Source organism: Topomyia yanbarensis, chromosome 3, assembly GCF_030247195.1.
Source record: "Topomyia yanbarensis strain Yona2022 chromosome 3, ASM3024719v1, whole genome shotgun sequence".
Lineage (NCBI taxonomy): Eukaryota > Metazoa > Arthropoda > Insecta > Diptera > Culicidae > Topomyia > Topomyia yanbarensis.
The window spans coordinates 378720605-379008962 of NC_080672.1; the positions used below are offsets into that span (position 1 = coordinate 378720605).

The following is a 288358-nucleotide window of genomic DNA, read 5'->3' on the forward strand; positions in this document are numbered from 1 at the left end:
GCACTGTTCCATCGGAATCCAATCAGACTAATTGTTATAACTCCAGTTTTAGAGCCAATATTTGCAACTGTTAGTGCTCAAATCAAAATCACATTTAATAGCCTTACTTTTTTGGGAGCAATTCTTGCCTAAACCAAGTTATAGCTGTTTACAAACTTTTTTCCTTTTTTATTTCGACTATGTTAGTCACATTTTCTTTTTTACATTTTAACGACATTCAATTAGCTAGAGATTACTGGGTAGGGAAAGTTATCAAACTTAGAGCCATAGTACTCAAGTGAGAGCAAGGATGTGAAGTAAACAGATCGGAAAACTAGAAGTGGCAGGGTCATTAGAACAGGCTTAATATCGTACAGGCTTAATCTTTGTCTTCTGTTAATGAGGGTCGAGCTTAGGCAGAATAACTACGAATCACCCGAGTGCTGTTTACAAACGTTTTTGTTCATAAACAACATTGGCATGAAGGTGTTAAATAATCATAGCAACCAGTGGATTTATTTTTTGAACACTGTGGTACATCGTGGCACATTGCAGCGCACACTATCACGAACAACTCGATTTATGCTACGCGACTTACTCATTGTTATGTAATATTTTTACTGGCATCTTATTGGAGTACTGACTGATCGAGTTCTTGCTTGTGTAGCATTTATTTCACCAACGGATCATCCTGTTTTAGTCCGTTCTACAAGAAGTGGTACATAGCTTCATTTCAATATTATTTTGTTATATCTGTTTCACAGTTTAGGGAAAGGTAATCTAAATATTCAGCGTGTACCAACAGCAGATAATTCAGAATACCTTTCTCCAAATTGTGAATTAGATAGATTTTGCCAGGAAAGCCGAAGCCGAATGCCTGCCTTGAGTTGTAAAAGTAATACAAAAATTTCCCAAGAATGGGAAGGATTTCGAAGCATACACTTTTAATGGAGGTATTAATTTTGCACATAGTTTATTTCATCATAGCAATTTGCAATTTCCAGCCGTCAACGTTCGCTAATTTTGCAGTTTTTATACAAAATGAGAGCATTCATTGCTAGTTGTTTTAAAATTAGGCTACTAATAATACCTAGTATATACATGAAGAATTATTGTAATATTCCTTGCCACTAAAAAATGATCTTGATTCACGTTACTATTCTCGGTGCCAGAACTTGAAGCCCTGCGAAATACCGGCTTCACTATGTACAATTGTTAACTGTTATACCTAGCCTAAAATGTGCCGTTTTTTTATTACACATACCAGAACGGATTGCCTCCTGACAGAGTGAGTGGCTATTTACACGCTAAGCATAGTTTCACCTTGAATTGAACAATAATTTGCCATTATCTAATTAGTACTTTTGTCTTCCCAGCAATCATGCATTGCTTGCTGTCCGCCTACCATTCCGGAGATCATTTGCTCTTATTTGTTATTGGAACTTATCTAACAGTTCTATCGTAATAATAAATAGGAAACATTTTCACCATCGGGAGCCAGCCGGGCTCCAACTATTACACCATCGTGGTCATGCCCTTGGTAATGTTCTCCAGATGTTCCTTGGCTTTGATGCGCAGGGTGGCAATCGAATTGGTCCGCATGTCGGTCGAATGGTTCACGGTCATATTGAGGGCGGTTCCAGCAGTACCCGGGCCGCCGCTATCTTTCCCTAGCCCAAGCAGCCGCTGCTGTTGTTCGATGGCACTGCCATCCTGAGGACTATCCTGAGGCGGGTGGTTGCCCATTTTTAGGCCCGAGCTCGAAGTAGGCGACGAGGTGGTTGACGAATTTGGGCTAAGTGGGTGGCCAGCGCCAACATTGTTGTTGTTGTTGTTGTTATTGGTGTTGTTGTTGTTGGAGGTACTGCTACTTAAACTTGGCGGCGATCTTAAACCAGGTGGCGTTAGTGATAGATTTTGGGGTGATGATGTTATGGGTATATTTACAGAAGCTAGCTGTGGGGGTTGCGGTGGTGGAGGTTGCCCGCCATGAGCCCCGTGACCACCGAGCGGAGAGTGTCGAGGGGTGAGCGATTGCTGCGGTGCCATTGATAGGTTCTGCGGGGCCATGGCTCCGTTGGGATGGGGCGGGGATAGGCGCATATTGGGGCCACCCATTTGGGACATCGTCGGCATTCCCTGCGAGGACAATCTGAGGTTTTGCGGTCCGTTTGGATGTCCCAGCCCGAGATTTGTCATGCCTAGATTAGACGGATTCAGGCTGAGCGGGGGCGTTAGATAGCTGGGATAGACGCCTTGCGGATGGGAGAGAAAACCTAAAAGCGAAATGATTCAATTAGTTGGAAAGTTTGTAGTTTTATGGAAATGAGTTCAACTTACCGGGAAGCGCCGAGAGGAGGGGTGGCGACAGCCACGGATCGACCGGAAGATTCGCTCCATTGCAGGACAACCGGTGCGGTAGCTGGGAGAAATGTGACAGGCCCAGCCTCAAGCTTTCCGACTTTTCCTGGCGGCGCCATTTTGCGCGTCGATTCTGGAACCAGACCTGTTAATGGTGCAACGAGTGCAGGCGGATGAAAAAAAAAAAAAACAAAACGGTGAAGGAGAAATTAATGACATTATTTTCCATTTATGAACGTTTAATTACATTTCGAAGCCGCCATCAGAACGAGCGGTATAGTGACTGGGGTGGTGTGGGGTGAGGTGGTTGGAGGGCGAGAAAATAATTATGGCGGATCCGTCATCGGATGTGGCAGGCAGCGAAAGCCGATGGAAGTGGAAAGAAAATTTGTCGCCATGCAGAAAATGCAGAGAGCATTTAATTTTATTTTATATTACTTTTAATTAAAAAATGAAGAGCCCTAAAGCAGTTAAATCTCGTAGTAGGCGGGCAGGAGGTTCGAGGCTTTGGCTTGGCAAGATGGAACGAGAGGGATCTTGCTTCGGTGAAATAATTAACGAATGAGAAAAGATTAAAATGCAATTAGCCCTACATTTTGTCAGAATTTTTCTTTTCATCAGTCTCTTTGCGCGTCTGTCTGGTGTAGCTATTTCTCTAGTGAGGGAGGTTGATAAAAATATCATCCGTGTCGTTACTATAGATGGTCAATTAGTCCATTCATTTATATGGTAATCAATTAGCTGAATCAACAACATTCGACAGTAATATAGCTGTGGGTTTGTAGGTTGAATTACAGTAAATGAAAACCAAATGGTCGGTGTCAAGTCAGACCGGACTAAGTCGCAAAACATCAAAAAATGAGAAAATGATAGCACTGAAGCATTTCGTCAGCTACATCCGACTTTTGTCAGATTTTAAATATGTAACAATAAACAAGAATTATGGCAAAAATTCTTTCCTTTAAACTTGTTTTTCTCGAAATCAAGATTTTGTCACTTAGTCCGGTCTGACTTAATACCGACCAAATATCCTTTCGATTTCTTTTGCTTGGCAAGTAGGTGCCAGCAGGTAACCTAAGTAGCCTATATTCTACAGAGCAACCACAAATCCACAACTCTCAGCGCGGTTTGTGTCGTGTCGTTGCCCATCCATCGCCTACTACTATGTAAATTAAAACGCAATCAATTTCTGATTTTAATGTAATCGGTATACTTTTCTTTTAGCTTTAGTGTTTCGTTTCCTTGCGAACACAGAGACGGAATTCTCAGGACCTCGATGTTGTCGTCACTCGACTAGTGCGAGGCTGAGAAGACGAGAAGAATGCGGATATCCGTGGGCGATATTGGGTTTTTTTACTTGTTCTGTAGGAAAATACTTCCAAAGTAAATAAATTTGGTACACTGTTGACAGGTATGAAACCACTCGATTTTCAATTAAAGTTGCGGATAATGAAATTTTCTTCATCTATCGAATTAGGTTGTTGCATTGTGAGCAACTGATGGTATATTTTGTAAAATGGTTTGCGGTCATTGACAGCTCCGAAAGGGTGCGCGACGTTTGGCATAAATACGTTAGGCATAAGTACGTTAGGCATAATGGACGATAGGCATATTTCAAAAAAAATAAAAATAATCGCAAGGCTTTCGTTATTATAGAGATTTTGCTTGTTTTTGTCAGATTGGAAAAAAGGACGCTTTGCTATACCATACCTTCGCATAACTTTTGCGAGACATTTAACCCTTGCAAGTGTAGTTTTTTTCAATTTTTCTGAAGACGAGACGAAGAAAATATCTCTTCATTTAAGTGAACAATTTTGGTACAAGCACATTTCAAGCCTCTTAGATTTATTACTAATACAGTTGCATCCAAATTTAAAAAGGATCAACATTAGGCTACGGATTCTACGTTTGTGACGATACCTTTTTCGTCACAGTACAGGATTAAACTTTCTCTCATATCAAAGAGTTTCCGTAGTTCTATTTGTGATGGCCTCGAGAATACAATCATTATGCATAAGAATATGGGAGACAATCAATATAGAACTAGCAATATTCGTATATTCGTTAAATTAATAATAAAATGCATCATTCTTTCTTTCATGAGCTGTTCTTCAAGGCTATATATTTTCTTCTTGGACAATTTCACCTTGCATGCATGAAAAACTAATCTAAGTTAACCCTTACATGCCCATTTTTTTTTCTAGTGTTCATAGAGTTCAAGAAACACGAAAAAACCCGTTTTGAAAGATACTTCTTTCGCAGTGCTGGAAGCTGCTCAATATTTACCTTCCGGTGCTCAACACAATTCTTATAGAAAATTTCAATATTCTATATGGTAGGAAAGATAGCCGAAGACGGTCTAAATTGATACGTTTTATCGGTTTTCAACAATAATGGAAAATAATGAAGATATATCAAAATTTCATTTATCAACGCAAACTGTAAATATCTCTGGTAGTAATGCTCCAGTTGAGTTATATCAGATTAATAGCAATAACTTTGGTTCTAAGTTCTAATAGTGCCAGTTATTGGTCTTATTTGTTTTTCGAATGAATTCTGCCAAAATCAAAAGTTTTAGCAGTTTCAAAACGTAATTGATTACAAAAATTATGGGCATGAAGGGGTTGATGTGCGTTATTCATGCTTTAATACAAAATAGACCGATTTTAAACTAGAGTATTAAGCCTATTTTAGAGATGTGCAATTTGTTTATTCGTTTATTCGATGTGCATTCGTTCTGCATCTTTTATTTGAGTTAAGCTGTTTTGAGGTATTTACAATAGAATAAAATGTTGATCGAGTTCTACAACATCAAAAAAAATTCAAGCATTTGCGCTCTTACCACCCGAGGCTGTCTCCACCAAAAAGTTATTTTCGTAAAGTATACTTCAACATGATAATTTATGCCTAACGTTCATTATGCCAATCATCCATTATGCCTAACGTATATTATGTCTAACATCCATTATGATAAACGTCTTTATGCCCAAACGTCAATTATGTCTAACGTACGTATGCCAAACGTCCGTATGTCTAACGTATTTATGCCTAATGGGGTACACCCAAGAGGGTGAATGTTTTAACGTTTCTTTGAAAAATGAGTGAAGCCAACATAAGCTGGCTTCCTGGCTCGGATAGTTGTCAAAAATGACAGCGAACGCGCTTTAAGCAACATTCACATTGCTACGAGCTAATGTTGTTAACACGACCGGAAACTTGTCGAATGCAAACACACTTCATTTTGATGTGCTTAACCGGTATTCAGGTGATAAAAACGTACGGATTATGGAGAAGAAGCAATGCAAGAAAAAGCGTGCATTCTCATATATTGTTAATATTTACTTATTCTGAATCCCACTTTCAAACAGAGTTGTACAATTCATGTGAACAGACCTTAAATATTTGAAACGTAGCTAGCGCTACTGGCATTTGGTGGTAGCTTCAAGCAATAAACTGTTTTCATGGGGCTGGGTACACCCGCTCCAAAGATTACATGTTAGAACTTGCACTAAAGTAAACAATATTTTATATTTAAAAAAATAGGTATTTGTTTCAACAGTTCATAAAATTAACTGCCATTAGTTTTTTGCAATAGAAGAAGCAATTGCCGGCCTTGTTTAACCCTTTACGAGTTTGTGATATTGATGATAAGTAGAGGAGACTTAATCCCCGGGGAGACTTGATCCCACCGTCATAGCTCGAAGGCGGAACAGAAAACACTAATCGAATATTCTAGAAAGTTGCGTAGTTTTATCTAAACATAAATTGGTTTCATACAAGAAACATAAATTGGAAACGTGTAGCTAACTTTTTACCGATTTAAAAATAATATTTCAGAACAACTGAAGAAGATTTGTTTTCTAAATTTTCAATTTTTTATAGAAATGTTAAAATCGCCCATTACACACTATATATTTTACATACAGTATTTCAGGAGAATGTCAAGTATATGAACACGTTATGATTGAACTCATTTTTTTGCTGAACTATATTTTTACTAACGTTTACCGAAATAGATGCTATGCACAGTGGGACGAGCCCGGACTAAAGTCCATATATGAATGTTATGCGATATTCTCGCTAGTATTTTTCTCCTATCAGCTGAGCCATCAGAACCATTTTTGCGAGATTTTAAGTGATTTGAATGTAAATTGAATTTTTGGCAGCTTTTTTAAGGGCATTTTTTAGGTGTTTTTGCATAATTTGACCATAGGAACCACATCCGGTTATTTTCGTTTTTCAAAGAAATGGTTGATTTTATGCATTGTATTACTTCACCAAAATTATCCGTGTGATAAAATTCCATCAAAAAATCGCCAAAAATAAGTCACTAGTTGGTTTAGTTAGTGTTTAGATAACTGTTTGTCATAAATTTTCATTGAATTCGAACTTCTAATGCGATAACAACAACGACGCCCGTGAATGCCCGCGATCACACTATACTCATTTGAAAGCTTTTAATTTTCTCTTTAAAATGAGTATATGCTGGTTTTGCGAAAACTTGCGATAAGCAGTCAAAATTTAAAAAAACTGTGAATGGAGACGCATGGTTATTACTGATATTGAATTTGAATAATCAGTTTATAGCTAGAATAATGACACTAATACATGCACAACTGTCAAATAGTATTGAGAGCATGATGAACAAGGGTTTTACTAGTGATCAAGAGTAAGGAGCCGAATGGGAAGTATGTTTTTCAAATGGTGGAGGCATTAAGAATGTTTGAAAATCAGTAAAAAATTTCAACCATCTGAAATAGGTTATAAAAGGTTTCTGGAACTATTTCGTGCTAACTTGCGCAATAACTGTCAAATAGAGTGAATACAGTTGAGCTCTAGTCGTTTGGTGGGAGTATTTTGATCCGAATTTGTATAGCACTGATATAGCTTAAGGGTATGCGATATTATCCAAATAAAATAATACCATTTTTAAATGAACCATGAAGACGAAAAAAGGGTTTTGGTTTTATTTTCATTTAAGATATGAAATAAGCTATCTAAGTAACTTAAAACACACCTACGAAAAAATCGTTGACCATCTTGTTGATTAGTGAATGCAATAAAACCTTCCACTAAGACGCTCAAAATGTTTGTTTTGAAAATGATAGAAAATGTAGCTTTCATATCAAGTAACCCACTAATAAATTAAATGTTCTAAAATTAGTCGAACACATCTTATTTGATCTGTAAAAACAAAATAGTCATTTCAGAAGCCCCATAATGAGATGTCAATTAATTCGTTTCAATATGGAAAATAAATTCCAAAATAACTATTGAAAAAAATCATTATAAAAGACAAAATATTTACTTTTGAACCATTCTAATAAGTAGTAAAGTTAATTTCTATTTTTATAATTAAAATAGAAATTCATCGCACAAAAACTTCTTTAAACAAATTTTTGAACCTTCACAACAAAATAATTTTTTGAGCCACCCTAACGTATGATTTATTTTTTTTTGCATGTGTTAATATCAAAAACGATTTAGCACACGAAAATTAATATACACAAATTTTAAGAACGATTTCGAAAAAAAAAATTTGAGACACCCTAATGATTATTAAACGCTTATTTTTGAAATTTTTTAATATCAAAAACGAATTCAGCGTACCAAAATTACATAAAATCGTCTTATTTGAACCGATACGGCAAAGTTTGGACTTTAGTCCACCTTTTGTTCTAAGTCGTGCCACTGGGTTCACTTGATCCCTCAAAATACGTTAAGACTTGATCCCCTTCGCCATGATTCATACACACCTTTGAACACAACAAAATCCACAACATCACAATCGAGTTCTACAAGATGACGACGCGAATGAACTCATGATGAATTAAGTTCATATTTCTAGAGCGTTTATTCAAAACGACATATCTACAATGAGTGACTCTCTTTGCTTACTTTCTCTTTCGATTATTACGGCCTCACTATAGCACTTTTCACTTATTTTAGAGTAGAGATCGAAAGACGGTGGTTTTTACTAGCATATTACGCAAAGAGTTGAGGGATAAATGTTAAAGTGACTGAATTAATAACAGAAGAGAAAGTAAACAATGAGATTCCCCATTGTAGATCGTCGCTGTTGTGCTATCTTATGACAAGCGCCATTTAGTACATTTCGAGAAAAACTATTTTTAAAGTTTGAGTTTAAATATCTTGAAACTTAAGAGTGGTAGAAACAGTTCAGAGAAGACAAACGAATCTTTTTTTTTAAATGATGCTTCTGTCTTTTCTGTATTAATCTCTCAAATATTACGAAGATCGGTTGACTATATTGCGAGTTTTTACTAAAAATGTAAACAAAAGTCTCACTCACACGTGCCATAGGTGTGTATTGATAACAAAATTTGTATGGCGTGTTATAATAGTGCATGGAAAATTTTCCATGCAAATAAAGCATCAATTATCATCGTTTATTCACATCATTGGCTTCATTTAGTCTATAAACAATCGGTTAGATGCATTTTGAAGGAAATGAGTCAGGGAATCTAGAAAAAATAATGATTTTTAGTTACAGTGTTGCCAAATATGCTATATTTCCAGTTCAAAACTTTGAATTTTTCTCACAATTCGTGTATTTTAATTTTCAAAATGATTAAGCCATTGTGTTTCTCAGACATTCTTAAATAGAAAAAAAAAAACATCTAATACATCAAGATAACTTGAGTCAACCCCCATACATAATTATTTTAATAAAAAATCACAGAATTTCTTAGCATTTTTTCACTATATCTCAGTAACCAAACAGAATGTCAAAATTCTGAATACAGAGATTTCTTAGACCAGTAATGTGGCATATCTAGTACAGTTCACCCCAAAATAGCGCCTTTCATGAGATAGCAGAACAGCGACGAGATTTGTGTTTAAAAAAAGGCTAATATTTGACATCTCTGTAGTTTGTTTACTTTGTCAGTTGCGTGCGTTCGAGTGCAACGGGTTCTCATCTGTTACATTTGAACTCGCGTAACTCCCATGTAAACACACCACCGAGAACTGTCAAACGAAGATCATCCGGCTCATTTTGTGGGATTATGTCGGTTAGTATATTGCGCACTTCCCACCAACCTGGACTCCGCACTTTCAAAGTGCGAGTGATCTGAAAACTGCGAGCTGTCAAAACACATGTATTTCCAGTGATAGAGATGGTACTTTCATAGACAGACCAGTCGAACTAACCAGTCTATGAGAAGAATTTAATGAAAGAGTGGTAAGTGCGCAGTGCGGTTAGAATCCAGTTTTTAGTGCCACAAATAATAAATAACGAACGGATTCCTTTTTATCCAAAAATGTTCGATTCCTTGCAATGAATTTTTGTTCAGTATTTTGAACACCTCAAACATCTATTTTTTGTCAAGCTGGTTTCTTTATTGGAAATTTTTTTGGGCACCGAACTTTTCAAATACATTTTTCTTCGACACTTTTTTTTTACTTTTTTGATTGCAACTTGGTTTGAATGTTAAAACCTGAGCAATAGCTTGACCCATTAAACCTATAGTTGCGCTGGTTCACACTTCCTTGAAAATATAACTAGCTTAATTCTTCGTGGAAGCTGCTTTAGATCGCAGAAATTGACAAGACATTCGTTAATGTCATTTATGTAGAAATTGTAGAGACGGGAACCTAGACATGAACCCTGGGGAAGGCCCATGTAGCTAACTCGTGATGTCAATAAATCACCATGCAAAAAATGCATGCGTTTTATTAGACGAGTTCAGTAGAAAGTTGTTTAAAATCGGTGAAAGACGATGATGGCGCAGCTTTTCAGAAAGAACGTTGATAGAAACAATTAAAAACCTCTCTAATATCCAAGAAAAGTGATGCCATTTGCTCCTTGATAGCAAAGGTCATTTGAATTTCTGTTCTGTTTTTTGAATTTCTGTTGAGAGAAGCGCAAGACAATCGTTCGTCCCTTTGTCTTTGCGGCAGCCAAATTGTGTATCTGACAATAAGCCATTTGTCTCGGCTCAATTGTCGAGGCGAAACAAGATCACTTTCTCGAACAATTTCTGGATACAGGACAGCATCACGATCGGTCGATACGAGTTGTGGTCGGAGGCTGGTTTTCTTACTTTTTTGATGACGATAACCTTCTTCTGTCTTAAGTCATGAGGTACAGTGTTTCCCTCAAGAAACTTGTTAAATAAATTCAGCAAGCGTCTCTTGGCAGAGATTGGTAGATTTTTCAACAAATTGAATTTGATTCTGTCTGGCCCTGTTAAATAGCAAGAGAGCAAGTGATAACTCCATCATTGAAAACGGTGTTTCGTTCGTGCTATCGTGAGGCGACGCGGCGCTGCAGATCTTCTATACCGGGTGATAACCGGGCAAACCTTCTTGACAAAATCAAATACCCAACACTTTGAATATTCCACGTTCTCGTTAGTACTGTTTCGGTTTCGCGCAGGCCGAGCCGTGCCGAAAGAGTGATTATCAATGTTTCTTTCGTTAATTCGTCAACGGCTCGGCGCCAGTAACTACGATTCTTGGCTTTCATCAAATTCATTCGCGTTTCTAACGTCGTATACTGTCGATAACTAACGGGTAAACCATCATCCTGGAAGATCTCATACGTGCATGCCTTCTCCGCGTACACGTCTGAGCACTCTTTCTCCCGCCATAGGTTGGGAAACCGTCAGCGTGAGTTCGCGTCTGGTACGCGTGTAGTCTGAGTTTAAAGTGCAGTGTCGAGAATCAAGCCGACCAGAAACCAGTAGAGTAGAGTGGGGCCAAATAGGTCAGTTTTATTTGGCAAGCTTGTGTGATCGTATTTTTGCACTGATTGTGACAAACAAGCACTCATTGGGAAGGTTAAACATCTGGCAACGTTTTGGCAATAATGATTTTCTGCATGGCTGAATATTTTTCAAGCTAAATCCAATAAGGCGAAGATACTTTTCTCGATGTTTTTAAAAAATGGAGGTACGATAGGTAAATATTCGAGGATAAATAAAACAATGCATGTACCTAGAAAATTGGCGGTTAAACTTTTATTTGAAGAGTACTGCAGATTATTTTAAAAATAATAACACAAAAAAAATGCAATCCAATGATGTCATTCAGGTAAGAAAATGAGGAAGTGTCAAATGATGTAAAAAATCATGAAACCGCGGAAGATAATGTTGAAAAACATTACTTTTTCATCTGCTGTGTCTGGTTTTCTATTTACTAATGATTTCTTCGGAGTCCTCGTCGTTGCTAGAGTGTAGAATTGAAGTTATGCATTCCGGCTGTGCGACGATAACGCTTGTGCTTCGAAGTGTATTTTTTGGATTCCTTTTCCTTCTCTTTTTTGATCTTGGTTTTTTTTCGGTTACAACACTTTAAATTATTATATTGTTAACTCACGCGAAATATCTGACGCGCTTTCATTGCTGACGAGCACTTTCCTTTCACACGAGCACGTAATGTTTCGAAACGGAACCTTGAATTTTTTAGAGGCTGATTTAATTCTGGCGCCATCTTCAACAGATGCAATTGTGTGTTTTATGTCCTCTTCACTTCGTTTTGACGTTTTTCGCACGAAATTACGCACAATTCTCCTTTCAAAATAATTCAAATTTACATTGTAGTAGTAACCTATAGTGCCCCCGAACGGCTGACCTCTCGTTCCCCCGAGCGTATGTTTCATTGATGATGTACTTTTTTAAACAAAAACATCGAAAAACAAACACAATACTCGTGTTCAGCTTTAATTTTTACGTAAGAAAAAACTCACTTGACATTTTTTACATTGATTAAATATGCAGTACTGAGGACGAAAGATAATGCGTTTTTGAAAAAAACAACACCCGAAAATAAAAACGAGGGAGAAGCCTAAATCGCTCAGGTGTGTCGGGGGAACAGGAATCCGTGTCATTTCAGTCGTGTTTAAAATGGTCTTATTGAAGTTGTCGCAAAGTTCGTGAAGTGAGGAATATCGATGTCGATTCCAATAAGAGCAGTTCAAGACCCATGGCACGAACAAGTAGACAAACATTGTCAAAGAGGAGGTAGTTAGTTAGGGTAGAGCGAAGGTCACCCGATAAGAGTTCGAGTTGACATATGACCTCTTTCCTTCAGCTGCGACTGTCACTGACTGCAAACGTTTGCAGTTTAGTATCTTCACTGGCTGAAGCATGGGATCTGTAAAACAGCCAAACCCACATGTCAGAAGATCCGCGCAATTCAAACTTTAATCGAAGATAACTACATCTACTTCAACCCGATTAGCTGGTTCATATACTCTGTACTCCTTCGTAAAAGGCCCGTAGTCAGTAATACCATCTGCCTGCTTCAAAATATTTATCACCACCCGAAGTTTGTCTGGGCGAATTTATGATATTTCACATAAGGCCCGGTTGAGGAGCATAGATTTAGCTTAAGCCGGGGAGTCGATTTTATTTCGACATTCATCTTACTTTGACACTTTAAGGGTGAATAATTTTTAACGGAAGTCATTTCTGCACGGGCCCAGTGAGCATTTTTTTAAAGATTTACTATGAACAAAAACAATGTTGCCAAAAACGGAACTTTTTTGTTGCCAAAATTGGAACATGCCAAAAACGGAATCCTACTGTATGAGAGTCAAGTATGGGGAATGAAACGGTAGGAACTGATTCGAAAATTTCCACCAAATTGTCAAGGTATAGTGGATCACCGTTGTTCAGCTTAATATTGGCTGACAACGTAATATTACCGTATGTGAAAATGCACTATTTTCTATTGGAACGTACGAGAGAAAACCGAGAGCGAAAAAGTGAACTGTTACAGATAAGAGCTACACTGCTATCAATATCCTTATTTTGTCAGCCTGAAATGCTCCAACGGGTTGATAAAGACGAGTCGTCACTAGAGTGATCAATGAAAGTTAGTGCGATACCCAAGTAGCACGCTTTGATACTGTATAGTATTTGTAACTCTCTTGCTAACAACTATGTTATGGAACAAGTGCACTTTGTATGTTGTGCAACATGTTCCTAATTGCAGCAAAATAATGAAAACAATAGCTGTGCCATTTATCGAGCACTGGGTAGTTGGACAGTTCTGTTTTAAGATGAAATTGCAAACAAAGAGGCATTTGCAGCTTGTTAGACTGTTTGTGCAAGTTAGCAAAGTTTCTGATTAGTTTCACAACTGTTATTGATGTTTGCATACTTAACACTATTGGCCAGCTCTATAGTTACATAGTTATACAATCAGTTTAAAAACCCGAGGAAATTCTTTTCAAATATATCCAACAATAAAAAATATTGTGTAGCAGTTGTGCAACATTTAAAACTTTCAACAAGTTGCAATTGCTACTTGGGTAATGTCCCAACCGTATTTTAAAAATATAAGCAAAAACAAGAAACTTAAGCTGTTTATTTGAAAATATTGCCGTTTTCACTGTTTTATTGATTTTACGAAGTTTTATTTCGATAAATTACATAAAAAAGTTATTTTTGAGATTTATTGCATTGAGTTTTATTTATGTAAACTTTTTTATGCTAACTTAGATTGTAATAATCAGCACAGTGTTCAAATAGTGGCAAAAATGGTAATTTTTATGCTCTTTTTTTAAACTTTCATCACAAAAAACGGACACGGTCCGAAAAATAAATTTCCTAACGGCAATACCAATACATTCATATACTCTCTGCGTCACACTCATGTATAATCAATTCTTATAAAATAAATATTACCGCATCAGATTATTTAGAAGTGTGTAGCATCTCGCTTGTCATTGTATTGCGCATCAAGCAAAGTGCACACAATGTGGATAAAGACGAGTTTCGATTTTATTTACACATTTCGTATTTGAAGATCGGCTCACACTCGGCTAGCTTCAACGGACAGTCAGAAAAAACCGGTTCGGAATAGTGGTGGGGCATTTCGGGCAAAAGCAAGGTAATGCCTGTACAAAATATGACCAGTTCTTCCCGTCATGTACGGGAAGCAATACTTATGGTGTGGATCCACGTATCCGAACCGAGTGTCCGGATCCAGACACTTGTCTGGATTTAAGCACCTAGTTTGAGTTGGTCCGGATCCGGGAACTGGTCCGGATCAGAGAAATGGTCCTGTCCAATCTACCAAGTAAAAAATCCGTAATTCCGGCTGTTTTCTTGCAAAATTGGGGCAGATTCCTGCCTGAATTCCGGCAGCAGTCCGCAAGAATTCCAGTTGGATTCACTCGATACTAATACTATCATATAAATCGACCGAATTATGCTACATACAGAGAGAGCGAGAGAAAGAGAGAGAGCCGTGGTTGACACATCTAGCCTAGTCTAGTCTACACATACACAGCCAATACAGCCTGGAAAAATGAGGACGTTCGTCCACAATTTTTCTTGTCATTATTAATGTTTGTGGCACATATTGAATATGACACAAGCATTAAAGCGGCCAGGCTAACTGTGTAGCGTACAAAATAAAGATGATTCAATATTATACGGCAATCAAATTATTCATTCAATGAATAATTTAATCAACGGATTATTTTGAACCTTGAATAAGGAAAAAACATGGAAAACCGTACACAACCGTTTAAATTTGATGGGGGTTTGATAAATCGTTGGGAATGATTTTGCTAAGAGGGTTAATGTCACTCCTTTGGTCCCAGGTTCCTGGGATGGGACAGAAGTATTTAGTATAGAGAGAGCCGAGGTTGACACATACTGAAAAAGTGTTTGGTTGTGTGATGCACATACTTGTACAGCTACCGAAATTCGTCATTCCACCGTTTACTATCTTTGCGGTAATGTGGGTTTAATACCATAATGCGCAATTGCATGGTCTGTTACCAAAAAGACAAAATAATCTTACCCAAAAGTAATCGAAACATACCCGTCGGATACCTATTACCGTATTTTATACAGCAAAACTATCTGAAAACGAGTTACAGTGAATAAAAATTTCTGCAAGAAAAAAATATACAATGAAAAAAACGAAATTCATGTTAAAAATTTAAATTGCCGGGAACCCCATTTTTTACTTTTTATATTTTGTCAACAAAAATTTAAAGATAAAGGAAACATTTTAGATGCGATTGTGTGATGGAGAAGTTGTCAGTAAAAAGTTTTCCTAACGATAACTTTACATACATATTTTTAAATTTCATATAGTAATTGACCGGCAAAACTGTTACTTTATTAAATACAGAAAATAATTCTAAGTGTTATTTCAAGTCAAAATCTTTCTAAATGCGATAGATGTCGAGATATTTATATAATTACATTTCGTTGTTAGTTAGTTGAATTGGTTTCGCGTATTTGTTGAACAATCATGCAAAATATGCACATAACAAAACAGGGCCGTCTTAAGACCACTCGGGAGCCCTGGGCACAACTGAGCTGAGGGGCCCCTATAATTGAACAGGTATAAACTGCTGTAGGATGATCAAAAATAATCCCCAGATTTATTTTTCAAATCAAGTCAAATCATTCAACCATGTGAAAGCATTAAAAATATTGTAGAAAGCAAAATATATTGAGAAAAAAATAGATTTCCATCACTATAAGTGGCATTGTAAATGTCCAGGTACCGTCGAAAAACGGAAGATGATTTTGGTAGATCTTAAAATGATATTAGCATTTCTGACCAACCTGACCGAAAGTGGCAAAGAGCCTAACACACTATATGCGGTTGTGGGAGTCCAAGGTGAGCTGCGTACAGTATAAAGGACTTACCAGCCACGCTATTCACCCAAATCATATAATCTGACCTTAATAATTGTAAGACGCTATTTGAGGCTAAAGAGTGCCACCGTCAATAATTAGGAATGACGGAGTAAGGCGGGTTAAACGTCAACACTACAATGTCGATGATTCATTCAACAATTGTCCTTACACTACAACAATTTGGGAAAAATATTTAGCAATATGCCAACTAAATTCAACTTGTTGAAACATGACGATTACGTGATTTACAAAAGTTTAATTGATTCGTACAATGTTGTTCTCAATTTCTTACTGTTCCTGATGTGATGCAGCTGGAAAGTCAATTGCCAGCTTTACAAAAAAAACCGCATTGTTTTCAATCATAATTCAACTTCATTTACAGATGACAATATTTTGGATATTACAGCCATTGAAATCAATCGATATTATGTCGAATCAAAGTGTGTGATTCTAGGTTCATTCATTCTAGATATTCGCAATTTTCGCTGCAGAAATATAACGATTCTTTGAAATAGTGTCTCTTCATGCACAATTAGTTTGTGAGGCAGTGCATTCTTTTATAGTGAAAGGTTCGGAGAGACGAAGATAGCAAACAAGTACACTATAAGTAATATTAATATGTTTATATTCAACGAATTAGTATCTCAATTACGGCGCCGGTAATTAAGTGGCAAGTCTAAGGTTTCGATGATAGAGTCACCTCTCTGGTATTGGTGATAGGCACTCAGTGCAGCAAGAGACCGAAGGAAAATAAATAAATAATAACAATAATTAGACTTTTCACCTTTCGCAAGTACAGATGTACAAAATCAATACCTTCATTGGTACGTAAACAAATAAACATAGTAAAATATCGAAATTACTCGAATCTAATAAAATGAGCATCCCAATTCATTTAATTCACTACCACAACTATTAGCAGTTGATTCATAATCTGCCACAAACAGAAATGCAACCATCTACCAAAGAAGCTCACCAAAGGCGAAAAGCATATGCAATATCACTTAAACTGGAATATCATACAAAATGTAAACACAAACACAAATGAATTAAAATTTAAGTTAAAAAAATTCATTTCAATACCAGTCAAATAAAACAGTCGAAATAGGAAACCTCGACTATCTACGGGATACGTTCCATTTCAGCGAGTATATTCTGATTCCTGATTCTGACGGCCTAAAATATTTTTTGATAAGGCGGTGTGTCGTACAAATATAACATAATTAGTTCTAAAACTAAAATGGATCTTCGTATAGTGTAAGGATTATAAGCGGCTAGTAGAAGCTTTCAATCCCAATAGTACAGTGAGAGACGAGGTGAGAAAATTGCATTTAAGCAAAACTTCTGTATAAGATGCACATACAAAGTCCAAAAGGCGCCGAATCGCGATAACTGGCAAAAATCTGTAGGGAAACCACATGCGCGAAGCTCTAAACCCAGTTATAGGCGGAACCACATTACTTCGTCATGGATGACAATACAAGATTGGGCAGGCAATTTTCTCATGTGGAAAGTGGAGCGTCCCGTTCGTGACAACCGGAACGGTCAATGGGCAGGTGTACTTAAACGAATACTTCCAAAAGCGTCTACTTCCACTTCTGAGCTCTCACGATGGCCCTACGCTTTTCTGAAGTGGTATAAGGTTTAGGAAGTAAATATGAATATTAACTTTTCGGAAGTCGCGCTAATGCACTGAGAGCACGCTGCTCTGAGAAACTAGCAAAATCGTCTTAGCGGCTGCTCGTTCAGTGGGCCATAAGCGCGACTTCCGGAGGATTAAGCCTCCGAACACGCTGGAAATGCGACATATCAGGAAATACTGGGCCATCATGACGCAGGTATTCCGGAAACATGCTAACGAAGCGAAATGAGAATCAGAAATGAGGAAAAATATATTTTCACAGAATAACAAGTTGGCAGAAACGTTGTACACGACTTTATGAGCAGTGATAAGAAAATTGAATGAAATAAACTCGCTTAGAGTTTAAATACGATAAAATGCATATTTTAGCGCTATTAGGGAGGGTTCCGCACTATTTTATTAATTACGCGGCATACAATCGATGGAATGCATTGGTGTCAGCATATTTGGTTCATTCTCAAGAGCCAGGCCCGCGGAAAGCGTGGGTAGTATGGGTAGTACTACCCACTCGAAAATAACCGAGTGGGTAATTACCCACTCGAAATTTTGAACAATTTCAAAAAAATTAGATGTGCAACGCATGTATCTCGCTATACACACATTTGAAACCATCGATGTACCACAATTGCATTTGCATAAACGAACGTGATTTAATGTGAATGTAATGTAAGCGTGTGCATTGCGAAAAGGGAAAAATCCTTACTAATGGACTATGCTTTCTACCCACTCGGGGGTAAAGTGTTTCGCCGCCCCTGGCCAATACATATAATAAAAAATGACCTGGTAATGTTGGAATACATTTGTTTCAGCGCATAATTTGTTTTGAATACAGTGCTTAGTTGTAAATCGATTATAACGAATATTGCAGATATCAAGAGAGTACAAACTAATATTTCTTCTTACCTACAGTTTCAGAATCATTTGCGTTTGTTTCCTGTATGCCCAGAGCTAAAAAAGACATTAAATCGGTGCGATGCAACAGATCATTACCGAATCCTCAAAGTAACCTACAACACGTCAATTAAGCGTTCAACCGCATGTACTGTAGCAAAACCAACAGTCTGCCAATTAGCAAAACTCTTTCCAGACACCTAAACAGTGGCGACACCTCACAGTTGGAAGTGATCATCTCCAACTGGCTGACAATTAGTGACACTCTTCAACTCACACGAAACAAAGTTATCACGCCAACCCAACTCTCCTGCTCATTAGTACCACCTTAATTGCTCGCCTAATGCAATAATTAATCTAATAATTTGTTGCAATTAGTCGACCCAAAGAAACGTCACGCCACGAAAAATCGATTCACCGCAAAACTCCAGCAAAACAAGATGGTTGCCAGTTTCCCGTCGAGAAAAGTGTACAGTCAAGACTGGCCCTAAACGATCGAATCAGAATCAGTAGGGCTGGAAAAATCCTTACCGAAACGTTCGTTCGAACTACCGATGGTCTGACTGTGTAAATGTCGCCCGGGTAGGCACCATCGTCGTCAGCAAGAAACCTTGACAGAAGATTAAACGTGAATGGAACATGCTGTGTGGTGCTTATTTTCCCTTTCAGACAGCAATCAAAACATTTATTATGAATGTCGTTTGCTTCGACGGTTTTCTGGGGTTGGTATAATGGTGGAGAGGGGGGTATTTGTGAAGCAGAAAAAGGCAAGGATCGCAACAACTTCTTCTCTGCTTTTGTATCCCTTAACGAACGTAGATTGGCGGCAGGTCGGATGGGGAAAACATAATGGACCCCGAAGCAGGCGGACTTTCTTGGCTGGTTGTGACAGTTTCGTTTGAAAAGAAAATTGGCTTGACAGGAATGTTTTCTTGTACGACGGCGTTTGGGGAAAAGCTTCCCTAAATCTTATTTGTTACTTTTTACCTCTCGAAAGAAAGGTGATTGGCATTCTGGTATATTTTAAAGAAGTGCTATTTAGTATGCTAATTTGAACGCCACGCGAGAATACTTTGATTTGCTAATATTCCTAGTCTGTGATTCGTTAGATCAATCCCTTCAAAACAATTTCATTCAAAGGACAATACAAAATCTGAAACTATATTATGCCATGTCGACACAGCCAACAGAAAAAACTCATCATGGCCTATTTCATGCACTCACGTCGGCCGCCATCAGTATGAAAAATCAATTTTCGCGTGGGAAAACCCTGTCATACGGTTGGGGACGTTTCGCGAGATGACAGAAACCATTGCCTCTAGATTCGGCTGCTAAAAACTTCATTTATTGCTTTGTTTCAAACAGAATCCTAGAGCCTTTTTTCATCACTGCTATCACCGGACAATAGGAACTCGTTGAAAAACCCCGCTGACGATTGATGGCCGCGATCATCGTTGTATCGGTGGCCAACGCACGAAAGAACCCCGGATGTGCACGACGAAGAAAATAATAAAATTGAACGAAATTGGAATGGAAAGGTTCTTTACCAGCACTGGCCGATGATGCCGCTGCTGCTGATGCTGCTGCTTGTGCCAATGGTAGAGGACCAGTAATATGAATTCTCGTCGAACGACAAACGGTCCCCTCTAGGGTCCGGGATTTTTTCGACCTCTTCCTACTGAGCTGTGTTGGGAGTTACTCACGGTGGACATGCTTGATGCAATAAACATCAACTGGTCGAAAATTGAGCGAGAGCTAGAGTGGCGCACTCCTGCATGATGACATTTTTGTTACACGAAAAAAAAAACAAATTGTGAATTTTACTTGCTCCTATTTACAGGTTCGTTAATCATATTCTAGTTTGCACCACATACTGACATCTGACGAGATACTAATACTGCACAGATTATCCACGGTTACTGTCCAGATGGAAGAACCAATTCTTTCCGTGTACGAACTGTGCTTGAATAAAGGATGATTTCGAAACAAGCAGAACTCATAAAAAGTGGGACTTTTCCATCATGGCGAAGCAAGTTTTTGTTTCTCAGCACGAAGCGAACACGGAAGCGGATTGACCTGACTTCAACGATAAAAAAAACCTTAATTGAAACCATGGCATGAAATAACTGTTTTAATTGAGTTTGTCCGCAAACCGGCGGGGAATTTCCCTGTTTGAAAAGCCCCATTCGATGGAGATGGTAGGCTACGGTGCATCTCGGAGCATTTTGAAATGAAACAGGCGGATTGGTTTGATTTCATTCACGAGAAAATAAATATTTCTTTGAACATACTTTACATTCATGTATATGACATTACATGATTTCAAACGTGCACATTATTCCAGTACAAAAACATTGGGGATAGACTTCACTGAAACCACATGGAATTTCTAATCTTAATATCTCCAATAAGTTACACAAAAAAACAAGTGTTCTTTCTTTCATTTGTTCTGTAACCCGTTAGAGTAACAATTCAGCACTGCTAGAAAAATTATCTAATTCTACTTATATTCACCCTAGAGTGCCATATTTTATCAAATATCAACATTTTTCGGTGCCCTTTCACATTTGGCTGTAAATGTTTTTTGTTTTCGCTTTTGTTAGAGATTTTGTTGGTGTAAATGAGTGTAGCATTTCGCTCTCAAATCCAAAAACACCATCCACTCTCGCTGTGGAGGATAAGCTGAGTGACGTTTGCTTTTCTCCATTTTCAACAGTTAGAAACCGTAGCGTCGGTTGGGAAGCACACTACGATGTTTTCGTGAATCCATTTCAGGCAGTAAATATTCCGGAGATTCATCCCCGCGATCGCTACACCCTCTTATGTCCGGCATCAACAACAGCAGCAGCACTACGCATTGCGGACAGTAGCGAAACTATCGAAGGTAGAAGAGGCAAACAAGATAGTGGATGAACTGTACTTTTTGTTGACAAGAAGGTTGATGTGCACAAAGAATTTCAACAGATGGTGACTATGATCCGAGGAGCCCTTTGATTGACCATTAAGGAATGGCAAAGAATGGCGTGGAGAGCTGCAACAGTGAAGAAGTAATTGTAGACACTTTGGTGTCTACAATTACTTCTTCTAAGACTGCTTTGGTGGCAGTATAAACTGCAGCACCGAAGAAGGTGAACATCAACAAAGCAGGGAGGGTAATCAGCGAGGTGAATGGCAATTCATAAAGGGTAGTAACCACACCTTACTTCACACAGAAGAGGCCAAAACCTTCGCCGGGAGAAGTAAGACCGAGTGTAGTCCTATTTGTACACATGGCTACACTGGGTCTGGGCCAGGGGTCCCGAAATTTTGGGGGCCCCGCACTGAGGAGGAATATAAATTATTGCGACACATTCAACAGGGCATAACTTTTTTACCATTGGGTAAAAATTAACCAAATTTTGCACACTTTCTCATTGATGTGTATTGTTTACATGCTGTCAAACTCGAAGTCGTGTTTTTCGATTCAACGAAAATGAAGGTGAACCAACGCGAGTCGAGAGAACAAATCCTTTCCAAACACCTGGAATTTCCTGACCTGTCGCACCGGCAGTTGGGAAAAATGTTGAACATTCACCATTCAACCGTCTCCAGAGTGTTGAAGCGGTTCCAGGAGCGGTTGACATTGGACCACGGCAAAGGAGCTGGAAGAAAACCGGGACCGGAGAACAAAAAGACGCAGGGAAAGGTTAAGCGGATGATTAAAGCAAATCCCAACGTCTCAAGCCGTGATTTGGCTAAAAATATCGGCATGTCGCAGAGCTACGTCCGGAATGAAAAGAAGAGAGCTGGACTATATACATACAAGGTACAGAACTTCCCAAACCGCGATGAGCGGCAACAATCGACGGTTAAAACTCGGGCACGGAAGCTCTACGAGAAGATGCTGACAAAATATGGCTGCTGTGTGATGGACGACGAAACGTATATAAAAGCCGATTTTAAGCAAATTCCGGGGTTGGAGTTTTTCACCGGCGAGAGCAAGTTCTATGTGGACGACAAATTTAAGAAGAAGAAAATGTCGAAGTTCGCCTCCAAATATCTCATTTGGCAGGTCATCTGCTCTTGCGGACTGAGGAGTGAGCCTTTCGTGACAAAGGGCACAGTAAATGGCGAGTTCTACAAATCTGAGTGCCTCGAGAAGCGCCTTTTGCCGTTCTTGCAGTAGCACGACGAAGCTCCGCTATTTTGGCCAGATTTGGCATCATGCCACTATTCTAAAAGTGTCCTGGAGTGGTATGGGGCCAATTCTGTCCATTTTGTCCCAAAGGACATGAATCCGCCAAAATGTCTGGAGCTGCGCCCGGTGGAGCAGTACTGGGCAATGATGAAGCAGGAACTTCGGAAGAGCAAGAAGACAGTCAAAGACGAGAAGGACATGTTAAGAAAATGGAAAAAAAAACTGAGAAGCTGGTACCGGATGACACTGTAAAGACTTTGATGAAGGGCATCAAGCGAAAATGCGTTTAATTTTATACTCAAGGCTCCATCGATTAACTTTTCTTTTGATTTTTGAAGTAAATATATGTATAAAACTACCCTGAAATTTTGGTTTGATTTTAAACATAAGAAAATTGGCATGACATTTTCGGTGTCGCAATAATTTCGTGTTCGCCCTTTAAGGTCCACTCCAATACTATAACTCTTCACTACGTTGCTAAAAATGGCAGAAATTTGAATTGAAAGTTGTTTTATAGTTTAAGTTTATACTGGAATTGTTTTATCAATATCCGAATACCTTATATCGATGAAACGGTAGCAGAACCATTCGGAATCGCATAATGATTCGTGTTTCATGTGAGCAAAACATTCAAAAAGCATCTGACAACCATGCTTAGTAATACTAGTGACAGGAAACGCATCGTAGCAATGTCAGAGTGGCATTGAACCAATTCGCACAAACATTTCGATCTAAGATTTAATTTATTTTAAGCAAAACCATGTGATGTGTTTTGGATTACAAGTATAAAAATTTCGGAAGGGTCCGGACCGTAGCAACTAACAAAACACGATTGCGAACAAATCTGTGTCTGGCAAGCGTACTGCGGATGTGGAAAAATGATTCAGGTTTTCATCACATTTAGAACCGGCAACGGACCAAACTACAAAAGTAAACCACTCTAAATTCTGCTCTTCCACTATGCCTGACCCTTTTAAACTAGTCATTAATAATGGTTTGACCTAAAAGAGGGCAAACTTTAAGACCCAAAAGAGGTCAACTTCAGAACATCGCCCTATCGTGCTAAAAACGAGCGGCTCCATTCTTTTTGTTGCTAATAATATTTTTCACCCGATAAAAGAGAAACCTTTTGATCGTGAAATAAAATGATTTCATTTTTACAATGTAGTTTACTATCCATGATCGCAAATCAGTCACATAAAGATCGGATATCCCATAAAAATTTCGTTCTGAAACCCTTACTGAAAAAAAAGCGTCAAAATTTCATGATCATGTGCATAGTTGCATGGACTTAAAAATTGATTAGGGATATGTTCTAATTATCACAAGCACTCACGATTGATTGTGAAACATGGATTAGTTCACGAATCCATGAATAATATTGTATGGTTTTGTGAACTATTTACATGAGTTTCACGAGTACGAATAGTCAGTCGTGACTAATTCACTGGGATTCATGATGCAGGTCACGTATTTTACGATTTTGTAAATTATTTTACGAGCACGTACGATCAGTCGTGACTATTATACTAAGACATGAAAACATGAAAAATATTTCAAGATATTTTGTGAATTATTTCATTGACACGAATGGTACTAATATAATAGGAAGCATGAACCAGTTTACGAATACATGAATGATTTTATGAACTATTTCACGAGTACGAATGGTGAATCGTGACTAGTTCGCTAAGAATCATGAACCAGTTCACGTATATATGAATAATATTTTATGATTTTGTGCACTATTTTACAAGCACAGTTATTGAATCGTGATTAATATATTAGGAGTCAAGATTTAGCTCACGATAAAATATGATCTGATTTTGTGTATTAATTCATAACCACGAAAATCAGATCATGTTCAAGATATAATAAATCATGAATCAGTTTACGTCGTAAGTTGGACCCTGAATAATATTCCTAAATCTATAGATAAAATCACGAGTCAACCTTTTGTTTTCTGAATAATGTCAATAAAGTTGTGAACTAGTTCACGTACAGAGAATCGAGTTTAATAAAAGCGTTATGCAAGCGTTACTGAAGGGAAACTGGTCATAATTGTAAAACACATGCTTTTTGTTCATTGTGCTGTTCTCGTACCGTAAAAACGTGACAGTTCCAGAATTCATGGCACTGTTTAAACGATTTTGGGAACATTTTTTTCCGTGTAGTTAAAATAAGCGGCGAATAGTATGCAGGGGTACTTGTGTGCCATGCGGGAAAAAAGCGGAGCTCAAGGAGTTATGTACAGACCTGCGGAATATTATACACATTAGCAACGGTGAGACGATCCTCGATCTGAAGAAAGACTCGAAAGCTAGTAGCACCTGCTGTAAAGAGATAGAGAAAGTCATGGGCGATGCGATAGAAGTGAGAGCCTTTTATCCGAAAGCGACGCTTCAATGCAAGGATTTTGATGGGTTGTGGCGGTAGCACAAACAAGGGCATGCGATGGGACTATGCCGAGGTTAGGGAAACCTAGAAACGGTCACCGGTCAGCATACAAGTGGAATACGACGATCATCGATCTACGTGTAAGTTGCCTGCGAGCCAGGAGAAGTCAGAGGGCTCGCAATGACACCAAAAGAAAGGAAAAAAAGTGGTGTATAGAGCTGCAATAACCTTACTCAACAAAGCAATCAAGCTAAGAAAGAAAGCCTGTCACAAAGCCAACGCGAATCGTTGGGGAGACGGCTTCGGAGTTGTCATGGCAAAAATAAAAGACCCAGCTGTACCACCTGAAAGGGAACCCAGAGAAGATGAAGGTCATTATCGAAGGGCTTTTCCCGCAGCATGAACCGACGATCTGGACGCTTGGAAATCGGTACTGGGATAGCGGTATGAAGCGATATCGATATAGAAAAATGGTTTACAATTATCACATCTTCTAAAATGATGTTACGATAAGATAAGATTTGCCTGTAATGTACACCCTAAGCTAAAAACTGAAACTGTTATACTCGCCGATAACCGTCAAATCAAACCATCCACTTCAACCGTCAAATCAAAACCCTTGACAGCGAGGGGAAAAAGGCCTTTCGAAAAGCGCCGCCGAAAAAACAGCAGGAAATAGAACGATCGAAACACACTCACACAAGCGAGCACATCTATGCTGCTAGAAACCGCCTCAGTTTTGTTCACTACCGCCAAATGAAAAAAGAACGCCGCTAAAGCCGGCCGAACAATTTTCACTCCGCTTCATTTTTGTGCCCGCAGAAGCACGGATAGTAAATTTCGGGTGCACTGTGATCCAGATTGAGCAGCTTTGAACAGTCTGGTCTCATCAAGCTGGGATTTAGTCTCCCGAGTGACGGAAGAGGTAAGAATGTGCGCACTTGAAAAAAAAACCCACCTAAAGCAGTTCAATTTGCAGCATTCAACTAACGTCAGGTCGAAAAGACGCCGTCGAGATTTCCTCTCCGCCACTTGAAGGGCATTCGAAAGATACCAGGGTGGAAGTGCCCATAGGTAGAGCGACTGGAATTCCGCATTTACCGCGAGAACAAAGACCCCTCATTCAAGGGTGAGTTTGCGGAAGGGAAGCGTAAGGCGGAGGACTAATTGCCGGTGCCCAATAGGATCTTTGTTTTGGCTTATTTGCAGCTCATCTGTCGGGCAGGATCGCCGAATCTTCAGCACGGCGGAAACATATAGCAGTTCATCAATCAGGCAGGATCGCCGAATCTGCAGCCCGGCGGAAACATACCGAAGGTGGATGTCTGCATTGAAACGGTGGTAGCTATCCACATTACGGAGTGCACCAGTCCTACACTCAAGGATCGAGCATGTCCGACAGCAGGCACTGGGAGCTGTCGGCCACTGATTTCAAGTGATGGCGAACGGCGCGGAGAGCGAATAGTGTCAAAGGGGAAGCAGATGAATGACGGTGCAGTAAGTGGTAGGAGTGTAAGAAAAGTGCAGTAGGAAGAAGAGAAAAGGCATGAGAAGAGATTAGAGTGAAAGCATAGAGGAAGAGAAGAAGTGAGAAGAAAGAAGCCATGGTAGTGGCCTAGTAGAAAGGAGAAATGAATAAGAAGAGGATGAAGAGTGGTGATAATGGGAATAATACATGTTTATTGATTTAAGTAACACACGCTTTTGGTAGTTCTGCTCTACCCGCTGCAGGGAACCCGCAACAATGACAAAAGCCGTTTTAGAGGCACTCAGTTTTGCAAGTATCATCGTTTATGGTGCCTTTTATCAAGAATGGTTTTCCACAAGTGAATATGGACTTCGAAGCGAATTTCGAGGGTTTCTTCCATTTGAAGCCGTCATTCGCAGAAAACTTGTCCTTATTCGTAAAATATTCCTGTTCTGGTAACAACTTCGCTTTGACGTAGGTGTCATCGTCAATGACACAGCACCGGTATATATTTTAGAAGAGTCGTGTAGAGATTCCGAGTGCGCGTTTTGGCAACACTTTGATGGCGTTCATCCCCAAATTGGGAAGCTCTGAATCTTGTACGTTTTAAATTCAGATCGTTTTTTTGTTCCTTTGGCCGAAATGTTGCGAAACATCAAGCTTTTTGACTCAAGCCCCACATCGAAATGTTCAGATTCCGGTTGAAATGAGCAATCAGCCCTCTCTTGGTTTTTTGTGCGTTCTTCCCGGATTTCCTCCAGCTCCTAGCTAGTGTTCCACTATAATTTATTCCTGAATCCTTTGGAGGGTCTTTGAGACGGTTAAGCAATATATATTCATTAGTTTTCCCAAAGCGTGTAGGATTTTGCATTTTGCACTGACAACTGTACAACTGAACGAATGTAAACAATCCACTCTAAATAGAAACATGGCAAAAATTTGGTACATTTCTGTCAAATATGAAAAAAGTCACACAAGTTTGATGGTGTCGCAATAATTACCGACTCACTCTTTTGCTGCTGAACCTTCCCAGAGGCGTGACGATTGTCACTTTCGCGGACAGCGTTGCCAATATTCCAGATGTATGTGGAATCTTCCAGATTTTTCCCAAATAAACAGACAGTTCAAGCTAGACATTTTGCCAGATTTTTTAACCCAAGAACGTTGCACTTGCGTTTTCCATCCTAGAACGTTGCACTGGGGTACAAATGTACCACACGCGTTTGATCGCAATTTTCGCAGGTAAAAATGCAAACAAAAGAAATGTATAATACACCATTTTCTTCGTTTTTTAGTGGCAAAAACAGCTGCGTAAGTGAAAGTACGCAATTTATTGAATCAATGATACATAAATTGGTTTGAATAAAATAAAACGTGTAAAAATCGCTGTTTTGGCCTTTTTCACAAAATTACTATAATTTTGCGAATTTTCAACCGATTTGAAAAAAAATCAAATGATTCTAAAAATTGAAAAAAAAAGATCTTGATACGGTATAAAATGGAATTTCGATATTTTTCAAAAACTGCAATGATTTTGAAAATTGAAAGTTTAAAAATCGGGTTTTGTAAAATACCACGAAATGGGGTGGAAATTTAAATGAAAAAAATATTTCTGACCAGTAATACATTTGTAAAACGCAATATTACTATTACAGCTGTTATTGTGCGCAAATTATACTTGCGAGCCCCTGCTTTGAAAAACTAAAAAAAATCACAACAAAACAATAAAAATCAGCAAATATGAGAACGATTTTTGTTCCACTTCAAAATTAAATTAAATTAATTAAATAAACGATTAAAGAATATTATATAATACTAGTTGTTACTACCGTAGTAAAACAACTAGTATTTATACTGGTATTGTCACGAATCACATTTCCACTGACAGCACGAAACCTGACGAAACACTAACGGCAACCGTACACTGGGGTACAAATGTACCCCACGCCAACTTTGACACATGCTTCCACGAAGGCTATAAGCAAACTGGCTATACGATCTTTTTATACTCTTACTAGGCACTCTAAATTGAATTATGGTTAGGGTCTCAGGTCGGTAAATACCGAATTCTTGTTTTTACACGGCCCCAAAGAAGGCGTGGGGTACATTTATACCCCAGTGCAACGTTCTAGGGTTAAATTTTGTCAGATTTTTCCAGATGTTCTGAATTCTACGTTACACCCTAGAGTGAATATCTATCTTGCAAAGCTAGAGAGCTACCAAAAAGAAAAATCTCTCATTCTACCAAATTTTAAAATCATAGAGGTTGTTACACACAAATTTTGGAAATCTGGGTCATATTTTTCCATTCAAAAAACGATTAATGCTCTATGAATATTAAATTATATGCCAAATTTCGATGATTTCGAGGTCGCTGTCAAGTGACAGATTTTGCCAGACATTCTTATTTGAACTGCCAGATTTTATTTGAAAAATAGTGGAAACCGTGTTCGCGGATAATGTGGTGCTCCAAGTAGTCGGGGGGTTACTAGAAGAAGTGCAAGTATTCGCCAGATTCGCAGTAGATTCAGTGCAAGATTGGATGTAGGAATAGAAACTAACGATAGCGAACCAAAGAATAGATGTAGTGTTGATTAGCGGATCGTGCCGGACCATGGAGGAGGATCAGGAGTGCTATAGGAATCAGGGAAGACCGACGAAAAACGCGAACTAACACCATGGAGAAGTGGCAAAAGGAATGGGACAACGCCCGAATAACACCGATTGATCCCGTAAGTGTTGACATGGATGAAAAGGAAGTACCTGCACAGATTTGGGCACGCGGGCTTTCCTCTCTGTCCGCAATGCACAGACGTCGAATTCAAGCTGGAACACATCGTTTTTGACTGATCACGCTTCCGCTTCATACGAAACGTAATGTTTACAACCAGGGCACAGCGGTTATTTTTTTGTCAAAAACGTGTGATGCGTTTAGATCAATCAAGTCTATGTAGAAACTTATGGAAATCATCAGCTCTTTTTCTGGTTCTATGTTATCAGTGGTTAATCCATATATTATTTAATTATCGTCCTACATCTACACTGTCCGTTTTCAACAAAATCCTCGAAAAACTATTAATTGCTAGATTATTAGAATTTTTGAACAAACAGCGTCCTCTATAGATTTCAATATGGGTTTAGACAAGGCTCTAGCACCCAAAATGCTATAATTGAATTAGTTGATCTAATAATGACCGAAGTGGATCGTAAAACATTGTTGGTGCTCTATTCCTAGACCTTAAAAAAGCATTTGACACTTTGGACCACACAATACTGCTGGCCAAGCTTGTATGTTACGGTATCAGGGGCATTGCTCATTCTGTTATTCATAGTTACTTGACGAATAGAAAGCAATTTTTATCTGTGGATGGTGAACGTAGTAGCCTTGCTCCCATTGTAATCGGTGTCCCTCAAGGTAGTAATATAGGACCTTTGTTATTTCTGTTGTATATTAATGACCTAGGAAACTTGAGGCTTACCGGAACTCCTAGACTGTTTGCTGATAACACAGCTCTGTTTTATCCCATCAGTGATGTCAATACTATTATTAACTAGATCGATAACGATCTAGGTGATCTCGTTCAACACTCGTTCAATAGTAACTTGCAACGCATTCGGGCAGACCTTGGCCAAAAGCGGATTCTTTTTATTGGTCCTACCAAATTTAGTGCACTTCCACTTGACATGCAGAGAATCGACAATCATACCATCTTCGAGCCTAGATTGAAACAGTACTTTAAACATAGACTTAACGAAATATTTAATTAACGGTATTGTTTTGTAATTTAATGTAAACATCCGTCAGCAGTATTTAACTTAACTGTAATTTAATTTATAATGTGGGTCCCTTTATTATTCATTTCGTTTATTTGATAGGCACAAATTCGTTAGCTTGGCGGTACCAAATTCTTTTGTTTTTACATTTTGGGTATCTTAAAACTAGGAGGTTACAATGTTGAAATTTTTTTTTATAAAAGAGGAAAAATTTACATTTACTTTATGATTAGAAATAATATTCTATATACAAGAGAGGGGACAAAAGATTTTTTTATGAAAAATTTTAAAACAAGGAATTCAATTTAATATACAAGAGGGGGAACAAATATTTATGAGAAATTTCACAGATGTCTTAAAACTAGGGATACAATTCTATTTACAAGATGAAGGACAGTAGTTTTAAACTTATTCTTGGTCAAGACATTCAGAGGGGAGCTTATTTCCAAAATCGAATGTGGATCCCTTAACAGGAAATCTATTTCCAGTGGGATTCCACCTTAGTTAATTTTCTTATTTTAATTTCACATCAGATAGATATAAATGTCTGTCTCAGCTCAGTTTGTTTTATTTGTTTTGTTTGTTTTTGTTGCAATTGTTCATGGGCTGAGACAAGTTGCGTCCCCCCTGGTAGCCCCCTCTCTTGTATGAGTTCTTTGGTGTGGGGGAGTGTGGTGGGCAATTATTAAAAAAAATCGCCCTAAAAGCGAGATTTAAAAATAATAAATGTAGATATAGCGAGATAATATGTTCAGCAAATATGTGAAACCTGCTTCTGTAAATAAAATGGCCGAGGTTACCAAGTCTCTATCTGCTACATCTTCAAAGTTATGACTCACTTTTTATGGATAAAGCTACGGAAATATGGAAACGCCGGACCGACCCGGGCCCCTACAGGTTGGCTGTTGATTAGGATTCACTGGCGGTGACAGAGCGCTACAAAACTGGAAGCTAAACGGCTCACGGGACGAGTACCGATACTGGGAGAAATTCCGCCTCCGCGGAGCTCTCAGTCAGAGTAAAATCTTAATCTGATCGGGATCTACTCGGATAGTCCCCGGTGGTGAATCTGTTCTATCTCTTACCTGGGAAATAAATGGTTCACGAAAGTTTACCACCAGGAACTAAACCTGGGATAAATGTTTCACGGAAGATTAGCACCAGGAACTATCCGATTGGATATTCGGAGCTAAATGGCTCAAAAAGACAGTGGATCCAAATGGTCTAATGCATGCAGGGAGTTAACTGCGGAAATTTTGCGAGTAAAAGGAAGAGGAGCACAATCAGTCTCCTCACAAAATAATGCCCTTATGTAGTCCCATTGAGAAAAGTGTCTTTAGTGGTTAGACAAGAAAGTGAGTCCCACACAGTGCCAATACATTACAGATCAGGCATTTGAAGCTTTTTAAACCTTACTATAAAACAAAACATACCTACATACATACAAACTAATTGCAGTTTTTTATTTACTTTTGTACTGAGATTGATTCGACATCGTTGCGTTACTGCCGAATGATACGTTGATTGAATCTGTCAACTTTGTTGGCCATCAAATAAAAGACCTCACCCACCTTTCATCTCACTGTACCCATATAGCCCAGCTCCGCAAAATCTGGAGCTGGATCAGACTCGAATAAACTTCCCAACCGACCGCAACATTCGATCCAATCGCTGAGGGTTTGATTTCATTTCCATTTAATTTATTCAACAACATTTCTAAAACGCTCGAACTAAATACAAATCACGTTAATGGAATATCTGCCTTCTCCAGCAGAGTGTCCCGATAGTCGGAGCTTGCAGATCCTACCCGCAGTTTCCAATATCTGGATGTTGTATTTTGATGTGTTGCTGCGTGTGCTCTAGCAAAACAAGTGCTATGTTTTCAGGGTTATATATGAACGGAAAACTAACACCACTACTGTGCCACCCAATGTGGGATCCTCGCCTGCTCCCGGTCCACTGATAAAGGGGAGCGCTGCAATCCTAAAGCACCCGAGCGCTCCGATGATGGCGAATAGACTCGTATAAACTATTATGCAAATGTAATTAAAACTTTTCGATCGGTATTTACACAGAACTTTAATTAAATGAAATCAGAGTTTTCCTGCCTGGTACGGCGGCTGGCTGCTGCTGCTGATGCTGCCGTTGCCAAGCTGCATGGAAGTCTGATCCGGAAACTTGATGGTGCTGATGTGTTTGTGCGGCTGTGTGTGTGTATGTGTTTGGGGAGACTGCTGGTTACGTTTACGTGATTTTGATGTGTTTAGTTTCCGTTCTGAACCGAGCGGGAACTGGGTTTCATCTGACTCATTTAATTGGGAAATCGTTTGCAGAACGACGTCGGCGGCGGTTCACTGATTTGTGAGTAACGCAAAATTCAGTCCGTCAAATTGATCTATGATCAAAATTAGAAAACGCTTTTCATACGCGATATAGTATGTTAAAATTTTAGAGATTTGTTTGCCTAATGAGACAGAAAAAAGATTCTAGCGCATCCATTTTTTCGAGTAGCAAGTAAAAACATTAATTTGCGGTATCTCTCCATAAGGAGAAAATTGATTAAAACTATTATTGATGTTTACTCTTGTTTACAAATACAACTAGTGTTCGTTTTAGTTCATACGTCATAATAGGTTACGTTCTAAACGGAAAAATTCCAGCGTTCTTTCCAATGTATACCTCGATGAAAAGGCAGCGTCGTCCACTGCAACAGCCTGGCAAACAATTCGCCACTCATTTCGCCTCAGTCTTTGCTCCCCCTTCAGCGTCTGATCAGGAAACCGATATCGCATTAGGAACTGTTCCGCAAGATATCGCTGATTTAAGTACCTTTTTGGTTTCACCCGACATGGTAATAGCAGCTGCAAGAAAGCTAAAAAGCTCTTTCTCCCCTGGACCGGATGGAATTCCAGCTGCTGTTTACTGTCGCTGAGCCGTCGCTTTGGCTAAACCTTTGTCTAGCATCTTCAACCAATCATTTGACCAGGCTAAGTTCCCCGACGTTTGGAAGCAATCCTACATGTTCCCGGTGTTCAAAGCCGGAGAAAAGCGAAATATCAAGCAGTACCGCGGAATAACGAATCTTTCAGCTGGATCTAAGTTGCTTGAAATTGTTGTCAATCAATTCATTCTCAGCCGTACAAGAAGTTTCATCTCCCCAGACCAACATGGCTTTATGCCCGGGCGATCCGTTTTAGCAAACCTGCTCGAATTTACGTCAACTTGCATCAATTGCATGGATAAGAAAACACAAGTGGACACTATATACACAGATTTGAAAGCAGCTTTTGACCGAATCGACCATGAAATTCTTCTCAAGAAGTTGTGCAAGTTAGGAGCGTCCGACAAGCTTACATCGTGGCTACGCTCCTATTCTACGCACAGAATGCTTTGTGTGAATTTGGACTCTTGTATATCGGCTCCGTTTACCAATAGATTAGGCGTACCGCAAGGCAGCAATCTGGGCCCACTACTTTTCTCACTGTTTTTAATGATGTAGTAGTAGTGTTAGGTTCCGGCAAGCTATTTGCTTTTGTCATATTTGCTGACGATCTTAAGCTGTACTTAGTCATCCAGTCAGTCGAGGGCTGCCGCCAGCTGCAAGCACTTTTGGATCGCTTTGTGAAGTGATGTCGAATGAATCAGCTTACCGTAAATATTGCCAAATGCTCCGTGATGACGTTCCATAGGAAGAACGATCCGTTAATCTTCGATTGCAGTATCGACGGGGTTGCGCTACAAAGAGTCAATGAAGTCTGTGACCTGGGTGTAATTCTTTGCGTTGCGTTGGGACGATGATTTTGGCGGGTTGCACACTGACTTCATCATGTATGACTGCTGATAACCTAATAAGAGTTGCTTAGGAAGTGGTAAGTTATAATTCATACCAATCCGACCCATATTAAAACCTCAACACATGATAGCCATCATTGCCGGCCACCTCCATCTCCATCGTTCACGGGGAAGGATAAAGGATAAGGTAGACGGGAAGTGTTGATACTCCACCTACTTAACGGAAGGACGACGATTCACCAGACTCTTCCATAGGTGTCGCGGAGTTGGTGGTTTGGAAGGGTATAAGGTCTAGGATTCGCTCCAAGCAAGCGATGCGTATGGTAAAGAATATTTTATTGCAGTTTAGTGAGTCTTCGAGTACACGATCACTCGAAAAAGAAAAGATCTTGTTTAGTTTTTGGTTCTTTTTAAACTCTGGGCAGCCTATGTTTCCTAAACAAAAGCAATTTGAATTCCACACAGCCGACCGTGGGAGTATTGCCTAGAAAAGCTAATCTTATCTGCGTAATGGGCCGGATCACTATCTATTGTAACAGTATTAAGACAGAATTCGCTACCTTCTTTCCTACGGTATATTTATTTGGTTGAAAACTACCGAGTGATAACACGTTATACAGACAAAAAGTTTTGACAGCGCGAGATGTTATAAATCAAGGTATGTATTTCCTATTTTACGTATCGGATGATTTGTAAAATACACGTATACGAGCGATAATAACGACCATTGAAGAGAAATACAAAGAATTCTTAACCTTATACACGGGCTGGTTAGCAATAACTGAACTTGAAATTAGATTCATAAAAATAGGCGCGGTGAATTTTCAATACGTATTGACCCGTGATCATCGATTCTGGTCAGATTAGTCGTATTGAGGCTAATTTCCTAACAAATATTCATTTTTACGGCAATGTTTTCTCTACTAGTTCTGTTCGCACCCTCTCATTCTGCTACTATCGGCAGAAGGCTGATAGCACCCAGTCATCGCCGGTCTAAGGACCAAATGTCATCAATAGACTTAGACTCGCGTGTGTAAGTGGGGGTTTGCCCACTACTCGGGTTCTGGTTTGCCCGGCGAACCCTTCTTTTCAGGGCGGCCTAGGTGCCTCTACAGAATTTCGGATTTTCGTAACAACAAAAAAAAAGTAAACAAACAAATGAATTAAATTTACCGTGTTTATTTCTCTCCTACTCTCCACTGCTGCTGATGCGGAATCCCAATGCTGCTGGTGAAGGGAAGGCGGGCGGTTTCCTTCCGGCAGGCCGGGACAACAACGGCCGCGTACTTGTCCGGGTTCCGTTGGCTGCTCCGGTAGCGGTCCTTTACGGTTAGCTAGGGAGGTGAGCTTGGCTCCTTTGTTGGAACCTCCCTAGCGACGTTGGCGAACTATCGCCGGATCAACTTGTTCGCCGCAAGCTATCCCGGAAGTCACCGCAGTGCACTTCCCAGGGGGAACCTTTGTCCACCCTGCTTCGTTCTCCTTGGCTATTAGCTATAGAGGAGAGCTAGGCTCGTTGACTTATCCTCTATAGCGAGAACGGTCGGTGTTCGGTTCCTTGGGTTTTAGCCGGGGACGCGAGAATGCTCCTTTACGGTTAGCTGTCCCACTTCGGCGAACCAACACCACTCACTTCACTAGTGCCCGAACCACGGGCCGGCACTATTCGACGGTTTTATATCGCCGTCACACGCGCGCACTGAATCCTTCCTTCTAGTGGCGGGGAACTGTCCCGAAAAAGACAAAAATTATCTGGACGTCTGTTTGATGCCGTGGTCCGTCACTTTCTGGCTTTTTCACGATGGCCGCCTTTTCCACTCCACCAAAACAAACACCATCACCACAAAACCGCACCGCATAACTGTCATCTCCTTTGCAGCATAAACAGCAACCAATATAACAGCAAGAGGAGCGCGGTAACCTACCTAAGCCCTATGTTAGTTATTGACAAATGTTTAACAAAAATTATCTAACCTAGCTGCACGAACAAAACCGTTCACATACGCGTAAATGAACAAAATTTACAAGAAAAAGTGAACGGTACCGAACAGCGGTGAGCATAATTACACATGTAAACAAATACACTCTACGGAGTGTATACCCAATAAATGGTATATTTTCACCCAGTGCTAAATTGTTACCCTGACGGGTTACACGTGGAGGTATGAGATAGGAGACTTGTGAGAACTAAAGAGATTAAAAAAACAACATGCTCCGCCCTGAATCCAAACTCTGCTATAAGCTTCTACAGCTGAATTGAAACTCCAAACGGAACATAGTGCCTCCTTGCCATTCCAATCCCTTTAGTGAAGACTATGTTATCTCACCGTTTGACGACCTCTGTGACCTGGGTGTAATTCTTGACCACAAACTGTTCTTCAATTCACATATGACCAACATAATTGCGAAAGCAAATCGGCAGTTGGGATTCATTTCGAAGATTTCACGGGATTTTACGGATCCTTACTGTCTAAAATCCCTATACTGCGCATTGGTTAGACCAGGCCCGTGCGCAGAAAATTCTCAAGGGAGGGGTTTTGATTTTTTAACGTTTATTTTAAAAGAAACATACAGAAACCCTCAAACTTTGAAGATTTTTTCAGAGGCCTGAACCTAGTCTTGTGAACCAAACGACTCTGCTCAACAAATTGGGTAAATGTTTGTTATCGAGAAGGAATCATCAAAAGAAACCGCTGCAAAGTGGTCGGAAACCCCAAAAACGTGAACTTAATTCACTAGAAGGCAAACAATCGAATATATTCACAGGTTATCTTTGGACAAATTGTTCGTAAGAACCCCAAAACCTGATAAAAATCAAAATTAGGCATGGCTTACTGCGATCAAATAAAAAAAAAATTAACTTTTTATGCTGACGAGGTAGAAAGTTGGTGTCTTCGACAAAGTTTTAGAAATGCTCGTAATAAAGAATTTTGTTGAACCAGTTGAACGTGTAGGATTTAATGTTATCGATTTGTAAAGCGTTTTCTATGGCAACACCCCCATATTTAGTTTTTTTTAATATAACTTTTTCCACTGTGACTTTTCGTGCAAACCGTACTCCAGACAAATGTGAAGGCATTAAAACCACATAATATTGTTGAAGACTGTAAGTAAAAATACCCAAGTAAAAAAACATTGCAAAATGAGCTTAAAACCTTCATACTTTTATTATGCGTAGTCCGTACATTGAAAATAGTGCCTTCTGGTCCATTTTGGTTTGCACCTTTCTCTCTTATACGCAATCGAACTTAGTGTAAAAAAATTTAAAATTCTTCAACAACTCTAAAACGAATGAGTATTAGGGGTGTGCGAGAGGTGTGCGCCGCGCCGCCGATTTCAGGTAAATTTTTATATGCAGTATTCAACGATATTTTTACATGCAGTCTTCAACAATAATTTAATTTTTACATGCAGTCTTCAACAATATTATGTGGTTTTAATACCTCAACATTTGTCTGGAACATTGTTTGCACGAAAAGCCACAGCGAAAAAAGCTATGTTAAAAAGCAAAATTTAAGGAGTTTGCCTTAGAAAACGCTTTATAAATCGATAACATTAAGTCCTACAAGCTCAAGTTGTTGAACTTAACATTCTTCATTATGAGCATTCCTAAAACTTTGTCGAAGACACCAACTTTCTACCTTGTCAGTATAAAAAGTTAATTTTTCTAGTTCAATCATAGTAAGCCATGCCTCAATTTAATTTTTATCAGATTGTGGGGAAAATTCTTACGAAAAATTCCTCCGAAGATACCCTATGAATATATTCAATGGTTTGACCTCTAGTGACGTTTTTGGCATTTCCGACCACTGTGCGTTGCCTGCTGGCTCGTGGTGGATTCGGATTGGTTTGTAGTAGTTGTTAAGCCTTGTACCCCGTAATCCTCATCCATCCGGGGCAACCATTAAGTACTGCTTTAGTAAGGATTGTGTTCTTGCTTATTTTGTTTTGTGTTAATCGTCATGTTTTTATCCATAGCTACTTTTCCTTACTTGCTGTCAAATTTTCCTTACTTGCTGTCAAACCTTCGCGATATATCTCACCTGCTCAGGTCTGCTGCAAATATCGTACCCTGTTGGACACGAACCGTTCCGGGGGTGCCATAAGGATTTACATCTGTTTACAACCACCTTCGCCGGGTTTCTTGTCCTTCTTGGTGCTAGTCGTTCCTATTTATCTGCTAGCTGGTGCTGAGAACTTCTTGGCGGCAGTATTTCACCTTATACCGATGCCCATTTTCGCGATCCATTTCGCTGCCACTCTAACGGATTAATCATCGGCGGTAAAATTTCTCTAGACAACGATATACCGATTTTCTCCAATTTCGTGTTTTTCCTCCTTAACTGCCGTTGCTAGCCCACTGACCGACATCTGCTGTATACTCACTACTTTTGCTTATATAGAAGCTTGTCGAAACGTTAACCGATCCTTCAGAGAAGCCGTCCAACTTGACATACATCCCTTTCCAGCCACCCTCGCAAATTTTCGTCCTTGGTCTCTTCATTGACTTGTTTCTAGAGTAACCGAACTCCAATGACATTTTATGTGTCCAAGCGGTTTGCAGTATATTTTTTTCCTGGACAGAAAAATAAATTTTTTTTAAAAGTAATTCAAAACCCTCATGGGGGGGGGGGGTGTTTGAACCCCCGAAACCGCCCCCCCCCCTACCGTGCGCAATCCTCGAGTTCGTCTCACCGGTTTGGAATCCCCATCACCTAACTTGGTGTTTAAAATTGGAAAGAGTACAGAAAAGGTTTATACGCTTAGCTCTTAGGAACTTGCCTTGGCGGGATCCGCAAAATTTACCACCGTATCGTGACCGTTGCCAGCTGCTCAATTTGGAGACTTTAGAATGTCGTCGTAGTATCCAGCAAGCTACTACATTGGTGAAAATCTTAAATGGAGAATGTGATGCGCCTGAACTGCTGTCCCGCTTAGATTTCCGAGTAGCGAGGAGAACACGAGATACATCCTTATTATTGCCGAGGTTCCATCGGACATCTTTTGGATTCCATGAGCCACTGTCTTCAATGGTTCGAACCTTTTCTCGTGCGGACGGTGCCTTTGAGTTTGATGACTCCTCGAAAATATTTGCAAGCAATTTAAGAAGATTGCGTTTACTGTGATTATTATGTGTATTAGTAATAAGAAACCTGACATGTAATATTAGTTGACTTTATACTTTTAACTTTACGAAAAGATAGTGGTTTACACGTCCATTTGAGGGTGGCGCCTAGTAGGAGGAGGCCAACTCAAACGGACTTTTTTCCCACCCGAATCATTTAGACTATAATGCCCGCTGATACATAAATAAATAAATAAATAAATAAATAAATAAATAAATAAATAAATAAATAAATAAATAAATAAATAAATAAATAAATAAATAAATAAACAAATAAATAAATAAATAAATAAATAAATAAATAAATAAATAAATAAATAAATAAATAAATAAATAAATAAATAAATAAATAAATAAATAAATAAGTAAATAAATAAATAAATAAATAAATAAATAATGGTGGTCAAGTCGCTTGCCATATAGACGGCGTTGAATCGTTAATCCTTACCTCATCAAAGCTATATGGGTCATTCCATGCGAAGTGATCAAGGCACGTGTAATCGACCTTCACGGATTTGAACAAAATTTGGAGGAATTGTTCATCTAGGGCCAATATATAAACACCCAAATTTTTGTGACAATTGAACCACCCCTCGGGTCATGGGAGCACCCCCCGTTTTGGCAAATTACCAAAACCCTTGATTTTCTTTTGATCATATCTCCGGTTCTGTTTACTCTAGAATCAAACCACAAGATGGCTTTTGAAGAAAATTGTTCAAGAAATCTAGAAAAAATATTATTTTTTCCGGCAGTGATGCCAACTATGCGACTTTTTCAGTTAAATATTAAAAGTTAATTTTCCTCTCAATACATATACAATACATACATAAAATTCGAAAAAATTAGAAAATATTCAAAAGGTGTATTAAAATATATTCATACTCTATGCTGTTTGCACCACTAAGCTGCCTAAATTCTATTTTTACAACGAGACACGAAAGCCTTTGAAATACTATATGGCTTCGCATAACATCAGATTGCACTAGCTCTTACCATTGTATGGATAGGAGTATTACCTTGAATTAATTTTGATCACTGGCGCCACCATGTGACAGAATTCTGCATTATTCAAATGAGAAAAGACAATATTTTTTGCTACTCTACAACTTGTAGAACATTCAAATGCTCCATCTCTTATCGTTATACAGATAGGAGTATTCCCTTTAAATTGCTTGGCTCACTACCGCCACCTTGCGGAGAAATCCTGAAACTTTCCAGTGAAACCAAAAAGTCCTTTTATTCCTCTACAACTTTGTGGAACATCATAGCTTTCTATCTCTCATCGTTTCAGAGATATATGAGTTTTTCCTAACTTTGTCCCACCTTCACATACATGAGATAAGCGGAGTACGCCCTTTGCGAATGTTAAGCAGCAGTATCCAACTTTAAACGTTAATAACTCTTAAACGGTTGGTTGGATTGTCTTGCAGTCTTCGACAAACTTGTTCAGCACATCAAAAGCTTAACTCCTTCCTAGGTCAGTGATCGGAAGTTTACAGCGACCTCTAGCAGCGATTTTGTGAACTGCGAGTGTTTTTCCATACATTTTGGCCAAAAATCCTATACAAACTTTAAGCTCTTTGGGGGAGGGGTTAGAGTTAACCGATTTCGCTCAAATTTGGACAGTGTCATTTTTTCATGATTTGGAACGACGCTAGGGGGTGTAGATTAGTGATTTCAAAAATGGTCGTTTTATTGTCACCCTAAGCAACATGTATCGGACTAACATTCCTTCCTTTCCCAGAAGATCTGCATTCGGAAGTGGCCGGCGTCGGTCGTGGTTCTGGTCAATAACGGAGTAGCAACTACGGGCGATCTCTTATGCTTATGCTTTCTTCTATCCATTCGCGTGAATTTGTTGCTAAGAAAGTTTTCGTCTCCTTAGCCCGTCATGGAGACGACAACGCAAAGAAAAACCGAAAGCTTTCGCTTCGCGCAACGAAAGCTTAGATTTCTATCATACACGCAAAACACATTCGCCTCAAACAATAAACCCAAGCGAACGGTGTACCGTGCTTGAATCAAAAAGCTGTGCCAGTACATCGTGTCCGTACACGAATGGAAGATACGCACCAAGCAAAATGAGTCAATGCTGGTGATTATGGGTGGAGCGAAAGAACCAACTAGTATCACGACGCTAGCCTCTGCTGCACTGGCTGTGGGAGCATGCAGGGCAGTGCTCAGCTCTGCCTGCTGTCCAAGAGGCAACTGAGCTTGCCCGACCAAATCTGCTCTTTAAATAGTCGATGATGACGTCATTCATAGAAGCGTTGCGCGTTAGGTACATAAATCTGTCGTGTCAGACTAGGGAAGCGCAGCCTTCTGTGTGCAAATGCGTGGTATTTTAACTATGTTGAACATTAGTTAAAAATTTTATGCCTTGATATCAAAAATCTTTGGGTTTATCTATTGGAATCTATTCTTAAAAGTATTTCTGAGCGATATGCGCAAAAAAAAATGAAAATTTACCGTAAGATGACTGAATTATAAGCGTTTAAAATTGGACCACTTTTCGTTACATACCATTTTTGTTGAATTTGCAAAGTGCACCCCCATATCGAAAACAAAGACGTAGTAGTCCTACGTCAAAATTGAACATCAAAAACATGCAAGCCCCATGCGGTCCAACTGTGTACGAGTCAATGCCTCCACTGCCGAAACCCAATAGTAGAGGTGGACGCTTTGTATTTTCGGCAGTGGCGACAATACTTCGCACACAGTTAAACCGTATAAAAATTGCACTCGTTTCCTGCTGTGTGCAGTCTATAGTGCGCTTCCCACTCCGCCGTACGAACCGAAACCCTGCATGTACACAAATGATTGTACTGTCCGGATGATACAGGCATGATGTTGCTCGTTTAGTATTCGAGCGACGAATGATGAAAACGGATACGCGGCACCTCTATTTGTGAGCTACCCGTATTTGATTGAATCTCTTAGGTGCGACTGTGTGCATATTTCAACGTTGCCGAAATTCAAAGTGTCTAGTGTAATAGTTTATGAAATGCCACATTTCATAATAATTTCCAGTTGGGGTTTATGAAATGCCACATTTCATAATAAGTTCCAGTTTCCAGCGAAATGCATAATGTAAAATAAACATCCTGTTACGACAGCAAAAGTTAGGCTTTTTCTTTTTAAAAGTACTCAAAGGTCAAGAATATTTCCGATGTCGCCATCCCGAAGAGATGTTTCAGAACGATTCCAATTTAGCACACGTCAAATAAAACAATAACCGGAACAATTATTCCATCGTTATTGTGAATATCTCGCACTCGCTGCACATTGACTTACAGTCTTCAGTCGTAGTCTTAGAAAGGTAATTTCACCAATTTTATGTACGACCAATGTCACTGGTGACTGCACCCTTCATCTTCAGTTTCACCTTCGGCAATATGCCTCTGCACTTTCAGCTGCTGACTAGATCTGTCCATAACGTCACTAGACCATCATGGGATTTAATGAAGGGTGAAATTCGTTTGGAAGTACACCCTTTTAAATATTTAAGAAAAATTAGTTTAACAGCCACAAAAATGGTTATTTTCTTGCCACAGGAACAATTCCCTTGCCGGGTATTTATTCGCGAAAACAACCTGTTAGTAAATATCGAGCCCCGGGATTTATTTGAAATAAGCTTTTGTATAAGTTTCATAGTCGATTCGGAAACATACATTGAGGTTTGTCAGCACCTTGCCATACAGCTAACGGACTTGCTTCCTTTTTTATTGTTTGGAGCCTTCTCAGTGACGGATTTACCGCACAGTTCAGCGTTCAGTTTTTTTGCCACGGTGGCATAGATCATTGACGAACAAACTAAGTAGCATTTGTCCTAAGTACCTTCCTTGTGTAAAATTTATAGGCAGTTAAGCTAAGATAGAGCCTGAGGTACCAACCCGTTATAGTGTAATCCGGCAGAGTACCAATTTGGCACTGCGAGTGAAAAAATTCCTAAAAGAGACGGTTAAAAGTATTTACTGGCTTTAGATGGTATTTTCGTGCTAAGATATATTCAGCAAAGTTTTATGAAACGTAGTAACGCATCTAAATGAGTTTGAGTCGTCACTTTGATTAAGGAGGAACTTAATTTTTTGGAAACCATTTTTCTATTCAATAATGAAACATGTTTACTTCTACAACATAAAAAAACAGTTAATTTGGAGTAACTTGTGCTGAAGATACTATTTACCTATATATTATTGCGAGTCATACCTATGTGATAGAAATCTTTTGTATGGATAAAATGGCAAAAAAACTGATTTTAAGAGACCCTTACCAGTGTATGGATATGTATCTCCCAAATAAATTAATGCACTAATAGTATTTTCAGCAAAGTTACTCCAAATACACTTTTGTAAGAGGTTTCATAAGAATTTATTTCTATTGTTTAATAAAAAATAGTCTTCTGAAAGTACTCCCTTAAGGAAAATTAAGGTATTAATCGAACGGGGCTCCAGCAGGTATTTCGTAACCCTCTAATCTGATTATTTCAGAAAAACAACAATAAAACGTGCCAAAGGGCTAACACGAAAAAGTTGAAACACCTATTGAGTGTATACAAGCAAATTTTGCGCACTTTTATTTATGAAGTGTATTGTTTACATCCTATGAATTGCGTGTTTTGTTGTGGCCGAGAAGGCCTGGAGTCAATTGGAGACACGTGAACAATTGTGCACTCACATGGGAAACCATTCGTCATATGCCATGCATAATTCGTAGATTTTTACCGCGAAACTTTTTCAAAGGAGATATCCGAATCAATAAGAAAGAAATGTCTAAATGCGCTTAATTTATTGGCAAGAAATCTGCAGCTGTGGATGACATTTCCAAAATAAAAATGCCAAAAAATCACGTGAAAAACGTACCGGATACAAATGTACATGGTATTATTAGGCGAAAATGTCGAGAAATCAACTAAAAACCTCCAATAATTGATCCAATATATGTAAATTGTACTAAATAAATAGGGTGATGTTCCCTGTTGTGGACCGCTTGCCATTTTTGACGTCTGCGTTTTACAAACGCTATGAAACTTTGCCATGCGTCACATCCGGTTCCATTTGTTCTTAAAATTTCCTCTATTTTGTAACAACTAAGTACGAAATTGCCATCACTCTTTGAAATTTAACATCTAAAACGTAAACATGACAAATTTGGCTTGTGAATGAAAAACCATCTCGACATCCCAGGACACCAGAACAATCAGTAAAAATCAGTACTTGTTCTGGAAAACCAGGACACCCTAATCATATTACAAGAGGAAACGAAAAAAAAATCACAAACAAACAGCAAGGACAAAAGGTAGGAGGACGCCATTCAATACTTCCACGCGAGGAGAAAACAATAGTTCCGCACTCCCACATATAATTGTTGATTTGAATCTGACAAAGTGATTTCTACGTACTTGCAATGCTCTTCAAGGCACTTCAACTGAATCAATTTTAAAACATAAAAAATAAAACAGACACCATTTAACGATAACATTTCAATTGGCTGCTTAATCCAGAGTGAAGAAAACAAGCGGGAAAATAAACACTTTTCCTCTATATTTTACAACCCGAAAGAAGCTTCCGAAGGAACTTCATTTCATAGCAGCGCGGCAGCAAAGTTGCACAAGGCCCGGATCGAGCGAAAATCAACAAAACCAAACAGAGCAAAGAAACATTTACCGTTGAAGATTTTTCCTTCTCCTTTTTTGAAGTTTCACACTAATCGGTGCAGCGTCACCCCCTTTGCTGGGTGACATTTTCTTTCCACCAAACTTGCAACCAGTCAGTGGGACATCCCACCCGCAGGCTAAATTGCAGCCGCGTCGCATCCCGTCACGGTGCACACGCGGCACACTTCCCGGCTAGATTTCCACCCCTGAAACAAGTCAATCTTTTGTGTACACACGTGCCAAGTGTTTAATTAACCCTCTAATAACTATTTTACGAATCAACAACATTGTAGTTACGCCGGGCAATATGCTACCGATCGAACCGGTGCCAACCGGAGCGTGCGTGCGTCGTCGTCCAATCTGCAAACAACACGGCAAACATTGTTTCCTTTTGTGTGTGTCTGGCTGCAATCAGACAGATGACAGGATGACGATGCTGATGCCGATGTTAGTTAGCTAGCGGACGATAGACGGCCTAGTTCTGTTGGCCTTTGAATTTCCCAGAATAATTACGGGCTGCTGTGTGACATCGAAGCTAATAAGGACCCTCCGCTGGGAACCAGAGGCTTTCTCGAATACACCGCCAGGGGCTTTCTAATTGCATTGTAGTCCGAGGCAAAGCTTCTGCTGTGATGCGGACACAAAGCGTACCATCGTAGTGCCGGTTGGTACTGTTACATCGCCGCTTTCCCCGTCTCGGGATACGGGATGGGGCTTGAAGGTGGGTTGGAATCGAAACGCATGCGCCTTGTCTGTGAAGATGCTGATTCGGGTGGATCGAGCTTGGTTGTGGTCCCCATTTTGTGGTATAGTCTGGGGATGCTGTGTATAGGGCTAATTGAAGATGTTTTGGTAGAAATTTTTCACGCCATTGTGAATTGAAAGCGACGTAGGGTAGCACAACAGAACCAGAAAAAAGTGAATAATCGGCTGAAAAAAGACCACATTGATTCTATTGGTCCTCATAAATTGTTATTGAAACCCTAGTTCGGGTCTTGGAAACACAGGTTAATAAGTGCGGTAGTATACGGAATCCCCTTATAAATTGGTACCAAATTAACTCAAAGCCCGAAAATAATATTTGAATTCTAGGTCTACATTACTTCGGTAGAAATAATTCAATGGCAAAATTATTCTCACGTCAATTTCTCAAAAGTGATTTAACTCATTTTCGCAAGACAAATCTAAAAATGAAAGCACTATGACTCCTATTGATACTACGATTTGCGGTTACATATGGAATATTAATATAGACAATGAAATAATATAGATTGCCACTAGTGCCTCCTAACCAACAACCAGCACCACCAAAGTCCGATGAAGCCGGATATACAAAAGCGACCCGTAAGAACAACAAACAAAAAAGAACATCCCACCGCTCAGTGGTTCCCCTCCTTAGAAAAGTTGGTAATAACCCAAAAGGTGTACGTAAATGTTTATTTGATAACTTTTTCCATAATTTTGGGTCACTGAATCCATTTCCGTCTTAATCTTTTTCGAGAAATTAATGATTATCATCATACTGAGCGGACAAACAACCGTGCGCACTTTTTATGAAAATAAACATTCAACGCATTTTCAATGTAATAATCGAAACTCTTGCCAGTTAGAAATTTTAATGTCGGCAGTCAATACTGATACGAATTGTTTTGGATTATTAGAGAACAAACTTTCGTAAACATCATTAAAGCACAGTAACAGCTCGATTTTATCAACTATTCGAAAAAAATTTGTTGATCAAATCTCGAGAAACATATGATTACGGCCTAAAAGCCAACTGTCAAAATCCACTTTGAATGGAAATTCCGGACAAACCGTTACACGCCAATCACAGATGTTGGTAGTAAACGAAAGAGAAAAGTTTTCTCTATCATAAACTGTTGTGAACTGTGTTCGACTAGTAACGGTTTGTCTGGAATTTCCATTCAAAGTGGATTTTGACAGTTGGCTTTTAGGCCGTAATCATATGTTTGTCGAGAAATGGAGAAATTGATAAAATCAACAAAATATAATTGATTTTAATATTTCTATCTAACGTTGTTTCAAGCAATCAGGGAAAAGTTTAAAGCTTGTTATTTGTAGAATAAAATTTTATTGATCCCCCATAAGGGCGGACATTTAGGGTTCTACCTTCTACAAATTGTCTAACTATAAATTTTCGCATCGATCTGAAAGTTTCCAAATAGGCTCGTTGTCGAGAGAACGCAATCTAAGAACGAGTTTTAATGGTCAATTTCCCTAAAAGTGAGATTCGAAATTTTTTAATTGATTAAATAGAAATCATAAAAAACTTTGTCAAAGATACTCGATTCTTGAACTATTAACATATTTTAAAGAAAATTCATTCCAGAGTAGAAATCAACACATGACACATTCTTTCGTGACGTTTACAACGATTTGACGCATCTTTCTTCCACAAATATGTTATAACTTTATCAAATGAACACATACATCAAAACTTATATCAGATTCGGAGACAAAATTTCACGAAAGATTCAATCAACATAAACAATAGTGTTTGTAAATGTAAAAAATAACTGAAAGATTTAAAATGTAGTAATTACAAAAATTCAAAATATTATCTAAATCGCGATGAATGGAAAAAGAAAAAAAACAATGGCAAAACTGAATATTGAAAGAATGTACAAAAAACCAAAAATAGCAATATCGACCAAATAAAATAAATTTAATTCAACTGATTAAAAATATGTTTAATCGAGATAAACTAAAACAGAGCATATAAAAAATTAATAAAAGAAAAGAGCAATCAAATTGCAAAGATCAAAGAAGTCGAACATTATTGAACAAATGGTGAAATTAATAAAAAATGGGTAAAGGTAGGAAAATTTGAGAATCAATGAAACTGGAAAAAACTGCTACAAATAAAAAAACGCTTTTAATCCACCTAACAGTGTGATGAGACATTTCTTATAACTCTTATCACTCTCTTCGGATATTATATCGTTTGAGAACATTTAGAGCATGATGCTTCGCGATGTAAGTTTTTGATAACACATACTACATGGGATAGTGGCAGGACTCAGAGAATCGCTCAAATCAGCATAGGACAACATCAGTGCTAGAAATCTCAAACCAAATCAATGGGAAAGCGAAAAAATGGCACATAAAATAGACATACCAACGAATTATTATTAATGCTCTGTTAATAAAATATCTAAATTGTGGTAGGAAAACTGAATTTTCCTAAAGGGGTTATATATTAGCAATGTTATATTTATATTGTTGTCCTTTTTAAAAAATACATATTTTTGTACATCAATAAATGAAAGCCCAATGTTTTCTGCTCTTTAAAAATTAAAAAGATTGTACATCGACACAAATTTAAATTATTTAGCGAATTAGTGTTAGAGTTCAAATAATTGGCAAACATATATGTCCCATTATTTGACAAAAACTTTCAGAATACCCCTTCCCACCATCCCTCTCGGCGGCCCTGATAACGGGCCACTCCCTTAGGGGTTCATATATGTAGCGAAAGATTAGAAATTTTTATTTTTTTTGTTACCAGATTGTAAAATTTTATTAAAGGAATACACCACTGTAAAGCGCGCAAAATAAGTTTTTTTTCGGAAATTTTACTTGACACAATGTAAAGATAAATCCAGATCCCGTAAAATGGAATTTATAATACTAGTTTTTATTTACAAAAAAAGTGTCAACAGTTCAGCTGAGAGAGCTGTATGTGGTAGTCGTGTTTGTCTTCGCTCCCGGTTTAGTTTTCGTTGGTACCCGGGACTTAATACCAATGCCCAATGGTTTCACATATTGTGCATTTTGTGTTTCACATTTTATGAAGTGTAAACAAAGTGCTCTTTACATATTTATTTTGGTGTTAAAATTTGTTCCGTGGTTGGGGAACATTGGGAAAATTCGGTGCATGTATGTGTGTGAAATAGAGCCACATACCGCGTACAAATCCCAACAAATTGATCAAAAAACGTGCAAGTGTTCGCCTGCACAACCGGACATCATGTTCGTACGTTGTATGCGTATACACGGGTTCGTGTCATCCATTTTCTCCTTCATCATCACTGGTGTCGTCTCGCTTTGTTTTGCGTAAAATATTCTTGTGTACGCACTCGGTGTACATACATGGATGTTTAAAATAAATCTGTACCGGATTCTGCACCCAAACAATCATAAGGTTGTTAACAAAAAATCATTTTTAATACATATTTTTCATTTGAGAAATAAAACCAGAAATTCCGACTCGTTTTTTTTTGGCTGGAATTCCGTAAAAAACAGTCTTAATTCCGGATGAGTTTGACTGGGTAATGTCAATATCAGCTCCAGTTCCAATTCTCGACGCCACTCTGTTTGCTACCTACGGTCGCTTACAGAGTGGCGGCGAGAAACTGAGATGGAGCTGGTAATATCAGTAGACTTGTCCAGCTGCGTTGGTATTGTGCCGCTTTGACGTTTAAATTGGGAGGCAAACAAAACTTTTGTACGGCGAATTGGGAGGCAAATAAATCGTTTCTGGGCCTGAGGGGAGGGCGGTAGTATAAAAATGCGAGATCTCAGTGTGCGTATTTTAAACGTCAGATATCTCCATAGGATGCGAGAATCTTGCTTGCAGCAAATCAATTGGAGCATGTCAGAGCAAATGTAGGTACTCCTCAAAGATTCGCTCGGATTTCACTCAGACATCATCCCCTTGACTCGCTGGAAGCAGGTCTCTCGCATATCGCATTCTAATGTCAGCTTCAGTTCAAGCTAAGTCAGTACCAGCTCCACCTCAGAGTCCCCCCGTATAAATAAATACCATTACAGAAATCTTTGGAACCACTTCCAAACTATTCATATAATACTCACCATATTGGGAATACTACTGATATGTTCCACCATTATAATTGAACTGTTATACTACCATACCCATTTTAGTTACCATTTCCAATACCTTACGTGTATCCTATGTTGGAGATTTGTATACTGCATTGCACTTTTGTGCCAGAGATATTGCATATTGCTCTGGTGACCTTTGTTATTCGTATATCTGTTTACCCTGCTCCAAAACACTGTAGTTTAGGATGGTCAAAAATCTTCGTCTTACAATGTAACTGTGATAGCTCGATTGGATAAAGCGCCAGTCCACTTAGTTTCACCGAAGCTTTCTTCAGAAGATGACGTGAACAAAATAATGTTTCATCAATCGATAGAATTGAAATGTGAAGGGGAAGAGATTTTTTTTTCCACCTAATATTTTATCCATCGCTAGACACAAAATATGCATGCCACCATAATCTGTATGGTTCTTGAATGGTATGTTGTCAAAATGTATATGTAAAGCATCACATTTTGGTGTGCTGACTGTTCTTAACAACCCGTTGTTTGTATGGTCGAGTATGATAAAACGACACTGGTTATGTTCAATATTGTACTAGGCAATGGTTAATCTAATGTTGAACGAACCATATTGGAAATGGTTTTGAAACGATTGATGCAATGGTTGGCAAATGGTACACATTTATGCGGGCGATTACAAAAATCTGTAATCTATACCGCACATAATCTGTACCAAAAATCTGTACCTTTCCAGATAAATCTGCACTTGTAGCATCGCTGATCGGATGGGTGTACGTTAGACTGCCCAGAAAAATAATGAATTTATGATAAATGAATTATAATGAAACTCAATCGACCCACCCTTGAGTCGATTCCTAGTCCCACCAGGAGTACTTGCACCAAAGCAAATCGGTCAAGTACAGCAACCGGACCAACGTGCCTGAAGTTTGAATGGGATTTTTGACAATTTATATGGAGAAAACCCACAAGCTCGCATTTTCGCCACTAGATGGCACTGTATGCATCGTACTATCACTGTAAGTGGAATTAAGAAAGATAATTTAATTGTCTACAACTTTATCGAAGACTGCTAGTCAATCTGGCTTTGTTAAAAGAAGTTATATTTTTAACGAAGTGATATCTGAGTCAGTTTTGCGCTTCCAAATAAATTGGGGTTCAATGGGGTAAAGTAAACCCAAATGACACTTTTAAAATAATATTTGTCAACGCCAAGAGGGGCCCTCCTTAACAATTAGGGCCTGCAATCCGAGGATGATGTTTATGAGGACTGGGTGCTGGGCGATTCCTGGTAAGGAAAAGGGCAACGCAAAATTGCAAAATAATCCAATGGATTCTTCCGGGCGAATTCGGATTTACCTGAACGAAGACACGGAATTCGCCTCCAAAAACTGGTGTGGCAATCCTAAGCAGGGTTTTTTTTCTTTCAATAATTACTTTCAATACTAATCCAGCGCTTTCGAAGATTGGAAATTCAATAAATCAAAAAAATCGATTTAAAATTGGCGGAATTTGAAGACAACCTCATGACTTCTAATCAAACTATTTAATTGTTTAACTCTTACAAGTCTGATCATATTTTTGTTTCGATTATAGATATTTCAACCTTAAGGTCATTCGCTTCTTCATTCAGGTTAGGAATTTTCCTATAACAAATCTCTATTCCAGTGTGCGGGGTTGAGATTCGAACCCAGGTGAGCTGCGTTCATTACGATGGTGTAAACATAGTTGATATCATATACTAGTTTAGAATATTCGCCATTCTAGTTACCTCAAGATATTGAATTTTAATTGTATTCTCAAATAAATTTTTGTCGAAAGAGTATATGTCAAAATTTTAGTTTCTGTTAAAAATCCGGGCCCCTTCAAAACTCCGGGCCCGGGGGGAAACACTCTGGTCCACCCCCCCCCCCCCCCCCCTCTCGGCGGCCCTGCCTGTGACCGCATAGAGGGCGCCAACACTAACTTTTCAACAGAAAGAGATAGAAATTAGGTGTCTTTCATAAAGTTGTAGAACAGGCATTTTGCAATAATTTTTTCTGAACTTCTCGATATTCTACAAAAAGCAGAGTACAAAAAGCACAAGTAGGTCAAAAACTTTGACTGTTATTCGAGACTCTTAATTCATGAAACATAATCAAATAGCTCATCAAACTTCCCGTTCCACAGCTGCGAAAAAAGAAAGGAACGATACTATTTGAAATATTCTGTTATTGTTTTTTGGTTGATATTGGTGGTTAATTTCAAACAAATAATATTTTTGACAATACATTTTGACATTCGGTTTATTTGCTAAAACTAAGCTACTAACCAATTGTGAATGATTTCATGGCTTGTCATACGACCATATTTTGAAAATAAAGTAAATATATTTTCATTATTTTATTATTTAGTTATTAGATGGTTATTAGATGGTTAATAAAATTTCCTACTAAATAAAGTCTGCATATTTGAGCTAAGGAAATAAAGCTGTTAGAAGTTTGAAAATCATTTTAAAGATAAATATTTGCTAAAAATATTATATTAACCGTATTATTTATTTGTTGGTTTCATTCATCAAAATTTAATGATTTTAAATTCAAGTTTATGCGTATGCGTATTCTCTCAATCACATTCCTAATCCGGCGGGTATTTTCAACCGAAACAAACGACCTGCCCTTCGATAGGTTACAATCCGGGATCAATTCTTTCTTTAGCACATGCATCAGAGCAAAACCTCGGAAGGGTGATGATCCGATCCCGACCGAGTCAAGGCACAGAAAAAAAACCTATTTCGTCTCGATTTTGTTTGTTTTTATTTCATCAACGACAGGATCAAATTGAAATTTATTCTCTCGGCGCACCACACCGCACCGGTACAGTGTAAATAAAACATCGACGGCGTAGCGTCGTCGTCGTCGTCGTCATCGTCGGTGACCTTAAGCTTCAAAAGTGAGCATCGCGCGCCTCGTCATGGCCTGCTGAAGTTCAAAGCGGTCGCCTCCGGGAGCGAGCTGCCTGCTTCCGTGACGACGATACGACGACGGCGACAGCGGTAAAAAGGTACACGTTGCGGGAAGACTGAAGGCGGAGTGGGCCATGGCCCATGACCAAGCTTTATTGCGTTTAATTTAACGAATAATTTGACAATTATGAGCCACTTTACACGCTCCGGTTGACGTTCATATTAAACCCTGAAGATGGGGCGCACGATTAATATTCCGTTTTGAGATGGGAAGTAATTTTGTCCGGTAAATTTTATTGATCCACGGGATTAGACATGATTTATGCATTTTTCCTCCCGAAAACGTTGATCTTCTGCTATTCAAAAGACAAATTACCAAACAATTAAAGCCATATCAACTCGATTTGGTAGCTCGTTCAAGTGCTGAGCCATAGCGAAGAACGTTTATTCCCCCAAAAACCCGAACCTTTTCGTTACGGCCATCAGAAACAGTATGCGAATTCTCACCGTTCCACATGGATTCCCCTCCAAATATCTTTCCAGAACGAGCACATATTACGAGCAGCAGAAAAAACTGCAGCCTCAGGCCATAGAAAAAAAAGCGAACCATAATCTAGAGGGTCTAACCTAAGTCATTTATTTATAAACATAACCTCTATAAATGGTTCGTAATCGAAGATTGATGGGAAAGGGGACCGACACAATGTGCACACATATACGAAGAGGGGGCAGTTGAATGCGGTGAAATACGAACCGACGAATGTGTCAAAGGTCGGATATCCCGAAGGGATGAATGGCACAAAAGCGTAATACTTACAAATTGAACCCTCGTGCTGGCGGCGGCGGCAACGGCCACGACCAAAAAGGGATCAATCGACATTTGTCATGGCGAATAGATGCTTCACACCTTCTTCCAGCGCCGTCAAGGGCTTTGTTTGTTTAGGATTTGTCAGTGAAAATAATTGAAATTTGAGTTGTTCCAGGTTGTGCCAACGGTCACCACGCGTAGCGCCGCCACAAACGGAGCTGCATCGGAGGACTTTTCAATTGTCCATGGCTATGTGATCTTGCCGCAAGCCGTGAGCATGGTCCATCGGCTCGGACCCGGTGATACCAAGATTTCGTGATAATTGCCGGGTAATTCCGCCGATTATAGGCATCTCGTGTTACTTGCGGTGTACAGTTTCGCCGACAATCAAAGCAAGCGCATGAATGAGGAAGGCCACGCAGATCGTTTCGGTAAGAAGTTCAAAGAGTTTGCTTATTGCACAGACACAGAAACGATGCGTCAAGATTCTAATTAGTTGGCGCACTCTTTTTCTTCTCTGTTGCTGGGTTCTTACTGAGGCCCGCGTCCCGTACCTACCGATACTGGGCATATGGTATTGAGCCTGTTTCCCAAGCACTCTTGAAGTTGAGTTCAAGTACTTTAACACAGCCGTCACTTTTTTTTCGTTCCATGAATGAAGCGAACCCTTCTCATGTTGTTCCGTGTATCACACACACACATAGGAATTACGTTTCGTTTTTTATCCGGCAATATATTTCGGGAAACACTTTTCAAACTCATTGTACCGTAATTACCTCTCAATCGGTAATAATAGACCAAGGCTATATCCTTGTTTTCCTATCAACACGGGTTGATCTGTATTGTTATTCCATTACAAGCTGAGGATCCTTTTATCAGGAGGTGCAGTCCATTAGGGGTTTATATTATTAGACAACATTTAGTTTTTTTTCGTGACCCGGTTTCGGAAAGATACACGCAGAAATAATGCACCTTGAGAGGGATTATGTGTAAAACATCCGGCCGAATGTGACAAATAGTAGCACTCGTTGTTCGTTGCATATCGATATCTAAATTTTCTAGCTGGCGATGCAATGCGAATGTGTAAGTATAGTTCAAAGCACTGAGAAGCCATAGTATTGACAAGGTCCATCATTGAATGTAACAATTAATCAATTGAGCTATTCTTATCAGTTGCATTCTTGAAATGGAACTCTAACTCTGTGCTCCACAACAGAACTCAAATTTTCCTTGGGTTTCAATCCGATCTGAAAGGCCGTAAAGCACTTAGAACTCACACCCCAAATTCTTCAAAAAGCAGATTGCTCTTTTCACCCCCTCGATACAGTAACGCCACAAACACTGTACGCTCAACTTCCTTTCCTTTTTCCGCCATATAGGGGGTAAATGAATCAATCTACAGCACACGACCGCCAACAGATACCTAAACAGGAGTTACAAGTACAATCCAAAGGGGGAGAACAACTGAAATCGTTGCTTTCTATTAACTCTTAATGGAGTTGTATGCGGTACGTTATGACGACTAGTGACCGTGGCCGCAGCCGATACGAAATTGCTAAAATTCCCAAAGGGTTAATTAAAAAACGATTTACGGCAACCGCATTCATATCCTTGCGTCTCGCTGCGGCTGGGGTCGTGGCAACGTCGCGCCGCCGCCGCCGCCGTGCATCAATTTGACAGTTCAAGGTTAATAACTTTTTCTTGTTCAAAAGAAACAAGCAATGCTGAAACAAAAAAAAAACCTCCCGACAGCAAAATCAAAACAGGAAACAGCAGATGGTTCTCTATTTCTCCTAGTGTAATTTTGTCCCACTCGTTGCCGTACCTCGCGTTCAGATCCTCCCCGCACACCCACCGAAGCCCACATCGCGGATGAGTCAGGAAAGGTGTGGTGCGCGCTACGATTCGGCCTGGCTGTAATTAGCAGCAATTTAAAATTAACATAAAACGTGTTCTTTTATCCACGTGTTCGCGCAAAAGTGTTTCCTACACGGGCGAAATGCGCTCGCCGGAGGAAAAGTAGAAATCGATTAAAAAAGATGATAATTTAGAGCTGCGCTGCTCTCGCGAAGGCAACGCCAAGAAGCCAACTTGGGGTAATCAATATAATTTCTGATATGATTTCCTTCGAAACACGACTTAGAGACGAGTAGCTAGACTAGAACGGCTGACCGCGCGCCCCTGCTCGGTCTGACCAGCGCTGCCGGGGCCTGGACCACGAGGCTAAGATTAAAGAGAAACCGCGCGCGTCCGCAACACGCGGATATTTCTCGCAGATGTCGGTGGAGTCTTCAGCAATTCAGCTGATGCGTGTATAGCATATGGGCGAAGCCCTCCGATGCCCCGGGGCCAACCTACGCGCGGAGAGTGCGCTATTAATTTCAACTCCTTTTGTTTTGATTTGTTTTAAACTTCCATTCACTCGCCCATTCATATGCTGATGGAGGCCTGCACTGCCGCATGGTTAACGGATGGCGGCTGTTGTTCCCTTTAAATAACTATACGACCACGCAGGAGGAAATCCCATATTCGCACACACAATACTGGAACAGGAAAGCACAGCACAAAATCGAGCGGTAAATGTCGTTAATTAGGGGGTTCCATGGGTAGTGCCATTGTTGGTTGATTAAAAAATTAGCCCGGTCGCAGAGGGGAGGAAGGGCTGTGTTTGCGGTATTATCCATTGAGAAATCTGGTACGTGCATTGTGTGATGCTGAACACATTTCGCATTTCGTATAACATCCGTAAGTCAAACTGGACGAAAGGAAACTGTCAACAACCGCTGTACAATATTTTGACTTATGCATTGTGAATTGGACGACCGGGACCTCCATTGTGATTTAAGAACGCCGGTTGCAGATAGGTTTTTGGGACCATAACGATTTCTACTTAGAAGATATCAGATTTTGACTAATAAGAATGCGATATTTCAGTTTAGTAAATTCCCAATTTTCCAAAGTTGAACATATCGTAATGGTAATACGTCAGATTCCAGAATTGCGAGTCTCTTGGATAAAAATATCATTGGTTTGTGAAAGATCTGTCTATTTTTCGTTAATATAACAACATGAAAACAAATACACTTCAAGAATAAAGTTACTTTTAAAAAGTTAGGATCAACGATTCGATCTTTCCTCATCAGTTTGTCGACCAACATGACCACCTCATTGACATTGAATCCAAAAAGAACGTAACTTGGGTTCACAAGAAAACTACTGGTCACGGATGATACCCCTTAAGTGAGACGTTACTGATTAGATAATAGCGAAAGTGCAGTACCGTTTTTATGAATGGGCACACAGGGTCAGGGCAAGGGGCCCCGGGCTTTCAGGGGCCCCCAGCTTAGGATGAATATAGAATCATTTTGAAGGCTATGTTCCAAAAAAGCAGCAATCAATTGGTTATAACTCTTTAGCGTGTGGGTAACATTGAATCAGTTGCTCGGATTTGTACATTGGACGTTAGCTCATGTGATGTTTAAAGAGCACCAGACAAGAGATGGGCAAAACAGTTCACTTCGAAGAGCCACTCCCGACTGAACAGTTCTGTAAAAAAAACTAGTTCACATGAACCGTTCTTCCGTTCAGCTGATATTTTATTTGTATCAATCGAATGGTTCTGAAAATATTCGAATCTGGAAGAGGCACCAAAAACTGTTATATCTCTGTATGCTGAACGGATTCACCAAGGGTGGCGAGTTCTTAGTGATGTATAATGACAGAAATAGGGAAGGAGATGGATATTTTCATTTTGCTTGTGTGTCATTCTTCACCTGGTTCTATACTGGAAGAGCACCGAGAGTGGTTTATAGGAAGGCAAGTCAGTTCACTTTGATTCTTTTGCCTAAAAACGTACTCATAATTTTAAAGGTAAAATTCATTTTTTCACTGTAGATCGAAAACTGTTCTACTGTAATTTTTTTGTACCACATTTTCGGATTCAGCACACGATTTTACATTGAAAATGACCACTAGCTTATTTAGTTCAGAAATGCTGTAAACTAGTGTAACGAGTTGGGTAAAGAAAAGGTAGATAATGTCCAGGATATTATCGGGGTGTTGACGTAGGACATTTTTTTGTGTACAAATTTTCTGTATAACGTTAAAAAAAACATGCCACTTTTACTGGTCGTTCGGCAAATTTGCCAAAATCTATACACTCTTATTGACAGATATTTATATACACTTTATGCGGATAACTCGGTAATAAATTTGTTTTACTGAATTGATTGCCATAAGGGGGATTCCACGAAGATCCGTCCGAAAATATTTAAAATCGTGACCGACCATCTTAGATTCCTTTAAAACTTTACACGTTTGATCGGCATGGAAGACTAAACAACAGAGCAGTTTTTTAAAAGGGCGTAAACATTTCTACGTGCATTAATTTCAAAAATTTTTTTGCTCAATTACTGTATTTTATACAGCAAAACTTTCTGACAACGAGTTTTGGAGAATGAATATTACGAAACGAAAAAAATATACACTGAAAAAAATGTTGTGTCACAAAAACAAAAATTTGTATTAAAAATTTAAATTGCAAAAAACAATTTTTTCTAATTTTATATATTTTGTCAACAAGAACCTAAAGTGAAAAGAAACATTTTGAATATAATTGTATGATGGAGAATTTATCGGTAAAAAGTTTTTTTAACAAAAACTTTATACATGTTTTAATATTTCAAACTAATTGACATACAAAACTGTAATTTTATTACTGAATATAATTCTAAGCATCATTTTAAATCAATATGCATTTAACAAAAATCTTCCAAAATGCGATATTTTTCGAGATATTTGGAATTTATTTTCCAGCGAAACAGTTAATTCGTGTGATTATGCCATTTTCAAACCTTATTCGCGTTACCTCATCATAAAATGTCAAAAATCTAATGTTTATCGTTTTAAAGACGTAAAAGAAACTTTTTCAGTGTATTTGGATCATGGAGAAGCTTTCAATAAAAAAGTTTTCTTAGCAACAACTTTTGACACATTTTTATAATTCATACTATTTGCAGTCAAAAATTCAATTTTCTTTTTGAATATGATTCAAAACGCTATTTTAAATCAAAATGCTGATAACAAAAATTTTCTGAAATGTAGTAGTTCTCGAGATATTTCAAATTTTGTTTTAACGACACAATTCTTTTATTTTATTACAACCTTTTCAGAAGGTATTCGAGTTTCTCCATCACCAACAATAAGTTTTTCAAATGGCTCATAACATTTCCTATAACTTTCTCTATGACATCATGGTGATATTGTTAACCATTTGAAAGCTATAAGAAAACAATCAAAATACTATTTAACCATAGTGTCTTATGATTAAACTAAAATAGGTCGATCATATTTTGGTTGTATTCATGTAGCTTTAAAATGGGTTATAATATCGCCTTGATATCAAAAGAAGTTACAAGAAATGTTATGGGCGTTTTGAAAAACCTTTTGCTGCTGATGGAGAAACGTAAAGGTCGTAATAAAACAAAATAATTGTGTTGTTAATACAAAATTTAAAATATCTCGAGAACCACTACATTTCAGAAAATTTTTGTTATGAGCATTTTGATTTGCAATGGCGTTTAGAACCATATTCAAAAAGAAAATTGTGTTTTTGATTGCAAATAGTATAAATTATAAAAATATATCAAAAGTTGTTGTTAAGAAAACTTTTTTTATAGAAAGCTTCTCCATGATCCAAATACACTAAAATAGTTTCTTTTTCGTCTTTAAAACGATAAAAAGTAGATTTTTGACATTTTATGATAGGGTAACGCGAATAACTTTTAAAAAGGGGATAATCATACGAATTAACTGTTTCGCTGGAATAAAATTCCAAATGTCTCGAAAACTATCGAATTTTGATTTAAAATGATACTTAGAATTATATTCAGTAATAAAATTACAGTTTTGTGCGTCAATTAGTTTGAAATTTTAAAACATGTACAAAGTTATTGTTAGAAAAACTGTTTTACTGATAAGTTCTCTATCATACAATTATATTCAAAATATTTTCTCTTTAGGTTTTTGTTGACAAAATATAAAAAATTTAAAAAATGGGTTTTTTTGCAATCAAAATTTTTAACACAAATTTTTGTTTATGTGAAAAATGACACAACATTTTTTTCAGCGTATATTTTTTTCGTACATAAATATTCATTCCCCGAAACTCGTTTTCAGAAAGTTTTGATGTATAAAATACAGTAATAGAACAAAAAAATGAAATTAACGCACGCAATGTTTACGCCCTTTTGTAAAATTGCTCTTGAATCAAATTATTGCTATTGTCAAAATCAAACTTAATGTGTAAATTTAGCCGTTGGAAAAAGATACAAGCAGAATTTTAATATGATACGCCAACGAATAGTCCTACGTCAACACCGCTGTTATGTCCCAGAGATTACACACCCTAGTTGGACTTTTCTGAATCGATTGATATTTAAATACCGCTGATGCATCAACAATGACAGCGCTACAGTCGTTTAAAATTATGCCGCATTTTTGTGTTGCGGATCGAATTTCAAATTACAGTTTTACACCTAGCCCCAATCTTAGTCGAGTAAATCATTTTCAATGCCGTTAGGTGGATCAGGTTTGTTATAACAAATTCGATGCAAATTTTAAAGTTCTATCTTGCTTTCATTTGCACTATATGAAAGCAAGATACAAACTTTAAAATTTGCATCGCATCCGAAATCGGAAATCAAGGATGACCAAATAGTTTAAAAAATGATTTTAAATACAAAACTGATTTCATCTCACCAGTATGATGATTGAGGGGGATGTTAAAAATCTAGTTTGTTGAAGAAGAACTGCAGCTGTTTAATCCATATACCAGAAATACCTTCAACTAACAAATAATAGTGATTAAATTTACTTTTACTGGTTATCAAAAGACCTCCAACTTCCTTAACGAGCTTCCTTAACGTCGCCCACGCTGTCATGGGTAAATTTACGATCCCGTAAGCATCTCACCCCTCGACGCCGGCGGTGCGGGTTGGAGGTAGCAATTGAATGTGATTGTGCGTGAAAATGGATAATAAACGCCGAAACGACCTGCTCATTACTTTGGTCATAGTTTTTGATTACCGGGCTCCGAGTGCCCAGGTCCCGGGACATCGCCGAAAAGCGTTATCTTTATGAATTTCCATATTTATACGTGAATAAATTGGAGATATGATTCGCCGACCTCTGGAGTGGGCGGACGGCACATTCGTTTCACGTTTCACAGAACAATAAAACGAACATAAATTTGATAGATTTATTCAAATTGAAAGGTCCGCGGTGGCACGCACCTTCGTGTACCATATGTGCCATACGTACACTGCAAACATTCGACAAGCGGTAGCGAAACAAAAAGGGCCAATTTATGAATTAGGATTACTATTACTGTACGGTTTCCGCTGTAAGGATAGTTTCTATTTTGTGTGACCTCGCAGTCATGTGCATATCGTAAACCGTCGTCTTTATTCCAATTCTTATTGCAATTGGTTCACATATGATGAATATTGAAACATGATTTTGGCTTCGTTTATTGACGGTAATCGAACGGAATAGGTCGGAGTAGTTGTTTATCGATCCGGAGGACGAGTTATTCCGTTGTTCACTGCAACCTCCTGTTGGGTAAAGTTCCAAATTCAACACAGCAAACCGGCAATTACGCAATTAGCTCAAATCAGTTCGTCAACAGTTTTCGCATGGCCTACTTCCTTTTTCCTCCCGTTTTTTTTGCGAACAGAATCGAGTTTTCGGTGGAACCTTTTCATTACCTCCTTTGTTACTGCGATGCCGGTTTTGTGAGAGTTTGTTGGATCATGCACTAATTTGAATTGTAATTCAATTAAACCCTTCTTTTTCTTGTCCCAAACCAATGCCGGCGGAACATGATTAAAGACGTGCCGAAACCGGTGTGATATACACGTACACCGTAGGAAATTATATGTTATTTGATATTTTTTCCTTGAACAGAGTCGGTTGCCTTGGTGCGGCGGGACTGATTTAAGAAAAAATCACCTTTTGAAGTAGACAGAAGCCGGTCTACAGATAATCTGGTGGCGACGTCGGTGTTTGAGTTATTTGAGTTGATAGTTAAATATGAATAACGATTTTTTGAGGAACTTGATGTCCGGTTCCGTAGCAAGATTCACGAATTCGTTTATTTCCAAATGCTCTGTGGCAATCGGTATAAGTAGTAATTAGATTGCAAGTACAAATGAAAGCTAGGCTACTGTTATATTGACGTATCTACAGGGGCGGATCCAGAAATTTTTTTTGGAGGGGGTCTGAAATTCCGATTTTGAAATATTCAGTGTTCAACCATAATATGTAATAACCTCATTTAATTAAAATCGGTTTTGGTGGTTGAATCTGATTTAAAAGGATTTTGAGTTTAAAACAAATTTAAAATAGAAATTATTTTAACATTTCTCGACAAGTCAAAAAAATTTCAGAGGGGGTCCGGACCCCTAGGACCCTCTCCTTAGATCCGCCACTGCTCGTCCAACTACCTTCAGCCAACCAAAATCAAAACAAAAATAAGTTGTTAGTCAAATTGACACGGCAGGTATTCATGCAACAAAACCGGTCCTTTTCAAAGATTCCAGTCCACCACAACCCAACCGAACAACAAAACTTTCAAATTCATTACGACGTGTCGCGTCGCTTTTGCACTATCAAACTCCATCAGGGAATCAATCCACGGGAAAGGGAAATGAAAAGTAACAAAATAACTTTGGCTGCTTGGTTTTAATTTTATTAGCGACTATCACGGAACCATCTCTTCTTCTTCGGTACGCGGCGGGAGAATTGTCTTTCTAACACCGCACTGCTTGTACTCCCCCGGCTGAGTTCGGTAGTAGACAAAGCTTGTTAAGTGCTAGAATGAAGACGCATTCAGAAGCGGAAATTCCAACGAAAAAACAAATTCGGCCGGTGAGCTCAGTTTGATTAAACCATCAAAAATAAATAGTTTCGTGTCCTGTGTCCCATGCAACCCAAAAAACTAGCCCTATCAGGAACTCTGTGTAGTAGGAACAGTCGCGGAAGCGAAAATCGGGCGCAAGAGGAGGTAATTGAATATCTCACTTTTTGCTAGTTTTACCAGAACGACCAAGTGATAGGACAAGGTGACGAAAAGAGGTGATTGAAGCGCATAGTCACAGTCACAGCAAGGCTTGAATGTTACCCATCCTGCGGATGAGAGGGGCGGAACCGCCCTCCGGGAAACTTGGCCGCCGTGCTGTGAGAGGGGGCAAAAGACGACGGAAAAAAGTTAATTAAAATTGCACAAAAGTTTCAATTTTCGGCTGATGGCGGACGTGTCCCTTTCGGTGTTCCGTAGTTTACGAGAAGTGAAGAAACAAATTAACGGCACAAATGGGAATTAAGTTATAATTGTTGGGTCGATAATAGCCACAATTTCGGCGTTGTTTGGCTTGTTTGGATAAGGGAGAGGTTCTGCGGAAGAATCAAAGTTGCTTACCCAGTCAACAGTAATTACATTTACTTTAATGACATTTTTAAGGCCAACTGACACCAATTTGGTGTTAGTTTGGATATATCGTTAACTGGAAGCAAGTTGCTGCCAGTTACTGACAAGTGAAAGACGAAACATTCGAATCCAACTTCTCTAAGGTAGGTTTTGTACTCTTAAGCGCAAATTGGTAGACCCCTTTTTTCTTTAGGAAAAAAGATTGCATAGGTACTCACAGGCATTTGACTCTAATTCCAAAAGACAAGAGTTCTTTTCACTAAATTCAGCCCCTGTATCCCTGCTTAGGTAAAATAATGAATAGTGCATTTATCATTTCATACCTGCCATATAACTCTTTTCGAACATACACAATTTGATGTTTCTTAATCGTATTCGTGTGTGCTCGCCAAGGTCGTATAGCGAAAGATGTTTTTGCGAAATAATCTGCTGGATAACGCTTTCCATCTGATATTCTTCTTTACGTGAGATGTTCACCAATTTTCGCTTTATCTATTGAAGAAAACCGTGCAAAACAGCGTTATATCCGGAATCTGGAAATGACTTTTCCCAGACTTCCCCCAACAATGCGGGAAGTGAAACAGTTGATCAAGGCGAAAATGGAGCTTGTGTTTATATAAGTGTCACACATACAACTACATCATACGAGACAAGAAGTACTAATAACGTTCAACTCCGTAGCCGAGGCAGAAAGCTTATAGCTTATAGACCTGACGGTAATTTGCCTACACCACTCGGCACCACACACTAGTACGGATTATATTGAAAGATTCGTATCGGAGTATATGGAAGGGGAATCCGTAACAACACTTGGTGAAACTTTTCCCCTGGCATTCTCAACGGCATTTGGATGGCGCGGCTGAACCAACCTATATCGTCTTACTTGACTTGAAGTTTTAATTACATACAAAGAACCCTATGCACATACTCTGAGCAGATACCCACGTGCCAGCACTCTAACCAAACGGTACACTGCGGTAAGGCATGCGCTAAAACAACTAAAGCAAAGTCATTTACTATGACAAACACCATCAAACAGTTTTCGACACCAGCTGATACAGCACGGACAGCCACCCAAAAAATATATGCCGGATAAACAATATTCCACGGTATTTCCAAGTCAATAGTTTACATACCCAGGGAAGTAATAATCTGGAAAGAAGACGACTATACCAGAATCGCACGAAAACACCCAACCATTAACAGTGAAAATCAAAGCTGCTCTAGTGACAACAACATGGACACAAACACAAGCGAGGGAGAAAGCAGACGGAATGATCAGCAAGCGGCAGAGAGTAAATCTGACCATAGCTCACCACCAAGAAATAAAATTAATATAAGAAGGGGAAACCAATGCGACCCGAGTAGAGGACACCAATGATAAGATTTTTTTCTATCATTTTTGATGAATTGTAATTTATTAGTTCCTGAATTGTATATTCTAACAAAAAAATGTGAATGACTTTTGGGATTAAAAGTTTAATAAATTAACAAAAAAACACTGATTTTTTATGAGCCGCAACCCCACCAATGTGGGTATTTTCTGAATGGGCTTGACGAGTAGATGCTTGGTGCCTTTTTGAAAACCAAGATGATAACTTCCGGTTCAGTGGAATTCTCTAAATCCCGTTTAATATGGATAGTTTCGGAACGAGCAAGATGAATGCATGGCAGATGTTGTTGTCTCACGCCAGTTTGAAATCCAAGATGGCCTCGCCATATTTAACAAAATTGTCTATAACAAAATCGATCTGTTTTGGAACGGGCTTGACAACTATGTACTAGTCAAAGATCAATGTATAACGATATTTTAATGGCGACCTTCGATTTTGATCTTACCGAAAATACGTTGGGTATAAAAAATCACCATCCAGTATTTAGGTTTGGTAACTATTCATCATACTTATTCCATATGTTTCCACTTTTTTGTGGTTTGGAAGAATTCCGCTATACCTGAAGTGGTCATCTTGGTTTTCAAAATGGTATCATCATACAGCGATATTTGGCCTCTATTTATCAAGCCCTTTTCGAAAATACTCATATTGATTGGGTTTTAGACAATTCCCCTAAACCGGAAGTCGCCTCTTGGCTTTCAAATTGGCTTCGTACATAAATTTTTGGTATCTTCTCCCCAAACCCGTTTATTCATACTGAGCAAGAGTGGTAAAATGTTAGTATATAAGACAAGTAGTTGATAAAATCAGGAAAAACTTTTAATCAAATGAAATTTTTACCAACCAAAGAATAATTCCTTTAGTTGTTCGTTGTAGAACAAATGAAACCTATTTGGAGAACTAACTGATCAGTCCGAAACTTTCCGATCAGAAGCGTAGTAGAATAAGGCTCATTTTGTAAACGATGTTTGATAGTAAGTCTCCCCAAAGGTGCAAATATTTTTTTGAGTGATTAGTAAGAGAGAGAGTTGATGTCATAAAGTAACAGTTGCAGTGGCGTAGCCAGGGGGGGGGTTTTGGGGGTTAACCCCCCCCCCCCCCAAACCAAAATTAATTGGATTGAAAAAAAATTGATGCTGACGAATTTAATTTAATATTCCACAAAATATTTTTGGAAAAATATTCTCTGATCACTACATTGAGAACTGTGTTTAAAGCGTCATCAGAACTTTTGGAAAATTGTAGGAAGGGGATCTTGTAACTTATCTCTTAGCCAGAATCCCATAGTTGTCAAATTACTTCAATGTTAATTAAAATAACTGTCTGAATTATTATGAGCTCATTTTTGGAAAGATGCTTCAAAATATGGATTAGAGACAATTTTTCGAATGGGAATCTAAATTTGAATAGGTTGATTGCATATAAAACATAAGCTTGTTTACCGAAAACTTACATACATTTCAACATTTGCTGAAAATGTATTTTTTTAGATTGTGTAGAGTTTAGACAACAATTCAATATGGTTAACAACAAGAATAACATTTCAGAAACTAGTTGAAAGCTGATGTAATTTTGTCTCTAGCAGGTCAGGATCGGTTTTATGAGCATTTGATTTTTGTTGTATTATAAACTATATGAATAGCCTCTTAGCAGGATGCAATGAATGGCGTACTAAAATTTTGTGTGCTACGTACTAGTACTGCAAGTTGTGAGGTTGACTAATAAAGAAAAGTAAAATTAATGCTCGATAAATTTTTAACGGTCACGATCACATTCATTCGAAACTGCCAAATTTCGATGTTAAGTAACATTGAAGAATTTCAAAACGTAAAACTGTTCATCTGCTGATAGAATAATTTTGACGGTTAATCCTCCTAGAAGTAATTATAGACAAGAATTACTCTTCAACCAAATTTGGGTCGAGACTTAATGTCTCCAGCAAAGTTTTCGAAAGTGCTATTTCAAACAACTTTGTCAAAGACATAAATATCCCACATATTCAGAGTATCGAAATATAGTAGTAGAAAACCTTTACAACAAGCTATTCTGAAATTACTGTATTTGATAAATCTCTTCTGCGGTAATTAAATAATAAATTCACATTGCGTTCAAGGTGCCTTTGAAGCTTACAAAAAAATAAGGGAACTGGATATAAAACAAATAATTCCCAGATATTAAAAGGACTCAAAAACACAAAGAGTGATTCCATTTTCAGGAGCTAGCATCAATTCGGCGCAAGCTTAGTCCGCCCACCAAGTTAGTGTCGGATTCTGATGAGATGAAGTCGAAACGCAAGTTTCAGTTCCATCCATCCATAATTTAGTTATAGGTTTTGTGTTCTCAACTCGCAATGATTGTTTCAAACAATTTTATCCGTAGCGCAGAAAAAAATAGTTTTCACCTAAATTTTTCTTCACTAAGAAGAAATATAGCAGGCCCAGTCCATTTAAATCCCTATATGTTGAATTCATGTAGCCTTCATATTTTCAACAAAATTGTTTGAAATGACATTATCAAAAACTTTGCTGAAGGCACCATGTCTCTTAATATTTTTGAAAAATTAATTCACCATAATTACCTCTATATAGTTAATCACTAAAATTTCTATATCAAAGCAGGCGCTGTTTTATGTTGATAACTTCCCGAAGTTGTCAAACCTTCAAAGTCAAGGATTATTATATTAGGCGATCTTGAACGTTGAAAATTTTTTAGATCATTTATCCCACTTTAAAAGATCGCAATTTTTGACTTCATTGACATATTATACAAGAAAATAATCTATAGAGGTTTGAAAACTGTTCCATGTTGATCCTTCTTGTTTGTAGACTGTAATGACATCTGTTAGACTACTTATGTTTTTGAGTTTTCAATAATTTATCAAACTCATATTAAATTTTAAAATTTTTTCAAAAAATTTGCGATTTTCATCAAAACCCCCTCCAAACCAAATTTCTGGCTACGCCACTGAACAGTTGAATTTAGGTGATGCAAGATGTCTCGTGCAACGGAAGTCACCTGTATCCAGATTCATCATCTAAGGAATACGATACAACGAACGGATCAAAGAGTGTTTATCCATCGTTTTTGGTGGACGCTTATACTACCAATAACAGATTTTCTACTAAATTTTTTTCTGCTGTTTACAATTTCCAACAACAAATAACACAAACAAAGACAATTCAGCGACACTAAAGTAACCCAATGTAGTTAGGCTTGGTATGCACTCATATTTTAAGTTAGGTAATTTGACACGGTCCAATGCGTCAGCTTGATTGAGCCATGGGTCTTTTTATATGTATAACATATTCAAAATAAGAGGGACTCTACACTTAGGCCTAATAATTTAGATAGTGTAAGGCACCTTTTATGGCAGTAAAGGGCGAACACAAAATTATTGCGACACATTCAACAAGGCATAACTTTTTTACCATTGGGTAAAAATCAACCAAATATTGCACACTTTCTCATTGATGTGTATTGTTTACATGCTGTCAAACTCGAAGTTGTGTTTTTCGATTCAACGAAAATGGAGGTGAACCAACGCGAGTCGAGAGAACAAATTCTTTCCAAACACCTGGAATTTCCTGACCTGTCGCACCGGCAGTTGGGAAAAATGTTGAGCATTCACCATTCAACCGTCTCCAGAGTGTTGAAGCGGTTCCAGGAGCGGTTGACGTTGGACCACGGCAAAGGAGCTGGAAGAAAACCAGGACCGGAGAACAAAAAGACGGAGGGAAAGGTGAAGCGGATGTTTAAAGCAAATCCCAACGTCTCAAGCCGTGATTTGGCTCAAAAGATCGGCATGTCACAGAGCCGACGTCCAGAATGCAAAGAAGAGAGCTGGACTACATACATACAAGGTACAGAACTTCCCAAACCGCGATGAGCGGCAACAATCGACGGCTAAAACTCGAGCACGGGAGCTCTACGAGAAGATGCTGACAAAATATGGCTGCTGTGTGATGGACGACGAAACGTATATAAAAGCCGATTTTAAGCAAATTCCGGGGTTGGAGTTTTTCACCGGCGAGAGCAAGTTCTATGTGGACGACAAATTTAAGAAGAAGAAAATGTCGAAGTTCGCCTCCAAATATCTCATTTGGCAGACCATCTGCTCTTGCGGACTGAGGAGTGAGCCTTTCGTGACAAAGCGCACAGTAAATGGCGAGATCTACAAATCTGAGTGCCTCGAGAAGCGCCTTTTGCCGTTCTTGCAGCAGCACGACGAAGCTCCGCTATTTTGGCCAGATTTGGCATCATGCCACTATTCTATAAGTGTCCTGGAGTGGTATGAGGCCAATTCTGTCCATTTTGTTCCAAAGGACATGAATCCGCCAAACTGTCCGGAACTGCGCCCGGTGGAGCAGTACTGGGCAATGATGAAGCGGGAACTTCGAAAGAGCAAGAACATGGTCAAAGACGAGAAGGACATGTTAAGAAAATGAAGAAAAAAACTGAGAAACTGGTACCGGATGACACTGTAAAGACTTTGATGGAGGGCATCAAGCGAAAATGCGTTCAATTTTACACTCAAGGCTCCATCGATTACCTTTTCTTTTGATTTTTGAAGGAAATATATGTATAAAACTACCCTAAATTTTTGGTTTGGTTTTAAACATTATAAGAAAATTGGCATGACATTTTCGGTGTCGCAATAATTTCGTGTTCGCCCTTTAGAGCCTTTTGTGACACTATTTCGTACATGTGTGCAAGAATAGAAACAAGTTTCATTCTTCATTATTTATGCACACATTTATTCAGAACACTATTGTCTGGCCTTTTTTATTTTGATTATAAATATTTTAACCTTAAGGTCATCCGCCTCTTTTCGGGTTGGAGAATTTTTTTGTGAAAAAATCTCTAACCCTATGTGCGGGGTTGGGAATCGAACCCAGGTGAGCTGTATGCACAAAGTACAACATTTATTTTTATTTATGCTTTAAATAGAGACATCTCTGCTAAATAAGTATGATACAGATACTTAAGAAACAGCATTCAAGGAGTGCCCAAAGCGACTTATGTTGCAACCTGACTAGATGCTATTGGTTGGGCAACCGTTCGGAGTTTAGCTGATTACGTTGAAGGCTATGTGTTAGATTTGATTGTAGATCATTTGTCATGACGGCTTCTGTGTTTTTAGTTTCCGTAGTGTTCCATCTAGTTGAAGAACTGGCACGTGAGACTTTGTTCTTGATAAGTAAATCATGTGATATGAGAGCTGATAACGACTCATATTTGGAATAGATTCAGATGAAAAGGAACATGCCATGTGTTTTGTTTTCTTACAACACGTCATTCAAAAAAACGCAACGGAGTGTACCTCTCAGCATTTCGGCACGATGCTCGCAATTTTTTTATTTATATTTGTTTCCCGTCGACCTCTGTCCGCAATAAGTGCCTATCACCGGCATCAGAGAGGCGACTATACCATCTGAACCCTAGATATCGGCCCATGACCACCTGGGCCGGGATCATCAACTTGGCTTCCCTTCCAAAATAATACATGACCAGAGATTTTTCACCTCGGAAAAGCCCAGTGCTCATGGCTGAGATTAAACTAAAACCCATTGGGGTGAGAGAAAGTACGTTATGGCAGAAAGTGTAGTCGTGGAATGTGTTGCAAGTTGAAATACCAAATAAAACTTCCTTTCTCGATTAAACAGCTGAATGCACTCGGTGCAGAATATCGTATAAAAGGGAACTGTTTATGGCGGATCCAGAGGAAGGGTTCTGGGGGTCCGGGCCCCTCCCAAAAATTCTCAACTTGTTGAGAAATTTTAAATCAGTTTGATTTTCATTTTCTATACTATTCTATTCTAACCCTTACACAGCCAGTATTGAAAAGCATCCAGGAAAACACTGCAGTTATTCTTCAGTGTCTTTCTTGTCAACATTAATATTTGAAGCATATTATAATATGTCGCAAATATTAAAACGGCCAGGCCTACTGTGCAGAGTTGGGTTTGAAGATGTTTCAATATTATACCCTCGATTGAATTATTCGTTTAATGAACAATTCAACCAACGAATCGTTTTGAAACTTGAATGAGGAAGAAACGAGGACAACCGTACCGACCGTTTCAGTTTATATGGGGTTAGAATAAAACGTTGGGAGTGACTTTGCTAAGAAGGTTAATGTCACTCCTTTGGTGCTTTGGGGTGGGACAGAGGTATTTACACCTTGCCCTGGCTCATTAAGCCTAGGTTAACGCGCCTTTACTCGCTCTCCTCCAAACTAGTGCTGACTTCGGTCTTGGATCCGAGTCGCCCGAGGTCCGCTCTAATATTAATTACAGCCGTATGAAAATGACAATACAGAGCGAACCTAGAGCGACTCTGATCCAAAAACGAAATCAGCATTAGCATGCACCTGTGTCACGCGGTGTGCGATTAGTGTTTTATTGTTTACATAACCCCATTATTTAAATCAGTTTGAACTTTATATTCAAATTCAAAGTTTTTAAACCAAATTTGACCAAAAATACTTATTTCATTAAATGAGATTTTTACGAATTACGTATTGCGCAATGTTTATTTTAAATCTGTTCCTGGGGACTGAACTTAAAGTTCCGCAAGTTCAAGTTCAAATTTTACCTCCAAAACTGTTCCGCATCACGAACAGAAGGTCTAGCAAGGCAATATTTAAAATCAATAGCCTGTGTGTAAATCTGGAGTATATTCTCAACATCCCGATCAAACTAACAAACGAACAGACACCGGTGGATGAGTGGTAAGCGTGATAGCTTCTCACCCCTAGCCATGGTCCTTCGGAAGGAAAGTAAACTCGTTTCGTGTGTTGACGTGGCGATATCTAGGGTGAAGAAATCCAACGAGAGAGCAACAGCCTTGCCACATCTGCTCAAAATCCATCACATTATCACTGGCATGTACTCAATGTGGACAGAGCCCGACAGATAATGAATATGAAAAGTAACAGTGCCTTATATTAGAATTAAGAATAGGTTGAATGCAGGCTGGTGCGCATTGTTGTTTGGCACTATTGAAAGATCGCGCGAAAATCAATCGCCAAAATAGCTTCTCGGAAGAGAGTGGGAAACTGGAGCAGGGCCGGCGGAAAGCGTGGGTAGTATGGGTAGTACTACCCACTCAAAAATAACCGAGTGGGTAATTACCCACTCGAAATTTTGAACCATTTCCAAAAATTTAGATGTGCAACGCATGTATCTCGCACTACACACATTTGAAAACATCGATGTACCACAATTCCATTTGCATAAACGAACGTGATTTAACGTGAATGTAATGTAAGCGTGTGCATTGCGAAAAGGGAAAAAATCCTTACTAATGGACCCCTCACCCTATGCTTTCTACCCACTCGGGCGTAAAGTGTTTCGCCGCCCCTGAACTGGAGGCCGATGACATTCTATTCGTAACTCCAGTAATCTCACCAGTAACGTTGTTTTTGCGTAAAGTTTCTATTACGAATATTTTTCTGTCCGATTTTTGTTGTCTTGTTTTTGATTGTATTTGCATTTATTTTATTTGTTTATTTAAATTTGTTTATTCGTATTCATGTATTGATAGCGTGATCAATCTAAATAATGGTGTGAAGTACTTTATCACAAAGCATTTCGTGGTGAAGCCTGAAACTCTTCGTTAGTTTCTGATTGCCGATTACCACGTTCTTTGTGAGGAAACTGCTTTTGAGCGTTCCATTCTATTTACCATCTTTCTCGCTCTCATTTCGTAACAGCTTAATAAAAGCGCCTTAAATTTGCGCATTGTCGATTACGACTATCTTCACTGAAATAAATCAACAGTCTGTCCAATTTATTGATGGAGAAGCGCCGGAAAAAAGTGACAAATTTAAATGGCAATTGAAAAAATCCTTGTCGCGTAGTATTTTTGACCGAAAGACTTCAAATATACCAAGATTTGAGACAAAAATTAACCCTTTCCCGCTCATGGTGCCTGTAGAGCACCATAGCTTTAAACAGCCATAACTTTTGGATTCCACAAGATTATTATCAGCATAACTGAATTTATTGCAATTGAATTGATTGGATGCCGTTGAAGCAGTGCTGCCTAGAACAGTTTAGCTAAAAGTCTAAAATTATTGTTTGGTACAAATTTGTTGTCTTGCAATATTTTTAAAAACTTATAAAACCTATGAATTTAGACTATCTTCGACTATCTTTTTCATTGGAGTACTGTAAATATGTTAGGAAAATGGAGATGTAATGTAAAAATTGAGCAGCTTGTAGCACTGCTAAAGAAGTGCATATTTTGATCAAAACAGGTTTTTTGTATTTCATGACCCCAACAGCTCTTAGGAAAAATAGAATCTCTATATATGATAGAAAGAAGTTGGTCAAGAAAGGGTTGAAGATATTTGAAGTAAAACAAAGGAAGCTTCCCAAATTTGCCGAGAGAAAAGACATGTCCTTCAAAATAAGGACGGTCGGTAACCATAAAAAAAACATCACACTGAATAATCTATTGGTTCCACTCCTTTCGCGCGGAATTTTACAAAATCAATTTCAGGGGAGCTCAAAATGTTTGTATATCACGCGTGGGTAGGATGACCATATCAGGCGAGTAAACACGCAGGACAGCCAAAAGGGGTCCTCTTCCCCGTTACCTCTCTATCGAACGTTCCCCGGAATTTTTTTTTATGACTACCGTCATAAAGCAAAAATCGGCGGACCTCTGCCAGAAATCGATCAACGAACCCTTCTTCGGATTTACACACACACAGTTCTGGCAAAACCACCATTAGTGAAGTATTCAAGCCGTTGTTGGAGGAATCTGAAAAATTTTCTCTTGAGCGTATGAGACGATACCTTTTGAGATTATCTACGAAGGACCGGCTAGAAGTCTTCAGCGCTAAATTCACGTCATTTAAGTAAAGCAGATATATCAACGGTCCCAAGCAACCTGCCTGGGCTATTCCTGACGTAGAAGTAAATACCTGGGAACAAGGGGGAGGAAAATCAGAACAAATTAAGAGTTTTCCTCGACATCCCGGTGCACCATGACAGTCAGCTAACCAGCTGGGAAACCAGGATTATGGTCACCCTACACGTGGAACTACTGCGATCGAATCAGATGTTTAATTTGATCGACGCACATATTAAATATTTATTCATGGGACTGATGTGCGGTCATAGACAGCATAACGAAAATTTCGTTCGTTATGCTGTCTATGACCGCACATCAGTCCCATGAAGATAGGAAATCCCACAGAAAATGGGACAAATATACGATCACGTGCTGTATATATCTCGAAAGACTGGAATAAATTACAAAACGCGATGCAGACGTCAATAATTACATTTTTTTTATTCTCGGTCGAAACTTATCTGCAGAGTGTGGAAATAAAATAAAAAATATATGTTCTAATCATGATAATTACAACAATATTCTGAGCACTAAAAAACAGCGCTTCCAACATCACCACAGAATCCGCACCAACCGAGCACGAATGAACTGAGTGACTACACTCGTGTGAGTGCGACCCTCAGTGAAATAAATCAGCTCACCTCTCGCTCGTTCGCAACCGGAATCGAACGGACGGCGGCCTGAGCGAGGTGGCAGCCATTTTCTTCCGTGCATCTATCCCATCCATCCGCTCAGATACCGGATGGCGGGCTACGTATAGGGAAACACTCGCACACACTTGCCGGGTATCATCCAACTGGCCCAGGGCGACGCGAGAAAAGAAACCACAAAGCAGAGATGATGAGTCGTATTAGGTGCATGTATGTAAACCATCCCACTTTTCTCACCCATGATTAGCTCTTGGTACGACCGGTTTTCCCCAGCGCATTGTCTGAATGTGTTCTTGCTTGGCGTGATTTTTCCGTGCTTCCTTGCAGACGTCTCTCGGCTGGTAATTTTGGTGCCCGTTGAAAGAGTGGGAATTTATTGCATATTAGTGAAGAATTTTGTCTTGTTCTATTCATTCGAGTAACGTATTTTGTAATTCGTTTTCGAAATGTGTTAATTGACCTTTAAATATACCTACTTGGTGAGATCAAGCCCGTTAACTTTGGGTCGAATTCTTAGCACGGACATGGATTTTATTTGTTTGTTTTTGGGTACTTTAACCTTTAAGGTCATTTATTCATCATAGACATGGATCTTCTCCGTTGGAACTTGAGATACAAGATACACGTTCCAATTACAATCAAAGTTGGGTCTTTAAATAAACCGAATTGTAAACACTGTCGCTTTAAACCACGAACTGGCAATCAGATTAATTTGATTTCATTTCGAAATTGGATTATTTCTGTGAATAACCTTCAGGAACAGACACAGCGCCATAATGGGTTGTGGTCTTCGGATACCTATACATGTTTTTTTCCAGAAGCTAACCGGAAAAAATACTATCACATTTTATAACTTTAGCGTAAAATGGATGTAGAAAATTGAAAAATGCGCTTTAATAGCATTATGTTTTTCTTTCTCTTGCTCAGCGTTTCAGTAATGACCTACACACCAGCTTGCGACAACCCACATTCTGGCAACACAAAAACCAGGCACCCAACGATAAGGCGAATAAAAAAACTGCACAATAAATATGATCCTTTTCCATTAATTAGAAGCGACGGTGATTTCTACACGCCATCAGCAAAGAACTCAAAGGTTAAGAGAAAAATACCTATTAGTAAGTAAGTCATATTATTTACACTTTTTAGGTGAACGAAAAAGCGAGCTTTTGTCGGCCGGTCTCACGAACACTAATGCGGTTCCTTGGTTGAAAACAATCCCATTTGCTTTTGCCTCCTTTGTTTATTATGTTTCATCAGGTAGTGATGTAGTATATGTGTCATGTGACGTGTACGTTAGGCTGTCCCAAAAGAAATCGATGTTCGAAAAGTCATGGTGCTCAACCGTATAATGAAAGATAAGCATATTTTAAGCATTTTTGTAGAACAAAGCAAGTTTCTAAAAAATCATCTAGAGGTTCTGCTAATGAGATGTATGGAAAATGGTCATTTTGTAAAATTGTCGTATATAAGTGGGTTTCGCAACTTTTTCGAAGCCCAATTATTTTTAATATATTTTTTCATTTTTCTGTGGACCTTAGAGAATAAATCCCATTTGAAAGTTTTTTTACAAAAAGTCTTTATATTAATTATAGAACCTCTTAATCATGGCGAAAAAAATAATTTTGAAGAAAATCCACACAAAACGAATGTCAATAATTTTTTTTTTTTCAATAAGCCAAAGGCATGTTTTGGAAAGTACTGTTTATTGCAAAAAATTTCGTGAACAAATGTTGTGAAAATTCGGTCGAGGGGCTGAAATATAGCATTTTTAGTAAATGCTTTCAAACCATGGAACTTTGCTACATTTTTTGAATTGTTCAATATCTCAACCGTAACTTGACCAGTGTAGGCATATTGGGTGTCAAATGAAAAGAATTTCTCTCAGTCTTACAAAACATTTTCATATGTGGAATTTACCATCTTATTCTAAGGCAGTTATTGAGAGATTTATGGGATTGTGCATGATAAACAACTTTTTCGAATGAAAAGTGATAACACCAATGATGCTATAACCTATGTAACATTCACGATTGATTAGATTTATTTATTAATGTCTTGTAATAAAACACTCAAAATGAAACCATTTCATATGTTATCGAATAAATATGGCATGATTGAAGTTTTAGAAGTTATTTTGACTCTGCGTATTTTGGGTGATAGTAATAATTCGTTTCTATCAGTGTCATTTTTAGAGCCATCTCGTAGATTTCTCCACATAAAGCTACTGTTCTTTCAGTACGATCATTACTGTCGTTTAAGTTTGAACGGGAAAATACAGGAAAACGAAAATAGCAGTTTATTTCCTCATAGATTTTTGCCAAGAAAATTAGCATATATAGTATTAGTACTACTGATTGAATTTAATGAAGATTTAGCAAACGCAGTAGAGAAAATTGAATAATCTCGTTGTAAATTGGTGTACCATTTTCAGTTTAAGATTTACAAACAAACTTTGACATGCCTGAAACGATTCATTGTAGTCCATGTTGATGGATCCGTGTTAAAGACAAATCCAGTTATATCGAGATATTGGAATATATTTGGGCAACTTAATCTGGTAGCGTACAGAGATTCGAGCTGGTTTACTGTGATCAAGAATTTCCCAGTCTTTTCTTTTTTAAGCTTTTACAAGCAATTTTATCATGGATGTCTGATTAAGCTAAATATTTTGAACAAACGATACCAGATTATTTTATCCAAACTTTACTCCAATATTTCGATACAACTTGTCTTTAAGGTTGGACAGAGAATGCGCAAAATTCGCAAACGAAAAAAGCAGTTTTTTTCCACACCGTATGTCAGATCTTCATAAAAATCAATCAGCGTATGTAGAAGGTTGTTACAGTACTGCTGATTGATTTTTATGAAGATCTGACATACGTTGTGGAAAAAAACTGCTTTTTTCGTTTGCGAATTTTACCCTTTCTCTGTCCAACCTTAACACAGATCAATAAGCACGGACTACCAAGACGTTTTAGGCATGTCAAAGTTTGCTCGGAAATCTTAAGCATGCTCGGAAAATATTTCAGTAATTATCAAACTGTACGATTATTAGCTTCATGTGAAGAATTCAACAAAGATGGCTCAAAGAATGGTATTGATACAAACGAGTTATTACTAACTATCGCCAAAAAACAGAAATAGCCAAAATAAATCTTCTAAAGCTTCAATCAGGCCGTAAGTGTTTGATAACATATCAAATAGTTTCAATTTGACCCAGCCAGCCTTTTTGATGGTATATCCAAGTTGCAACTGAATAATACGTATTTAAATCTCACCAAAAAAGTCACACAAAATGCAGAAAATCGTCATATGCGTACAAAACTGGAGGCGATATACGTACATAGCTATTGAAATTGACGATTTCTGACAATAATATACACGTTAAGCGCGATAATTTCTAGCAAGAAAGCGATTCTAGAGAATGTATTTACAATAGGATATGCGAAACAATCTGCGATATCCATAACTAGTATGCGATTCCGGAACACGATATACGATTAACTCTCATTCGTCGGTAAAGAAGATCAAAAACTAGGAACAGTTAACACATAATCGGTTGTCGGTTATGAACCGGAGCCAAAACCCAACCCATAGAGGTCTCACACCCCTCTCACGTTAAGGTGGGATTCGAACTTACAAGAAATGAGATAAATCGTAAGTAATTTCGCGAAATCGGGTTTCTTATATGTTGTGATATATTAAGTCGTATCTAACTTTTTGAAGTCATTGTGATGTATACCGAAGTCGTAGATATGATTATGTTGCTTATTGACTATTCCTACACATAGGAACGACCACAATGACTTTATTAAGTTTTTAATTCGAAATGTGAGCAAAAATACGATTTTCAATGCTTTAAATATTTGAAACTATATGAATATAAGTTTGCCAGTGCTCCGCAGTCAGCCTGTTTGATGGTATATTCAAGTTTCAACTAAATTATACATGTTTATATACACTGAAACCTCCATTTACGAACAAAACCGGGGGTTCGTAAATTGAATTAGTTCGTAAAAAACTACAAGGGGCAGCCCTATGGGGTTGCACGAACTGTAGACGTAGGACTATACTACTAAATGTAAAATATTTATTTTCTTAGTACTTAGTGTGTGGGGAAAACATCCGGACCGGTGAAGAAAAATCAAATTTTAGACAATATAATCACATCTCATGTATAGAACAAGATTTCTAGTTGCTCTCAAACAGATCCTAAAAGTACCACAGGATTGTAAAATGGTTAATATTACGTCATGAAAATTCAATTCTTCCGTGACAATTTTTTTTTTGCCTGCAAAATGCCCTGTGTGTATGCAAAGCTCATGATTTGTTGGGATATTAGCATTGATCAGAAAATGCTTTCCAACGCTGCGCATTGCATACATAAAGGACATTTTGCAGGTCACCAGAAGCTGTTCATTTTACCATCGCCACATGTTCATTTTACCCACTCGCTATAAACATGTCTCATTTTTGGACATGTTTAGAAATCAAGAATCATGTTTGAAAAAATGTGTTTATGACGAAGTATTTTTACCAGATATGTACAAAACATGTCTAACAAGAAACATAAAGTGATTGTAACATCTCATTCACTTATTAGTTAGAAAAAAATGACTATGCTTAACGTGTTCATTTTACCGCTAGTTCCCCTACCTACCAACACATTCGCCCCAAACATTGAACCCAAGCGTACAATGCAAAATTAGTCAACGCTGATGATGATGGGTAGAGCGAAAGAGACTACTAGTACCACCACGACACTATTAGCGCATATCACCAAAATTCCACGCGGCCTTTTCCGATTGAAACGAACGGCCGCGCTTAGCCCATCTGTCATAATATCGTGATTTTGCATAGCGAAGGGCTGAATGATTTTGTTCCAAAAAACAGCCCTGCGTTATGCAACACTTTGTGCAGGTTGATTATACCAGTTGCAAGTGGGGCCAAATTCACCAAGTTCCGTAAAATTCCTTTTAAATTACAGAATTGATAAAATTGCTTAGATGAGCTAAACTAATTAATCAAATCCTGTTTTAAAAACTGTCCTTGCGTTTAAACCAAAATGGGAAGCTTATTACTACCACTACATTACTTAATTTCAAGCGCAAATAGCAAATACATGTGCTAGTTAAACCAAAAATTTACTGGCAACATAACAGCGGCATTTAGGAAGCAGTTGGAGCGGTCGCCTGTTGGACGACACAGGGTAGCGTCCCTCCACAGCCAGTGTAACGGACTTCTAGCTCAGCTACACTGGTTGTAAAAAACACAGCGCAGTGATCTGCTTCACCAGCCGTTCAACAGGGAACTGAGCGTGTCTGGCCAAGTCCGTTCTTTAAATAGTCGATGATGACGTCATTCATAGAAGCGTTGCGCGCTAGGTACACCAATCCGTCGTACAGGGCTTGGGAAGCGCTATCTTCTGTGTGTTAATGCGCAATATTTTGACAAGGTTGTATATTATTTGATGTTTTAATGCTTTGATATCAAAAATCTTTGGGTTTATCTATTGGAATCTATTCTTAGAAGTATTTCGGTGCGATTTGTGCAAAAAATTTGAAAATTTATCGTGAGATAAATACCATTTTTGTAGAATTTGCAGAGTGCACCCCCATATCGAAAACAAAGACGTAGTCCTACGTCAAAAAGTGTTCGTTATTTGGAATTTAATTCGTAAAAAAAGTTTGCTTCACATTCTTATTAATATTCGTTGGTTGAGCAATATTCTCGATAACCCTGACAATATGGGTATTTTTGGAACGGGCTTGACAAGTAGATGCTGAAAATGGACAATTGGAACCGTTTTGAAATCCAACATGGAGACTTCCGGTTTGGCAATATTCTCGATAATCCTAACAATATGGATACTTTTGGAACGGGCTTGAGAAGTAGATGTAGAAAACGGACAATTGCAACCGTTTTGAAATCCAAGATGGCGACTTCCGGTTGAGCAATATTCTCGATAACCCTAACAATATTGGTATTTTTGGAATGGGCTTGCCAAGTAGATGCTGAAAATGGATAATTGGAAACTTTTCCATGTTCAATATGACGATTGCCGGTTGAGCATTATCCTTGATAACGAACAATATGGGTTCTATTTCCGTTATGTACTCGTCAACCCTATCCCGAAAATACCCATATTGTTGAGGTTATAGATAATTGGATTCCAAAATAGTTCAATACATCGATTTCCGTCATGCACTCGTCAACCCCATTCCTAAAATACCCATATTATTGAGGTTATAGAGAATTTATCTAAACCGGAAATCGTTATCTTGGATTCCAAAATGGCTCAAGACATCGAGTTCCGTCATGCACTCGTCAACCCCATTCCGAAAATATCCAACTTATATTAGTAACAATTAACTAAGAAAATATAAGCATATAACTTCATGCTGTAATATACGAACTTAAACTTTCCAAAAAGAGTTTGTTATTTCGAATTTAGTTCGTAAAAAAAGAGTTCGTTATTTCGAATTTAGTTCGTAAAAAAAGTTACGTAAATCGGATATTACGTAAAAAAGAGTTCGTAAATGGAGGTTTCAGTGTACTACTAAAAAGTCGCACTAAATGCACAAAATCGGCATATGCTATTAAAATAGATGATTTCTGACAACAATATACACGTTAAGCCCGATAATTTCTGGTATGAAAGCGATTCTATATTCTCTATTTACGATTGGATATGCGAAACAATTTCAGGTTATGTACGATATCCTTAACTAGTGTGATTCTGGAACAATATATACGATTAACTCTGATTTGTCGGTAAAGAAGATCAAATGTTGAAAACAGTTGTTAAGCTCATCAATAATAACCAGTATAGCAAAAATAAGTTAAAATGGGCATGGTAAGAGATACGCATCGATATACCAAACCAACCATAGGCACCATTGATATTAAAGATGTGATTCGAACTTACAACGTTTGGATTGTAGAGCAGGACAGACTACTATTATTTTAATAACTACAACAATTTCTTTTTAACTCAAGAAATTACTTTCGGTCGAGAACTTTCAACTTGACGTTGTGTTAGGAGGAAAAAATGTGCTTCGTGAAAAATTAGATTCTAAAAGAATCACAGATATGAGGTCTCCTTTTATAAAATAAATAATCTATTGTATTGTTTTTTACATTCTCCACATAAACACTTACTGAAGATCGAATTTTTTGTTGCAAAATACTCATCTAGCAGGACCGTTCCAAAGTTCAAAAAATCAAAACTGGATAAACTGACTTATCTTATTTTCGGCTTCATAGTTGGAGGGGTAAAAATGACTAATTATTCGATACTTTTTCAGTAGCGTGTCGAAACTACAATTTATAAAGAAAAGTTACGCATAAAATTGAAGCCGAATCCACCTATCAAACGGCCAACGCGTCATCGAATAAAATTAGAAACCACCTCTCGTATGTGGGAGATATTATTATCGTACAATTGCGATAATGCTGAATTTCGGGTGGAATGATTTAGAATATTAGCAATAATAAGGGTTGCTAGAATAAAAAAATATACAAGCCAGTGCTGCCAATCTATCTTTGCGTAACTGTGTGTGTGTATACAATCCATTTCCCGCTCTCCGGCAGTGCTTTTATGAAAGAAACTTGTCTGCATCTATGTAATGATATATTTGTTTTCATCGATAGATGTACACATGTTTGGCCCTGGAAATGAAAGGCGATAGCTCCATTGTACATCCAACGACCCATTTCAAGAATGTCTGTTCCTACACGTACATTCGCCTTCATATACATTAAGCCCCGCGCGAATACATCCACGTATCAGTTGGATATTTGCAATATATTCGCACTTCAAGAATGAAAAATATTTATAATTCTGGCACGTATTTACAAAAAGGAAAATATTTATGTAGACAAGCATTGAAAAATGACATGAAACGATCTCACTAGCTCTGAATAAATAAATTCATGAGATTTCTGGGAACAATTCTCCTCTATCCGTCAAATTGTTGCATCAGCTACTCAGGTCCAGGCGGCGCTGCAGGCACTAAGCGGAACGAACGGGCGTATTTTTTCACGTCTTGCTTCACATACTTCAATGGCAAAGTTGTGACGACAAATTTCTATGCAAAATCACACTTTTCTCGCGATATTTCAACCTACTAACACGTAACTCAACAGGAAAAACTACCTACTAAACGATTAACTTCATTTTCCTGTTGAATATATTGTATATCACTGGAAAACTTTGAAAAATATTGGACGTTAACGACAACACGTCCGGGCGATTCGCCAGTGCTGCCACGACCCTGCCAATCGATCTTTGCGTAACTGTACTAAAAACTAGTCATCTTCTAGGGAGAGATATGACACCATATTAAATCAGCGAAACTGTCAAATTTTTGAGCCACCCGATGCAAACCATTATTTGGTAGCACTGCTAGCTTTTAACAATGGAATCAAAGGTTCCCAATTTGTCTGTTTTTTCTCCGCACAATTCTGACTATGAGGATAACTACCAATAATAAGTATGAAATCAAAACACATAACATCCGGTGACGCGAGGTGAGATCGCTGCTTATTGCAACGCTTGCTGTTTGTTGTTTTTGTTTTCGTTGCCATTGTTGCACATTTCTAATCACGCCACATCACACAGTTTTTGTTCGTTCGTTTTCACTCGGCCCAACTCGCTTTTATCATGATTTATAATTTAATCCTCGCAAATGGCACAATAATTAAATATACATAAACAATAATCAAATAAACCGCCCTTTCATTTGAGCCACTGCTGTCGAGGCGACTCCGCAGGTAGTAGGGGGCGATTGAAAGCCAAGTGTTGCACGAACTAGCTGAGGGGTATCCCAATATGATTTTGATCGTTCCGTTTTGCAATCGCAGTAGTCTATGCTACTCGTTGTATTAAAAATATGATTTTAATGGATCAGAAATACAAGAACAAAAAAAAATATTTGAAAATTGAGCACCCCTCCGCAACCGGTTCCATTAATCGCACATCACACACAGCTGTGGAGAACCAATTATACCCCGAGTCTTGTTAAAACAAAGTTTCACTTCCCAGCCCAGCAAACACTACACACATCGGCTGCTAGTAGGTAGGTAGCATGACTAAATCGCAGCCCAACCGTCATCGTGGTCGAGTTAGTTCCCCTCTCCAACTACTTCACATGCTAAAAAGCAGTTCCTGCGACGAGTTATAATTCACCCAACAATCGGGTGAGCTAGCAGTTGGCTCAGTTGCCGGTACTTAAGATAGCATCTCGAAATAGGTCACATTAGTTGAAATAATTAATTTAATTAGTGTCGCCGCAGTTCGCGTGCGCAATTTTATCCACCACACCACACCGCACAGTGGTTTAAAACGCGAAAAACGTGATCGTTTTGAATAACTTCGAAATGGTTAGTTATAGCGATATACTATCTTCGGAAGAATTTATGACAATGAGATGCCCCATCTTTATAAGTAAAAAGTTTGATGATTAATCCTCCTATAAGTGAGATTCAAAATTTATTTCTCATATAATTAGAGATAGCAAATTGGTGTATTCTGCAAAGTTGTAGTAAATTCCTCTACAAGAAACTTTACTGCGGGTGGTAATAGTCTATCTTTAATAGTCTTTGAGATATACAGCATTATTAGAGGAAATGCCGAAAAAATCAATTTTTTCATTATAACTTCTTTCCAAGATTTTTTGGAAGTTCAAAATGTTCTACAAAACTATCAAAATTAATGAAATACAAAATTTCGGTGAAGAAAGCAACTTAATATGTTGAGCAGATTGTGAGATATTCACGATTTTTATTCGAAAAATGGCCTACTTTGCACTCAAATAATTCATGAACGGGCAAAAACGGGCAGACCACTCTATATGTATTTGAAAGTACAAGAAAAAGGCTACAATATTCTGTGTTAATCACTTGTATCCGTTTGTATCCATGGCTCTGGTAGCTGGATTTAAAGAATATCATTTATTAGTCTTAAATATTGATACGAAATATATTCGGTAAAGCTGTTGAGATAAAGTGGTGGTACCTTCGGCAAAGTGCCGAGGAATATTCTTCTTAGAAACATTGCCGAAGACACCAGTTTGCCATCTTTACTAGTTTCTTAGGTGCGGTGCAATATTTATAAAAAGCCTACTAAAAGCGATTCATTTGGTAATCGCGCATGCTTTGATTACTTGTTTAGCAATGTCACTGTATAGCGTTACGTCAGACTTCGTAAGCAACAAAACTAGTTTATTGGATCGAATGATTTGTATTTGCAGTAATCGCGATGATGGACAATAAACAATTTTTTAAAAGGCTCTCTTTCATATAACAATACAAATTCAACTGTCAAATCGTTCATAGCAAACGTAAACGGTTTGCTTATATTAATGTTCCAAGCCCTGGTACTAAGTTCTATTGTGGAACTTGACCTTCTGTGTTGACAAACTTTGCAACCGATTTCAGAGCTAATACACAGCCTACTTATACTTAAAATCGTTCCTTGTTAGGATTCGACTATATGGTTCATAAGACAACGCATTACTCTCTCTACCACCGAACACTGCACTGTATCTAAAAACCAGTCAAGACAGAAGGCTGCTGTCTTCGACAATGTCTCTTGTGAGAACATTCCACATAGAATGCCGCACATAGTCCCACTTTATCTCTTCAGTTCACCGAATATGTTTCGAATCAAGATATTAGACTAATAAATGATATTCTTTAAATCCAGCTACCAGAGCCATGGATACAACCGGATACAAGTGATTAACACGGAATATTGTAGCATCTTTCTTGTACTTTCAGATGAATATTGAATGGTCTGCCCGTTTTTGCCCGTTCATCAATTATTTGAGTGCAAAGTAGGCCATTTTTCGAATAAAAGTCGTGAATATCTCAGAATCTGCTCAACATATTAAGTTGCTTCCTTCACAGAAATTTTGCATTTCATTAATTGTGATAGTTTTGTAGAACATTTTGAACTTCCAAAAAATCTTGGAAAGAAGTTATAATGAAAAAATTGATTTTTTCGGTTTTTCCTATTATAATGCTGTATATCTCAAAGACTATTAAAGATAGACTATTACCACCCGCAGTAAAGTTTCTTGTAGAAGAATTTACTACAACTTTGCAGAATACACCAATTTGCTATCTCTAATTATATGAGAAATAAATTTTGAATCTCACTTATAAGAGGATTAATCATCAAACTTTTTACTTATAAAGATGGGGCGTCTCATTGTCATAAATTCTTCCGAAGACAGTATATCGCTATAACTAACCATTTCGAAGTTATTCAAAACGATCACGTTTTTCGCGTTTTGGACCACTGTGCACCGGTGGTGGATAGCGGTCTGTTGGTGTGTCCTTCGGCTTTGCTAGGTAGGTGCATGTCAGTGCTTTGAGGCGGTTGTTTATGACGAGTTGACCGACGACATGCAAGTGTTTATTATTTTATCAAATCGTTACTTTTTTTAACTCACACATTTCCTTTGGCCTACCTTTTAAGTGGAGGAAATGTGTTGTTTTTTGTTTGCGCGGAAGAGGGAAAGTGGAAAAGGTTTGATCATCTACTGAGTGATTAATTGGTGGACAATTTTGTTTTAGTAAAAAGTTTAACTACAGTATAGCTTTGCTTTGAAGAAGACTTGCTAACAATTTCTACCGAACAGAATGACTGCTAACATCAATATTTTGTTCTGGTTTCGGCTCGAGCTCAATACCACCAGACAAGTTCCAAGCAATTTTGCCAGATGGCAAACAACCTAATAACACCAAGCTGCATCCCGGAAACTTTTCCCGCCAAACCACAAAATAAAATTAATTACTAGACCCTTTTCACGCCTGCATTCAACCCGATCGTAAACAACACATTTATCAATCTATATCCTTCAGGAAAAGGGGTCGGACATAATTCGAATCGAAGCGACGTCCTAATCCCTGATAATTATGTGAGAAAACATGTGTTCGATGGCAATGGTTACTGTGGTCTGGGCGTGCTGGCTTCTTTCACAACAACAAAAACAACAACACGACTAAACGTCCGAATGATTCGGACGTGGATGGGTACTGAATCTCGTACTACTATTTCCGGCATCTCCTACGATTCACCATGATATGGGGCTGTCTTTCAAGAGTTTGGCTGATGGAACCGGGAGTCGGACGGAAGAAACTGCGAAAGGACATCGTAGCCCGTCAGGGGGGAAATTTAATCCAAGGCTTGTGTAGCGTCTGTTCGATTTTTTTCACTCGTCCGGAATGTATCATAGAATAAATTGTGGAAAATGATGCGGCTGGAGGAGGAATCCCGTCGGTTCGGTAAACTTTATCAATCGTATTATGGTTCAATCGATCCCATCGGTTCAAGTGGAACAGGCGAACGTATCATAAGAAAAAGCAGCCATCTCTGTAGCTGATTCAATTTCCCTGTAGGCAATGAAAGCTTCTGAGGATAAAAAAATATAAAATAACTGAATTTGTAATATCGATATTCGTTAGATTTTGGTTCAACTTTCTTGATCAATACAAAATCTACTCAAACTCAATGATGAACCGCACGAAATTTAGGATAGGATATTTAGATCTCCCAATAATTTTTTTATCAACTTTTTTACCAAAGTTTTTTTATCTTTCTCCTATAGAAAGGCTATGCAATCACTCTGTAAATCGATTTTTTAACCGAGTGCCATTAGACTTAGTTCGTCGAGTTCGACACATGCCTGTATGTGTGCGTATGTATGTGACCAATAAATGCACATCGGTTACATGGAGATGGCCCAACCGGTTTTATCAAACTTAGTTTGTAATGAAAGGTACAACGTTCCCATAGGCTGCTATTCATTTAATTCGGACTTCCGGTTCCGGAGTTACGCGTCGAAGAGTGCGGTCACGCATGAAATCCCCATAAAAATCAGCATGGTATCTAAAAGATGCGAAACTTCATAAAAAAGTGTTCTAAATAGCTTGATTAATATCACTGATGCTCATTAACCATTTTGAACACCTTCGGCGGAACCGGTAACTTCAGGAAGGTGGCTAAATTCCTGAATTGAATTCACATCTGCTGCACAGAAATATCGCACTCGATTTTCCCAAATTTAGTCTCAATGAAAGTAATAACATCCATATTGACTACTAATAAATTCCATTGAAATCAAACTTTTGGTTCCTTTGTTACGGGCTGAAAGTACGCGGTCACATGCAAAATTCTGGTATAATTATTACATCTAAATGATGTAAAACCAATTGAGATGAGTTTTAAATTGTTGGTCCAGATCACTAATTGCAAATCAAAGTCTCCTTTACCAAACCGAGAACATCTGAGGATTCCGGAAGATCCGAGGAAATGGTCATGTTCCGAAATTAGATTCACACCTGTTTCTCATGTATTGCTGACTCGATTCTCACAATCAAAGTCTTAGATGAAGGTTATAGTAGTCTTAGTCTTAAATGAAGGGATAATATTTTTCATCCCTCTCACACACCCACCCGCGCATGCCTAAATAAGTTAGCATTGAACTACCGTCACATGAAGTAACATGCAACACCATCTTAGAGGGATTCCATGAGAAACCGGCCGACCGCAAAATATGACCATCGTCGATTCGAACGAAACTTTGCAGGTGTGTTCGCTGTATGAATCTCCATGATATTCTCTGGCAATTGGAATATTTTGATACAAGAGTAATTTTTCAAAAGGGCGTAAACGTTTCTACGTGTATGAATTTCAATTTTTTTTTTGTTCGATTACTGTATTTTATACAGCAAAACTATCTGAGAACAAGTTACAGGGAATGAATACTTCTGTCTGAAAAAAATATACACTGAAAAAAATGTTGTATCATTTTTCAAAAAAACAAAAATTTATGATAAAAATTTAAATTGCGAAGAAACCCATTTTTTTAAATTTTTTATATTTTGTTACCAAAAACCTAAAGAGAAAAGAAACATTTTGATTGTGATTGCATGATGGAGAAAAAATCGGTAAAAAAGTTTTTCTAACAATAACTTCGTACATGTTTTTAAATTTCATACTAATAGACATACAAAATTGTAATTCTATTACAGAATATAATTCTAAGCACCATTTAAAATCAAAATGCATTTAACAAAAATATTTCAAAATGCGATAGTTTTCGAGATATTTGAAATTTTGCTCCTTCAAAAACAATTAATTCGTGTAATTATGCTCTTTTTACAAGTTATTCGCGTTACCCCATCAAAAAATGTCAAAAATTTAATGCTTATCGTTTTAAAGACGTAAAAGCAACTTTTTTAGTGTATTTGGATCCTGGAGAAGCTTTCAATAAAAAAGTTTTCCTACAACTTTTGACATTTTTTTATAATTCTTACTATTTGCAGTCAAAAATACAATTTTCTTTTTGAATATGATTCTAAACGCTATTTTAAATCGAAATTCTTTTAACAAACATTTTCTAAAATGTAGTAGTTCTCGAGATATTTTAACTTTTGTTTTAACAACACAATTATTTTGCTTTCATGTAACTTTCAAATGGTTTACAATATCGCCTTGATGTCAAAGAGAAAGTTGCACGAAAGTTTACGGGCCTTTTGAAAAACCTATTATTGTTGATAGAGAAACGCGACTAACTTATAAAAAGGTCGTAACAAAATAATTGTGTTGTTAAAACAAAAGTTAAAATATCTCGAGAACTACTACATTTTAGAAAATTTTTGTTAAGAGAATTTCGATTTAAAATGGCGTTTAGAATTATATTCAAAAAGAAAATTGTATTTTTGACTGCAAATAGTAAGAATTATAAAAAAATGTCAAAAGTTGTAGGAAAACTTTTTTATTGAAAGCTTCTCCAGGATCCAAATACACTAAAAAAGTTGCTTTTACGTCTTTAAAACGATAAGCATTAAATTTTTGACATTTTTTGATGGGGTAACGCGAATAACTTGTAAAAAGAGCATAATTACACGAATTAATTGTTTTTGAAGGAGCAAAATTTCAAATATCTCGAAAACTATCGCATTTTGAAATATTTTTGTTAAATGCGTTTTGATTTTAAATGGTGCTTAGAATTATATTCTGTAATAGAATTACAATTTTGTATGTCTATTAGTATGAAATTTAAAAACATGTACGAAGTTATTGTTAGAAAAACTTTTTTACCGATTTTTTCTCCATCATGCAATCACAATCAAAATGTTTCTTTTCTCTTTAGGTTTTTGGTAACAAAACATAAAAAATTTAAAAAAATGGGTTTCTTCGCAATTTAAATTTTTATCATAAATTTTTGTTTTTTTGAAAAATGATACAACATTTTTTTCAGTGTATATTTTTTTCGGACAGAAGTATTCATTCCCTGTAACTTGTTCTCAGATAGTTTTGCTGTATAAAATACAGTAACCGAACAAAAAAAATTTGAAATTCATACGCGTAGAAACGTTTACGCCCTTTTGAAAAGTTGCTCTTGAGTCAAAATAATCTTATTACCTGTGGAAAATATTTAGTCTTGCATGACGGTGAAACGTGTAAAGTTTCATTGGAATCTAAGATGGTCGGTCACGATTTTAAAGATTTTCGGACGGATCTTCGTGGAATTCCTCCTTAGATTCCGATGAAACTTTACACGTTTCACTGGCATGGAAGACAAAACGTTTTCCACAATCAATAGATTATTTTGACTCAAGAGCATTTTGTTAAAAGAGCGCAAAAGTTTCCACGTGTAACATTTTCGAAAAAAAAATTCGATTACCGTATTTTATACAGCAAAACTATCTTAAAACGATTTAGAGGGGATGAAAACTTCTGTACGAAAAAATATGCACTGAAAAAAATGTTGTCATTTTTCACCAAAACAAAAATTTATGTTAAAAATTTAAACTGCTAAAAAATCCATTTTTTTTAAATTTCATATATTTTGTCAACAAATACCTAAAGAGAAAAGAAACATTTTTGATGTGATTGCATGATGGAGAACTTATCGGTAAAAATGTTTTTCTGATGATTACTTTATACATGTTTCTAAATTGCATACTAATTGACAAACAAAGATGTAAATTTATTACAGAATATAATTTTAAAAGTCATTTTAAATCAAAATGTATCTAACCAAAAAATTTCCAAAATGCAATAGTTGGCGAGATATTTGGAATTTTGCTACGACAAAAGCAAAAACGTGTAATTATGCCCTTTTCAAAAGATATTCGCGTTTTCCAATTATAAAATATCAAAAATCTATTAAAAAATGTGTTTGTTGAATGACTTCCTCTTATCATGCAGATGGCGTTTTAAAAATGAAAAAAGAGACGGTCTGAATTACCCCATAGGAAGTTCCGAATTATTCCTACACTGTAAAAAAACATGGAAAAACGCAGAGTTTTGAAAATCGTCGCCTAGCACTGCCATGGAGTGGTACAAATGAAAGTCTATGGTTCCAAAATGTAACTGAGGCTTTAAATTAACAATTACGACGTTTGACCAATGAATTATTTCACGTCAATAATCCAAAAAGGCGATTTGCTTAGGTAGGTCTGAATACCCCCGGGTTCCCCTATAACCCTATCAATAAGAATATTTTTGAATAGACTTGACGAGTAGATGACGAAAATCGATGAGTGACGTCATTCTGAAGACCAGTTGAGAAAAAAATTTCAATAACCTTATCATCATCATTCCTATATCTACTCTATAATTATCCCATTTCGAAAATGCTTATATTTTTGAGGCTATATGGATATATTAACCGGAATTCATCAGCTTGAATTTAAAAATGGTTTCATACATTATTTTCTCCATCTACTCGTGAATCCCATTCCGGAAATATTCAAATTGTTATGGTTACAAAGAATTCCAAAGTTGCCATCTTGGATTTCATAATAACTTCAGACATCGGTTTTTGTCATGAACTCGTGTACTTCATTCCGAAAATATTCATATTGTTGAGATTATAGAGATAACATCTGGCATCGGTTTCCGTCATCTACTTGTCGACACTATTCTGAAAATACCCATACTGGAGACGTTCTAGAGAATTTGTCTAAACCGGAAGTCGCTATCTTGAACTTCAAAATGGCTGCAGTCATCGATTTCAGTCATCTACTTGTCAACCCCATTACGAAACTATTCATACAGTTTGCGGTTATCGAGAATATATTTAAACTGGAAGTCGCCAGATTGATTTTCTAAATGGTTTCAGACATCGATTTCCGTCATGCACTCGTCAACCCCGTTCCGAAAATACCCAACTTTTATAGGTAACAGTTAGCCAAGAACATGCTAAATTGTATACAACTTGATACTGTACTGCATGTATTTAAACTTTTTTTTACCGAAATTGGTGCGTTAAAAAAGGTTTTTGATTCGAATTTAGTTCGTTAAAAAAGTTACATAAATTGAGTAAGGCGTAAAGAAAAGTAACAAAAAAAAAATTGGACAAAATTTAAGCGAAATTCAACAAGGAGTAAGGGCTTCAGCGTGAAAAAAAAAACACTTTTCGCGATTTTTTTAGAAATTTGGGTGAAGCGAATTGATAAAAACTATTGTACAATATAATATATCATTTCGATAAAATGCTGTAATTTTTCTATGCAAAAATATCGACAAGCGACTCGATGACGAAGCTTTTTGTAGAACGTTGTAGAACGTCTCTGGCAAAAAACATGATTCGCGGTGTTAACTACCATTCAAAAATCACGTAACTGATTTATTTCAAATTTTTCATACACATTTCTGGATTCTTTCTTCTGTTTTCGATACATTTGATTGACATAAAACATTGTTAAATCGCTGTTAAACAGTGAAAATCGCAATATTTGCAAGTGATTTGTGCGGGTGATTCCTTTGGAATTTTAATAAAACAAAACAGCTTAAATCTCTTATTTTGTTTATATTTTCGAAATCCGGTTAGCGCATCATTGTACGAAAAATTGTTTGCTTGCACCACTCTAGAGCTCATTCTCTTCCTGCAGCAAAATATCAGAAACAAAATATCAGAATCACGATCCACGTGAACATTCAGAAGCTCGCGCGAATGTACAATCGGTCACACGCTGCTGTTAGAAACGAGTTTATACACACAAAGTTACATACACTCGAGCATCAGCGACATACAAACATCAACGCGAGCAAATACGTCAACGTACAAACGCTTGAGCACATCAAACGCGAATATACAATCACGGTCAGACTTTCGCCCGCAAAGGAAGAATTTTCTGAAGAATCTTCCGAAAAGTCTTATGAGGAGTCTTCTGAAGAATTTTCTGAAAAACGTTCTTCTGATGAATCTTCTGAATCTTCTGATGAATCTTTTGGAGTCACTTCTGAAGAAATTTCCGATTAATCTGATCAGCTGATTCTTCTGAAAACTGTTCTGAACGATCTTCTGAAGAATCCTTTGAAGAATTTTCAGAAATTTTTTTTGATGTACATTCTGCAGAATCTTCTGAAGAATGGTATACAGAATCTTCTGATGAGTATTATGAACAATATTCTGAAGAATCTTCTAAAGAATCTTCTGATGAATCTTCTAAAGAATTATTTTGAAGAATCTTTTGCACAATTTTCTGAGGAAACTTCTGAAGAATCCTCTGAAGAATCTTCTGAAGTTTTCTGAAGAGCTTTCTGAAGAATCTTCTGAAGAATCTTCTGAAGAATCTTCTGAAGAATCTTCTGAAGAATCTTCTCAAGAATCTGCAAAATATTCTGACGAACCTTTAAAAGTCTTATGACGAATCGTCTGAATGATTTTCTGAAGAACCCTCTGCAGAATTTTTTAAAGAATCTTCTGAAAAATCCTCTGCAGAATTTTGTGAAAAATCTTCTGAAAAATCTTTAGAGGAATTTTCTGAAGAATCTTCCGAAGAATTCTTTTAATGAATCTGATCAGATGATTCTTCTAATAAAATTTCTGAAGAATTTTCTGAAGAATCCTACGCAGAATCTTTTGGAGAATCTTCTGATGATTGTTTTATGCATCGGAGCAGACGATTCTTCTGCATAATATTTTATATGATCTTCCCTCATGAGGAGTCTTCTGAAGAATAGTCTGAAAAACGTTCTGAATCTTCTTCTAGTGAATCTTCTGAATCTCCTAAGGAATCTTTTGAAGGCACTTCTGAATAGTTTTCGGAACGACTATTCTGATTAATTAATCAGTTGATTCTTCTGAAAGATGTTCTGAAGAATGGTCTAATGGAGAATCTTTTGAAGAATTTTCTTAAGAATCTTGTGAAGAATCTTCTGAAGAATCTTATGAATAGTAGCGAAGAATCTTCTGGAGAGTCTTCTGAAAAATTGTGTGAAGAATTTTCTGAAGAATCTTCCGAAAAGTCTTATGAGGAGTCTTCTGAAGAATTTTCTGAAGAACGTTGTGAATCTTCTACTGATGAATCTTCTGATGAATATTTTGAAGTCACTTCTGAAGAATTTTTTGATTAATCTGATCAGCTGATTCTTCTGAAAACTGTTCTGAACGAACTTCTGAAGAATCCTTTGAAGAATCTTCAGAATTTTTTAGGGACCATTCATAAATTACGTAACGCAAAAATTGCCCAAAATTGACTCCCCCATGTAACAAATTGTCACAAATTTCTTTAACCCCCCCTCCCCTATTACGTAACGAATTCCTTGAAAAAAAATTTTTTCCTGAGGGAAAACATGTTACGTAACGGTCTAGCTTACTCCCCCTCCCCCCTATGTCACAATATGTAACAACTTGTCGAACCCCCTCCCCCCCCTAAAAGTTACGTAATTTATGAATGGCCCCTTATGTATATTCTGCAGAATCTTCTGAAGAATGGTATACAGAATCTTCTGATGAGTCGTATGAACAACATTCTGAAAAATTCTCTAAAGAATCTTCTGATGAATCTTCTGAAGATTTTTTTTGGAATTATTTTGAAGAATCTTTTGCAGAATTTTCTAAGGAAACTTCTGAAGAATCCTCTGAAGAATCTTCTGCAGTTTTCTGAAGAATTTTCTGAAGAATCTTCTGAGGAATCTTCTCAAGAATCTGCAAAATATTCTGACGAACCTTAAAAAGTCTTATGACGAATCGTCTGAATGATTTTCTGAAGAAGAATTTTTTAAATAATCTTCTGAAGAATTCTCTGCAGAATTTTGTGAAGAATCTTCTGAAAAATCTTTAGAGGAATTTTCTGAAGAATCTTCCGAAGAATTCTTTTAATGAATCTGATCAGATGATTCTTCTGATTTTTTTTCTGAAGAATCCTCCAAAGAATCCTTTGGAGAATCTTCTGATGATTTTTTTTATGCATCGGAGCGGAGGATTCTTCTGCAAAATATTTTATAGAATCTTCCGAAAAGTCTTATGAGGAGTCTTCTGAAGAATATTCTGAAAAACGTTCTGAATCTTCTTCTGGCGAATCTTCTGAATCTTCTAAGGAATCTTTTGAAGACACTTCTGAATAGTTTTCGGAAGGACTATTCTGATTAATTAATCAGTTGATTCTTCTGAAAGATGTTCTGAAGAATGGTCTAATGGAGAATCTTCTGAAGAATTTTCTTAAGAATCTTGTGAAGAATCTTCTGAAGAATCTTATGAATAGTAGCGAAGAATCTTCTGGAGAGTCTCCTGAAAAATTGTGTGAAGAACCTTCTGAACAATCTTCTGATGAATCTTCTGAAGAATCCTTTGAAGAATCTTCTGAAGAAGTTTCTAGAAAATATTTTGAGGAATTCTCCTGATGAATCTGATTCTTCTGCAAATTATTCTGAAGTTAATTTCGTTCCTATTTAAATATATATTTATCTGTGTAATTTTCTAGCTCAAATTTGACATTCCGCAAGCGTGCTACTCAACATAGTAGTATTTTTCCTCTACTTTTATGACTTTGAAAATATTATAAACGATCTCCCACTGTAGCGGAGTACCTGTGTTTCTTATCCGTGCGATTTGAAGAAAAATGTTTCGTTTAGAAAAAAAATTTACTTTTCTAATCAAAATGGTTGGCAAGTAAGCTGGAGGCGATTTTCAGAACTAGAAGAGTTATTTCCACTCCCTACCGTTGTATTTGGCCGTTCATCTAAACAACTAACGAACTTTTGATTGCATTCCAAAACGCAACCAATTGTGCACGTGACAGTGACAACCTAGCTAATTGTAATCCACATTTCGATAGACAACTTCTCCTTGTTTCAAATCCCATTCTCGATGCCGGTCGGGATGCTCTGCGGTGATGGTTAGGCAACCTTTTGGATCGTCAAGTGTAAAAAGACTTGTATCTAAATGCGGGAATAAATCTTCGCTTCGATCCTCTTCCCAAAGCGGATTAAGTTAACAAGTTGTTCTCCTACGACGAAAACACCCCTGCTCGAGCCAAGCTTGGTATATGTGTGTGTGTACGGCAGGTACCTTCAAGGGCAAGCAGCCGGAAATGCTATTATCAATCACGCACGCGATCGAAACGCGCCGTAACTTATCTATTATCGAGGGAAACCCAATTAGCCATCAACAAATTGGGAACAATCTCCGATTAGAGGTGATTCCTTTGCTTTCTAGGAAAAGTGGGGAAGGTATAATGAAAGCAACTTAATTTGTAACACTTTGTTGCACCGCACGCGCACAGATTGAGCCATTCGTCTTCGGCCGCTAATTTGACAGGTTTCGATTTGGAAATACCATTTTACAGGTGTCAACTTTCTCGTTAGCATGGACGGGGTGGCGGTGAGTTTTTTCCCGCGCTTCCCAAAGGACCTGCACGGCGCGGAAGTAGTGGCAGCTAGGCTGACACCGATAGCAGTTTACGAAAGTGTCGGAATGCACGGAAGTGTCGTTTTCTCGCCCTGCTCCGTGCAGCGACCCTATAGGAATAAAGGCGTCGTTTGTTTATTTGCCGAAACTTGCTTTCGCGCTTGGCTGTTGGTTTCTTCGCCAACGATACAAGTCATCATATTTTCGCATGTTTTGATCACATTTGTCACCGAGTCAGTCAGTCAGTCAGTCGGCGCTCGAATCGATGTTTTGCCGCCGAAACCGTTTAGCGACGTTGCTATACCGTTGTTTGCAGTTAAATGACTTTTTGAAAAGTTGGAAATTGCCACCGGAGCCAAATTTAGTGTGACACGGCGGCTGTTAATCGGATGATTTGATTTCACGATCTTACAGCTGCGAGTGATTGAATTATACCTTCACACGATAGAATAGATGCAGGGGGTTTGAGAAGTTATTTTGGGGAGACATTTTATGACGAACCGTTTATTTTAAATCGAAATTGTGTAACTAATATCAACAGAGACGCAAGTGGGACAATAGTGGAATAGAACGTACCTATCTCCACATATCCTTTCAAGGAGAATTGAAATGTTACTTCGGTGCCACTTGTTATTACAATAGAAACCAGAAATCCAATTCTTCGATTATACTATGCAGCCGTTGCGTGCCCTCAGTGCATTTCAATTTTGCAAGTGAGCAAACCGATTTGCAATTTTACCTCCTCTGCTCTCTCTCTTTGTGCCCAGTCAGCCATGCAAAGAACATGCACTCTCAATGGGAATCAATATTGACATGAAATCAATATGCAACATATATCACCGTGATTGAAGTTCGTTACAGGCCGACCCGCACCACTCCACTTCGAACTCAATTTTGTGTGACCTTTACCACCTTCTCTACCATGAAAATCAATATTACCTGCACTCTGAGCCGCTGCTCGTCGCGGATTTTTCATACATATTGCTCGCAGTTTTTTGATCCAAATTAAACAGAAAAAGTTTCAAACTCAATTTGGTCTCGTCATTTTCCTGTTTTGTAAACATAACAAAGGGGAACTTGGGTAATGCAATCAAGTCACAAAGTCAAGTTAATATAAAAAAGAAAATTAGTCTGCCAAATTGAATCATAACTTAGCGGGTGGGAAAAAAACATTCACAACATGAATCAAGACTGACGAAATGACAAAATGTGACAGATGTAAACAAAGTTGCAATTGAAGTGCCGCCCGTAGTGATTATGAGAGAAGCTAGGCAAGGGTCGAGTCTGTTGAATAAGTGGCAACTCCCTCGGCGTGTTTAAAAATCGATTATGACAGTTTTCGCTCGTTTTGGCTTTGTTCAACATTGACTGGTCAGAGGGGTGCGCGAACGAAAGCGAAAATTTTAGGGTGAAAGGTGGAAGACAAACTAATTCTACATGGTGTATAGGGAATGAGATGTTTTGTTTGGAAGAGTGCAAGCAAACATAGCACAGTGATCCAGAATGCAAATTTGGGGACAATGCATTGAATAGAGATAACAGCCTGTTTTTTTTTACAGGTAGGGTGACAAAATAAACTAGGCTCAACTCTTTTCTGATTCTAAATGGATGCTACTTTCATTTAGATATTACGGAAATCACATTTGTTTTAATACTACAGCTCATGAAATAAATAATGAAAATTTGTGCGATTTTCATTCAATCATAAATATGCTTATATGGATCCATCAATTTCATCCCATAATTTTCGGTACATGATTAAGAATCTTTCGTTTCCATCCACGTGGGCACTACTGGAACCGCCTGCTTATGCGATAGAGTAATTCTGTGGGCTGGGAGAAGTAACTGAAATAAACAAGGTATTGTGTCGAATGTAACACGTGTACCCCAAAACATTTTCCATGTTCAATAAGTTGTAAGTTCTATAGTAGAAAGAAATATGACAAAATTCTCACGTATATAAGGGTTATTGATAGGATCTTCTAATGATCTTGAGTGACTTTGCAATGTCTCGATTGGCGAAGAGTTTTTTGAAAAAATACGGCAATTTCCATTTGGACAATAAAATTAGCTCGACTTAGAAAATTTGTTAAAACAACTGTTTTTAATCCGAAAACTTGGTTTATGAGTGGTGAAAATTACAAAGAAAAAAATAAAATGAGTAAATGAACGTCTGTAATCTGTGGTCTCATTTTTCAACTTATCCTCAGAATCCAGGGGCTATTTACTGTTAATCAGGTATTAACCAGTAACTCACCTCCATTTCTTTCTGTATTTCTGATCCAGCTCGACTGTTTTCCATATTTCTCTTAATATAACATTCATTAATAGCTCCAAACTCTGGGCCTTATAAAGGGTTAAATAAAACAAAAACTCGAATCGAGTGCCCCAATTGTTGCCCTACCATTTGACCCAATGCGTTGAACAAAGATGGAAAAAGCTGTTCTAACCAACGGCTTGAGAGGTAACATTCTTTTTCAAAAATAAGGAAATTAAATGTTTGGTTGCTTTGAGCGTAGTCCAACTGTAGCTACAAGGCTATATTCTCGGAAGGGCTCCCTGTCAGAATCACTCATTACAATTGCAGACGAGAGAGAATATGGTACACAGCAAAACATTACTCTAGGCCAATTGCAACGGGCCAATATTCTGATGTGTGATATTGAGTGTACGGCTCAGACTTCATTATCGCGCGGGACCGAGTGTTTGTATGTTCGCACTTGAGACCGCGTTTATAATTTCGTAAGTGCTGACATGTTGGCTTTATCACCGCGGCGTTTTCATAAGATTCTTCAGGAGATCCTTCAGAAGATTCTTCAAAAAATTCTGCAAAACATTCTTCAAAAGAATCTTCAGAAGAATCTGCAGAACATTCTTCAAACGATTCTTCGGAAGGCTCTTCAGAAATTTTGTCGGAAGATTCATCAGAATGTTTTACAGATTCGTCAAAAAATTCTTCAGAAATTTCACAGAAAGTTCATCAGACAACTTTAAAAAATACTTCAAATAATTCCTCAAAAGATTCCTAAAAAATTCTTCAGAAGATTCATCAGAGGATTCTTCAAAAAATTCTTCAGAATATTCTTAAGAAAATTCATCAAACTCTTCAGGAGATTCTTCACACCATTCGTCAGAAGATTCTGCAGAATATACTTCAAATGATTTGTCAACATCCTTCAGAAGATTCTTCAGAAAATCTTTAAGAAGATTCTTCATTAGACTTTTCCAAAGATCTTTCAGAACATGTTTAGAAGAATCAACTGCTAAGATTTATCCGAAGAGTTCTTCAGAAGAATTTTCAGAAGATTTTCTATAAGACTTTTCGGAAGATTCTTCAGAATATGTTGCAGAAATCTTCAAAAGATTCATCGGAAGAATTCTTCAGAAGTGTCATCAGAATAATTCTTTAGACGAATCTTCTTCAGAAAATTATTCAGAAAATTCTTCTTGAACCTTTTTGGAAGGTTCTTCATTATTATTTTGCAGAAGAATTATCCGATCAGATTCATCAAAAAAAAATATAAGAAGATTCTTCAGAAGCTTCTTCACAAGACTTTTCGGCAGATTTCTCAGAATATATTTCAGAAGAATCATCTGATATGATTCGTCAAAAAAAATCTTCAGAAAATTCTTTTAGAGATTCTTAAGAGGATTCTTCAAAAAATCTTCCAGAAGATTCTTCAGATCATTCTTCAAATTCTTCTGAAGTTTCTCTACAAAATTATTCAGAAGGTTCTTCATAAGACTTTTCGGAAAATTCTTCAGAATATTCGATCGGATTAATCAGGAGATTTTTCAGAGGATTTTTCAGAAAATTCTTCATATGATTCGTCAGAAGATACGGCATAAAATTCTTCAGAGGCCTTTAGAAAATTCTTTAAATTTCCTCTGAAGATTCTGCAGAATATTCGTCAAAAGATTCATCAGAAGAGTCTTAAGAAAACTCTACAGCTTTGACTTGTGACGTGATTGCTTCTTCATAAGACTATTCGGAAGATTAGGTAGAATATTTTTTCAGAAGAATCGTCTGATCGGATACAACAAAAAATTCTTCAGCAGATTCTTCAGAAAATTGCTTAGAAGATTCTGCACAGGATTATTTGGAAAATTCTTCAGAAAATCTTTCATAGGTTTCTTTAGAAGATTTTCGGCCGATTCTTCAGACAAATTTGCAGGAGAATGTCTCATCAGATTCATTAGAAGAGTTTTTCAGAAGAGTCATAAAAAGAATTTTAGGGAAATTCTACAGAAAATTCTACTGAAAACTACAGAAGATTCTTCACAGGATTCTTTAAAAGTTTCTTTAGAAGATTCTGCAAAAGATTCTTCAGAAGATTCTGCAGAACATACTTCAGAAACATCTACAGAAGATTTTTCAGAAAATTCTTCAGAAAATTCATGAGAAGATTCTTCAGAAAATTTCTCAACGGATTCCTCAGAAAATTCTTCAAAAAGTTCTTAAGAAGAGTCTTCAAAAGATTCTTGAGAAGATTCTTCAGAAAATTCTCCAGATGATTCTTCAGAAAATTGTTCAAGAGTTTTTACCTATGACTCTTCAGAAGATTATTCAAAATATTTTAAGCAAGAATCATCCAATCAGGTTTTTCAGAAGATTTTTCAAAAAATTCCTCAGAAGATTCTATTAAGGATTCTTCAGAAGACTCCCCGGAATATTCTTCAGAAGATTGAACAAAAGATTCTTCAGATGATTCAAAAGAAGATTCTTCCAGATTTATCAAAAGATTTTTGAGAAGGGTCAGAAGATTCTTCAGAAGACTTTTGCGCGTTTTTTCTAATCTATTAGCAAAGTTACAATTTGCATTGTAAATCGAACGCCATTGTAGTTCATCCGGTGAATTCATTGTTTCATCAAGCACCCAACCAGGTTAAAAAAATAAAATAGCATTGCTTACCAAACCGATCTTGTGAATGAATCTGTTGAAACACCGTGTGAGTTGCTGAAATCGAACCAGAATTGTGGAAGGGTAGGTTACAATCCACCACCCCATCGGCAAGAGAGCATTGTCAATCTCATAAATTTTCATGTTCTCAACAAGAAGCTCATGTTAGGATTCGATCAATCTTATAATTGCTAACTATCTCTGGGATAAAAACCAGCGTTCGGCTGACTAGCCTCATTTAAAGTTACAAAGATTCAGAGGGTTCTTTCAGAAAATCCTTCTGAAGATTCTACAAAAAACTTTTCGCACGATTCATCAGAATATTCTTCAGAAGATTCTTCAGATGATTCTTCAAAAGATTCTTCATAAGACTTTCCAGATAATTCTTCAGAATATTTTTCAAATTCAACAGAACAATTCTCTAGAATATTTTTCTGAAGATCTTTCACAAGATTTTTTGGAAAATTATTCAGAAAATCCTTCATAAAATTCTTCAGAAGACTTTTCGGAAGATTCTGCTGTATGTTTCTGACCAGAAGATTTCTTCAGAAGATTGATCAGAAGAATTCTTCAGGAAATTCTTCAGAAACTTCTACAGTAGATTCTTCAAAAGATTCTTCAGAAGATTCTTCACAAGATTCTTCAGAAGAATCTTCAGAAGATTCTTCAAAAAAAATTCAGAATTTATTCTTCAGATGATTCTTCAGAAAATTCTTCAGAAGATTCTTCAGAAGATTCTTCAGAGGATTCTTCAGAAGATTCTTCAGAAGATTCTTCAGAAGATTCTTCAGAAGATTCTTCAGAAGATTCTTCAGAAGATTCTTCAGAAGATTCTTCAGAAGATTCTTCAGATGATTCTTCAGGAGATTCTTCAGAAGATTCTTCAGAAGATTCTTCAGAAGATTCTTCAAAACATTTTCAGAATTTATTCTTCAGATGATTCTTCAGAAGACTCTTCAGAAAATTCTTCAGAAAATTCTTCAGAAGATTCTTCAAAAGATTCTTCACAAGATTCTTCAGAAGAATATTCAGAAGATTCTTCAAAAAAATTTCAGAATTTATTCTTCAGAAGATTCTTCAGAAAACTCTTCAGAAAATTCTTCAGAAGATTCTTCCGAAGTTTCTTCAGAAGATTCTTCAGAAGATTCTTCAGAAGATTCTTCAGAAGATTCTTTAGAAAATTCTTTAGAAAATTCTTCAGAAGATTCTTCAGAAGATTCTTCAAAAGATTCTTCAGAAGATTCTTCAGAAGATTCTTCAGAAGATTCTTCAGAAGATTCTTCAGAAGATTCTTCAGAAGATTCTTCAGAAGATTCTTCAGAAGATTCTTCAGAAGATTCTTCAGAAGATTATTCAGAAGATTCTTCAGAAGATTCTTCAGAAGACTCTTCAGAAGATTCCATAGAAGATCTATCAGATGATTTTACAGAAGAGTCTTCAAAAGACTCTTTATAAGATTTTTCAGAAGATTTTTCAAAAAAAATTTCATATTTTTTGGAAGAATCATTTGAAAATTTCAGAATGTATCTTATATTTCGGAATAGTCAAAAATAATAAAAAATGCCGCGCCAAAAAAAACGGCTAGCAATAATCGAAAACTCAATCACTACAAATTTTAATAACTACGTCCCCTGCCAACCACTCTCCCTGGCCGCGGGCTAAACGTCATTTAACACAGCAGAAAGTTCCAAATCAATTCGGTGACTTCCCTATGATGCCTACAACCGAATCATGACAACCTTACCCTTGGCTTGCTGGACACCGACCGGTGTCAATCTGCCGAGGGTTGCTTTGATCACGACCAATCCGGTTGTCGCAACCATAACGCCCTGTTAGGTGGGACCCTGTTTGGGCGCATCCACATAACTTGCTAGGGTGGTTTTCAGTAGTTTCATGAAAAATTTAGAATAGATTTTTTTGGAGTTCAGGTTCTCATGTGCCTAATTTCGCGTTATCTTGAATTGTAAACCTAAATATTCAAATAATCGTCGAGAATAAAATAAATCCTCAACCATTTTGGATTATTATTGGTGGTAAACAAGAACAAGTTTAAATATATTCCGATAATAATAAATTTTCTAATACAGAATAAAAAACAATCTTTGAGTCACCCTTCAGCTGGGTGTGTATCAAAGGGCGACCGATCCGCACACTCCTAGTTTCCTCCGTTAAGCATTTGCACCAAGTTTGATAATTGTATTCATATGATGGTAAATTGAAAACTCAATTACGACAATCTCACAGCCCTCGTTCCTTTCATCGAACCAGCAGGCTAGCTGTAGGGTGGTACAAGTTTGGAAAATGTTAAATTCGTGCATGACTACAAGAAACAAAAATAAATGCAAACACTTCGAGTTCTCTTTGCCGTATTTAAAGGGGAACAAATCTTTAAAATCCTTTTCAGAATCGATTGTGCCTTCTAAAAGCAACATACCTACAGAGTTTTCGAATCTGAGTCCAATCACAAACATTGACCCACCCTAGCGCACACGAAGGCCTGAGCGTCGCGGCGCACAGAAGGACACCACGCGGCAAAACTCCTCCGTCATTTGCAGCGAGATACGACAACGGCCTGCCACGATGTTTCATCGTGGGCTGGGGAAGGTGCAACCGAGCTTTATATGAACTGTGACTGACTATTATTAAGTGTGGTCTGAAGAGGATAATTTACCCTCTTTGCAGTGCGCTTGATCTGCACAGCCTCCAACGATGTTAATGTAGACGGGGAAGGGTTCTCGGAACAAGATAAACAAACCATCAAAAAGGGAGGCGTTCTATCATCATCCTCATCATCATCATCATCATCACCGTCCGGGTGGATGCAAGGGTTCCGTGTTGGTCTGTGCTCGTCTAATGTGATTTTCCATGCGGATTTGTATTTTGTTGACGATACGAAGTCTATAATTACTATTAATTTCGATTTAAATTATCTCTGGCCGGCCTATTCCAGATGACAGGAAACCGGCACAATCGACGGCGTTGATTAAATTCCTGGGCGTAAAACATGACGAGATCTGAGTCCGAACGACTGGTAGATACATCGCCAATCGGATGATGATGATGTTGGTGCACTAACGGTAGAAACGATTCCACCAAAAATCGATTCTCAATAAATCAACATTCACCTTTCAAAATTTGCAACGGAATCGAGGTTTATTAGAATTCAGTCGATTTGATATTATTTCCCATCGATTACTCGTTTCGTGCTGCCTTAAGAAACAATTCCCTCTACATGCGACGTCGGCCACACATGATGGAAGTGAAATCAAGTATGTAAATCGAAACAAACTATATTCACTCATGAAACGGGCAACAATATACCCTCGTTTATCCTTTTGCCACCATATAAATAACCAAACATTTGCTCGCTACTTCGGCATCGAAAAAACATTTATACCGTGCCTGTGTATGACTGCTCATGTGAGGATTTCGTTAAGCATTCCAGCCGCAGCCGTAGTCCCTTCTCGGCGTCAAGCCACATATGTATGTTAAAGTATCTTTCCCTACCCAGAAGACCGCTCGCTCGTTCTGAATGGGGGCTCGAGTCGAAGGAAAATCGATATGACACTAAATAGAAGGATTCTTCACTCACCTGAACGCGTACTTCCGGTAGGTTCACCTTCATCGCTAGCTCTTCCCGCGAGTACACATCCGGATAGTGGGACTTCTCGAAGGCTCGTTCCAGCTCGTGCAGCTGGTAGGTGGTGAAGGTGGTCCGGTTTCTCCGATGTTTCTTTTTCGAGCAGCCATCCTCGCCACCTGTAATCGAGAGGGATTTGTAAATTAATGTACCTAAATTAAAGATTTTCGTTTTGGTTATCTTGCTCTTTCTTTTATTTTCGAAAATCAACTGAGTATTAGTGTATCGACTGCAGTGGCAGATATCCTGCCAAAGATCATACTTTTGTACAAATCAGGCTCGTTCGCAGAAAATTTTCAAGGGGGGGGGGGGCGTTTTTTTTATTTATTCGTTCCTTTAGACGTTGAAGATTTTTCCCATTATTATTTCAGGAAGGGGTTGTGCTCTTTCTCTTTTTATTTTGTGTTAATCCTTCCTATTTTATCCATTGATTCTGTTTCTTGTTCGTTGTCTAACTTTCGTGGTATAACAGACCTCCTCAGATCAGTAGCAAATATCGTCATCTACCGAGACTGAACCGATCCAGAAACGCCGAATATAACGGCTTACATCTCATTACAACCATCTCAGCAGGGTTTCTTATCCTTCTAGTGGATACTCTTTCCTAATTATCTACTAGCTGGTGCTGAGAGTTTTCCGGTGGCGGAATTTCTCCCAATGCTCGATTTCGTGAGGCAATTAGTACTCAGCCACTTTGGCGCAGGATCACGTATGGTGACATTTCTCTAGACAAAGATATCCCGATTTTCTCCGAATTCGTGTTGTTCGTTCGTTGTTTTTTTCAGCTTAGCTGCTGTTGCAAACTCGCTGGCCTTTGCTGTGTAACTGATGTACTCATAACTATTGTTAATATCAAAACTTGTCAAGACGTGAACCGATCCAGCGATGCCGACCAACTTGACTTACATCCTTTTGCAGCAACCCTCTCAAGGTTTCTTCAAAGTCTTGTTTCTAGAATCACCGAACTTAATTGACATTGTGTGTCAGAACTGATATTTTTTTTTGTAATGTAATGACTACATAATGTAATTTTTTTATTCCTGATCAGGAAGTTAAGAAATTGTTAAAAGTGATTCAAAACTCTCTTGGAAGGGCTGTATCGATTTTGTTGGCTATTTTCGGCAAATTTGAGACTAAGAGAAACGAAAGCAATGAAATTGAAAGACGGATAGGTATTCTAGAGCGAATCAGTTATAAACTTAGAACGGAAAACTAGAACTAGGCAGGCTCATATGGGCATGATCGAAAGGAAATGTGAAGAATTCTTTGCCTTATGCATTCTTCACATTTCCTTTCGATCATGCCCATATGAGCCTGCCTAGTTCTAGTTTTCCGTTCTAAGTTTATAACTGATTCGCTCTAGAATACCTATCCGTCTTTCAATTTCATTGCTTTCGTTTCTCTTAGTCTCAAATTTGCCGAAAATAGCCAACAAAATCGATACAGTAGAACCTTGCGGCAATTAAAACATAGTAACATATCTCTTGGAAGGGGTTTGAACCCCAAATCCCTCCCTTTGCGCACAGGCCTGGTACACATCTCGAATTGAAAGGTATTCCGAGGTTTGGTTCACTGTTTTCTTGGATAGCAAAATGTTTCACTTACGGGTATGAAATCATTTGAATTTAAACAAATAATTCATTTTGTTGGATTTGGACGTAAGTGCCAGTACCTTAGGGACCATTCATAAATTACGTAACGCAAAAATTGCCCAAAACTGACTCCCCCTCCCCCATGTATATTTATTTATTTCGTCAATCAAGTGTAGACTACATTATACAAATATTAATTGCTTATATACTATCCTGTAAACTATTTTTATGTACTATGATGCCGTAAAGAGTTGAAAAACTGTTTTAAACTTGTTCGGGGCATGGTAAGGTCAAATCATCACCATTTTATATATTCCCCCCTCATCACCTATTAAGTAACAAATTCCTCAAAAAAAAATTTTCTTCTTCTATGGAAACATGTTACGTAACGTTTTAACTTACTCCCCTTCCCCCTTATGTCACAACAAGTCACAATTTGACGTACCCCCTCCCCCACTAAAACGTTACGTAATTTATGAATGGTCCCTTATTTTTGGTAATATCCAACGGGGAAAACAAATCGAAATGGACTGGTGGTATCCAACGGGGAAAAACGATCGGAAATGGTGAGTGAAGCTAAGCAACATGTGAAAAAAGTTCCCCCCAGAGGCGAGACTCGAACTCGCAACCTTTGAGACTCCGGCCCAATGCACTAACCCTTATGCTATCCCTGGGTATGGCGACATCCCAGAAAGAACATATGATTATCCCACTGGCGACGGTGATCGTACCCTGCCTGCAAAGCGAGAATCACACACAACGGCAGCTGATCACCCCAACACATTTGATCAAGCGGAGAAATTAAATAGAAATTTTTTCACATGATTGCTTAGCTTCACTCACCATTTCCGATCGTTTTTCCCCGTTGGATACCACCAGTCCTAAATAAGGTATTGGCACTTAAGTCAAAAGACTAAAAATTGAATTATTAGTTTAAATCGAAATGGTGAATTAGGCGACAGCAATTATGTGAAAAACATCCCCACAGAGGCAGGATTCGAACATACAACCCTAGTATCTAACGGGTAAATTATGTACATCAAATGTGTTGGGTGGCAGCTACGGTTGTGTGCGATATCGCTTTAGAGGCAGGGTACGATCACTGTCGCCAATGCGATAATCATGTGTTCTTTATGCGTCATGCGTTATCATATACCAGGGATAGCACAAGGGTATGTGCATTGGGCCAGAGTCCCAAGGGTTGCAGGTTCGAATCCTGGCGTTGGGGTTTTTTTTTCCACACAATTGCTTTCCCCGTTGGATACCACCAAAAAGCCATTTTAATTCGTTGTGGTGAAGTTTCTGATTCAGTTAGTTGCTAGTTTTGCATGACACTCTTTTTTATTAAATTAGTTTGTTTGACACGGCTCCATGCGTTAGTTTGACTAAGCCGTTGGTCTTTTATGTTACACACATTGTATAACATACAAGATCAACTGCTCAGTCAGGCTAACGCGACAATAAAAAATAAAACAAATATTCAATTCCTGTCTGGTGGAACCCGTATACGCACATCCCTTTTATTGTCTGTGAAGAGGGATTCTACGAGAAATGGGCCGACCGCAAAATATGACCATTGTCGTTTCGAGCGAAACTTTTCAGTTGTGTTCGGTTAATTAATCTCCATGGTTTTTTCTGCAAATTGCAATTCTACGTGCATTAATTTCAAAATTGTGTTGCTAGATTACCGCATTTTATACAGAAAAACTTCTCTACGGAAAAAATATGCAATGAAAAAAAAGTCATTTTTAATTTTTTTATATTTTGTCAAAAAAAACCTGAAGACAAAAGATACATTTTCAACTTGATTGCATGATGGAGAACTTGTCGGTAAAAAAGTTTTTCTAACAAAATCTTTATACATGATTAGTGTTGGCGCCCTCTATGCGGTAACACGAGGAACTAAAGTTTTCTAACCAAAGTATGACTCGTATTATTTACTATAATTCTTGTAAACATACCATTGAGCTAAACCTAACGATTATTTCGCAAAAATGTTTAGTTCGTGTGAATCGAGTACTACAATGCACTGTTAGGCCCCATGCAAAACTGACTCAGACATCACTTCGTTAAAATTTTAATAACTTTTTTTAACAAAGCCGGATTGACTAGCAGTTTTCGACAAAGTTGTAGACAATTAAATTATCTTTCTTATTTTCACTTACAGTGATAATACGATGCATACAGTGCCATCTAGCGGCAAAAATGCGAGCTGGTGGGTTTTCTCCATGTAAATTGTGGAAAATTCCCATACAAAACTTCAGGCACGATGGTCCGGTAGTTAGACTTGTCCGATTTGCTTTAAATTTGGTGCAAGTACTCCTGGTGGGACTGGGAATCGACTCAGGGGTGGGCCGATAGGGGTCATTTTTTTCCTGTCACTCTAGTAGCCATTCTTTATTGATTTTCACGGTCCTATGTTCTTGATTGTTTCTTGTTTTAACGATTCGCCACTGTATAACCATCTTCATCGGCGTTTCCTTCTTCATTGGTGTTGTTGGTTGTTAGTTTGGAGGCATCGACGCCAATCGTCGTTTCTGAGCAGTAAGCTTCGAAATACAAAATGCATCAGTTATTGGATGGCTTTTTGATTATGTTTTAGCAGCGTATGTCGAAGGCTATTTGCTGGTGTTGATTGTGATAGGTTGATTTTTCCTATGGGCTTCGGCGTAGGACTTTCCGTAATGTGCCGTTAGGTTTTAGAACTGGCATAAAGAAATCTGACCAGAGTATGGGCACAGCGTTATTTGTTTATGGTTAATGTATTTACCTCCTTTGGCTACACAAATCAGATAAAAACAGACAAGTCAGCCACACACATAGTACATGAACGAAGTTGTGAACACCAGTGAAAAGATTTCGCTAACTAATCACTCGTAACGGGTGCCACTTCTCCGTATTCCGATATGAATCCTTTAATGTGGTCTGACTTGGTGACGGTGCTAGGTCGTGTGAACCTACTTCGATTTCATCGTCATCGATTACGTTTTAGTTTCAACGATAATGACAAATTAGCGCTACATGTTGTTCTTCACAATAAAATTTTTAGTCTGGCCTGAACGTCTATACGTTACTAATACACGGTTACGAACGTGATGTAGCTGTGATGTGGATACGACATAAAATTACAATTTCACTTTTAGTAACTGTAATCACTGTAATGAATAAATCAAAATTGTTTTCCTGTTGTTCCGGAACTATTATATGCTGTGGCTCGTTAATTTAACTACGCATCCCAAGGTAATGATACTATAAGGTTTGTGCAGTGGATAGGCAACAAAGTGGAAATTACAATTGTTTGCTTACATTACTGGTGAATTTGATGTATTTGGACTCTGTTCTTGCCTGAGGAATATAGAAACCTAAGAACGTGATACTGTATACTTGTATCAAAATTTGAGCTGCAAAAGATCATTTCACGAAGAGTAAACTGACGCTACGACACCTTCTTCAAACCCCTATAATACAAAACAATGGCAACGTCTAACCATAACTAACACCCATTAACAGTATAAGTCTTCATTCTCATGGCTACCAGTGCATTTATAGGAATGAAATCATATAGGGAAAACTTTTTCTTTTCTAAATTATCGGCTCTTCCGAAAAAAATAACAAGAACAAGTTCCATGTATTGATAGATGTAAAAACAACCAACCATCGCTCGATTATGTAGTAACAATCTTGCACCCTTTCGCAATTGTGTACAATTCACGACTTAACTTTGTTGATGATAATCCAACAAGTTCCTGTAAAAAGCGCTTATTATAATAGCATCTAATTGATTTTGTTGTACAGTTCAAAGCCCTGAAGAAGTTCTAAGCCACGAATCGAAGCGTTGGCATGGAGTGACACTATCGTCGCTAAACTATTGAATGTGTAGCAGAGATATTTTTGTCATTCATAGAATTTCTGTTAAGTTTAATAGTCTCTCATTGTTTACAACTGAAACGAATCTTCGGGAGCGTAAAATCATCTGTTTTTACGCTCTCTATCTGTGAGCAAACAGGTCTCAAATGATTCGTTAGTTTTCAACCAACCTGTACTTATGCAATACAGTATCGAACCTCATAGCTACACGTTGTTGACTGCACATCGCAGAGGTAACGTGAATAACAATAACAATATCAACATCAGAGCTGCCAGATTATTTTTTTGAAAATCTGTATCCTCGTTACAAAAAATCTGTTTTTGTCTGTATTGAATGCAGAAAAAGAATTTAGATGATTGATTCCCATTTATAAGCCTCAAGTATTGTCTACTATAAATTCAAGCATTAAACCGGAATTTGAATTGTGTACTTTAAAGTAATCTGTACATTTCCCAACTCAAGTTTTTAATTTTTTAAAAGTGTTATGGTTCATTTGACAATTATTTATTGAAGAAACGGCCAAAGTTAATGAAAATGATTTCAGAAAGGGTCCGCCAATTGAAAATTCTTAAAATCTGTGTTAATCTGTATTGAACATTGAAAATCTGTATTAAATCTGTATTCTGTATCAAGTCTGTTTCTGTCCTTAAAAATCTGTATAATACAGATAAATCTGTATAAATGGCAGCTCTGGTCAACATGCTGTCCCACTCGTGATAGCTGCTGCAATGATGAGAAGTTTATATCTTGGGTAGGTTTTCAAAAAGCCGTAAGCGACAAAAGTAAACAAAATGAGTTATCTACACTACACCACTCTTTTCGAACCTTACTATCGTATCACACGAATAGGATTCTCTAAAAACGGCAGGCTACCACATTATTAATCAAATTAAAAAACGTCTTACATGTTTTATTAATTATATTTTTTCAAACGACGCATACGTCCTTTTGATTTCCCACGGTCGTATAAACACAAATATTAGAACCGCTTTGATGTGGAGATACGCGCGTAACAAAATTTCGTAAGCGACATTTTTATTATTTTTCAACTGTACATACGCTTATATAAAAGGGACCTATGTCCGATTTTTTTTTAAAAGAATGTCATTTTACTTACGTCCTTAAAAAAATAATTATTCTCGTAATTGTTTTTCGAATAAAACATCTAGTGATTTTGCAGAGAAATAATTACCATTCCTTCCCAACCGAAAATGGTAGTGTACTGGAACGATAAACAATATTATACCCCGACACCAATCACGGAACGAAAAAAAAATAGTAACCTACCTGTTGTACATGGCAATACGCTGATTACCTACCAATAAAGTAATCACAAAGTTGCACAAAACTAATAAGAATTAAAAAAAAAACAATTTTTAATTTTTCACGTGCTACGTCGTATCGGCAAAAAATATGAAAACAAAAAAACCGGCCCATACGACGTTTGCCTTATGTTTACATTGCGCGTATATGAGAAGATAGAGAGGAAACAACAAGATAACTGACGTTTCGACTTACTACTTTTCATCGATTTCTATGTTTTCCTTTTAAATTCGATGAAACATCTAATGCGCGCTCTATTGGGAAGTAGATGAACTGTGAACTAAGGCTGCTAAGGGGGTTAACACAACTTGAAATGTAATTGTTTCCTAATTACAGATTAAATGTATTTTTCGAACAGTCGCATGTGCTTTCGTGTCTCGAGATCAGTCCGAGAAAGAACGTATCGTGCGTTGGTAAAATGTCGTATTGACAGAAAAAGGTCGTATTGTCAAAACAATTTCTTATCAACCGTATTACAATATTAAAGCAAGAGACAAAACAAAACCGTAGTCGACTTTTTTAGTATTTAAAACGTTTCAGTTCCTAAATAGGAGTATTTTCGCCGTACTTCAAACTAGATTTTCTCAGTTCGACAAAATATCAATAGGTCGCTTTGAAAACCCATCCTAGATATAGCCCCCTCTGGTCCTAATGCTACCCGCTAGTACATTTTTTTCTGGTAAAGCTTAGTTCATAACACACACATACAAACGGGATATCAACAACAGCGAGAAAATAGTACAAAGTAAAATGACGATGCTGAAACGCCGACGTCGGAGAAGCAAACGAAATCATCATCATTGTAAGATGTCGTAGGGAATCTTTGTTAGTTTCGCAGTAAATTGATATGAAACCGAACACCACAGACAATCAGGTGTAACACGAGATGAATTTTCATCACCGCTAAAAAGACGGTCATTTTAAATTATGAAAAACTGCGACGTGCGTGACGCTAGTGAAGCGATTTTGAAACATAGTCGAATGCGTCACTTCGTTTCCGTACGCACCCGAAAACAAATATGAAGAGAAAGAAAGGTAGGAATATTTGTCACTTTTGAGTGAATTATTATTCTTGTAAAATTAAGCATAGCGAGAAATGAGAGACAAAGCCGACCTCGCATCTTCCGATTCGAACACTTAGGGACACTTTTTATTTCGACTACCGATAAAAATCATTAAGACTTAACCGAAACAAAACTTATAACCCGATCTGTGATTTGTTAATATTTTTTCTTTGTCATATCCTCTTGTTTTATCGTTGTAAAATGACATCCGCTCTTATACATAAAATGAAATATATCATCCTGCACCGTCTTGCATGAAACATGATTTTTCTGTGATGTCACAGATTTTTCCACAATTTTGGATCACAGATTCTTTTATGCAGATGATAGATTTTTGGCATTTTGATTAAAATTTACAGATTTCCACAGATTTTTGGGAATATTGTGATTTTTACAGATTTTTTGGAAATTCAACAAAGATTTTCACAGATTGTTTTCGGTTTTAGTCATCACAGATGGAACAAAGATTTTTTGGCCGAAGCACAGAATTCAATGTGTCATCCCTGGCTCTGATCCAAAGAGCCTGTAAGTATTAATTCCGGCCAAATACCTCTTGGACCAAAACCAGTAGGCCCAATGATAATCGGCGAAATAGCCTTCGGCCAAACGGTATTCGGCCGAACGGCATCCGGCCGAACGGCATTCGGCCGAACGGCATTCGGTCGAACGGCATTCGTCCAAACGGCATTCATCCAAACGGCATTCGTCCAAACGGCATTCGTCCAAACGGCATTCGTCCAAACGGCATTCGTCCAAACGGCATTCGTCCAAACGGCATTCGTCCAAACGGCATTCGTCCAAACGGCATTCGTCCAAAGGCATTCGTCCAAACGGCATACGTCCAAACGGCATACGTCCAAGCGGCATACGTCCAAACGGCATTCGTCCAAACGGCATTCGGTCAAACGGCATTCGGCCAAACGGCATTTGGCCAAACGACCCGTTTTACCAATTGGCATTTGACCAAATTACCCATTCGCCCAATATGTCCTTTCGGCCAAGTGGTAGTCGCCCAAAGAGCGTTCGGCCTAATAGCATTCGGCCAAATGGAACGACACCAGGTGAGCATTGCTGCTTTAGAAGTCGATCGCTGTTTTGTTGGTCCAGAGCGGAGGAATCGACTTAAGATTACAATTACTTGAATGTTTTTTTGATTTTGTATTTTGCTCAATAATCTTATTTTTAATTCCCGAATCCCGGGAAGCTGAAAACCACTGGGAAATGGAAACTTTAATCAAAATCACTTCGGCGATCAAAGATACTTCGTTTCAGGGAACTTAGTTTCAGTTACTACATTTGGAAAGTAAATCTTAATTTAATCAACAGTTCTGGCTGTTTATAAACCAATTTTATGTGAAATTATTTTGAGCATTTCTTCAAATGAAGAAGAAAGGAAAAGCAGGCTTTGTCTCAAACGCTCGTTAAAAATTTGTTGCTGTCCCAATTGTCGGAATTTTTTTTAAACCGTAGTTTAAGAAGAATTTTCAAACGGTTCATTTACGAAAAGTCGAGTGCTGAAGTTCATCGTGATGAAGGATTATTTGTTCATTCGTTCTTTCTATCATTCTGAAATGGGTCATTGGAAAATCGGTAGAGCTAACACCTACTACATCCTGAGATTAAGTTTTTTGCATGGGGTGATTAGACCATATGCAGAAAACTTTTTTTCATAATACTGCTACCGGCGAGTGGGATTTAGAAGGTTAACACACATACACGCACATATGCACATTCCTTCAAATTCGATATTGCTGGCATTTCACTATTCAATAATTAACCGTTGTGTGTCCGACGCGGTACCCGGGTACCTTTTTAAGTTTTAATTAATTAAATTCCTATGTTTTATCCATAGCTGGAAATTGAAACTTTGTGACATCTTAAAACTTCACTAAGTCAAGCTTTTGGGTTAATAAAATTGTTGATATAGTAAGGGTGGGAAAGAGGAGGGGCTCCTGAATTTTTTTACTACGTAACAGGCCGACGTGGGTACCCGGGTACCCACAAAACTAAAATGCCCGTAACTAACGTAATATCCAACCGATTTCGATACTTTTGGCCGTTTTGGATTCAGGAACTCATCCACTTTTGGACTTGGTAAAAATGAATCGGGTTACCTCATTCGGTTCCCGGGAATCCGGGTTTCCGGAAGCAGGTTCCAGTGCTGGAGTGCTATTTCCAAACTTCAATGAAATACTAGCAATATGGGTATCAAAATTCTTAGAATTGAATCAGTAGGCTGTATCTCGTGGTTTTGGAACCATTTGGTGATTTGACCCCGGAACGGACATTCCGGAGCAGGTTCCCGTGGGGCCGTGAGTGGCGATTCCATTCCAATTCCATTTTTCAAATTACCATAGGGTCCCGTAACAATAAAAAACAGACTTCCGAGACAATTTGAAGAGTTTTGATACTCATATTGCTAGGACATTATTAAAATTTACAGATCATATCCTAGTACTGGAACATTACCCCGGAAAATCCAGATTATCAAAAACCAGATCCATTATTTCGGTTCTATTGCACAGAATCAAAAAGTGGACGAGTTCCTGTATCCAAAATATCTAAAAGTGTCCAAATCGGTCAAAGGAAGCCACAGTTATGAGCATTTCAATTTGTGGGTACCCGGGTACCCTCGTTGGCCTGTTAAAGGTGTTTTTTGTTGTTGGACACATATAAGTTGAATTCGTACTAAATGTAAGCCTGCAACGTAATCATTATACTAGCCATCCGGTATTTTTTATGAAACCCAACAAGAGCACTAGCCAGAAAAAAAGAACTCACCCTCGTCATCACTTCCGGAGCCCAGCTTCTCTCCCTGCTCACTGGATGCCGTCTGATTCATTTCCTCGCTGGAAGCATAGCTGACACCACCATCCTCGCCCAGTTTGTCCGGCATCTCCTGACCCGGTACGGTATTCGGCCCTCCTAGCCTGTAATCATCGGGCCTGTGCTCCGAGGCTACTGTGCCAATCGAAGACCCCGTGGATAGTTGTTGCGGATGGGGAGGATGCTGCTGTTGCTGTTGTTGTTGGAGAGGATGTTGAGATTGAATGTTATGCTGTTGTTGTTGCTGCTGCTGTTGCTGTTGATGATGATGATGGAGTGATTGTTGGTGAAGTTGTTGCTGCTGATGTTGGTGCTGCTGCTGCTGTTGAAGGTACTGTTCAGCATCGAACGCCGCCGCTTGTCGTGCTCGTAGATCATCGAAATTTTTCATATAATCAAAGCTATTAGCCTTAATTGATTTATCGGCTGAGTCATGCAGCTTGCTATATTTGCTAATGGATCCCTCGACCTGGTTGCTATCGGGTCCGCTGCCAGCTCCGCCACTCCCTCCGTCCAACAGATGATCGTCGTTGTCCGAGTACCTGCGCTTCAGGGCACCCGCCGTGGCTACCGTCGTCGGAGAGGACAGATCATCTTCGTAATCATTTACGGCGTTATTTCCATCTTCACTGCCTGGACCTCCTCCACCGTACTTACTATTGCCATACCCCAGCGAAGCCCGGTAGTTCCGATCAACGAAATACTTGTTATTCTCTTTCAATGACTTCATGTACTCCATCTCGCCATGGGAAGGCATCGCGTTGTGCCCGGGATGTAGTCCCGGATGGTGTGACTGGTGGTGTCCCGTTGCAGCAGCCGCAGCTGCTGCTGCTGCCAGACCGGATTGGTCCAGCGAAGCAGCAAAGTCGAGATTTTTGATGTGGTTCTGGTAGTTGGCCAACTGCTGGAACCTATCTGGCGAGGGGCTGCTCATGTATTGGCTCGTGACGGGAGCCGATTTGGCAAGCATTTGCTGCTGGTCGCACACCTTGATGTGACCGAGGGGGGAAGCACTCAGATCGGTGGCGTCACTGCTGTCGCCTGGATGGGGGCAGGAGAGATAAAAAATGGTGGTTAGAATAAACGGATGAGGTTGAAAAGTTGGTTGGTTAGTTGAACTAGTAAGGAGGTGGCGAAAACTAGTGAATGTTATTTGTAGTTAGTTAGAAAACAAATGATGAATCTACAAAATGTACCGAATTAGATTTGATTCGATCAACTGCCTTATAAGACGCACGTCTTATTTCAATACCAATTGAAAGACTCCCCTGAATAAACGATTCTGTTCTCTAGTTCCCAACTCGTAAACATTGCGCTGTACAAATTACGATTTCCCTAATCGTTAAAGGACGTTACCCAGGACCGAAACCTTCAATTCAATTTGCTCCTCGGATTAACTCAACCTCTCGAAAACAGGCTGGTGGAAATTCGTTGACAAATTTGTTGACATGATCTAATAATTCAGTTTGGGCACGAACATCCAACCAAACTGGCGAGTTTACGTTCCAACGCACATTTCACGGCTGGCTGGAGCGACCGCGCTCGCTGATCGCTATCGTGCAACGTCGATGAATTAATTACCGCTTTTCCTCCCGCGCGCACACGACCCAAACAAAAACGGCGGTGTTCTGTTCGAAATTTATCACCCCCACGCATACTCACATACCGATCTTGACCGATATGCATACCATTATGACGATTATATTAATTTGGCGCTCGCGTAATTAAAAGATTAATTGGCTTCCATATAGGCTGGGTGATTTTTCCACTTCCCATCATCGCTACTGCACGGCGGATTGTTTTACGGCTGGAAATGGTATTTTTATTTGTATTTTGATTGGGGCTATCGCTCGTTGATCGGAGGCGAGCGATAAGACCGCGAGGGGTGCGCCGTCGAGCATTAATCAAAAATCAACGAAATTATAATTTTTATTATTAATTATGTGTGAAGTGATCGTAGTTTCACGAGCTGAACAAATTGAAATGATTTTCTCCCTGTTATTCACTGCCAGCTGTTTGCTGCTTTCCACTCATTAAATCGATATTATTCGTGGCGTGATGGCGGGATATACTATATTTCCCTGTGACTAAGGAACCGGAAAAGTTGGAGGCAATAAAAAACAACGAAGGAACGTCTAACTTAAATTCGTGGTGCAAGAGCTGAGAGCAGGTGAAAAAGTGGATTTTGAAATTAAGGCTATTACTATAATCGAATTAGCTTTAAAGCTATTTTTCCGCTTGGGAGAGGGTAGCTGAACAAAGCAAAACGTGAGCTCGAGCTGTAGTTCTTGAAACTATTTGCCCACTTTTCGGAGAAGCAATAGGCAATTATTGTTTCACGGGCTTGACTTGCTAATTATGAGCACGGTGTTCTGTAATTTCCTCCAAGAACAGCGGGAAAATCACGATAAAACTGCATATATGAGCCACTTTCACTTCGATCGTAGAAACAAAAAAACCCTGAAAAAGGAAACCCCAGTTAAAGGAGCAAACCGGGACCCATGTGTTACAGAACATATAACTAACCTCAAATTAGTCATAATTTGCCTGCCACGCTACCCACAGCTCTGACTAACTGGAATCGCGTGTTCCATGCAGTGCAATCACGTTTCGCCCCCTCTGGTGGTGGTGGATAACCGCTGCTGTCTTTCAAGGCTAGCTGATTTGACGAATTTCAAGCGGGTAAAAGTTTTGCCCGAAACACTTTGCGAGGTTCGCTTCGCCGAAACTCGAAATCGGAGAACGCCAAAAGAAGCATTTTTGTGATTATGAAAACTTTTCCCGCACTAAGGAACACATTTAACCATACAATTTTTGGAAGTTATTTATTAGCGTGAAAATGCGCTTAGTTAGAATATGGTGCCCGAACCACTTACTTGTCCACCTTCCGCAAGCAACTGCAGCAAGTTTGGTGTTTGCCGGGATTGGGGAAATTTTTTGACGAATTAATTATATACGAACGCGGAAGAACTTAGAAATGTAATTAAGTCGTCGTGTCGGAATAGTTGTTGGAAATTGATAGCAAGAGTCATAGCAAGAAGGGTTGTGCATTTTTAACGTTTTCTTGCAATCAGAAAAAATAAACACACATTCGATGTCGGTTAGTAACGAGGTAAGTAACGAGAATTTAGGTTTTCGGTTGAGTTTAAATTTCGAATGGTGCAGCACAAAAGCTTATACTACGTTCACACTACGAGTTAAAACGTGTTTTAACGCTATCTTGATGACATTTTTCTTGTTGCTAATTGTTATAACATGTTTTAACTCTGTAGTGTGAACATGGTATTACAGGTAATCGAAAAAAATCCAAAATCTATGTATTGTTAGATTAATAAAATTTTAAATTTATTCTTGAACCCTACAAGTTTGAATATTTTTCGAGTATTTTGAAAATATTTCAATGGCTGGCGTCCAAAAGGGGCATTTGGCATTTTTACAGGAAATGGAAAAAAAACTTCCGCATTTGCAATTTAACATTGTTTTTATTGTTAAAATAAACGATTTTATTAGTAGTTTATTGACCCATGTTGTCTAGAAAAAACTACAAGGGGCAGCCCTATGGGGTTGCACGAGCTGTAGACGTAGGACTATACTACTTAATGTAAAATATTTATTTTCTTAGTACATTTGTAGTAATAATAAATCAAACATATTTCTTACGTATGGTTTAATCCCAACCAATCAACATCGAATATTACATATTGAATCAAACCTTCTTGATTATCAGGTCATTTAATTTGTAGTAGGTGATCGAATCCGATTAAACTTATTTAAGAAGATCTGAAGAAAGAAGACAGAAAACTGTGACCGAACTAATATCTGGAACTAAATCTTTATAGAATAAGATTAGCTTGTAAAACCTTTTCGATTGTGTGTGGTAAAAAACCCGGGCCAGTGAAGAAAAATCAAATTTTAGACAATATAATCACATTTCATGTATAGACCAAGCATTCTAGCTATATTTTGCTATTATTATAATTTTCCTAAAGTACGCAAACAAATATAGCGAATGCAGTTGTCTTAATCATATATCGAAACTATAAATATATAAGAATCGAAAATAATTTTATATATGCACAATATGCGTTTTTGCAACGGTTTTTCAAGTGGCAGTGTATTCATTCATAAATAGGCTTTGTAGTATGTACCTATTAGTAGAATCAAAGTACTATAGGCTGAGTGGAAATGAATCACGTGATGGGGAATCAATGAATTGATCGAATGTAAATAATAAAATTTCGTTGTGCAATTTAGTAACAAATTAGATCTATCATTCGCCTCAAACATTAAACCCAAGCGCACAAAGCAAAATGAATCAACGCTGATGATCATAAGTAGAGCGAAAGAGATAACTAATGCCACGACACTATGTTAACCGTGTTTGCAAATGGATCTCGCATATACAAACTATTTTGTGTACGAATAATTATACATGAAAGTGTGCTGGAAACGAGCACAACACAAAAAAAAGCATACGGACAAGCTCATTCGCATTCACTGGGTAGCGTACCTCCACAGGCAGTGTAACGGACTTCTAACTCAGCTACACTGGCTGTGGAAACACACTGCGCAGTGATCTGCTTCGCCTGCTGTTCAACAGGCAACTGAGCTGCTCTGGCGAAATCCGTCCGTTTAAATAGTCGATGATGACGTCATTCATAGAAGCGTAGCGCGCTAGGTACGCAAATCTGTCGTGCTGGACTAGGGAAGCGCTATCTTCTGTGTGTAAATGCGCGATATTTTGACTAGTTTGTTCATTATTTAAATTTTTAATGCCATGATATCAAAAATCTTTGGGTTTATATATTGGAATCTATTCTTAGAAGTATTTCGGGGCGACATGCGCAAAAAATTTGAAAATTTATCGTGAGATGGCTGAATTATATGCGTTTAAAATTGGACCACTTTTCGTTACATACCATTTTTGTAGAATTTGCAACGTGCACCCCTATATCGAAAACAAAGACGTAGTCCTACGTCAAAATAAGATCATTACATGTACTACTCTTCAAATCACGAGCGTTTTCATAGTTCGAGGGGGTAACCCCGGGGGTACCTAGCATCCAAAAGGGGGTAACCCACAATTCACACGTCCTTTCCTTATCTTTCGTTTCAAAGTTATGGTGTCTTTGGCAAAGTTGTTGCATGACATCTAACGCTTTATTTGATTATTTTATATTAGTTCGGAATTCAGTCGCTAGGGCGGCACTTTTATCAACTTTTTAATGGAATGAGATAGAATGATAGTGTCTTCGACAAAGTTGTATATCAGGTAATTATGAGTATATCTTCTGAAGATACTAACTTTGTCGATCCTACATGTTTTGAAATATGGCGCATTGTTGGAAATATTTTGGGAACATATCTCGCAACATACAGAACCTACATAGTTTACATTTTCAAAAGATATATTTGAAATAGTGAGACCTACAACTTTCTCGAAGACATCGCATTTCTATTTAGCTTTATTAAAAAGATGATAACAACACCACCCTAGCAACTGAATTCCGAACGAATATGCTTCAACAAAATAAAGCGCTAAGTGCCATACAGCAACTTTTTCGAAGACACCGTAGCGCTTTAACGAAAGATAATAATTGATTCCACGTTTTGCCTTTCTCAATAGAAAGGTATTGCAATTGCTCTGAAAACCGACTTTTCGACGGAGGCACGAAGGGCCGAGTGACATATACCATTCGATTCAGTTCGTCGAGTTCGGCAAATGTCTGTGCGTTTGTATGTATGTGTGTCACTCATTTTTCTCAGAGATGACTGAACCGATTTTGACAAACTTAGTATCAAATGAATGGTCCGGTTTCGGAATTACAGGGTGATGAGTAGGGTTCGTCGCGGTGCGGATGTGGGCGGTAAATGGATAGTCCGCACCGCAACCGCAAAAAAATAATAAAACCGCACCGCTTACCGCAACCGCATTGCATTTACCGCACCGCACCGCGCGGTAATGCGGTAAAAATTATGCATTATAAAAATTGTGTTGAAAAATTAATCATTTGTTGTGTGTAGCCATATATAGTAAAATGTTATTCTTATATACACGAAAATTACCTTTGACGGACTCCTCGGAATGTAACATTTATGAAAATATTCAACTTTGCAAGTTTTATTAAGAGTGGTAAGGGTTTTGACGTGAAAAAAAAACACTTTTTCTCGATTTTTTTGAAACTTTGCGTGAAGCGAACTGATCAAAACTTTTGTACATTATAGTGTATCATTTCAATAACTTGCTGTAATTTTTCCATGCAAAAATATCGACAAACGACTCGATGACGAAGCTTTTTGTAGAACGTATCTGGAAAAATATGATTTGCGGTGTTACCTTCCATTCAAAAACTACTTAACCGATTTCTTTCAAACTTTGTATACAGATTCTATGTAAAAATACCTAACCCCCACGTTAAAGTTTCGAGATAAATTTTCAATTAAGGCAAAAACTGTCCAAACCATGCAAAATTTGGCATCTGGGATAACTTTGACATTTGTCAGCAGACCTTGAGACAGACTTTGAGAAACAAAACAAAAATCGCAATGCCCTACACTAACTTCGAAAGCTTTACTTTCAAAAAGTTACAAAATACTCCTAACTGAAAAAAATAATTCGTTAATTTGGTAGAAAATATTCCCAGTTGAACGAACGATGGACGCACGCGAAAAAAAATTCCTCCAAATTCGTTTGGTTTGATGATGATAATTACATTCTTTGGATTGTTTTTAAGTCGTAGTATCATTAGTTCATTTCTAAGTTCTTCAAATTAATCAAAATTCCCTGTCGAGAAAATGCCATTGAAAAGGATTCATAATTCCACGATTACCAAGAGGAAACAGGAGAAATGATGCATTTTGTAATTGGATTTGACAGAAAAATTCAATTGTTTTTCAATGATTGGATTTTGCGTTTTATGTATTTGAAAAGGTTCGTTTGTAATTTTTTTCTTTGAAGTATAAAACAAATAGTTTTCAAAATATGTCGTAAAAATAATGGTGCCAAATTATATTGGACACAGCTTATAGATTTTATTTCTTAGTAACAGTATGTTTTATCACATTTGAATGACCAAAATGTAAAAAATCAAGTAGCGATAGGTCGAATACAGATTATATTCGGATTTCTTTTCAAATCATTGTCAAGTCTATGGAAATTAGAACAATTAAATGTTTATCATGTTTCTCTATTGTAGGGTAATAAATAAAAATCGAACGTTCTGAGAGAGAGAGAGAGAGATGTTCCTAATAATGACATTGCTAAGCATTCGTTCAGAAAATAAATCTAGTTGCGTCCTTCTCAAATGGTAAAAGTCATAGTTTTAATTCACTTTTTAATGCAGACTGCATACTTTATCAATTATTTTTTGAAGCGCGGTTGCGGTAATACCGCGCGGTAAATGCTCATTTCCCGCACCGCATCCGCGGGAAAAAGTGTCTCACCGCACCGCAGTTTTTGCGGTGCGGGTGCGGTAAATACCGCGCGGTTGCGGTAATTACCGCAACCGCGACGAACCCTAGTGATGAGTACGATCATGCAGAAAATGTCGATTTTAATAAATTCTGCAATGAATGCATAAAAGTGAAAATTTTTCCAAAATGTAACCACAACTACTTCGATTTGTAGTATTAGGTCACTAACAGCCATTCAAAGTCTCTTTGGCCACATTGGTCATCATCATCGGTTCCGGAAGCAAGCCCCGGCGGAAGTATCTAAATTCAGAATAACAGTCACATCGGTTTCTCGGAGATGGCTAGACCGATTCAACCAAACTTAGTCTCAAATGAAAGGTGCGCCCCTGTAAATGGTTATTAAATTTCATCCCGATCCGACTTCCGGTTCCGGAGTTACGGGTTGTGGCGTGCGATCGCATAGCAAATTCTGATTCAAACCGATACACAGTGGTCCCAAAGAGCAAAAAAGGGTTTTTTTAGATTGCGTCAAAACTGTTGACTTTAGACTCTTTGAGAAAGTTTCTTGGAATAGAACTCCCCTTCTTTCTGTTTTATCAGATTGATGATTAATCCCCCTAATAGTGAGTTATGAAATTTATGTTCTTCAATAATTCAGATAGACAAATACTTACTTCAGCAAAGTTGTAGAGAAACTCGTTACAAACATTTTATCTGAAGACTTCAACTCTTTGTCTTTTAAGCTTTTTGAGATATGGGACATTATTTGTAAAAGGCCCAATAAAACAGTTTTTGCTCATAAGCTTTCTTCTTGATTTTTTCCTTTATATAAACGTCCTAGAACATTGTTTGGACTGGGAAACCACTTTATAAACAAATTAAAGTGCAAGAAAAGAACAACAAATTCTGGAAAAATCAGATTTCCCCAGCGTGGTCCTCTATGGAAATATTAGAGCTGAAGTTTGTCCACACTAGAGCTGTTGCGACATCAAATACATCACTATATATTACTATTAGTTCTGAAATGAAGGGTTAAAGTCGCAGTAATTAGGCTTGCTTACTTTTGTAAGCACGTCTTGAGTAAATACCCAAGCAACCAACAGTTGATATAAAGGAGCTGCATAAGCTTCTCGTTTTAAGTAATTTTGCAATGCGTTTTATGCTCTAATAGCGCCTTACCCTAGTAACATTTGAGGGTTTATGATGGTTTTATAGACATTATAAAACTTAGATTGCACTTGTAGCACGCTATAAAACTTAAATTGCGATTTGGGTAAGCAGTTCAATTAAAACTTGAGCAGCTTGAAAGTTCGCTAAGAACTTTATGTGAAATTTAAAGTGTGCTTTTTAAGTATTATTCGAACTTCTATTTGCTTGGGTCAAAAGTTACAGTTGTTCAAAAACTCAATGCATACGCCTGACACCGGAAATTGACAATTCCCTTGCGCCTAATTCATAACAATGGCACAAGTGCAACCAAACGGCGAGTAATCAATTGCATTTGATCACGGAATGAGACAAACTTTTATTTCCATAGAGAGCCGCCTTGGGGAGATCTGATTTTTCCAGCATTTGTTGTGCTTTTCTTGCACTTTAATTTGTTTATGAAGTGGTTTGCCCGTTTAAAAGTTATCGCTGTTGGAAAAAGAGCTATTTTCAATCAAAAACCCCGTTTTAATCCACCTAGTGGTGCAATTGTGCCTTTCTCATTTATCCAAACTACGATTCCATATTTAATATAATGGTGGAAATGTCTATTAAATATTCAGTGCGATTTACGCATACGTACAATGAATCGAGTTTCTCAACTCAAAATCATTTCAAACCAAATTTTGCACTGGTAAATTTATTCTAGAAGAATTAGAAAATTTGATTTGCGTAGAGGGCTACTTGATGAGGGAACGGCGGTTTAGGGAAGGGTGGTGAGTGATGTGGGGGGGGAGGGCCTCACCGTATCCCCCTAACTACGACCCTGTTAAAATACAAAAAACCTACGAACGTCAAAAAAATGGCCAGGATTAGGTTGACGATGTTCAGAGTGATTGCATAACCTTTCTATAGGAGAAAGGCAAAAAGATCCGAATGCAGCATAATGAGCTATTAAGGGGGTCCTCTTATATAATTCTGCAAAATGTAAGTAATGTTTGATAATTTAATTTAAGAAGTAAAATGACTTAGACATGTGCGCTATTCTGCAAAATGTTCATTAAGGTTTTATCTATAAAATAAAAATTTTCGAGTGTAAGGTGTCAAAAATGGCGGCTCCAGCACAAGGTGTTTTGAAAACCGACCTCATCTGTGGGCACGATTCAGGTCGCAATTCGTCGTCTACAAGCAGCAAACCAAAACGAAGATTACATTCCGTAGAGGCACCCCAACCTAAAAAACATGAAAAAATTCAATATTGAAACAAAATGGCGGCCACTTGAAAATAAAGTATCATTTTTTCGCAAGATTTTTCCACTTTGGCCGGCTGTAAAAAATCGTTAATGATCAAAATATTGCGATTTTGTAGGTTATAGCGCCAGAGAATGTTGTCTTCTTTTAGGCGGGCAAAACCCGAAGTTGATTGGTTGAATGGTTCAAAAACGAGAATGCCCGCTGATTCGAACAATCTTGTTCCGAGAAATCCGCCATTTTAATCGCCATTTTTGACATCTTACGCTTGAAAATTTTTATTTTATAGATGAAAACTTAATAAACATTTCAAAGAATAGCGCACATGCACTGCTTAAAAAAAATTGAACATTAGGTACTTTTTGTCAGACCCCCTTAAATAATATTCATGAAACTTTCTTAAATCAAATATCTTTTCAATATTCAGAAACTCAGACCTGTGACAAAATGTGAATTTTATTGTATATAAACAACAGAAAAGATTTATCGTATACAGTAAAAACAGAATAACTTATTTAAAAAAATTTCTTTTGCAAATTTCGATACCCTAAACGAATGAAGCCTTCGCGTATTTAACCGTTATGTGTCCGACGTGGTTCCAGGTACCTAATTTCAATTAATGAAATTCACATGTTTTATCCATAGCTGGAAATTGAAACTTTGTGATATCTTAGAACTTCACTAAGTCAAGCTTTTGGGTTAATAATATTGTGGATATAGTAAGGGGGAGTGAGGGGGGCTCGTGATTTTTTTGATTACGTAACAGGCCGACTTGGGTACCTGGCTACCCACAAAACTGAAATGCCCATAACTAACGTAATTTCCAACCGATTTTGATACTTGGATTCAGGAACTCATCCACTTTTAGACTTGGTAAAAATGAACCGGGTTACCTCATCCGATTCCCGGAAATCCGGATTTCCGGAAGCATGTTCCAGTGCTGGGATACTATATGTAAATTTCAATGGAATACTACCAATATGGATATCAATATTCTTGGAATTGCATCAGCAGGCTGTATCTCGTAGTTTTGGAACCATTCGGAGCAGGTTCCCGTGGGGCCGTGAGTGACCATTCCGTTCCAATTCCATATTTCAAATTACCATAGGGTCTCGTAACAATAAAAAACAGACTTCCGAGACAATTTGAAGAGTTTTGATACTCATATTGCTAGGCCGTTATTAAAATTCACAAACCATACTCTAGTACTGGAGCATTACTCTGCAAAATCCGGAATACCAAGAACCAGATATATTCATCCGCTTCAATTTCACAGAATCAAAAAGTAGATGAGTTCCTGAATCCAAAACATCTAAAAGTGTCCAAATCGGTTAAAGGAAGCCATAGTTAAGAGTATGTATTTCAATTTGTGGGTACCCGGGTACCCTCGTTGGCCTGTTAGGGGTGTTTTTTTGTTGGACGCATGACGGTTAATAAAGTTGTTTGTTATAACCTTCTCGAAAACTTTACTAAAGACAAATAAATTTGTTCCAAAAGCAAATTCTCTTTGACTCCTTCTTAGAGGATAAAAAGGCAGCATTTTTTATCAGAAAATATGACATTTAACGTATATTTTTTTTCGAATATGCTAACCTCCAAAATTGACGATTTCGAAATGATGTGATCTTTAATATTCCTATCATTGATAATATACGGGAGACAAACGATATAATAATAATTTTTCGTCTACTTTCAGAAAGTGTTATTTTAGTTATTAATCATATTAAATCTACGCACTCTTAAAAATAACATTTTCAGCAAATGTTGAATTTTTTGCAATTTCATACGCAGTCAACCTATTTCAACTTCACTTCCCATTCGTAAAAATGTCACTTGTCCACACATTCCTTTAACAGTGAGCTCGACATGATTGGAAATCCGTCGGTTGTAATTGGTCGGTGTTAAGTCAGACCGGACTAATTGATAATAAATTGATTTCGAGAAAAACGTGTTTAAAGTTTGAATCGCAGCATCCTTTGCATTATAATTGGAAATTAATTTCTGCCATAATTCTTGTTTATTGTTACATATTTGAAATCTGGCAAAAATCGAATGTAGATGAAGAAATTCTCTATCCATTGCTATCATTTTCTCATTTTTATGTTTTGCGACTTAGTCCGGTCTGACTTAACACCGACCAATTAGTTTCAAAACGCCGGAATCAGCTTCAATTCTATATGATTTTACGACTATGGAATCAGTTACAAGATCCCATTCCAGCAAAGTCCCAAACAGTCTCCGTGATGTTTAAAACAATCCATATATTGAGAATTGATCAGACAATTATTATTGTAAAATTTAATTCAATTAGTCATCATCAATAAGTTTTTTCTTCAATCCAATTAATTTTGGTTTTGAAGGGCTACGCCACTGTTCGTGTATGCAAAGTTTAACTTTTCACAGCAGAGTGAAGAGCGCCCCGTAAACTTTGCAGATAGTTTGAAAACGTGTGCATACCAATCCATATATTGCTCGTTCAAAATCCAAGCAACGAATGGTAGAAAAAACACATGGCACCTATATTTAAAACCTTCGATTGGGTCTCTTAGGTGTCCTAATTTGACGGCTCTGTCTGAAATAAGCAGGAAAATTTCGTTTTTTCAGGTCACTTCCGAAAGCTTTTCAGAAAATCAGGTCTTGCTTTATTCATAGAAATTATGAATACTTCCAAATTTAATACAAAATTGATGCACATTTTCCGACTGATTAGTGCAAACATGACGTAATTCCGTTCAGTTAAATGCATGTTACTCGTTATTAAAAACTCTACCTGCTGTTTCTTCTGAAATTTTGAAAAGGGGCCCTTATATTGAAACATTAGTCGAAGTCACGACAAAACTCATCGCGTAGCTCTCATACTTGTGAATGATGTATTATTGCATGAAATACACCTTGATGAGCAAATACACAGCAAGCAAAATCAACCAATGCCATTACAAAACGAACTGTTTACACAGGAACGTGTATTCTAATTCAAACTGTTTCGTCGTGTATTGAGATGTGTTGGTGTAATGCAGTAACTAAACTTGGTATAAGGCATGTGGGGCATAATGCAAATAAGGCATGATTCTAATTCAAAATATGAACGAAACCATGTAATGCATTTTTCGGATTGGGGGAATGTTAAGAATATATAACCAGATCTGTGGCATGCGACCAGCCGTATCGCATCACGTAATATTGTGGATCTTTTTAGGGTTTTTATAAACCCTAACAGTAATCAACTTTTATTGGATAGTGACAAAATCTACCCTATACCCTAGTAACTACTAGTCTCCAATAAACCAGTTTGTGCGACCAAAAGAGAAAAAAACAAACTCGCATGTCAACTCGTCGTAAGACTACGGTGTGGAAATTGTTTGCTCCTAACTTTAATAGCTATACTTCCAGTAATGGTCCCTCCGTCGCGCTTTTCCCTCCAGGCACATTCTGAGTTTGGTACCTACCAGTAGACACGTTGCATAATTTGTTGCAGCTCGTACCTACGACAAAAGGACGCGAATAATGAAAACTTGTTGTAGTTGGATTCCGCATCCGCTACCCCTCCCACCTTCCTGCATGGATGACGATGGAAGGCGCCGGGGAAATTCTAATCTAAATTGCGCTCAAATTCAATTTAATTGAGAGTGATTTACTGCTCATGATTCAGTTGTCGCTATTAATTCCCGAAGTGCACACACTGCCGTCGGGCGGGTGGTAGGCAAGCGGTTAAACTGACGAACGAATGGAAGGAACGGTCGCTTCGGTAGGGAATCGCCGCGACAGGCACCCTCCTAATGGCTTTTAAATGCGTGTGATAGACTCTGGGCCGGTATCAGGTGACTCCATTAGTCAAGTCATTAGCGCGGTGGATGATTTCTACACACGATAGGCGATGGTCGATAGTCCGCCCGGTCCCGGTCTCAGGACTCGGACGTCGATCATCGACTCCAGCCTGGTTCCCACAGCTTTTTAACACCCTTATCTAGATCGGCTGTCAATATCACTGACACACTCCGAAGCTGGATCTGTCCAGCTCTTCAAACCTCATCTCGCAAACATCGGGATCAGGGAAAGGGAATTTGTCAAGAGCTCAAATTAACATGCGATTGAATTTCGAATCAGCTAAGGATTAGTGAGTTGCCTCATCTCGTTTGCAACGGTCTATCGCTTCGATCCATTCAAATCAACCAGAGGAAAAGGGCAAAAATTATTAAATTATCACCCCCTAAATGGACTAGACAGGTTCTCGAGTTGTCTATTCCTTTGGTTCGCTTTTTTTTGGTGTACTATCTTCCATCGTCCTCCTCTGATGCATTGAAAACGAAAGCCTAAATTAAGCTTCGATTAAAATCTACAGTCGGCGGCAAACTGGCGCTCGGCAGCGGGTAGACGGACGGACGGACGGACGAACGAATAGACAGTCGAATGCCAGTCGGAGAGTGGAGAAAAAAAACATGTTGCGCGTTTAAATCGAAACATCTTGTCTGGCTCTAAACAAGCGGTTTGTAGTTTTGTTGAATCGTTGGGGTGTAACCCTCAAACCACGCGGGAGAACACTGATAATCCGCTTGTTTTCGTTGATCAGATTAGGCCCACGCAGTTACAGTAATAATGTTGGTACTGTCAGCAAGAGGAAAATTAAGACAATGCAATGAGAGCCGAATGTTTAATTGATTTATGAAGGATTAATGAGTTGATTCCATTACCCGGTTGGGTGTTGAAAGGGTTGAGCTGGATTGCTTGAAGACCTATAAGAATTGTCCGAATACAATCCAAATAAAACCACTTTCTTGTGTGCTGAATGGAGGCAGCCATTAGTTGTACAATAATTCCACCCAGTCAGCTGTTCATTCATGCACCCGATCGATTCTTCATATTAGGCCATTACCGAAGAGAAAGAGGGGGCATACGGAAAAAACAGGCTTCGTTCGAGTACCTCCCAAGTAGCTCAAGCGTTTGTACAGCGATGGTTATCGTAGTCAGTTTCAGGCACTTTGGCTCGTTACGATTCAATGAACGTTTCCCGCTCTCTTGCACTCCACAGTGTAGTGTAGCTGAAGTGAAGTCTATAGCACTCAACCCGGCAGTAACGCCTTGCGCCAAAAAGGGGTTCCGAAGTGCGATGCTGTTTGGCATGAATGTGCTAATTGTTGTTAGGAGAGGTTGAGGGCAACTGCAGCAGCTGGCTCTATTTACGTAAGCACATAATATGCCAGCAGTTAGATCATCTCGATAAGAGAAGAATCGGATGAGCATCTGATACGTTCAATCAGTTGAAAATGGTTTCATTTCACCGTACAAATCCGAAGGGATTCCAGCGAACAATGAAACCATTTAGAGTGGCTCATAATAAGCTAACAATGCAGCCGTCGAATGGAGCAGCTCTCAATCAAACCAACTGGCATAATTAAATTTAAATTCCTTTTCGTCAGATTAACTCCATTAAGACACCGATCAAAGTTTCGAAGTATGGAAGGGTATCGCGGTTGCGGTCGCGGCGAGGGAAGATTGCTGGAGCAACAAGCGGAAAATGTTTTTATTGACTGCTAATGAAAATCTTCCACCCGGTCAAAACGCGCTCAGTTCGCTGTTCAACTGTCATTCTTGGTCGCTTCCAGCTTACAACCTTCACCTGTCCAGCTGTCGATCTTTCACGCTGCAAGTGTTGGACAACACAGATCTGTTTCCTTTTGCTGCCGATTTATGCCCTCCAATACGAATGGTAAAACGAAAGCAGCGAGGAGTTTGAAAATAAATTAATCAATTCTCCTTGATTGATTTATTAATGCTTCGTTTTTTTATCGAGATCCCAACCGCACGTTTGTGTCTGTGAAAGGGATTTCTGGCTCACACTTGAGCAACTGGTTTGGAGCGTAACCTGCGCAACGTTTAAACCGGACCATCATCAGAATAATCGCAGCGAATGAAGTGGATAAATATAACATTGTTCCTTTATGGGCAACAACACATGAAAGGCACCCATTTTAGCACTTAATTAATCATTAAAGGCAGATCGAATTCGAGCGAGTAGTCCATTAGTGGTTGAAGTCACTCCCACTCGGGGAAGACGGTTGAAATGTAGAAGCTTAATTTCATTACAGTTTGATGGTTTATCCAGTGGGTATAGTGATGATATTTGAGAGTATATCAAATCGTCTGCTTCTGTATGAGATAATAAAATGGCTACAAAGTTGACCAGGCTTGATATTTTTTTAATGATTATTCTCGTCCTTTTAGACTTATTGGAGTATGGAAGGAAGTAAAGTAGGAGGCACCCATAAAGTACGTAGCGCATTCAGAGGGTAGCGGAGCATAAGAAAATCATGACGATCCAGTTCGAAGGGGAGAGGGGGTTAGAAACTATGTGACGTCATTCAGAGAATGTTTCAGGAAGAAATAGTGTTTTATAAGTGTACCCTAGAGTTGCAAGAAAAAACGAACCCTATCGGCCCACCGCTGAGTCGATTTCTAAGCCCACCAGGAGGAGTATTTGCTCCAAATTTGAAGCAAATCGGACAAGTCTAGCTACCGGACCAACGTGTCTGAAGTTTGTATGGGATTTTTCGGCAATTTACATGGAGAAAACCCACTAGCTCACATTTCGGCCGCTAGATGTGACTATATGCATCGTATTATCACTGTAAGTGAAAATAAGAAAGATAGTTCAATTGTCTACAACTTTGTCGAAGACTGCTGGTCAATCCGGCTCTGTTGAAAGAAGTTATTAAACTTTTAACGAAGTGATGTCTGAGTCAGTTTTGCATGGGGCCTTGGTTATATATCAGTACTCGATTCTAAACGAACTAAACAATTTCGTGAAATAAGGGTTAGGTTCAGCTCAATAGCATGTTCAGAAGAATTATAGTAAATAATACGAATGATGTTTCGGTTACAACATTTTAGTTCCACCTGTGACCGCATAGAGGGCGCCAACACTAACTTTTCAACGGAAAGAGACAGAAATTAGGTGTCTTCTACAAAGTTGTAGAACAGGCATTTTTCAGTAATTCTTCCGAACATCCCAATATTCTATCTCTCTTCTATCAAAAGTTAGTGCTGGCGCCCTCTATGCGGTCACAGGGGGAACTAAAATGTTCTAACCAAAAGATAACTCGTATCATGTACTACAATTCTTCTGAACATTCTATTCAGCTAAATCTAACACTTATTTCACAAAAATGTATAGTTCGTGGAAATCGAGTACTAATACGTAGCCATGCACAGCTAGGCCCCTTGCAAAACTGACTCAGACATCACTTCGTTGAAAGTTTAATAACTTCTTTCAACAGAGCCGGATTGACTAGCAGTCTTCACAGTTGTATACAATTAAATTATCTTTCTTATTTTCACTTACAGTGATAATACGATGCAAACAGTGCTACCTAGCGGCGAAAATGCGAGCTAGTGGGATTTTTTCATGTAAACTTCAGGCATGTTGGTCCGGTAGCTAGACTTGTCTGATTTGCTTCAAATTTGGAGCAAATACTCCTGGTGGGACTAGGAATCGACTCAGGGGTGGGCCGATGGAGTTTTCAAAAATTCATTATTTTCTGGGCAGTCTAGTGTACCCCATTAGGCACATATACGTTAGGCATACGGACGTTAGGTGTAATGGACGTTAGGCATAAATTTTCACGTTACAGTATATTTTAAAAGGGGTTATATACAAAGTTGAGGGGAAAAAGTGAGCCAAGATCGTAATTTTTAAAGGGTTTTACGCAAGTTTTGTTTGAAAAAGCGAAGGACAACTTGTTGGTAGTACTATTTGAAGAAAATAGAAACAAGGTTTATTACAAAAAATATTGGAAAATTGTCGAAGTTATGGCCGCGCCTCCGACTCAACTGAAATCAAAAAACCTGTTTTAATCCACCTAGAGGTGCAATTGTGCCTTTCTCATTTCTCCAAACTATGATTTAATAGCTGGTTCGTACAATATAACATTATGGAAATGTCTTTCATTCTTATTACACTTGGTAAGTATATATAAGAGCACCTTTTTGCATTCATCGCGGTATCGGTTTGAATCGGAGTTTTCTATGTGATCGCACTCCACAACCCGTAACTCCGGAGCCGGAAGTCGGATGGCGATGGAATTTAATATCAGTTTCCGGGGACGCAACACCTTTCATTTGAGACTAAGTTGATCAAATCGATCAAGCCATTTTCGAGAAACCAATATAACCGTATTCTGAATTTGGATGCTTCCGGATCCGTCAATGGTGGCCAGTGTGGCCAAAGAGACTTTGAATGACTGTTGGTGACCTAGATCTACAAATTCAACAGTTGTGTTTACATTTTGGAAAAAATTTCACCTTTTTACATTCATCGCAGAATTCGTTAGAATCGGGATTTGCTGCGTGATCGTACGTATCACCCTGTAATTCAGGAACCAGAACTCGGATCCACACAAAACTTAACAGCAGCTAATGGACCTTTCATTTAAAATCAAGTTTGTCAACATCGGTTCAGAAAATTCCGAGAAACCGATGTGGACAAATCAACAAATTTTGTTTTGTAACCATACTCTTCAACTCGTAATCCGGAACAAGATGTCGGTTGAAAATGAAATTCAATAGCAACCTATGGGAATATTATACCTTTCATTTGAATCTTAGTTTGTAAAAATCGGTTCAGCCATCTCCGAGAAACCGATGTGGACATTTTGTTAACAAATCCGCACATACACAGACATACATACATACATACATACATATATACATACACACAGATATTTTGCGACCTCCGGGCCTCGGTTAGAAAGTCGGTTTTTGGAGCAAATGCATAACCTTTCTATATGAGAAAGGCAAAAGAATATTATTTAATTAGCTTAATCAGCATGAGTTCAATGTTATCTTCATGTGATTATATTTTGAAATATTGGTGGAATGGGTTTGAAAGTGGAGGGAATGGGGGGTTAGTAAAGTGGGAGTGGAGGATGCGTCAGAAATCCATCAACTTAATTCGGTACACGGGGTAGATAAAGGAAATGCGGACGTGAGTGAGGGTGGTCCAAGGGGAGGGGAGTGATGAAGGAGGGAGGTGTAAGGGCAAGGCGGGGGGAGAGGCGGCGACGCAATACTCAACTGCATATTTTGCCTTCCATTTGAGACTTGGTTTGAGAAAATCGGTTCAGTCATCACCGAAGAACCGATGTGACTTTAATTGTGGAATATGCTCGGAATTCCGGACTTCCGGAATCGTCGATAGTGGACAATATATTCAAAGAATGTTTGATTGGCAATCAAGATCTGCGATTAGAAGTAATTTGGTGACCATTTCAATAGTTTTTAGCCTCTGAGGTATTACGATTGTACCGATTTATATGGGAAATTCCAGTGTATCCTTACTAACACCCCTGTAACTCCGGAAGCAAGAGTCAGAACCGAATGAAATTCAGCAGCAGTCAATGGCATTACCGTATCTTTCATTTGAAATCAAGTTTGTAAAAATCGGTAGAGAATTCGTTGGGGAAAGGGGTGTGATATTAGCTTAGGAACTTGGCGGGTTCCCCGGGGACGTCATGAACCGTCATAGGTGGCTAATGTGGTCAAAGCTGCTTTAATTGATAATTAGTGATCCAGACCCGCAAACTAATATTAATATTTTACATCATTTGAACATCATGGTGGTACCAGTTTATATGGGAATTTGCTGTGTGACCGCACTCTTCAACCCGTAGCTCCGGAACCGGAAGTCGGATCAACTAACAATTCAATAGCAGCTTATGGGAGCGTTATACCTTTCAGATGAAACTAAGTTTGCGAAAATCGGTTCAGCCATCTCTGAGAAAATTGTATGAGTTTAAATGACACACACACGTACACACACATACACACACATACATATACACACATAGACATTTGCCGATCTCGACGAACTGAATCGAATGGTGTATGACACTCGGCCCTCCGGGCCTCGGTTAAAAAGTCGATTTTTACAGTGATTGCATAGCCTTTCTTTATATGAGAAAGGCAAAAGTAAGAAAATTATTGAAGAAAAATGTACTGTGGTGTACTTGAACGGTTTGGTTTCTCAAAACAAAAAAAAATCCAATGAAAAAAATTATGTGAACAAAAAACCGATGTATGAGGTGCTCAAAATTTTAAACGAAAATTCATTGCAAAGACTCGAAATTTTTTGGATGAAAAATGAATCTTTCAAGTACACGACAATGTAAATACGAACAATTAAAAAATATGAAAATCGGTTGAGTAGTTTTTGCGATATCACGTTCACCGCAATATATTTTGAACTTCAACTTTGTATATAACCCCTTAACGGATTTTTTTAGGCTGTGTTGACCTTGGGTGGTAAGCAGGGCATCGCCAAAAAAAAAAACTTTTAATTCTGAAAGTCTTTCATATCGTGACAAATGTCAAAATAAGCTCAGATTTCACATAATTTGGACTCACGCCCACTTCGCTTAAAGTTTTTGACATTTGTCACTAGAGGGATTCCGACTGGGACCGACCGCAAAATATGACCATCTTAGATTCTTACCCAACTTATCGGTTGTGTTTAGTTTGTGAATCTCCTCGATTTTCTCTGGCAATTTCAATATTTTGATACAAAAGTAATTTTTTGAAAGGGTGTAGACGTTTGAACGAGCATTAATTTCCAAAATTTTTTGATTGGTTATCGTATTTTAAACAGCAAAACTCTCTGAGAACGAGTAACAGGGAATGAAAAAAATATACACTGAAAAAAAAATTTGTGTAATTTTTCAAGAAAACAAAAATTTATATTAAATTTATATTAACTGGCAAAAAAAACTATTTTTTTTAATTTTTTTTATTTTGTCAACAAAAACAGAAAAAGAAAAAAAAATGTTTTGAATGCGATTGCGTGATGGAGAACTTATCGGTAAAAAGTTTGTCTAATAATAACTTTATACATGTTGCCAAATTTCATACTAATCGACATAACAAAGTATAATTTTATTACAGAATGTAATTCTAAGTATTATTTTAAATCAAAATATATTTAACAAAAATCTTCCAAAATGCGATAATTTTCGAGATATTTGGAATTTTGCTCCAACAAAAACAATTAATTCGTGTAATTATGCCCTTTTTTAGACGTTTTTCGCCTTACTCTATCAAGAAGTACCAACAATCTAATGTTTATCATTTTAAAGACGTAAAAGAAACTTCAGTGTATTTGGATCATGGAGAAGCTTTCAATTAAATTGTTTTCCTAATAACTTTGACATATTTTTGTATTTCGTAATATTTGCAGTAAAAAATACAATTTTATTTTTGAATATGATTCTAAACGTTATTTTAAATTAAAATGCTCATCACAAAAAATTCCTGAAATGTCGTAGTTCTCGAGATATTTTAAATTTTGTTTTAACAACACAATTATATTGTTTTATTACGACCTTTTCATAAGTTATTCGCAGTTCTCCATCAACAACGATAGATTTTCCAAAAGGCCCATCAAATTTTCTGAAACTTTCCCATTGACATTAAGGCAATATTTTAAACCATTTCAAAGCCATTTACGGGTATAAAACACCATTCATTTGAGACTAAGTTTGGTTGAATCGGAAACCGATGTGACTGTTATTCTGAATTTGGATATTTCCGCCGGGGCTTCCGGAACCGATGATGCTGGCCAATGTGGCCAAAGAGACTTTGAATGGCTGTTAGTGACCTAGTACTACAAATCCAAGCAGATGTGGCCACATTTTGGAAAAATTTTCACCTTTTTAAATTCATTGTAGAATTTCTTTCATTTTCTGTGTGATCGTACTCATCACCCTGTAGTTCCGGAACCGGAAGTCGGTTCCATTAGAAATTCAATAGTAGCCTATGGGAACCTTTCATTTGAGACTAAGTTTGTGAAAATCGGTTCAGCCATCTTTGAGAAAAGTGAGTGAGATTGTGTTCGCGTACACACAGACATTTGCCGAACTCTACGAACTGAGTCGAATGGTATATGTCACTCGGCCCTCCGTTAAAAAGTTGGTTTTCAGAGCAATTACAATACATTTCTATTGAGAAAGGCAAATATATATAATGTTTTTGTTAGAAAAACTTTTTTACCGACAAATTCTCCATCACGTAATCATATTCAAAGTGTTTCTTTTTCCTTTATGTTTTCGTTGACAAAATATAAAAGAATTAAAAAATGGCCTTTTTTAATTTGAATTTTTAATATAAATTTTTGGTTTTGTGAAAAATGACATTTTTTTCAGTGCATATTATTTTTGTGAAGAAGTATTCATTCCCTTTAACTTGGCATTTTGTCTTTAAAAACTTTTAGTTTTAATAACTTGACTGCTCTATGCCGCAAATCATACATATTTTGCAGTTTTTCTAATGTGAAAAAAATCTCAAAAATCGAACGGTACTGTTGCGGTCTTCGTCCGAATACGAGAGGTTGGGGTTCTAGAGCATTTTGTAATTCATAACAAATTTTTCCATTTCTCGTGCATATATCTGTATTATTCTTCAGTCAATTTTCATGAAATGTATCTTGTTGAACATATAAAACTCCCAGGAACAAAATAGAAATAGATTCCATATCGGTAAAATTCAAAAACATCAGACTTTTTTGAAATTTGGGCTCGATTTCACATGTTCATCATTAAATTGCACATATCAACTCCATTTAACAATAAATTATTGTTTAATTCGCTACTTTTAGTATATAAAAAATATGATAAAATATGCTTAGGGATCACATGGGAAAAGTTTAATTGCTGAAAAAATACGGGAAATTGTGCAATAAAAATGTGGTTTGAAAACGAAATGTAAAAAAACAAACCTGACGTCTCTGAATTTTACCAGTAACGAATTTATTTCGATTTTGTTACTGAGAATTTTCCACGTTCCTGCTAAATTTTCTAAAAAATGAATGAACAGTAATAGAGATTTATGCACGAGAAAATGATCGAATTTAATATGAATAACAAAAGGCCCTATAACGCCAACTTCCCATATTTGGGCAAAGGTGCGACCAGAGCATAAAAATTATTAAAAAATATTACATTTTTGGGACAAAATAACCCAGTAGTCCACTTTTCCGCACTTTGCGAGAGATTTTAACATCTTCATTCAAATACTGAGATTATTTCCTTTAAAAAGAGGTATGAATTGTAATTTTCTGAATACTACTTCAAAAGTTACAATTAATATATTTTTCCTCCATATTTTCCCACAGTACCAATTTCAAAAACTTCAAGCGAAGTGGGCGAGAGTCTAAAATTGTTCAAATGATGTGAAATTTGGCATCTGAGCTTACTTTGACATTTGCCATAGTATGAAAGGGGGGGAGGTATTTGAGAAATCAAAAAATACCAGTTTATATGGGAATTTGCTGTGTGGCCGCACTCTTCAACCCATAACTCCGGAACCGGAAGTCCAATCAATAAAAATAAATATAAATTATAATAAACATTCAATAGCCGATGGGAAGGTTATATCTTTCATTTGAGGCTAAGTTTTGTACAAATCGTTGCAGTCATCTCTGAGAAATACACGTGCACGCATACATACGAATAGATATTTTTCGATCTCGACAAACTAAGTCGAATGGTATATGACATTCGAGATTAGGTTGCTCATATTCAAAGTGATTGCATAATCTCTCTATATGAGAAAGGTAAAAAAGGTATCTTTTCAAATAGTATTATTTTCGATTTGGGATTCAATTAGCATTATATACCGTTGCTTATATGAAATATCATGCTTTGTAGTATAGATCACCACAAAATAGTTAATACGATATTTTCGAATATCTTGCAATACTTACTAAACATGAATCATTTTAGTAAAAAAAAGTATATATAACTTTATAGCGAAGGAAGCTAGAGGTTCGGTATATTAAGACTGTACTCCTTCAAAATATCTGAAAGTATTTCGAAAGTCATCTTAAAGAAAAATCAAAACGGGAAAAGTTGTATAAACAAAACCATTTCTAAGGGGGGGGGGGGGGGGGGGGGAGTTAAGGGTCTCAGCGTGAAAAAAACTCTTTCTTTTGCGAATTTTTTTAGAACTTTGCGTGAAGCGAATTGATCAAAACTTTTGTACATTATAGTATATTATTTCAACAACATGCTGTAATTTTTCTATGCAAAAATATCGACAAACGACTCGGTGACGAAGCTTTTTGAAGAATGTCTCTAGAAAAACAAGATTTGCAGTGTTACCTGCCATTCCAAAACTACTTAGCCGATTTCTTTCAAACTTTGCATACACATGTTAAAAATACCTAACCCCTACGTTGAGTTTTTGAAATAAATCTTCAATTAAGGGGTTTTTTACTCATTTTAAATAAAAATTAATATTTTTCACGAAAAATTTCGCTTTTTATGAGTAAGCACCCCCTTATATTAAAAATTTTCTCAAAAACTAACTTTTAACAAAGTATGCAAAGTTTGAAATAAATCGATTAAGTAGTTTTTGAATGGCTGGTAACACCGCAAATCATGTTTTTTTCCAGAAACTTTATACAAAAAGCTCCGTCACCGAGTCGTTTGTCGTCATTTTTGCATAGAAAAATTACAGCATGTTATTGAAATGATACACTATAATGTACAAAAATTTTGATAAATTTGCTTCACTCAAAGTTCTAAAAAACTCGCAAAAGAAAGTGTTTTTTTCACCCTGCATCCATTAACAACCCCCCCCCCCCAAAAGAAACACCCTAATTTTTTGGTAAATTTTTTTTAAAATGAAAAGTACAAGACGTAGAGTTCCAGTGTCTTCGACAAAGTTTTTTGAATTTAATTTTCTTAAATTTTCTGGACGACTGCAAAACTATCTCGAACCATTGAAAAGTTAATTTTTTAATTTTGATAAATTAAGAAGCACTCTACCCACTATTAATATTGATAGAAAAGTGCACTATGCTATATTTCTGCTTAGTGGAGGATAATGTTTTTTTGCTCCATTGTGGAGAAAATTGTTTAAAACCATTTTCGCGCTAGAAGAGTACAAAACTAATAACTAAATTAGTTATAATATTTGCGTTTCGACTTCGTCTCATCAGAATCCGACACTAACTTAGTGACAGGACTAAGTTAGCGCCGGATTGATGCTAACTCCAAAAAAATGGGGACATAGAGAAAAAAAATTAAAATTGGAAACATGTAAAAAATTACAAAAAATGGAAATTGTAAAAAAAATGGAGACATTAGCTCTTATCAGCTTAAAATAACCTTCTTTTCTTGCAGGACAACACGCTTGACTAGGGAGTTTACTCAGGAACACAAATTATGTGTCCTTTTTTGTGCTAGCATCAGTCCGGCGCTAGATTAGTCCTGTCAGTTAGTGTCGGATTCTGATGAGACGAAGTCGAAACGCAAGCTCCATGACTAATTTAAATAGAAAAGTCTTGTAAAGTGCAAAATTTTATCATGAAAACGAAGCTATAAGGGGATTGTGCCTAAGATCTTAAAGTTAAATAGCAAATTTGACTCATCCATTGGCACATTGCTCGCAAATTTTACGCAATCCATAATTTGAGATCATATTCCATCAGTAAAGTAAATTACACTAATGAAATTTCAAGCAGAAATATGTTGAAAATAGTTGTGAAAAGGGGATACAAAATCGTCATTTCAAAATTGGGATGAGAAAGACAGATACCTGGCATGGGTTAAATGGACATGTGCATTGGTTAAAATGAATGTAGCACAAGGGCAGAGTGAGAAGCTACTCGTCCAATAAATTTTGTTTTCTCTCAGTACATCACATATGTTGCGATGAGAGTAAAAATAACCCAACGGTGCGCAGTTTAGAAATTAGAGATATTGGGGTTTAATTTTTTTTCGCACCCGAACCCGAGAGCTTGAACATTGAAAAGCACGAACCCGACCCGAGTCCGAAATCATAAAATTTGAAAAACTCGCACCCGATTCGAGCCCGAACATTTTAAAATTGATAAACCGCAACCGGGCTCGAACCCGAGAATTTCAAAATTCTAAAACCCGAACCCGACCTGAGCCAGAAAATTCATAATTTTCATGACATATGCGGCGTTTTTTCAATAAAAAAGTGCGCAATTTCGCGTAAAATCGAAATATCGAAAAAAAAATCAAAAAACTACAAGGGGCAGCCCTATGGGGTTGCACGAATTGTAGACGTAGGACTATACTACTTAATGTAAAATATTTATTTTCTTAGTACTTAGTGTGTGGGAAAAAACACCCGGACCGGTGAAGAAAAATCAAATTTTAGACAATATTATCACATCTCATGTATAGACCAAGCTTTCTAGTTGCTCTCAAACAGATCCTAAAAGTTCAAACACCCTTGGATAACCCCAAGTTTGTAGATGTGTTTCGATGCCACAGGATTGTAAAATGGTTAATATTACGTCATGAAAATTCAATTCTTTCGTGACATTTTTTTGCCTGCGAAATGCCCTGTGTGTATGCAAAGCTCATGATTTGTTGGGATATTAGCATTGATCGGAAAAATGCTTTCCAACGCTGCGCATTGCATACATACAGGACATTTTGCAAGTCATAAGAAGCTTTTTCATTTTACCACCGTCACATGTTCAATTTACCCACTCGCTATAAACATCTCATTTTTGGACATGTTTAGAAATCAAGAATCATGTTTGAAAAAATGTGTTTATGACGAAGTATTTTTACCAGATATGTACAAAACATGTCTAACAAGAAACATATAAGGTGATTGTAATATCTCATTCACTTATTAGTTAGAAAATAATGACTTTGCTTAACGTGTTCATTTTACCGCCAGTTCCCCTACCTACCAATACATTCGCCCCAAACATTGAACCCAAGCGTACAATGCAAAATGAGTCAACGCTGATGATGATGGGTAGAGCGAAAGAGACAACTAGTACCACCACGACACTATTAGCGCGTTTCACCAAAATTCCACGCGGCCTTTCCCGATTGAAAGGAACGGCCGCGCTTAGCCCATCTGTCATAATATCGTGATTTTGCATAGCGAATGGCTGAATGATAACACATTTTGTTCCAAAAAACAGCCCTGCGTTATGCAACACTTTGTGCAGGTTGATTATACCAGTTGCAAGTGGGGCCGAATTCACCAAGTTCCGTAAAATTCCTTTTAAATTACAAAATTGATAAAATTGCTTAGATGGCACTAATTAATCAAATCCTGTTTTAAAAACTGTGCTTGCGTTTAAACCAAAATGGGAAGCTTATTACTACCACTACATTACTTAATTTCAAGCGCAAATAGCAAATACATGGGCTAGTTAAACCAAAAATTTACTGGCAACATTACAGCGGGATTTAGGAAGCAGTTGGAGCGGTCGCCTGTTGGACGACACAGGGTAGCGTCCCTCCACAGCCAGTGTAACGGACTTCTAGCGCAGCTACACTGGCTGTAAAAAACACAGCGCAGTGATCTGCTTCGCCAGCCGTTCAACAGGGAACTGAGCGTGTCTGGCTAAGTCCGTTCTTTAAATAGTCGATGATGACGTCATTCATAGAAGCGTTGCGCGCTAGGTACACCAATCCGTCGTACAGGGCTTGGGAAGCGCTATCTTCTGTGTGTTAATGCGCGATATTTTGACAAGGTTGTATATTATTTAATTTTTTAATGCAATGATATCAAAAATCTTTGGGTTTATCTATTGGAATCTATTCTTAGAAGTATTTCGGGGCGATTTGTGCAAAAAATTTGAAAATTTATCGTGAGATGGCTGAATTATATGCGTTTAAAATTGGACCACTTTTCGTTACATACCATTTTTGTAGAATTTGCAGAGTGCACCCCCATATCGAAAACAAAGACGTAGTCCTACGTCAAAAATTGAACGTTTTAGCACCCATAAATAACGCGGTCTCCAACTTTAACCCACCGCTCGCATGATCATGAATCGGTCACGTCCGGAAGTCTCTACCCTAACAACCTAGCCTCATGCCTTTAGTTGGACTAAAAAAAAAGTTTGGCTCCCGAGCCAAAAGACAAGAGTTCGTTTTCGCTTTCTCGTCAGCAAACCTGAGCCTCTGTGCTTGCTGCCCAGGACATCACTCGGGAATGTCAATTGCTTTGAATGTTCACATGTGTCGTCTAACAAGGCACCCAGATGGTGCTAGTTACTGACGAGATGAATTCGAAACACAAAAAAAAACTTAACGCCTATATTCACTAGACAACATGTTCCATGGCGACATGTCCGGGAACTCTCTTATTGTGTCTGAACCGCACACTGAAAATTGAGCATCAGAGTCACGGTCCGGCGATTATTCAAGAACGCGCGCGGATATACTTATGACCACACGGTTATAAAATCGAATTTATCCACGCGAAGTTACATATACGCTAGCAGATCCGACATACACATTAACATGAAAACGCTTGAGCTTCGTCCACGTACAATTACGTCCGCGCTCTCACAAACACGAAATCACCCCGGTGGTTAACTGATCGTTTTAGCATTTTTCTATTCTAGTCTAGTCTGCACATACATAGTCAATACATGTAGGAATCCCGGAAAATTACAGACATTTGCCTACATTTTTACTTGTCAACATCAATGTTTGTGGTACATATGGTATATGACACAATCATTAAAGTGGCTATGTAAACTATGCAGAGTACAAAATAAAGATTATTCAAAATTATGCGGCATTCAATAAGTGATCGTTTTAGCATTTACAATCTCATAATCGCAATCTTAAATAAGAGCGGGCCTCCAAACACATGTGGTGCGACCATGAATCGGTCACGTCCGAAAGGTTCTTCCCTCGGTCCAAGTAGCATAGGTCGATGACCTCAGTTGAACCAATCAAAAAAATGACGCTCGTTTCCACTAAACAACGCGTCCCATGACGCTAGGATCGGGAACCCTAGTGATATGAATAATCTTCTAGCATTCAGCACGTTAACATACAAACGCTTAAGACCTTCGCGATCATCCACGCACAGCAAAGCCCACGGTCTCGCAAACCTGAAAGCACCCCGATGATTAAGGGAACGTTTTAGCACTAAGAAACATTCAAACGCGGTCTCTAGTGTGAACCTACAAACGTTCGTGCGATAATCCATCCGTCACGTCCGGAAATCTCTACTTTCGGTCATAGCAGCCAAGTCTTCAATTGGACCAACGAAAAATGACGCTCATATCCACCAAACAACACGTGATGACATGACCAGGAATTCTAGTGATATGTGTAAACTTACTCTCTTCTAGCATCTGAACTATACACTAAAAATTAAGTGTCAGATTCTCGGTTCAATCAGCCGAGAATACACTCAAAGATGAGAATGACCACATAGTGATAAAATCGAATTTATGCACTCAAAGATACATACACGCTAGTACACGCGAGGAACGCGTTAAAATATAAACGCTTGAGCCCTTCGCGATCATCCACGCACATCTTCGCCAGCGATCTCACAAACAAGCTAAGTTGGTTAAGTGAAAATTGTAGCACTTATAAATTTACCAACGAGGTCTCGAGAATGAACCTACAAACGCCCGTGTTTGCGCGATCATGAATCGATTACGTCTGTAAGTCCCTACTCTTGGCCCTAGCTGCCTAGGTCTATGCCTTCAGTTGGACCAATAAAAAATGACGCTCATATCTACTAAACAACACGTTCCGTGGCGATATGACCAAAGACCGAAGTCTTTGTAAAAATTATTGTAAACTTTTTTTTCGCTCATTTTCAGTTTCATAGATAAGTAGAACAGATGTGTGGTAGTAAAGCAGGTTACCTCCTTAAAGCTGTAGCAAAAATCGTGGAGTAAGCTAGATCAATTATTATTGAGAAGATAACCCCATGCCGTACCGTGGGAATTGGTGTCTCTTCGATGCCAGGAGTTCCGCAATGTCACAATGTTGCCGGTTCCCAACCTAGGCCCAGACAATTGGTTGAAATATCACGTGAGATTTTTGGTGTTCCTGGAAGCGATGAAAAGTCATTGTTTCATTACAAACGCCTAAGACCAGAAGCTGTTTGTTTCGGCTTTGTGTCAAAATTTACCCGAACTGGTATATTTGGCTGTTTCTCAAGAGAAAAAGACACAAGAAGCTTTCACGAGAAATCTCATCTGGGGCGGTAAAAGATACTAAATAAGAACATCTTCTAGTTTCTCTGCGTAACTGTTATATGGAGTATTTTTGCTATAAAGTCTCATTTGCCTATAATTAGTACAATGCTGCAATGCATGACGGGCGGTAAAAACTACAGGGGGCAGCCCTATGGGGTTGCACGAATTGTAGACGTAGGACTATACTACTTAATGTAAAATATTTATTTTCTTAGTAATTAGTGTGTGGGAAAAAACACCCGGACCGGTGAAGAAAAATCAAATTTTAGACAATATTATCACATCTCATGTATAGACCAAGCTTTCTAGTTGCTCTCAAACAGATCCTAAAAGTTCAAACACCCATGGATAACCCCAAGTTTGTAGATGTGTTTCGATGCCACAGGATTGTAAAATGGTTAATATTACGTCATGAAAATTCAATTCTTCCGTGACAATTTTTTTTGCCTGCGAAATGCCCTGTGTGTATGCAAAGCTCATGATTTTCTGGGATATCAGCATTGATCGGAAAATGCTTTCCAACGCTGCGCATTGCATACGTACAGGACATTTTGCAGGTCACGAGAATCTGTACATTTTACCACCGTCACATGTTCATTTTACCCACTCGCTATAAACATGTCTCATTTTTGGACATGTTTAGAAATCAAGAATCATGTTTGAAAAAATGTGTTTATGACGAAGTATTTTTACCAGATATGTACAAAACATGTCTAACAAGAAACATATAAGGTGATTGTAATATCTCATTCACTTATTAGTTAGAAAATAATGACTTTGCTTAACGTGTTCATTTTACCGCCAGTTCCCCTACCTACCAACACATTCGCCCCAAACATTGAACCCAAGCGTACAATGCAAAATGAGTCAACGCTGATGATGATGGGTAGAGCGAAAGAGACAACTAGTACCACCACGACACTATTAGCGCGTTTCACCAAAATTCCACGCGGCCTTTCCCGATTGAAAGGAACGGCCGCGCTTAGCCCATCTGTCATAATATCGTGATTTTGCATAGCGAATGGCTGAATGATAACACATTTTGTTCCAAAAAACAGCCCTGCGTTATGCAACACTTTGTGCAGGTTGATTATACCAGTTGCAAGTGGGGCCGAATTCACCAAGTTCCGTAAAATTCCTTTTAAATTACAAAATTGATAAAATTGCTTAGATGGCACTAATTAATCAAATCCTGTTTTAAAAACTGTGCTTGCGTTTAAACCAAAATGGGAAGCTTATTACTACCACTACATTACTTAATTTCAAGCGCAAATAGCAAATACATGTGCTAGTTAAACCAAAAAATTACTGGCAACATTACAGCGGCATTTAGGAAGCAGTTGGAGCAGTCGCCTGTTGGACGACACAAGGTAGCGTCCTTCCACAGCCAGTGTAACGGACTTCTAGCTCAGCTACACTGGCTGTAAAAAACACAGCGCAGTGATCTGCTTCGCCAGCCGTTCAACAGGGAACTGAGCGTGTTTGGCTAAGTCCGTTCTTTAAATAGTCGATGATGACGTCATTCATAGAAGCATTGCGCGCTAGGTACACCAATCCGTCGTACAGGGCTTGGGAAGCGCTATCTTCTGTGTGTTAATGCGTGATATTTTGACAAGGTTGTAGGGTGAAGTGCCTATTTTCACCATACTAAGGAGAGCGCCTCACTGATTTATTAATTATTCGGCCTACAAACAATGGAATGCGTACAAATTGGCATCAATAGCTTTGCTTCGTTGTTATGTACCATGATAATAACATACATGCGCTGAAAACAGTGAAATTCTTGTGTTTGAGCGCAACGAAAACACGAATCGAGTGCCCCTATTGTTGCCCTACAATTTGACTCAATGCGTTAAACAAAGATGGCAGACACTGCTCTAACCAACGGCTTCAAATGGGTAGCGTGATAATAGAAACATAGCGATAATGGGCTCATCACCCTATATTATTTAATTTTTTAATGCTATGATATCATAAATCTTTGGGTTTATCTATTGGAATCTATTCTTAGAAGTATTTCGGGGCGATTTGTGCAAAAAATTTGAAAATTTATCGTGAGATGGCTGAATTATATGCGTTTAAAATTGGACCACTTTTCGTTACATACCATTTTTGTAGAATTTGCAGAGTGCACCCCCATATCGAAAACAAAGACGTAGTCCTACGTCAAAAAATACCGCTTGTTATCGACATAAGGAATCATAAAAACATTAGTTTTCGGCTTTAGGTAAAAAATTACGGGGGATAGATTTTCGGTTGGTGACCCCTTCTAAAAACGCGCATGGGAAAAAATAAAGAACAATGCAATTGCTCGAAAAAAATATTTTGGTTGATTCAATACTTATACTATAAATCCGAACCTTATTTAACAAGACTCTTTATTGCGTCAGGAAAAATTCTCGAAATATGCCTATGTTTTCGTGATCTACAGTGGTGTAACCCCTTAATGCACAATTTCATTTTAATATGTATCAAAAAGTATGTACTGCTATTCAGAGCACTTGCGAATTTTTCAAAAGCTTCTCGAATGGTTGCGACTGTCAAAACGACCAGTCAGGAGCGGTTCAATAGATAGTTCTGTATTGTTTCTACTTCCCGTAAATTTCTACTCGCTCTAGCCGAGCTTCACGCATTTACTCCGACCGCGGCCTAAGTAACGGCTTGACAGTATGTCCAAATTCATATTCCATAGTGGAAAGCTGGAAAGTCGGGAAGTTTCTGACAAATTCCCTTTGACTGATTATCATGAACAATAAATCGCATAGAAATTTTAGATACCAAACACCTGACAGATGATAGATAGAGATTACATGTCTTCAGCAAAATTTTCTCAAACATGAAGTTCGACAGCTTCACTGAAGGTCATATGGCTCTAACTAGAATGAATAAAAAGTTAAATTTTTGATCTTGGTGAAATTAGAACCACCTTAACTGTTGTTTTAATAAAAAGAAAGAATCACAAACTACAAAAACTTTTCCAAAGACATAATACGTCGAAGTGGTTTACTATCAGTAAAATCTCAAATTTCCTGCTAAATTTTCATTCTGGACCACTGTAGTGCTAGAAAAAATGAATATTTTATCAATCATCAAATTATCCATCGCTTTCTGCTTAAGAACTTTTTCCACAAGGTCGTTTCATAGTCTTCAGTACTTTGTTTCTTTAATTGAATTTTCTATAAAATGGGCGACTCTTGGAGGAATTATTTTGTAAATGTCGATTTGCCCATTCAAAATCTTTCCTAAATTTAATACAGTGGGCGCAAATATATAGTTTCGTTGATCGAGCGAAGAATTTGCACAGTAGCCCTGAGCAAGAATCTAATTTTTGTCATACCCTAGTGTCCATTGCTTGTCCATTGTTTTACCATTACCATGTCACGTCTAGAGCCACCACCAATTAATATAGCAGAACTGTGGGCAAGACGGACATATGGTTATTTTGGGCATATAACTTATGAAACACTCAGTAGGCCTTGAGTTTTGTTAAAAGTGTACGTACAATTTAAAAGCCCATTATTCCAAATTTTATAACTGGACTAATTGATGTGCTCCGATTTTGATAAAAATTTCAGCGATTTACTCTAGGACGGGACATGCGGATAGAAAAAAAACAAGTGTCAAATATGTGAGTAGTATAGAGAATGAAAAATAAAAAATTGAAAAGAAAGCATTTATCGGCGAGTCCCAGGTGCATATGTGTGATGGCCTTCGGTCAAATATTAGAGTTAGAGTCCTTCTTTAAGGTTCAACTGAGAACGCCTCAATAAGCAGCCATCTTGGAAAACGAAAACAGCAGCTTTTTTCTCACACCGTTGAAAAAATCTTCATGAAAATGAATCCATGTATTCGGGGTATTGATAGAGTATTGCTGATTGATTTCCGTGAACATTTATCCAACGGTATGGGAAAAAAACTGCTTTATTCCTTTTCCAAGATGGCCGATTTTCCGAGCTTTCTCAGTTGCACCTTAAGAGGAAGTGGGGGAAAAACTGGCATTGTAAATTGGTCCTAAGAAATAGGTCGACATTTTAAAATCTCTCTAACTCTGGTTTAACTTGAAGAAATCTAATTATGTTTTCTGAAAGGACTTTGAGAAGGTGTTGAAATTAGGATATACCTTTTAGATTTGTAATCGATACATTAAATTGATTCAATTGATTCCCTTTTCCGAAAAAGAAGTTTCCATAACTATTAAAACAGCAAAAGTAAAACAATCCAAATCGAAAATCCCTCAAAATTTCAACGAGCCCTAGTTCCCACTCCTATCACACATAGAAACCGAATATAAACAAAGCACTAAGAAGCGACACACGGTCCTGGAACAAGAAACACCGAAGCCACTTCGCCTGTCGGCTTAATGTAGATGTCTGGTGTAATTTAGAAGATAAAATCACAAGAACCCATCACAATCACCGGCTGCTGCTCGGTATGATGGCGGGAAGCTTGAAGGAGATAGATAGATAGATAGAGAGAGAGAGAGAGAGAGAGAGAGAGAGAGAGAGAGAGAGAGAGAGAGAGAGAAGCAGGCATGAACGGGATTGATGTTTGCATAGGATCCTTCGGAGTGATGCTGTGTGGATCTGAAACTTTTGCTCTCCTGTGCTAGGTCACGTGTACCGTGTTCCTTCGAGCAACTGAAGCTGCCAAGATTCGTCCTGATTGCCTTTGTTGTGCTTGTCCATTTCCCTATATTATTATACAGTCGCACACAAATTGGTGCAATCGGATAAGGCTGAGCGAGACAGAGAGATTGTTTGATTAGGGACCAGATTGAATATTCAATCTAAGTGTCTGTAGTCCGTTCCTACGGCAAAAACTCCGGGAAGTTTTTCAACGATTGCGAATGGTAGTTATTTTATTTATTAATCTCTCTTCATTTCTTCACCATCACGAAAGAATCTATATTTTGACCAGACAGAACATATTTTTCTTTGTCTGGTTCGCCGCTGATACTTACTTCTAATGTACCATGGCACCAAGCAAATCAATGAAGGTAACAAAACTGATTAATCATTCAAAATCGATACCCAAGCACAATACGGTAAGAAGGGCACGGCGAGAAGGTTTGAAACATCCAGAGTTCATGTTTTAAGCATGGAACAAAAATGGCAGTTGAGAGAACCAGACATATGGATAATTATTATATTAAATAATTATCCCTTCATCCGTATGGAGTTAAAATAAACCACTCTGCATAGTTATTACATTTGGGATTGTGTAGGTTATCAACTTGGAATAATTGATAGCCAATTGAATTTATTTTTCTAACCAATTCAAACGAATATAATCTTTCGGCAATCCTGCACCACTTGGTTTCTTTTCATATCAGAAACTTATTCAAATCCGGATTTTAAGATTTGGTAATTTTCCGGGAAAAATCTATATTTCGTTCCGGGACTTGACCAGTTTTAGTTCGACTCGATTCTCGCCTATTCAGGACATTTGCAGGTTATTAGAACAAGACACTCTTTGATCGAGGCTCACCAAAGTAATTAGATTAAAACCCTTGCCACAGTGTGTCACAATGGCGAAAATCTGTGGAAAACGACATGATAAAAACTTCAACAATCAAGACTGGCTCTAAAAGTGAAAACTTGTTCTCTTAAGCTGCCCTGACTCGTCTAGAGATCGGCATCATTATTGAATTAGTTTTCCATTTGGTATGCTCCTTTCTCGGGTGATGGCGTACCTTCTGTCCTAACTGACGTCGGTTGGTACTGTGCTGTGCGGCATGGCAGAGAGACGAGGCTGTCTTTTGTCTTGACATGTTGCCCCCCGCACCCCTCCACACTATATTCTCTGTCCTGCCTTACGCTATTCGCTGCATGTACAGAGACGAGCCTGGCGACTAATTGTTGTATCTTCTCTTAATTTATCTAATTTTGTGTCTGTTTTCATTTGGGAAAACAATGATTGGGCATAAAGCACCGCCTCTCGATGGACTTCGTTAGGGCTGCTTAAGTGATATTTAATACCACCATTTTCTACTTCTTCCGTACTGGCGCGCTGGCACTGATGGGATTGTGAGACGTTCTTTGATGCTGTCGGTCGGTTTGTTTGCTTGTGGTTTGGTTTGCCAGTGTCGCTAAGTGTCTTGTTCTGCTACAGTGTGGCTTGTTGAGTAGGTGATTGATTTACGCTTTTAACGATTAAGATGAACAGCAGTAATTGGTAAACATTCTATTGATGGATTGACAGTAGCGAGTAGGTAGGGCATCTTTCAAATTACACTTAACAGTTGGAGTAGTTATGTTGCAACTTTCTTATTTCCAACTATTCAGCTAATTTCTACTACAGTTTTCAACCTAAGAATAAAACACGTCATGCATATTTTAAAAAAAAATCCGAACACTTCTCATTAGATCATATGATGGGTCATTGCGATTGATTTTAAGTTTTTCACACATAATTGCAATATTGATTTTTTGTAGTACAGTCTACGATTTTTTACTCGCAGAAAGTTCGATTTTGGTCCAAATTCTAATCATTCTGCCGTAGTCAGAATGGTCCAAAAACCCAGTGCGTGTAAGTAAAATTGGCATAGTTGGAAAAGTGTTAATCAGTCTTATCGGAAATCCATGTTTCAGTATCATCTAACCTAGCTCACTTCGTTTCACTGAATCGTACGCTCTCTTGAAATCTACAAACAGTCCGTAAGTTGATTCATAATTTCTCGTAAGCTAAGGGTTGATGCCCCTGCATGTATATAGGGTATTAAAGCGGCTTTCTAGGCCGGTCTCTTCGCCACTTTCTCTGCAGTTCGAAGAGTATACTCGTAACCACTATGTTGACAGCATCCCAAATATGCTCGCCGTGGCACATCTCTTCGACGATATTGTCAACTGTCAGTGTCAGTGCCCTGACAAAAACTTTTCCATGCTTCCTATGCACCCAAGCTGGAGTGAGTCGGTGGGTCCACCTTCCTTTCTCCGCGTTGTCACACTCTTGATCCTTAAGTCCTCTCTGACCAGTCTCCTTGCATTTCGTGTATTCCTCCGATGGTAGCATTACATGTCCCCAGCCAGAGTGATGCAGATGGGAATTATCCCCGCAATGACGCATACTACCTCCAACGATATCGTTCTGTACGCACTCGCGACAAAAACAACCACTAGGCGAAATGTGCTTGTCAACTTCGTCAGGTTCCTCTTTGAGTTCAGTGCAGCAACCCAGGTCGGTACGCCATACCTCAGTATTGAGAATAAGCCACCCAGACATAGTCAACATGGCTGTAGTAATTTGACAGCCCGTATACTGTATTATAGATGATATAGAACCAACCTAAGGCATAAATGTCAAATTTGAAAGCATGTAAATTTCAATTGGTGGTCATTTTCCGCAAAGTTTTTGCAACGAGGCGTCCATTTTCCGGATACAATCAATTCCGGATCCTGTTAGTCAACTGCTTCGTATCCTTGGCCCGCCAATTATTTTTATACACTAGGACACTGAGGGAGCCGAAAAAATCCTCAGTGGGACGGCACTGGAGTAAGTGGGTCGGGTTCCTTTCTTTCGGCACGTACGGTATCTATTTCTGCTCAAGATACTCCAGCGTCTTCTTGGCGTAATGGGAAGACGCTTTGTCCGGCCAGAAGATGTACTTGGTGCTGCTTTAAGAACGGCAGAAGAATTTTCTCAAGACACTCCTCCTGGTACACTTGTTGATTGATGGCCAGACCGCTCGGCTTGAACCACGGCTTTGAAATCCCCGATATGGCGATGTACAGCATAACTTTTTTTTTTTCAAATTTATGCTTAAACTTATATTTTACTTCGAGGGGTGTGGAATAGTAGCTGTCATTTCCTGGAATGTGGATCTTTGAGAGCGGAAAGTAACTTTCGTCGTGTAGTATGAAAGACGTCCCGCGGTAGTTCTTCGTCATCCACTGGCCCTGAGATGTCACGATCGCTATCTGCTCGTCCGTGTACTCGATTCCGATTTAAGGTCCGAGATTTCTTCTGACCAGGCATTGCATTTATCGCTCATATGAGTAAATGCGCCCGGATAGTTTGCTACTGCGACAATAAAAACTCACATTTTCACATGAAAAGTTATTGGCACTCACATAACTTCTCTGGATAAATACAACGTGTTATTTCTCCGGATAAATAAAACAGCCGTAGAATGAGTGAATGAGTTTATCACGGTATCCTTTTTGCGTTCCCTGCTTTGCTGTCGTTATTCCAAAACACGATAAAACAAGTCTATCATACTTTGCCGCTTTTCTTTGTAATTAAGTGTATTTTTTGAAGTTTTTTTGATTTCCACGAAATTAAAATTTTATCAGCTTTTCCGGTGAGAAGGAAAAAGTCAAATAAATTTTATCCGGAAAATCATTCTCACGCTATTTGTGGAGACGGAGAATTTTGCGACTCATCTTATCTCGGAAAAGTTGGTCATCGGATAAGCTACTTCTCGCGTAAGTGAGAGAGAATTACAATCCCTGCTTCCGACAGATGATGTCGTCCATCTTGTGGATTCGGTGAATCAAGGTATGGGAGCAGTGACAGTTTCGGCCGTCGTCACGCAAACTCGTTCCGTCCTGTACTCACGGTCACGTTTTCGTCTCGAAAGTAGTCTACTGTAAACTTTTTTCCACAATGACCATGCGTTTCGTAAAACCGTACAATACACTCGCGGAGTGCTTGCTGTTTCGACGCCATCTTCGATTGAACTGACAGCACCCGAGCGAAAAGAAACATGCCACCCATTTCTAGGGCGTCCAGAGAGTAATCCTTTTGGAGAGAAGCAATCTACGCTCTTTACTTCAAGTACAGAAAGGTATTGAAATCATTCTCATTATTAAACACCCGTGATTTAAACATTAACGGAATTTAGCTCGAATATGATATAACTAATGTTTAACAACAAATACGTTCAGTAAGGCTCAAAAAGATGCGTCGTCCTTCGTAGCAGGTGCGTTGCTTTTGCTGCCTAGGCTATATGGCATATGCCCGAATGCAATAAAAGACGAGGTGAATAAAGAATAAACCTACAGCCTTTCATATGCATTATATCTGCCTTATATTTGCTCTATAATAGCACTTAATGTACATGTAAAGAATACATGCGGTAAAGATCTTTGTACGTATATAGAGCTGGTGATAATGTGTTAATGCTGTGCCTGTTTTCATATATGATGATAATATAGTGTTTGATTGCACTGTAAATGCTTAAATGGGGTTTAATGCAACATTAGTGCAAATGTATAGGCAATATTATGCAATGGCTTGATTTGATTATGGTTGCTTGAGTCAGACAAGGAAATTGACTTTTACAAAGTAATTCATCCATAAGTCGCCCATTGCTTCCTAAACCTATGTGTATTGACAAGCCATTTATTAGGAAAACAAAGTCTCTTGTGGAAAAAATGTTTTGAGCTAAAACCGATTTAAGATCTGATGATTAGTAAAAATCAATTTTTCTGGTGCCACCGCTGCTGGAAATCGAATTAGAAGAAAAATTTATAACTTTCTCTTATTGTGTCTAAAACATTGATCTGAGCTGGATGGTGTTCACACGAGTTTTGAAGAATATAATGAGACTTCTTTTGGAATTGACGACCATATTCAAAATATCACTGTCGAGATATTGTAAAAACAAACGTTTTAACTAGAAGATATATAAAGTTGGTTTCTTCGGCAAAGTTTTAGAAGAATTAAAATATAGCAAAGTTCTTTGTCAATTCTGTCTTTTTACCACTATGAATTTGACTGTTGGTATTCACCGTAAAATAACTTTTTTTTATAGAAACGCATTTGAAAATTCCTCGTCACATGCTTAATTTTCAATATGTAGCGATAAAAATTTAGAAAAATCGTTCTAGACTCGCTTATGTCCTGAAATGCCAAAGAGTTTGCTGATCAGTATTGTTTGCGAACGCTGTATTTCTCACTTATTCGGTCTGCTCTCGAAAGTTTCGTGAATTGACATTGACAGGATTGAAGCCGTACAAGTGTTCGCTATCATTTGCCCCAAATGGGAATTCAAAGCCAACTTTTAGAAATATAATATCACAGAATTTTTGAAGCATGACTTCCAGCGCCTCGAGTATGATCAGAATGAACCCATTATTATTTTTACTTTCTTTAAAGAATAGGATTTAAAATGTTATTTGCTTGTGCAATGCGAAATGAACTTTGTAAACATGTTTGTAAAGAATGTAAAAAAATCATCAAGTGGGTTTTACTCTTCCATGACCTATTGAACAACTTTAATGTTGGAATTTACATTTCGAATTCGACTCATAAGAAATCGACACCAATTTAGTGATTGGACTAAACTAGTGCGGGACTAACGCTAACTCCAAAAACGAAAACACTATTTGTGTTACCGAGCAAACGTGATGTCCCCCAATACGAGATTCTGATGAGAACTGTAGGTTTTGTGCACGTAAACGCAAACGCACAAATAGTTTTCACCTAAATTTTTCTCCAATAAAGAGAAATATAGCATAGAATTTTAATGAAGCCACGATTAATGCACAGTTCAATATTTACCCTAAAATGCTTTTTCATAATTTCTCCCCTTGTTATTTATAGTACCAGTGCTAAATTATATTATATTCTACTCCTAGCAATGACTGTAGTGTTGGTCGTTAATATATATTATTTGGATCTTTATAATCTGTTTTTGTTGGAAATGGTGAGGAGATTTTATGCCTGTTGGAAAGCGAGATAGAAATAAGCTCCCCTACTCTAAAATAAATATAAAAAACTAAGGTTGTGTAGCGACGGAATTTCAAATCGAACAGAGCACCATCCACACGTATTAGTTTTCTGAAGAATTCTAGGAGGTCACAATCATAAAAAAAGGTAAAAATGTATTATTTTAAACGTACACATACGAAACGTGGTGACCACACTGTATTTTTTAAATAGTCAGGATCAGCTTAGCTTAAAATTTATTTTTGTAGCACGACAGAGTTCCGATTCGAACAATTAATATCAACACAGCCTAGTCCTTGTAATCCATATATTCACAAAATAAGTATAAAAATGCTTTGTTTCATATGCTAGTATCACACATTGAAAGAAGTTTGAACTAAAACCACTACACGCAAATTCGCTAGGAATTTCAAGTTTTCTTTAAAACTAAACAGCTTAATCTTGTTATATCTTTGGGAAACTTTTCGTACTTTGTGTCCTCCTTTTTGTTGAAAAACACCTATTAGGGTGGTTTTAATTTTACGAACACACATAAACTTTTAATCATCCCAGATAGCGCCATACTACTTTCAGTAAAGTTGTAGTACGAGTTTTGGAAAAGTTTCCTAAAGACATGTTCTATCTGTCATACTTTTCACTCCACAAGAAATTAAAAATCGAAGTTTAGAGTGTTTCTTAGTGTTTTTTTGGAAAAACGGTATCTTTCCAATATTGATTTAATACTAAAATAGTCATCATACAACTTTAAGATTGTTTTAAGGCGAACAATTTGTTTCATGTTACCATGTATCTAATTATTATCGATGAAAAGTTATGAATATGCTTTCGTTAAAATGGTGTTTTTGAAATTCCAATATTACTGATTGGGGCAAATGAAAGATGATTACTTTATAACATATAAGGACATGATTCGAGGAATAATTGAACAACAATGGAGATTACGGTATTTTTTAAACTTAAAAAAAATGATTTCAAACAATTAATTTTTAAACCATAAGTATTTATATCTTTCTAGTGCTAGAAGCTAGAGTTCTTATGTGTTAGAAGAAAACGTTCGTCTTCAAAAACTCTGTAAAAAATAAAAACTGTTAAAAAATTTTTTTTAAAATGAATGAAAAACTGCCGTAGTTGGTGTATATGAACAAATTGTGGGCCCTAAAATAATCAAATTGTCCAAAGGCTACTTTGGCTTAAAATAAAAACTACAAAAGTAACAATAAACAAAACCGTCTTCAACCCTTAAGCTTACATTTGAATTTCTCGTACAGTAGAGAGTATAAAAGATACAGCTTGCGCGTCTTCGGCAAATTTGTTAAAAATATGTAGTTCTACAACTTCATTGAGGACAGTTAAGCTCTATCTGGAACCGTTTAAAAATTTAATTTTAAATCTTACTAATATGAGAACCACCCTAGCTTCTTCTTTCTGTTTTTTATAAAACAAATAAATCTCAGATTTGAGCAAGAGTAATACATTACAAGCGATTTTTTAGTTTCCTTTAGAGTGGGATGTGCCAAATTTACTTTTAAGAGTTTGTTTATTTTAAATACAATTTTTGTGAAACTAGTTGGCAATTATTTCAAATTATTTTAAGCTAAAATTCGCAACATACCTGATCCTCACGGTAGCGATCATTTGCCAATCGTTTCAATTAACAGTGAATTAGGCCTTACGAATTCAATCAATGTTCCTTATGACTTAACACGAAATATTGATTGGAAAACATACGATACATTAATTTCCACTTCTCTTGCTTCGACAGAAGAGCTACCCCCTACCGAAGAATATGAATTCCTAGCGGGTTTAATTATTGAAGCAGCAGAACAAGCCCAAACGAAATGCAATCCTGGAATGACAATAAATAGACGGCCCCCTAATCCTTGGTGGGACAAAGAGTGCTCTGATGCATATGAAGCTAAACAAGTTGCCTACAAAGAAATTATGAAACAGAAAGGGGGTATACGCGAGAACTTTGAAAATTATTTCATTTTGCAAAACAAATTTGACAGTATACGTCGTCCCAAAAAGTCTAGTTATTGGAGACGCTTCGTTGATGGCTTGTCAAGAAAAACATCAATGAGTACTCTTTGGAACACAGCCAGAAGAATGAGGAATCGAAACGTAACTAATGAAAGCGAAGATTTTTCGAATCGTTGGATATTTAATTTTGCCAAGAAAATCTGTCCAGATTCTGCTCCTGCGCAGAAAATCATTCGCGATGCTCCCACAAGTAACGATTTCATAGATTCGCCTTTGACAATGATGGAATTTTCAATTGCACTCCTCTCACGCAACAATAATGCTCCGGGACTAGACAGAATTAAATTCAACTTGGTGAAGAATCTGCCTGACCTAGCAAAAAGACGCTTGTTGAATTTATTCAATAAGTTTCTTGAGCAGAATATTGTCCCTCGTGACTGGAGACAAGTGAGAGTTATCACCATTCCAAAACCGGGAAAACCAGCATCCGATCATAACTCGTATCGACCGATTGCAATGCTATCCTGCATCAGGAAATTGTTGGAAAAAATTATCCTACGACGTCTCGACAATTGGGTTGAGGCGAACGGCTTGCTCTCAGGTACCCAGTTTGGTTTTCGGAGAGGAAAGGGAACGAATGATTGCCTGGCGCTACTTTCGTCAGAAATCCAACTCGCTTACGCAAAAAAAGAACAAATGGCGTCTGTGTTCTTAGACATAAAAGGAGCATTCGACTCAGTCTCCATTGATGTTCTCTCGGAGAAGCTACATCAATGTGGTCTTTCACCGATATTAAATAATTATTTATACAATTTATTGTCAGTAAAGCACATGCATTTTTCATCTGGCGATTTGGCGACACTCAGAATAAGTTACATGGGCCTCCCACAAGGCTCTTGTCTAAGCCCCCTTCTCTATAATTTTTACGTGAATGACATTGATAATTGTATTGTCAGCCCATGCACTCTAAGACAACTTGCAGATGATGGGGTGGTTTCTGCCACAGGACCAAAAGCTATAAATTTACAACAACTATTGCAAGATAGCTTGGATAATTTATCAATTTGGGCTTTAAAGCTGGGCATCGATTTCTCTACCGAGAAAACAGAGTTGGTCGTTTTCTCAAGGAAGCGTAATCCAGCTCAGCTTCAGCTTCAGTTGGTTGGTAGAACGATAGCCCAAGTCCTGGCTTTTAAATACCTTGGAATTTGGTTCGATTCTAAAGGCACATGGGGAGGCCACATTAGGTATCTACTAACGAAATGCCAACAACGGATAAATTTTCTGCGAACAATAACTGGATCATGGTGGGGTTCTCATCCAAGTGACATGATTAGATTGTATCAAACAACAATACTTTCAGTAATGGAATATGGGTGCATCTGTTTCCGTTCAGCTGCGAACACTCACATTATTAAACTGGAACGGATGCAGTATCGTTGTTTACGAATCGCCTTAGGTTGCATGCAGTCGACCCATACGATGAGTCTTGAAGTACTAGCGGGAGTTCTTCCTTTAAAAGACAGATTCTGGGATCTCTCCTCTCGTTTACTTATTAGATGTGAGGTTATGAACCCACTGGTAATTGAAAATTTTGAAAGACTTGTCGAGCTTCAACCACAAACCAGATTCATGACAGTGTATTTCAATCATATGTCACAAGAAATAACGCCTGCTAGTTATGCTCCCACATACGTCAATATACTAGATATTCCTGAATCCACTTTATTCTTCGACACGTCCATACAAGCAGAGATTCGTGGAATTCCGGATCATCTACGCTCGCGGGAGATCCCTAAAATATTCACAAGTAAATATCAACACATAGACTGCCTTAAAATGTTTTACACTGATGGGTCACGAATCAGTGAGGCCACTGGTTTCGGTATTTTCAACAATATTTTTCAATTTCTCCCAAACTTGCAGAACCCGCTTCTGTTTATATAGCGGAACTAGCAGCAGTTCACTATAGTTTTCAAATAATTAATACTTTACCCCCGAACCATTACTTTATCCTCACTGATAGTCTCAGCACAATTGCAGCTCTACGCTCAAAGAGGATTGATAATCACGATTCATTCTTTTTGGGGAAGATACGAGAATCTCTGAGTAACCTGACAAGAAAATGTTATAAATTTACCCTAGTGTGGCTCCCCGCCCATTGCTCTATTGCGGGCAATGAGAAAGCTGATAATTTAGCCAAGATTAGTGCACTAGATGGTGAAATATATGAAAGACCCATCGCTTCCAATGAATTTTATAGCGCTTCTCGACAGAGGACACTTGCTAGTTGGCAAACATCTTGGGACAATGGAGATATGGGACGATGGCTACACTCAATTATCCCTAAAGTATCAACGAAGGCATGGTTCAAAGGATTGGATGTTCATCCGTGTGATGTCTAGGCTCATGTCCAATCATTATACTTTAGATGCGCATCTCCGTCGTATTGGGCTCGCTGAAGGTAATCATTGTGCTTGTGGAGAGGGTTACCACGACATTGAGCATGTTGTTTGGTCCTGCACTGAATATCGTGAAGCCAGATCACAATTAGTAGATTCTTTACAAGTCCGAAGAAGACCAATCCATGTTCCTGTTAGAGACATCCTGGCGTATCGCGATCCTCTATACATGGAACTTATCTATCATTTTCTAAAAGCAGCGTCAGTCAAAATTTAATTAAATGCATCTCCTCATACTCTCATTCAAGGCTAATCATTCACCAATTAAAGTGTCCTAGAATATTCAGTTTTTAAATTTAGACAATGACAGAAAAAAAGTAAATAAATACACCCGAAAATACTAGATCATTATGAAATACAACAATGTAAGGAAAAAAGCAACAATAAAGTGATTTCAGTGTTAGTTTTAGACAAATTACTAGTATAGTTAAAATTAGTCTTAAGGATTTTTGTAACGTGCTATGTAAAAAAAGAAACTGGCGTAAAAAGCTTTTGCAAATGCCGTGTCAAATAAACGTATGGAATTTTTTTTTTATTGTTCAATATTCCAACGTGTTAAAATGGATGAAACTTTTTGTATATTGATAAAGCACTGAAATAAACAATTTTGGTGGTTTTAAAGGTTTTCAGAATCTTTTATTCTAGTTGGACACAAATTATACGAATTTTGGTTACTTGAATTTCACAGTACATTGAAATACTTTGTATAATACCAATTAACATCTATTTAACAATGTGTACCTTTCCAGAATTAGTTTAAACAAACATTTGAATGAAAAACATTGACATCAATAACTTAATGTGGGTGAACATGCAGGTTATCAAAGTCACCCCGGAATACAAAAACGGACTTCAACTTGAAATCGTTTTTGGAAAAATAGCTGTAAGCGGACAATTTTAAGTAAAACCATCCAATCTTGTTCTCCATACATCAGTACATGGGTTAAAAATACTAAGCTTTAAAAAAATGTGTTGCGTCTAAAATTATGTAATCATTACTTCGAAAAGTGATCAATGTCACCCCGGTTTACGGTATAACAAAATCCAGCAAAATATTACACTCCAGACCATTATGCATCGGGGAAAAAACCAGCTTTGAGTTGCAACTCATTTAGTAGGTAGACGCAATATTTTGCTTTTGCAAGTGACAAAGTGGCGTACCGGTAGATGTGGTGGTTTTCTCTGTTATAGTAGCAGCGACTGTTAGCTTCTGAACTGAGTAAAATGAGAAGCCAAGGATTGTAATCAGAACCCAAAAATATTGTTATCCCCGGGTGAACTTGAAAGCGGGACGATATTCAATCCATAATTAGCCTTGTTCTTCTAATCTGTTTCCCACATTGTAAGGTGTTCAGAAACATGTTTAAAATACCTTCACATATACGCTAACGTCACCTATTGGCAGAAATCAAACAGCTATTATTCGCATGATCATAACAGTTTGAAAAATTTGAACATAGATAGAACATGGTGCAATACACAATATATACAAGCGCCACGTAATGACAGAATCTAAACTTTTCAGGGTTGTTGCAATAATTTTGGAAGCGTTTCCATACATTTGACGGGCAGTGTATAATTTAAATAGTTGTTTCATATATGATAGCAGTAGGCGGGACTATGCTGCAAATTCAATCATTTTGGAATAACTTCACTAAATGCAGAAATAAGCAAGAAAGCTTTTCTATTGTCCTTTTTCAATATGACTATTTGAAGCAAAATTTTGTTGTATTGGAACTACTTTAATGAAAAGAAAAGTTGACTCTCAACGTATGATTTCAAGAATAAAGTTTTATAACTTTTTGCGACATAAATTCATCCAAAATTTCTTGAAAATATCTTATTCAATCCGTTTACTAAAAACAATAAATTTTGAGATAACACCAACACGTCGCAAAGTATATTTTGAAGATTTCATGTGAAAAATTAATTCAGCCTCTCAAAGTTACTTAAAATTTTCTTATCTTATCTTACGCCAAACACACGCATATATTTAAAGTGCATTTTCATATTGCTCTTTAAATTAAAGTTAGAAGAAAAGACAAGAGTAATGTTTTCAACATCACTTGATATTCACACCAGATATTATTTTTGTAGGCAAGGTAAGTATTTAGATAAGACTAACGATTAAAGCTTGTTACAGTGACAAAGTTATAGGCGAAACCAAGTGCAATCGAAGTTAATGCTGTTCAATAACATAAGTAAACTTTTTCGTCCCGAATAATTCAATCAATTCCCCTATCACCAATCACGAACTACTCGTGCCCCAGCCCAATTCGTTAGTGCACCGCAAAACAAAGCCGACAAAGGGTATCATTAGTATCCTACCTCCATTTTCACAATTATTCAAACCTAGTATTGCGTCGATGGTGTGCCTCGGGGTGAGAGTCTGGCCACCGGGTCCAAACTTTTTCACGCTATCTTTCAGGAAAAATCCATTCTCTGCAAAGTACAGAAGAAACAAACATATCCCGATTAAAAACCGAGCTGGAACCAGTCCCGACAGGATTAGCAAACATCTATTCTAGGTAGGTACCTTCGCGAAAGTTTTCCTCAATATCCACATCCAGCTGACCGCACTCCTTCAGCTTCTCCATGATCTTGTGGAAATTCTTCGCATCGCGCACATTCTCTAGCAGCTTCTGAACATCTTCCGCCTCGCTCGCAGGAAATTTGTTGCGCGCAATCAACTTCTCGACCAGGTTGTGGAAAATCTGCTTCTGTACGTCCGACAGTGACTTGATGTCCATCTTAACACGGCTGTGCACGAGTGTTGATACAACACTTTTGTTTGGGTTTACTATTTCAATTCGCAGTGCTTCGTTCTGTTAATCACTATGTTGTTTTCACTTCACAGGATCCATCTGGGGTAAAATCACAGCACACTCTGATAATATGTCAAAACTATCAATCGCACTGTTTTTAACTTTTTTTAACTTTCTAATATCTATGTTTTTCCACAAACTACTTCCACAGTCGAAATTCCTCTCAATATTCATCCAATTTAAAACAATTTCATTTCACATTACTTCACAATTTTCATCAGTACATCGACACGCAAACAGGACACCAGAAGGCACACGCGATTTCACCGGCAGAAAAAAATAAGTTTTCTTCCCCTTTTCCAACTCGCGCGCGCACTCGTTGAATAGATCCTAAAGGAACAACGGCTCCAAAACTACAACCTGTCCAACTTCGCCAGCATTCGACGACGTCGAGCACCGATAAAACAAACTACTTCTACGGAAATAGAACGACGGCCGACCGACGCGCTTGTCAGACTTACAGACGATAGAGAGCGAAACTACCAACAACTTGACGCACGAAAGGTAAATCAACATCTAGTTATCCTCGTGCACTTTTTTCCAGCCAACCTTCTGCACAGCTGGCCACAGTGCGCGATGGGGCGGTTCGTTGCCGTGCCTATGCTCGCTCTCTTTCTCTTGCTACAGCGGCATGTTGTTGCTCAATACTGTTCCGCTGCGTACGTACATCCGTAGTTGATGGGGTGGAAAATCATATCCCCATACAGTGATGGGTGAGTGCTGTTGAGTGGCATAATATGCTAGATGCCGGCTTCGAAAATCACTGCATACAATCGAGCACCACTACAAGAATATCGGAGACACGTTGAGACAGATCGGAGCTCAATCGGTTGCGCAAGTGGTGGTGGAATCGCCGACGAATGGTTTCGTATCTAATCAAAATTAAAAAGCATGGCTGCAACAGAAGTCGCTCACGGGCTAAATGATTGAGCCATTGAGACGAGATGGCAGATAATTATTTAATCAAATTAGGACTGATCTCTCAGGCGATACACGGAAGTGTTGTTTGCAAATTAAACATCTTTTGAGTTTTATTTCAATTATCCGAGTTTAATAAAATTCAAAATGCGCAAGTATATTTACGTACACGCGTTTCGGCATTGGAAATATTTGTTGATTCGTCATTTTTATCATAAAATTCTCAAAAATCTTGCAAACCCGAAAAGTAAATCCAGAACTGCTCTTCAGCCAACCAAAGACAATTTCCTTCTCTAATATGATGTGATATTAAGGGGTTACATACTTTTCTATTTTTCAAAAAAAAAAATCGAAATTTTTTATTAATTTATCTGAAAGTACAACACCTTGAGAGTATTTTCCCAAATTTTTATACAGATCCGACAAATAGGTCGAAAGTTACAGTGCTTCCGAGCGTGCTTCGTCTACCAAGAGCAGTGCACGTGGCCCAGAATGCAAATTTAGCAGGAACTTTGAGATTTTACTGAAACTAAACAACTTAGCCTTAAGTCTTTGAAAATGTTTTCAAAGTTTGTGAGCCCTTTTTTGTTAAAACAACAGTTTGGATGGTTCTAATTTTACCAAGATCAAAAACATATTTTTTAATCATTCTAGCTAGAACCCAACGACCTTCAGCGAAGCTGTAGAATGACAATTTTTGGAAAAGTTTGCTGAAGACATGTAAGCTCTATCTGTCATACATTTTATTTTACAGAAAATTTAAAATCGAAAGTTAGAGTATTTCTTAGTGTTTTTTAGAAAAAACAGTGTTATTCAAATAACTTTTGCGGTATTGATTTAAAACGAAAGTAGTCTTCAGGCAACTTAAAGATTGTTTCATGGCGAATAATTTGTTTCATAGCACCACACATCTAACTATTTAGGCAGAAAAGTTATGAGTACTTTTATACTAAAAATTGTTTTTTTTTGGTATTACAATATCACTGATTGGGGCAAACAAAAGATAATTATTTTTGAACCATAAAAAAGGTCATGATTAGATTTATAATTGAGCAAAAAATGGCGAAGATGATATTTTAAAAAAAATCTATTTTTGATATATTAAGTGCTTATATCTTTTGAATAATAGAAGCTAGAGTTTTTGTGTGTTAGAAGAAATTGTTCGTCTTCAAAAACTCTGGAAAACATCTAAGGGATAGGTTGGAAAAAATGAAAAGTGAAAAAAGTTATATTAAAAATTTGGTTTTCCATTAATTGACCCTTTGTAATATGTTTAAATTACTTCGACAGTGTAATATAAAAAATATAGTTTCATTTTCATGATAAAATATTGCACTTTATAATAATTTTCATTTCTTTTAAATAGTGAGTAGGGTGATTCTAAATTTTTGGAAATCAGAAAATTAGCTTTTTAATGGTTCGAGATACAGTTTCGCTGTCTTACAGAAAATTGAAGGAAATAAAATTTTAAAAAATTTTGTCGAATACACTAAAACTCTATGTCGTGTACTTTTCATTTTACAAGAAATTTACCAAAAATAAGGGTGTTTCTCAAAAAATCTTTGTATAACTTTTGCAGATTTGATTTTTCATTGAGATCACTTTAAAAATACTCTCTGATATTTTGAAGGAGAACAATTTGCCTCAGTATACTGAACCTCTAGCTTCTCTCGTTAGAAAGTTATGTATACTTTTTACTAAAAATAAACTATTTATTGAGTGAATATTGCAAGATATAAAATAATATCGTATTAGTAATTTTTGGTGATCTGCACTACTAAGCATGCCATTTCATATGACAGCAGCGGTATTTAATGCTAAGTGCCGTAATCGAAGATAATGCTATTTGAAAAAGTTATATTTTTTATATAAAAGTTCTCATGACTTTTTAACTGTTTTAAAGCAAATTATGCGCCCTAAAATAATCTTCAAATTGTGCAAAGGGTACTTTAGTGTAAAATAAAAACCACAAAAGTCATAGAATTAAAACCGTTTTTAAGGAACACCCTAAAGCTTACATGTGGATTTCTCGTGCAATTGAAAGTATAAAAGCTAGAGCTTGCTTCAGCAAATTTGTCTAAAATGTACTATGTTTATCTCGAACCGTTACAAAGTTCAACCCCACCGATTTTTTTAAAATTTTTCTTCAATCGATCGTAATTTATTTTTGTCATTTCAAGCTCCGTTATTACTAACACGCCCGTGCATCAGGTTAACAATCCTTTATATTTCCCTTCAGTGTTCGTTATTATCGCTCGTATACTTGTATTCCACAAACAATACTTTCCTTGATTTATAACATCCCGCGTTATTTTTGCCTGTATAATGTGTTATCACTCGGTAGTTTACAAGCCAATAAATATATCGTAGAGAAGAAGTAGTGAATTCTGTCCAAATACTGTTGCAATAAATAATGATCCGGCCCATTACGCAGATAAGATTAGCTTTTCTAGGCAATACTACCACGGTCGGCCGTGTGGAGCTCAAATTGCTTTTATTTAGGGAACATAGTATACTCTCGGTAGCCGGTTGTCCAGAGTTTAAAAAGAACCAAAAACTAAACAAGATCTCTTTTTCGAGTGATCGTGCACTCGAAGACTAACTAAACAACTACCTAATAAAATATGCTTTATAGGTCGCATCGCTTGCTTGGAGCGAATCCTAGACCTGATACTCTTCCAAACTACCAACTCCGCGACAACTAATGAAGAGTCTGATGAGTCGTCGTCCTTCCGTTAAGTAGGTGGAGCATCAACACTTCCTGTCTACCTTATCCTTTATCCTTCCCCGTGAACGATGGAGATGGGGGCGGCGTGCAATGATGGCTATCATGCTGTTGAGATTTTAATATGGGTCGGATTGGTTTGAATTCCTACTTACCATTTCCTAAGCAACTCTTATTAGATAATCAGCAGTCAAACATGATGAAGTCAGTGTGCAATCCGCCAAAATCATCGTCACAACGCAACGCAACGCGATCGATCGTAATTTATTTTTGTTGTACTTGAACGATTTCTTTTTTATGCATAAATTTTTGTTTTGTGGATGAGAATTTCTTAATGCAAATTTTTAGGGCTTAAAACAGTGATCTCTTAGGACAAAAGTTCATGAATGCAGGTAAAAATTATTTATTCAAATAATCGTTAAGGTACTACGAATACTCATATACTAATGTATTTTTTTGAGTTTTGGGATTTTGGTTGATAGATTGGTCTCCAATCGTGATCCCCGTAAACTGCCGTTATAAGCATATTTGTCCCATGTTCTATGGGATTCCCTATATACATGGGACAATTATGCGTAAAACGGCAGTAAATTTCTTAAATGAAAAATGGTTTGAGGGAAAAGCCAAAAAGTTATCAACATATTTTTATAAATTCAAACTTTCTTTTCGGGCAAAAGGGTATTTAACCCCTTAAATCAATAGCTCGCTCGTAACAGAAGAGGTTCACACAAAATTTTCATCATCATATCTATAATTGATAGACATTCAATGTTTTTATGTTTTATGTTTTATGTTTTATGTTTTATGTTTTATGTTTTATGTTTTATGTTTTATGTTTTGTTTTATGTTTTATGTTTTATGTTTTATGTTTTATGTTTTATGTTTTATGTTTTATGTTTTATGTTTTATGTTTTATGTTTTATGTTTTATGTTTTATGTTTTATGTTTTATGTTTTATGTTTTATGTTTTATGTTTTATGTTTTATGTTTTATGTTTTATGTTTTATGTTTTATGTTTTATGTTTTATGTTTTATGTTTTATGTTTTATGTTTTATGTTTTATGTTTTATGTTTTATGTTTTATGTTTTATGTTTTATGTTTTATGTTTTATGTTTTATGTTTTATGTTTTATGTTTTATGTTTTATGTTTTATGTTTTATGTTTTATGTTTTATGTTTTATGTTTTATGTTTTATGTTTTATGTTTTATGTTTTATGTTTTATGTTTTATGTTTTATGTTTTATGTTTTATGTTTTATGTTTTATGTTTTATGTTTTATGTTTTATGTTTTATGTTTTATGTTTTATGTTTTATGTTTTATGTTTTATGTTTTATGTTTTATGTTTTATGTTTTATGTTTTATGTTTTATGTTTTATGTTTTATGTTTTATGTTTTATGTTTTATGTTTTATGTTTTATGTTTTATGTTTTATGTTTTATGTTTTATGTTTTATGTTTTATGTTTTATGTTTTATGTTTTATGTTTTATGTTTTATGTTTTATGTTTTATGTTTTATGTTTTATGTTTTATGTTTTATGTTTTATGTTTTATGTTTTATGTTTTATGTTTTATGTTTTATGTTTTATGTTTTATGTTTTATGTTTTATGTTTTATGTTTTATGTTTTATGTTTTATGTTTTATGTTTTATGTTTTATGTTTTATGTTTTATGTTTTATGTTTTATGTTTTATGTTTTATGTTTTATGTTTTATGTTTTATGTTTTATGTTTTATGTTTTATGTTTTATGTTTTATGTTTTATGTTTTATGTTTTATGTTTTATGTTTTATGTTTTATGTTTTATGTTTTATGTTTTATGTTTTATGTTTTATGTTTTATGTTTTATGTTTTATGTTTTATGTTTTATGTTTTATGTTTTATGTTTTATGTTTTATGTTTTATGTTTTATGTTTTATGTTTTATGTTTTATGTTTTATGTTTTATGTTTTATGTTTTATGTTTTATGTTTTATGTTTTATGTTTTATGTTTTATGTTTTATGTTTTATGTTTTATGTTTTATGTTTTATGTTCTATGTTCTATGTTCTATGTTCTATGTTCTATGTTCTATGTTTTATGTTTTATGTTTTATGTTTTATGTTTTATGTTTTATGTTTTATGTTTTATGTTTTATGTTTTATGTTTTATGTTTTATGTTTTATGTTTTATGTTTTATGTTTTATGTTTTATGTTTTATGTTTTATGTTTTATGTTTTATGTTTTATGTTTTATGTTTTATGTTTTATGTTTTATGTTTTATGTTTTATGTTTTATGTTTTATGTTTTATGTTTTATGTTTTATGTTTTATGTTTTATGTTTTATGTTTTATGTTTTATGTTTTATGTTTTATGTTTTATGTTTTATGTTTTATGTTTTATGTTTTATGTTTTATGTTTTATGTTTTATGTTTTATGTTTTATGTTTTATGTTTTATGTTTTATGTTTTATGTTTTATGTTTTATGTTTTATGTTTTATGTTTTATGTTTTATGTTTTATGTTTTATGTTTTATGTTTTATGTTTTATGTTTTATGTTTTATGTTTTATGTTTTATGTTTTATGTTTTATGTTTTATGTTTTATGTTTTATGTTTTATGTTTTATGTTTTATGTTTTATGTTTTATGTTTTATGTTTTATGTTTTATGTTTTATGTTTTATGTTTTATGTTTTATGTTTTATGTTTTATGTTTTATGTTTTATGTTTTATGTTTTATGTTTTATGTTTTATGTTTTATGTTTTATGTTTTATGTTTTATGTTTTATGTTTTATGTTTTATGTTTTATGTTTTATGTTTTATGTTTTATGTTTTATGTTTTATGTTTTATGTTTTATGTTTTATGTTTTATGTTTTATGTTTTATGTTTTATGTTTTATGTTTTATGTTTTATGTTTTATGTTTTATGTTTTATGTTTTATGTTTTATGTTTTATGTTTTATGTTTTATGTTTTATGTTTTATGTTTTATGTTTTATGTTTTATGTTTTATGTTTTATGTTTTATGTTTTATGTTTTATGTTTTATGTTTTATGTTTTATGTTTTATGTTTTATGTTTTATGTTTTATGTTTTATGTTTTATGTTTTATGTTTTATGTTTTATGTTTTATGTTTTATGTTTTATGTTTTATGTTCTATGTTCTATGTTCTATGTTCTATGTTCTATGTTCTATGTTCTATGTTCTATGTTTTATGTTTTATGTTTTATGTTTTATGTTTTATGTTTTATGTTTTATGTTTTATGTTTTATGTTTTATGTTTTATGTTTTATGTTTTATGTTTTATGTTTTATGTTTTATGTTTTATGTTTTATGTTTTATGTTTTATGTTTTATGTTTTATGTTTTATGTTTTATGTTTTATGTTTTATGTTTTATGTTTTATGTTTTATGTTTTATGTTTTATGTTTTATGTTTTATGTTTTATGTTTTATGTTTTATGTTTTATGTTTTATGTTTTATGTTTTATGTTTTATGTTTTATGTTTTATGTTTTATGTTTTATGTTTTATGTTTTATGTTTTATGTTTTATGTTTTATGTTTTATGTTTTATGTTTTATGTTTTATGTTTTATGTTTTATGTTTTATGTTTTATGTTTTATGTTTTATGTTTTATGTTTTATGTTTTATGTTTTATGTTTTATGTTTTATGTTTTATGTTTTATGTTTTATGTTTTATGTTTTATGTTTTATGTTTTATGTTTTATGTTTTATGTTTTATGTTTTATGTTTTATGTTTTATGTTTTATGTTTTATGTTTTATGTTTTATGTTTTATGTTTTATGTTTTATGTTTTATGTTTTATGTTTTATGTTTTATGTTTTATGTTTTATGTTTTATGTTTTATGTTTTATGTTTTATGTTTTATGTTTTATGTTTTATGTTTTATGTTTTATGTTTTATGTTTTATGTTTTATGTTTTATGTTTTATGTTTTATGTTTTATGTTTTATGTTTTATGTTTTATGTTTTATGTTTTATGTTTTATGTTTTATGTTTTATGTTTTATGTTTTATGTTTTATGTTTTATGTTTTATGTTTTATGTTTTATGTTTTATGTTTTATGTTTTATGTTTTATGTTTTATGTTTTATGTTTTATGTTTTATGTTTTATGTTTTATGTTTTATGTTTTATGTTTTATGTTTTATGTTTTATGTTTTATGTTTTATGTTTTATGTTTTATGTTTTATGTTTTATGTTTTATGTTTTATGTTTTATGTTTTATGTTTTATGTTTTATGTTTTATGTTTTATGTTTTATGTTTTATGTTTTATGTTTTATGTTTTATGTTTTATGTTTTATGTTTTATGTTTTATGTTTTATGTTTTATGTTTTATGTTTTATGTTTTATGTTTTATGTTTTATGTTTTATGTTTTATGTTTTATGTTTTATGTTTTATGTTTTATGTTTTATGTTTTATGTTTTATGTTTTATGTTTTATGTTTTATGTTTTATGTTTTATGTTTTATGTTTTATGTTTTATGTTTTATGTTTTATGTTTTATGTTTTATGTTTTATGTTTTATGTTTTATGTTTTATGTTTTATGTTTTATGTTTTATGTTTTATGTTTTATGTTTTATGTTTTATGTTTTATGTTTTATGTTTTATGTTTTATGTTTTATGTTTTATGTTTTATGTTTTATGTTTTATGTTTTATGTTTTATGTTTTATGTTTTATGTTTTATGTTTTATGTTTTATGTTTTATGTTTTATGTTTTATGTTTTATGTTTTATGTTTTATGTTTTATGTTTTATGTTTTATGTTTTATGTTTTATGTTTTATGTTTTATGTTTTATGTTTTATGTTTTATGTTTTATGTTTTATGTTTTATGTTTTATGTTTTATGTTTTATGTTTTATGTTTTATGTTTTATGTTTTATGTTTTATGTTTTATGTTTTATGTTTTATGTTTTATGTTTTATGTTTTATGTTTTATGTTTTATGTTTTATGTTTTATGTTTTATGTTTTATGTTTTATGTTTTATGTTTTATGTTTTATGTTTTATGTTTTATGTTTTATGTTTTATGTTTTATGTTTTATGTTTTATGTTTTATGTTTTATGTTTTATGTTTTATGTTTTATGTTTTATGTTTTATGTTTTATGTTTTATGTTTTATGTTTTATGTTTGTTAATTTAAGTATAAATAATAAGCAATACTCCAGATGGCTGGCTGTCCGGAGTTTAAGTTACTCGATAAAAATTCTCGGAAACTGATCGCGAGCAGCTTTCGTGCATATTTCTAAGATCTTATGTTCTACCAAGACATACCTCCTGATCTTTCTTCCTTTCCTTTTAACACAATTCCTTACTCGTGATGCTCGTGGAGACGCAGAGGTATCTATCAACAGTGAGTGGCGAACTATTATTCCCGTCCTTCCCCGGTAGAACAGGACTGGTGCGGCCGGTGTGGTTATTGACCATTCTATGAAAATATTGAGTCAGAGAAACATGCACAGTAGGGTGCCACAAAATTTAGAATTCAGTGGAACTGATCGCTATGCGGCCTCATTCCACCATGCAAAATGTTGATTTGATAGGTTGCACTATATTTTAGCACAAATGGTTTAAAGTTTGTATGTGATTTAACATGGATAAACGATCCACATTATTTAATATTTCGTAGACACGTTCCTATGTATTCTGAAAATATATGCTATGCTTATTTCGATAGATACGAGTACCGTGTACAACTTCCCCGAAGAGTGTAATAGGCTACGACTTCTGGTTCAAAAGTTATTCTTTATACAATGCTTAAGTGTTTACATCGTTGATGGAAATTGAATTTATCTGGATACTCTGGCTGAAACTTCAATCAAGTTAGCCGTGATACGCTATTCATAAACCGAATCAGGCAGCTATCAACATAGGCGGTTTTATAGTTCAGATGCGAGCGTCATAAATAAATAATCTGAAGGACATGAGTTCGGTTCTTAATTTTATTTTTTTTCTGCATATAAAACGGGAACGTTATTATGTAGAATTGTTAGTTTCAAATAAAGTAATAAGGGAGATCATAACCGTTATTCCTGACGTGTTATTTAACATGCGGCGAAAAGCTGCGTTGTAAACATCGTTTATTGTATATTTTAGCTAAGTTATGTTCTAACGTTATCTTAATCCCTGGATAATTTGAAGTTTTGGTTAAAATCGAATCGTGCTTCATGGCCAGAGACATTCTTACTGGCGTGTAGTGACCGATATCGGCCAGCTTACTCAATTGACCTACCTTAAGTTTACCGAGCAATCCATAGCAGTTCTAGTTCTAGCTCCGAAGGAATATAATGAACATCAGTTGAGCTTCAACTAACTTCAACTCAACTTCAAGAATCTTTCCCGCTTCAGTCTCGTTTCAATTTTAATTTGTTCAACGTATATTATTGTACCAAAAATACATGAAAATAATTCTGTTACAATTCGATCCCAAGTCCTTTTGATCCCATGTTTCTGATGATACCATTTGGACTATATTTACTCTTTACACCAACGGCATAACTGGTGACCACAACAAATACGTCAAGGTTCACTTGATTGAAGGTTCAACTCGCCGGGTAGCCAGAGACAGCATTATTTTCATAACTTTCAGAGCAACGAAAGTTTAATTTTGCAATAACTCATGAACCAGTTGTCATAGCTATGAACTGTCTTCAGAAGAAGTTGTTCTACTTGACTGAATCTATAGAATGTAGCATAAAATTTATTTTTCAGGGGCACCAGACGGCAATTTAATGAAAATGTATTATTTTCTCATAGTAAAGTCCATACAAACTTAGAATCATTTGTGCCAAAACATGCTCCAACAGATTTGATTCAGATCTAGCGTAGGAGTTCGTCGAAGAATTACGAATTTTTCTAACTTGGTTGTGCGGTATTCAATTTTTTTCATACATCCTCGTGCCACCCAAATGCACAGTGGGAATAATTCGCTTCTTCCAAGCATAATTCTTTTGGTTGTCTTTTTTAGTTAGTTTGCTACCGTCCGAAAGTACATATATGAGCTGGGATTGGTAAATTTGACAAGTACCTTAAAAATCGATTTTTACTCTACAGTAAGATTCCGTTTTTGGCACATTCCGTTTTTGCTCCATTTTTAGCAGCAAAAAGGATTCGTTTTTGGCAACAAATCTTGAGCGTTTTTTCAAAACGTCATATCTGCAATGAGTTACTTTCTTTGTTTACTTTCTCTTCTGTTAATAATTCGGTCATTTTAACGTTTATCCCTCAACTCTTTGCATAATATGCTAGTTAAAACAACCGTCTTTCGATCTGTACTGTAAAATAAGTGAAAAGTGTTATAGTGACGCCGTAAAAATCGAAAGAGAAAGTAAACAAAGAGAGTAACTCATTGCAGATATGACGTTTTGAAAAAACGCTCAAGAAATGGGTTCCGTTTTTGGCAACATTATCGTTGTACATAGTAAATCTTTTCAAGAATGCTAACGTTGTAATAATTTATATCACTTTTGACATTATTTTCAAACATAAGAGACATATTTCCTATATTTTATGAGGGTGGACATAGCGAATAAAATTAAATTTGCTGATTTTGTTCTATAATTTCATTCCATTTCTTACAATTAATGTTCTTGTAACATTTATGATGTCACAAATTGAAAATAAAAGCTTTAAATGTAAGGATCCATTTTTGGCAACTGAAAAAAATATATTGTTGACAAAAACGAAATCCTACTGTATTTCAAATATTCGTGATCTTACCAAATACCAGCCATCAAAATGCTTTTATTAAAAAAAAAATTTCCGCTAGTTCTCGTTCAAAATAATTCAGTAGGTAGGTTACAGTGAAAATACGAACATTAAATTGAAACCAACTGATAAATTATTGCCACATTCAAGTAGCCGTTGCTGGTTCTCGCATTACCAACATGTCCCATGTTATTTCAATTCCATTCCCGAGTGCAAATGATTACTTAGCTTGTAATAGGGAGCACGGCAGACTGAGTACCAACCAGCATTCTCGAATCAGCATCCTTGCACCAATACACCCAAATGGACGACTAATTTTGCCGAGGGCGCAGCCTATCACCATCGTTGTCGTCGACGCCGTCAGACCGTTGATGGCACTGCCGCCCTTAGGAGCTAGACAAAGAGTAGCGAGATACTGCCAACCCCTCGCTGGGGAGGGTATTTTGTGGGTAATGTAATTATTTGAAGTTTATTAATATTGAAGCCGAGAGTCGACCGGTTTGCGATGGCAGGGAATGGAAACTGCTTACTGGATGTTCGGGAGTGAGCGAGAGGGGGATGGAGTGAACATCGGCAGTGTGTTTTGGAATAGACGAGGGGATCTATTCCACCGGGTTGTGTCAGTGGGATGAGAAGACATGGGGATGCTGATGACGATGATGATGATGATGATGAAGCCAAACTGATGGCGGTTGGTTGTCCTGGGCTGATGATGTTGTGTGGGGATGTGGTTAAAAGTTTAATTTTGTGATGATAAAGGTTCATTGAAATTACGTTCGGTAGATCTCGTTTTTTGTGCTGTTGTGCGTGCTCAAATAACGACGGATATTCCATTGAATTCTGACCCGACTATGAATTATTTTAATTTAATAAGTTTAATTAATTTGATTAATTAGTTTGCCATTCGAAGTGGTCTGTCAGTGTGCGCGGTAGGAGATAATTTGTGGGAAATTGTTTACACTATAACAGAGGGCATAGCGAGTTGTCCGTTCAGAAACTGACATTTTTTGATGCTTTAGAGATATGTGCGTGAAACCACCGTACCAACTAGTATGCATCTTCTGACGAGAAGAGCTATAAAATTCATTGAATTGTATTTCATACATTTCAATCTTGACTAATCATTCTCGCTTTGATTTGCTGTAAAATCCACATTGCATTGGTCCAGTGACGTGGTTCTGAAGAGACGAAGTCAAAACGCAAATACCTGGACTAATTATAGTTAGGTTTTGTGCCCTTCATGCACAAAGACGGTTTTGAACCAATTTTCTCCTTAGAGAGTAATATAGCATGTAGAAACGGATTTCTCATAATCTAACAGCTATTGATGATTTTTATTGTTGAACACTGTATTAAAATCCAATGTTTGTAGACATGCATAAATGTCGAAATAGCTAATTTTAATAAAATCTTTTAGAAGATTGAGAAAATTACTGCATTCGAATTTAAAACCTAAAGTGTATTCTACTTCACACAGGTTGTGTCTCTGACTTTACACACAACCTTCAATTTTTTTTCGTGATTAATTATGAGACTATTAGCACATCGAGGTTTTGAACATTTTCACTAGGCACTAGATGTTCAAAATAGAGTAAGGGAACATTCATAAATTATGTAACGCTTTTAGGGGGGGGGGGGGGGGGGGTACGACAAGTTGTGACATGTTGTGACATAGGGTGGAGAGGAAGTTAGCTTAATCGCTACGTTACATGTTTTCACCGAAGAAAAAAAAAATTCTAAGAATTTGTTACATAATAGGGGAGGGGGGATGGAGAAATTTGTGACAAAATTGTTACATGGGGGGAGTCCATTTTGGACAATTTTTGCGTAACGTAATTTATGAATGGTCCCTAACCAGCTAAACGACAATTCGGTTAGAACACTAGGTAATTTGTAAGGTTACGAAAATGAGTAATAGGCAATATGTACCGTCTTTACAAAAAGCTTTGCATTAAAAATTGCATAACATTCTGTTAGCGTGGGTTATTATAACATCAATTACTCGATGTTCTACAATAATTACATCGTTTCATGTGTCGAAGCATTCAGTAGTCCAGTCACTTCAGCACCTACTTTGTTTTCATTCATACGTTCCCTACATCCACGCTCACGAACCCCTCCCTAAAAACACATCTCCTATCTCTCGCAAATCATTCATTCGCTTGCCGGTCAATAAGCGGTGGTGCGTGTGCTGTTCGCCTTTTCGCTAGTGTTTCTTAGTCTCGTCTCATTTCTCGTCTCCTAACCAACCCCACCGAACACCGTATCCGATCCCCTACCATTACCCCTTTCGATCCATTAGTCCAACTTCTCTGCCCAAATGTGCGGCTTTTCCTCTTTCGTTTCTTTTCACTTCTTCTGAAAATTGAGTAATTGAAATATTATTGCAGGCAATTATGTTGAGCAATTTGATCAATAAAATGAAGGATGTCGATGATTTATTTTAATTGCACTTTTCGGTCGTTTCTAGCTCGATCCCAATCCCATTTGCTCTGTGTAAAACCCCCCATTCGGGATGGAGAGGATGGACAATCACAGTGCTTTGTGGCCAACGGCATGCAGGCATCTATCTAGCTTCGGTAGATCGATGAGTCGAAGCCTCGAGTCGGGCTTTCGGTCGAACATTGAGCCCCTCCATAAAACCCCTGCCAACTTTTATGGTGCGTGTGCTCCAACTAGGAATTATTTATCCTCCTTCTCCCCCCCCCCCCCCCCACTCCAGCACCAGCAGATCAGAGCAGTAGCCTATTTCCTCAGCTTCTCGGTTGGCTGCTTGGATTGTTCGAACCTCGTCTATCTGTCTGTCGGTGCCTGGTGCCCTTCTGATGTTATTGTGCACATTAATGCATTAATTTAAATTAGATTTGTGCAATTATAAAGCTTTTTCCTGCACTGCCGTTTGCTCTATCTCGTTCGTTTCCTTTTGCTCCATGGTAATTATCTGATCTTTTTCTTATTTTTTGTTTCTTTTTGCAGAAGCTATGTTCTCTCTCTTGTTGCTGGAAGCTGTACCGCTAAGGAGTTGAGAATGACCGCGGAGTTTGTACCACTGATTGCCATGAACGAGTAACTATTTATATCCACAAATGGAATCAGGAGCGAACGTCATGCGGAGAGCACGTTCCAAAGCCGAACTAACGGATATTTGAGGTTTTCTCCGTTCTTTTTAGTTTTTGCTTTTGAATCTTTCGAATTCAGCTCTACCATAATCCACGAATTATATGCAGCAAATTCGCCTCAAACAAATGCAATATTTAGAAATCAATTGTGGCTTTTTATTACGTAACTTCCAGTTTTCCCAATATTCTGGAAATGTTAACATAATTCACTGGAAGTCTTTCTATTTTTCAAAAAGAATCAAAAGCTTCTTATTTAATAGACAACACGGTTCAACAAAATAAAAACTTTTAAATGTACTTTTCAAGCGGTCTAGTAAAGGTTGTAGGTCTTGTCAAATACAACACAAAACCATGTTTCATCAATTTAATATACTCTCAAAACCTTGATTCGCGGCAAAAAAATTTTTTGGGATTTTCGGCACTAAAAAATTAATTAGGCTGTCATTTTAAGAATAAATCTTTTCCGTTTCCGTTTTGAGAAAAAACCATATGAAAAAAAGCCATATTTGTCAGTCACACTATACGGAGATATATTTTGGCTTCGATTTTGCTTACTACTGACGGTCAAACGTTCGTTTTATTCAAACCACGATTTACCATATATTGGACAATCTCAGCTAATGGAACGGTACGAGAAAAACAGAATTTCTTGGCACGTACGCCAAATTCGTTTAAGTCGTTAATGTTCTTCCGACTATTTTTTTTGCAACGGTTGAACAGTAGATAGCGAAATTTGCCGAATATGAACATAGTATAAAATATATAAAAATCAATGTATGTTTGTATGTATGTCCGCTAACTACTTCTGGACTATAAGTGCGATCTTGATGAAATTTGGCATACGTATTCTTTTCCCCAAGAAGATGTTCATGGCATGGTTTTTTTTTTGGTGGGGGGGGACAGAGCTTAAGGGGGGGGGGGGATTGTTTTTTAGGCAAAGAATTATTTATATCTCCATATTTATTAGTATTTGACATATGTATTTCTCCTACTGAGCCAATGGATGATGGGATTGGACCAAGAGAGGGGGAGGAGGGGGAAGTGGGTTCTGAAGTAATCCTTATCTATTCATTCAATGTGATTATTACCGATGAGTTCAATTTTGACATCCTTCCACTAAGGAGATGGTCATGGGGTGGTTTTTGTGCACGATGGGGAGAAGTTACCTAAGCTGAGGAAAGGGAGAGAGGGGGGGGGGGTGTACTGAAGAACTTTTTTTAGCTATATATATATATATATATATATATATATATATATATATTATATATATATATATATATATATATATATATATATATATATATATACATATATATATATATATATATATATATATATATAATATATATATATATATATATATATATAATATATATATATATATTATATATATATATATATATATATATATATATATATATATATATATATATATATATATATATATATATATATATATATAATATATATATATATATATATATATATATATATATATATATATATATATATATATATATATATATATATATATATATATATATATATATATATTATATATGATTTAGCATAAGTATTTCTTCCACCAAGACGGTGGACATGATTGTTGGTTTCGGAATCTGGAGAAGGGGGAGGGTTTATAATCTATCAATTACTTCAAAAATCTAAAATTTTGTTTCATGTATGTTTACTAGGGTGGGACAAATATTAGATTCCAGCTCCGAGCAACTTTTTAGTTACCGTTTGGGTCCTAGAACAACTGTGGAAATTCTTAGCTCGATCGGTGAAACTATATTTTTGCGCACACTGTTTAAAGTTTACATGGGATTTTGTATGGGAAAATGAACTTTAACAAAATAATTTCTCCAGGAGTCGCCCATTACTTCTTAAAAATAAATCGTTACGTGGCTTTTATAGGAAATTTAACAAAGAAACAAAGTCTCAAAAACCACGAAACGATCTGACGCTTGAGAAAAAATTTATTAAGCAGAAACCGATTGATGCTCTGACGATTGATAAAATATTCATTTTTTCTAGCACCACTGCTGTTGGTTGCCCAATTATACGCAATTTTGTTTTTAATCCTCTCTTAATGTGTCTAAATCGTTTATCTATAGTATTTTGGCCACTTCGAAAGGTTTTGAGGGATAAATTGAGGCTTCTTTTGTACATAATAAGAGAAAGTTAAAATTTTTGTATATAATTAGATCGTCAAAAGCAGTGATGCTATGAAAAGTGAAATTTTCATCAATCTTCAGGGCATCAATCGGTTTTTGCTTAATAACTTTTTCCACAAGTATCAGATCGTTTTGCAGTCTTCTAGACTTTGTTTCCTTGACAAATTTCCTATAAAAAATCAGACATCTACTTATTTTTAGGAGATAACGGGCGACTCTTGGAAGAATTAATTTGCAAAGACAATTTCCCCATACGAAATCCCATGTAAACTTTTAAACAGTGGGCGCAAAAATATAGTTTCACCGATCCGAGCTAAAAATTTGCAGAGTAGTTCTGGGAGCTAAATGGAACCCAAAAAGTTACTCGGAGCTAAATTTTATTTTTTTCATATAACCATGTCCCACTCTAATGTTTACCAGCACATACATGAAATGGCAAGAATTTATTTGATAGAGATCTATTACGCGAATGACAATATAATACTGATGAATTGCATGAATTTGTCGAAAAATAAATTGAAAATTAAATTGAAAATTGCACTTTCGATCGCTTCATTTGAAGTTAAATCAACATTGCTGGATTATGGACGAACAGCTCTGCCCTAAAATAGCCACTAAATCTTGCGCTTGCGGAAAACGTTACTTACAATATCAATCAAAATTCGGATGTAAGCAAAATGCTGAAAGAAGGCAACACTGTTATATCGGACGAATTCACGATGATTCATAAAAGGAACTAATCGAATATTTGGTGGCGTGGTCCACGATCTTCGTCAAATTTTATCCGTTAGTCGACACCTACTGATGAAATCAGTTCTTGCTTAAGGGGGTACGATTATTGTTGAAAAAAATATCGCGCTTTAAAAAAATTGGCGATACCGAGAGTGTTAGTATATTCAGACAATAATGCAACATTTAAGCAATATTTTCCTTAATGTTCACCGCAAAATATTGAAAATCTTCAGGAGACACTTCGAATAAATACGATGTACAGCATAACTCTAAATCTACTGAACCAAATTGTCATCATAACTATGTTCACAAAAATAAGTATCATGATTTTTTTAGCGAAAATTGCATTTTTAGCTGCAGAATGCTATGAAAAATTCAAATATCAAGAAAGAAATAAAAGCTTCGATCAATACCTGGGGATATGTAGAAGAACTGTGCAAACCTTGAAAACGATTGGTCCAATATATTTTGTTTTATAATGTACACCACAAAGCAAGTTTTCAACGAGATACCTCAAGAGTTTCTCTGTCACTGGCTCAATTTTCAGTATTCTGCTATGATATTTGAAGAAATATTGTTCAATTGTACAGTGATTATATGGAAAGTGAATGAATATACTAACACTCTCTGTATCGCCAAAATATTTTTGTAAATGTGCCATTTTTATGAATTAACTTTACCGACGTCCACCAACACTCCGTTATGTCTTCGTATCACAGGAAATATGTTTCGAAAACAGAACTTTTCACTATATGTGCATACTTTTATTGAATGATTCTTATAGTCATCTTCGCAGGGTAATTCGCCAAAAAAAAGTTAGATATATGGGTTGGGAAAATGTTATTCGATGCAACAATAACTTGCACCACATTTACACATGATTTTGTAAAATAATACAATCTGTTGAAGAATTAATCGATTGCGTATATTGACTTCAATTTCAAGCACTACTCCATCCAAAATAAAATCGATGGTAATTCTGTTACACATATAAATCTATGGATTATCGTGTTGAATTATTTAATTCAGTCGATCCACCATGCTTTCAGGAGTATTGGTTTTATACGTAACCTCCCCAGCAGTCTCCGTCAGATGAAGGTTTTTATATTTAATCGAAAGAATAAAGTTCTTTCTACGAATTTTTGCGATTAAGGAAGTTGGTTAAGGTGTAAATTGATAAAAAAATATTCGAAAATTGACAATAACTTTGTTGTTTCGAGAGCTACGGATTCATCGTTGTTATAAAAAAAAAATGTGTATTTTATCGCTTTTAACAACTTTGTAGAAGACACTTTTAATAATAAAAAGTAATCGTAAAAAATTATATTGGAAAAACTGTTTTGAAGGGGTCTATCCCAAGCAAACCTACATATCTCGCTACTGTTACTATATAAAACTTAAGTATCTTCAGTAAAGATTTTCACGATAATATTTTCTAGAACTTTACTGAAGACAGTGAGCTTCTAGCTAAATTGAGTGGGGAAATAAATTTTCTATGTCACTTTTAGGGGATTAATCACTCAATTCATTATATCAAAAGATGCAGCTATATCCAGAAACTTCTTCGAAAAAACCCATTCTCCAAAATCAATGGTTCAGAAGTTATTGAATTTTGATCATGAAAACGTCTTTTTGCAACACTGTGCACCGCATGTGTTGCAATTGAAACTTTGTGTGCCTATTATATTAGTTACTGCGCAACATCGACCCACCACAACTGTGCTTTGGTTGAAAAATTTCATTTAAGCGACCATTGTAACTAGAAAATATAAAGGAGCAGATGTACTGCTACCTCGAATTCGAATGATATCAAGGGATTTGTGCGTAGAAAAACAGAGCAATTAATTTAATGGTGCTCCAGGTGGTCAAACTAAGAACATTGTCTATCCGCGAGCAAAAATATTTGTTATTTTTAGTATTTTTAAAATATTTCGTTTAGTCCTGATGGGTGTAGCAAAGCGCACCGGGTTACAGCTAGTATAAAATATTTACAGATTTTTATCCAAACTTCAGAGTTTCCCTGAAGCTTGGAGAGATAAAAAAAATCCATAAGTTGACATATTTTATAAGCCGTCATCTCAATTTTTTTCGATATCCTTTATGGAAGTTCGAAAATATTGGAATTTGGAAAGGCAGCTTTTAATTTCATTTTGGTGTAAAAAAAGCCTTAGGAATGTATAAAACGTCGGATCTTGTATCATCTAGTGGTTTTTGTAAAGGTTTTCTCTTTTAGCACTTTTGGATTTTCAAAAAAAAAGAGCAAAATATTGTTTTTCTTTGAATTGTCATCGTGCTTGTGCTTATCTATGACATACAAAAAATTAAAAACTGCATTTCCAAACTCAGGTCGTACCTCAATTAAAAAAAATCCATGTCTCAGAAAGGCATTTTTTCAAGATTACTCCAGATCTCGATATTTCATAAGAAGAAATTTTTTCCGATTGGTAGGGACTTTTTTCGATGTGCTGCATAAGTCATTCCGCGCGAAGTGATCAAGGCACGTTTAATCGCCCTTAACGGATTTGAACCAATGTTGAAGGAATTGTTCATCTAGGGCCAATATATCAAAATCCATGTTTTTGATCCAATTGAACCATTCCTCGGGCCATGGGAATACCCACAAATTCGTAGAACCTTTGATTTTCTTTTGATTATATTTTAGTTCTATTTACTCTAAAATCAAGCTACAAGTTGCTTTTTGAAAAAAAATCCCCAAGTAATCTAGAAAAAATATTAGCTTTTAGCGACAGTGCTGCCAACTATGCGATTTATCTAGTTGAAAGATTAAAGTTGATTTTTATTACAATACATATAGTTTAATCTTGAGAAATTTTATTCTATCGTATTCCCCACATACTTTTACATAAAAAATGCTTTTAATCTCAATATAATTTGAGCCAATCCTGAGATGTACCGTTTTGAAGCGATGAAACCCCAATTGCTCATATAAAATCGCAAGCGCACAACGACAAAAATCCAGCCTTAGTAAACTGAGTTTACACATAATTTGTCGTGAAGCACACGAGAAATGACGAAAAACTACGTGTTTGTTTTGCATCTAGCAGATCAGGGTCGTCTTTTATGACTATTTGAAAATTTTATCAAAATTTGTCGATAAAAATGGAATTTTATATGGTAAAATATAATGGTTTTTTTTTCAAATCGGTGTATCCCGGGATTAGCTCACATTGTGTTGAGATTAGAAGTGTTTTTATGTAAAAAGGTCTGAGAAACAAAGAGAAATTAGGATTTTTAAAATGCAAATATATGTAGGGGAACCCCGGGCTATTCGGACCTACTTAAGCAAATCGCCCCTTTAGGTGGATAGATGCGAAAAAAAATTACCGGCCAAAAGTCCTAATTGTTAGTTTGAAACCTCAACTACATTTTGGTGCCTTAAAAAGTTCATTTGCACCACTCAATGGCAGCGCTAGACGACGATTTGCAAACCTCTACGTTTTTTCAGCCTTTTACAATGTAGGGGTAATTCGGACCTCCTTACCTCCCTAATTCAGAGTCATATTTCATTAATTTTTTTACGATGAAGTTATGTTTACTTATGAAGTAGTTACAAGAAACATTGCTTAAGAAGCAAAAAAATAAATTGCTTTACAAAAACTTAATCTGGTATGTCACAGCTGCCGATTGGCGGCCCATTTTTTTCTTTGCTGTGGCGTGTGCAATGGTGTGCGCAGCCGCAAGCCGCTGAACGGTGGTTGACAGAATAGGGGGACCGAATAGCCCCGTACGCTCATATCGCACAAAAGTGGTGAGCGTCTCGAAAGTATCTCTGTTTTCACCCAAGCAAAAATCATTCCATAAAATAGGAGCCTCAAGCTTTCCAAAACACTAACCCTTTATTTTTTCACTTTTATTTGTTGCTTTAATCACGGTTTTTCCATTAAAATGATTTTTGTTTTGAGAATGGCAAAACAACGAAACTCGTTGTATCTTTTTTCTACAAAGAACAAAGAATCAACTTCAGCTCTCAAAATTAATGTTTCAGAATAGCGGTTCCACAAATATGTACGATAGTTAGAAAGTCTTGCTATTTTCTGAGAAATCGAGGGGGTCCGAATTACCCCCACTGTCTTAATAGCCCCGGGTTCCCCTATTGTGAGATAAATGAACTTTTGATTTTTTACTGGGAAAAATAGCATAGTTGGCAGCACTTCCGCTAAAAACTAATATTTTTGTAGACTCCATGAACAATTTCCTTCTGAAAACATCCTGCGGTTTGATTTTGGAATGAATGGAACCGGAGATATAATCTAAAGAAAATCAAGGGTTTTACCAATTTGTCAAAACGGGGGTTCTCCCATGGACCGAGGGGTGATTCAATTGACATTTAGATTTCTATATATTGATCCTAGATGAATAATTGCTACAAAATGGGTCCAAATCTGAGAAGGTCGATTTCAAGATTCCATCTTTTTTGATCACTTCGCGCGGAATGTTCCGTATATATCAAATATATTGAGGAGATTACTTTTAGGAGCTGTGATTCCGGTTATGTCCCAGACATTATCCACCCTTCTTTTTACACATGCTAGTAAAACAAAGCTATTTTTATGATCTATTGCTGATAAAAGTTTGATAAAATGGACGTTGAACAAGATTCGTCATCAAAAACCCAAATTTCAGTTCAAAATCATACACATTGTACTCGGTCGAATCATATCTGATTTTCTTCGGATCAAATATAATCCGCTAAGTATCCTAAAGCTTTTGAAAGAACTGACGCGGAAATATTCAGCGAGGGCAGATATTTTGCCTTGCAAAGCTCAGAATTGTGATGTTTTGTCCTTTATGACGGACTACCACTTCTATACGCCTGCTCACAAAGTTGAGATCGACGGGGTAGTCACAGATTCGAGTTTGGCATGCGTGGATCTACACAGCAGTGGTTGTTTCAAGAACTCCTTACTCCCATGAGCAAAGATTTTGAATAGCAATTGTACTGAACGGGAAAAAGTGGTGTGTCCACTCAAAATTCGTGTCAGGTAACCTTTGGCAGGAGAGCCCACAAAACCATGCTTCAAGTACAGAAAGCGTCCGAGGAATGTGAAGCATTTACTTAAAAAAACACTCTTAATATTGTTTTACAGAAATACTAAAAAGAGCTACGCAACTCACGACCACAAATCATTATGTTCTCTTGACTCAGGAGTGCGATCCTGATTATCTCCATGTGGGGACATTTTTACTGCTCCCAAAACTATAGGCAGATAAGGTTACTTGTAAAGGTTCAATTTTTTCTCTTGAGAGGCCGTCAAATATACCAGCTCTAAGGAAGAGGAACAACGATTCTAGGAAATTCAAAAGTCTCATGTGTTATTTCAACCAGAGATTCAACTTAACGCAAGACTCGTTGATCACTAGTTACTTTGTGATATTGCGAAACTCTTCCAGGCATCGAGAGTAACGTAATTTTTAGTGCCTTTGGTGGGATCATAGTTGTGCGCTACTATAGTGTTTATATTGGCTTTCTTTTTCAGTTCGACTTTCGATTAATAATTAAGGGGTTATATATGTTGAAATGCGGGAAAAATGGCAAAGGTTTGAATTTTTGTAAAGGTATGTAGCCATATTTTTATGAAAAACTTGCTATACGTCTAGCGTAGTACAATGTCCAATTTGCAAAATCCACTTGAGAACATAAAAAATATTAATAATTGACAAGGTTATAGCAATTTTTACTGCCAAAACATCAGAGGGCTAAGGACGAAAATCGAGGACTTGTACTTGCCTGCTCTTGACGGCAACTACGATATTTACGTTCTGACGGAAACTTGGCTTGATGATCGTATTTCATCGGTGCAGCTCTTCGGGGATTCTTACGCGGTTCATCGTGCAGATCGAGGTGCTCGTAATAGTATCCATGGTCGCGGCGGGGGAGTTTTGATTGCTGTTTCTTCCGCACTAGCCTCCTGTGAATTTGGTGTGGATAGTTCATCAAGCATTGAATCAGTTTGGACGAAGATTACTACGCAGACGAAGAACTACTTTATTGGAGCTGTTTACATTCCTCTAGAAAAACGACTTGATTGCTCTATTACGCAGTTCCATCTAGACTCCATAGGGCGTGCTTCTTCGCAGGCAGGTGCAAACGAAGTGATAATAGTCCTTAGTGATTTCAACCAACCAAGACTCTTGTGGGATTCTCCTGGACGTGGATACGCTTACCCTAACCCGCTATCCTCGACAACAATCCTGCCAGCCGCTTACTTCTGGACGGGATGGCTTTTCACGGACTAAGTCAAGTAAGCACAATTTCCAACCATCACTCTTGTTTTCTTGACCTTGTCTTCGCCAATGAGAATGCTTTGCCTGAGTGTTCTGTGAATGAATCTTCCAGTGTGATCGTTCCTTTGGATAACTATCATCCCGCTTTAGAAATATCCATTTCCACCATTAGTTCACCACTATATGAAGAAGCTTTAGCTGTGAATCGTCGTAATTTTCGCAAAACTGATCTAGTAGCTCTACGCCGCTCACTATTGCTGATTGACTGGAGTGTACTACTTGATCAAGTGGATGTGCGGTTAATCTCTATAATCGATTACTCCTTGACTGTGCTGAAAAATCTGTTCCAATTTATCAACCTCCCAGGAAGCCTCCCTGGTCGAAAGCAGTGCTTCGGAATCTGAAACGCATCCGTGCCAAAGCTCTACGTGCGTACACAAATCGACGATGCCCTATTCTCAAGCGCTTTTTCGCAATAGCCAGTAATGAGTACCGCTGTTACAATAAATTGCTGTACAAAGGATATGTGAACCGCATCCAACAAAACTTACGACCAAACTCTAAGGGCTTCTGGACTTTTGTTAATACGAAGAGTAAGAAAACGGGTCTTCCGTCTAGGATGGTCTACAATGGCGAAGTAACGACTACGACGGTGACAAAGTGCTCCCTATTTGCCAGCTACTTTTCGAGTGTCTTCAAGACTGTTGCGCCAACTGCCATCGAGCTAAACAACGCGTCCCGTGATGTTCCCGTTGGTGCGGTGAATATGGATGTATTAATCATTTCAGAACAATCGGTTCTCTCTGCAATACAAAAAACGAAATCGTCTTATGCTCCAGGACTAAGTGCCTTCAGCTGTTCTGAAAAAATGTTCCGATATTTTAGCGATTCCACTGACGCACCTTTTCAATGTGTCACTTCAGCAGGAAAAATTTCCCGATGATCGGAATTGTTCAGTCATGTTTCCGGTACACAAGAAAGGTGACAAAAGCAACATCTAGAACTACCGGAGAATCACTTCGCTGAGATTTGAGTCAAAAATGTTCGAATCGCTTATCAATGAGGTTTTCTGCTAGTAAACATTACATAAGCACTTGTCAGTAAGGATTTTTCCCGGTCGATCGATTGAGACGAACCTGGCCTCCTTCACATCCTTCTGTACAGAACAAATATCCAAACAACTGCAGGTGGACACGATATACAAAGATCTTAAGGCTGCTTTCGACACTGTTAACCATGAGATACTGCTAACGAAGATTGATAAAGTTGGCTGTACTGTCGTTGGCTTCGATCATACTTTGTTCACCGTGAAGTCGTTGTTCAAATTGGTGAAAAGGAATCTGAGTCCTTTTCTAACCATTCTGGAGTTCCTCAAGGTAGTATGCTTGGTCCGTTACTGTTTTCACTGTTCATGAATGATGTGGTTTTCGTCTTAATGCGTGGAGGGAAACTATTCTTCGCAGACGACTTGAACATATTTCTAGTTATAAGAAAAGAAACCGATTACCGTGAGCTACAGTATCTCGTTGATACCTTTTACAGCTGGTGTAAAAGAAATATGATGGTTCTTAGTGTTGCTAAATGCTTTGTTATCAGCTTTCATCGAACAAGAAACATGTTTACTTTCAACTACAACATTGCTGGAACTCTACAACGCTACAACGCGTTGACCATGTAAATGATTTGGGCGTCGTCCTAGATGAAAGGCTAAAGCACACCCATCACTTCACAGCGATAATTGGCAAAGTTAATCATCTACTAGGTTTATATTCAAAATATTCAACGTATTCCGGGATCCTATGTGCTTCAAAGCGTTATATTGTTCACTGGTGCGCTCACAGTTAGAATTCGCAAACGTCGTCTGGTGCCCCAACCATGCAACTTGGAGCCAAAGAATTGAAGCCGTCCAGCGCAGGATCATAAGATATGCGTTACGTCAATTGCCTTGGAATGATCGGTTGAGCTTGCCACCATACGAAGACCGTTGTCGATTACTAGGACTGCATACTTTAGAAGATCGTAGACAAGCTACCTTCGTATCTAAGCTGCTGCTCGCCGAATAGGATGTTCCCGATCTCCTATCACAAATTAACCTCTACGCACCAACCCGTGTCCTTCGTTCTCGAACACTGCTGCAGACTGAAATGCGCAACACTAACTACGCTGCCAACAGCCCGATACTAGCAATGGTCCGTCGCTTCAACGATTTTTCCGACATCTTCGACTTCATCATTAGTTCTGCAAAGTTTCGAATTCGTTTGATATCACCAAATACTAGAGCTTACATCCCGGGAATTTATTTCCCGGGAATCCTGAGATTTTTGGATTTCCTGGGATTCCCGTTTCCCGGGAAATTGTAATTTTTAATTTATTCCAAAAGACTTAGGTTCTGCGAATGAAATTTTGTAGGAAATATCTTAACCGGCAAAAATTTGGAGTGAGTAGTGAATGCAGATTGTGCTTTTCCAACTGATTTGCAGATCAATGGACTATATATTTTTAGGTTCACTGATATGTTTTCGTGATTGTTTTAGGTATATAGTCCAAGCCATGCTCAAAACACTGCTAAAGAATGTTGATTTTTTCATTCAAAAATTGACTACTTTGCCGGCCGTTGTACTGAACCATTGCCTTACAGTAGCGTTAGTGATGCGCACGATATCTCTGCAACCGATGAGCCGACTGATCAGATTTTTTAACAGTTCTTTTTATAGTTTATTTTAATAGTTAAATCTTGAATGAAAGGGCTTGCAATCAAATTAGTAATGGAAATTGCGTTACTTTCTTAAATAATCGATGAGTGTTTGTTTCAAAACTTGGGATGGTTTGTAGTGATATCATGCTTAACGCAAACGCTATTTAAAAGCAGAAAATATTTGCATTTTGTCTGCAGAAATATTTGGTTGCGACGGCGCCGGTAGATGAGTGGTAAGCGTGATCTCTGTGGTCACGTCTTCCTTCGGAAGGGAAGTAAAGCCGTTGGTCCCCGGTCTATGAGTTTGGTGGATCGATATCTAGTCCAGATAGTGAAGTCACCTCTCTGGCGTCGGTAAAGAAGAAGTGATCCAACTTCTATACTCTAACAAAAATATCCTCCTCCTGTGATACTTGTGCGCAGTAGTATATAGTACGGCCTCTAGCAAAAGCAAGTATCGGGCTAACCATTCCTTCCCTTTCCTTCCGCGAGCTACGTTCGGGCCTGGCCGGCGCCGGTATTGATCAATAAACACTTTAGGATTACCAGGAGTTGCACATTGAAAGATGTTTCGCTATTCCCAAGCATAATTATTTACTTATTCTCTGTGCAACTTCAGCTAGTCCAGATCGATAACGGAGTTGCAGCCAGGGGTGGTCGCACAAGCTCAAGCTCAGAAATATTTGGTCGGTTCATCGAATGCATATTTCGTCTTATTTGTTATACCGTAACTGTATTATCTGTAAATTTTTGGGTGCATGAAAAAACACAAAATCAGATCAGGACAACCAATTTCAATTTTGGACAGTAACTCCAGCAGCTGCGTTTAGTACATCGTCCCAATCGTAATTGTAATTACCAAAATTTAGGTTATACATATAGCCAAGAAAAAGTTGATATTGCGTAAACTTATTGACGAGTTAGGGGCCATGCATAAATGACGTAGCATTTTGGGGGGTAGGGAGGGTATACCAACTTTGTGACGAAGTGTGACGAGGGGGAGGGTAGGGTCAGAAGTTGTGCGACGTAGCATTATGTTTAAAACCCATTGTTTAGAGAAAACAATTTAATGATCCTCCATTCCCAAGAGAAATGAATTTAAATTCAAACAAGTTACTTTTGATGCGGTTTTTCATGAGGTAAATTTCACGATTCGCAGAATTTCAATTTCAAGTTCGCAAAAATACGAAAAGATTTTGTATGCGGATTTTACTTGCTACATTAGTTAGCTAATGTTGTTAACTAGTAGACTTAGTTTGGAAGCTGAATTAAATTTTCACTTCGGAATCAACCAAATTAATTTAGTAATTTAGATGAACGTATGCTTCTTAGAATCATTGGCAGCTACATGATTGTGAGAACTTCTCTTCATGCTCCCCTTGACATATAAAATTCAAAACAAAACTATCAACACTATATTTGTGATGAAATGCGCTTATTTTGCACGTAATTTGCTGTTATGATGAAAATGTTGATAAAGTCGTCAAACATTTCGAAAGCATGTAATTTTTTTTCATCACCCGGGCGCTGTGCATGGGACGAGGGGGAGGGGGTAGGTAAATGCTACGTTTTTTACGAGGGGAAGGTTAGAATTTTGTGACCAAATGCTACGAGGGGGGAGGGAGGGGTCAAAATCGCTGAAAAAAAGCTACGTCATTTGTGTACGGCCCCTTATCAAATGATTGAATGATGTGTAGGCCACCAAATCACCATCTTCTGACAACTGCTTTAGGACAGATATACATGCAATCAAACGGGTATGAAAACTTTTCAATATTTCCCGAATCCCGGGAAGCTGGAAAACGTCGGGAAATGGAGCTCTAATAAATACATAAATTTCCGCAAAACGCGTCTTTTTCAAAGAGGTTTGCCGTGACTACGATTCCAGTCAAACAGCTAAACTGAAAGCATAAAATAAAAAAAAATCAGTAGTATATGTAACTGTGGTGCCCTTGAACGATTGATTAAATTGTTTCTCTTCTTTTTGAAAAGGGGAATGATTTTTCTTAAAAAAACTACTATTTTCACCTTAAAAAAATTATTGAAAAATTCCTGACTTTAATATAAAAAATTTGACGAAAAAATAGAATCGTTCAAGGACACGGCAGTTACATTACGAATAAGCCAAAAAAAATTTTTTGAGATCGGTTGAAAACTTTTTCGGCAATCGTAATTACCGCTAAGCCGTTTTTGGGCAACATGATTTAGAGATGATCGCGTTTAAAGTTTCAAGCATAACCCACACCACCAAAAGGGAGCAAGATGAAAAACGCTATAACTTTGCGCCTACTGCTCCGATCTCTATAATTTTTTAGCGGACCTCAACATATGTAACACCTTGAGTGTGTGCTTGGAAATGGCACTCCTATCATGAATTGTTTTATGATGTATCCCACACTTAATTTCTAAAATTGATCACGATTTCAGTGGCCTCTAAGGTTAGCGCCCTTGGCGGCCTTGTTGTAGTACCTAAACCATGGCGAATTGGATTTCTACAGACTGCTGAGTCACACTTAATAATAAAAAAGATGGGTGGGTAATGTCTAGGACATAACCGGAGTGTTGTGACTACTCGTTTGACTCGTAATTCAAATCGAATGATACTCAATGAAATATGTGGGAATGTTTCAAGTTATTCTTTATAATAATTATGGTGGTTCTGAAAAGAACCTTTGTTGTTGGCGTCTGCGTTGATAGGGGATGCGCTGGATTCTAAGCTTGTTGAGACATTCATTCATGAAATGAACGAATTTCATACTTTCTTGCTTTGAAATATCAATGGTAAAATCTCTCGAAACAACCTTTGGAATCTTTTTCCTAGCGTACAGAAATGAATCACGCTTAGCGAAAAACTAGGGGCGGGTAATGTCCGGGACATAACCGCGATGATCATATTCTTAAAATTCTGCTTGCATCCCTTTCAAATGGCTAAATTTTACGCATTAAGTTCGATTCACCGGGCTCAGCGAAATTTTCCTGGGGATCCCGTTCGTTAATCTATTCAGTAAAACAATTTTATTACCGAGTTCTCCGCATTGAATACAGGTCAATAATTTCATATGATTTCAACAAGCAGACAATGTACTTGTATGACCGTGGGAGTGTTTTGAAGTGGTTTTAGTGGAGGTAACAACATAAAATCGTGTATTGGAATTTTTTTTTGATTCTCCTTAACCCCGCAAAAGCACGGGGTTGGCAGCAGAGGGTTAAAATGTTTGGAAGAGATGACAGTTATTATATGATAACTAAAAATATAAAATTGTTCTGTAAATTGCAAAGTTATTGCCGCGTTAAACTGAAAATTTGTCATTTCATTCATGCTTTGCAAGATTTGAAATAACTTCGAAATGTGGTCATGACACCCCTGTTATGTCATATAAACACCAACCCATCTCTTCCATTTTGCATTCGTCCTAATAAGGACGGTTTGTAGATAACTATGGTGATGCAAGACGAGAATCTTTTGAAACGATTCAAACCTTACCGACGATTTGTTGCTACTGCGTACACACATACACGAACATTTCCCTTTCGCAGCTAATACCGAATGAGCACGCTTTGCATCCTATTTATTAACTTTTCGGTGCAGATGGAAGGCCATCCTTTTGTGCGATAAATGAAAATATTTTCATAATTCGTTTTGGTGTAGCTTTCGCTTAGTGGTAGAGTTGCCACATTCACTGATTTTCTTGGAAAGATTTTCATAAACCTTTGGGTTTGTAGATTAATTTGAAAAAATATTTTCTTATATGATAATTATTTTTAATTATACAAATTAATAAAAGGAACTTCCTAATAAAATTATTTTTCCATTCTATATTCATCCTAAGGACGGTTTGCAAATAACTATGACACAAATTCATCCACAATTAACAGCACTTACGGAAAATAAGCACCACTAATTCTTTACAATTATTTTGTTAGTCCTGAAAAGGACTGTTGGCAACATTAGATACGCGTGAGTTTACTTATCTTCTTCGGGCAGCTTTCTTGGCAGATTTGGCGGCCTTCTTTGGCTTTTGAGCCTTCCGCTTGTTCGCTGCAGCCTTCGATGTTTTGGTGGCATTTTTAGTGGCAGTTGCTACCGCCTTTTCAGTGACTGCGTTTCTTAGCAGCAGCCTTTGGCTTTTTGGCCTTCTCACCGCCACCACATCTACCAACGTTTTTCTTCTTCTCTCCGGTAGTAGCCGATTTGATTGGTCGTCCGATGCAGCTTCTCACGACCTAGCACGCACGTCCGTTATGCAGAAAAGTGGCGACACTCCTATTTATAGGTTTTATCATTAACGTTGATTCTCATTTAAAGTAGTTTTTGAACCATTTAAATAAATTTTATAAGTTATTGAGGTTCAAAATGTACGTAACGCTTTCGCTAATATGCACTACTATCGCTTTTTCGCTCGATCTCGTGTCGTGCATGAGCCTTTCCTTTCCGTCCGGCTTCTAATGGCTTAACCAAAACGAATATGCCGGATTTTCCCCACGAGAGTAGTTCGTCAAGCAACCCAATATGAATAATCATAGGAACAAACATGCAGTGGACCTATATTTAAAACTTTTCATCATTTTATTGTTCGGTTGGTGCACCATATTGACGGCTCTGTGCAGGATGGACTGAAAATTTTCACTTTTCCGAGTCGTTTTCGAAAGATTTTTCAAAACACTATTTTTCCGTTGATTATGAATGTCCTACATATTTCAAAATTTAATACTACGTTGGTACAAATATTTTCGACAAAATTCCACAATTGATTAAATCCATTCAATACAACAAATGATATAAGCGTTCAAAACTTTACATCATTTTTCTTCCGAAATTTCGAAAAGGGGCCCCTATATTGAAAGGTAAGTCGTTAGTCACGACAAAATTTGTTTTATCTCAAGTAAAACTCAGTTCTATGCGTCTCTTGAAGATTATCTTCTAGATCACACTTGTCAGAAAAATTGCATTGATTGTTGCATTTTTGAGCTTGAAATAGCCGCCTGGTTGCAAATTTTGGCTCGCTCCAATGCTGCAAAGCTAAAACTGTTCGCATTGCGCAGGTAAATTGCTGAATGCAGCCCGCTACTCACCATAAACACACCTGCTTCCTCCGTTGATTGGATTAATCGTTATCGAATCAACGACCAACCGAGCCGTCATGCGGCCCGAGTATCTTCGTTTCTTTTTTTTTTGGTTCGAATGCTTTACTTGGCAACACCAGCCAGCGTGGCGTTGGATTGGCTTTCGTCTACCACTGATAGAAAACGTTATCAGACTGTCTTTCGCGTGCGCGGCCTCCAGTCAGCCCAGTCAGTGAAATTATACGAACGCGCCAAATGCCGTTCATAGACTGGCTCGTGTGTGTGTGTGTATTGCCGTCTATTTGTTACAGTTTCATTAGACTAAATTAGACCGGTGTTCCGAGCGGTGTGGTTCTCCGTTACGGTTTATGTGAAAATTGATTTGATTACACGCATTATTTGCTTCGAATGCGTTTTGTTTCGGTTGCACACTCCGCATTCAAATCGGTTACCCATGTATGTATGTATGTGTTTTATTGATTCATCATTATCGGCTGGGAAAAACGGTTACACCGTGCGAGATGACCGTGTTGATAATTGATTGGAATCAATAGAGCGAAAAACATCCAAATAAAAGGGTAATTACTCGGTTCGAGATCAAATGGGAAGTTCGATTCTGTGGAGGGGAGAAAACGGTCCAAGCGCAATTTGCAGTCGAGATCTAATTACAGCCACTCTCTTCTCGACGCTAATTGCTGGGCAGCCGAAAAGCAACCAGTAAATTGCCAGAGCCGTTTCGCATTCAGGTTTCATTCATTGTAGCGAGACAAAATAACTGCTAAAATTATGAGCGATAATTATCCTGCAAAATGGGGGAGTGTTTGGCCAGCGGTTTGATACTCCGACTGGAATGGTGTTAGGGAGTAGAAAACAAATCGTTTCGATAGCACTCTTAGTGAAAATTTGTGAATAGGTACTTAACTAAGAAGAAAATAACAATTTAGGATTTCAACTATATTCCAATCAATCATTATTTCGAGTGGAGAAGGATCCGCCTACTCGGATTCCCTTTGCGGTAGCCGTCTAAAGCAATCCACTTTGATTCACCTTCAATTATGTTATTTCATTACGAAAACATTCAATAATGGATGTGGCTGTTTTCTTTACTGTCGCCATCATCAAGCCATTATTCACGCGCCACAAAAAAGTCAACCTCAATCATACCTCATCATCGTCGTTTCGCTTCATCACCCCTCGCCGACGCCGACGCCGACATGTGCAACGGCAAACAGCGATCGCGCGGAAGGGAACCAAAGCGAGAAAGTGAATCTCCTGAGGACCTCTTCAGTCGCAAGTCATTCCGGGAGGGACATTCCGCCAACCCGATTATGCTACCCACCAGCAGCCACACAGTTCATCGTTCCCGGGACAGGCAAAAGGAGGTGAATGGTGATGACGATGATGACACAATGGAAACAATGGAAGCTTTTTATGAACAGCAATTATCGTTTGCTTATCGCTTTTCACTTACTCGCCGCAAACAACGGACGGTGATCGGCAGTGCGATTAACTTACTGCAATTATGGGGCTCGATTCAATGTGATAAGCACATTGTTTGCAAACAAATTGTTTTTTTTCAGTGATTTTACGCTGTGAATTTGTAATTTTAAAATAGTTTTTATTGATGAATAAGGGAATTGTACAAACAAATAAAAGAAAAATATTCAAAATCCAAGGATCAAAAGAATTTGGAAAACAACGATTATTGTTAGTACTGGTGAGTCCAAATAGCAGAATTAACCTGTAACACAGTTTCATCCGAGTTAAACTGGAAAAGTATACAACACACAGTCAACAAAATTCATAACATAATAAGCGATGATGGATGTTGGCTTTCCTAAGCTCGCGTCACCTATTATTTCGTTCAACCATCAGTTGGAATTGAATTGAAACGAGGTGGTGTACCTACCACCATATTCTCGCAACGCAGTGACCAGCACAAAAATCGCGCTGGTCCATTGACTGATCGTCATCGTCGTGTGCTGAACTGACTGGTGGCGGCGCAGGTGGTACTTTAACTTAACCAATAGAGGCAAGGGTATACACAAAAAAAAGAAAATTGAGCACATGCCTCCACGGTCTTTCCATTCACTTGTCCGGCCCGAGTAGGAATCAATTTTAATTCCATCATGAACCCAACCGGACTGGGTGGGGGCCGGGGAGGAATAGGGCTACTGCTTGATTGCAGAGCTGAAAGGAAATGAATCAAAGCACATTAAAATATCACTTCGAAATGTGAGGTAAATTATGAGCTCTTTACCACCGATTTCAGCAGCATTTCTTCATATTCAAACCTTGTTGTGTGTTGGGTGCGTGGCTCGAACCAGGGAGTGCTGCAAGCGGCTATCCTCGTGATCTGGCGTAATTCTGGCTGTTGATCAGCTTCTAGTGTGTTGTTCTTTGTTCGTGTTTACATAGGTAATTATAAGGGATGGCCAGTAGCAGTGCAGTCTTTACGCGGGGGCACACTGGGTAGCAGCCAGAGGTACCGGGTTTTAAGGAGGCCTGCAATTAGTACAAAAATTATAAATTCACTGGCGGCCGGGACCTCGAGAAGGAAGGAGGAGACCGGGGTATTTCCCCCCGGGCCCGGAGTTCTGAAGGGAACCTGGATTTTTACCAGAAACTAAAATTTGACAAATGTTTGTTCGACAAAAATTTATTTGAGAATGCAATTAAAAATTCAATATCTTGTGTATAAGGTAACTAGAATAGCAAAAACTACAAGGGGCAGCCCTATGGGGTTGCACGAACTGTAGACGTAGGACTATACTACTTAATGTAAAATATTTATTTTCTTAGTACTTAGTGTGTGGGAAAAACACCCGGACCGGTGAAGAAAAATCAAATTTTAGACAATATAATCACATCTCATGTATAGAACAAGCTTTCTAGTTGCTCTCAAACAGATCCTAAAAGTTCAAACACACATGGATAACCCCAAGTTTGTAGATGTATTTCGATGCCACAGGATTGTAAAATGGTTAATATTACGTCATTCAATTCTTCCGTGACAATTTTTTTGCCTGCAAAATGCCCTGTGTGTATGCAAAGCTTATGATTTGTTGGGATATTAGCATCAGAGCTGCAAATTTTCAACAGGTAGTTTTGATCTTGAAGGAAAGACAAATCTCTAATCATGCCCTACTATGTTCAATTTGCAGTCTTTAGTTGGCATCATTCATTCAAACAGCCGAGCTGCTCAATCATTTTCCAATCATTTTCAATTTCATCGACCCTGTGAATATCACTCTACTTGGGTATCGACTAGGTTTTTCAAGCGAAACTACTCTGAACATACTTCTTGCTGTTCATGTAAGCTTGAAAACGCATAACATTCCAACATTTGACCTAAACTGGCATCTACAGAGCACATGACAACTTTGGTTAGTGAATTAAAAAGCATCAATTTGAAATGAAGACGACGGTTTGGTCATGAAAATCCTGCCAACTTGAAAGCGAATGATTAAGGGAGGCTTTGATTTTGAATCACAGTTGGGGTTGAATTGAACTAGAAGTTGGCATTTGAAAATGAAAATTTGCATCACTGATTAGCATTGATCGGAAAATGCTTTCCAACACTGCGCATTGCATACATACAGAACATTTTGCAGGTCACCAGAAGTTGTTCATTTTACCACCGCCACATGTTCATTTTACCCACTCGCTATACACATGTCTCATTTTTTGACATGTTTAAAAATCAAGATTCATGTTTGAAAAAAATGTGTTCATGACGAAGTATTTTTACCAGATATGTACAAAACATGTCTAACAAGAAACATAAGGTGATTGTAATATCTCATTCACTTATTAGTTAGAAAATAATGAGTTTGCTTAACGTGTTCATTTTACCGCCAGTTCCCCTACCTACCAACACATTCGCCCCAATCATTGAACTCAAAATTACAATGCAAAATGAGTCAACGCTGATGATGATGGCTAGAGCGAAAGAGACAACTAGTACCACCACGACCCTATTAGCACATTTCACCAAAATTCCACGCGGCCTTTCCCGATTGAAAGGAACGGCCGCGCTTAGCCCATCTGTCATAATATCGTGATTTTGCATAGCGAAGGGCTGAATGATAACACATTTTATTCCAAAAAAAACAGCCCTGCGTTATGCAACACTTTGTGCAGGTTGATTATACCAGTTGCAAGTGGGGCCAAATTCACCAAGTTCCGTAAAATTCCTTTTAAATTACAGAATTGATAAAATTGCTTAGATGAGCTAAACTAATTAATCAAATCCTGTTTTAAAACTGTCCTTGCGTTTAAACCAAAATGGGAAGCTTATTACTACCACTACATTACTTAATTTCAAGCGCAAACAGCAAATACATGTGCTAGTTAAACCAAAAATTTACTGGCAACATTACAGCGGCATTTAGGAAGCAGTTGGAGCAATCGCCTGTTGGACGACACAGGGTAGCGTCCCTCCACAGCCAGTGTAACGGACTTCTAGCTCAGCTACACTGGCTGTAAAAAACACAGCGCAGCGATCTGCTTCGCCAGCCGTTCAACAGGGAACTGAGCGTGTCTGGCCAAGTCCGTTCTTTAAATAGTCGATGATGACGTCATTCACAGAAGCGTTGCGCGCTAGGTACACCAATTCGTCGTACAGGGCTTGGGAAGCGCTATCTTCTGTCTGTTAATGCGCGATATTTTGACAAGGTTGTATATTATTTATTTTTTTAATGCTATGATATCAAAAATCTTTGGGTTTATCTATTGGAATCTATTCTTTGAAGTATTTCGGGGCGATTTGTGCAAAAAAATTGAAAATTTATCGTGAGATGGCTGAATTATATGCGTTTAAAATTGGACCACTTTTCGTTACATACCATTTTTGTAGAATTTGCAGAGTGCACGCCCATCCTACGTCAAAATTCTAACTACTGCATATTTGGTATCAACTATGTTTATACCAACCTAATTCTCGCATCGAAACAAGATCAGACTCGAGCAAGCATAGCGAAATTTGTACATTGAATGTCATGTACGCAGCTCACCTGGGTTCGAATCCCAACCCCGCACACAAGAATAGAGATTTTTTATAGGAAAATTCCTAACCAGAATGAAGAATCAAATTACCTTAAAATGTCCATATTCGAAACAAAAATATGATCAGACTTGTAAGGGTTAAACAATTAAGTGGTTTGATTAGAAGGCATGAGGTTGTCTTCAAATTTTGCCAATATGAAATCGATTTTTGTGATTTATTACATTTCCATTCTTCGAAAGCGCTGGATTAGTATCGAAAGTTATTATTGAAATCCTGCTTAGGGTTGCCACACCGGATTTTGCAGGCGAATTCCGTGTCTTCTTTCAGTGTAACCGTTTAAGTTACAAATGCAAATATAATGAGTGTCTGTGTTTGGGGAAAAACCAATAAATGAAACGATAAGAAGTGAGTGGAAAAGCAGAGAATAGGTGATAGACAGGATATTTTAGAACCCTATTGGGCGAGTTTCTTTGGCTGTGGGGTGTAGGAAAATGTAGGAGAATTTGGTTGTCGGAGTTGGTAAAAAGAAGGTGGAAAATGAAAAGGAAGCGGAAAAGATGGAAAGTGGAACAAAGATAGGTTGGTGATGTGTTGGCGATGGGCGAGAAGCTCTCTTGGGTTTTGACCGTGGAAGAAGACACACCTTGTTACGCTATTAAGTTGAAGTTGTTAGAAAATATTGGACGGTCTAACCGGCTTGGAAAGCCCCGATCACTGTGTGAATAACACCCGTTAAGAGAAAAGGATCGGCAAGTGCCTGTTTCGCCCTGACTGGTTTATCCAGTACGGCTAACCGTAAAGGAGTCATCCGACAGGCTGTCGTCGCGGGTCCGTGCTGCCTTGTGCAGTCCTTCATTCCGCCCGCTAATTACCAAGGACGACCCCGTGGCCTGTGGGCCCGCTTAAGATCGCCATCATCAGAACGCCAAAGCAGAGAACAAAAGCCTAAGACGCCAAAGCTGAAAATCCATTGTTTCCCCACTAATTTCCGACAACCTACCATCATCACGCCACCACGCCATCCGGAGACGAACCGACCAAAGAAGCAGCAGGAAAGGGTTCGAAGGAGTAGGAAGAAGAGAAGTGTAGAGAGTGTAGAAAACGTGAGTAAATTATATACTATCTTGTTAAACTCGTAGTAGGTTTCCTCCCTGAACCCAGATCCGAAATTCCCCCACAACATAAGACGACCCTGGGACCCGAGGACCAAAAGAGGCCTTGCGTGCCCACCCCGGAACGCGTATACCAGGCGTTGGGGCTTTGAACCAGTTCCCTTCCGGAGCTGGTTAACATCATCCTCGGGGGCTGAGAGCAGCCGCGTCCCAAAACGGTAACATTTGGCGCCCAACTAAAATTTGATTACGTTTCCTAGGAGAAGAAGAAATATTCGTAGAATATTTCTTCTTTCCAGTTGTGGGGGAGTTTTCGCGAATATTGCATTTTCCGCTCAAATTTAATTAGTTTTTTCCACGTGGTTGGTGTAAGTTAGAATAATTCCCCTGATATAGCTGGTGAATCCACAGCCATTAAGCTCGCGATCGCGTTAGTTAGCCTTCAAGGAAAAAAAACAGAAAGATTCTTTAAGAAATTTGGATCGAGTACCATTCGTATGTTTCTAACAGAGTAGATTGAGGTGATTCAAGTGCAAAAAAAACACAGGACTACTGGGGTTTCGGATAGTACGACGTTCTTAGTTAGATCAACCCGCGTCACGCCCACCACCATTCAGACATTTATTCACTTGTGTTAACTTACTCGGTTGTGGCTTATAGTTATTAATCAAAATGCCGAGATTTTCCGGACCAGATCTTTATTCGTTATACCGTACCATGCGCGTCGATCATCTTGCTCCGGGCGAGCTCGACTATGAGCTGCTCCTTCGCGATATAGTAATCCCCGACGATCAATCGCGGTGCAAACGTCGGCGTCGGTTGAGTCAGATCCTACGAGAAGAAAAAGCAGGTCATGAGTTCCTTATCCACTACGATATAGATCCAGAGCTGGATCTCGAAGCTTGCAGGACAATTTACAACGAAATCGTCCAAATTCTATCCTCTCAAGACAATAACAGTCATCGTTGCAAAGCAAGATTGCTCCATTTGGGACATCGAATGGTCCTGATTAAAAATCATTGCAGTGAAGATGTGCAGGCAAGAAGTAAAGAAGAATATACAAAAGTTCTCCAACTGTTTTCCGAATATTTTTGGGATGCGCACGGTCTTTTTGCGGACGGAGATCAGTCCTCTAGCAGTGGCGATTCACAATCAGCTGCCACTGCACCGAGAAATAAAACTTTACCCGCTAAACTTGGGGCAATCCCAAAACATATAAAACCAAAATACGTTACTAAGGAAGATTTCACCTCTGCCATGAGAGAAATCGGGGACTTATTCAAAAACTTATCTAGCGAGTTGAAGGACTTGAAAGCGGATTTACGTCCAGTATCTCGTTCCACATCACCGCTACTAAAAGATAACGAAATTTCAGACATTTTGCACGACACTCCATTGTCAGCATCCGCTGGTCATGGGAAAAATCGCTCGAGTAACAGAGTAGATTTTATCGACGGCGTACCGCGTCCTTCTCTCAGTTCAACCTGTATAGTAACTACCGCTGTGAGTCAGAGCATATCATTTCCCCCACTTAAACCAAAATGTAGCAGCGAATATGTTATTAATCAGCCCTACAGCCTTCCTCCAAAAAGCCCTCCACTAGAAAGCACCCAGTTTTCATCTAATTATGGCCTTCCTAAACCACCCGCGACACGGCACGATGTTCTCATGGGCAGGCCCTCTGCGCAATATACCCCATGGGCCGAACCAGATCGGATATTGTTTAACCCGTTGGCAAACTCGGCCGCTTCGTTCGCAAACCCTCCCACTACTCAAATTTCACAATTCGTTCCATACGACTTTCGACCTCTGGAAATTCCACCAATTAATCCACACCGCTTTGAAACTCAAGCTCGTAAAGTGGTTCCCGTTTCGCAATGGAAAATTCAAAAATATAAAGCTGATGATCAGGGACTAGGAATGAATGAGTTTCTGGACAACGTGACTCAGCTAGCAATCTCTGAGCATGTTTCCGAGGCTGACCTGTTCGATTCGGCAATTCATCTTTTCGATGGGCCAGCTTTGAACTGGTATACGGCTATGAGAAGCCAACACCGTCTAGCGAATTGGATGGATCTGGTTGTCCAACTTCGTTCGGCCTTTCGTCACCCTGACTTAGATGCGGTTTTGCGTGTTAAAATATATCAAAATCGCCAACAGCGTAACGAGACATTTCAGCAGTATTATCTACAGATGGAGAAGTTATTTAGGAGCATGTCACAGCCAATGGCTGATATTGACAAGCTCGAAGTTTTGAAAATGAACTTGAGATACGACTACAGAAAGTTACTCGTGGGAAAACAAATCACTACACTGACGGGACTAGTGTCACTAGGAAACGACCTAGACGCAGCCGACTCATCTGCTTTCGCCAGAGTATTCGGTACCCAGAAAAAGGAATCCTGCGTCATTACCACCCACTATAACCCCAAGGGTAACAATGAACAGTACTCCAGAACATTTCACAATAGAAACCAACAAAAACCAAACATGAAACCAAATGAGCAGAGTAAATACACCAAGCAAAAGTTTGAGGATCGACCTCGAAACATAGATCAGAAAGAGCCAACCCCGGGGACATCTAAGATTAAATCAAATGAGCCCGCAAAAAGTGGACCTAATAGAACAGATGCATTTGCTAAATTGGTGAGTAATTATAAACCTCCTATCCACGGCGAATGTTTCAATTGCCTAGAGGACCATAATGTAGGCGAGTGTCCTTTGCCGAGAAGATTTTATTGTAAGGTGTGCGCTTTTCCAGGAGTCGAGTTCAAATCGTGCCCCTATTGTAAAAAAAACTCTCAAAGGGAATCCTAAAGTCGTTGGATCCTCAAGATACGCCCCTCCATAATTCTTTTCAAAGTCTGCTTTCAGAACTCCCGAACCATTACTGTCCAAACGTCCACGAAAACGATAATGAAGGTTCACCAAGACAAGTTAATAAAATTACGTTGACTTCGCCTGACGGCACCGACGACCGTCCGCACATACAATTAAAGCTTTTTGACATCTCTATTTGTGCACTGCTGGATAGTGGAAGTCATCGTACGATGTTCAACTCTAAGGTATTTAAGACACTGCGTGGCGTAAGACTAAGACCCTTGAATGAACCACTCGAACTCGTGACGGCCAGCGGGGACTCATTAACCATTGCTGGGGAAGTATCCGTTCCATATTCGTTCGAAGGACGAACACGAGTCATACCCACGTTGGTTGTTCCTGAACTGACGAATGATTTCATCTGTGGAATAGACTTCTGGCGGACTTTTGGAATCCGTCCTACAGTAGCCACGTGTTCGTTAGCTACGAGTAGATCAGCTTCAACTGAACAGTTTGATGGTCCGATTGTTTTGACAGACACGCAAAAGCAAATGCTAGAGCAGGTTAAAAAGTCTTTTAAAGTGGCGACTCCAGACAAATTGGACACCACTCCCCTTATTGAACATGAAATCAATATAATGTTTCAACACAAGTCTGAAAAACCTGTGCGCCAATATCCCTACCCTATTGCCCCAAAAATACAAGAGGGCCTCTTTGCCGAAGTCGATCGTTTGCTAGCGCGAGGGATAATAGAAGAATCCAATTCCGACTGGTCGCTGAACATCGTTCCTATTCGGAAAACATCCGGGGATATACGACTGTGCCTTGACGCCCGCAAACTCAACGAGCGAACGAGCCGTGATGGTTATCCTCTTCCCCACCCCGGACGCATACTGGGTCGACTACCTCGGGCGCGGTATTTGAGTACAATTGATCTCACTGAAGCTTTCCTTCAAATTCCCTTGTCCCGGGCTTCGCGTAAATACTGTGCGTTCAGTGTTCAAGGGAAAGGAATGTATCAATTCACTCGTCTCCCTTTCGGGCTTATAAACAGCCCCGCTACCCTTGCGAGGTTGATGAACCGAGTTTTGGGACAGAGTGTCTTGGAGCCAAACGTCTTTGTGTACTTAGACGATATCGTCATAGTTACAGAGACGTTTGAAGAGCACATTCGACTACTCCAAGAAGTAGCGAGACGCTTACGAGAAGCTAATTTATCTATTAAGCTTGAAAAATCCCATTTTTGTCGACCAGAAATTCCCTTCTTAGGATATATCCTGTCTTCTCAGGGTTTGCAGACAAATCCCGAAAAGATCAGACCTGTTGTTGAGTATGAGCGCCCAACTACCGTAACAAAGCTACGACGATTCATGGGTATGGCTAACTATTATCGACGATTTATAGCCGATTTTAGTCGTATCACTGCCCCCCTTTCAGAACTTTTAAAAACTAACATAAAAAACCTGAAATGGACTCCGGCAGCAGAAGAGGCATTTCAAAATATAAAAGAAAAGCTCATAACCGCACCCATCCTAAGAAGCCCCGATTTCGACTTTGAATTTCTCATTCATACGGACGCTAGCGATCATGCTATTGCGGGTGTCCTAACACAAAACGTCGATAACCGTGAATATGTAATCGAATACTTTTCGAAAAAGTTGACCACACCGGAGCGAAACTACCATGCCACCGAGAAAGAGGGACTGGCCGCTCTACTGTCGATTGAACACTTCCGTGGGTTTGTTGAAGGTAGTCACTTCACCCTGGTAACGGATTCATCGGCACTGACTTTTATAATGCGCACAAAGTGGAAAACGTCATCTAGATTAAGCCGTTGGAGCTTAACTCTCCAACAGTACGACTTAACCATTCAGCATCGTCGTGGCAGGGATAACGTGGTGCCAGACGCCCTCTCCCGAAGTGTGGCCGCGATCTCGGCAAAATCTGACTCAGATTGGTTCAATAATCTGAAACAAAAGGTTTCGGAATGTCCCGAAAATTATCCTGACTTCCGTATTCAGAATGATCAATTGATGAAATTCGTATTTTCCAACGAGATTTCTGACCCTAGATTTGATTGGAAAATAATACCAAGCCCAGAATCAAGAAAATTAATTATTACTTCGGCTCATGATCACTGTATGCATATTGGCATTGACAAAACTACAGCTAAAATCCGACAACAATATTTCTGGCCCAAAATGACCAGCGATATCCGTACACATGTACAAAAGTGCAACGTCTGCAAGGAAATAAAGCCTTCGAGTGTACCCACGGTTCCATTAATGGGAGATATGCGTATTTCCAGCCACCCGTGGCAGATTATAACACTGGATTATATCGGTCCTTTGCCCAGAACTCGATCTGGAAAACAATATATCCTAGTGATAATGGATTTATTTAGCAAATGGACCCAACTGCATGCCTTCCCGAGCATATCGGTAGTTACCCTGAAAACGGTTTTACGGGACCATTGGTTTTACCGCAACTCTATACCATCGATCCTCTTAACCGATAACGCAAGCACATTTTTATCGAAATAATTCGGCGCTTTACTGAATCAATTCGGAGTGAAACACTGGCTTACGTCCAGATACCACTCCCAAGCGAATCCAGTGGAACGCGTAAATCGCTCGATCAATACTGCTCTGCGTTCCTATGCTAGGGAAGATCAACGGTCTTGGGACACCCGATTGTCAGAGATCGAGTTGGTACTCAATTCGACAGTCCACGCGTCTACAGGCTTTAGTCCATTCTATGTAACAAGAGGGGAGGAAGCAATATTAAAAGGAACCGACCATGATCAATTCCAAAACGACGACGAGCAGTCTTTAGAGGCACGTATGGCCCGGATTAAAGAAAACACCCCGAAAATTTTCGATCTTGTGACTAAACATCTCGCCAAGGCGCATGAAACATCCACCCGCAATTACAACTTACGTCATCGTAAGGCGGCGAATCAATTCGAAGTTGGAATCAAAGTATATAAACGCAATACTAAGCAATCCAATGCGAATGAACATTACAATGCAAAATTGGGTGCACAATATTTACCTTGCACCGTACTAGCTCGACATGGATCGTCCTCGTATGAATTGGCAGACTCATCGGGCCGTAACATTGGGGTTTGGTCGGCCAATCTATTGAAACCCGCATAAAGTTCCTAAAAAAAAAAACATAAATGTATTTAATTTTAGAAGGGCATCGGCCCATTGCACTTTATCGTTCCCGGTCTCTGCAGCGACGACGTATGGGGAACAAAGAAACGTGGTGACAATGGACTCATGACCACCGCTCATATTAGATCAATAGGAATGTGGTACTTACCGTCTATTCTGATCCCCGCTTTCAGACTCATCTTAAACACTTTCCGCGGAGTGTTAGGGCTCGGTTCTGCTTTGGGGCCTTCGAGACCAATATCAGGTACTACTTTACCTATAATTGAGTATAAGAGCCATCAAATGTATCTCACGGTAAACGCGTCAATCGTGATCCGCACTAATCGAGTGGTATCCTTATACTAAGGTTGGAAGACGTTCCGACTGATAACGATTGCTTCGCGAAATATGATTGATATCCGAATAATAATTTACTCGGAACCCGAAGAGTAGGGAAATTATAGGGTCGACCCAACTCATCTCAATATTCGAGCAGTTTCACTAGGGATCACAGAATGCAACGGAGTATATTTTTTCAGTGTATGACTGATCGTACGGGACTTCCTCTGTTGATCGGGAACCGAGACATGCCGGTTTGAGGGAAAGCAAAATAAAATAATTTTGATTAGGTAGATTAGTTGGACACGCGTCTCTCGTCGGTGCACGTCAGCTTGATCGATTGCTAATGATCTGTCGCGCGCGATCGTTTTAGGCAACTGGAGTAGGTGTTTAAAAAAATATAGTAGATTTAATTTAAGTTCGTTGTTTGTTCGAATCAAGCAGTAAGATAAGTGTTTTCTTTTTGTATAATGCATGAGATTTTCGTTGAAAGAGGTAGTGGTACTCGTGGTAATGATTCTGAAGGAAGTTTTCTGTTTTTGTAGAGCGTTAAGTGTGTGATATGATACAAAAGCGATGGTGCGTGGATACAACAGCTAGATCGCAAGGTATTAGTAAAGTTTATAAAAAAGGAGTTTCATTTAAGGAAACGTCCTTTTTTCACCAACCGCGGGCGGATTGTAACCGTTTAAGTTACAAATGCAAATATAATGAGTGTCTGTGTTTGGGGAAAAACCAATAAATGAAACGATAAGAAGTGAGTGGAAAAGCAGAGAATAGGTGATAGACAGGATATTTTAGAACCCTATTGGGCGAGTTTCTTTGGCTGTGGGGTGTAGGAAAATGTAGGAGAATTTGGTTGTCGGAGTTGGTAAAAAGAAGGTGGAAAATGAAAAGGAAGCGGAAAAGATGGAAAGTGGAACAAAGATAGGTTGGTGATGTGTTGGCGATGGGCGAGAAGCTCTCTTGGGTTTTGACCGTGGAAGAAGACACACCTTGTTACGCTATTAAGTTGAAGTTGTTAGAAAATATTGGACGGTCTAACCGGCTTGGAAAGCCCCGATCACTGTGTGAATAACACCCGTTAAGAGAAAAGGATCGGCAAGTGCCTGTTTCGCCCTGACTGGTTTATCCAGTACGGCTAACCGTAAAGGAGTCATCCGACAGGCTGTCGTCGCGGGTCCGTGCTGCCTTGTGCAGTCCTTCATTCCGCCCGCTAATTACCAAGGACGACCCCGTGGCCTGTGGGCCCGCTTAAGATCGCCATCATCAGAACGCCAAAGCAGAGAACAAAAGCCTAAGACGCCAAAGCTGAAAATCCATTGTTTCCCCACTAATTTCCGACAACCTACCATCATCACGCCACCACGCCATCCGGAGACGAACCGACCAAAGAAGCAGCAGGAAAGGGTTCGAAGGAGTAGGAAGAAGAGAAGTGTAGAGAGTGTAGAAAACGTGAGTAAATTATATACTATCTTGTTAAACTCGTAGTAGGTTTCCTCCCTGAACCCAGATCCGAAATTCCCCCACAACATAAGACGACCCTGGGACCCGAGGACCAAAAGAGGCCTTGCGTGCCCACCCCGGAACGCGTATACCAGGCGTTGGGGCTTTGAACCAGTTCCCTTCCGGAGCTGGTTAACATCATCCTCGGGGGCTGAGAGCAGCCGCGTCCCAAAACGGTAACATCAGGTAAATCCGAATTCGCCCGGAAGAATCCACTAGATTATTTTGCAATTTTGCGTTGTCCTTTTCTCTACCGGGAATCGTCCAGCATCCAGTCCTCGTAAACATCATCCTCGGGTTGCAGGCCCTAATTGTTAAGGAGGGCCCCTCTTGGCGTTGTCAAATGTTATTTTAAAAGTGCCATTTGGGTTTACTTTACCCCATTGAACCTTCGCTTCAATGGATCAATGTTCCTCACAAAGATTCTCGAAAGAAACTGAAGTGTGATTTCACACCCCGTGTTTGTTTACTGTGGAGTAGAGCAAAGCTCGCTCGGGTTATCCTTCACAGCGAGAGTGGCTGGTGCTTTTAGATTCTTTGTGAATATCCGAGGAAGCGAAGTACTACACCCAACTAAACCAACAAAACTGTTAACAATTGCAAAAACATACAACTAAATGTGAACGGCACAGAAAGGTGGAGTGCTTTACCAAAACATTACACTCTACGGTGAATGTGAAGAAAATAAGATATTTTTCCTCCTAGTGCTACGAGCTACTTAAGAAATAAAACAGTGCACATTTTAAGCGATTTATACAATAAAAAGCAATGGAAGCGCTCCAAATTTCTGTCGAGTGATAACTTTAATTCGAAATTCTAATTGATTTCAACGTATACCCATGTGTCTCTTGAAGTCTATCCCCTGCTCAGTAAAACTCTGTTGGTCAAAGTACTATTAGAGGCCTGGTCAAAGTACTATTAGAACCCTACCTCTATTTGAGAGCTCAATTGGCCAGATGAGTCATCAAAAACTCTTGATAAACTTAAATTAATTCGAAATTAATTCCAAAACTTTAATTTAAAATTCAATATATTTGGTTTTCCGTTCATCGTTACAAAACCCATAAAAAATAATTTTCAGATACGAGATGATACCGATACGTTTTTGTCAAGGGACCGTAATCAAATGACGTAGCTTTTTTCGGCGATTTTCGACTACCAATTTCCAAAGGGAAAGAGACCAGGGATGGGGAAAAATAAATACAATTCTTTCAAATACGGCCTTTTATCAACATTTTCATTATAACAGGTGTGCTAATAAACACAAATAAGAGAACAATTCATGTTTTTATAGGGTTATGAGTGCTTTCGAAACCAGCATAGCGTAGAATCCAACCACAACCCTTATATGAAATTTGATCCAAGTTTCTCAATTTTTTCCATTTTTTATTCCTACATGGATTTTTTTTTATTTTGTTAAAATTTCATTGATCTATTTTTTCAAGTTGTGGATTATATTTGTATTTCTACAATTTCAAGATTCTGCCTTTTTTATATATTTCCACACTTTTGTTTTATCCATCTTTTTACGTTCCTTACTTTTGATTTTTTTCTATTGCTATCATTATCACTTATTTTAATTTATAGTTCTCTCTCTGTTAATTCATTGTATTCGAAATTTTTCGAGAAAATTCTGCTTTCTTTATTTTATTTTTCTTATTGTTTCATATTTTAATACCCTGCTTTTTATTTGTTTCTTTTGTCATTCCATCTAATTTTTAGAATTTGTCTATTAACTACATTTGTTCTTGTCATAGCTTTTTTATATTTCTCTTTTTTTATATTTTTTTGCATTTCCAAAAGAAATTTCACTTATTCAAATTCAATTCCAATTTGTCTTATTGTTTAATTTTTTACCTTTCTTATTACCTTCCTTATTTCTAGTTCTTAGTTTTTCGTAGTTTTATTTTCCCATTGTTCATTTAATATAATTTTATTTATTGTTTATACTTTTTTCTTAAGATTTAATTCGTTATTTTTATTTCTTCATTGTTTCCATTTAACCTATTTCGAAAGTACTTTTTTCTGTTGACCATTTTCCTATACGTTTGCATTAATTTTTTTTTATTTTCCTAAAAAAACATTTGATTTATCTTTTTTGACATCATGCGCACTAGTTCTTCACTTTACATTGAGTTCGTTGTTTGAATTCGTTTCAAATTTCATCTTCTTAAATAATTTAATCCATTTTATTCATTTTCTTCGTGTTAATTTTTCAATTTTTTTGATTCTATAGTATACCATGTTGGCTTTTTCTACTATTTTTTGTTTTCCATTTTGTCTGTTTGCTCCGTGTTTGTTCAATACTTCCAATTTTCTTTACTTTTTCGTCTTTTCATCATTCCAATTTTCCAGTTTTTAAAAATTATACGTTTCGTCCATTTTTTTAAATGTCTCTATGGTTATTTTATTCTTGTCTTTTAATTATACTCCTCTAATTTTATTTATTTTTAACGTTTTTTTTACTTTTTGTATTGCTTTAAATATTATTTGTTTTCAATGTTAAATAAATTTTATTATTCTTGATTCATCAAGTTTTTCAGTTTTATGCATTGTTTATATAATTGTTTGTATTCTTTTAGTAGTTTTTTTTTCTTTTTCATTGATTCTTGAAATTTTTCCTACTTTCCTATCGATTTTTCATTATTTTCACCATTTGTGCAATAATGTTCGACTTCGCAATATGTTTTTCTAGTTTCCTGTTTTCTTTTATCAATTTTTTATAGGTTTTATTTTGGTTTTTCTCGATTTAACATATTTTGATTGACATTGACATTAATTTGTTTATTTGGTTAATTTTGTTAGCTCTTTCGTACATTCTTTTAATATTTAGTTTTCCTATTGGTTTTTTATCTTTGGTCGCCGTTTAGCTATTTTTAATTTTTGTAATTACTACATTTTTAATCTTTCCATTTGCTTACTTTTATAAATACTATTGACAAAAAATGGCGCTTTTCAAAGTCACCAAAACTGTCGAAGAGGAATTAAAAAACTCCCAAAGTATAAAAAACTCTACGTTTTTTTTCCTTTATTGGCACTACAAACAACTAAAGCTAAAAACTGGTACATAAATATAAAATTTCAGTAATATTTCAAAGGTTTTCTTCCATTTAATTCCACTACCCGGTTCCCTAGATAAAACGACTTTACAATCCCGTAATTTCCTGTAGACTGACACAAAAACTGAAGAAGATTACAAGTAGTAATCGAAAAACCGGTATCTGTCAAATAGTGAAGTGCAAGTGCATTTAACTATAACAAACATAGTGGAATTAAACGGAAGAAAACCTTTGAAATATTACGTACATTCCACTAAGACCTCCGTTCGCGTATATATTGATAAAATTTCAGTGTACTGTACATAGTATCAGTGAACTCCAATGGATTTCAAACATTAACTTTTTTATACTCAGGCAATACATAGCGGTGGGGGCCCGCACGTTGGACCCCCCAGGCCCGTCTTTTCTCTGTGCGGCCCTGACTGGCGGTGTTAAGAAAATTGCGAAAATGGTATTGGGGAACCATATGTAACACGGACAGGAGGGGGGAGGGGTTCAGGCAGACATATGATCATTTCAGGCATATAACATATAAAATTAAATTGTATTATATGTGTACCCTCTCCATATCCTTGAATAATGAACTCAGCAGGCCATGAATACCGTTAAACGGATACAATTTCACCAAACATTGATAATCAGTAGTGCATCTTTGTGCGGATGTAAGTTTTAAGTATCTGACTAAGATTTATCGAGGAAAAAATTGCTTTTTTTTCGCGGATTTTTTCATTTATTTCGAACATCGTTATTTATTTGGTAAGGTTCAATGGACAGAAAACGAGAACAGCGCTGTGCATCAAAAATATATTTGCGAAAATCGTTACCTACATCGTGAATTCATAAATATGAATTACACTACTCGTGACTAAAACATCAAACATCAAATTGTTAATTAAATGCCGTTTAAACAGTTAAAAGTTTAAACAGTTAAAAATTGTCTTAAGTAGTCGTTAATACATAAAAAGGAAGAAAAAAAACTCCAAAGTCGCTAAGAAGGTATATTGCAGACGCCTTGTTAGCAACGAATAGAATACGGGTATGGCTTACGCCTTTAACCTTTTAAAAGTCCTTGAAAATTAAACAAAGCATCAATACCTTCTATTATAAATAAATTTAAAATTTATATTGTTTAATACACGCACATATTTTAACAATAAATAATATTTAATAATCTTGGTGGAAATATAGTTGCCACTGTCTTAGAAGCCCAAAGCGTTGGTAATATGCTTACCACTGCCATAGAGGCACGAAATTATTATAACGCATTAGCGACTATTAATCAAACATGTTTTATTTATAGATTACAGGTCAACTCATGTGATAAACTGCACAAACTAATATTAATGGTCCTAACAAGCGCCAGTATTTTGAAATATTTATAATATTGTCGATTATTCAGCGAAATTGAACTAATTTTCTCCCGCTGTTGGAAAACGACCATTTTAAGATACACAAACTGCTCGCAAGTTGTCGTTTTGCGTTTGTTGAGGTTCAAAAAATTATCACGTACTTTCAGTAGCCATGTGTTTGCTATAAACAAAAAAACTATGCGATTCTATTAATTTATTGGGACTATAAAAATACATATTGTTGGTGGCAATATAGTTGCCACTGCCTTGCAAAGGGTTAAGATTCTAATTGTTCCAACTTTCTATCTGCTGAGAAAATATACTTTTTTCAATGAATCAAACAACCACCACTGGAATCTTAAGGGGAGCGTCTGGTGTTAAGAGCTTGAGCTTGTGCGACCACCCCTGGCTGCAACTCGGTTATCGATCTGGACTAGCTGAAGTTGCACAGAGAAGCAGTAGATAATTATGCTTGGGAGTAGCGAAACAGCTTTCAATGTACAACTCCTGGTAATCCTAAAGCATTGATCAATACCGGCGCCGGCCAGGCCCGAACGTAGATCGCGGAAGCGAATGATTAGTCCGATACTTGCTTTTGCTAGAGGCCGTATATACTACTGCGCACTCTACAAGTATCACAGGAGCAGGATATTTTTGTTAGCAAGAATATAGAAATTGGATTCACTTCTTCTTTACCGACGCCAGAAAGGTGACATCACTATCTGGACTAGATATAGATCCACCAAACTCATAGACCGGGGACCAACGGCTTTACTTCCCTTCTGAAGGAAGACGTGACCAAAGATTTTTTTCACCTCAGAAAAATCTCAACGACCTCGGCTGGAATTGAACCCAGGCAAATTGGAATGAGTGGCGGTCACGGTTACCATCCAACCACTGGCACCGTCTCTTAAGGGAAGCGTCTGGTGTTAAGTGCTCAAAACGAAAGTTATTTTGTTTTACGATTTTGAAGGCAAAGCAACAATAGATCATTTGTGTAATGTTAGGATCGCTTTATACATTCATTGTGTGCGGAGCCACATATTCAGTCACAAAGAGCCACACATACGAGCGTTCCAAGATAGACGTTCAACCATTTCCAAGTCGAGGAGCGCCGCGGTGAAAACGATAATTCTTGATAAAATTGTCTGATACGGGAAATTCAACATCTTTAATAAAGCTTAGACTTGCAGTTAGTCGTTGAACCACAAAAAATAGAGAAAAGTTCGAGTTTCGGAAAATGGCTTCACGAAAACAGAAAAATCTCACATTTTACTGTAAAATTCGCTCATTTTTCTTCAAAATAATAAAGAGATTTTTTCAGTTTTCTGTGGTTCGTCGACAGGCTACACATATTGGAAATCCTCGAAGAAAAAATCAAGTCAATTCGTTGATTGGTTTTTGAGTTATCGTGTCCGCCAATTTGAAAAACATAATTTCGAGAAAAAAACGCTATTAAAGGGTGTCCCACATAAAATTACTTCACGGAAAAAACGCTGTAGAAAATGACCCATTGGGTATTTTCTCTAGAAAATTTGGGTAGAAGTAGTTTAGAGTGTATTGTTTACGCTGTATGTTTATCGCCGTCAGTTTTTCGAAAATTATTGCCGATGAATTGAAATCTGCGTGTATTATAGCAAATACGCGCGTGGAATGAATGGCTGTTTAAAACAAATGAAGTTCAGCGTGGCCACCGAAATTGCGGGAGACCTTTCTAGAGGTTAAAAAGAAGAATCGATTATTTTTGCCCTTTACACCAGACGCCCCCCCCTTAAAGAACAATCTTTGAACTAACATTTTGTGATTGACAGTTGATTTGTTTCTGACAGCATAAGTCACTAAGTGGCTTTATTATGCTTGTCCTGACTCCTGCGTGTAGAAGACAAAAGGTTAAGTCGCCGGAAAATTCCAAGCTTGCTCATATGACTCTATGCCACGCTTTTCTAAAGTTTCATCTTTCAACTCCTTACTCTTGTTTGAGTACTATGGCTCTTAAGGGGGCCGTTCTGGTGTAGTGGGCAAAAAAATCGACTTCTTTTTTATTCGCTCAATTGTTAGTATTATTTGCGTATTTGCTGTAACGCATGCAGATTTCACTCTGTCGGCAAAAATTTTCGAAAAACTAACTGCAATAAAAATACAGTGTAAACAATACACTCTAAACTACTTCTACCCAAATTTTCTAGAAAAAATACTCAATGGATTAATTTCCACAGCGTTTTTTTTTTTCGTGATGCGATTTGATGTGGGACATTTTTTATTAGAAGTATTCCATGAGAAACCGGCCGACCACAAAATATGACCATCGGCGATCGGAACGAAACGTGTGTTCGGTTTATAAATCTCCACGATTTTCTCCGACAATTGCAATATTTTGATACAAGAGCAATTTTTCAAAAGGGCGTAAACATTTCTACGTGCTTATAATTCAAATTTTTTTGTTCGATTACTGTATTTTATACAGCAAAACTTTCTGAGAACGAGTTGCAGGGAATAAATATTTATGTACGAAAAAAATACTCTGAAAAAATTTTGTGTTATTTTTCACAAAAACAAAAATTTGTGATAAAAATTTAAATTGCAAAAAAAAACATTTTTAAATTTTTAATATTTTGTCAACAAAAAATTAAAGAGAAAAGAAACATTTTGAATGTGATTGTATGATGGACTGCCCATAAAAGCATAAGAGTCCCATATGGATTTTTGTCGAAATTGAGTTATCTGTTGGATTGTATTCTTAATTACCCCTGAATCACAATGCACAAATAAGATTACCAGGTTTGTTTAGAAAATATCGAAAAAAATACCAAAAGATGGTTGTCCCACCCATACTGCCGTTCTACGCATAATTGTCCCATGTATATAGGGAATCCCATAGAACATGGGACAAATATGCTTATAACGGCAGCATAAGGCTCAGTGAAAATGTTAATCTTGAACAGCGTTTTTCTCGGCTTGCTGTTTTTCCATATGGGACTCTTATGCTTTTATGGGCAATCTAATCCTTGGAAATTAGACGTAGCTGAAAGCCTGGAAATTTTCAAACATTCGTCTCCTTTCTTATTAAATCGAGACCAAGGTAACGGATATTCATGGCTCTTCGAAATTTTACCTACATGCAAAAAACGGTCAGCTTCATGCACCTAGGTACCCACCGACCACAGCCTCCCCGCTTCCCTAGATAAAACGACTTTACAATCCCGTAATTTCCTATAGACTGATACAAACACTGAAAAAGATTACAAGTAGTAATCGAAATACCGGTATCTGTTAAATAGTGAAGTGCAAGTGCATCTAACTATAAAAACATAGTGGAATTAAATGGAAGAAAATCTTTGAAACATTAATAATTTTATAATGTTTTAAAATTTCAGCGATTTCTAGGGTGATTGCATAACCTTTCCATATGAGAAAGGCAAATTGAAGTCGCTATAAAAAAAGAAAAGTAAAAAAGTGTTTTATTAGTGTTATTTGCAGTCAAAAATACAATTTTTTTCTGAATTTGAATACACGCCATTTTTAATCAAAATGCTCTTAACAAAAAATTTCTGAAATGTCATAGTTTTCGAGTTATTTCAAATTTTGCTTTAAAAACACAATTATTAATGTTTTATTACGACCTTTTCAGAAGTTATTCGCTCTTCTTCATCAGCAAAATAGATTTTTCAAAAGGTCCATAACTTTTACTGTAACTTTTTCTTTGACATCAAGGCGATATTGTAAACTATTTGAAAGCTATACAAAAATAACAAAGAGATTACTCAACTTTAGGATTTGATGATTAAACTATTTAGTTGAATCAAATGTTGGTTGTTTTCATGTAGCATTCAAATGGTTTACAATAATGCCTTGCGGTCGAAGCAAAAGTTACAGGAAATGTTATGGGCCTTTTGAAAAACCTATTTTGGAGTTGATGGAGAAAAGCGAAGAAATTATGAAAAGGTTGCAATAAAACAAGATAATTGTGTTGCTTAAACAAAATTTAAAATATCTCGAGAACTATAACATTTCAGAAAATCTTTGCTATCAGCGTTTAGATTTAAAATGGCGTTTAGAATCATATTTAAAAATAAAATTGTCTTTTTGACTCCAAATATTATGAATTATAAAATTATGTAAAAAAATTTTATTGGAAGCTTCTTCATGATCCAAATACACTGAAAAAAATTGTTTACGTCTTTAAAACGATAAACATTAGATTGTTGACATTTTGTGATAAGGTAACGCGGTTAACTTTTAAAAAGAACATTACACGAATTGTTTTTGTTGGAGCAAAATTCCAAATGTCTCGAAAACTATCGTATTTTTGAAGATTTTTGTTAACCGTTATGTGTCCAACAAAAAACACCTTCAATAGGCCAACCAGGGTCCCCGGGTACCCACAAATTGAAATGCTCATAACTATGGCTTCCTTTAACCGATTTGGATACATTAAGATGTTTTGGATTCGAGAGCTCGTCCACTTTTGGATTTTGTAAAATTGAACCGGATCAATGGATCTGGTTCTTGATAATCCGGATTTTCCGGAGTAATGTTTCAGTACTAGGGTGTGATTTGTAAATTTTAATAATGTCCTAGCAATATGAGTATCAAAACTTCTCAAATTGTTTTGGAAGTCTGTTACTTGTTGTTGCGGGGCCCTATGGCAGTTTGAAAAATTAAATTGGAATGGAATGGCCACTCACGGCCACACGGGAACCTACTCCAGAATGTCCGCTCCGGGGTCAAATCACTAAATGCTCATATTGCTAGTATTCCGTTAAAATTCACAAATAGTAACCCAGCACTGGAGCATGCTTTCGGAAATCCGGATTCCCGGGAACTGAATGAATTAACCCGATTCATTTTTACCAAGCCGAAAAGTGGATAAGTTTCGAAATCCAAATCAAAATCGGTTGGAAATTGGAATTTCAGTTTTGTGGGTACCCGGGTACCCACGTCGGTCTGTTACGTAGTAAAAAAAAATCAGGAGCCCCTCATCACTCCCCCTTACTATATCAACAATATTATTAACTCAAAAGCTTGACTTAGTGAAGTTCTAAGATGTTACAAAGTTTCAATTTCCAGCTAAAGATAAAACATGGGAATTTCATTAATTGAAATCTAAAAACGTACCCGGGTACCGGGTCGGACACATAACGGTTAAATGCATTTTGATTTAAAATGATACTTAGAATTATATTCAGTAATTCAGAAAAATTACAGTTTTGTATGACAAATTAGTAAAAAAATATAAAATTATTGCTTGAAAAACTTGTTTGCTGATAAGATCTCCACTATGCAATCACATTTAAAATGTTTCTTTTCTCTTTATGTTTTGTTGACAAAATACAAAAAATTTAAAAATATATTTTTGGCAATTTAAATTTTGAAGCATAAATTTTTGTTTTTGTAAAAAATAACACATTTCTTTCAGTGTTTATTTTTTCGTGAAGAAGTATTCATTCCCTGCAATTCGTTCTCAGATACTTTTGCTATATAAAATAGAGTATCCGAACGAACATTTTTTTGAAATTAATGCGCGTCTACGCCCTTTTTAAAAAAATGCGCGTGAGTCAAAATAATCTGTGGAAAATGTTTAGCCCATGCCGGTGAAACCTGTAAAGCATCATCGGAATCTAAGATGGTCGGTCACGATTTTGAAGATTTTCGGACGGATCTTCGTGGAATTCCTCAAAATCGGTTCAGTTATCAACGAATAACCAATGTGACTCTATTTGTGGAATATGCCCGAAAGCCGGGTCTTTCGGAATAGTCGATTGTGGACCATATATTCAAAGAATTTTTGATTGGCAATCAGTGGTTTGGATCCGCGAATCGATGCTTCCAGTTTATATGAGGATTTGCTGTGTGACCGCAACTCCCGTAACTCCGGAATCGGAAGTCGGATCAACTAAAAATTCAATAGCAGCTTATGGGAGCGTTATCCCTTTGATTTGAAACTAAGTTTGTGTGAATCGGTTCAGCCATCTCTGACAAAATTGTGTAAGTTTAAATGACACACACATACATACACACAGACATTTTTCGATCGCTACTAACTGAATCGAATGGTATAGGTATATGAAACTCGGCCCTCCGGACGTCAGTTTGAAGGTAGATTTCTAGAGTGATTGCATAGCCTTTATTTATATGAGAAAGGCAAAAAATCATAGATTACACTTTTAACGGTTGCAGATGCACCTTTGAAGATACATTATTTCGGTAAAAATTGCCTTTGTAAAACAATCCTTCAGCGGTATTTTGACTCTCTGAGTTGATCTCGTATTACGAATTATGGCTCCAGTGTAATTATAATACGTGGTATCAAACCGGATATTAAATATTCTGACACCCTTTTTGATCGACATCTCAATGATCCGTCCAGAGCAAGGATCGGAGACGGAGTGAGTACAACGTTAACGTACCTGCTCACAGCGTTTGGTTTGACTCAAGAAAAGTGCGACTCTGACAATTCATGAGGAGAAGCATTTTGACTGCGTTCGTCGATAACCTGTCTCCCTTTCAATTATGATGTTGGGATACAGAAGTCTTATTGGTGACTATCAACCGAATTTAACCACCAGAGGTCAGCCCTTGACCTATTAACAAAACTTTTCGTTTCGAGTAAACGGACATCTTGATAAAGTTGTGCAGTAACGCCAACCGTGGTCCAAATTAATTCGTTTGATATAAACAATTTTCGTGCGACGAGGGATTTTATGAACCAAAACCAGAAACTTAGGCAGAAGTTGATAGCTATGCGTTTAGCAAGAACTAACCGACAAGAGAACACAAAAATTTCTAGTCCTTGAGAAAGGTCAAATAAGGACCGAAACGTCAGAAAAAGAGGGAACGCCGATTCCTAACCTAAAGAAGCAAACTTTTTCGAGAACTCCTTACTATCAGATTTTGAACAACGCCGTATATTAGGAGTATGGCAAAGTAATCTATACAATATCGTGAGAATCACATTCAGTCACTTTTCAAACTTAAGTTAAAATTTTACAAGTCGTATACAGCGTCACTACTGCCCCCTGCCCCAGACTTCGCTTCGCTCTTATCTACAAACATCATTTTGATCCGGTTAGAGTTAGTTAAGAACCAGGATTAGTAATGATTTTTGTTATTATTATCTCAAATTTAAAAACTCCACATTTACTATCATATCTAAGACACCTGTGGGGAAAATGCTATACATTAACGCACCGGCATCTGTGAAAATAAAAAAAAATCGTTGAAAGCGAACTCGAAATTGCCAGAAGTGTACTGTCTGGGGTGCGAAAGCCACTGATACGGCAGGCAACTAAGCCAAGTCGGTCTGTCAATTACTGGTGAGACAAAGTCGAACAGCTAACACTTTATTTAAACAAATCAGAGAAACCCCACTAAATGTACATAATTTATACGAAATTTTCTGGCGTGCTGTTAACTTGTCTTGGTGCTGGAATAAAACTGAAAATACTTAATCTCACTTCAGTTTACCTATATAGTTTTTCTTTTCCACGATTAACCAAAATTGAACAAGAAAAATTAAAATTCATATCAGCGCCAACTAACTCCAGTCTCCCCAAAATGTATGTATAAACTGAATGCTTTTCTCCTCTTATCTCCCAAAGCCCTTTCTCCTTTTATCTCCCAATAATCAACCAGAAGTTACTTTACTGAGATGCTGGGCATGAGCTGAAAAATTCGAGTTTGAGTATATACATAATCAAAACAACCGACAGTATTAAGGTTAAGGTAGGGGTAAACAGATCCGGTAATTATATGTTAGAACAAATAAATCGAGCCACAAACATGTAGTTTCATCTATCACCCTTCGAATAAGTATGATTTAAAATTATGATTAGAAAAAGAATTTCCCGCGTTTTATAAACTCCAATGTAGAAGCACTAAATCCAAAATGACTCCCCGTGAAAGTACCGACGGTTTTTTGTCAGATTGCTAACAAAATACCGCCGGAAATTTTCCAGCATTATCGCACCAGGCAAACTTCAGCTGAATCAAGCACGAAAACCCCCGCCCACAATCGAGAAACAGGCAGCAAGTACCGATTGCTCTTCGTTTCCTCAAATTAAAACGTCAGTACCGACCAGCATCATCTGATCCGGGCCGGGCTGGCTGCCAAACCAAGCTGTTCGTCCATTTTAATAACTTCATTCATTTTGCACAACACAGCTCCCCCAGCATCCCATCCTCGAATTAGATACCATATATAACGTGTACACTCCCATTGCGAACGCAAACCCCCAATTTGCAGCGAGTCGAACAGAAATAGCCCCAACCCTCTTCCGGGATTCCATTATGAAAAATTACGGCAAGAGTTTGCGGTAAGCTTCTTCTTATTGCTGCCAACGCAAAGTTTTCTTAAATTGAAATTGATTTCCCCAGAAACTTTACCTTTCGAATTTTCGACAAGACGGGTTTGTTCTGCAAATTGAAACATTCGAATCTGTACCTAATGCTCTTCACACAAAACATCACAGCGTGGCGCCAAAGCATCCGATTCGAGAAGCAGAGTGAGAGAGTGATGGTTAAGCGCTCCCGAGAGAAGTAGAACCACTACCGATTCCAAGAGCTCTTCTGCGGAGCGGCGAACATCTAATTGGCACAACGAAGCGGGCGCAAATCAAGATGGGGTGGGGAAAATTGGCTCGGTTTTCTTCCTGTGCCTCCCGGCAACCATCTTCCACCGGTTCTTCCAGCTGGCAGCCGTTTCAACCGGGTGGAATGGGGGCGTGGTGCAAAGTCGGTGATGAATTGATTTCTTGGCAAAGAGGAAAATTACGCTGGATTAACAACACTGCGGGCAGCTTGCCGATTTTTTTCCAATTTCTCCGAACGAAGGAGTAGATGCATGGGATATTGTAGGTGCCGGATCGTAATAAAATTGTGTAATGACATTCAATTTGAAAGAAAGATTCGTGTCAAAAATAGGTACTGTAATGGCTTAATTCAATTCAACCAGACGAAAAATGTTGATGTATTATATTATGTATGCAGCTCGTGATTTTTTTATCTTCATTTTTCTTTATGACATAATTTTAATATATAAGAGAACAGCTCCAGAAAAAAGAACCTCAATCACCTAATAGTGCAGATATCTTTTTACACTAATCTTTTCCTCAGCTGATTGTCCTATTTCTAAACAACGGATCTACCGATAAACTCGTAGCAGATGATCACGAATTCTGTGAGCGAGAGTTGTTGCTGTTTCTCCCAAATTCGTGCATGAGGGAGGGCACAGTATCCGAATTTAATAAGCTGAATTCTTGTGTTCCGACATCGTCTCATCAGTAGCTGACAGACCATTGTGGGTGTCGATTTCGCTATGGTCTTGACGACAAATAAGAACTAGTGTCGTTTAACCGTGTACATTAGTAGTGTGGCCTTTTCTATTTAGTATTTAGCTGAGGGCCAAGACGTTCTGTCAGTTACTGATGAGACGTAATTGTCACACAAAAATCCGTAATATTTTGGTTATTCATAAAAGTGCGCTATAGATTTTTTTGAGACTAAATAAAGAGAGTTTGCATTCCCATAAGAAACTTTGACGATCACACCAAATCTCTGTCTCATATGGTCTGTAAAAAGGCAATATTCGCCAGGGGTATCAAAATAAAAAATGCAGCTTTTCCTTAAAGTTTGACAGGTCCCACTCATTTGTTATTTCGAATAAATTAAATATTTTGAGTAATAGTTTTGAATTGATTCGTATTGGTAAGATGTGGTCGAACCGAATTAAACGGACGTAAAAAATTCATATAATGCGACTAGTGGAAATTCATAAATGTCGAGGCCTGGCTCAGATTGGATTTGGGTTTGCCTCAATCAAAAGTTATAGCTGTTTAAAAACGTTGGTGTCCACAAACAACATGGGCATGAATGGGTTAAATTCGGAAGCAAATTCCTGCAATTAGTTATGGAAATTGCGTTTCAACGTCGACTGATCAGAACCCGACACTAACTTAGTGACAGGACTAAGAAAAGGAGCTCTGATTAAGCTGATGAGAATTAATGAAGTTGGAACTTGGTTTGGCTTAGCAAGCCAATGCAATGTGCACTATGAAATATTTCTCTTTAGTAAGGAAAAATTAGCTAAAAACTATTTTTTCTCCACTAAGGAGAATTTTTTTAGTCACATTTGCAAGTTAAGTGTACAAAACCTGTAACTAAATTAGTTAAGGAAGCTAACGGATGGACGCTAGTTCCAAAAACCGAAACAGTCCGGCGCTAGCTTAGTCCTGTGACTAAGTTATTGTCGGGTACTGATGAGACGAAGTTGAAACGCAAATTCCATAGCTAATTTAGTTATAGATTTTGAGCCCTTAATGCACAAATGTGGTTTCAAACAATTTTCTCCTTAGTGGCCAAAAAATAGTTTTTACCTAAAATTTTCTCTACTAAAAAGTATTTCCTAGTTCCTTTTGAACTTTTGAAAATAAACATTTATAAAAAGACGTCCAACTAAATACGTTATTGCTGAATGATTTCAGAGCGTCGTTCCGAAGGAGATACTACAGATTACAATCTCTTTAAAGGAAGAATAAACGATAGCCTACTGGGATGATACGGCATGCTCACCGCAACGATGCTCCTTTCAATAATGATGGATGTTTCCCCCCACACGCTATCCATTCATCCGTTCGACCAACCAATTTCACCGCACGCTACCCACTCCCACTCACTGTGAGGGGTAGTAGTCGAGCTGCAACAACGGGAACACATTTTCTCATATCCCCGAAACGTGCTCGAAAACCAATAACGATCTCTGGAACTTGGGGGAACAGAAGAAGCACAAAATAATTATCCAATTCGTTTGCTTCACATACACCCACACACACACACACACACTGAAGAGAGATCAGCATCCGACGGCAAGCTTGTACACGTTGCGTTGTTTCCAAAGCTATAATTAAATTTATGAAATTAAATTATATGTTTATGCTAACAGACAAGCACGAGAAAACAAACAAACCCCCTGTCTGCTTCTCATTCGCTCGCTCGCTTGACAGACACAGATTCTATCTCGCTTTCTCCCGTAAGCCAATCAACATCGCATCTCCTCTCGCTCTCGAGTGAGATCAGTGCAATCAATTATCTCGTATTCGACTCTTTGCCCGGTCTGACGGCGTGGCGATGGCTTCAGGTGGCTAGAGCGGGACGGACGATTCGAAAACAAGAGCTGGAAATCATCTCGCAACCATACATTATATAGGATGATGATTCGTTATTATGAAATTAAGTTATTCTCCTCTGCCACTCGACGGCAGCAGTGAGCTAGCTAGCGCAGCATGAAGGCTATGAAGAAGGTACCAACAGCGAAACAATCAAAGAATGAAAAAGAAATCCCAAAAAGAGGTGGAGCTACAGAGCGAGATAATAGGCGTCATTTTTATCTTAATGGACCAATCAATGGGGAATTGTGTGGCAGCGTGGCTTGTCGGTGTGAGTGAGAGTAGGCTGAGAAGTTGAGAGAACCAAGCATGGATCATGGGTTCGGGGTGCAATCAGCGCGGCACTCACTGTGCTGAGTGGCACTGAATAGTGTTTGTGTGTGAGAAAATCGGTGGAAATGCTCGCCGAGTTTTTCGCTCCGAGCTGAGTTTGTTTCGCAATTGAAGATTGGAGAGAGAATTTACCACGTGCTTTTCCAGTAGAGTTTTCAGGAGCGCAGGACGCAAAGTTGTTCTAGCGCACTCACTGGGTTAATAGTATTAGCTGATTACCTTGAAATTCAAATGAACCTAGGGGTCATTTCAGACGACTGTTTAAAGTGAAGGAACTACTCGTAGAATAGAGCAATTCAATGACATTATCTGTTACACACTGCTTGGTAGAAATGTTAAAATTATCGGACTGAATTACAGATGGTGCTAGTACTGTACGGTTAACTGGGGATGTGAAAACTGACTCCGATAGTAAGGAATCGCAAAGATTATATGATTTCGACAAGTTGCGACTGTGACTGATTATTAAGCCCATATCTCCATATATTGGAAAAGTTCTTATAGTAAGACGACAATTTGTCTCATCAGTACATGGCACTAACTTTTGGAGGTGTGCGCTGCGCGGCAGCGCATCGTCGCACACCTCTACTAACTTTACGCCAGATAGACACTAAATTTTAAAAAAAGAAACACTATTTGTGCTGATAGTAAATCACTGGTCAGAAGCGGCACCCCGCATGCACAAAAGAGATTTTTTGCTTGCCTCTGTCAAAAGATAAAACTGATCTAGATACGTTGTATCTTACCAAGATTAAAACCAATGTTGTTAAAATAATGCTCAATACTTTGCTAAAGACACTAAATCTACAGGATGGATGTCAGACCTATGAACAAGAGGTAGTACCGCCTTTACGCATGGACACACTAGGTCATGAGTTTTGGGAACCCCGCGATGGAGATAGACATAAAATAATGCTAGCTGTCTGCACTGCTCGCGCCATGAAATCTTCAAAAGAAAAGAGCGGCCCAATATTTATTTATTATTAAAAATACTTTGCTGAGCAATATTGGATTAATATTCCACTAACAAGTAGAACAATCTTTAACTGCTGATTTCAGGTTTGGGTCAACGCGAAACCTTAGTATACGAATAAATGTCACATACAAAGACGAATTATGATTTACGGCGATAGACACTCGACCAACCGAAGAATTCTTATTCTCTATACTGCAGCACGAGAGGCGAGGCTCAAAAACGAAATTAATCTGAAGGAGATCCGCCAACTTTCAATGGTGATTGATTTTAAAGTCCTCTGTTAGTGAAGTGTTTATAGAAAAACAAAATGTGGCTTTCTCAAACTTGAAAGCCAATTGTGCTCAGTTTCATCACACCAGGAACGTGGTGCTGCTCTTGGTCAAGAATATCACTGTTATGAGCCCCTTAGTTTTAAAAATAAAGATTAAATTTCTTGATGTACCTTCGTTTAAGGACATCTTCGTGTTGAAATCGTTACCCAGATTTACATTTAAAAGCTGAATTTTATTGCCATATTGTTACTTGATTTTCATTGATTGGTGGTGGTCAGCTATTTTCGTATGCGTCACTTATCACCTATTTTATAAGGTGATTCATCAACAATGCTATCTTTGAAAATGACCCACGTTGGTTATGCAACTAATTTTTTCGATCTTATTTTATTGCAAATAATTAAGTAGTCTTCATTTTATTATATTCAGAATTGCACATATTCTGTCGCATGTAATTTTAAATGTTCTTTGATTTTATGGCATTGTAAGAGAACACTTATCCGCCGGTTGATGCCAATCGAGTTGACATTTCTTTGGACTGATCAAACTAATTTCTTTGTTCAGTGTTTATTTGACCAACCAGGAAACTAATCCACTGGGTATTGTGCGTGAGGAATACGCATGATATTGCCTGAGTGAAATGATGACTGTTGAATCATATATGAAAGTTGAGAATTGACAGTTCTCGAGAAGAATCAGAAGCCAATTACCAATTTGCAGCAGTCGTATCAGCACGAAGAACATATGCTTCATTGTCATATTCATTGGTTTACTTTTAGTCCAATAAATTAAATTAAATCAAATTAATTGTTCTCATTATATTGAATACTTTCATTTGCTTTGAAGTAGAGCATGCACTATATTATTGATTGTTATGTTAACCATATTTCTCCATGAGTATAAAAATATTCTGGCTTGATTATTGACGTAAAAGGTGACAGGTTGGTTTCTTTTCATTCATATTGTTTCCAATCTTGTTCTAGTAATTAGTGTAAAAATTAGCGTCATCGATTATATATTCGACAAGCTTATCGTTTCAGGTATTTCGGTAGTGCTTATTTTATACCGTCTTTAAGCACTAGCGGCCGTTAGTTTCGTGAACCAATTACGCGATCTCCGGAGCAGTAACAACGCGCGCGTATAACACTCGGTACCTTATTCAAATGTTCGCGGAGAAAGAAACTAATATTTAATTGTCATTTTATTTGCTATATAAGTACCAAATTTTATAACAGATGAATAGTGCTTGTATTGCGAAATCTTCAACTACATAGGTATTACCGCATCTATTTCGAAAGATCTCTTGAGACGCTAAAGGTAATCGCTTTTCATAATATTCTTTTTGGAATATCGTGTTTCGCCGGAATAATGAAACAAGTAATAATAAAATTGTTCACATACCGTCTGATTCTATTAAACAAGAGCAACACTTCCGACTGTCGGCAGTCCGGAGTTGAAGTTGCTTTTTTGCAAACCGGGCATTTCCAAATCAATTGAACAAACGATGAATCTATCAAATTCTCGGCAGCCGGCTGCCCAGAGCAATAAACACATGATAACACTTCTGAGAGTTGCATAGATCGTATCACTTATCAAGGTGAATCCAGGTTCGTGTAACTCTTTACCCCATCCTACTAACAAAAACTTCTTCCCATGACAAACGTGGAGATGCAGAGGTATACACGGTCTCCATAACAACGTTTGCTACACTAACATTCCTTTCCTTCACCGATGACTGTAAGGACGTGGCCGGCACCGGTATTGACATTGCAAAGTATAGAACTCTCAAAATGTGCACATTGAAAAAGGATAGCTACTCCCAGGCCCCATCCGTTGATTGTCTGTGCAATTTCGTCTCGTTTAATACTAGTATTAGTTACTTATTTTCTAGCTTTTTCTACTATTTTGCTGCTGCTTCGAAATTGCAGTAAGTTTGGCGTACTGCAGTTTTTGGGAATTTTAATGGCACTATACAACTCCAAAACTGGTTTCGCATAATAGCACGATGTCAAATCAGGCCAAAATACCGTAGAACCACAGTCTTGTCTATAAAAAACCTATTTAATCCACCCAGTGGTGCAATTGTGCCTTTCTCATTTCTCCAATCTATGATTCCATGGCTGGTTATGATCGTTTCAAATATGGAAATACTTAATTACATTCTTCTAACACACAATAGCTATTGTGTGTTGTCAGTTCAATGTTGTCTTCTTGCTATCTAATTTTGTCATGCGTCATGGGTATGCGAGGAGGGTTCAAAACCAACGAACGAACCACTCCCCACATTAATTTAGGATACCTTGTGATGTAGCGGTGGTATAAATATGATGGGGTTGAAAGGGAGGGGTACGAGTAATGGATGGGGTGGTGGTCTGAGGGGGGGTGCAACGAGAGGTTACAATCTAGAAATATTATGTCAGTAAAAAAAACCAGCCGGGATTAGGTTGACGAGTTTTAGAGTGATTGCATATCCTTTCTATATAAGAAAGGCAATAATTTCTGTGTGGTCGCACTCTTAAACCCGTAGCTCCGGAACCGGAAGTCCGATCGACAAAAAATTCAATAGCAGCTAATGGGAGCGTTATACTGTATGTTTGAAATTAAGTTTGAGCGATTCGAGCCATCTCTGAGAAAAATCTGACTTGGTTTGTCACAACTGCAGATTGCTTGCCAGACCAAAAATGTTCTGGCAAATTTAGAATTATTACTTGTTTGTATGTTTCTGTTACGCTAGATTTATCTAAGGCACTTCCGAAACCGTGGCGTTGATTTGCCCGAGTCGTTTCCATGTTCACAATGAAATAATGTCGGGTTCTTGTGATGTGCGAGCTGAGTTTTATAAGGTTTGATTGGCTGAGTTTTCTTGTAATTTTTATTCGGAAAAGGACCATGGGTGCATTTTTGTCGTGGTAGGGATATATAGTCGTTTAGACTAGTAAAAAAATCACCTCTCTTGCATGATTTAGGTTATACTGGTTAATAAAACGGATGTAGGGGAACATGGGGAGACTTGACCAGGTTTTCAGCTAAACCTGCATAAATCTCTAAAAAAGCCTTTAATCCCTCAAAAGTCAATGGGATATAATGTGCAAACTTATTGTGCGTGTTCATGATCTTTTGCAGAATTTTTAATTTAATTTTTGAAAAGTTACAAAAGTATTTCTGTGATCGTTTTTTTTTTTTGGTCAAGTCTCGCCACTGCGGGCGACCAAGGCCTGGGGAGACTTGACCAAGAGAATTTTTAAAAATCATAACAAAAAATAATGACATAAAACATACTGTAATTATTTTTTCCATATTCTTGAGTTCCTAGGGTAGCAGTAAAAAATGTAAAAGGGATGCATTTAATAAATTTCGATTTGTTTAATGCATTTTAAGGATTAAGTGTACTGCTTACATTGCATGTTCACACGTCACAAGATCAGTTTTACTACTGGTAACTTTATTAACTAATACTAAAATATACAGACTTTTGTTTGAGGTGGGATTTTTTTGTGGCATGATAAGGTGTGAGTGGGTGTGGGTGACCCTACCGTAGACAAAACTGATTACGTGAGGTGACAAAGAAACCCCGGATGGCTGTCCACGAGACAGGAAGTTGGGTCAAAGCTAACAAGCCGCCCAGAAATACCACGTTACGAAGAATCAGGAAGAAAAGGCGGATCGGAACAATCGGTCAAAGAGGACTATGATTGAAAACTTGGATCATCGAACTGCAAATCACTTTGCTTCTCTGGGTTTGAACGAATGCTACACGATGAGCTGAAAACTCGCAATTTGAAAGTCGTAGCGTTGTAGGAACTTTGCTTGTCGGGCTAGAAGGTATGGAAAAGCGGGCATCGAGCGGTTACATTCTATTAGAGCGATGTCACAACAAACGAGTTGGGAAACCGCTTTGTAGTGGTGGGAAAAATGCGCCAACGCGTAATCAGGTAACAGACGATCAGCAAAAGGATGTGTGTAGATCAACGGCCATTTCTACAACTACAGCATCGTCAACGTACACTGCCCTCATGTACCGTGATCCGAGAACGAGAAAGAAGGATTTTTCGCGCATTTGGAGCCCACGGCAGAATGTAAAGCTCCTCGTTAGCGACACGAACGCCACCCTTGAGATCACCTGGTTAACAAACTGAGAACTAAATCGTTCTAATGAACTGAAGTTTCTTCTCCGACATCACAAATGTTAGCACCTTCCGCAGTGCGAATATAGGTTCAGAATCCCTTCAGGAAGATCGGGATACCGAAGCGATGGAGCATCTGTAGAGTTACGAAAATTCTACGAGTAGGTAAATCGCTCAAGTAAAGGCTATGTGCCACAGGCCGACATATGAAAAGATACTAATGGAGATCTTCTCACGACCGAGTGTGAGCTGATCGATAAGTGTATTATGACGAACATCGAAATAACAGTCGACGATGAAAGTATCGCAAATATTTGTCTCGGGACATGCGTAACCGACGACAGATTCCCAGTGCCGGATCTACCTAAGATTTATGAGGAGATCGGACGGTTGAGAACTGATAAAGCCGCTGGCAATGATCAACTGCCATGTGAATTGCTAAAACACGGAAGAGAGGCGTTGGTTAGAGCATTCCACCGGGTGGTTTTGAAGATCTTGAAGAAACAGATCTTACCGGAGGATTGGATGGAGGAAGTAGTATGACCCATCTATAAAAAGGGTGTTAAGCGGGATCTTCGCGCCCTGCCAGGAGACAAACAGCCATGGGCCGAGTGAACTGGAGACAACTTCTTGATACAGCAATGGACAACGCGGTCTTTGACTGATTGGTAACTAATTTTTTTAAGTGAAAGTTTAGCAACAAGTCAATATTAAATAACATTTCAGATGTAATCATTTTTGTGATAAATCCTCCTAGAAATAATAACGGAAAATCAAATCTTCAAAAAAGTACTAAGAGACTTGATGTCTTCAGCAAAGTTTTTGCGAATTTCACTTAAAACATCTTTATTGAAGATATCAACGCTCTATGTATATGGCAATTCGAGATATATATCGATATTTACGAAATTATTCTTAAATCCAGTTTTCTCCAATGTTATTAGCTTGAGAGGCACATGGCTTGGAGAAATGTTTGTTTAATTGTTTATTAACAGCAGAAGGGATTGATCATATACAGTAATATCAGAATAATTGATTTTGAAGGTTCACTTTCGCAATTAGCAAATGAGAAATTCCACGAAGATCCGTCCGAAAATCATTAAAATCGTGACCGACCATCTTAGATTCCGATGAAACTTTGCACGTTTCACCGTCATGGAAAACCAAATATTTTCCACAGGTAATAAGATTATTTTGACTCAAGAGCATCTTTTCAAAAGGGCGTAAACGTTTCTACATGTATGAATTTCAAAAAAAATATGTTCGATTACTATATTTTATACAGCAAAACTATCTGAGAACGAGTTACAAGGAATGAAAACTTCTGTCTGAAAAAAATATACACTGTAAAAAATGTTTGAAAGTTACATGAAAACAACCAAAATATGATTCAACTATATTGTTTAATCATCAGACCCTATGGTTGAAATATATTTTGGTTGCTTTCATGTAACTTTCAAATGGTTTACAATATCGCCTTCATGTCAAAAAGAAAGTTGCAGGAAAGTTTACGGGTCTTTTGAAAAACTTATTATTTTTGATGGAGAAATGCAACTAACGTATGAAAAGGTCGTAATAAAACAAAATACTTGTGTTGTTAAAACAAAAGCTAAAATATCTCGAGAACTGCTACATTTTAGAAAAATTTTGTTAAGAGCATTTCGATTTAGAATGGCGTTTAGAATCATATTCAAAAATAAAATTGTATTTTTGACTGCAAATAGTAAGAATTATAAAAATATGTCAAAAGTTGTTAGGAAAACTTTTTTATTGAAAGCTTCTCCATGATCCAAATACACTAAAAAAGTTGCTTTTACGTCCTTAAAACGATTAACGTTAAATTTTTCACATTTTATGATGGGGTAACGCGAATAACTTTTAAAAAGAGCATAAATACACGAATTAATTGTTTTGAAGGAGCAAAATTTCAAATATCTCGAAAACTATCGCATTTTGGAAGATTTTTGTTAAATGCATTTTGATTTTAAATGGTGCTGTATTTTTTCTTTTCTCTTTAGATTTTGGATAACAAAATATAAAAAATTTAAAAAAAAATGGGTTTTTTCGCCATTTAAATTTTTATTATAAATTTTTGTTTCTTTGAAAAATAACACAACATTTTTTCAGTGTATATTTTTGACAGACAGAAGTATTCATTCCCTGTAACTCGTTCTCAGATAGTTTTGCTGAATAAAATATAGTAATCGACCAAATTTTTTTTGAAATTCATACACGTAGAAACGTGTACGCCCTTTTGAAAAATTGCGCTTTTATCAAAATATTCCAATTACCAGAGAATATCATGGAGATTCATACAGTGAACACACTTGCACAGTTTCGTTCGAATCGACGATGGTCATATTTTGCGGTCGGCCGGTTTCTCAGGGAATCCCTCAAATCTATATCTCTATACCTTGGATATATGGAGCACTCATGTCTTCAGCCACGTTATTTGTAATAAAATTCTCGCAAACTTTATTGAAGGCACCAAGTTTTTCGAGTCTAAATCGAATTATTGCATCCATCTGGGAGGATTATTCACGAAAATTATTTTACCAGCAAATGTTTTACGTTGCGGAATTCTTCGAAAATACTTAACCTCCAAAACTGACTGTTTCGAAGCTATATGATATTGACTGTAAAAACTGGTTTCGAGCATATATTTTACTTTTCTTCGCTATTAAAGTTCGTTACATAAGAATGAGTCCTTGTATACGAAATTGTATTACGCTATTTAATTCAGTACTTAAATGTACATTATCCTTCCGGAAGTCGCGCTAGTGCACGGAGCGCACGGTGCTCTGAAAATCTAGCGAAATCGTCTTAGCTCACCAGCGGCTGCTTGTTCAGTGGGCATTTGCGCATTATAAATAGTCACAAACTTGATTTTTTTTTAAATTTTCTTCATTTCCAAGCCTGCATAGTGGCTATTCAAATAATTCATAGTACAAAAGAAAATCAAATACTTATAAAAACTGATTCTGGGCTGCTAGAGATCAACGGAAAATGCCTTTTTGCATCAGTTTCCATGAAGGTATTTTATTTAATATTGACATGATTTGTCAATTATAAGCTCCTCACTAAAAGATCAGTTAAAAAATCCCATTCCCACATTTCACAAAAAGTCCCAACGGTGTTTAAAGTTCTCAATGTAATGATCAGATAACAAACTGCCAAAGTTCTTATTTAAATATTAAATATTTTTCAAATTAAACTGGTCATCACCAATCCTTTATTTTTCAATTAGGTTCTTTACGGACATAGTTAACCTCACTTTTATTGACAGTTCACTTGTACTGTTTACATGGACTTAGAAAATTTTGTGGACGATTTGATTCGCTCAAAGGAAATCGTAATGAATTTTTCTAAGTCCATGTAAACAGTACAAGCGAACTGTCAAAAATGAACACTCAGTTCACTTGTGACGTCAGCGTAAAGTATTCAATCGCAAATAATTTTTCTAAGTCCATGTAAACAATACAAGCGAACTGTCAAAAATGAACATTTCGTCGCTGTTGTGCTATCTTATGACAAGCGCTATTTTGAACATTTCGAGAAAAACGATTTTTAAAGTTTGAGATTGAATATCTTGCAATTGGTAAATAGTAGAAACAATTCAGAGAATACAATTGATGCTTCTGTCTATTCTGTATAAATCTCTTAAATATTATGAAGATCGGTTGACTATATTACGAGTTTTTGCTAAACATGTAAACAAAAGTCGCACTCATACGTGTCATAGGTGTGTATTAGGGCATTGCAAACAATTTTTTTTTTTGAATTCTCAAAGACCCCCCTCTCATATTATGACAAATGTCAAAGTAAGCTCAGATGCCAAATTTCACATCATTTGGACAATTCTAGACCCCCGCCCACTTCGCTTGAAATTTTTGAAATTGGTGCTATGGGAAAATATATTAAATGCTACAACTCTTTTTAAAAGGAAATAACCTCAGTATTGGAATGGAGATATTCTTGTTTCTATAAAAATATGGGGAAGTGAGGTACTGGGTCATTTTGACCCCAAAATCCCCTATTTTTTTAATTTTTCTGCTCCGTTGTGCAAACCATACATATTTTGCAGTTTTTCTAATGTGCAAAAATCTCAGAAATCGAACGGAACCTTTTAGACCTTTTTCCGAATGCGAGAAGTTGGGGTTATAGTGCCTTTTGTCATTTATATTGAATTTTATCATTTTCTCGTGCATATATCTCTATTATTCTTCATTCAATTTTCATAAATTGTACCTTATTCCACGTGGAAAATACTTAGGAACAAAATAAAAATAGATTCGTTACCGGTAAAATTTAGAAACATCAAATTATCTGACATATAGTCTCGATTTCACATTTTTATCATAAAATCGCACATATAAACTCTATTTAACAACAAAATTCTTTTTTAATTTACTTATAGTGAAAAATGCGCTTAGGAATCACAGGAGAAAAGTTTTATACCAAGAAAAATAGGTGAAGTTGAGGTATTAGGACATTTAATGAAAAAATGTGATTTGTAGAGTTAATGTCAAAAAATTTGATGTTTTTGAATTTGAACGCAAGCGAATCTTTTTTGTTGCATTTCTAAATTTTTCCACGTTCAACAAGGTACAATTTATGAAAATTGAATGAAGAATAATAATAGAGATATATGCACGAGAAAATGATAAAATGCAATATAAATGACAAAAGGTCCTATAACCCCAACTTCTCGTATTCGGACAAAGGTCTAAAAGGTTCCGTTCGATTTCTGAGATTTTTTCACATTAGAAAAACTGCAAAATATGTATGGTTTGCATAACGGAGAAGAAAAATTAAAAAAAAAGAGGGATTTTGGGGTCAAAATGACCCAGTACCCCACTTTCCCGTATTTTTATAGAAACAGGAATATCTCCATTCAAATACTGAGGTAATTTCCTTTAAAAAGCGGTATAAATTGTAATTTTCTGATTGTTACTTCAAAAGTTATAGCATTTAATATATTTTCCCATAGCACCAATTTCAAAAATTTCAAGCGAAGTGGGCGGAGGTCTAGAATTGCCCAAATAATGTGAAATTTGGCATCTGAGCTTACTTTGACGTTTGTCACAATATGAGAGGGGGGCCTTTGAGAAGTCAAAAAAAAATTGCGATGCCCTAGTGTGTATTGATGACAAGATTTGTATGGCGTGTCATAATCGTGCTTGTAAAATTTTCAATAGAAAAAAATCATCAATTATTAACTTTTATTTATATCTTTGGCTTTATTTAGTCTATAAACAATCGGTGAGATGCATTTTAAAGGAAATGAGTCAGGGAAACTAGAAAAAATAATAATTTTTGGATATAGTGTTGCCAAATATGCTATATTTTCAGTTTAAAACTAAAATTGCTTTTTTCTCACATTTCGTGTATTTTTATTTTGAAAATGATTTTGCCATTGTGTTTCTCAGACATTTTTACATGGAAATATACATCAAGATAGCTTGTGCCAATTCCCAGACATAGTCATTTTAAGCAAATATCACAGATTTCTCAGCACGTTTCTCGCTATATCTTAGTAACCAAGCAGGATGTCGAAATTCCGAAAACGCCATTTTGTAGAGATTTTTTAGACCAACAATATGGCATATTTTACTCAGTTTACCCCAAAATGGCGTTTGTCATAAGATAGCACAACAGCGACGACTTGAGTTCATTTGTGATTAATTTTGGTTTGCGGGGGTTTTAACCCCCAAAACCCCCCTGGTTACGCCACTGTGTTTAGTGGAGGCCGCAGTGATTGCTTAGAATTGGCATTCTATTATTTGCTTACAAACTTAATTCTATTATACAAATGCTATGAGCAAAACTCAGTTTCCATCCCTGTTTCCATATTATTTTTACAATTTAATATTAACAAAAGCACTTTTTACTACGAAATCATTATACATGTGCAATTTTAATTATCTACAACAATAGTACCTGACACAAAAAAAATAAGACACACACCAATACCTCGTGTATAAGATTCCGCATTTTATTCAAACGAATCCCGGTTAAAACCTGCACCGACACGATAGAAACCACGAAAAATTCGTTGCGCGATGGAGAAGTGAACGTTATCGATTTATTAAAATATAAGCATGGCTCCTCATAGCCGGCTATCCGAAATTAAAGTTGCTTATTTGGCCAATCGGCAGCCGGCTGCCCAGACCCATTATTACATGATTACGCTATTGGCACACTTACTAACAACTCTCCCCTTCCCGTGATACATGTAGAGATGCAGAAGGTTTCTCGGTCCATCGTTGGAAAACCATGCTCAGAAACCGCTAAGAAGAACTCGTCTATGAAAATAACATCCAACATGCAGTTTACAATAACTTTTTTACATTTTAACGACATTCAATTAGCTAGAGATTACTGAGTAGGGAAAGTTATGAAAATTAAAGCCATAGTACTCAAGTGAGAGCAAGGATGTGAAGTAAACAGATCGGAAAATTAGAAGTGACAGGGTCATTAGAACAGGCTTAATATCGTACGGGCTTAATCTTTGTCTTCTGTTAATGAGGACGAGCTTAGGCAGTATAACTACGAATCACCCGAGTTCACTAACATGTGTCCTGGTATCGATAGACGTGTCCATCTTAGCGTAAAGTAGCAAAAATGATTGCATTTTATTTCTTTAATCGATAATCAGATAAAAATCACCTATATTAAGGCCTGATAGTAATTTAAGCCCCAGGCGGCGCTGTTCTCGACCGCCCTAACTGTCGGTTCGACATCAACAAAGAACAAAACTCAACGGATATACAAATCAGATGACTGGTTAATGTAACTAAAATCCAACCAGGTGTCACAGATATGTACGTTCCAAACCTATACCAAGCCAATCAGCGACTACCAGAGCAGAAACTCGAATATGAATTATAATATTAAGGCAGACGCTGATTTTCTCTCCCCCTTCTCCGTCAACGTTTCCCGAGCACATTAGCGCTGCAATTATCAGCCTACTTTGCCGATTCCGAAAGGTGTTATGTTTTGTGGGTAGAATCGTTTAACCGTGATGGGATCATAATTTGCCCAATTAGACCTGGCCCCCTGCTGCTCGCCGGCTGTTTACCGGTTTCTCGTTCGTCACCGGAGATTGTAAAGAATCGCTTCTTCCAGCTTACGATAGGAAAAGCCTGCACAAATCCTCCCTCGGGGCGGCCTGCGGTCGGTCTATGTGTGAAACCGTCGTCATCATCGATACACATACGCGCGAAGAACCGGTCGTTAACAAAACAGCACAATAATGGACTCAACTTCCAAACTTCCTCTCTCCCTTGATTGTAAGGGTGATTGTTCTTGCATGAGATTCTACCGACGATGGATGGATGCAATGAACCTGCGTGTAATGACAACGCTTTTGTTAAGGGTACCTTCGTTTGCGACGCGACGGTGATAGGCTTTCGAGACGAAATCTGCCACTTCCCGACCCCAAAACAAAACAGAACGGAACGCCCAGAAGAGCGGAAATTGCGAGGGAAATTCAAAATCGGCGTGACCATGACCGGGGAAAAAGAGGATTATTTGGTAACAAAAGGTTCGTTTCGTTTGCGACGGTTGTTGTTTGTTTGCAGTTTGCGCACAGCATCTCGAATTAGCCCACTCAAGTTTTTATTCAATTGAGAATCTTTTCTAGGATATACCTTTGTTTTGAATTTGTGACAGTAGTAAAAAATTGCAATTTGTATGTATTTTTTATTCGTACGGGTAATGTCTGAAAAATTGTTAATGATGCAGAATAATGAACAAGTGGAATGGTGCGATAAATTTTCCGCATTGCTGTCTGGATTCAAAATCTAGCTTCCTTGGCAACACTGGCATTCAATATTTATTCTATATTTGACCCGGCTTACAACCTACACTTGACTAGTCCGGAACCAACGTGTGATGTGTGTGCTATTTTTGTCGAAAACATCCTTTAGGTTAGAGAATTTGAATACATTATTTGATTTAAAAAATATATATTTGAGAAACATTCCTAACTATACCATCACCACGTACAACTTCCAATTTACATGTTCTTCCAGATATTTAATGAATGCAGAAGTTCTAATTAACGACTTCAAACTCTTTCCGATATGCTAAATAATTGTATAATTAAAGTTTTTATCGCCGGCAAACCGAGAGACGTGTCACTATCGCAGCATCCAATTTAGCATATGTACGGACGTGTTTATTTTTTTCCGGAATGTATCATCCCGCCAGAAACGGATACAGAGAGGAACGATCTGCAACGAAAAGGGGTTAAATTAAAATAAACATTGTGCAATTCAGCGGTGGACATGATCGCGGGATGAACAAAGCTTTGTATGAGCACCCGAAGTGTTGTAACATTGTTTCTTTCGCCCGTGAGCAGGGAAATGGTGTAAATTATAACAAAACATGCGACTTGGTTCGGTTGTCTCGGTAAAATGGTTAGCACAAATTAGATAACTTTTTTAATTATCCCTTTTGTATGGCGAGCAAAAAAGCTACAAAAGGTTCAATACAAAAGAACAACTACTTTGAAACGTTTTGTTCTATAACATTACATAATATAGCGTTGATGATTTCAAGACTAGTACAACGGTTTTACTGATACTACAAGAACTTACGATACTACTGGAGCATGTTTAAAAAAAAGAAAAACTTGTCAGTCATTATTCGAGCAGTTCAAGCATTTTATTGGCAACCAAAACTTTTAAATCATACCCAACTTGCAGATTCTGCGAAACCGGAATCGGCTTGAAAATGTGCTCCCAGCGAGCTATGATTTGATTTCATTAAGATTACCTTAGCAATTTGCGAAGCTGATCGGAGGGCGCTCAATACGCCGCTGCCAGCCAGACGCTTTAAAAAACGTTAATTAATTATTCCGAAGTGGCTCGGAATTCCAGCAGCTCCCGGCATCTCAGAACAGCAAGCTGTCATATTTAATGATGTCGATGGATTGAACATTGAGAATATCGACAAAATATGCTATATCTCGAATGGGAGACACGGGTGTGAAGGACGTAACTCTATTGTTGGCTAGAAGGGGGTTGAAAAATTAAGTGATTTCTGTTAGCAACAGCGTGGATTGGCATTTTGAATTAATTACTTTTAATTTATCCGTACATCAGGTTTGATGAAGATAGTGCGTGTTGGAGTTGATTTGCAAATGAGGACTTCGACTGCGTTGCAATTTGTGTTCAATGTTTTAACTTCATATCGATTGTTTTCCATATGTCAATCTATTTAGCTTTTCAAAAGAACCATAATTGGTGCCTCTGGGCAGGCCCGTAGCGTGCTTTTGGCCGGGTTGGCTCCCGCCAAAGGCACTGAAATCTTGATTTGCTTTATGAAAAGAGCATAAGTCGGAAATGAATTAGTAAAAGTACACCATTTTCAGGTGCACACTAAATTACTGTTCAAAAGTCGAACTGAAAAATAAACACGAAAGCTGCGCAAAACTGCGACTCCAACAAAGCCGTTAGAAGAGCCTTGTCAATCCCATTAAGAATAATTCACAATTAACAGCGTTGATAGTAGTACGACAAAAAATTCAATTGCAAAAGCATTAAAAGGTGGCGAATATTATTGTGAACTTCATCTCTCGATTTCACAATTTCGTAGCCACCCAAATGGATCCGAAAAGCGATCGTGGTCAGTAAAGCAGGGCATTTCCATAAAGCTGTAGCAAAGATCAACCAAGTTGTCGGAGACCAGCCAATCCTGCACTAAGTTGATCTTCTGGTTGAAATGGTTTTTGGTGTTACTGGAAGTGCTGGAAATTCATTGTTGCATCCAAATTTCCAAAACTAGGAACCATTTGCTTCGGCTTTGTGTCAGTGCCTCCTCGAGCTGTTATATTTGACGGCCTCTCAAAAGAAATTTTTTAATCTTTATAAGGAATCTCATCTGCCTAAAGTTTTTGTAAACTATTTAAAAACAGCTGTCTCAGTCTTGTAGAGACAGCCCTTTTCAAATAACTCAAAATCTCATCATCCCAGTCGTTTGAACATAACCTCAAATTGATGAAGGTCTCAATTGGTCGGTGTTAAGTCAGACCGGACTAAGTCGCAAAACATCGATAATGAGATAATGATAGCACTTGATAAAGAATGTCTTTAGCTATATTCGACTTTTGCCAGATATGAAATATGTAAAAATTAGCAAGAATTATGGCGAAAATTATTTTCCAATTATAATGTAAAGGGTGCTGCGATTCAAACTTTAAACTCGTTTTTCTCGAAATCAATAAATTGTCACTTAGTGTGACCTGACCTAACACCGACCAATTATGGTTTTATGAACAGTCCCCGAATGGAAAGCGCCAGAGTCGCACTCTCCCTAGGCCAACAGAGCATAAAGGTTTGTCGTGGTGAGTGGCGTAGCACTATGCAGTATTTCTACGGAAACGAATAATTATAAAGTCTTTTAAGGGATTTTATCCTCATGATTCTCTACACACTTGCCACTCCGGGCTTTGCTACAATGGCCCATCTGCTTGTGTTTAGTGCAACTCCGACCTCCCGGCTACCCCGTTAAACGTAACCCGATATGAGTTTCAGGGGACATAAAATTTTATTCCGTCCCGTGCGATTGCTATTCAAATCACACTGGAGAAACAACCAATCCCTTCACACCACACATGATCAACTCGAATCAGTGGCCACACTGTCGATCTCAACTATATGAACGGACATGTAAACGCGACAGTCCGTCATAAAAAACTTGTCGCCAGTGATGTGATTTGCTTACATTAGAAAGGATATCACAATTCTGATCTTTCGATAGATCTATCACGGCTAAATATTCCTGCGTCAACTTTTTTTAGAAATCTGTAGAATACTTAATGTTTTATCTTTCAACCGAAAGAAGTCAGAAATGGTCCGATAAAGATCAATGTGTGTGATTTTGACAGGAGAGTTAACGTCTGCAATAACGAATTTTATTCTACGTTTGTTTCGCCATCAACTAGGTCTTTTACAGAAGAATTCATTTATGCGAGGGACTAGAGCCCAGCGCAAAGTGAAAAGTGAAGGACTAATCAGAAATTGCTGGAAATATAAGAAACTGAAAGACGAGTCAAGGTTCGGTAAATCAATAATGTGCTCGCCTATCTTTACTCGATGTAAGGCTGGATGCTTCTTAGCAACTGGCTCAAAAAAGGCGAAAACACTTTTATCAGCAACTGATTACTAACACTAACTTGGTCTAGTCCGCATGGGCAAAAAGATTGATTTGCTTTGTTTTGATTAGTTCTTTCTTGCGCTCCTTTGATCTGTTACCTACGTGCATTTCATACCCAAAACATATCTGTCATCATCTTATAGAGTGTAGGTGACGCCATCTGTTACTGAGCATTTCAACTAGTAACCCTTACACTACGGCATATCGTAAAATGCCTGAATTTTGTGAGAGTTGCACTGATAATTTTCCCGATGATCGTAATGCTGTACAATGTGGCGGTTTTTACTCTTCGTCATTTTGCGCGAAATGCTGCGGACTGAACGACGAATTATTTGCCGTTGTTTTTAACAAGTCTAACTTATTTTCTAACCTGTCCTAAAATGTCATGGACAAAGCACGTTTTCGTAACGCACTAGTGTCCGTTGAGTCCGCAAACCAAATGGTGATCGAGGAGCTTAAAAATATAATTCGCAACAACATATTGGAAAAATTAAAGGTGGAAATTCGGACCAACTTCAAAACGTTGATTGATGCTGTACCAAAAACGCCGGTTTAAGGACCACGGCAGTTCGTCGCTGTTGTGCTATCTTATGACAAACGCCATTTAGCACATTTCGAAAAAAAAAACGATTTTTAAAGTTTGACATTGAATATCTTGAAACTTATAAATTGTAGAAACAATTCAATGAAGACAATAGATGCTTCAATCTATTCTGCATTTTTCTCTAAAATATTACGAAGATCGGTTGACTATGTTGCGAGTATTTACTATAAATATAAACCAAAGTCACACTCACACGTGTCATAGGTGTGCATTGATGACAAAATTTGTGTGGCGTGTCATGATCGTGCATGAAAAATTTTCCATAGAAAAAAATCATCAATTATTATCTTTTATTCATATCTTTGGCTTCATTTGGGCTATAAACAATCAGTAAGATGCATTTTGAAGAAAATGAGTCAGTGAATCTAGAAAAAATAGTTATTTTTGGTTACAGTGTTGCCAAATATGCTATATTTCCAGTGTAAAACTAAAACTCCATTTTTCTCACACTTCAAATATTTTTGTTTTGAAAATGATTATGCCATTGTGTTTCTCAGGTAGTTTTACACATAAAAACATCTTATGCATCACGATAATTTGAGCCAATCCCCAGACACAGTCATTTGAAGCAAAAAATTGAAAATTTCTCAGCACGTTTCTCGCTATATCTCAGTAACCAAGAAGAATGTCGAAATTCTGAAAACGCCACTTTGTAGAAATTTTTTCGACAAGTAATGTGGAATATCTAACTCCGTTTACCCCAAAATGGCGTTTGTCATAAAATAGCACAACAGCGACGAGTATTCTTTTAATTCTGCTAAACGAAAGAGAGACAACGACGATACCGGCTCCAATGTTTCTAAGCTGCTACGTGGTACTGATGCCGCCGGACCATCGCTGTGAATCGTAAAGATAAAAAGTGTTAATTGTATCTGTCAGGAATTTCACCCGATGTTCCTGTCACCAAGCTAGCGGCGGATAAACTCGGAAATTCGGACATCACTGTCATCAAGTTGGTCCCTCGTGGCAGAGATCCTGAAACACTGAATTTTATCTCCTACAAAGTTGGCATGCCCATGGATCTCAAAGAAACAGCTATGACGGCGTCTACATGGCGAGTTGAGATTGCTCATCGTGAGTTCGAAGAGAAGTCGGATTCCAGAAAGATTTTTTGGAAACCGGGCACTCAGCAACGATGACGTCCACTGCTCTTCGCCCATTCCCAACTAGTTACATCACCTGTTTTACATCCTGCATTGCCTGTTCCCGAAGTTGCCGCACATTCCGAGCAGTTTCTTTCCGTTTTCTACCAGAACGTGAGAGGAATGAGAACTAAAACACAAGAGTTCCATCTAGCACTTTCTTCTAGTGATTAAGATGCGCGAAGATATATTAAACGCTGAGCTATCGTCGAACTACCTAATATACCGCTGCGACCGCAACTCAACAACCAGTCATTTTCGCCGAGGCGGTGGCGTCATATTAGCGGTAAAGAACAACCGCGCAGGTTCGCAGCTAAGCTTGTCTGGAATTGAACGCTTGGAGTAAATCGCCGTGCGTATCGTCCTCCCGCATCAATCTGTATATACACTGAAACCTCCATTTACGAACTCTTTTTTTACGTAATATTCGATTTACGTAACTTTTTTTACGAACTAAATTCGAAATAACGAACTCTTTTTGGAAAGTTTGAGTTCGTACATTACAGCATGAAGTTATATACTTATGTATTCTTAGTTAATTGACACTAATATGAGTTGGGTATTTTCGGAATGGGGTTGAAGAGTGCATGACGGAAATCGACGTCTTGAGCCATTTTGGAATCCAATATGGCGACTTCCGATTTAGATAAATTTTCTATAACCTCAACAATATGGGTATTTTCTGGATAGGGTTGACGAGTGCATGACGGAAATAGAACCCATATTGTTCGTTATCAAGAATAATGCTCAACCAGCAATCGTCATATCGAACTTGGAAAAGTTTCCTATTGTCCATTTTCAGCATCTACTTGGCCAGCCCGTTCCAAAAATACCCATATTGTTAGGGTTATCGAGAATATTGCTCAACCGGAAGTCGCTATCTTGGATTTCGAAAAGATTCCAATTGTTCATTTTCAGTATCTACTTGTCAAGTCCGTTCCAAAAATACCCATATTTTTAGGGTTATCGAGAATATTGCTCAACCGGAAATCCCCATCTTGGATTTCGAAAAGGTTCCAATTGTTAATTTTCAGTATCTACTTGTCAAGCCCGTTCCAAAAATACCCTTATTGTTAGGGTTATCGAGAATATTGCTTAACCAGAAGTCGCCATCTTTGATTTCAAAACGGTTCCAATTGCCCATTTTCAGCATCTACTTGCCAAGCCCGTTCCAAAAATACCCATATTGGTAGGGTTATCGAGAATATTGCTCAACCAACGAATATTAATAAGAATGTGAAGCAAACTTTTTTTACGAACTAAATCCCAAATAACGAACACTTTTTTTACGAACTAATTCAATTTACGAACCCCCGGTTTGATTCGTAAATGGAGGTTTCAGTGTATTAGCTGTGTTTATCTAAAGCCAAAGAGTGATCCGGATTTGTTTCACGCGCATGCTAATGCCTTTCAACCAATTCTAGACAGTGCTGGCAGCACCGACACTGTTCTCGTCTTTGGAGACTACAATCTTCCACGCCTTTAGTGGTCGCTCGATAACAATCTAAAATGTTGCCTCTTCGGGACAAGAAATAGAACCGCCGACCAGGAGCAAATTTTGTTTGAAATGATTTTAAGTTTGAGACTAACATAAATTTGAAGCTAATTCAAAAATTTTAAACAAGTTGAAAATTTTCGGTGGGGATCGGGACCCCCAAAATCCTCCCGCTGGATCCGCCACTGCCTCCGACCGCTATTCTCAAAGTCGATCCTAACCACAAACCGTTTGTCCTGCGTCTAAATGTGGCTAGATGTACGTACCAACACTGGAGATGATTCATTTCACTCGATTGACGACCTTGATTTTGACTTTTACCGTTGCAACTTTGATGAAATCTCCGCACTGATTGTCACTGTCGACTGAACCGACTTATGTGTTGTATGTCAAGTTTTATGTCAAAGTTTATTGATATACTCCGCCAAAAGGTTCCACTGAAACGAGTCAACAGGAGGGTGGATTTCAAATTTCCATGGTGAAACGCTGAGATTCGCCGTTTGCGTAATTGCCTGCGAAAACAACACAAGCGTTATTTCCGCCATAAATCAGACGAAAACAAAGTTACTCTTCGGTGGACAGAACTGCAATACGAAACTGACCGGAACTCCGCTTTTCGTGAGTATTTGAATTATGTGCAAAATAGCCTCCGTGATCACCCTGCAAAATCTTGGAAATTCGTTCGTAGCAGAAAACGATCCGGTAGTACTCCCACTGACGTTTTCCTTGGAAACGCAAGCACGCAATCTCCAGCTGATGCCGTAAATTTGTTTGCTGATTTCTTTCGCGAAGGGTTTAGAGGCGACTATACCGTCCCTTCGGAAGAGTATTTGGAAACATTACCATCGTACAACATAAATCTCCCCCGTCCTTGAAGGCTCTGACTGCTGTTGATCAGGGCCGGCGGAATGCGTGGGTAGTATGGGTAGTACTACCCACTCGAAAATTACCGAGGGATGAATTACCCATTCGAAAGTTTGGAACAAACCAAAACCTAAGATTAACCCCGTTTGTGTCTTACGCACAAAATTTTTGCATTGGAAATCCTCGATGTAAAACAATTGCATATTTTTATTCAGATACAAATTTCTTTGTTTTACAATTTATTTTTCTGAGAATATGAGATAACAATTAGAATTTGTATGAAATACATTTTGATACATCTACATCTTAAAACAAGGAAGTCAGATCGATAGACAAATAATATTAATGTAATTTTATTCAGACTATGGGATCCAGTTAGAAATATTTTAAGGACAATATATACAATTTGTAATGTTTTAACATGAACAATCATTTGATTAAAAATTGAAACAATATCTAGACTATCAGTAGACTTTTTATAAGCAAAGAAAAGATTGTTGATTCCAACATCAGTAGCAGTAACGCCTCGGTGATTCCCTGTAACACTGATCAGAACCTGCCGAAGATAAAGCCTTCGCCTGAAGATTTTAGTTTGCCTTCAGACAAGAAACACGTGTCAAACTATTATGTTGACCAGCACGCATTAAATTCTAACATACCTGTACTGCTTTTTACAATTCGCTCACAGATTTTTCTTCGCAAATGGCAATTAATACTGTATGGAGCAGTTCTTCTACACATGAAGAGATGTTAGAGATTGTACTTGTTAATTCTTTGGGGTCGCAACTTACTTTTCCCCCAATTTTACGATCGCTCGCTTTGCGAGGACATATCATCAACGGTACTGTGTACTTTTATATTTATGATGTTTCGTGTGTCTAGAAATATGATGTTATACCTATAAAATTTGATAGTCAATCCTAAACTTTAACTCACTCAGCTCCTCGTGGTCAATCTTCACTTTGTTGGATTTTCAACTATCACTATCACTGAACTGCTCCGTAAGCAGGCCAATTTGTAAAGAGGCTTGCGTTTTCTTGCGCGGAATCGAAATGGTCTGATTTTTTAGGCAATAGTTTCTAATTTAATTACTCGTAATTATCCCTGCTATCGTTGGGGGAAAGAGAAGGCAAAAATTAATTATAAAATGAATCTCAACAACTCTGCGACATTGCCTCTGATGCTATAAACGGCTGCGACGTTTCATGTCGCATGAGAGATGACTTGGGTGAAACTAGCGTTAGCACTTGAGGTTACAACCATCATGTCGGAATACGTAACGGTGGAATCCGTTGAGTTTGAAGCCTAGAGCAATTTTTTTTAGTTTTTTCTAACGGTGTTCATGTCGTGAGAATGCGAGTGATGGAACCTATTCTTACCTACCCGAGCTTCCAATACAAAATAGAAACTAAAATCACGCTGTGCACATAAGAAGGACAGACCCCTACGTGCTAGTTCTGTAACAAGAAGACACACTGCGGGAAACCATGCATACAAACCTCCAACGAAACAATATCAACTGCAAGCAAACCAACACACAGTCCTCATCAACATCAACCAAATCACAAGCAACTGGAGTTGCAGCTCAGGCACCAACGCATGCAACAGCAACAGAAGTGTCCGATCATTTTGATGCGCCTACTACTTCCCAATCAACTGCCAGCACCACCAATAATAAAGTAAATGACAAAGAACACGGATACACGATCGTGACCCGTAGGTTCTATAAACAACTCAAACGAGGTAATCGTGAATACTCATACAACATCAACAGAGAGGATAGCATGAACGAAAACGATAAACCGAGAGAAAGCGGACTAAGTGATCCGCAAGCAACAACAGGCAATGCTGTTAACGGATCTCCAACAAGAAATAAAATCTTTACGAGTAACAAAGTAACGCGTACACAAGATCCTATGGATATACAATAAAATTAATAAAAGATAATAAAAGATCCACGGCTCAGGTGAGCTAATGCATTGAGTCGTGTCAAATAAATAAAATAAAAAAGTACTAAACAGACCATTAACATGGCTACACGCCTGGACACTGAACACCGTCAAACCTGCCGAGTCTAGCATCCTACATAACAGGGATTATGGAGTGTCACGCTCGTACTGATACTATTTATACCAACCTACCCGCCAGTTATCATATAACAATTGATAAAATAGAGAAATTTGGAAACAACTGTAAATTTTCCAGCTGTTTCGATCTTAACTTTCAGATTGAGAGATAATGGTTGTAATTGGAGATTGCCAAGTATAGCGTAGGGAAGCTACTTGTGACCGCTGATGTTTCTACTTTACGTCAATGATGTGTATTTAGTGCTGAAAACTCCTCGCCGCTTCTGCATAGACGATCTTAGCATGAAACTTTCGCTGGTGGTGCTGTAGCAAGAACTGCGTGTGTGTATATTCGAAAAAGTGCTTGGTGATCGAAATCCGACGAAAGACTTTCTAGTAGAGCTCATCCTCCCAGACCCCAGAACTTTTTTACAACCGAAAATCTGCCTGCCAGACCCCAGAACCTTTTAGCTGCCGTAAACATGTGGAGAAGGCACAGTCGATCGTGAGGTAACGGAGGAGGTAGTACCCTTCCATGATAAACTCACAGTATTAGTTTCAAGCGTCGATATTTTTACCTCGAAAAGGCGATTTTTTCATTTTTTGACCTGGCAAAATCGACTTTTTTCACAATGCCCATCACTACAAAGGATGCTCGTGAATATTAGAAATTTGTTCTTGTATTTTATAAAAAAAAAAATGCTTTTGGATTCCTCATACAACCAGGAAATTCTTTGCGCTTCTTAGCAGTTTTTTACCAAAGAATTTCTACAACCTTTATTCACAAGCGAGTGCATCTAACATTCATAGACATTTTTCGTAAATGTTACGAACATCGATTTTTCTAGTTCGATTTTATTAAAAAAAATCGATTTGTCAAACAATGCTCCATCGAACGGAAAAATAATAAGCAAAAATACAAAAATGTTCGTTCAAATCGCGAAAAATAAATTCGACCTTTTCAAAAATATTCGTACATATACATTTATTAAAATATTCAAACATTTAGTAAAAGAACGAAACATTTCGTTCCATAGAACTTGAATAAGTTTCGAAACCCGCTTATACACGGCATTTGGTGCATGATTTAGAATCTCTCGAGAGATGATAGAGGATCAAATTTGGGAAAAATTGTTCTATGCATACCATCAAATCTCAACCGTTACTGAGTTATTATCAATCCTTGTTTTATAACAGTGCCTTATATATGAAAATATTAAATATTAAATGAGACCAATATCAAGAAACAGGCAGCGCTTACTCTACTCGATAGATCAAGAAGCAGATAAAGCGTTCTCCATCTCACCAAAAGTGAACCTCGTCTTCAGCATTATCATCACTCATCAATGAATATAATTCGATTCAAGATTACATAAATCACGCATCGCTTCTGTTTCCGCAAATTGGCAAAAAGTAGGAGCAAATCACTTCAGTTCAGAGTGTTCTCTCTCGATCACTCTCCTATTGCTGTTGTCAGTTAACATTTGCAGTCAGATGAGAACGTTTGAGGCAAACCCGACACATTTTCCCGATGCTCGAGCCTACCGATCTGCTCATCACTTAGTTAATGTAAACTAACACATTACCAATCATCGTCAAATGGGCTTCGCAAATAATCCCGAAGAAAATTGAGCGGGAAACATGGAGTCACAGAAAGAACAAAGAAGCAGACAAATCGAACAAAATTGAGTTGAAAAGCAAAGAAAAAAAACAATCTCTACAAGCAAATTATCGATAAATTAAGATTAATATCTCTTAAAAGGTTTTCTTCTCCAATGCTCAGAGGCACTTCATTAAACGCCATCAGCCGATCAATCAGAGCTCCGTTGAGGGTTTCTCGTTGAGCTTGAGAAGAAAAAGGGCGCCCCGACAGAGCCGCAACAATCGAAAGGGAAATCAGCAGCAGCAACAGCAGCAGCCAAACCGAGTAAATGGTACCTGTAATGAATGCTCTTTACGAGTTTTGCGCTTTCGTCATAATTTACCTGGTATATTAATTGTTCAAACAATTATGAGCACTTTCCAGTAATTGTTTGGTAACAATTATATCCTCCCGGTTTTGGGCTGAACTCATGGTTCATCATCCAAGGTTGGTGAATTGTTCGACTATGAACCACGACGACTGTTCACGTGGCGATTGCTGAAACAGCCTAATTAACATGAAATCTGGCGGGGAAAATCGTTTACCGTTGATGTTTGCAACAATTAATTCGTAGTTTGCCCACAATTGGTGATCGAAGCGGCAGGCAGCAGTAGACCTAAAATGCTTGAATAAGGGGGAATATTTGTAGCTAATTATCAGGATCCGGTCGCTTTGACAGAACAACGGAAATGATTTGTAAAAATTTCGATATGATATGTACTTGAAGAGAATTACCGGTGCTCTGGTATTGAGGCATCGGTTTTATTAATCAGCACTCATATTGTCATTTTAAATTTATTTTGACAGATTTATCCAAATAGAACTAGGAAATTATTACACAACTTATTTCCATTTCTTTTATCTAAGAAAAAATTTCTAGCTTCATCTATATGAATGCATCATAATGACAATTATGGACTCGTCTTTAAACAGTTGACCAGCAGCTTTTTGGTAGGTTGACAAAAAGCATTCGATGTGCACCGTTCCAGTCTACTTAACACTTCTATTCATGCAACACTAATCATGAACAAAATTATATCAACCGTCGATTTTGGGACGCACACGAAGAATATATCCCCATTTTGCGACCAGACATACCGTATGATTTAATTGAATTGAAAAGCAATTAAGAAAATATTCAAATTATATTTCGTTGGTTTCGACTCCCTTCCGAAACCACCACAGATCGTCCTTCGGCAAAGTATTGTTGTCCAGCTCAAACGTGCCTCGCCCACCCAAATCGTCAACCATTTTCCTGATGACTCGTTTGAAAATCTTTGTGGCTTGGTACAAATTTTCAGTAGGTGGAACGATGACCAGTGTTGGAGCCTGTCAGCGGGAACGGACCGTACCGGCCGCCGAAGGCACCAAACGGACGAATATTGATTGCGGAAATTGATTTCTAAAAGGGGTCTTTAGCCCCGAAGCTGTATGTAGCCTGAAGTTGTTCGCGCGTGGTATCATCTCGCCACTTCACTTTCAGATGTGGATGTTAGGCCTAGCCGCGTATGCTGGGCAGAATGGAATCTCTCATTCTACCCGTGTCCCGAATCCGGGACCGATGGACTAGATGGGCCGCGTGCGTTCGTTGGAAATATACCATTTTAACCAAATCAAATCAATCACAATTTTCCAAATTATACACTTCATCTAATCCATCTAGAAGAACAAATTCAATTTTTCCTAGCGAGTGCTTGTTGGATTGCTTTTTCACGAATTCGAACTCAGCGTTAGACTCTACTGTAACCGGAAGCGATAATGTTTAGCATTTTGGGGCGATTATATTATAGACCTAGAAGGAGCAATAGAAAAAGGAAAAAAACACAAAGTGATGATGGTTGTTTTTTTTCTACTACATCAACGAATTTGAACAGCATACACAGCCAGCATCAAAATCAATTTACTTTGCCAATATCATTCAGGTACCTATAGTTGTTATTGTTTTTCCACTTCCCCCTGTTTCGACGTTGGTTTTTTTTCTTTCATTCTGAGCTTAACCAACCCAAAAATTACCCCGACTAATGCGACTGCTGCCGCTTCTTTCATCCCAGTTCTGGACAGGAAGAGATCAAAAATCGATAAAGTGTACTTCAGCACAATAAACCGAATCATGATTGATACAATAAAAAGCCAAAAAATCACGTCATCCTGTACGGGGAGAGTGTACTAGCTGTGGAACGATAACGTCTAAATCTAATTTGGTGGAAAACCTTACCCATTTTTTATCCGTTATTTGCCGGCGCTCGATTCCTGTCGGAAAAGTTGCAACGGCAACGCATGTGTGCACCGCAGACTCCGAGGCGTTCTCGCTTGCTTGATGGTGGCTCATTGTCCGTGCTGCCCTCCGGGTCTCGGTGCTCTGTGGCAGGCGGAATTGTCAAACTCTGAGTTTATTCAATTTGTGGCAGTTTTTCGCGAAGGTAGGGTGATTCTGGGAGAACGTGTTTATTTGCTTCATATACTTGTTTTTGCAACTTATATTAAATAATCCTTTTGAAATATTTAGTAGTTTCGGCAGCTCTTACCTAAACCGTGAACATTGCAAAAGTTGTTCTGATCGAGTACTAATGTAAAGACTAGTGGTCATGTTTTCAAACACCGACCTGGAAGAATTTATTGTTTATGATTCTCCCATACAGTTTTACCCTCGGTTTAGAAACAGTTCTCTCCTCTGTACATCCCTCTCTACGATAATCTCCATGGTGAGCGAAGGTATTTCTCTTCACGGTACTGCGAATCTAGCGCTGACAAGGACCACGCGCTTCGATGTTTCATCGCCATTTATACATTCCCTTCCACCTCTAGACTCCAGCAATAGTTCAAGAACTCTTTAACAGTTGATATTTATTGGAATGTGTAGAACATTTTTTTTCCAATTTTTTTTATTTTGATTATAGAGGTTTAACCTTAGGGTAATTCGCTTCTCTTCGGGTTAGAGAAATCGATTTTGGAAAAATCTCTAACCCGTGAATCGAGCCCAGGTGATCTATGTACAAATGTACAAAAAAAATGTACAAAAACCAACAACTCAGGGAACGGGTTTGGGTAGTTCGCAGTACCGACCCATTTCGGTGAGAACTGGTCCTGTGGTACTCAAGCCCCCAGTACCAGTAGTACCGGTAAAGTACCGAATATTTTTTTCAAATAATTTGAAAAACGCTTCAAAGTGAAATTGATTGCTCAAACTGATGTCGCATCGCAGCAGGAGGTATTTTTCGAATGCGGCACCTTTTTTTATTTCGGATCTAGGCCACTTTTAATTCAATAATTGGTAAACGGTGCGACTTTCGTCGACTTCAACAGATGATAAATCTAAAAAACCCTATTATCAACAGTAAATCGAAGCGAGAATGTAAATACGTCTACGTTGTTTGTATTTCCTTTCGGCATTTTTGCTTTGCTGTAAATTGGTTTCGACTTTTATGCATACCAAGGCTACTAATTTTCTGTAAACTATGGAGTTTTGCTGAATTCTTCGATCACCAAAAATTACGAATCGCTCATATGAAGCAGTTCACCAATTCTAAAATTGTAAGCTACTAAATCGCTGTTCGTTCTTTTACAGATAAAGATTTAAGGGCAACCCAAATACAGACATGACTTAGGCCACTTATGTCTTATTACGCGCCACCCAGTGAATAATTGCAACCAATCAGAATTAGTAGAAGTTAGTTGAAGTTTTTATAAATAGTGCAGGTATTTAAACATATTGTTAAGAACAACGGGAGTTAGCAATAGTTATCCTCTAGAATTATTATGATGATAGCCCCTCCTCATTTCCCCACAAAGGCGTAAGCTGAATGTTTTATTGAAAAGATAATTAAATATAATTAAAAGCCACCTTTCAGACCTATATTTGGAGAGTTCCCTGGCGGTGATTGCTATCCTGAAACCGTTGCTTGATGTTCATCACGCCGTTTCCGTTGTAAGACGGTGATGATCTACATCATAACTCTGTTTACTGCGTTCCACGTCCTTATGTCGCTAGTCATTCTGTAGGCTACATTTAGGGTTCGTCGCGGTTGCGGTAATTACCGCAACCGCGCGGTATTTACCGCATCCGCACCACAAAATCTGCGATGCGGTAAGACACTTTTTCCCGCGGATGCGGTGCGGGAAATGAGCTTTTACCGCGCGGTATTACCGCGACCGCACTTCAAAAAATAATTAATAAAGTCTGCAGTCTGTATAAAAAAGTGGATTAAAACTATGATTTTTACCATTTGAGAAGCGCGCAATTAGATTTATTTTCTGAACGAATGCTTAGAAAAGTCATTATTAGGAAAACCCCTCTGTCAGAACAAATGAGTTTTACTTATAACCCTACAATAGAGAAACTTAAATAACATTGAATTGTCCTAATTTCCATAGACTTGTCAACGATTTGAAAAGAAATCTGAATATAATCTGTATTGGACCTATCGCTGCTCGATTTTTTAACATTTTGGTTATTCTAATTTGATAAAATATATTGTTACTAAGAAAGAAAATCTATAAGCTGTGTCCAATATAATTATTTTACGACATATTTTGAACACTATTTATTTTATACTTCAAACTAGAAATTTACAAACGAATCTTTTCAAATACATAAAATGCAGAATCCAATCATTGAAGAACAATTGAATTGCACTGTCAAATCATTATTGCATTATTTCTCCCGATTCCTCTTGGTAATCGGAATTATGAATCGTTTTGGATGACATTTTTTCAACTGTGAAAATTGATTAATTTGGAGAATTCTAAAGATGAACTAATACCTACTGAGATGAACTGAGACTTAAAAACAACCCAAAGAATGTAATTATCTTCATCAAACCAAACAAATTTGGAGGAATTATCAGTAAAGGAGACAAATGTATGAAAAGAAACTTAATAAGGGCCATTCATAAATTACGTAACGCAAAAATTGCCCAAAATAGACCCCCCCCTCCCCCTATGTAACAAATTGTCACAAATTTTTCCATCCCCCCCTCCCCTGTTACGTAACAAATTCCAAGAAAAAAAAAAATTTTCTTCGGCGAAAACATGTTACGTAACGATCTAGTTAACACCCCCTCCCCCCAATGTAACAACTTGTCACAACTTGCCGTACCCCCTCCCCCCCCTAAAAGCGTTACGTAATTTATGAATGGTCCCTAAGGAGGGGTCCAAATTAGGTTGATTATCCTCTCATTCGTTCCTAAACATCGTATCTCTCTCTCTTTTGATAGCTGTGTAAATTCATAATAGGCACGTTCTAAAATCCACCAGCAACTCATCGGTATTTTGATGACTTTTTGTTGTGGGAGAGTAAAGCGACGCGCTGTGACACCAGTGTGCAACATAAACGAAGCTTGATTATGTTGCGCGAGAGAGAGATCATTGCATCAGACAGCTCAACAATCCATCGTACGGTGAGGGCCGATGATTTGGTCAACAAACGGCATCGAGAGGAAAGAGACTTTTAAAGTAGACATACCAATACACCAGTTATTTGGCATGCGCTAGTATTGAATTGCTGGTGAATAAGTTTCACTTCTGCGTGTCAGTCGAGTGAGCAGTTTAGAAACTGATTGGACTTGCGCCTGTCGTTTTTTCCTATTTTCGGCCTGGGCAACTTATGCGCATCTTATGTACATTTTAGTTAATAAATTGCTTATCCTAAACACTAGTTGCGCACTCTGAAAATAAGACAATAAAGAAAGAACAAGTTCACTATCTCGCTTTTCAATTGCAATCAGAATACTCTTCCTTTATGGACTATACTTTAAATGCATTTTTAGCTTCCTACAGCTAATTATATAGCTATTTGAGTGTTTTTCGTGTTGGGTCTACTACTACTCGTCTCAATGTTTCAGGCATTAATTGAGATGAAACCAAAACTGTTATTAGCATTTATAATTTAAGTTTGATTCGGTGGTAAGTAGTTTCTTCAAAATTGTTCGCGCTTTTGAAGATTCAAAATTTGAATATCTCATCTTCAGTTCGGTGTTTTCCGCACAGCTGAACGGTCAGTTAATTTTTTCAATTGATAGTTCAGCAACGTGGCTTCAATTTACTGATTTTCAGTAATATATTTTCCGAGTTTCAGCAAAACAAACGTCACTTGTACTGAGATCTTGGTTAGCTCGGCTGCATAAAACTTGGTAAAAAGTTGCGGGAAAGTGAGAGTCGGTAGAACAAAATTAATGGTGTAGCTTCCAATCTGCTTATTTCGTTGACGTTGGAAAATGCCTGTATATTTTTATGAAAATATAAGGTAATGAGCAGATTTTCTCCTTGTTTCTATTATCACCCTACCTGTTAAATCAGAAAAGCAGCTAAGCCTAAACAAACAGCATATTTACTGTTGGAAAATAATTCAAACAATAATACGTTCAATGTTGCTGATGTATACCAATCACTTAAGGGACCATAGATGTTTTTCTACGTTTCTACGAGGTCTCTTGCGTAGTTAAAAACACACTTTAGTGTTTAAATACAATATTTGGCGACATGCAAAAACTGCTTTACTGCTCTCTTCGGTACCTTGAAGTTGTTTAGAAAAAACAGATAAAAAGCGCAATAGTTGCAATGCTATTTTGAAAATACTTTCGAGAGTCCACAGAGTTCCAGAACAAAGAATAAGCCAGCGGTCACTGCTTGATTAATGTAAAATTCACAAATTTTACATTAAATGCGGTGTTGTTTTTCTCGAAAGGAATTTTTTAACTTTAATTGGAACTAATTGGAATTTGAATTCGAGTTTGTGTAAAATTGGTGAATTCATATTCTAGAACTTATATGGACCTTAATCCAGTCACCAGTATATATTAATATCAGTTAATCTACTAAAAATGCTTCCGAAAAAACACTCTGAGTTTTAGTACTGGATTCATGAAGTTTCAATCTTATTTTAGTTGTGATTTTCTACATGCTTTAAAAATTATTATAAATTATTATAAATTATATATTTTGAATCAGTTTTATCGATTGACCACATTATCTTTGTACAGTATTATTGAGGCCACACATGATCCACTTCGGCACCGATTCGTGTTGGCCAACCGCATCAAAGACATTATTTACCAAACTCTGAATTTCTAACAAACAATTTGGTTTCAAAAACATTTAAATATGGCTTAAAATAATTTTGAATTATTTGTTACAAAAATGTTACACCTAACGAAGGCTAACATTTTTCTCGTTGTTTCACTTCATATAGTTTCGTAGTAGGTAGGGGAAACTGGTCGGTTGCCGTCACTGGTCGGTTGTCGACAATTGATTCGTAGGTTCTGTACTACAACCAAAATATTTGTTGAACAAGTGAAAACCTGCTTAAAAGTTTTTTGATCATTTGCTGAGTGTTATAGAAAGAAGCAGATCGATCGAAAAAGTATGCTCATAGAATATTTACGAAGTGTATTAATTTTATATTGTGGTTCAAAAATTGAATGCCACTGAAACGTTCGCCACAATTATTTTTATTTATTTTACCCCATTTTTGTGGCAAATGCTTAATTCTCTCTAACCTAATCAATATGGGTATTTTCGGAACAGGCTTTACGAGTAGATACCAGAGATCGATTTTGGACGCAATTCTGAAAACCAAGATGGCAACTTCTGGTGAACCGTTTTTGATAATTTACATGGGAAAAGCCCATGGGTCGTGTTTTCACCGCTGGGTAGCACTGTATACACCAAATTGTCACGACCAGAGAGACAAGGGGCCATTCATAAACCACGTAGACCAAAATTTGAGAATTTGATTGCATTGCTTAAAAAAATACCATCACGGTATTACACTTAAATGAGTGCAACAGGAGCACGTCTTACCTGTGAGGCGATCGTAAGCAAAAAGATGGCCGGTCGAGGTTGCTGCGATCAATGAGCCCTTTGGCTCGTCGTTGCTAACGCTGGTGTGCGTATACGAGCAATGCATTAATGGCTCAAAAAATCGTGTTGCTCAAAGTATTTAGCTGAATACAATGCGATCGTCCCGTTCTGCCATGCCAAGCTTTGTAGCGGTAATATTTTATGCTGGCGGCCATTTTGTTTTAGTCTTACGATTGATTATATGCAATTATGCGACGTTATTATGTTAGCGCGAGCTTTTTTATTCAATTGCGATGTGGCGTACTGTAAGGGGCCGTTTATTTACCACGTGGACAAAAAACCGCTCTTTTCTGACCCCCTCGTGGACAAGTGTGGATGATTCATAAACCCTTACCCCTCCCTACGGTGTCCATGTGGACTTTCAAAAAAATGGGTAGTTTCATAAAAATGGGATTTAGAAAATTTTCCCATGTGGAAACTAATATGAAGCAAACTTTATGAAAATCGTTCAAATCTCAACGACTTATGATATTTTATATTTACATTTCAGAGATTCATCACAAATATCCTTTGAATTCTTGAATTGGTTCGTAATTTCAACCTCTAGCTATGAAATCCAAAATTAATGTGATTAGACCATGTTACAGATGATTGCATCAAGTGATTTAGGGTAGACGAGCCCTTATTCATCTCATTAGTCAGGATATCACACTATTTCGTTGATAACTCGACTTAGAGTTAGTGGATTGCGCTTAAATAGGTATCATCATCTTTGCTTCGTTCCTAAGAAGCAGTACAGTTTAAAAAATTTTCTTGGGAAATGTAAAATACTCGCGTTTGAGCGAAGCGAAAAGTCGAGCACAACGTATCCTTATTCATCCTACCATTTGAGCTAATGCGTTAAATAGAGATAGCAGATACTGCTCTAACTAATGTGTTCAAATGGGTGAGATGAATAGAGGTTCTAAGATGAATTAGGGAGCATTTACCCTAGATAAAAAATTCTGATTGCGAGTTCTTACCCATACCCCCACCCCCATCCCAAAGGACAAGCATGGACTTTCTCGTGACCTCTACCCTTTCCTAAATTGTCCACGTGATATATGGATGGCCCTTAAGGCGATTTTTGCGAAATATAATATATGCATGCGGCTGCTGAGTTTTTTCCAAATAGTTGTTTTTGGGAAGCCAAACACGCTTTCACTCTTTCCTTACTTGATTTAATCGCGTGGGGGATTCTAACTGGATTCTTTTTACAATAACCGGCAGGATCGCCAATGTAAGAATTTGATTTTGCCAATGCTTAATCTACTATTAAATTTATTCTATATATCATTTTCACATCAATTTGAAAACACGCTTGTTTGGAATTATTATTTTTTTTTATTTGTGATCATTTATCATTATTCCCGAAAATGTGGTGGGGGAGCGGAGTTACCCTTTAGACTCCCCCTCCTTCCCTTTGGCTACGTGCCAGCGTGGACTTCAGTCTGATTTGTCCTAATCTTTAGTTAAAATATAGGTTGCCTGAAACTCACTCAATTGCAATGAATGCGATCCGCCAGTGCAATAGTAGTACGTAATACTCGCACCAGTTTTTCACATAGGTACATATATTGTGCATCTAATGAAGAATGATGTTCAAAATGCCTTTGATGGTAGTTGAAATGAATAAATTTCCTTTTTTAATGCAAAAGACTTAGATGTTTTTCTGAAAAAAAAAATCTAAGTCCTTTGAAATGCAAAGAACTTAGAAGAATTTTGGCAGTTTATTTTTTGCGTGGATTTCGAAATTAACACGGTTTTTTTCAAAAAAATATTCTAAGTCCTTTTGAATGCAAAAGACTTAGAAGATTTTCAGAAAGCTGGAAGACGCTGGTCTGGAAGATTCCTTATAGCCCGCACCTCAACAATATGGATATTTTCGGAATGGTCTTGAAGTAGGTACCAGAAATTGATTTTGACGCCATTTTTAAATCTAAGATAGCGACTTCCGGTTTAGCGAAATTCGCTATAACCCAATCAGTATGGGATGTACAAATAAGCCTTAATTAAGCAGTTGAATTTACTTGAATTTTAGCAATGTGTTTAATATGAATCAATTAAAACCCCCAACTCACATTACATAATCTCTTTCTTCTCTCATTTCCATTCTCACCGCACTCTTCAGGATGTACACATAAAAATATTGTACATTTCGCTGGTTTATGATTAGATCTTATATTCGAGGATGTTTTGGATGATCGCCCAGATTTTCCATTCAGGAATTTCGGTTAACCGGAAGTCACCATCTAGAATTTCAAAATGACGTCAAACATCGACATTTGTCTCCTCCTCGTCAAAAACCATTCCGAAAATATTCATATTGGTTAAGTTGTAGAGAATCTCGCTAAGCCGAAAATCACCATCTTGGATTTCAAAATGGCTTCCAAAATCATTTTTTCATGGACAACCTTGGGCCGAAGATGCTGATTTATTTATTTATTTATTCCTGGCACCTGCTCGTTAACACCATTCCGAAAATACCTATATTGATTGGGTTACAGCGAATTTCGCTAAACCGGAAGTTGCCATCATGGATTTCAAAATAGCGTCAAATATCAATTTCTGGCACCTACTCTTCAAGACCATTCCGAAAATACACATATTTATTGGGTTATAACGAATTTCGCCAAACCGGAAGTCGCCATTTTGGATTTCAAAATGCCGTCAAACATATATTTCTGGCATATACTCGTCAAGACTATTCCGACAATACCCATATTGCATGGGTTGTAGAGAATTTCGCTAAACCGGAAGTCGCCATCTTGGATTTCAAAATGACACCAAAAATCAATTTCTGGCACCTACTCGTCAAGACTATTCCGACAATACCCATATTGTTGAGGTGCGGGACATAAGGAGTCCAGACCCGTCTCTTCCATCTTACCGAAAATCTTCTAAGTCTGTTGCATTCAAAAGGACTAGGCATATTTTTTTGCAAAAAAAAACGAGATAATTGCGAAATCCGCGCAAAAAAACTGGAAAAAAAGTTCTTTGGATTTAAAACAACTCAGCATTTTTGTAGGAAAAAGTCTGTCTTTTGCATTCAACAGGACTTATTTTTGCACAAACCGTATTATTTGCGAAATCCGTTAAAAAAAAAACCTTTAAAAATATTCTAAGTCTTGTGTTGAGAGTTTTTTTAGGCGAACTTTCGAATTAACGCGGTTTTTTTACAAGGATTTTCTAATTAACGCGGCTTTTCCAATTAACGCGGTACGTATCCCCCGTGTAAAAAAAACCTGAGTGTAATACATTTTCATTATACATGACATGACAACTATATACAAGAAATCAATATTCGAGTTCTAAAATTTTGTAAAAGAAAAGACCAAATCGATAACTTGAACCAGTAATCAGCGGTTTGAGTTTGGTCGTCTTGAGCAGCTGGTAGGAGAAACAGGATAATGTTCGCATAATGTATAGGAAGGATGCCCACCAAAAATGGTTTGGTTAAAATCTCGATGTTTCATGCATTTTAAAGATATTTGTCATCCCAAATTCAAATTCGATTTCTTCGAATTTTTTAATTCCTTCTTCTATGGGAATTTCATGTGACCGGACGATTAACAGTTTATATTTCCGGAACCATACAACGGATCCGCACGAAATTTTGTAGCAGGAGAACATACCTTTAATTTGAGGCATTTGTGATAATCGGCCAAACCATTAGGGTTCGTCGCGGTGCGGATGTGGGCGGTAAATGGATAGTCCGCACCGCAACCGCAAAAAAATAATAAAACCGCACCGCTTACCGCAACCGCACTGCATATACCGCACCGCACCGCGCGGTAATGCGGTAATTGCGGTAAAATTCATGTTTTTTAAAAATTTTGTTGAAAAATTATTCATTTATTTTGTATAAGCATATATACTAAAATATTATTCTTATTTACACGAAAATTAATTTTGATGGACTGCTCAGAATGTAACATCTATGAAAAAATTCAAATTTGCAAGTTTTATTAATAAAATGCCGTACATTTTGAGACAAATACTTTCGAAACAAGGTAAAACATTCTCATTCCTCTAAATATTAGCATAGCACTGAAGTCCGCTGAAATGTAGCTGTATTTCATAATTATGCATACAAAATGTTTTTCCGCAGCAATGAATAGAAAAAAATTTTGATTCAATTATCCTTCAGTTAATTGAAAAAATGGATTATAAAGTTGCATATTTTTTTCATTCAATTTTTATATTTTCAATGACTTTGCCACATGAATATGAAATGAACGTTTTTCGCATTTATATAGTAAAAATCACCTTTAACTCTTAAAAGAAATTCACAAAAAAAATAAGGAAAAACACCAGTACTTCTATATATTATCCCAATACAGTGATATAAAATGTGTTGAATTTGATCAATAAGAACGTCGCCATATTTGACGAAAAAATCAGGAATCCATCTCATCTCAACCGGTATAGAGTTGTCGAACATTTAAAAAAATTGCAAAAGATGTATGATTTACAGCATACATCAGAAATGTTATTACAAATAGGGGATTTTAGGAACCCCAAAACCCTAATTTCGTATTTTTCAAGAAACGGGTGTATTCTTATTCAAATACTAAGATTGCTCCCTTAAAAATGTATGAGCTGTAATTGTCTAATGGCTAGTTCGAAAGTTCTTGCATTTTATGTATTTTTTCTACTATTTTTCCCTAATGTGAATGGCAAAAACTTCAATTGAAGTTAGCAGGGGTCAAAAATTGTCCAAACTGTGCAAAATTTGCCATCTGGGCTAACTTCCCGAGCAAGCGTAAAGTCCATAATACCCCCATGCTCATGGGGCTTGACATGGGTGTTTGAAATGGGGTCAACCCATGAAAACACCATCACCATGGTCCGGTAGATCCCATATAAAATACCACATGTTGGTGCATTATTGGGTTATTGAGACCATTTTATGGTGTCTTGATGTTTGTGAATTTTGTCACGGACCATGTTTAAGGTCTTTTCGAGGGGCTATGTGGTGTTTGAACCCATGAGTATTTGCTCGGGTTTGACACTTGAGAAACTCAAAAAATCGAAATACTAACATCGAAAGCTTTACTTTCAAAAAGTTACAAAACTACTTCCCAACTGAAAAATATTAATTGTTAATTTAGTATAAAATTGTATAATTGTTAATTTAGTATAAAAAAAAACCTATTTTAATCCACCTAGCGGTGCAATTGTGCCTTTCTCAATCATGAATCACGAGAATGTGTGCGTTGTTTATATTCATTAAAAGAGTTCGAGTTCTAAAATTTTGAAAAAAAAACAGCCACGGTAATATTGAACTGAAAAAAGGTGCGAAATCGGCAAAGTCCCAAAAAGTCGATTTTTACAAAAAAAAAATTTTTTCGAGATAACATAAAATCTCGACGTTTCATGCATTTTAAAGATGTTTGGCATCAAAAATGCGAATTCGAATTCTGAAATTTCATGGGGTCCCCCCTTTGAAAAAAAAATTTGAGTTCTGGCTTATATGGGAATTTCATATGTGACCGGACGATTTAGTCTATATTTCCGGACCCATATAAGCGATCCGTACGAAATTTTATAGACATCTGTGGGGATATTATAGCTATCATTTGGAACTAAGTTTGTGAAAATCGGCCCAACCATTTCAGGGAAACTGATGTGAGTTCGTAAATTTTGAAAGATGGCCGCTTTTCCCGGGCACTTCCGGAACCGTCTATGGTGGTCAATGTAGTCAACGAAAGTTTGGTTGGCCGTCGGTGACCTAGAACAACAAATTTAAGTTGTTTGAGAGACATTTTAGCGAAATTTTTACCTTTTTTGCTTTCATCGGAGTATCGGCTTGAATCACAATTTGCTATGTGATCGCACGCCACAACCTGTAACTCCGGAACCGGAAGTCGGATCGGGATGAAATTAAATAGCCATTTACGGGGACGCAATACCTTTCATTTGAGGCCAAGTTTAGTCGAATCGGTCTAGCCATCTCCGAGAAACCGATGTGACTGTTATTCTGAATTTAGATACTTCCGCCGGGGCTTCCGGAACCGAGGATGGTGGCCAATGTGGCCAAATAGACTTTGAATGGATGTTAGTGACCTAATACTACAAATCGAAGCAGTTGTGGTCATATTTTGGAAAAATTTTCACCTTTATACATTCATTGCAGAATTTATTAAAATCGACATTTTCTGCGTGTTCGTACTTATCACCCTGTAATTCCGGAACCGGAAGTCGGATCCATTAGAAATTCAATAGCAGCCTATGGGAATGTTGCACCTTTCATTTGAGACTAAGTTTGTCAAAATCGGTTCAGCCATCTCTGAGAAAAATGAGTGACATTTTTGGTCACATACACACACACATACACACACACATACATACATACACACATACATACACACACACAGACATTTGCCGAACTCGACGAACTGAATCGAATGGTATATGTCACTCGGCCCTCCGGGCCTCCGTTAAAAAGTCGGTTTTCAGAGCAATTGCAATACCTTTCTATTGAGAAAGGCAAAAAGTTATGTAGAATACTTTTTGAGAAGGAGTCTTATAAAAAGCGACTGGAGAAAATAAATCGTCCTTCTGAAATGGTAAAAGTCTTAGTTTTATTAAATTCATTTTTTAATGCAGATTGCAGACTTTATCAATTCTTCTTTGAAGTGCGGTTGCGGTAATACCGCGCGGTAAAAGCTCATTTCCCGCACCGCAACCGCGGCAAAAGGTGTCTTACCGCACCGCAGCTTTTGCGGTGCGGGTGCGGTAAATACCGCGCGGTAGCGGTAATTACCGCAACCGCGACGAACCCTACAAACCATCACCGAGAAACTGATAATAGCAAAAATAACCCGAGAATAGTGAAAAACTGTATTTGAGCGCAATGAAAACATGAATGCCCTATTTATCATACAACTGAGCGCATCAATTAGCAATCATCCTACCAGATGCGAGCCCAAGAGCACACTGACGCCAAAACTTCGTTGACGGTGGTACACGCATTCTCGAAAGAAGCTTATACAACAGGTAAAAGAAGCGAAAGAGATAGCATGCCTGGGTGCCGACTACATGTTGTGAGAATGGGAATTTATTTCAACCGACTGCATGCCCCCACCATCATGTCAAGCACGAATGAGCAGCGCGATTGACAGATCTGTATGCGAACCGCGCAGTGCTACCAAAAGTACAGATGTTTCTGTAAAGCTGCAGATTATTTGAATTGTATAGGTACAGATTAAAATGATGTCTAAGGAAACTACAGCATGGTACATATTTTTGGAGATAAAATGGTAAAACAATAGTTTTATTTGACATTTCTAATACCTAGTAATATTGAGAAAGTGTATATAGGGTATATAAATTTACGGAAACTGTTTTTCTTTGGTGTGTAATACAAATATATTTTGTAATTTGACTACTCCAAACAAATGATTTGCTGGCGAATGAACTTATTATTGAAACCTTAACAATAGAATAAATGATTTTTGCACTAAGAACTCAGTGTTTTTTTTATTATTGACGGAAAAATAAAGCGAGATTGGAAAGGTTGATGTATAAAACACCCAAATTAACCAAATATTATTTAACTAGCAAAACGTTTGCATTAACTTATTGCTGTAAATTTCGGTACAAATTTTTTGAAAAAGTAGTGCGATTTTTTTTATTCCCGGTAAATGATATAAAATGTGGCATCACTGGTACCAGCTTATTTTAGTTTCTCTTTGCCGCTCAGCAGCGAGAGGGGAATGGGTGTCGCAGCTCTCCAACGTGCAATGTTGCATCCGAAGTTTTGTATCACAACAGAGCAAAACTTTCTCTTTTTCTCACCGAAAAAAATCGCGGCGGCCATGTTTAACTCAACAATTTGGTCATCGATGACCAATTGTTGAGCAATGTTGAATTTCGAAACACGCCTAATGAATTTTTCTGCAGTCCGTTTCATAAGACTCTTTCTCAAAAAGTATGCTATGCTATAACATAACTTTTTTCGCGTTCGTCCATTGTTGTCCAACTGGGAATATTTCCTAATATTTTCCAGTTAGCAGCATTTTGTGACTTTTTGAAAGTAAAGCTTACGAAGTTAGTGTTTTTATAGTGTAGGGAGCTGCGTTTTTTTGTAATTCTCAAATCCTCCCATCATATTATGACAAGTGTCAAAGTTAGCTCTGATGCAAAATTTTGCATAGTTTGAATAATTTATGACCCCTGCCAGTTTTAATTCAAGTTTATGCCATTGGAATTATGGAAAAATATTAGAAAAAATAAATAAAATGCTAGTGCTTTCAAACTAGCCATTAGAAAATTATAGTTATGCATTTTTCAAGGGAGCAATCTTAGTATTTGAATAAGAATACATCAGTTTCATGAAAAATAATAGGTTAGGGTTTTGGGATATAGTGTTCCTAAAATCCCTTATTAGTAATAACTTTTTTTGTTGTATGCTGCAAATCATACATTTTTTGCCGTTTTTCTAATGTTCAATAACTCTGTACCAGTTAAGATTCGATGGATTCCTGACTAGAGTTATACGTAGAACGATTTTTTTTTGTCAAATATGGTGTCGTTCTTATTGATGAAATTCAACATTTTTTATATCACTGTATTGAGATATAAGCGCTACTATATAGAATTACTGGTGCTCGTCTTTTAATTTTTTTTTGTGAATTTAATGATTTTTACTACGTAAATGCGAAAAACGTTCATTTCATTTTCATGTGTCAAAATCATTTTAAACATGAAAATTGAAAATAAAAAATATGTAATTTCATTAATCCATTTTTTCCATTAATTAAGGATAACTAAATTAAAAGTTTTCCTACTAATTGCTGCGGAAGAATGGTTTTGTATGTAAAAAGATGAAATACTGCTAAATTTTATAGTGCTATGCTACTATTAGAGGAATGACGATGATTTACCTTGTTTAGAAAGTATTTGTCTTAAAATTTACGGCATTTTATTAATAAAGATTGCAAAAGTTGAATTTTTTCATATATGTTACATTCTGAGGAATCCGTCAAAGTTATTTTCCGTGTAAATAAGAATAACATTTTATTATATATCGTTATACAAAATAAATAAATAATTTTTCCACATGATTTTTAAAAATACAAAAAAAATAATTTTACCGCATTACCGCGCGGTGCGGTGCGGTAAATACAGTGCGGTTGCGGTCAGCGGTGCGGTTTTATTATTTTTTTGCGGTTGCGATGCGGACTATCCATTTACCGCCCACATCCGCACCGCGACGAACCCTAGCTACATTATCCGGGTTGAAGTCCGGTCGTTCCGTTTTAAGTAGCTCACTGCACGTCACTTCAAACCTCGGACAATCAAAGACCACATGCTCCGGTGTCTCCTCGACGTTCTCACACTTCGGGCAAAATCGTGACGTTGCATACCCGAACCGATACAGATACTTCCGGAAGCAGCCGTGCCTTGGTAGGAGTTGTTTCAGGTGCAAGGTAATCTTTCCGTGCTTTCTATTGACCCACGTCGACAGGTTTGGATGAGCCGGTAGGTCCACTTTCCTTTCTCCGTATTGTCCCATTCCTTTCTTTGATTTTAGTCACATCGACGCTGAGCTCGTCGTGAGTCGCTTGCCGCCCGGCTGTGTTACCTCCTTCTTCTTCACCGTACGGTGTCGATGACCAGGTAGTTGAATCGTGCTTCGGGAAGATGCAATATTCGACGATTATCTTTAGCTTACCCGGGCATATTTCAGCTGGTGTCGATGGGCCCTCATCTTCGTCATGACGACTCAGTACGCGTCCCCCAGAGATTGGTGACTATTTCTCAGCACAGCAACTAATGGAAATTGGCTTGCTAAGCTTGATCTCCCGTTTTAAAGAGTCCCTACCTTCTCGAAACATCGCATCTCTCTCACTCTCCGATCTTGCGCTCTGAGCCCGCCTTCTGAACGTTCGCAGCGTGTTGCGTCTTCAAAAACAATTCTTTTTTTTACGCTTTTTAGCACTTATTTTCTTTTTCAGATCTTGCGTTTTTGCTTCGGCTTCAGATATCGACGGTTCATGCACTTTGAAATCATAAGGCATTACAATAAAATTTTTGATTTTTGGATTTTTTATTTAAAAAATTTTGAAGTCGTTGGAACTAAAAAAAATTTAAATTTGTTTTGAGTGGTGTCACACACGTAACAGCACTGAATGGTGTTGTTTCTGGATCAGTAAACCTTTACTGACAATCGGTTACAAAATCCTTACAAATATTTTGTTAGGGATAATTCAAATAGCATAATAATTCTTACATTTAGCACATTCAGTTCAATACAATTCAATTAGCTTTTCCCAGTGAAGTAAATTTTAGGTTATAAGATAATTTTAGACATTTTCGTAGTTTTAAGTATAAGTGTAAATACCTAGCATGTAATACTTAGTTTTAAGATTTCGAATAATTCGCAAATTCACTGGATGATTAATTTTAATATATTTTTAGAGAAATAGAACTTCTTCCACGTGATCTTCACTCCTTTGCTCGAATACGTTTTGTTCGTTGTCAATCTCTATCGCCTGCACTATCGATTTTTACCAGAATGATCGATGTAAAGGTGCGTGCGAATTGAGGGATGCACAACAAGGTTTGCTTTTGTTTTGACACTAGATGCTGGTGTTTCATGCTATTTTTAAACATATTACGACAAAAAAAAATTAAATTTTCAACATTCCATGTACTCCCTCCCCCGTTTGGATTTTTTCGAATATTATGAAATCAATATCCAAACGTCGCACCCCCTTAACGATGTCCGATTGAGCTAAAAAATGCATAGATTCCTTTTCCGATGTAATGAGGATTTTATGTAAGACTTTATGTTAAAATTAAGAGATGATTATTTTCATTGATATCGTCCCTTTTGAACACCACTAGTTATGCATACAAACTTTGGTTTTAAACTGTGAAGCCCCGTCTTATTTAAAAAAAAATCTTCACCAGAGTTTTTTTTCGCCCCTTTTTTATTTTGTTTCGCAGTGTAATCTATAACTATAACATCTATAACACGTTTACACTGGCGCCGCGTGGTGGCACAGTTCCAAATTAAAACGATTATCCTGCGTATGGTCATGACCATTTCAACACTTTTTCGGAAGACACGAACCATCCAGGTCTTTAGAAAACCAAATGAAACAAGTTGAAGTGCACAACTTGTCATGTACACTAGCGCCATGCAGTGACAGAATTTCAAACTAATATGTTCACCTGCCGGACCACCTTGGTTAATGAAACAACTTTACCAAAGATAGCAAATATGTGGATAATCAGGATTTCGAGATACAGCATCATGATTTCATTCTTTCGTAGGTGATGCCAAACTTTTCGGGGGGAGTTGCAATACTTATTGAAGCGATTCCAAACTTATGACGGGTAGTGTACATATTCACGGTTATGGTGTTCAAATGCAGCACGCAGTTCAGTGCTTTTCTAAGGCCTGGCTGCTGCTACTGTTGTTTCTGACCCGGCGTTCAACTGGAGAATGAACAGTGGGACACGGTTATATGAAAAAAATAAAATTTTGCGCCGAGTAACTTTTTCGGTCTCATTTAGCTCTCAGAACAACTGTGCAAATTTTGAGCTCGATCGGTGAAACTATATTTTTGCGCCCACGGTTTAAAATTTTCATGAGATTGCGTATAGGGATAAAGTCTCGAAGACTGCGAAACGATTTGACGCTTGTGAAAAAAGTTTTTAAGCAAAAACCGACTGATGTTCTGAAGATTGTTGAAAATTTCAATTTTCATAGCATCACTGCTACTGACGGTCAAATTATATACAAAATTTTTAACTTTCACTTATTATCCTTCAAAACTCTTGTGAAGTGACCAAACGGTACAGATAATTGATTTAGACACATTAAGAGAAGATCAAAACAAAATTGTATATAATTGGACAACCAACAGCAGTGGTGCTAGAAAAAATGAATGTTTAATCAATCGTCAGATCATCAATCGATTTCTGCTTAAGAACTTTTTTCTCAAGCGTCCGATCGTTTCGTGGTCTTCGAGATTTTATTTCTTTGTTAAATTTCCTGTAAAAACCGCATATTGATTTATTTTTCGGAAGCAATGGACGACTTCTGGAGGAATTGTTTTGTGAAAGTTAACTTTCGCATACAAAATCCTACGTACACTTTAAACAGTGGGCGCAAAAATAAAGTTTCAGATATCGAGCTAAGAATTTGCACTGTTGTTCTAGGACCGAAATGGTAGGGTGATGAGCCCATTTGCGCTATGTTTCTATTATCACCATACCCATTTGAAGCCGTTGGTTAGAGCAGTGTCTGCCATCTTTGTTCAACGCATTGAGTCAAAGGGTAGCGCAACAATAGGGGCACACGATTCGAGTTTTCGTTGCGCTCAAACACGAGAATTGTACTGTTTTCAGCGCATTTGTGTTATTATATTGGTTCTTAACAACGAAGCAAATCTGTTGATGTCAATTTTCACGCATTCCATCGATTGTAGGGCGAGAAATTAACGAATTAGTGAGGCACCTTGCTTAGTATGGTGAAAATAGGCACTTTACCCTACCTAAAAAGTTGCTCGAATCTAAGTTTTGTCCCACCCTATTGAACACTCTCTAGCAATACTTTTCCTAAGCGATAATTGCAAAAAAATCGAAAATGTATCGTTAAATTGCTACAGTATAGATTTTGAAACCTAGCCACTTTTCGTCACGCATAATTGTTGAATTTGCAAAGTGTATCTTCAGTATAAGCATAATCACTCGTGGTTGCTACTCGTTTATTGATCAGAACCAATTGAAATTGCTAAATGTTCATTGAAACAACATGCTTGGGAATAACACGATGAACCACATTATTCAATCAATATTGATCCCTGCATGCTGATCAATACAGACGCCGGCTACGTCCGAAAATTTGCAAAGTGTATCTCCATATCAAAAACAGAAACGTAGTTCTACGTTACAAGTAATGTACATACTAAATTATTAGTCGAAAGTCGCACTAAAATAGAAAGCCAAAGTAAGCACCAAGGAGCGCAAAACTAATAGCACATACATATTGCACAGATGACAATTTCTACATGCACCTTGTGCGACCACCCCTGGTTGCTACTCCGTTATCGATCTGGACTAGCTGAAGTTGCACAAGAAATCAGTAGATAATTATGCTTGGAATTAGCGAAACATCTTTCAATGTACAACTCCTGGTAATCATACTCTTTTTTATTGATTAATACCGGCACCGACCAGGCCCGAACGTAGATCCCGGAAGGAAAAGGAAGGAATGTTAGTCCGATACTTGCTTTTGCTAGAGGCCGCATATAAAGGAACATGGGGAGACTTGACCAAGCGCAGAATTCTATTATTGGCTATGACGTGTTTTATTCTTAAAAAATCTTTAAAAATATGTTTATACTTGTTTTGGTCCCTTAAGACAATTTGAAAAGTTTGGAATGGAAAATCATTTCCTTATAGAAAATATTCCGTAATTAATAAATTTGCGTTTAATGATTTAATTTGTTATCAAACTTTGTATGGACATATCTATTCGACTGATCGTTGCTTTCAAACTACTCATACATTATTTTATTCTTTATGAACTAGTGAAACAATTTTATATCGAAACATTGAAATAGTTATTCCTAAAATTTGCATGACATTGAACGCAATAATTAATGTTGGGGAGACTTGACCAAGTGACAATAAGCTGAAGAAAGATATAAAGTTTCTGATATTAACTGTGCTGTTAATGTTAATCACGTCACAAAAATCCCACAGTGTATATATTTTAGTACTAGTAAACAAAGTTAGCAGCAATACGGCTAATTTCGTAACGTGTGAACAAGCAATGTAAGCAGTACAGTTAATCTTTAAAAGAATATGCATTAAAACAGTCGAAATTTAAGAAATGCAACCCTTTTATATTTTTTATTGCTACTTTAGGATCTCTACAATATGAAGAAAAAGGATTACAGTATGTTTTACAATAATATTTTTTGTTCTGATTTTTCAAAATTCGCTTGGTCAAGTCTCCCAGGCCTTGGTCAAGTCTCCCCGCAGTGGGGAGACTTCAACCAGAATAACGATCACAGAAAAACTTTTATAACTTTTGAAAAAGTAAATCAAAAATTCTGAAAAAGATCATGAACATGCACAATACATTTGCACATAATATCTCAATGACTTTAGAAGGATTGAAAACGTTTTTAGAGATTTGTGCAGGTTTAACTGAAAACCTGTTTAAGTCTCCCCATGCTCCCCTACTACTGTGCACTTCACAAGTATCACGGGAGGAGGATATTTTGTTAGGAAAGTATAGAAGTTGGATTCTACATCTTCATTACCGACGCCAGAAAGGTGACTCCACTATCTGGACTAAATTATCAATCCAGACCAACTGGAATGAGTGGTGGTCACGGTTGCCATTCAACCACCGGCGCCGCCATGCACAGATAAACATTTCTACTCGAGCCATTAAATCATAGTTCTCGATCCACCCTAATGCAGGTCACAGATCGATTGAATGCATTTTGAAAGGTTTATCCTTGCACAAAAAAAGTTCCGCTCATCGGTGTTATGCTGCCAGGGGAACAGCCATCACATCATCTCGATTCACGTTACAACGCTTTATGCCCGTCGCGTGCAAAGTTCGTTCCTCTATTGAGCTGCAGAAAAATAGACAATCAGATTTGATTTATTTATTTTATGCAATTTTTGATGAAGTTCCATTCTCCGGAATCACGATGCAATACTCCGCGCTGGGGATATGGATGGGCAAAAATCAATCCTTGAACTGGTTTAGGAATGCAAGTTTGGTTTGCTTCAACAATGTTAACGACGAATTTTCCGAAAAAATTTCCCAGCGCACAGTGGCACGACTTAGAACAAAAGGTGGACTAAAGTCTAAACTTTTCCGTATCGGGTCATATAGGACGTTTTTATGTAATTTTGGTACGCTGAATTCGTTTTCAATATTAAAACATTTCAAAAATGAACATTTACTATTCATTAGGGTGTCTCAAAAAAAAATTGTTTTTTCTATATCGTTCTTAAAATTTGTGTATATTAATTTTCGTGTGCTAAATCGTTTTTGATATTAACATTTGCAAAAAAAAGTTCATTATGCATTAGGGTGGCTCAAAAATAATTATTTTGTTGTGAAGGTTCAAAAAATTTTTAGACATTTTTGACGCTGAATTCCTATGTTGGTTATAGAAAATAGAAATTAACTTTACTACTTATTAGAGTGGCTCAAATGTAAATATTTTGTCTTTTATTAAAGATTTCTTTCAATTGTAATTTTGGAATATATTTTCCGTGTTAAAATGAATTGATTCTCATTATGTGGCTTTAGAAATGACTATATTATTTATAAGGATCAAATAAGATGTGATCGACTAATTTTGGAACGTTTAATTCATTAGTGGGTTACTTGGTATGAAAACTACATTTTTTTTTCATTTTTAAAACAAGCATTTTGAGCGTCTTAGTGGAATATTGATTTACATTCACTAATCAACAAGATGGTTAACGATTTTGTTTTCGCAGGTGTGTTTTAAGTTGCTTAGATTGCTTATTTCATACCTTAAATTAAAATAAATCCAAAATCCTTTTTTCGCGTATATGGTTCATTTAAAAATGGTCTTATTTTATTTGGATAACATCGCATACCCTTAAGCTATATCAGTGATATGAAAACTCGGATAAAATAGTCTCACCAAATGACTAGAACTCAACTGTGTTCACTCAATTTGACAGTTATTGCGTAAGTTAGCAAAAATAGTTCATGAAACATTTTATGACACATTTCAGATGGTTGAAAATATTTACTGAATTTTAAACATTCTTAATACCTTTACCACTTAAAAGCCATACTTCCCATTCGGCTCCTTACTCTTGATCACTAGTAAAACCCTTTTAGATCATGCTCTAAATGCTATTTGAAAGTTGTGCATAAATTAGTGTCATTATTCTAGTCATAAAGTAAATATTAAAATTAAATATCAGTAATAACCATGCGTCTCCATTCACAGTTTTTTTCAAATTTTGACTGCTTATCGCATGTTTTCGCAAAACTAGCATAGGCTCATTTTAAAGAGAAAATGAAAAGCTTTCGAATGACCATAGTGTGATCGCGGGCATTCACGGGCGTCGTTGTTGTTATCGCTTTAGAAGTTCGAATTCAATAAAATTTCATGACAAACAGTTATCTAAACACTAACTATTCCAATTAGTGACTTATTTTTGGCGATTTTACGATGTAATTTTATCACACGGATAATTTTGGTGAATTAATGCAATTCATAAAATCAACCGATTCTTTGAAAAACGAGCATAACCGTATGTAGTTCCTATGGTCAAATAATGCAAAAAACACTTGAGTTATGCCCTTCAAAAAGCTGTCAAAAATTCATTTTGCATTCAAATCACCTAAAATCTCGCGAAAATGTCTCTGATGGCTCAACTGATACGAGAAAAATACTAGTGAGAATATCGCAGAACCTTCATATATGGACTTAAGTCCGAGCTCGTCCCACTGTGCAGCGGTTTGATAACTTCCCCTGCGGATACTTTTGATCGTCCGAAACGTCATTTGTTGTAGCTCAGGAGGAAGTAATCAGTTCAAAATTATATTTCATCAATAAAGAATCCAGTTTGATTAGATCATAACTGGAAATGCTGGCGATTGGTCTCTTCAAAATTGTTTCGTGAGTATGCCGTGCGCTATAATACGCATAATTTTCCCGCTGTTATCAGCAGGACATCCACCATCTGTCAAATTTTTCAGTATGTGCGCTCGTGCCATGCCAGAAAGTGCGACAAAATAATATTTTCTTTTCAGCCCGGCATGATCCAAAACGCTGGAAACTAGTCCGAGACAAATCACGGAACGATGGCAAAATTTAATTACAGGTTAACATTTGATCACACATAATTCGATAAAAGTTCGGAGGAAACGCCAAACAACTCAACGAGTGTGAGTTAGTGTATTTACAATTTTGCCTACACTCGGAAAGGACTGTATGCGATAGCTGAAGACTTATCAACGGGATCAAACCGATACATTCGAATAGGGTCGAGCGAGGGTCGATTCGTTCGTTGCCTCCTGTCCTGTCCTGTCCGCCCCAGTCAGTCAGTACCAGTGTGTGGTATGTCGCCGCAGGACAGAAAACGAAAATTATTCAATCAAGTAAACGCTGGTGGTAACAAAGTTGTTGAAGAGATTTTGATAACATTATTCAATTTCGACCCTGCTGAATGGAGCGATGCGAAGGGATCAGCAGAATGGATAAGGACCCGGCTGATTCGCTGTAGGTACCGGAGGAGATCGTTATCTAGTGCGGATTTCGTAACGGGCGGGATGTGGGAGGATCCACCAAATGGTGCGCTAAATGTTACGAGTGAAATTAAGTGGAAGCGGAACGTATAGCCGGGAGGAATGCAGTTGAAAATGAGCTAACCGCAAATTTCATAATTAAATAATGTTTATGAAGGATAAAAGTATGTAACTAGTTATATAGGTTGAACTATTATTGCCAGAACTAGTGATTCTGATGAGTCGAAGGCGAAACGCAAATCTCATAACTAATTTAGTTACAAGTTTTGTGCCCTTCACGCTTAAAAGTTATTTTTTTCAACGCTCTCTTTAGTGGAGGAAAATTGGTTTTCATCAATTTTTTTCACTTTAGGGAGTAATATATCAAAGTACATTAGTATATAGCGTGAATACTTTTTTGATTATTGACTACCCTAAAAGCTTGGGGCGATTTTTGACAGATTCTTAGTCCATGCACTCTCAGGAAGGCAAATCTGGAGGTGGCAATTATGTGTTTATTTACCCAACGTTTCGACTCTGTTTAGCGCTGTCTTCAGTGGAGATAAAATATCGTTCATTTTTTTACTACTAGCTTATAATGAGAATTGCACAAACAGTTTCTTATCACAATTAGTCTTTGTTTGGGAACCTTAACAAAGAAAAGACGAAAAGAAACTATTTGCACTAAAATTGTAAATTAACTAAATTATTTCCCCCTGAAGATGGTAATGTACAGAAGCGAAACGTTGGATTAGAAAATTCCAAATGACTACTAAGTCAAACAAAGTGTATTTAGTTTCTCTTAGTTTAGTTTTTCAAAAATAGTTATTATTAATAGAGTGGATTCATCCATCAATTAGCTATTGATATTTTCATGAGAATTATTGCTTACTCGGTATCAAACTCGAATCTTTAAGATAAAAACTTCACCATGTAACTCTATCAAATGAAGAGGGAAGCCCCTTACAGTCATGTTAAGTTCTCTTCTGCCCAATCTAGCTATTATCACCGTCCACTCACAGATTGTGTAATTGGTAGCAACCTCTGATTTTTTCTTCTCCACGAGAGAATAGTAGTGTGTACCTTCCAATAGCAGAAAGCAGAGCACACGATTATTAGTGGATAATTACTTGAGAGGTTTATAATTGTGCACAATTGAGAGGTTCCTTTCCGTTTTGCGCGCATCATTGCTCATCAGTGTGTAGATCGGGTCGAGTATCAAAATGCACTTCAAAAGTTATGATGATTGTGATGAGGCTGAATGCTGGCATTGCGGTTCGACTCCAATCAGCTCTCTGTGCAAGCCGAGGGTGCGATCATTTTAAGTAAAATGTTTGGTAAAAATCGGCCAAAAGGGTTCATTATCCGTTGTTGTTTTCAACGCGGCATTCTTTTTTTTCTCTGCCGTTGAAATTCAATCGGAAACCAATTTCAGGTAGGCAATGTGAGGTACGCGAATCGAAAAGAGATTAATTACCCTATGCGTTGGTTTTTTTTTGTACTGCTCATAATTTACTTTTTTTTGCTTACGAGTGAGTGAAACAATTTTCGTTGCTTACATAAAAATGATTTGCGCTCTGATCCTTTAAAGTACCATCTGCTGGCATTGAGTGAGCTGCTGGGAAGGGACAGTGGGAGAGAACCGGTAAAGAGGGGTTGAGCTAATTTTAAAAAAACGATTGAACCTACAATTAACATTTTGAAGCAACATTTCCTCTGGCGATGATGGGTTGTTACTTACGAGACGTCATGCAGCGAAAATCATAAAGCAACATGTTGTTTTAAATCAATCTTCAAATTCGACGGTCGCGCCAACCAGTCTGTTGTTTTCAAGTCGCAATGAGTGAGCCTGGAAACCGACCGAGCGAAGGGCCAATTGTCACGTGATTGGTTGTGCAGATGATGGGAAGGTTGTTACCCTAAAATGCACAGTTTGAGTGTAAGAGTAGCACCACCTTTTCAATTTTTTAGCTTTTAAGTATATCTAATTCAAATTGATGTTAGTGGCAGTATGGGCGTAGCGTTTGTTAGGAGATGCTATCACAGACTTACAGACATAACGGCATGAGGAAATTGTTCCAAAAATATCTTTCCGCTCATTTTGCTAAATCACTAACATACATCCGTAATAGCCATTATGCAAGAAAATAATTTATCACCATATATTTGCGAATATGTCAATGGTGCCAGGCTGTAGAGAGAAATAGTAGTATAAGGGTCCCTCCTGCATCTTTGTATATTTTTCTAAACAGAAACTGTGGAGCTCGAAATCTGTTGGAAAAAAAATAGTTATCAGCTATTGTGTATTGTATGGAGAATTATTGGAGAATAGTTGTATAATAAGAATAGAGCTGTTAATTCCAATGACTTTTTTAATTTAAAAGAGTGTTACGCTCAATTTTTTTGCGTTTATTTTCCGTCGGTCTTTGTCCGCACTGTGTGCCCATCACCGACACCAGAGAAGTGACTCCACAACCAGATATCGGTTTATCAACACATGGACATGGACTTCCCTTGCGAAGAAATACAACCACTCAACCACCGGCGTCGTCTATGACTAAAGTTTGGTCAAACAAAAATAATTATTTTTTTTATTTTTATTTTTCATAAGTTCAAGTATATAATACGGAAAAATATTCAGCTAAGCTTTCGGTTGAGCGTCTTTTAATTTTTGCCATCAAGTTCTGTATAGCCACCTCGTCCACAACCAGTTTACATTACAGTTTTGGGTCTCATTCAGGCTCCGCTTGACGATGGACCAATAATATTGAGAGGGTTCTTGTCCTTGGGTGCCACTAGAACCTTTTAGGCATTATACAACTACATGACCTTTTCTCCATAATGGCAGTATTCAAATCCGCTCAAAATAGCGTGAAATAATCGTATTGCGCCAGACGTTTTTTCATGCACTCTTTCATATAAATTTCTTTATTGACGGGCTCGGTCGCAATGAAAATATCGCTTTTCAAACCACAGGTAAAGGAAGCCTGCCAAACCAGATATTTCTGTGTGAACTTCGACAGCTTCATATGCTTGAAAATATCGGCCACTTATCCGCCCGGTTGCCATTACGCTGGTGACAGTTGATTTGGTCACTTTCAATGGTTTCACTAACTTGACGTGCAGATAATTTGGATTCAGGCTATACGCAAGCAAAAATTCTCTGTGTTGCTCCTTTTGTTTAGTTGACACTTTTAAAACTGAAGAGCAAATGGAAATGGCAAATACTAAAAGCATTTTTCTGCACGCAGGTAAATGAGGGATTAGCGGATTTGTTGAATATCGTGCAAAGAAATACGTCAAGTTGAAGTCGACCAAATTTTGATCGCAAATTTTAAATATCTCCACGAAATTTTTAGTGGCTTTGAAAGTAGCCGATTTATTAATATTTCCATATTTATTAGGAAGTCGGTATTGCATGGTTTTATTCAAATCTTTGTCTGGTTTCTGTTCTGTTCTGGAAGTCGTAAAAAATAATACATTAGGTCAAGTCGGTGCGCTACAACATTGCCAGTCTCCGAAAACACAACTTCTTATTTGATCGATAGTGTTGCTGACTTTTTTGGTTTCAGGGAAAACTGGTTCAGGTGATTTTTACGAGTTATTTTTTTATATTTGGTACAATATTATTGAACAACTCATAAATAAAACATTTCACAAATTGCGAAAAAAAAAACAAAAAAAGTGACAAACGGGGAAAACTAATAAATAGATAAAATGGAGCAAAACAAGAAAGCTACAAAATGACTCCCAAAATAATGGAAAAAGATTAATAATATGCAAATAGTCAAAAGTCTACCTAATAGAAAAAATCCAAAATGTTGACAACAGAAAATGGAAAACAATTAAGACAATGGAAAAATAAAAAAATCAAGCAAAAAAAATAATAAAGTAAAACAGATTGAATAAAGGGCGAACACGAAATTATTGCGACACATTCAACAGGGCACAACTTTTTTACCATTGGGTAAAAATCAACCAAATTTTGCACACTTTCTCATTGATGTGGATTGTTTACATGCTGTCAAACTCGAAGTCGTGTTTTTCGATTCAACGAAAATGGAGGTGAACCAACGCGAGTCGAGAGAACAAATTCTTTCCAAACACCTGGAATTTCCTGACCTGTCGCACCGGCAGTTGGGAAAAATGTTGAACATTCACCATTCAACCGCTTCCAGAGTGTTGAAGCGGTTCCAGGAGCGGTTGACGTTGGACCACGGCAAAGGAGCTGGAAGAAAACCGGGACCGGAGAACAAAGAGACGGAGGGAAAGGTGAAGCGGATGATTAAAGCAAATCCCAACGACTCAAGCCGTGATTTGGCTAAAAAGATCGGCATGTCGCAGAGCTACGTCCAGAATGCAAAGAAGAGAGCTGGACTACATACATACAAGGTACAGAACTTCCCAAACCGCGATGAGCGGCAACAATCGACGGCTAAATCTCGGGCACGGAAGCTCTACGAGAAGATGCTGACAAAATATGGCTGCTGTGTGATGGACGACGAAACGTATATAAAAGCCGATTTTAAGCAAATTCCGGGGTTGGAGTTTTTCACCGGCAAGGGCAAGTTCTATGTGGACGACAAATTTAAGAAGAAGAAAATGTTGAAGTTCGCCTCCAAATATCATTTGGCAGGCCATCTGTTCTTGCGGACTGAGGAGTGAGCCTTTCGTGACAAAAGGCACAGTAAATGGCGAGATCTACAAAACTGAGTGCCTCGAGAAGCGCCTTTTGCCGTTCTTGCAGCAGCACAACGAAGCTCCGCTATTTTGGCCAGATTTGGCATCATGTCACTATTCTAAAAGTGTCCTGGAGTGGTATGAGGCCAATTCTATCCATTTTGTTCCAAAGGACATGAATCCGCCAAACTGTCCGGAGCTGCGCCCGGTGGAGCAGTACTGGACAATGATGAAGCGGGAACTTTGGAAGAGCAAGAAGACAGTCAAAGACGAGAAGGACATGTTAAGAAAATGGAAAAAAAACTGAGAAATTGGTACCGGATGACACTGTATGGACTTTAATGGAGGGCATTAAGCATTTTCGGTGTCGCAATAATTTCGTGTTCGCCCTTTAATTGAAAACATCATGAACATGAAAAACAGTAAAAATGGCAACAAAGAAAAAAAAATGCAATTAAAAATATAAAAACAAGACTACAATAAACAAATATAGAAATGATCAAAATGGATCCACTGAGTTAAACTTAAAAATAAAAATTTTACAAAATATTTGAAATATAAAAATTAGCAGCAAATTTAAAAAATTGAAAGTATGAAAACAAGAAAGTGGGAAAACGTTAGAAATGTTTCAAAATAGAAGAAATGATAATGTTCAAGTATGGAGTAAAAAGATAAAAATTAAAATAACTCCGAAAAATCTAAAAAGTTAACAAGTTTTTTTTTAAAGAAATAATAGAAATAAAAATAAATGGAACAATTGAACGAAATAGACTGAAGAAAAAATAGAAAACAGAAACAAGTGCAAATAGCCCAAAAAGAGACAGTAGTGAAATCGTAGAAAACATATAAAAACAAATGGATTTAATGGGTAAAAATAAAAATCCTAGAATTAAAAAAATATTTTCACAAAGAAAAACAAAAGAAAATTTTAAAAATAAATGGGTTTAAAAATAAATAAATCTAAACAAAGTAAAAGTGGAAAAAAATAAAATTTGAGAAAATGGAAAACCGAAAACCTTCTAAAAGTAAAGATCAAAATAAAATAATAGGAAAAATATTGAAATGAAAGAAGTAACAAAATAGAAAACATTGAATTGAAAATTGTTTAAATGGGTAAAAATACTAAAAATAATATTGCATATCAATAAACAAAAATGAAAGAATATTTAAAAAATACATGCCAAAAAAGCATATATTTCAAAACTGATAAATGGAGAACAGAAAATTTCATATCGCGAAAAAAAATTTAAACGAAAGGAATAGAATAAACATTTATTGAGCTAATGAGAGAAATCTAAAATGAAAAAAGTCGGAGAGAGAAATACTGAAATAAGCTTATTGTAAGATATGAAAAAAAAAAATAAAAGAAATAACTGAAATAAAAATTTAGTAAAATAAATTTAATAAATTTAATGAAAAGTTAAACAAGCAAATGCAAAAGAAACTAATAAAACGATAGATAAAATGGAAAAAACGTAAACGCGAATTGAAAAAATGGGACAAATTTTAAAAGGGAAGCAAAAATGGTAAAAATATAGATTGGAAAATATGGGGCAAAATATACAAGAATTACTGAAAACCTGTTTCAATCCACCTAGCGGTGCAATTGTGCCTTTCTCATTTCTCTAAACTATGGCACGGAGGCTTTTTATGTTCAACATAATTGTGGAAATGCCCATTACATTCTTAGTATACTTTGCACTTATACACAATGGCATGCCAGCCACGAACTTGATGAGCTACGTGTCGACGGTGAAACACTTGAAACAAAAAAAATATCATACTCCATTAGCCTAATCAGCATTAGATCAATGTTATCTGCTTGCTAACTCATTTTGTCATGCGGGGGTGGGTGTGTAAGGAGGGCGAAAGTCCCATGAACGAACGACTCCCCAGCTTAAATTGGTATGCTTTGTGATATAGTGGTGGTTTAAAGATGATGGGGTTGAAAATGAGGGGTATGAGTTCTGGATGGGGTGGTGATCTGAGGGGTGATTTAAGAAGATTTTTAAAGGAGGGGAGTGAACAGTATAGGGAGGGTGTAACCCCTCTCCGTAAACCACCAACTACGCCCCTGTTAAAATCCAGAAACCTTATGCGAGTCGAAAAAAAATTTGATTAGGTTGACGTTTTTCAGAGTGTTTGCATAACCTTTCTATATGAGAAAGGCAAAAACTCATTTACATTAGGAAAGTTAGTTAAAGATGACAAAAACTTTCGGGTTCGGGCATTTAAATAAAAAAAATAAAATGAATACGAAAAATTACAATGGGTTGTTTTCTTGTGTTTGAAACTTTCTTTCTTGATTTTGAGAGTTATTCAGAACTCGTTTCACAAATCCTATTTGAACAGTTGAGCATTCTAAAAGAAGGTTGCTGAGTTTTTTTCTTTCAAATAGATTCTTTTGTGCTTCATTTAGCGGCCACGAAGGATTGAAATAAGTGAAAATAGGAGCCACATATCGTCCAGGAAATAGAAAAAATCGCAATTGGACTAATGATTAGAAACCACTGTTTTTTGAAACCCATCCACAGATTGAAAGTTTCAAAATAATTAGTAAAATACGAATCAAAAGCAATTTCAAGAGCTCAAAACTTTCAACTTTTACCAGCTCAATTTTTTTCAATCGTCTAAATCAAAAAAATTATTGTTGTATATAGAAAATAATTGTTGCGAAATTTTTTTTTAGTTTTTTAATGCGCAATTTACAAAAAAAAAGATCTTATCTTTTTTTGTTGTAAATTTTTATCTTGTCTTTTTGCCCACTGCGCGGTTAAATCGTTTTTAATTTGCATATTTCAAAGTTTTTTTTGATTAGTCTTTCATGGAGTATAAACTTAATAATGTAATGTACGATTAACTTTAGATTGAAATTGGAGGAAATTAAATCATACCAATATTGAAACTCTAATTGAATTTTTCAATAAATTATTATTGAATAATATTAAACAGAATCACCGTTATTAACAAAAAAATGACCATAAATTTGTCATACGGCATTCGAAATATACAGTATCCAAACATCTTCTCAGTGAATTTCAAAATGATCCATCGAGGGATTCGAGAGAAATTGCAATTTGAAGTTTTATGACTCGTTTCATAAGGCTACCAGCAAACACCCACGGGTTTGGTCCTATCTCTACAAACAAAAATTTTTTTGTCTACTTATTTAGTACATGGCATTCGAAAGATATAGTAATCAAGTATATCTCCTGCAAGTTGGAAAATATTTCATTGACGGAATCGAAATTTATAACGGTTTGGATGTGGTATGCGGTAATAGATGGGTTTTCTACCAGACTTCAAGCGTGAATCTATGTTTGTCCATTGACTATTTAGATCGTTTATACGTGCCGCGGTTTTTAAAGGAAAACCTGATAACTTAATTACATAAATATATAGTACAAAAGGTGTTATTTATATGGTACACTGAAAAAATATGGAAATAGGGTTGTCTACCAAACGTTAAATATAATGTGTAAATTAAAAAAATGGATAAAAGTCGGAATGTTTACTTCAAAAGGCCATATTTCAATGGTTTGTTGGCCGATTCTAATTATTTTTTCATTATTGAACAAGTAGACGTTTCATCGTTGATTTTCATTAAGAAGAATATAAAATAGAGTTGTCTACTTCAAACAATAGACAACATAATAATCCTCAATTATATGTATTATCACTATTTAGTGAATATGTTTGTATTCAAAACGATGACGATAGTTGAATGCAACGAACGCAAACTACAAATGATGGAAAAATAAAACCATAAATTTAAAAAATATGAAGGTATTTGCTGATTCAGACCAATTTATGTTGTTGGAAATTTTGTACAATCGCTGGTTGGGTTGACAGATGTTAAAACTGGTCAAAGGGGATGTTATTAGTACAAGTTCATCTGCTCATATCTCTAACTATTGTCAGTTTTATTGTCGAATTGAACTTATCATGAGAATTTTACATCCAGATGTTTATACAGCAATTGCAATCAACTAGTATATAAAAATGGATAGGCAGCTATTTTTAAAACAAAAATATTTACTAAATAATGATAATACATATAGTTGAGATCAACTATATCGCCTATTTATTGATGTAGATGACTCTGTGTTATATTCTTCTTAATGAAAATTAACAATGAAACGTTTACCTGTTCAATAATGAAAAAAATAATTCGAATCGGTAACAAACCATTGAGATACGGCCTTTTGAGGTAAACATTCCAACTTTTATTCATTTTATTAGTTTTCACATTATATTTAACGTTTGGTAGACAACCCTATTTTCATATTTTTTCAGTGCACCATATAAATAACACCTTTTGTACTATATATTTATGTAATTAATTATCAGGTTTTCCTTTAAAAACCGCGGCACGTATAAACGATCTAAATAGTCAGTGGACAAACATGGATTCACGCTTGAAGTCTGGTAGAAATCCCATCTATGACCGCATACCACATCCAAACCGTTATAAATTTCGATTCCGTCAATGAAATATTTTCAAACTTGCAGGAGATATACTTGATTACTATAACTTTCGAATGCCATGTACTAAATAAGTAGACAAAAGAATTTTTGTGTGGTACCCTTATGAAACGAGTCATAAAACTTCAAATTGCAATTTCTCTCGAATCCCTCGATGAATCATTTTGAAATTCACCGAGAAGTTGCTTGGATACTGTATCTTTCGAATGCCGTATGACAAATTTATGGTCATTTTTTTTTTGTTAATAACGGTTTTAGGAACACCGTGAAGCAATCTGCTGCGTTATCGGGATGCTCGGGGTAGAAGAAGAAATGCCTTCGGATTAGTTGGATTGCCTCGTGTGCCCTATCTTCAATAAGCGTAATATAGTTTAATAACTATCGAGGCTTTCCGATCCTCAATGTCACATACGAGGTTCTTTCCCGTATTTTTTTTATTAACAAACTACGCCCGTTGTTTGAATCCTTTCTCGACGAATACGAACGCGGGTTTCAAGAAACACTGACGGACCATCTGCTTTTGGATTTCAAGGCGGCGTATGAATTCGCGAAACGAAACAAACTTTGGCCGATAATGCTTGAAGATGGCTTTCAGATGAAACGTATTAAGCTGATTCGTATGACCCTGTATGGATTAAAATCAATTCCTAAAAATTGCCGAAGAGACATAAAACTCGTTGGTGACTATATATGGATTGAAACGGTCCATGGAATAAGCTGTCCATAATTCGTTGGGTGGTGTACTTTTACGCATGTTGCTAAAATAATAAGAACCGAGCAATTTATTACAACTCGAGAATTAGATTCACTCATGAATACTGCACCTTGAATCATCACTTCGTTTATGGTGTCGCCGATAACTTGATTGGAGATATGTAAAACAATGCGACCGAAATAGATATTAGGTGCTGGTAGGCAACCAACGGGAGGTTAAGGATCCTAACAAAAAAGCGGTATACGACTCTAGTGAAGAGAAAAGATGATGTCATTTTCGTTCAGTTTTAAACAAATTGTCTGAAGATCTAAGAATTTCTCTGAAATTTTAAAAACTTGTAGTGTGTGTAGCTGTCGATGGGGAAACGAAAACCTCGATCAGCCCCCGAAAGCTCGCAAAAAGGCACACAAAACTGAAGAAACTAAGATCCACAACATAAATTTTCACCAACACAAACTTTATCCCCCTTCCATCGTCCTTCTTTGTCTGCTTCTTATTCTTCCCTCATTACTCCTTCCGTTTTCTCTTTTCTTCTACCTACTTATCCTAGCCATTCTCTTTTCTTCTTACTCACGCTTATTGTGGGTGCACCCCCACCATGTCCACAACGCCATTTTTTCCCCGAGATGCATCCTGCAGTTCGCACCCATCATGAAGGTACTTCCGCCACCCACAGTCGCGATCGGTGCTTACGAATGCGATCGAATCGACTTTCCTCCTAACAGGCCGTGCCGTCTCCCCTCGTAGATTGCTGACCGAACCCGCTTACTGTCTGCTTGTTGTCCGAACGCTTTGATTTAGACCTGTAAATAAAGGCCCTGAGGCAACATAGGAATTAGCCTCCATTTGGTTCTTCAACTTGGTGCCACCTACTTCCTTTGGAAGGCCTTTTTCCGTGGGGTGCTGTCGCGACTTTTTGCACTTGTTGCCGACGGTGTGTGTAAATCACGGTGTCTCTGGTAGAACAATATTTAGACAAAAAAATCAGTATTGCTGAAGTACTCACTAATCGAAAGGTTAGATTCTCCTCTTTCATCTGAGATCAAATTTGAAATATTCTATCAGGAAGTTTAAAACTTTTTTTTTTACATTTTAATGATTATCTTTGAAGATTGCGTTTCAAAGAATAGCTCTCAGAATACATCTAACTTTTAGGGGGATGAATTTTTGGATATACAGTATCAAAAGGAAGGGCTTGTTACGTTAATAAGTACCTCCAACGACAGCAATGACCGACATTTTGTCAATTTCGCGTCAATTCAAATTTTATATTTGAATAATATTTTTACTCGGGTTTTTGTGTCTGTGGTAGAACAATATTGGAAATGTTTTTACTTTCATCATCTTCGAAACACATCAATCATAGCATGTAAACATCCACAAACGGTGATCAAAACTGCAAAACAACAATATTACCACAAACAAATCAATATTACTGATATACTCATAATCCGGAAACTCCCTTTTTGAAAGAGGCAAGATTTGAATTGTTCTTCCTAAGGATCTAGAACTCTTTTTTTCATTTTAGAAAAATTAATAAATATCTAAGTTTCTATACATATGTACACCTCATTACTTATTTGTACTTCGATCTAAGACATTAACTTTTTTTTTTAAATTGATGAATAAATGTTATCAGAATACAAACTTTCAGTTAATAATGTATTCACGTTATTTGAATTTTATTAGTTATGTGTTATGTTAATACTTAAATTTTTGTGCTTTATCATGAAGGAACATCATTGAAATCGATACACATAAAAATGACTTTTCAATCAAAGAGAAGTCATTTTATGGCACCGATTTCAATGGTTACAATGTTTGTTAGTGCATATCTGCTTCACTCTTTTCCAATATATGCTTCCTACTTCAATGTGGTAAGCGAGCTAAAACTGTTTTTGTAAATTAACTTTCCGAAATTGGTTTAAATTTTTTTATTTTCTCATTAGATTTGCGACCAATACACTCAAATATTATTATATTTTTCCATGAAAATACTTTTATATAGAAAACGTTTGAGTTTTTCACATCTATCATGCTAGAAAAATATTTAAATAGATGGGTTTTTAATCCAACATAGGGTTGTAAACTTGTTTTAATAACATTTTAGAATTTCTTGGAATACGCGAAGCAATACGCTTTTCTTTAGATTTTATGTCATTGGAGTTCTTTTTTCCCCGGGTTTCTCATCGGACTCTTTTCTTATTCAAATTTATATCAATTTCGGATTTCTCAGATCATTTTACTTTTATTTGGTGTATTTAATACACTGTTTCGTGGACTAATAAAACCGAAATACTTTTTTTTTGATAAAGCGGACTTTAAAATTTCACTTTCCTATATTTGCTATAATAGAACTGCTACTTTAAACAAACGAACTCTGAAAACAGCTAGCTGCTTCTAAACATTTACCACAGACTACAAAACCGATAGCATGCAATGATTTTTCGAAATACATAATTTTCTGCTAAAGCGTGGATTACTGCTTTTGTGTTTTTAAAGGGAAAGTCTTTCGATCGTGTTAAAACTCGTGCTTTTCAACGAAGCTAAAAACTTGTTCGAAGAATCCATAGAACAATGATAGCATTTTGAATATAACATTTGTTACATAGGAACCCCGAGCAACAATATAATTCGAGAAAACTAAAATGATGGAAATTTTTTGTTTTGCGAAATTCAAGAAACGTAATTGTCAGCGCGAAACTGGCTAAATTGTGTAAATGGTGTAAATAGTGTCTTCGAGGGGTTTTATTAACGCTACAAGTCCGTTCCTCTGACACTGTAAGTTCACTAATTTAACCTTCTATAAGTGAGATATGTGTTTAGAGCTATTCATTGAAGAAATACTTAAATATTTATCGTCATAACAATGTAAAAAAAATGTTCTAGACCCCCCAATAGAACATTTCAAAGTTATGCTCAGATAAAAGAGAAGTATCTAAGCTATCGATTAGTGAGTACTTTAGCGATACTGATTTTTTTGTCTTAATATTTCCTCCCAGAGACACCGTGAAATCGTCTTTATGCCTGTCGATTACAAATCATTTATCAATTTATAGTCTTGAGCTGACTGTCATTAGCTTACTGCTTGAGCAAATAGTAAATCGATAATCCTCAGGTCTCTTCGGTCCTTGTTAGCCAACTTCTACCGGTTGCGTCGCCGGCGGACCGTCGTTTTGAGGTTAGCTCCCCCACGTGGCGATGTCGTACCGTCCGAGCGGCTTTTTGATCTCGACGGCCCGTCAGCAGTATTTCGCCAACGCTTACCGAGTCGCGCGCAATTGCTCTTTATTGGCCTGATTTGTTCACGACCACAAATCACTCCGGCTTATTTTCCGACCGTTTAAACTTTCCGCGGCACAGACTGCTTTACTCGCCAACGAATTGCCTCTTCTGTAGTCTGCCTTTGTCTGTCTAAAACTGTTGGTACTTGCTCACGTCAAATCCGGTTTTCTTCGACGACGGGTAGTACAATGTGGTATATATAGGTGTGGCAGAACACACGGTTTGCTAGTGTTGGCAACCAAAAATATGTAAATAATCCAGAAGCACAACGGGTCGACGTCATAGCGTTCACACGATTCAATGGGAGCGGAACGAACGGTATGACGAAAGCAAGTCGATTTATTCTGTGGTCACTCACACCACTCATGTAAGATTCATCTTACGAATACCAAAGTGCCATCTTCGCCATACCTGTATATACTACATTGCGGGTAGTATGCGTGTGTGTTGCGATGACAACTCGAGGTGTATACAGGTGTACACATTTTTTTCTATGTGTGCATCAGCTGTCACTTTTTTTCGGGCAAACAAGAAGAAACGAAGAAGAAAACAGAAGCACGTGGTCCCATACTTCATTCTGATGGGTTAGTGATGTAAACATTTGCTCTTTTGCGGTCCCGGACGCCATACTTATTTTTACCACGTGCTTACAAGCTTCGTTTCGATTGGTCGATTTGTTGATTATGTGCTTCGCGGTCCTGGGCCGCCATGATTAATGTCACTAGCAACAAACCAACACACTCAAACATGACGAATGTGAACACCTATACTATAATGCATCTCGATGAGAACTGTCCGATTAATGCAGGGTTGCTTCGTTGCTGGCGTGCGTGGCGACATCTGTCTTTCATTTTGCATGTATTTCATTTGTTTCTCTACTGTATCTTAGAGCTCATATTTTAATATGTTACTAAACAAAATAAACTTACAAACTCAGAATTGCAGAATTTTCCTGAAATTCGCCGAACGGGGAACTTCTCATTCAAAATTTTCAAAAATTTGATTTTTTTTTGCATTTTTCGAAAAGTATATATGTCTACTATATTGTGTTAAATTGGTTTTTCGATCTGGGCATCAAAAAGGTTCTACACGCCATTGTTCAAAGCGGCGAGCCTGACCGCCATGGTGCGCTCTCGGCTCGAGACGTACGCCCCAGGTAGAAACATTTTCATGGCATTATGCACGTTCCCAGAATACATCACGTTGCACTGTACACACTTAGTTTTTTTCACCGAACCCCGCATTGTTTTACCCGGTTTTGCACAGCTGGACGTTACGCAATAAGTTCAGTAATTTGTTTATTTGAAGAACGTTCGGTGAAAGAAAAGTTTGTTTGAACTGTCAACTTTTTCAGGGTTAATCGTTAAAATATAACGAGAATTCAGTAAATAAAATACTATTGTGTCAGTACTTTTTGACGTACAAATACTACCGTATAAATCGTCAAACATTGCATCTGAAATTTTTATTGTTTAGCTCAATTACAAGGAAACAAAAAAATAAAGAATAGAATCAACTTAGCAAATAAGAGGGTTTAACTTGAGGTTTATAATAAAATGGAAGAAAATGGGGATAAAATCCGACGGGAAAGATTTGTTTATGGTATTTGTGTTTCACCAGATCATGGCAGGTTCTTGCAATTTGTGGATTTACGAAATAAGTCAACTTCTGCGAGTCTTATTTCTAAAATGCCTTCAATCCGCAAAGAGAACACTTACGATAATGATTTATTTTTGTCTAACCTAAGCTGTTGCTCATTTTCCGCAATGTTTCCATTAAGATTCAGGTAGAATCTGACCACTCAACCGATTTGATATTATAAATGAAAATGGCGGTCAGTCAGTATAGTTAACAACATGGTTCAGTGGATATTGTAACGAATAATCCGCTAACGTTCGGCGATTTGTAGGTTGTTCAGTATATTTTTTGCTGAATTTTTCAGTTTTGTTGATTTATGTCAAAATTTAGGAGTTGTTTGGTAAACAATAACAGCCATTTCGCTAATTGTATTTTGAAAAAATGTTTTACA

At 37.3% G+C, this 288358-nt stretch overlaps 1 protein-coding gene across 3 annotated transcripts; it reads right to left on the bottom strand.

The window, feature by feature from the left end:
• Positions 1-967: 967 nt before the first annotated feature.
• On the bottom strand, positions 968-162978 carry LOC131689951 (retinal homeobox protein Rx). Of its 3 annotated transcripts, XM_058975353.1 has the most exons (7): positions 162206-162978; positions 161998-162111; positions 114700-115785; positions 104024-104190; positions 2320-2485; positions 1927-2255; positions 1703-1867 (listed from the first exon to the last, which is right to left on the bottom strand). In XM_058975353.1, exons 1-7 carry the CDS (start codon positions 162417-162419, stop codon positions 1847-1849), a joined length of 2097 nt encoding a protein of 698 aa, XP_058831336.1. In that variant the 5' UTR covers positions 162420-162978; the 3' UTR covers positions 1703-1846. The 3 variants fall into 3 exon arrangements, with proteins under 3 accessions (XP_058831335.1, XP_058831334.1, XP_058831336.1); XM_058975352.1 differs by having other exon boundaries at positions 968-2255; positions 162022-162111; XM_058975351.1 differs by having other exon boundaries at positions 968-2255.
• Between the last annotated feature and the right edge of the window lie 125380 nt (positions 162979-288358).

Bases quoted from the DNA above. Each gene is read 5' to 3' on its own strand.
- LOC131689951 (XM_058975351.1), bottom strand. From the start codon at position 162,419: ATGGACATCAAGTCACTGTCGGACGTACAGAAGCAGATTTTCCACAAC. The intron at 115,786-161,997 runs GTAGGATACTAA...GCCCCCATCCAG, and splicing joins GAATAATTGTGAAAATGGAG to GCGACAGCAGTGACGCCACC. The intron at 104,191-114,699 runs GTGAGTTCTTTT...TCTCGATTACAG, and splicing joins CTCCGGAAGTGATGACGAGG to GTGGCGAGGATGGCTGCTCG.